This window comes from Falco biarmicus, chromosome 3 (assembly GCF_023638135.1).
Source record: "Falco biarmicus isolate bFalBia1 chromosome 3, bFalBia1.pri, whole genome shotgun sequence".
Lineage (NCBI taxonomy): Eukaryota > Metazoa > Chordata > Aves > Falconiformes > Falconidae > Falco > Falco biarmicus.
The window spans coordinates 92,946,647-93,176,995 of record NC_079290.1 but is presented as its reverse complement, the minus strand read 5'-3'; the positions used below and the strand labels follow the sequence as shown (position 1 = coordinate 93,176,995).

At 39.8% G+C, this 230,349-nt stretch overlaps 1 protein-coding gene and 2 long non-coding RNA genes across 6 annotated transcripts; 2 read left to right on the top strand and 1 right to left on the bottom strand.

Annotated features, from left to right (window-relative positions):
- Window positions 1-7,597: 7,597 nt before the first annotated feature.
- On the bottom strand, window positions 7,598-139,590 carry LOC130146829 (uncharacterized). The gene is made up of 3 exons (XR_008821026.1): window positions 138,955-139,590; window positions 47,912-48,027; window positions 7,598-10,473 (listed from the first exon to the last, which is right to left on the bottom strand). It is a non-coding gene; the product is annotated as an uncharacterized LOC130146829 (long non-coding RNA).
- Window positions 139,591-171,043: 31,453 nt separating this feature from the next.
- Window positions 171,044-175,311, top strand: LOC130146355 (uncharacterized). The gene is made up of 3 exons (XR_008820872.1): window positions 171,044-171,143; window positions 173,486-173,620; window positions 174,831-175,311. It is a non-coding gene; the product is annotated as an uncharacterized LOC130146355 (long non-coding RNA).
- A 20,387-nt stretch (window positions 175,312-195,698) lies between these two features.
- ECI2 (enoyl-CoA delta isomerase 2) lies at window positions 195,699-230,139 on the top strand. 4 transcript variants are annotated; one of them, XM_056331769.1, is made up of 11 exons: window positions 195,699-195,833; window positions 210,242-210,297; window positions 214,961-215,123; window positions 216,140-216,238; window positions 217,818-218,009; window positions 218,850-218,919; window positions 221,973-222,075; window positions 223,670-223,790; window positions 226,840-226,929; window positions 228,679-228,822; window positions 229,609-230,139. In XM_056331769.1, the coding sequence occupies exons 2-11, from the start codon at window positions 210,287-210,289 to the stop codon at window positions 229,762-229,764; spliced, it is 1,149 nt and encodes a 382-aa protein (XP_056187744.1). In that variant the 5' UTR covers window positions 195,699-195,833; window positions 210,242-210,286; the 3' UTR covers window positions 229,765-230,139. The 4 variants fall into 4 exon arrangements, with proteins under 4 accessions (XP_056187744.1, XP_056187745.1, XP_056187743.1 ...); XM_056331770.1 differs by having other exon boundaries at window positions 210,242-210,313; XM_056331768.1 differs by lacking the exon at window positions 210,242-210,297 and having other exon boundaries at window positions 195,716-195,833.
- The last annotated feature ends 210 nt before the right edge of the window (window positions 230,140-230,349 follow it).

Below are 230,349 nucleotides of genomic sequence, written 5' to 3'. Positions count from 1 at the left end.
GTTCAAGTGTCTGAGAGGTACCGGGTTTTGTGACTGATGCCCAGGTTTTGCAGTTGGATTTTACTACACTAAGTTCCATGAGAGTTTGTTCTAATTTTGCTTTCTCAAAAAAAATCAAGTTGTCCAAAGGTTGTATGGTCAATTATCTAGATCACCATTTCCTTCTTATTTCTTAAGGTATTTCATATTTTCCTCATTGAGGCAGGACACGTCAATTTTTAACAATACATTGGTTGTTCCAACCAATCTTCCTGCCAACTTCCTAAATGTCTTTATTATCATTGCCTATAAATGTTTCTAGTGCAGAAGTTGTAGGGAATACAGTAATGGAGCAGTCTAGGAAGAGTGGAAAGCCAGCCCAGTTTGAATTCTGACCTTGGCAGCTAATTTTTAAGAGGTGCTTGAAACAGCCTTGGTTAATCCAGCTTTGGAGAGAATCAGGCAATGTCAGCCAGGTGGGAAGTTTTACCATACACGTACGGCGCTTCCGGTTTGGACTGGACAACTGCCTGTTGTAGCAGTCCTGGTAAAGTCAGGAGGGCAGTCGTTCTTCTGTTTAGCAGAATGAAAAATGTTCTAATTTATGGGCAAGGTACAGATCATGGAATCAAGTTCATTTGCAAGGTCAACTCCATTTTGACCTCACTGTGTGCCATTGTAATATCTATAAAGATCTTCACAGATGGTGGAATAGCTGAATTTGAAGTAGTTATGGTGGTAGGCCGCAGCTGGCTGAAAGTTTACAGTCCTGAAAATATATAGATCTGTATTAGGTGGGGATAGGTCTACATCTCCAGGATTTGCTCTAATCAAGGGATCACAGCCATATTTGATATGCAGATATTTATCCACAAGATCGTAATTCTTTATAATAAAGTAACCCATGATCAGTTACATTAAGGTGATTGTCGGACTCTTAGTATTTGGGAGTGGGGCTTGGAAGTGAAGCATTTAGTAGTTGAGATACAGTCAGTGATTAGCTAAAGGATTTCAAAGGGCAAGGCTGATACAGCTAAATGTGATGGTCTACGCTGTAGGCGTTCACATCTGATCTAATCGTCCTATGCTATTTTTTCACAGTCAATGAAAAGCTGGTCAGCATAGTCAGTGGAATTCATGGCATGCTTCATCTCATCCTAAAGTAGATGCCTGTGTCTGGTCAGATGAACTGAAGTCTAAATCTGATTTACTTTGTTGACTGGATTTTTTCTGATTGGAAGTAAGACACCTATTCTGCAACTGCCTAAAGAAAGGTGGGATTAATCCTGCTCATGTTTCTATGATCCAGGCTTTCCTGATCTAACACAAATGGATAATTTAAAACTCCATACTGGCCAAACTATGTTGACAAATTAGATATGAAATACATAATATCCCTTTGCACCTAATATTTTTCTCTTTCCTATTTTGATTCTATGCTCATTTGTCCTCATCTTAACACCTAGGATGTGACTCATCCTTGCACTCTGGTATTCTGTGTCATTTCTGTCCCTCTTCCTCTCCTTACCTCTTCCTCATCTCCATCTCAGTCTCTCGTCTTCTAGGTGGTCTGAGTTGCTTAAGTGAAAATGAAGAAACAAAACTGCTAGAAAAAATAATTTCTTGTAATCTGCATCTGTACTACTGACGCAGAGCTGAGAACGACGTTTCCCATTTTGTAGTGGGGGCAGTTTAAACAAAGGTCATTTCAGGTAGAAAGAAAAGTTTAGTTCTGTGACACACTGAGGAAAATGGGATCACCCAAAGGAACAACAGTTAAACAAGAATCTTTACATGAAAGTCTAGAAAAGAGACCCTCCTAACTCTCTAAACTACTAAGGCATTACTTTCACTGATCTGAAAAACATTGACTTCTAGATTAGGTTAAGACAGTAACATAATCAGATATACATAACTGAAGAAAAGAATGGTTCTTACGCATATAATAGTATGTTCTTGGTAATTTTTGTGGACTGACATCATCGTATCTAGCTCTTTATTGATAAGAACACAGTGTCTTTCCCCAAATTCTTGTTTTCAAAGAATGCTAGCAAATATTCCACTCTTTCCTTGTGGACTTCAACGATAGACTCAATATAACAATTCTTTTTAACGACCAGTATTTTTTCTTCGGAACCTGCCTGTGAAATTAGTTTGTATTATTATCCATGCTCTGCCCATGTAGAACTGAGACATGAAGTAACAGTAAATGTTGACAGAGGTGTCCACTGATTTCTGCTCTTCAATTAGAGAGGCCTAGATTTAAGAATATAGTACCTTTTCTTTTAAAAGTAGCAGTCTTAATGGTATTTGTTACAGATGTAAATACTAGATGCTTCTGTAACTCTGGCTAGGTACCCAACAACTTGAACTGAGTTTCCAAAGGTACATATAGAAGCCATCCACAACTACTACGTTTTAAATGACTTGCCTAGTATCAAATGGAAGCTTTGTGACAGAAGGAGGACTAAATTATAATCGCATGGAACAAAATGCATGTTTTATCTGTAGGACCTGCTTTTCCCTTCCTGCATTCTCCTGCATCTTTCACCACCCACCTTTCTAGTTCTGCAACACGTGAAACTGAAATTTTAAATACAACAGCTACCATCAGTATACAAAAACAGGCATAGATGGCCCTGACTTTGGGAGCCATGCAGTCAGTGGTAACAGAGATGAGGCTAATAATTCTTCATGCTCTGGTAAATCTGTCTGATGCACATCCCCGGTTTATTCCTAGAAGATGCTCTGCACCTTGAATGAGGCAAAAGCTCCATGGAAGAGGTAATGCGAATAGCTGATTGGGGCACACGCGTAGACAGTGAAGGTGTGCAAGCATTACCTAACTTTAAAAAAGATTGTTTAAAAGCCCCAAACTGGAAATCTCAAATAAAAATGGTCTAGTGCAATCACATTGCTTGCCCTTTCATCTTACCCTGTTGGTCACCAGCAGAGTCTGGATGTTTCCATCCACATCAGAGATAAAATGTTTTAGGTACTTCTTGGCTCTATTCAAAGTATTGCTGTCTTACCACTGAATGCAGCTTCCCTTGCCTTGGTAAGGATGAGAACAGGCTTATAAAACAACTAAGAAAACAAAATCCTAATTTAATAGTTGGGTTTGGATTGGAGCATGGAGTGAAGCTGAAGGATAATTTTATCCTTACAGAACACTTTAAATGGCTGATCAGCCATAACAGTTTGCTCATTCTCATAGTCAATGTAATGATTATTATGGAGAGTGCATTACCTGAAAATTAAATTAGGGGATGTCCTCTTCAGTTTTTGAAAGGAGGTATCATAAGCTAAGAAAGTAGCAGGTTGAGAACTGATGTAAATGTAGGTACCATGTCTGAAAGAGAGTCATTCTTTGCTTTTCTCTGGAATCTGTAATTTACCTTCTCATGACTAAATACAGTTTAAGAGTGAGAAAGTATGTGGAGAATAGACACTGATGAAATTCTGTGCTTTTATAGAGAACATAGAGAGCCCTACAGCTTTTAATGAAGATATTCCAGTATAGCTCATTCAGGATATTTGTTCATAGAGAACTCTTTTTTTGTTATTCTTTCCCTCCCCACCCCCCCACCCCCCTGCTCCGGTTATGAGTACAGTATTTACAGGTTGACTTTTCCAGAGTTTAAAAATCTCCATTTCGTTTCTCAACATGACATATCAAGCCTTTTCAAAATCCTGTAACCAGTGCTGTCAACAGTGGTAAACTGTTAGCCGTTTTCTGTGATAAGGACATTTATCGCTATTGAGAAATAGCAGGGTATTCCTTCTGATAATTGTAGAAAGACTAAAAACCATCTTTCTTTCCATTCAGATGAGAAGAATAACAAGCTTAACTATCTTGTCTTCTTAAATATGTGAGAAAGGGAAAACTGAAAAATGCGGAGGAAAGCTATCTTCCAGAGCAATAGAAATGCATTATTATTAATAAAACATAGGAACTTTGATGTAACAGTTGAGGTTTTTCAGATCAGAAATGGGTCAAAAATCTACATTTTTCTTTCAATTTCAAGATTCAGCTCTGTATTTTTCTGTGACTGGAAGAGTAATTTTACTTCAACATATGGTGATGTCAGAATATCAAATACTGTTGTCATATCTCAACCAGGGTTGCTGGCAGAATGTCCCAGGTTGTGATCCCTTCTTTCCTCCAGTTCATAGGACTGCAACATACCTTCTGAAGAAGGTGATAAAAAAATAAACATCCATGGGATCATCTGCTTAGGTCTGATCACCTGGTTCTGTGCCTGACTCTTGGAATTGGACAGGCCCTGCAGCTTTCCCTCAGTACTGGGAATATAGATGTAGATATGTGGGATCCAGCACTTGATTTCCCTTGGCTGTCCAGAGGAAGGTTTTCTATATAGTGGATTAAATTTAAACTTTCTGTAATCATCATAAAGCAGGTTTATCCACAGCACTGTAGCGTAGCCTAGTTTTACCAGTATCTCCTACCAAAAATTTTACCCATATATAAGAATATTATGCTAATCAGCTAGGCTTGGTGCTTGAAAAACTTTTCACAAAACTGTGCAAGTTGCCTTTCAGCATAGGGAAGGGAAAGTGAAATGTCTGCTTGATTCATCCTTATACTGCAGATTCATCTGTGGATTCAATATAGCCTGAACAAAAATAATGCTATCTTCTGTAAAGTCGGGGGTGCCAAAGTTAAAGAATCTTTAGTGAGAAAATTAAAGTCTTTTCTTGGAGATGATTCGTAAACAGTTCCTTTCTGGGGAAGGTTCATGTCAGTATACAGCTTGGTAAAAGTATGACGAAGTGGAAGAGGAAGTGGTCTGAACACCTTTCATTTTGTATCTTTATCTTTCTGTGAAGTTGTCCATAGGGCTTACTGATTTCACTGGTGGTCCATAGGCAATAATTTAGCACCATGAAAGATCAAAATTATGGTATGGCTTCTTCAGACTTATGCAGCACTGGCATTGGAAAGAAAGTTATTTCCTAGGGACAGACCATGACAGTACGATCCTTTAACATAAAAAGCTTAAGTCAACATGACCATTCCTCTTTGGTCAGTTTGCAGATGGAGCTTTTGCAGCTGAGAATTAATGGATCTGAAATTGCAGACTCATGCAATTTTCATCTTTTCAGGTAGCTCCTGCTAACAAAGGCTGGCACACGCAGTCAATAGCCTTGTTGTTTAGACTGGTGGCACTGGAACAAAAGGCCTCGTTCCAGAAGTTTGCCTGTATCAGGATAGGCTAATTCTGCTGGATTTGCTCTGTTAAATTTTAGCAGCAGCTAAGTGGCGATCATTTGGTATCATTACTCAAGTTTTGCTGTCGATAGACAAGGGTACTTCACTAGTAAACACTTTACTAGGTTTTGCCATCAAGCCTTCATGTTGTCTTGAACTGTTTTCATTGTCCTCACACAAGGAGATTGTGTTTTATCATGGCATGGATATGTTTCTATTAGTCTTTCTAGAGCAATACAACAGGGATAACTTTTCCTCTAGAAGGTCAAGCGTTAACACAGACACAATTTTTACCTTTTATTTTGGCATTAATAACTTTATTTTGCAGCATAATATTCATTAGTCTCAAAACCAACAAAAAGTGTTAATAAAACAAAATGGTCTGAAGTCATGTCTGATCAAACTGAAAAACTAACTAAATGCTAACCATGTCAGTGGACTTACATCAGCCTGGCTCACTGAAATTCCAAAAATGATCACTGCTGGTAGTTTGGAAGGAATTCCTGCCGTTAAATGTTCCCTACATCTACCTTTTGTAATCTTACCCTTAGAACACCATGCAACAGTAAGTAAAAGAGGATATGAGGACACTCCAGCGAGTGAGTACTTCCTCAAGGAGTCAAGCAGTTGCCAAGTTGTACTGTTGGCACATCCCAATAATGAGAAACTACAAAAGCTATTCAAAGAAGAACATACTTTTCTGAACATCGTTCTGGGGGATAAAAAAAGGCACAAAAACCCAACCAGCCACAAACTGAATCCTTTCAGGCGAAATATTCTTTTAAAGAATTTACCAAGAGGCATATATTGAAAAGTTGTAATCCACATGGTTTAAGCTCTGCAAAGATAGCAATGTAGAAGTGACTTACACTAGAAAGCATCGAGCGGTGTTAAGTGTAGGCATTACTATCTGTATTGGATATAATAAAAACAGTATAACATAGCCTGTAATGCGCTCCCCAAAGATACAATCTCAGATCAGTACAGGCATGCATAAACACTACATAGTATAAAGATTTTTGAAAATAAATATGGGATAATTCTATTACTCACCAATAGCATAGTTATGCATTAGTCATACAGGTCATCCCAAACGAGTGCAGAAGATTACAACTTTATATATCACATCATAGTGTTAGATTTTCTCGATATAATACCTATACCAGAGAGGAACTATTTGAAGAATATTTTTGTAAATTTGAAAAAATAATATTGTAATTGTTGCCTGTATTTGCTCCAATTAACTTGACTGCAATAGTTCAAGGTTCAGACAAGATGAAGACTTAAAAGTAATATCTGCAAAAAGACTTAAAATTGTTTCTGTATATGGAAGTGATTTTAAAGTGCAATAAAGGATTTTCTACACCCACAAAGGCTGGAACACTGGCACTTCCCATGGGAATAGATTTTTTACTCAAATCTCTGCAGAATAGCAGGGAAAAAACCCTGTCAAACATCAAAAATCTATCACAAATCAGTTACATTTCTGTTAAAAGTACCTAAGTCCAGAGCACAGAACAGTGACTGCTCATCTTCCTGGCTCTATTCAGAGAATCTGTCAAGTGGAACACGTCAAGGGAACTGGAGATGGTGTCACAGAAGAAACTTCCCAGCTTCTGCATGAAACAGGAGGAGCCAAGGGCTCAGGGCTTACTTCAAAGCCTATTCTTTACATTAGTTGTTCTTGAGTGTACTTGAAACATACCAAAGAAAATCAGCAGTAATTTGCATATAAGACAAAACAGATTTTTGTGCCTGATGAATGTACTCCATTAGTCAGGTGATAAAACTCTCATCGACTCCAAAGGGTCAAAGCTTTATAAAGCAACTTCCAAGAGTCAACAAACTTAATTTTGCTGAAGAGACGCAATCATTCTTGGGCAGAGAATATGTATGTATTCAAGGGGTAATAAACTCAAAAGTTTGGGGTTTTTTTGCAGAGAGCTGTGAGTTCAAGACAGCAGGATCAGTATCGGCTTTTACCAGAATCCTAACATGTCATTTTCAATGTTACAGGAGTGTTCCACCTCTGGCTCCTCTCTGACTTGTCTGGTCCTGGGCTTGTGTTTGTGTGCAATCTTGCTTTTCTTTTATTTCCAGTCAGGAGGCAAGTGCTGTCTTGTATGTACTAATGCCTATCGTCCTGCAGATCTGACGGGTTTCAGGCACCTGTTTTTCTTTTGATATTGACAAACAGCTCCCTTAAAAGAAGGCATCTTTGTTTAGCAGTTGGAATAAAGCATGAGAGAAAAGGGGATTTTCGAACACCGAAGAGCCTAAGCACATATTTAGTTCAATTTTTGGTTAAGGTCCAGCTGGAACCAGTCCACTTCATAGGGATATGCAGGAATAACATAGTCATGCTGATAGTCATCAAATGGCTTCTCAAAATTCTGCTACTACCCCCCACCACTACCCCCACCCCACCAAGCCAAGGAAGGCAACCTCTAACAACTGACACAATCAACTCTGATAGAGCATCTCAGCTCAAATAACATGACTTACAGGAGTGAGTTTAAAAACCAGTGGGGATATTAATGGAAGTACTACTCCATTGTGGGAATACCCTCATCCACAGAAGGTTAACCCAGTTGTATGTGTCTGTCCCCTGGGTGGAAGTGAAGATGCACTTCAAGACCTGAAAGTCACATGTCCAAGGCTTTATGTGTAGTAAAGAAACTTCATATTAAGGACAGATCCAAATACAGCATGAAAAATTATTCAGTGTCACACCCACATTTGTCACAGTTACATTCCTATTACATTGTGTAAGAAGAAAACAATATCTGTCAAAAATAAAATAAAGAGGCGCATGAATGAAAGAGAACTGGTTACAATACATTCACATTTTATCTGATATTCTAAGGTCAGTTAAAATACATGTTCAGTGTTATCATGGATATGTCACATAAGGAAATATTATTCTAGTTTACTTACAGAAACTTGAAGAGAAGAACAGCTGTAAGTATGTCCTCAAAAGAGATGAAACAATGCAATAGTTATTGAAGATAAATAGGTATATTTTCAAAGCCTGCTTTCCACCTTCTTATTCTGTACCATAGAAGTCTTTGCTAGCTTTCATCATGGGTACTTGCTCAGTAACATGAAACACAATTACATTCCTGATGATGAAAATGTAGCAGTGAACAAGGTAAGTAGGTTGGAGGGAATTTATGAAGGTGAAGATTAATAACCATATACTCTATGCTATTCCTGACACACTAAAAAATACTTAAAACAGTGTTTTCATAGCTATTAGGAACCTTGGGTTTTGAAGAGCTGCCCAAGGTAAGAATTTGTTTCACATTTTAGGATATAAAGAAAAGATTTTTTTTCAGATCATAAACCTTAAATCAAGATACCTAGGCACATACACAGATTTTTCCCTCCACTGTAAATAGTCTTCAACATGTAAACTAATGCCCTGCTGATTTAGGCTTCCTGAAAAAATGCAATTTCTATTTAAATCTTGTTAGGGAATTATAAATGTTTTTTAGGGAAGTAAAAACAAAAATAAAAAAGTCCATACATGGATATTATTTCAGAAAACAAACCCATGCCCAAAAAGAGGGGAATCAATTCTATTCCTCAGGGGACTTTCAAGTTCTGGCTGTTAAGTGTCCACTAAGGTGACAGTTGGTAAGTCATTTAAATTTTTGGATTATTGTCAATTGGTAATCAAGCAACAATTTATTTCTGAGTTTTCAACTAACGTGGAACATCTGAAAGATCAGCAACTGTGCCATTTGTGAAACAAATCCTGTAATCTAGATTCATGTTGGCTTTGTTTAAATTTGTTCTCATCTCTTTTCTCCTGCATGCAACGGCATCAAGTGAATGGATCCCTACAGCTCTTCCAGCAGTGACAGTAGTAATTAGAGATATAAAAAAGACTAAGATTAGTGGGCTTTGACTTCCATTCAGAGATGAACATTCCCAGTCAGATTTCATTGTGAAGAGTTTTCAGGCACTTACAGGTTTTGAGGATCTCATTGGCTCCTTAAGGCTCCAGTTCTGTTTCCTGGCTTTTGCAACTGGCTGTTAGTCTCCTTTATATTGCACAAAATTCACTTTATCTTTTCAATCCAAAGCGAAATAATAATAACAACAACAATTAATATTATTTTATCATCATAATTTTTGTTATTATACACAGAACAAAAGTTAATTTTTTCCAACCATGATTTGAGGGATAAAAGTTCCAGATACTTTCTTCCTCTTTACTTTAGACTGTGGCATCTTAAATAGTAGGTGGTAGCTGTTCTGATCCATAGTCCATTAAATTCTAGAGCAACTCAGTTATGCTTCAGGATTCACTAACAATGTTGTGGTACCCTGCACTGCTACCACTTCACATGATTTTGCTCAGAAAGCTTATTTTAGTTCAGTTTAATTTATAACTGCAAGTGGGGTTAGAGGACATACTTGTTGTTCTTTTTACAAACCTAACCAAAGAGTTAATTCTTAGAAAAGCTCTTTCAAGTCCAGCCTGATATAGATCATTTGTTTCTAAGACTCCTTTCACACTGGCTTTTTTTATACTCTTGCTATGTGTAGAGTGACTTGAGGAATATGTAGTAGAGATTCCCATCGCTGTCTGTACTACCAAGTTACTAAACACTTATGCCAAATAGCCTTGGCATTTCTGGTTTTCAGAGTGTGAATAATGTCAAATTTCCTCCTTAGAGATTTTCTGTTCATCTTTTATTTCTCTTCAGACATAATCTCCACGTGTGGGTGGGCATGACATGGTTAGTGACATACTCAAACTACTTTACCAGATGATGCAATGCATTCATAGAAAATAATGACACTTGGGTAAAAAGCCTGTACAGTTTTTTTCTGATACTTCCCCTGGAGCCTTTGCTAACTCATTCTGTGATACAGTAGTACCCACAGAACGTGCTCTTGAGTTACAGATCAACAGACCTTTCAAATGTGTAAAAGTAATGTTTTTTGCTTCTAATTAAGTGGGCATTTACTCACTTGGAGCAACTATAGTGGTGGAAACATCTTCTAAAAATTACTCGTATTCACAGATATTTCCACTGTCATTTCGGGGAGCCTCCAGTAATGCTGGCAACCTGTGCAGACTGATATAGGTATTTATCTCCTTATTCACAGGTAAGTCCGCTTCTTGCTTAACTACTTCTGCAAAATTGTTTTGGCTGTGTTTTTGTTGTAATCTTCTGTAATGATGATTTAGAAGGTGTTCTTTTGATCAGTACACATTCAGTTGCAGCGATTCTCCCGTGTGTAGTCTGCCACAAGATAAACGTAAGTCTGTATCACATAAATCAAATATATCACATAGAACAGTTTCAAAACAACAACAAAATGAGCATCTTCCCCAATTAAAACACTAGGACCAGGCTCTGATGGAAAAGGATGCTAACACACAATCCTGACTAAGTCCTAAATAGGCCTGTGCTGCTAGATGCCAGTGCTAGTAACAAAGGCTGAAGTGCATCAATCCCATTGCTCTGTCTTAAAAACAAAATATCACTGAGGCCTACAGCTTCCCCCTTCCAGTTCATCCACTTAATTTTTGGCTCTGGAAATTGACACTAAACCTTTTTAGTTATCATTAAAAATTACTTTTCCATCTGCAAAATCCTTTGAGAACATGAATAAAGCTATCTTTTATTTGGATAGAAGTGGGAAAAATAAATCTTAAAACCAGCTCAAAACCATTCCATCATACATATGACCAACCTCACCAGTGCAAATAGAAGTCATCCTGCTCATCAGTCTGCTTGGCTTTGGCAATACCAAGAGTAACAAAGGGTGAGACTTTTGTTGTCTGGTCCAGTCTGAAGAAAATCACTTACGTCGAGATCAACTTCTTTGTGCAACGACCTGCTTCAGTATCCTGCTACGAGCCAGGCTGTGACCAACATGACAGGACAGCCATCACCTAACCGTTCCCCTTGGTGAAATCGGCTCTGTTCTCCAGTGCTACCAGCCTGATAATTCTCAGAAGTCAGCTCTGCAAATACAGCTGCCAGCCTACTGCAGTCAAACTCAATTCATACAAGTACACAATCTCCAAGTAGATATGCCTGCGCAAAGGAAATGTTTCCTGAGTTGTTGGTTTTCAATTTAATTACCAAACCAAAGTCCACTTCCTATCAAGGCAGAGCGGTTCTCTGACTTGGGTCATCTTTTGCAAGCCTTATGCATTTTCCCTTGTGTAAAGGGAACTATTAAAAATTTGTTAACATTTATACAATTCAAACAAATTCTAAGCACAGAATGAACTCTGTATATGGAATTTCAAGTAATTATGTTATAGTTATTTAAATAAGCTGGCTAATACTAACTTTTCCCCTTCTCAGAGTGAAAAAGAAAGTACTATTGCATTACTCATAGTGGTACAGAGACATAATAATTAATACAATACAAAGAGTTCTTTTTGCTTTGCAGGTGCCAATAAGCAACCTCAAGGGGATATTCAAGAATCCTTTGCGTGTTTAGGGTTTTATTGCAGGAAAACTGTATGATGTAAGTGCCTTTCATTTCACTCTCTTTCAGCTATGGTGCCTTTAGTAGGCCTGCTTACACACATAAAACACACATGCCTCTTTCTCCTGTTTCCACAGCCTTTCTAAAATACTTCAGCAGAGATTCAAAACAGCTTGTATACTACTACACATGCACAGAAAACATTAAAAGAGCATTATGAAAGTTGCAAAGTCAAAACCTCTAAGTCGTCTTAATGGAACTCTATTTTTATAGGCATTATGATACTGCCTTTGGTTATACTTTTCCACAAGGCAATTTTAATTCCTTGTCTCAGAATGGTTATTTCATAAGTTTCATAATCTGTTAACACAGATTTTTTCATTTTTCATTTCTCTAGAGAATTAAAGAAGCAAACAAAACTCCAAGATCTCCTTGTGCGGCATCATACAGATTGCAGTCTTGTTATTCATTAGCAGGGTTAAAATATTTAGTTACAGAAAGGAGGTTCCTACCATTTCAGTTGGTGAGCAACAGTTAGTATTAAATCTATCCACCTCCATATGGTCCACCAACAGGGGGGAAAGAGAGCATCATTTCAGGGTTGGTATAAGTGGGTGTAGAACCAGACAGTTGAAAAAAAATTGGGAGTAGAAGTGTCCCCTGCATTCCCATCTGTCTCTGCTGCAGCTTCCGCCATTTTAACTCTGTTGACATGAGTAATCATTTAGCAACACAGTAAATCAGACGAGCTTGCTGGTCACACTGAAAGCTGTCTCTGCAAAATGGTACCTAGTCTGATTAGAGCCGCATCGGCTCTCACTGTGGGTCCACGCTCCTTAGAGCTGAAGCAAGAAAAGGGCAGCCAAAGGCAGCAAAGAATGTATGTTTACCCCCCTCTGTGGCAGTGTGGTCTTAAATCCACTTAAGACCACGTACTGAGATCATAGAATCATACAATGGTTTGGGTTGGAAGGGACCTTAAAGATCATGCAGTTCCAGCCCCCCTGTCGTGGGCAGGGACACCTTCCACTAGACCAGGTTGCCCAAAGCCCCATCCAGCCTGGCCCTGAACACTTCCAGGGATCCACATCCACAGCTTCCCTGGACAACCTGTTCCAGTGCCTCACCACCTTCACAATAAAGGTTTTCTTACTCATATCTAATCTAAATCTACCCTCTTTCAGTTTAAAACCATTACCTCTTGTCCAGTTGCTACAGGCTTTTGCCAAAAGTCCCTCTCCAACTTTCTTGTAGGCCCCTTTAGGTACTGGAAGGCTACTATAGGGTCTCCTCAGAGCTTTCTCTTCTCCAGGCTGAACAGCCCCAATTCTCTCAGCCTGTCTTCACATGAGAGGTGCTCCAGCCCTCTGATCTTCGTGGCCCTCCTCTGGACTTGCTTAAACAGGTCCATGCCCTTTTTATGCTGGGGGCTCCAGAGCTGAATGCAGTACTGTAGGTGGGGTCTCACAAGAGTGGAGCAGCAGGGGAGAATCACCTCCTTTGACCTGCTGGCCATGCTTCTTTTGATGCAGCCCAGGATTTCGTTGGCTTTCTGGGCTGCAAGCACACATTGCCGGGCCATGTTGAACTTTTTGTTTACCAGCACCTCCAAGTCCTTTTCTTCAGGGCTGCTCTCAATCCGTTCTATGCTCAGCCTGTATTGATACTGGGGGTTGCTCCAACCCAGGTACAGGAACTTGCACTTGGCATTGTTGAACTTCATGAGGTTTGCTCAGGCCACCTCTCAAGCCTGTCAAGGTCCCTCTGGATGGCATCCCTTCCCTCCAGCGTGTCAATCACACCACACAGCTTGGTATTATCAGCAAACTTGCTGAGGGTACACTTGATCCTGCTGTCCATGTTGCTGACAAAGATGTTGAACAGCACTGGTCCCAGCATGGACCCCTAAGGAAGGCCACTTGTCACCGGTCTCCACTTGGACATTGAGCCATTGACCTCAACTCCTTGAGTGCGACCATTCAGCCAATTCCTTATCCACCGAGTTGTCCACCCATCAAATCTATCTCCAGTTTACAGACAATGATGTTACATGGGATGGCATCAAAAGCTTTGCACAAGTCCAGGTAGATGATGACATACCCAAATGCTAGTGAGTTTCACACATACTTGCTGGCAGCAGGAGAATGGTAACAATCAAGAAACTTGGGTTCAGGTCTGAGTGCTGCCAGGGTGTGATCTAATAGGCAAAGGACTTTGATCACCACTGCTGGATGTTCACTGTCCCCATTCACTCAAATCTCTCCTGCTGGTCCTCTTTGGTTTTTTTTTTCTTTATTAATCTTAGTATAGTCTGTCTGTCACTGACTTCTTGCCAAACTAATATTTGTCTTCAGCTGCAGGATTCTTCTTGCAGCTCCAGCCCCTCCCCCCCCCCCCCCCCCCCCCCTTCTAAGTTTTTGGCTGTGGCTCACAACCAGTTTCCTGCTCTGGGTCAGCACACTTAGCCATTCCTGGGGTGCCCTTGCTCCCTGCTGCCTGGCCTGTTTAATTCTTTTCAAACACACACACGATCACAGTCTCTTTCCCAGTCCTACTATCAATTTCCACCAGCTTTTTGCCTGCTGCATTGTCCTCCTTGCCAGTTCCCATCTCCTAGTCTTTCATTCCTCCAACCCAGGCTTCTTGCTCCAGTTTCTTCATTTAATTAGTCTCAGGATCCCCTTCAACTTCCCATTCTGTTTCAGCCTTCCCATCCTCTAGCTACCTTAGTCCCTAAACTCCCTTTCCTGAATCTGATTTCCTTTTCTCAACTTGCCAATAACAATGATCAGTTGCCTGGTCCCCACAGTCCACCCAGACTCCCCCAGACCAAGCTTCTGCTACATTTTGGCATTTCAGACAGATTGCTTTTCCTTGTTTTCTGTATTTCATTCAGGTTCTTTCTCTAGTACCAACTTGGCAGTGTACCACCACGACCACAGAGAAGAGTCTTCCTGTTTTCAGCTCCGATGCCTGCTCCTGCAGTGCTTCACAGCAACCTGGGGCAGCCCTGGCAGGGATTGTCCAGCTCAGCACCTCAGTGCGGAAAGGCTCTTAAGAGACTGTAGCTGTCAACTTGTGGTGAGACACTGCCGAGCATGTGCAAAGAGTGAGTCTCATAAAAAGCTTATCATTGTGGCAGTTCATCAGGGAGATTACAAAAGGCTCATCCCTGACACAGAAGCTATTTTGCTGCCAAATTTTAAGCCCCTCACCCACATTAGAAATACATATGAGCATCTCAATAAAATAATTTTAGTATTTTAAGCAGGATCACAACAATTTAAAATAAGTGCATTGAAAAGAAGGCATCACTTAATGACTGGTAATCTATTTATTAGAGCAAAATTAAGAAAAGAAAACATAATGTATTTATTGCAGTGAGGTTTAGAAAAAAGCTGCTTCATAGTCATCTAACATTTGTCACTATAATGGTGAGAGGAAGACATTTCATTAGCCACTAATTAATAGTTATTTTACTTTGGAAATACTGTATAACTGTTTGTCACACAGTTTTATTTCTATTTTAGAAGAGTTACATGCTAACTTATTTTATTTACATTTGCATAGCTGAGAACACACAGCCTGTCAGTTACTGCATTTTACCTGATGGTTTCTTAAGCATCCTGGTTTCTTAAGATCTTTTTGATTTGAGTCTTGGTACCTGACTGTATCCTAAGTGTTTGTCTACATGGGAGAAAATTGCCCATTATAAGAATTACATCAGTTGCATGGCAATGTATTATAAGGCACTCTCTTATAAGGAAATTCCTCATTTTGGAAGTGAAAGAGTGCTTATATTTGGTAGCCTGATAAATTATAGCGTATGTGGTGTCTTTTATGAGAGTCTCTCTAATGGCCTATAAACCTGTTAAATAATTTCAAACAAATTTAACAGAAGAGTAGAGATCTCAGAGTTCCCTAAAATGTAGTGGAAATCAGCGGCAAGGTAGCTTATCCCATCACACTGCTGCTGAGGGAAAGAATGTTACTATGGTGTGGACGTTTAGGAATAAAGAACTGAAATCGATAGAAAAGCAGGCTTCTTTAGTACTCCCCTTGCTCATGAAAGAATTTATTTCTACAGAGCTTAACCTCCACTTCAAGCCACAGAAGCAACATTTTAAACAGTCGTTTTTGTTATGGAAAGCCTCAGCAGCTGACATGTTCCATAATGAGTTTGCTTTCACTTGCCTGTTATTTTGAAAAACTTAAAAAACATCTGGACTCAAAGTTGGACTTGCCCTTTTCCAGAAGGTCTGTTTCAGTTTGAGCTTCTGGGGGAAGTTTTTTCTGAAACAAAACATAAAACCTTTGTATTCTCCCCCCACCCCACCCCACCCCCTTAGAATAAAACTAACTAGCTGTTACATTCCACTCATTTGGGTAAAGAATTACATTTGGCAAGGTTATTACTTCTCCTTGAAAAATTCACCCAGTAATTATTAGGCCAAATGGCATTCTTTGGAAAAGCCTAGGAAGAGTTGCTAGCTAAATACGGTAACACTCTTCTGTTTCACAGCTCCTTTGTGTGACTTCCCCTCCAAAGCATCTCAGCACATTCCTGCCTAAAGTTTTAGGAAAATCTAAATATTAAACGAAGCTACTTCTCCTTGTTGTGGTATGTATTATATATGTTGACATGCATAAATACCGATAGCAGGAAAACAATCACTCCTTTGCTGTCAGTGTTTCTCTAGCATTAACTTCAATCCTGTATTTTTATATATTGGTCCCTCTGATTAAGGGCTTTATTAGTATTATTGATTTTCAAGGGTTTTAAGTATAGGTGCAGCTCATATTCAGGAATAATGTAAAGACCCATTGTTAAGGCTGAACTTTAGTAACCAAGTTTTGTGGCAATCAAGTTTCTCTTCTTTCAGTAGTGTTGTTACTGAGGGTGCACAACTGGGACTCATGTGTGGGATGTCACATGAAAGCTTCCTGATAGTGGATGGTTTAGGTTGGTAACTGAGGCCCTCTGAGACATCAGCATGTGAATCAGACAGCTGAGTGAACTGACTGAGTAAACTTTTTGTAAGTGATAACTCTTCCATCTGAGCAACTGGGAAAATTGGCCCAATGAAAAGACAGTTGGCCCAATGAAAACTGGATGTCACAACAGTTTTACTTGTACATCAGCTATGCTGCTGTTATTTACATGATGTCAGTCAGCTTTCATGCACTTTAAAATATATACCTATTTTACTGCAACTTTTAAACAAAACTGTAGTAACTATGGAGCTGAGGAGTGAAGAAGAAAAGAAGCCTACAGATATGCTGAGCAAAGACAGAACTGAGCAAAGGTGAAATGTGTAACTCTCAAGGTTCAGAAGATGTATGTGCCAGCACAATGTCACTTCAGAACATAAATTCAGGTTCTGCTGCTCAGATATCCGATCATATTTCAGCTCTGCTTGTTGCCAGAAACTTGGATTAGGGTAAAAAAATCCACAGATTCTTTTTCAACCTCAGATGACATTGCTGCTCCAGGTTATAACACAGCCTCACAGGGAGTCACATTAGCACAACCAAACTGGGCAGTGAACTCCTATGCAAAAGCAGGGAAGAATGGCCCAGGGCAGGGGAGGATAAAAACATTTTAAGCTGGTTTTGCCAGCAGGAGGAAGGTTGTGTGTTAAAGCCTAAGAGGGACGACAACAGGAAAGATCATAGTAACTGACAGGTCATGAGGCAAAACGTCTCTTGATCATTGCAGTAAGAGAACTGTATGGGGGAGATCTAGCTTCTTTACGTGATTTTAAATGGATAGTATTTAAAAAAGGGACCTTAGCCCCTTTGGAGTAAATCTGAAATAGCTCATACATACTGATAGGAGGTGCACTGAGAGGAGTCAACAGAAATGAATAGAGATTTTCACGTTAGTTCTTGGGGGCTGAGACAACCTGTCCACCTTGGTTTGGGTTCACCCACCCTCATTCAAAGTATACCAGTTTTCCAAACAACTTCGCTATCAACATGGAATTTAAAGCACTCTCAATAATAAAATCAGCTATTTCCTGAGGAGACCTGCATCTGAGGAATGCATGGACTAAATGTCTCAAAATTTTCCCGGAGAAGAAAATGATTCATCGTCTGGACACACCAGTATTCAGTTATGTATCTAGACTTCAGAACACATTTAAAGTTGAAAGGTGTTTGAATCTGTGGGCGTTGCATACTGGAAGTGCCTTACTCAAATGATCTGAAGTTTTTAGCAGTAATTCTGCTTTAGTCCCTAGTATTGCAGTTTTCAAGACAATGCACTTATGTATGTAAATCAAGCATCTTGATTATGAAAGTAAGTTCCTTTGAGCATAAAGGCAACTGAAGCACATTATCTTAAACTTGCACTTTTAATTCTTCCCTTCTCTAGCCACATCAATTTTCAGAATAATCTGGGTATGCACATTGATGATAAAGCATTTTGAAATATTGGCTCTTAAACTTGAATCATTGTTTTCAGGGCAAATGCTCCTGAAAGAGCTCCTGCAGAATGCAAACAACACACACAAAAATTCTTTAAAATGGCAAGACTCGGATTCATGCTATCCGAGTGCTGTTTGGGTTTGATGGCTTCAGCATGTTACCATAACCCACCTATTTTTTCTGGTACTAGCTGTCTGCAGACACTTTGGCCTGTAACTGGACTCCACTCCTGTTGTACAAATTATTTTTTTGGCTCATTACCTGGACTTGACTCCCCTCTTATCTCTTCTCAGGATCTTTTAACATATTGCTTTCTCTATGGAATTTGGAGTGCTGTGGCCAGATTTGAAACATATAATTATTCAAAGAATGATCAGCATTAAAATTTGGGCCAAAATGTACAAGAAATATTAGAATAACTATGGCAGTTTGGTGTTTTTATAGAGGAACGGTGTTTTTAGAGAGTCTTGTTCAGTCTCAGTTTTTTACCATAAACTTTAGCTGGACCCTTAGTAGTTTAAAACTGTAGTACTGCAACACAGAATGCAACATATATATATATGTCATCAGTGCAATCCAGCTTTGTTATATATGCTGGAAATATATTTATTTATTTTTATATTTATTTATATATGTACATACACGAGACAATTCCATTAGGTACTTATGTAATCTGTATGGTTATGTTACATATGTAACTCGTATAAATTGATGTAACATGAGAACAGGGGTAGGGCGAAAGTTGCTATGCTGTTGTCTGATAGGAAGGTCCCCACTGACATGCTCCCCCAGACTCGACTCTTGCTGGGGAATAATGTGATGGTCTGCGCTCTTTGTGATACAAAACTGAGATGCACGCTCAGGTCTGCAGCACCATTTCATCCCGGTATTCTTCTAATACTAAGTATTTTTCAGACATGAAGAAAATTATCTATCTTCAGATGTATGCTTGGTCTTAACAGGCTTTAGCAGGTATTTGAATGACCTTCCTTCAGTTTCTTAGCCTATCCCCGTGCTGCTGTCTCATGTCTAGAGAAATCTTTGAATATCAGAAGCTTTTGTGGTGTATCACACCTCCCCACAATAGACTTCCACTGCGGAAGTAGTGAAATGCCTCTATCTCTAAATATACAGGTAAGAGACGCTGCGAGCCTTTGTCCCTTGGATCCAGAAGAATTGTGGATAATATGGACCACGAACCAATGAGGGAAAAAGAGTCTTCAGAGGTTTGGGTTGCCCAGCACGCTATGAAGAAATGTGCATTTGAAAAGGGAATATGCGTTAAGAGTGCACACACTGGCTAGAGCGTGCAGGTGGCTCTGTAAGGGCGAGCTATATCAGACTGGGATAAATGGCTGGGTCTGGCTGTTTATGGCTCTGATCAGAAGAGCACAAACACTAGTGCTAATGATTAGCCTTTTGCCCTTGGCTAGCAATTTTCCCAGAGTAGTATCATAACACACGCAGTCTCCAGACCAGCCACATGATCTGTTTGGGACAATTACATTTACATTCTCTCCTGAATAATATACAACTATAGCCAAGCACAAAGATAGCTACATTCTCTATACCAACCACATTTTTGACACGGCAGTTAGCTGTTTGTTCCTGAACCATATCATGTTTTCCTGGCATTTCTTAAATGCCACGACTTGTAACCCACGTTTACTTCTCCATCTCCATCACTCAAAACTTGAAGGTACTTGAAAGAAGCCTGACATGGAATGATCTGTGTTTACAGTAAAACAGGATTATTTTGATAATCCATTTTAGTAAGCAGGCCTTTGCAAATTTCCCAATGATGGCACATCTGGGAGGACAAAGCAGAAGTTAAGGCATAAGACTGGGATAGTCGCCAACATACAAGAGTATCAGGTATGTATCATAGATAGTTTCCATATGCACTGAGTTGCTTCTATACCCTTTGATATAGGTGCCTGTGTCTCTTAGATTGTTACATAAGTCATCCATAGATTCCAGGACTACAGGTAGCAAGCAATTTAATGGAAAACTTCCTTATACTTATGTTAAAAATATTTACATTAGAATGTTGATATCATTCATTACATATCACAGGGAGCCCTTTGGAAACAGATAACGTAAGAAGTTGGAGTATACTGACTGATCTATGTAGCCTTGTAGTGGGTTTGCATGACAAGGTTTTGGTAGCTGGGGGCTACAGGGGTGGCTTCTGTGAGAAGATGCCAGAAGCTTCCCCCAAGTCCAATGGAGCCAATGCTAGCTGGCTCTGAGATGGACCCGCTGCTGGCCAAGGCTGAGCCCATCAGCAATGGTGGTAGCACCTCTGGGAAGGCATAATGAGAAGTGGGGGAAAAAACCACATTATCTGCTCCAGCAGAAGAGAGGTGTGAGACTATGTGAGGGCAACATCTCTGCAGACACCAAGGTCAGTGTAGGAGGAGGGGGAAGAGGTGCTCCATGTGCCAGGGCAGAGATTCCCCTGCAACCCATGGTGAAGACCATGGTGAGGCAGGCTGTCCTCCTGCAGCCAGCAGAGGAGCCCATGCTGGAGCAGGTGGATGCCTGAAGGAGGCTGTGATGCTGTGGGAAGTCCATGCTGGAGCAGGTTTTCTGACAGGACCTGTTACTCCGTGGGCAGGAGCTGATGGTGGAGCAGGTTTTCTGGCAGAGCTTGTGCCCCCATGGGGGACCAACACTGGAGCAAGCTGTTCCTGAGGGGCTGCACGAGGGACCCATGCTGGAGCAGTTTGTGCAGAATTGCAGCCTGTGGGAAGGACTCATGTTGGAGAAGTTCATGGAGAACGGTCTCCCTGGCAGGGATCCCACACTGGAGCAGGGGAAGAGTATAAAAAGGAAGAAGCAGCAGAAACAATGTGTGATGAACTGACCGTAACCCCCATTTCCCATTTCCCTGCGTCACTCAGGGAAAGGAGATAGAGAAATCGGGAATTAAGTTGAGCTCGGGAAGAAAGAAGGGGTTGTGGTGGTGTTTTTTTCAGATTTGAATGGTAATAAATGAAACTGATTTCCCCAAATCGAGTCTGTTTTGCCCGTGACAGTAATTGCTGAGTGATCTCCTTGCCCTTATCCCGACCCACGAGTCTTTGGTTACATTTTCTCTCCCCTCTGCAATTCAGGAGGGGAAGTGCTAGAGCAGCTTTGGTGGGCACCTGGCATCCAGCCAGGGTCAAATCACTGCAAGTCTATTTATAGCTTTCTGATGCGATCAAGAGGCCATGATTCTAAGTGCAGTCATAACCCTAGAAGCACTGAGGAAGCATAGGTCCTTTATGTCATGGATATGATGACATCATGGGGGAAAAAAAAAGAAGAAAGGGCTGATGATGAGCTTGTGCCATGTGTTCAAATTTTCTCTGACATACTGAAGAATCTACTACAGAACTACAGCTGTAGCCTTTAGGATATATTCTCTGACTTCCTATTTCCTTCTGTTTTCTAGTCTTTAACTCTCTCACCTTTTGAATCACAAACAGAATCTGCCTCTCTTCTTCCTCCACAGTCTCTTTCTTCCTTTGCTACCAATAAATAGGCTCCTCTCTGACCTACCCTAACTACTTCCTTTGTCCCACTTATTTGCTGTCCACAGTTTCGTAATACTCTAGTCTTAGAAGAATAACTGCTTCATTAGCACAGTCATTTTTCCGAGGCAAGTTAACCTAATGACTCATTTGTACATCTATGTGTTTATCCCTGCCTGTGAGTTACTTTAAAGGTTTGGTGGAGTTTCTGGTCAAATAAAATACTTTTTCTGTAAGTGAATGAGGAAATTACAGTAATCTTCATTTGGCTGCATCAGCAATTTCTTGATTTCATTTAACAATGATGCATGAAACCTAAAATGGGGGTAGAATTCTTCTGACTTGTCAATATAAGTGACCCAATTATGTAGCTCCTTTGGCACCTGGTTCAGCTAAGCAAAAAATATCATTTCTCCTTTCCCTTCTTCAGAGAAAAAATCAGAAGTGAGAAGGGAGAGTAAAGAACCATGCAAAAGCAAAGTGCTGAGTCTGGGGGAGATCCTACCTACTTCATTAGTCCGCATGGCTCTTGGATACCTACCAGCTTAGGCGGTTCCTAACCTGTCCAGTAGGGACTGAGTCTAGAAATTAATTAGGAGGATATTATTGGTAGTGTTCAGTATTCTATTCACTGCAGGGGAAAAAGGAGAGAAGCAGGGTCAGAACTTGGCAGTAAGTAGACTCCATTGATTAAACAGAGTTTGTTTCTTATGATCTACTTGTTCAGCAGCCTGCTTGAGGTCACAGAGCCTTAAAAATGACTGCTTTAAAGCTCTAATTTTGCAAGCTCATCTGGTGGGTCGATTCTTGATAACACATGAAGCCCCATTAACTTCAATGGGATTTTGTGCAGGTGTAAGAATACTCCCTAGAGAATCAGCCCTGTAGTCAGCAGTAAAGCTCATTGTTGAAACAAATTATTTTTTAGTAATCAAGTATGTAATTATCCTACACAAAATAAAATTTTGTGTGCGTCCTTTGGAGAATTCTGATCCATCCACTGGAACATGTTGATTCCTAATGACAGTTATAAAAGCTAAAACACTGACATCACAAACAATTATAGGCATGAACTAAAATACAGCTGTAAAAAAAGCTAACGGGTCATGGGTGTGCCATTTCAGTAGTGCTGATAAATAAAATGTGTTTGTACTGTTTCATTGTGTAATTAGGGGGAATGCCATTTTCCCGAGAGCTAGGTTCATTGTGGGCATTGAATTCTGTTGTCAGACTTTTCACTTCCCAGAGGGAGTGGAGACTGCTTTTAAAAGTGGATAGATAGGAGCCTCCTTCCCTCCCCCTCGGCTTAGTCATTTTCTCTGACTTTGCAGAATTGTGACTTATGCAAAGTCATTGGAGCCAGCGTCAGAGCTGCAAATCGTTCTTCCATCCTCCTGTTCTGACTATTAGATCACTGCTCTAACAGTGCACTGGATCAAAGGTAGGTGTGTTTTGAGGAACCTTCCTTATCAGACATTTAATATCATGTTGCAACTAAACTGGCAGGCTCATAGAGTCAGACTCCTCTGAAAAAGATCTAACTAACAAGCCAAGGGAAAGTTATGTATTAAAAATGCACTAAATGGATCACAAGTGTTTCTCTTATCATTCCCTTATATTATAGATAAATGATCTCTAGCTAAAGATAGCAGGGAACGTTTCAAAAACTCCCAAAGTTTTTTTCTTCTGAAAATATGATTTAAGATTCATGCACAATGATTATACTCTCCATTTTCTGTCTCATACAAATTAACTCAAGATACTTTACAGGTTGCTCAGTTAAATTTTGTTTACATTTTCTACAGTAAGCATGGTGAATTGATAAGTCTATGATTTTCCTAACATTCAGATGGTAGTTGTGATTTGAGTTTTTTAAATACTACCAAATTGTTTTCATCATATGTATCCTTGGCCAAGGGCTGGTAGCCATTACAAGTAACAGTTACTACATGAGTAAGACAAAATTTGATCCAACTTAATTTCTTCTCATCTAAAGGCGTCTAAAGTTATTAATTTACTCTGAGCTAGTCATATAGATATTCCTTACAACGAATGGATGTAGTCAGGCAGTTTAGAAAAGACTCAGCTGATGCCCTTCAGACATTTATTCTACTTTTCAATTAATCACTGAAGTGCCAGTCTCCCTCTGTTGACCATAGAGGGAGCCTTGACAACTCCCTTAGACAGGTAGAGTCTAGCTTTTGTGTGATTAATGTTAGTGAACTGAATCCCACCCTTACAGAGATCATAAAGGCAGCAGTTTAAGAAAGTCTTCTTAATGCTTTCTCTTCTAATCCTCTTGTGGATGTCACGCAAGCATATTATTCCAGCTGTGTTCATGTTTGTAACTTTAAAAAATAAAAATAGCATAAAAGTATTCATAACCAGAAACCTTGCTGCTTTCACAGGTATGTTTTGTAGGACAAATAACCAAAATCCTTATCCTGTTTGTTTTAGTCCTTAATATTCTCAGTCCTCTCCAGTCAATTTTTAATTCTTTAAACAGAGCTTTTGTAAGGATATCATATGGTGGAGATGATTCCTGTTTTGCCTTCATGAGCTGTGTTTGAAGAATATTAACTGTAATTGTGCACAATATAGAGAACAGAGCACTTCAAATCTTTTATGAATGTTATCGAAGTATCCATTTTTCTTAACCATTCTGTGCATCTTAAAACTATCAAGCACAGCTGATCCACTCATCTGAAAAAATGGTGACACAAAGATGCCTAAACTTAGGTTTATGCACCCTACCAAGGGATGCATTATCATTACATATATTTATATATATAAAACATTGTAGAATAGGAATATATAAAGGGTACAACATCCAATAAATTGTGCTTGAATTAATATATTAGTGAGACATTTGAGTTTCAACACTGATGTCTCTGCAAAGGTACAAATGGAACCAGAGGTAGGATTTGTCTGACCAGAAGCAGATGTCAACAATGTCTATCTGAGCTTTTTGTCTAGACTTCTTTTATAATCAACAAGAAAGAAAATGACACTCCTAGATATCATTTACTTTAGCATAAGGTAGATATCTAAAATAGGTCAGATGAATCATTCCCTATAAATTATCTTTCTTTTTTGACTAAAGTGAGCCCGATATGACTAGCTCAGATATAAAAGCTTACATGGTAGAATTTAGGTGAGATTGATTTTAAGCCTTGCTGAAATATTAGGGTTTCATTATTAAAGGTGGGATTTTGAGAGAAGCTGATCCATGTTAAGGCAATGGGAGAAACATTAAGTCTTGTTAGCCCCTAACAAGCTAAATCACTCATTCAACACTGAAGGGGGAGGACTTTCTGGAGCACAGAACCAGTGCCAGAGGATTTTGATGAGACACTGGCATGTGGAAAGGCAAGATTTCTGAATGGCAAAACATCTACAAAATTGTTTGCTTTATTCAGTTTGTATTTTATACATCTCTCATACTGACTATATACCTCTCCATACACCTCAGGACTGTTGATGTGTGTGTATGACAAAGAAGGAGCCTGTCACAGACTAGATGATAATAGTGAGTCATGGAAAAGAGAATGTGAGCAAACAGATTTTGTTGTGTTTACGCAGACAGACATGGAAGCATTGGTCGGTAAAGACAGATCTAAGATTATTTTACTCTGCATCATTTTATCTTAAACTTAACATGCCAAAGAAATTAAAGAGGATGAATTTGGTCCATTTTGGTGACACTGAGCTATTTGTGAAGTGTGTGTATGAGATTGCATATCAAGAAAGGCAATAAGGAAATTGGTTGTAAATATTTTTAAATATAATCATACTATTCACATTGAAAGCAAATCCATTAAGAGAACTTCCTTGAAGTACCAGTGAAATTAAAAGTACTTAAAATACCCAAGGAGTAACTTGAAGTATACTTAGTCCATGTTTTACAAGCAACAGGACTTTTTCCTACATGATGTTAAAATCTGGACAGTATGCATGAGAACATAAGGACTAATTCCTCTTTTATTGATTTTACTTTGATGTAATCAACATTGACCAGAATAGAACTGTATTGGGTTTGCATGGCAAGGTTTTGGTAGCAGGGGGCTACAGGGGCAGCTTCTGTGAGAAGCTGCCAGAAGCTTCCCCCATGTCCGATGGAGCCAATGCCAGCCAGCTCCGAGATGGACCTGCCTCTGGCCAAGGCTGGGCCCATCAGCCATGGTGGTAGCACCTCTGAGATAGCGTATTTGAGAAAGGGGAAAATTGCTGCACAACAACAACCAGGACAGAAGAGTGAACATACGTAAAAAAGCTCTGCAGACAACAAGGTCGGAGCAGAAGGAGGGGAGGCGGTGGTCCAGATGCCAGAACAGAGATTCCCTGCCAGGCCGTGGAGGACCCCACACTGGTGGAGTGGATGTGCCTGAAGGAGGCTGTGACCTGTGGGCAGCCTGCACTGGAGCAGGCTCCTGGCAGGACCTGTGACCCTGTGAAGAGGAGCTGATGATGGAGCAGGTTTTCTGGCAGGGCTTGTGTCTCTGTGGGGGACTCATGCTGGAGCAGTCTGTTCCTGAAGGACTGCACTGCATGGAAGGGATCCACACTGGAGTAGTTCATGAAGGACTGCAGCCCATGGAAAGGACCCATGTTAGAGAAGTTGATGGAGAACTGTCTCCTGTGAGTGGGAGCCATGCTGGAGCAGCAAAAGATTGTGAGGAGGAAGGAGCAGCATGTGATGAACTGTCTGCAACCCCCATTCTCTGTCCCCCTGCACTGCCTGGAAGAAGGGGATAGAGAATTCAAGAGCTGAGTCCAGGAAGAAGGGAGGGGTGGGGGGAAGGTATTTTAAGACTTGTCTATATTTCACATTATCCTACTCTGACTTATAATTGGCAATAAATTAATTTCCCCAAGTTGAGTCTGTTATGCCTGTGATGGTAAATGCTGAGTGATCTCCCTGTCCTTATCTTGACCCGTGAGCCTTTCGTTATATTTTCTCTCCTCTCTCCACTTGAGGAGGGGGGTGATAGAGCAACTTTGGTGGGCACCTGGCATCCAGCCAAGGTTAACCCACCACAAGAAGTTAATGAAGAATATGCCTTTGTTTTCTTTTGATTTGCCTTCTTAACTAGTACCCTTGCCAGTCTAAGGTACCTTTAAAAACTGTGTGATAGTACCACTATATGTCAGAGCTGACAAACACTTCATATGAGTTACCTGAAGTTAAATTTTATGTACAATGATGACTGAATAGTTCCATTGTTGTAAAACCAGATGCCTGGAACAGGAATAGTGGGGAATCATCTGCAGCATTGTACAATTAAAAAAGTCCATTGACTTCAAGGTCACCTCCTTCTTTCTTCCAAATGTTATCTGGCACATGTTATAAGCAAAGAGTTAAGCATTTCAATGACCTAATGTTTGATTATGCATAACACAAATCAAAGAATCTAATCTTGTAATTTCTTCTCCAAGACGTCAAATCTTTTTGAGACTTATTGTATAGAAAGATATATAACTTTAACTTAGGCCACAAGTGACAAAGAATCAAACATACCCTTCTATCTTGTTAATTTCCAGTTGGTGAAAAATAAAAAAGGACATCTCCTTTCCTACCTGAATTTTTTAGTATCCACTTCAAACTTTACATAAAGCCTACGGTTTTATTTCCAAGAAGAAGAGGTTGAACACTTTATTGTTATTGTTGTTTACAGATATCTGACTGGAGGTTGTACAAAAGATGAAGTTACACTTTCTTGGAGGTGCACAGTGGAAGGTTAAGAGGTGATGTATGCTATGAAGATGGTCAGACACTGAAAGAGGTGCCCAGAGCTGTTGTGAAATCTCCACCTTGGAGGTACACAAGACCCATCTGGACAGAGCCCTGAGAAACCTGCTCCACCAGGGTCTGGTTTGAGCATGGGGCTGGACTACAGACCACTGGTGGTCTGTTCCAGCCTATGTGATCTGTGATTCAGTGACATTTAGATATGTGATCTTGATCTTGCAGATTAAAAATTGATGTTGTACATATTCATCATTAATATTTCCACTGTGGTAGCACCAAGGATACCTATATCTAGCAAATCCACTAAGGCAGCTGTGGTGGTCATTTGCAGAGTTATCCTTTCAAACCTATGAAGCAGTAAAAGAAAACTCAAGGAAACTCATGCACGTAATTTTATTTAGCAGATATGAAAGTAAGGGTTGGAATAATTGATCGGTTGCAGACAGGAACTGGCATACTGAGAATGAATGAAATGTCTTGAAAAGTGGGAATATATCTGAAAGGCATTCTTTAAAAAAATGAATTTATTCTTCATGTGATAGCAAAGAAGGAGCCAGTGGAGAGAGTCAAAAAGAAAGGAAGCCTAGAAAAATGGTCTTCGCAGCAGTAGTGTGAATGTTGTTGCTGTGAAGAGCAGCAGGAAAAGGTTGTAGTGTTCAAAGGTAAAGATTATGAGAACTTGGAAAAGAGCTATAACTTTGTAGCTATCTACAGACTCCAGAAATACTAAGCAAGACGGAAACTTAATCTGATTTTTGGACCTAAAAGCTGTCCACATCACCTGCCTGTCTGACAAGCCTGGTGATTGCAGTATTCACAGCAGTTCTAAATGAGGGAAAGTTGTAGGGACTGACTAGGGAAGAGAGGAGCGTGTGACACGCTTTAGTCATACTGCATTTGAGCTGATAGCTATCAGAAGATGCTGAAGTTGAAAGACAAGCCCAGGATGTGAGGGATGAAGTAGAGGCATGTTTTATCCCCGCATGGAGACGGTAGTTAAACTTGCGCTTGTGGATGAGAGTACTGAGACACAGGAAGACAAATAGAGAAAGGAGCCAAAGTCAGAAATCTATGCAAACTTCTATGAAGGCAGAGGATCCTTGAAAGTACAGAGTGATTGGAAAGAGAACCCAGAAAGGACCAAGCTGCTGAAGTCACTGGAGCTAAGGAAGTAATAGAATTCAAAAGAAGAGTGTAGCTATTGTAGTAAGGGTAAGAGGCAAGTGAGGATGATGAGGAGAGGATATTGATTTTGAGCCCTAAGCAGATGTAGGTCAATATAGTGATACTGACTGCAGCTTCAACTGAATGAAAAGGGGGGCAGAAAATCTCTGAAAGCTCAGCTGAACTGGAGGAGGATGGAACTGGGGCATGAGACTCCTGACAACAATTGCAGTGTGAACTTAGAGAGTGGAAAGAGGGGGAAAGACTGGATTTTTTTTTTAAATGGGAAAAAGTAAAACTTAATCTTCATAGTGAAAGGAAAGATCAGGAAGATGGAGAAGTGATGAGAAAAGCAGGGGGGTAATACAAATGGATAAGAATGCATCCTGATCTGCAAGGAGTCACTAGTAGGGTCAGAGAAGGTCAGCAGATGAGAAAACTTAGTAAGAAGATGGTGTAGTTGAAGTAGAGGAGGAACAGACTAGTCAAAATGAGGGAAAGAGTACTTCATAGTCTGTCAGTTTTCTCTTGGATTAAACCAGTGACTTCTACCACAGAGAAACAAGTAAAAACAGAACTGAAGAAAGGCTTAAGAAACAAGCTGCAGGTAAAAAGAAGACATCTAGAATACAGAAGTGGAAGTTTATTGCACTGGGGAAGTAGAGTTGTTCCATTTGAAGACAGCAAAATTGAAAGAAAATACATTTGTCTTATAGGGAGTCAGACTGTTCACAGAACTTTCCCCTGAAGATACCATGCAGCATCAACAGAGGAAGCAGATAATGAGCCTGGCCAAGGAGTTGGCATGCTGTGGCAGCTCATGTCTTCTGTGACATCGACAAGATAGATTTCGTATTTTCTTCAGATCTTTATAAAAGATATTGACCATTATGGGGCTCAGTGTAGCTCCTTCATGAATACACACGTAACCTCCACAGCAGGGTGACAGCTCACCGATTACAACTACGTACCCTTACCCTGGTTTTAGTCTACATAATGTAAGCTGCTTTGATTTTTTGTTTCAAGTACAAATTACTTCAATGAGACTGCTATGCAAGACTAAGTTAAATTCCCTGCAGAAATCTTAATATATGATGTCATCACATTATCATTGTCAGCAAAGTTTGTAATCACTGAAACAGTTAAATTTTTTAATCAAGATTTATGTTCTACAAGTCATGGTCATTTTGGATTAATAAATGTAGTGACTTCTCAAAGTCATTAGAACAGACTCTTCTGACAGTCTTGTTTCCACTGACTTGCCTATGGAGCACAGGATTTTGAAGTACCTTCTGAAGACTGATCGGTCAAACACTTGATCTCCTTTGGAGTGTGGGTGTGCACTGCAAATACCTGTCTGTGACACCCTCTGGCTTTGCTGGAATGCGAAGAGGCTGGTTTTCTAATATGGGCGTTTTTTTCTGCCTTCTTGCTTATTCTGCTGGTACCTCCTACTAAAAGAACAGAATAGCACCGCAGGAGGAACATGCTATGGAACGTGCCTGCCATCCTGCTTGGAAACTGGGTGCTCCTAGCCACTGTGAAGGCAAAACCAACGCAAATAGTTTGTCTTTATATTAAAATAAGTAATCAGATCCATTTTTTGGGTGTTTTTTTTGGAGAAGCACAGGCAGTCTGTGTCTTAGTTACGAATGCAGTTATGAAGGGGGCAGATATTTTTTTTTGTTAGCTTCCTTGCTCTTTTCTATAAAAATAAGCAGCCAATCATGTTTGCAACACTTCTTCAACTGTAAGTGCTGATTGTTGGCCAATAGCAAATCAAAGAAGGACATCTAATGCATTAATTGACAGCCATGAACAATTTGTTATAGCTGCAGAAACCACAGTGGCTGATTCTGCTCATTCAAATCCCTATTTTAAGATTTGCCTCTTCTATGAAAACCTCAGGAGTGGAGTCAATATGTTTTTTTTTGAAAACCACAGCTGTTAATTGTATTATCAAGTTCTCTAAATGCTCGAACAGAGTAACCAGGTGACGTTATTGCTACAAACCTTGAACCACATCCTCTCTGTTCCATTTGTTACATATCCCTGATGTAGCTGGAACTTAATGTACACAGGTACAGCAGACTGCCATTTGCAAACGGCCATTTGCAAGAATGGAGTCAGATTATAAAACCATGAGACTGGTATAAGATCTGATCATGAGAAAACGTAAACAAAGGTAGTTTCACTGACCGCTCTTTGTTACCTTCCTATCACAGTGATACATGCTGCATCATCAGCCACATTTTGAATCTCTCCTGCGAAATTAGAAATCACTAAATGTTCACACAATGGCCACCAAGTATTCCACATTGCTCTTCAGATGTACTCTGCATTGTTTAGTCTCATAAATTTTCCCTCACTGAGTAGTATTTGCAGGATTTTTTCAATTAGACTCTTTAGTGTGTTCCTCCAGCTGCTCAGGGACAAGTATGCTATGGCACATGCTTTAGCCTCATTCTTAAACCGTGCCCCAGATATTTCTATTTTCCTTTCTGGATAACTTTGGAAAGATGGATATGCTAAGCTTTCTGGTGAATGTGGGCATGTCATACCTAGTCCTTTATTCAGGCATTTGATTTTGAAGGGGCTTAGACATTTGGTTTTACCCCTTTTGGCTTTCTAGCTTTTACGTACATATATTGTGGTGGAATAATTTTTCAACTGGAACATGACAGATAGTTCCTTAAGCTCTAGGTTCTTGATAACCAAATCTTGTTTAAGTTTGTAAATATAGTTGAACATTTTTAAAAGGTCCTTTTGAATCTTTTCTTGGCTTGCATGGGTATATTAGCTCAATGCTTAATAAGAGTAAAATTATCAAATATTACAAATCGTTAGGGAAACACTAGAGAATAGAATACAGAAAATCATACACCTCCACGCTGAACTTGTTTCTAGGATACTGTATGAGGACCTACTGACTCTTTCTGCCAATACCCCATCCCCTAAAGGTGGGAAAGTAAAACTGGAAAATGTTTAGAGAAAGGCTAAAACAGAACAGAACAGCTGGGAACAGCTTCTGTACAAGCAGCAAATAGCTAGGTTAGTGCTCTTCATCCTGGAAAAGATGTTTGAGAAGGAAATGTCAGTCTGATAAAATCCTGAGTGGCATGGAGAAGCTAGGCAATTATTAATTTTTCACTGTCTCTTCTGATACAAGCATTAGAAAGCAACAAAAGAAGGCTGCAGACTCAAACTAAGGAAGAAGCTGTTCTTTGCAAAGCATGTGAAACAGTGAGAATTACTGTTTACATTAAAACTCTTTGGGGCTCAGGACGTCCCTAAGCTGCAAATTAGATACAGAATCACATAGGTTGGAAGGGACCACCTTCTAATCCAACCCCCTGCTCCAAGCAGGCCCAGGTAGACAATGTTGTCCAGCACTGTGTCCAGATCGGTCTTGCATGCCTCCAAGGTAGAGATTCCACAACTGCTCTGGATACCTGCTCCAGTATCTGACCACCTTCAGAGTAAAAATTCTTTTCCCTGTATTGAGCCAGAATTTCCCAGGTTTCATGCTCTGTTGCCTCTTGTCCTTCCACTGTGCATCTCCAAGAAAAGAGTCCCTGCCTGAGCTGTCTTCTAGGTCAGCTGGTCTTCAGCTGTTAACCAGTTGGGGCCCAGTGTGGACTGCTGCATGGTGTTATTCTATTCTTGGTGCAGAACTTTGCCTTTACTGAACTTCATGAAGTTCCTCTCAGCCCATTTTTCTATCTTCTCTACCTATAAAAATTCACAGGAGGCAGGCATCTTATTCACTATCCCTGGTTTGCTACTATCTGCCACTATCTGCAAACTTGCTGAGAGTGCACTCTAGGCCATCATCTAGCTTGTTAATAAGCTTGTTGAATGGTTTTACCACCAGTATTGACCCCTGGGGGTTCATCACTAGTAACTGGCTATCTGTTGAGACTTCTTACTGCTGGTCACTGAGCTTCAAGCCCCATGGTCCAGCTACATTTCTATGCACCTTATCATGCACTTTTCCAGTCCATATCGTATTCATTTGCCTATAAGGATACTACTGGAGACCACATCAAAGATCAGCTAAAGTCAAGGTGTACAACATTTACTCCTGTCCCATCATCCACACAGCTACCCATCTCATTGTAGCAAATCAGTTGGTTAGACATGATTTGCCTTTGGTCAATACATTCTGGCTGTTCCAGGCACCACCACCTCCTTGTGGCTGGAAATAACTCTCAAGGTAATTGCTCCTTGACCTTTCCAGGGACTGAGGTGAGGTTGACCAGCCTGTACTTTCCAGTACTTCTTGCCCTTCCTAAAGATGCATATGATGTTTGCCTTTTCTCAATACCCTTAGATGCACCTGATCTGATCCCATGGATTTGTATGTGCTCGATTGGCTCAAGAGCTCCCTAATAGTAGCTCCCTCTACATTCCCACTTACTCAGCAGGCAGTGGGAACTGGGCAGTCAGAGGGCAGACCAAAACAACAAAAAAAAAAGCAAGAAACTTTTAATGTCTCAGCCTCTTCCATATCCTGTATCACTAGGTCTCCTCCCCCATTAAGCAACAGGCCCATGTTTTCTTCAGTCTTGCTTTTGCTGCCAATATAGTTGTGGAAGTCCTTCCTCTTGCCTTTCATATCCCTCGCTACAGCTCCAGCTGAACTTTGGTTTTTCTAATTCATTCCTCTGTACTCAAGAACTGTCTCTATAATTTTCCTGGGTAGCCTTCCTTCTTTGTACTTTCTTTTTGCATTTGAGCTCAGTCAGGAATTCCTCAATCACCCAAGCTACCTTCTGCCATACTTGGTTAACTTTCTGCTCATTGCAATGGATCTTTCTTGCACCAACCAGTTGTCTTGGGCCCATTTGCCCTCTAGGGTAGTCTCCTATGGGATTCTACAAAGTAGATCCCTGCGTAACCCAAAACTTGCTCTTCTGAAGTCCAGGGTTGTGTTCCTACTTTTTGTCTATCTCCTCTCAGGATTTTTAACTCCATGATCTAATGGTCATGGCAGCTAAGACAGCTCATATTTACATCAATGACTTACTAGTGAGCCTGAGATCCAGGAGACCACCTGCTCTAAGCAGCTCCATTGTAACCTGTGTCAAGAAATTGTCAGTGACCTATTCCAGAAACCTCCTTGGTTGCTTGCTGCAGCCCTATTGTCCTTTCAGCAGATACTAGGGTGGTTGAGTACCTAGATGTGCAGTCATGAGGCTTCTGCATGTCTAAAGAAAGGTTTATCTTTTTCCTCTTCTTGACGAGGCAGTCTGTAGCACGTTTACCACAATATCAGCTGCATTGGTCTGTCCTCTGGTTCTCAGCCATAAGGTCTCAGCTGGCTCTTCACCTATTCCAAGCAAAGCTCCACTCCCTCCTTGCCTTCTCAGCCTGTCTTTCCTGAAAAGCCTGTATCTACTTACCTCAGCACTCCCATTCGATGAGCTATCCCACCATGTGTCTGTAACCCCAATGACATCACAGGTCTACAACTGCATGGACTGCTAACTATCCTTGTTTGCTCCCACGCTGCGTCCATTTGTGTACAGGCACTTGAGATGGGCCCCCAGACAAGCTGCTTTCACAAGAGGATCCCCACTCACATTGTGTCCCAGACACTTCCTCAAATCACTGGCTGCTGAGTATTTGGAAAAGTATCATCATGTGCTTGTTCCATTTTTGTACTCTTCCCCAGACATCTGGTTTTGATCACTGACCTTGGTGTGTACCTGAAGAACTGCCACCAGTAGGAGGGATTACATCTGTTAAGTTCTGATGTTAAGAGTAGTACATGAGCCGAAGTCTCCACAAGAAAGTCAGAAAATAGGCTGCAAAGAAACTTAAACCTTTAAGCCTAGTACCCGCACCCCCACTGGCAACCACTCGAAACAGGATACTGAGCTACGCAGACCAATATAACCATGCTCATATTCTTGAGTTGCTGCCCAGAGCAGATATGCAAACTGAATTACTTCTTTTGTTTCTTTGCCTTTTAAGATAATACTTGATTTGGAACTGCTGAAATTCTTGCTAGGTGTTTTTCATAATTGTTTTTTAACTCAGTCTTTTTGATGCTGAGTGGTCCTTCAATCTTTGCTTGCATGGTAATTGAGCTGTCCCCTAGAAAAACGATGTCAGCAGAATCCGGGTCTCCTAATGTACTGTTGTTGAACTAAGCGATGTATGTGCTACAGCAAACCATATAATTTTTTCATAATGAAAGATTGACAATACCAACAGAAAATGTGAAACAATGCTTTCCTATTTGACAGAGTCCATGTTAAACCTTTTAACATGTGCTCACCTTGATTCTACCTTAGGCTGAACCTATATTGATATTTATTTTTTTGGCATACACAAGATTTAGATATGTTCCAGAATGATTCACAGTGATGCTGTCAAATAGTTTCTGGAAATGTATGATGTTTGTAAAATCCTTTGGGTTTGTTTGGTTTTTTTGCAGCTCCATGCTCAATTTCATGACTGCTTTTAGGCTGAAAAAATCTGGTTAACACATGACTTTCTGAATCAAGCCTTGATTGATTCATGCTTTTGCTTCCTTTCTTCCATTCAAGATGATATTGTAGGAGATTTGGTGTTGTTCACAAAAGCATAATACACATCAGATGCTGCAAAGGCATGTCACTTTTTGTATTATTTTGATTATGATGCTATTTTCTTATTGTTCTGCAAACCAGAGAGGTTGCTGAGGCAAACCAACAGCAAGTGTCAGAACCTCTCCAAACAGGTGTTGATTAAGAAATTATGTGACAAAAGGGCTAACAATATATCATAAACTACAGACTCTTAAATGTTTACTAGGGCTAGTAAAAAATAACAGAACAATTTGGATGTATTTTAAAATTTCTTTATAGTTTAAAATATATGGACTCTGGTTGTCAAAGTAAGGGGTTTTGAAGATGATCCAAATGTCTGCATTATTAAATAGAAGATGTCCTCAGATCTATCTCATTAGATATTACTCGTATTATTTTGGGCATAGGAACTGGACTGCAAACTTATCCAGTTCATCAGTTTTTGGTCCTCCCAAAACTTCTGCTCACTTCTGCACACTGATAAACTTATTCTAAGCATGGGACTCTGCAGAAATGATAGTGGGAACACCCCATCTGATAATGAAGAACCTGCCCTGAGCATCTTTTGCACAGCATGCCTAGGCAGGCCTTTCTAGCATTTGTACCTCATAAACAACAAGGAATGAAGAATACTGCAAAAATGGGTACAGAAACATCAAAGCTGTGTTGCCCTGCTTACATCATGAGCTATAAACCCTGAGATGTGTGCAATGTGGGTAATGGCTACTCAGCTCTAACTCTTCCACTCCACTGGCTTATGTAGACATAGTGTCAGCAGTCCTCCTTGTACATACACCTTCCTCACCTCCCACCTCTTTAAATTGGCAGCTCTGTGTACTCTGCTGTACTCTGCACAGAGAAAATACCTCCTGTACTTGAAAATATATTCTCTCATCTCTCATTGATCATGGGTTTGGGAGTGTCTTAAAACTCAAGCTCTGTATTTAGAAGCATTTTAAGACAGGTAAAACCACCTGAGTTTTACATTAATAGGATAAATTTTGGGAAGGGGGAAGAAAGGCAGGGTATTAAAAGACAGAAAAATATTAAAGTAAAAAAATTTTAATTAATAGAGGTAATTCAAGGTAGTGTCATGCAAATTCAGATGTCACTTGGTTTTGGAAGATATATATGTCAACACAAACAAATAACCTAAAGAAAAGTCATAGAGCCAGTGGGTAAGCCATTCAGTAAGCAGATGAGGAATACTTTGACTTAATAATTTTGCAGCTCAATAGCAGACTGAGCCTCCTCCAGCGTATATTCCTCTGCTGCAGACTGTTTGTATAATGAGAACAATGTCTGAGAGGAGGTATTTCAGCTTCAGCTCTTTTTCGCAGTTTCCAAGCTCTTGACAAATACAAATTGCATACTTTTTCTGTGATGAGGAATATTGTATAAGCAATTGCAACCTGATCATTTATCTACTATTTATCTAAATTTTATTATTTTCACCTCTGAGAATCAAACAGGTTGGTATTCCTCAGAGTTTAGGAAATTGATTTTTAATTAGATATCCAGAGAACATCAGATGATGGATGTGAAGGTGATTTTAGTATTCGCTGTGACTCCTGGCCAATGATTTTTGCACTGTATTTTAAGCCAGGGCTTAAGCTCAGGTACAACCAGTGCACTGAACGCTCACTGCCATGTCTCATCTGGCATTGGTCACAGGCAAGAAGACAAGGAAGGGTAAGGTGAGTGGGAACAGTAGTTTCCATCATCCCACTAAGGTGATACAGGAGCTTGCTTGAGAAGTTCTCTTTTTTCTTTCTAGGAGGCCAGCAGGACTGAAACAACTATTAGGTGCTGCTAGCCAGCTAGCATCGGGGATTTTCTTCCACAATGGAGAGAGATGCAGAACTCTAGAGCTAAATGAGAGTTCTCCTTTATTCAGTTCCTACTCTTCCTGGCAACTGAGCAGCATTAGGTGCAAATACTGCTAGGATGGTACTGAGAAGATGCACACGGAAGGGGAGAGCTGTATTTGAGTCTCAAGGGCTGTTTCTCCCCACCTTGCTCAGGGAGGCAGGCCCCTGGAATCAGCAGACAATCTGCCACTCAACTGGTGCAGGAATCTAGTAGGGAGGAAAGAAGAGTTTCTTTGGTTCCAATGACCTTTTACATCCATTCATTCCCAAAAGAGACATACTTATCACATATAAGCCTGAACCCTAACTTATCTCTTCAAATGGCCCTTTATGTGCTGGCAGGTTTGGGGGCCTGAGCTAAGGGACAGTCAAGCTTGGATTTATATTCAATAACATGAATACAAATTGGGTTAGATTTGGGTTAGAGAATTGATCCAAAGGTAAAATGTAATGAAAATACGCTCAGTGAATTGATACCTGAACTAAAGGGAAAGCCTCCTCTTAATCCTGTTGGGATAAGTCTGCACAAGTCTTGCTTACAGCCGGAGTTAACCAGCTACAGGTTGGATGCTGGGTAGCTGTGGTTGCTGCAGTTCTGTGCTTGATCTAAAATGCTCTGCGGAACAGTAGGATGTAGCAAACTGGGCTTAGTGCTACGCTTACAGTACTAAATAGTATCTCCAGCCTAAAGGATAGGTATATGAGGCATGTGCATCTCAAAAATTCTATGTGTATACCATTAGTCCAACAACCATAAGGTGGTCAAGAACAGTAACATGGGCAAGTTTGAACTGATTAGAACTTGGATAACACAAGCCCTAGCAACCAAGACAGCTGAAATCTGTGTTTACAAAAACAAAGCCAAGGATTATTGCATATCTTAGGTCATGTAACATCTACACTGATGTTCTGAAGAAAAAAATACAGTATTAACATTTGCAAATAATGATGTGGAAGATTATGTACGTATAGGAAAGAACTGATAAATATTACAAATTATCTTTGAGCGAAGGAGAAACGAAGAGGAAAGGAATCAGAAACATTTACTCCTTCGTGTACTTATATAAGAGGACACTTTGCTGAAGAATGGACAGTAAATTAGTGAAGAGGTTGCAGTGCAAAGTACAGTCCCATGAGAAAGTTGCTATAGAAGAAACAATTATATGAACTTTAAAGTTTTCTAGTACTGCATGTTGATTGCCAGGGTGCACACTTGCATTATTTTGAGAGTGTGAGGTGGTCTATGCTACAGTGAAAGAAATGTCACATTGCTTAATGATAAACAATATATAAATGTGATAATGATACACAAATCGGCCATTTTCACTGTCATAAAGGAAGTTACCATCCTTGCTTACCATGTGGTAACTTATTCATGTTACAAAACTCTGAGAAACACTGAAGTAAGGTATTGAGGTTTTACAGAAATGGGAAATAAGTATTTTTCCTCTAAGATTTTGTCAAATTCAAGTCTAGTACCACTCTCAGATCACTTCATTCTGGGCTTTTCATTGTCAGAAATATGAAAAGAAACGGAATCCTTAACTGTTCTTCAGTATTTCAGTGTTTATAAATTTTTTTCTTTCTAATCCTATCACCTGGAAAGGCAAGGGCCTCGTTACCATTGCTATCTGTCAGCCTGTACACAGAGCAAAAAGAAAGAAACATTTTTGTGACTGGCAAAAATGTTCTATATATAAAGGCAGAGTAACCCTAATGATTTCAGTGCTATTATTTCTATATTACACCAGCAAAAGTGAGATGAAATTTTGTGACAGCACATCTCTGTACCACTAAAAATGACCTAAAAAACTTTTTTGATAAAACTTGTATGTAACAGTCTTAAAGGGATGCCTGTCTTTACAGTTGACATTAGAGTGTCCTTTCTTTTCAGTCTAAGTTGTCTATTCCTCCACAAGCTAGCTGGAAATATTCCTTTTCCAGGGAAGCGTATGGTCTAGCTTTGTGAATGATAAACCTCATGGGGTAGTTCCTTACTGGTTAAAAGGTTTTTAGAATATTAATCCTGAGAATCTGAATGGAAGGGAGAGATATGGGAACTATAAACTGATTTTTCTTTCCCTTTTTTGAAGTTTCTATCTTCTATTTGTTTAAGGAGCCCATGTTTTCACAAAGCAGGAGGCATTGGCCATTTGAAAATTGCAGCTGTTTTAAAGTGTCACAAACGTGATAATAAAGTTGATGGTCATTAGAAAATTTGAAACTGTAGACAGGTATAATTACAAATATTTCTAAACCTCAGATACATTTAAACTAACCCATCATCCTTATTTTTAAAAGCTGCATTTAATACTGCACATTTTACTTCGGTACCATTAAACTACAAACAAATATTTTTCAAATGATAACACATTATGAAGCAGTCACTTTATCTGCTTTTAGATGTGGAAAGGACAGAAAAGATGATAAACAAACAGTTTTGTGGAACTTGACCTACTTACTACATCTTTCTATTTAAGCATTATGAATATTTGTTCTAAGAGATTCTGGCTCTCTTCACCAATTGAAAGTTAATTTTTTTCCTCAGAACTGTGTGTCACAGCCTGCATTCAAAATACCATACAGAAAACTCACTGTCACACAACCATGGTAAAATGTCTGTTCCCTGTACACTGGCAAGAGAAAATAGTTAGGGGTAGACAATGGGCTTGGATTTTTCGGCTTGTAATTCAATACATCACCCACTTTGATCTGAAGTGTCCTTCATGTCTAACAGTGCTGCAATGGGCACAGGTAGCATTTAGGGCTTACCTAAATGAATGTTAAAACTTGCTAAATTTTCTAAGCATGGGGTAAAACCTTTAGAGAGGCATGGTGGCATGGTTTGACTTTGAGACTTATTTAAATCAAAATGGTATAGAATAACTGGTGTTTAAATAGCCTGAGTGTTTAAAAACACTGAAAATCATCTGTGGATCACACGTTTAAAGGACAACATACTGTTGACTAGAACACATACGCAGACATATCTATATCTTTGAATTTACTACAGGAATTCAGGCACAGTCCTAGTACCTAATGACCATGAAATGAAAAAGTGTTTTCAATGCTGGCAAAGAAAAAGGAATCCCAGGTATGACTGGCTATCGTGCTGCTTACTTTGACTTCTGCCTGAAACATTTATCCACTTGTTTTCTTAGCCTTCACGCAGAGGTCTATCTCCTGAGGCCCTTGCTTAGTTTTTACCCCATAGCCATGAATGCAAAAATGCGCATCTTCTCTTGCAGGGCTGCATCTTCTGCTCTGTGCCCCCTGAGGGGTACAAGGACATAATCTCCTCCTTTTTACAAAAGCAACTATATTAGCAGAGTCTCATCTGCCTGTCGACCAATATCTGCTGTGAAAAATCAGCCTTGGGATTTCCAGTCATAAAAGTAATACATAATCAGGAATTCTTTCTTATTTGGCATCACCCACAGCTCAGTGCCATTGCTATCAGTGTAATCCACAGGGTCAGTGCTGATGTAAGAGAAAAGCTGCCACCAAAAAAAAGCAGAAACATTGTTCCTTGTTGCTCTTAGAGTAGTTCTATTCTAGCTGGACTCTGCTTACTTTCTAATAGCTGATGAGATCTCAGACCTAAGTGGTGTGGCCACAGGCAAATAAAAGAAAACACAAATATAAATCTGGGAGATTTCCATTTGCAACGGTAATGCTTTAAGCAGAAGCACTAAGCCGCACTTATCCCATTTGAATTCTGCTTTTCCAGTCTCTCCTAATAAGAATCATTCATATGAGCTAAGTATTTCCCTCAGTAACCATCCTTGCATTATTAAACACCAACTCAATTTTGCTTGCTAGAATAAGAGCCCTCCTTTAATATGTAAGGTTAGGATCAAGTAACAGTCTTTCATGAATGCATATATTATCAGTTTTTTCCACTAATTGGTCTCAAAGTATGTCATCAATCTTATCACAAAATCCACATGGTTTGGAAGCTGTTCTCCTACTCAGATGCTAACATTCAGCTAAAGACCTGGACAGACAAACCAGAGGAAAAGCTGAGGCAAATGAATTGTGTGTTAGCCATGCTCCACAGCCAAACCAACAAGAATGAAGAGACATAAAGCCACCTAATGCTCTTAGAAGAACAAACATACCACATGTAAAAGAACATCAGATGCAAAAATCATTGATGGAGGCCCATGACTCTGGACCTAATCTTTCAGCTCTTAAACCATCTTGATGCAAACTAGTCTATCACTGGAGCTAATCCCTGAAGGACATGTATTTACCTTAAACAATTCTGCTAATTGTTAGGTTATCCAATAATAGATACACAGGACACTTAATTAGGTATTGCTGGTTGTAAGAGGAACACCTTTGTAGCTGATACTATAGTAAGTTTGCTTTTTTTGCATTTACTATACCTAGGCAAATAATCGTCTCTAAAGAGAAACTGTGTATAGTCAATGATAGAAAGAACAGATTGCAGAAAGTCTCTGCTTACCTCAGACTGATTTACTCATATCAGCTCTTAATCATTCTCAGCTTTGATATCCAGGTGGAAGATGTGACTCTAAATGAAAGTATTTGAGCTGAGATTGTTTTCTGCACAACAGTTGGGTTTTTTTATGACATTAAAGTTGATCTCAATTCCGAAGGTCAGCATAAGGGGAGCCAGGCAGCTATCAACCTATGGTTACGCAATTGTGGCAGAAATTGTCTGCTCATGAAATTAATTTCCTTCACTGCAGAGAGTTAAAGTCTCATGTACCAGGGAGAGATGATGTACCAGCACAGCCTTGGAACAGGGTTTTACTTTAATAGCACAAATCTGTTAAAGGCTTTAGCAAATGTTACACATGTATGTTTTCTACAGGTGACGTACTTCTTGGTTACCATTTACTTATTGACAAGAGAATGACCATCTAGGGCTTTAATGTAAGACTAAGAAACATGTAACACCTACATCAAGTACTGCTTCATGTTCCATGGACACCGTTTGCTCTCTGGGTATCCTCTGGCTCTACCAAAGTAAGAGGCATCAGTTAGATCTCCTCCCGCTGAGTTGAGTTGGGCTACTGACTTGTGGGCTTTTCACCTCCAGATCCTTCAGGAACCAGATCCTAATGCCTCTGGCAGACAGCTGGACCCTACAGGACAGATCCAGGGGCCCTATTCTTTGCATATTGACCCTTTTGGACAGCTGTACTTAACCTATCAGCCTTGAAGAACCACACCAGCAGCTGAAGTGTACAAGGGTGAAAACCCTGGGCAAGACTTTAGATCTTCTCCTCCCAGTTGTAAGGGGGACTAACTGCCTTCCTAACCACATGTTACCCCAGCCTGCCATGGTGGAGAAGGCAGGGAGGGAGCCTGCAGGGTAGGTGGGAGGGGGTCCGTGGTGTGCAGCCCTGGAGGGGTGGCCAAGGGCCGCTTCCCTCTGGAAGGCTCTGGCGGCTGGGACCACAGGTGCTTGGGCTGCACAAGCAGCAACATGCAAGGGCGCAGCCTGGAGAGCTTCATTTTCAGCTGACTAACCTCTTTTGTTGGCATGAAGCAGTATTTCCTTGTATTTTTTGAAAAAGGGAGAGAGTGCATGAGAGAGAGCTATTTTCCTCCCCAGTATCTATTATGAAGCCTGGGAGAAGTCCCTAAGACCTGTATGCATATGTCTATTAGGATGAGAGCATTTTCTCTTGTGATGGAAACAAGAAGCTTCAGACTTTTGATAAGGCATTTAAGCAGTGGGGTTTCACCACATTTTTGGCTCCATTTCTGGAGGAGATGCATAGCAAGAGTGCCCACCCTACTCCTCCCTCCCTGCTCCTGCAAGCTTGTCTCTGGTCTCTGGGAAACTCTCAGATCAGCAGTCCCAGCAACCATCCTGCTGTCTTTGCCTATCTAGGTTGATCAGTGACAGCTTTTCTTTTAAAACTTCAGGATTTAAGATCCTTTTGTCAGCCAATGAGAGACATTTTGTAATTTGTGTCTACCCAAATCCTCAATCCTCCAAGTCTTTTCACCTAGTGTGAGAATGATTTTACTGTTTTCTTGCTCTCTTAACCAAATGCATAGAACAAATTTAATGCTTCTTCTCAGAGAGTTAAATTGGATTTGTCCAGATGGACACAGTTACAGGCCTCCTTTATAGGTGGGATTAATTTTATTAAAATATAATCCTCCCATGCTCATATTATCCCCTTCAGACATTCTCTTTTAATCTTTTGCAAAGTAGCATTAAAACAGTTTCTGGCATTCATTAAGAATTACATTAAAATGCAGACACACCTTTTTAGGCTACAACTGCTGAGAAAAAGCAAAATTGGGATTTCCTTTTCTTGGAGACCCTCTCCGAGCCAACTGGATAGGAATGAGCAAGATGCAGTTTCACCAGTCCCATCAACATGACAACCACAGGGAAATGAAGTAATCCCATGGCCACTCAGCTGTTTTCCTTCTAGGACAGAGGCGCAGATGATTTTCTGCCTCCCAGACCTGGAAATCAAAACATGTTGCTCTGTTGCCTTGCTTTGAAGGAAGGCCTACAGAGGCTTCTGTGATTTTCCATTTCACCCCCATGCAGCACAAGGCCTATGCACCACTTAAATCCTCATCAAAATAGGGCTTAGGTAATACCCTTGGCAGAAGGGCAAGTTCCACCCACATTCCTCTGTGCTCATCTGGGCTGGAGAACCAGAACTGGAAAGCTGCATGTGTGTGGGGTTTTTTTACTGCTTGGAATACTCACCATGCACCTATTTCAGCTTTGTTTCTGGCCATGCTTTCTGTAAAACCAAAAACTACTCGAGTAAAAGCTGTTTATGTTATAAATTTAGAATTCCAAGATCAAGTTGAAAGAATAAAAATGAGAGATCTTTGCCATTCATTAATCTCGTACTGGGAATAAGCAGAGAGACTTCTCAATTACATTATTTGCCTCAAAAGAGATTCTCAAGTTTCCCAAACCCTGTCAGTCAGTTATGAAACACAGGCATGTTGCAAAAAAGTAAATAAATCTCTTTTGACTGGTCTCCTGATTTCTGGCAAAGCCCTAAAGTACACGTAGTTTACCATTAATGGTAGCATGTTAAAGTCCACCTATAAGTGAGAAATGAAGGAGAATTAAATATATGTAGTACAATAAAAGGCAAAGGCCTCCTGAAAAGCCAAACAGAGAACACAAAAGCAAAGAGAAAAGCAGTGTGTTTGGAATTGTTTTATCTGTAATTAAAACACAAAACCTTGGCAATAATATATATTTCAACACATAATAAGTCCTGAAGAAAATAAGATCCTTGATCTGTTTTTGTAAAAATCACATTGCCCAATGTTATAGTACCTCTGATACTGATACACCTCAAATGATTTGTGGGAAACAGAAGCACATTTTTAGTACATGTTGTTACATAGCCATAAAATGAACCTACCCATACCTAGCTAAAAACGGTAACCACAGGTACCTGGAGATCTGAGGAAGAGCTGGAAAAAACAGACACTGGAAAGAGGAAATGTAAGAAAAAGAGACTACGCAGCAGCAGTGTCTCAGCACAGAGGTATAAGGGTTCATGGCATGTGTGTTCTTTTTTCACCTGTCACTGATAAAGGCAGATTTTCAAAACTCTCATAATGTAGCATTACCAATGCAATTAAACCATAGTAAAATCTTATTTAGTTTTAATAAAATCACTGTATACTTTGTTGTGTTGCTTAAGAGATCAGTCCTGAAACTGGAAAGATCTTCAGTTAGTTCACTTGCTTAAATCTGTCTTTTTGGAATAAGGAAATTCATAAGGGTCTCCTAAATTATCCTATCTACCAGTATTTGCTTATCTAAGTTTTCAGCTATCCTGAGTGAACTCAGACTCAGGCCTCGACATGCTATAAGCAATGCGTTAGCAGGTTTGGTCTTGGATGGGTCCATGCCAATGTTGGAAATGAATCTCTGCTCCATCTTCCTCCCATAGTAAATACCACATTTGTAAAACAAGAGTAGGAATCTCTATGCCACTCCTCTTGATTGAAGCATAAACCTACTCCTTGTCTCTAACATCAGCTGTGGATCTGAAGAAATCTGTCCAGCCACCTGCTCATCATTCTTCACCAAGGAGATCACCCAGACTGAAACTACTACTGCATGGGATCAGCCCATCCAGCTTGCACTTGCATCATAGAACACAGTTGCAGCCATGCAGCTATTCAGCCTTGATTGGATGAGGACCACAGTACTCTGATAAGTGCATTCCATGATATTATCTTCACAGGACAGAGTTGAAATTTTTTAGTATGCCCAGCTCCTGGCATTTTAGCCACCAATATCTTGGATTGCCACAGCTACACTCTTACCAGAATCTCAGCTAAATAATTTAAAATCAGCCCTAGAATTTCCCAGCTGTTTTGCTTTATCACTTCATATTCTAGAAATAATAGCAAATCTGTAATACAGCAGAAAGGATATTCTAGATGCCTTTAGAATACCCTCTCTGCTTGTTGGGTTGTATTTACGTTGCTACACTGAGTTCCCTGTGCACTGTTACCATTAAGCCACATTTCGCACCATATGAGGGCACCTGGATATCTTTGTATGGCACTGTATTGTGCCCCATAGACATAGTCGCAACTCCAAGCCATTGATTTAGAAATTGAAGGGCAAATATCTCCAGGTCAGACGGTATAGCAAAGCTCTTGCAGGTAGGCTCTGTCAAATCTTGCAGTAGAGCTTGGGAAGTCATGGTTTTCCTTTGTCTACTCCCATCCCTCTCTTGGATGTTACTACACCTGTGCAAGCAGAAGCAGAATGGGACAGGGCAGAGCCACTGCATTTCAGAATTCTGGCACAAATTTAAATTGGTGTTCCTCTATATACTCATGTGCTGCCTTGTTTCTGATGAATCAAGAATGCTAAAACAAATTCCTTATACTGCGTGATAGTCCATATGATCAAAAGATCCAATGAGGCTGCTTTTTGTTCCAGCAGCTGCTGCTGCTAAAAATCTGTTTTGTTCTGATAGCAAAAAATCTACTTTGCTTTATTGTCTATTGCAAAGGTTCACCAGTTTGCTTTGTCATCTGCTTGTATTAGGAAATTACCATCATTATATGGAAAATACGTTTTGCTTGTGATATATATATTATATATAAACACTTTTTCCAATTATGAGATATTTGTGTGTGTGTATATATACATATGAATATCTTACCTACAAAATATATCTCTAAATAATCTGATAACCTAAAAGAAAATTCTCCCTCATGTTACTTTACACTCCCACTGCCAAACTGCTACCTCCCATAAACCCCCAGCAATACTTTGCATGTGTCCTACACAGTTCCCTACACATAGCACTTCGATGAGTACTAACCCACCAGCTTGGCAAGGATCTGAACACACTGTGGCGAGCTCTAAGCTGTGCACATGCAGACTGTCAAAAATGATTGACTTTGGACAACAAGTTCTAAAGTTACTGGAGGGAGAAAGGGAGGAATAAAATAAGGATTGATAGATGGTGTAATTGCATATGGTTAGAAAATCTTAGAAACAAGGCTAGGGGAAAGAAATATAAACTATTCCGTAGGAGAGAGGTAAAGGAAGCTACTTAAAATAAGAACAGCCAAGAGCCAGAGACATCGAGGCAAATTATAAGATACTAAACATTATCATAAACAGAGAACTTTTACTGCAGGTTAATCTCCTGGTGTTTAACTCTTAGCTATTAAGAGGATAAGGAGTAAACAGATAAGGCTTTAGAAATAAAAACTGTATTCTCGCATCTCTGCTGGTGAGGACATGGATGTTATTTCTGGACTGCTGTTATGTTTTTAAAGGTGATCAAATCATGGTATTAAAGGTAGCGATTTCTAGGAATCCTGTTGATTGGAATAACTAAAAGAAGTTGGAAAAAAGCAAATCCCCAGAAGCAATGCTATTCACACTGCAATTTAAAGGAAGTTAGAGAAAAAAGCACATGAAATAATTAGATCTAATTACTAAATCTTACCAAAAAATGGTAAACAAAAATTAAGTTTAAAAATAAATTAGTGTTTCAAAGCATCTATTTTCCCCATTTTTAATGATTTCTTTAGCCAGCTTTAGCTATTGTTATTACTGATACTAAGCAAGAGGTGCACTGCATCTGCAGAAACAGAATGGTTCCAGGCTATCTGTAGGTGTCTGCATCTCAGGCTGTGCTTCCTGGTGAAGGATGATGATGCTAGGCCAACACTATGGGTTTGAAAGGTGCTCTGAAGGCACATGCCAAGAAAAGTTCATTGACCTTTGCCTCCTCTCCTCCCCTCTCTTTTCCCAAATACCCATGTGAAGTGCGTAACATTTATTCCAAGTCAATGTGATGGAGCCAAAGGCTGTGGCTTTAGCTCCTGTGTTGGTGGTGGCTGGCTGGCTCTTTCTCTCCATCCTTCCCCATCCCCTGATATGATGGTGAGTTGCATTGAGTTTGGGGTATGCACCACAGTGACAGAACCAGCATCCAGTAACAGAGATGTGCTTCCTGTGGGATCAGTGACTGACTGCCTAGAGGCAGCTAAAGGGTTTGGCTGTAAATAGTTGTGAGGCACAAATATGACTTCCACAGAGCTTCTCTATTGAGTTGGGGTACCAGGCAGGAATACTGATGGGACACATTAGGAAATACATGAATTTTCAGTGGGCTCAACTATGAGTAGAGAAAACTGGCTAAGTGTAGGGGAATGAAATGGTATTTTGTTGGATGCTGAGGTGCAGGATTTGAAGAAATGGTTTGCACTGGGGAGTCTGTTTTACTGGAGGCTGAGGTGCAAGCACTTTTTAAGAACAGGGAGTGGGTAGAGTAGTTTATTAGGCTGCCACAGACCTTCAAGACTGGACCACATGGAAAGACAGTCCTGATCTAAAAAGATTGAGACCTACTGTTCTGAACAGCCATTTCCTCAGTGATATTAAATATTTTGGTTTTACTTACCTCAGGGGAGTGACAACTGAGCTACTGTAAGCAGCATCATCTCATTTTGCAAATCAAGACACAGGTTCAGGCAAAGACACAAGGTGGTTTGGTTGATTCATTCTTCAGATCTGAGTCTGACTGCAGACAAGAAAAGAGGAAGAGATTCTGCATCAAGGGACTAGCCTACAACGAGAATGATTTGGATTAAATTCTCCAACCTTCATTCACCTGTTTCAGCCTTTCACCGTGTTCTGCCACAGCCTGTGGGTGACCGAAGTGTTTAATTGCTCTAGGCCTTCTTTTCTAATGCAACATAACAATGAGATTCAATGTAATTTTTCTAGATCTTCATTCTTAATGCAACGTAACAAGGCTATTGTGAAATCAACTGCTTCATTCATGTTGTGAGGTGATGAGAAAAACCAATAAAACATGCAATGTAAATGGCAAGAGAAAAGTTGTCTGATTGACGTGTAACCACATAAACCTCTAACAGCTTCATTTATGACTGGCCTGGTACTGAATGTATACCAGCTCACAAAAATAGATCTATAAAAAAATAATGCAGTAGTATTACCAGAATTGCTAAATTCAATTACTGTTGCATTGTGACACAACTTGGAAGATCTCTGTCAGATAATGTAATTGACAGATGATTTCATTGCCATCAGATTAAGATGTAGTTGAAGTGTCTCTTGTGGTTTTTTGTGGGGTTTCTTTGCTTGGATTTCTGCTGAAATATCAAGAAATGGGCTTCTGTCTTGAAGTCGTTAGATTATTTCCTATCCTTTACTGTATTTTCAGAGCATTTTAATATGATCTCCAATGGCCAAAGATTACCTGTAAAATCTTTAAACTATTATTGTGAAATATAGAAGGCTGTAGAAATAGGAATAGTCATATACTTTTAAAAATAAAAACAGGGCTGGAAAAAAGGACAATAAAGAACATTAGAGGTATTGCTACTAGAACAATGCATCTCTCCTGGAATTAACAAAACAAACTGAGCTATAACAACTTGTTTCTTTAGCTTTGTATCTCTTCCACACACCACCTCTTGTTTAAAGGTTAGAAAATACCTCTTTTGCAGTTCATTAGCTTTTCATTTTCAAGGGGGACAAATTTAGGTACTTTGTCCTTCTAGATCACATGCGAGAAAATTCTTAGTGTCTGTATACATTAGGAAGCTTCACTGCTTAGATCAAGTCAGTTTAAAACCAATTTAATGGATTGCAAATTACTACAGGGACACTTTATTTCAGTCAGATACATGCCAGTTCCAAGTGGTTTAAAATCAACTGAAACGAGGGAATTAAACTAGTATTCACACAAATGCTGCATTATGTTAATTTAAATTGGAGTCACTTTCTTGGCCGGTTCTCCCTAAAACATTAGTTTTTTCTCAGGATAAGCCTGACTATATTAAGTAATAGAACTATATAATTTATTTAATTGCCACCCTTCAGCTGGAGGTTACTGCCTGTTTAGTTGAAATGTGGTAAGTGGAGTGAATGCCCTGCCACAAACATGAAATAGAAAAGATTAAATGAAAACACATCTTTGATGGGAACACGATTTCTACCTGAAGGTTTTCATCTAGTCTTACTATATAAGAGCGAGGGAACACAGAGAAATTGATTTTCAATTTAAAGCTATTGATAGATCATGACCGATTACTAATAAGCTATTGCATAAGCAGAGAGCAGCAAAGCCTACTTATGCAGTTGCATCTTATGTGTCCTTTAAGAAATAAGGACAGAAATCTCAGCTCCCTTATATGACTCTCCCGAGCTCTCCCCCTGCATTCCACAGTATCCACAGCTTTCTTCTATATCTCTCTACAGGATGAGAAGAAACAGCATATGCAGTGGCTGATTTGTAGCTCCATATGTGTAGATAGGTTAGATCTGACGTACGCAACAGCTGTGGAGTCAGAAGGACAAGCCGAACAGATAACTGTTGGGATCACACCATAGCATTTCCCTGAAGGGACAGTGAGGAGAGAACGGGTATGCCAATTTGGCTCGCTCTCTGCTTATTCAACAATTTTCAGGAAATTTCTGTAACTTAATAAATACAAATGCTCTTAGTCTCTGTCTAGTTGCTGATTGAGTGAAAAGATAAGTGTGAAATGAAAGACACTTCAGCCATATAAACTATACTTCCTTAGGCAAAGGAATAGTTTGCAGTAGTTTCACATATATGTTTAGGTATTTCAAACACTTTAGAATATATGGTTATCCTTAAGTTTTTGCAGGTAGGCACGTTGAGGAATGGACACATTATGCTTCTTGCCATATGCTGCTCAGTCAGTGAAGGCAGGTCTGTGAGGAGAAAATGTATGTTGATTTCCAGTCTCATACCCTACCGACTGGATAATGCTGTTCTTTGGCATTCACTTCCATGGAGAAATCAATGAGCTCACTTTCACTGGGGAGATGGAAAGACTGGTTATAGTAGCTTCCTTGTATTTTCATTCTAGTAAGCAACTTAACATGACGAATGGGTTTCCAATTTCCAGTTGTCTTAGCTGCAGCAACAATGGAAACACTGACCCGAGGATAAAATGCCAACAAAATGCCCAGTCACAGAACAAGGCTCTTCTGGGGGACCAAATTTCACATCATTATTTGAATTTATCAGAAGCTGAAAACCTGCCTTTATCAGAAATTTCAAAAAATTCTGTTCTTGGTTTGGAAATATTTGAAATGGACTTATTTAGCATTTTGCAGTTTTCTAAGCATTTTTGATTAAAAATCATGGAAAGACTTATCAAAAGCTTTCAAGTCTTGTAAACTCTAAGGAACAGTTACGTTTCCAGAATGGTTTGGGAATTAAATTAAAAATGCCTTTGTGAGAAACTGATTTGTTTTGCCAGTATTGATAAGAGGAGCTTGAAAAGGCAATTTCTGACAAATCTTTTCATTATTCCATTAGAGGCTTTAATGAGCATCTTGATGTTATGGAAGCCACACAAGAACTTTCCTACTGTTGTCATTAATTCAGTCAGAATCGTCACACTAATAATACTCAACATCTTTGCTGCTTTCGACGCCATCGATTAAGAGGGAGGTTTTGCAGACCTGGCTGTGAGACCTCACCAGGATGAACAGTTATACTTTAAGATGTCTTTGATCATTCCTGGCAGACCTGCAGCTACTCCGTTTACTCATGACCTTTCACCATTCCTATTCAAGAGCACTTCAGCAAGACTTCTGGGAAAGAATGTGCAGTGCCCTGAGCTACAATGCCAGCAATATGCTGACGGCACCCAGCTCTGCGCCTCAAGGCTGGCTTGTTCCCAGCTGTTCTACTGTCTGTAGGAAACTGGAAGTCTGCTGAATGAAAGGCAGATGGTGTGATGGACAACCTCTGATCCCTATCGGTAAGTTACACAATGTAGACTGGTAGATCTTTTCAATACATGATAAAATGAATTGTGCTTTCACTGTCACCAAATTAATTCTTGGTTTTAGTGCTTGCAGACAATCGGAATGGAAGATGGTTTGCTAGTCCTGTCTAAAATATTGTGAAACAGTCATGCTGTCAGTCTGATTTTACACCCGCTTCTTTCATTTTCGCATGAGAACATTATCAGCTCAAGGAAAAAAAGACTATAATAAGTACAGTGAAGAATACACAGGGATTTATTTTCATAGTATAACATTGGGTTAGAGATATGTACAAACATAGCAAAGGAAAATGGAAATTAATACAAATATTATTTATAAAATAATATAAAATATAATATATATAAATAAATAGAATATATGGAATTAATATATTAATTAAAATAATAATTTTTCTGAAACAACATAGAAGTTTACTAATCAGTAAACTGAATGAAAATAGTTTCAGAAATAAAACAAAGTCAGAGCCACTGTCCGTGAAATGAGCGGAACTGCAGGTTAAGACACTAGTTATTCTGAATGATGTAATTGAAATGTATTCTATATACATAAAGTAGTTTATCTTATACTCCAAATATTAGTCTTGGTGAAGTGAGGAACCCTTAGCATCGTATCTGCTGACTTATATTCATTGCTTGGAAAAGCACAGTTGCATCTTTAACCTGTATTTTAGTATACTCTCTAGATGAGCCAAAGACTTTGCTTTTATTACCTCAAAAAAAGCTCTTTACCTTATATTTCCTCTGTGAGAATTTCTAGAAGCTCCATCCTCCCAGTTTGCATATTTTGAGAGTAAATGAAGTGCTGGGTGATTAGACTTCATACTTGATGATACACTTGAGTGGACCAAGGTGGTTTTAATAGGGAGCTTGGATGTAATACATTTCTCATCTCCCACCAAAACTGCCTAATGAAATACCTGTTGGCTCGTCTTCAATTAACAATGTCAAAGTTGCACGCAACCTAGATTTTTGACACACCACAAGTGGGGTGCATTTGTACAGACATGTGCTTGCAGTGAGACAAGGTTGTAGCTAAGAGGCTTGGCTCATGCTGTAATGGGAAGTACAAGCTGCTTTGTGGATACAGAGGCAGACTGTGTTTCTCACCAGTGTGGAGAGTTTATGTGATTTTTCAGAGTTGCAGGGGCTGTGATAGCATTTGTTTACCTAACTGATTCCTGTGCCAGGTAGAGTGTGGCAGGTGGGAACCAGGAGATGGATGGGATGGCTTTCTTTCAGACTTTTACTCAGGGTCCAGTGCTGTGTGTCTCCGGTTTCCAGATGCTGTTTCTCTGGTCACCAGGAGGGACAGAGAAGATAAATGAAGTGGCAGAGCGTTCCAAGCCCTCATTCAGGCTACGGTTGCTAGGTGGTTTTGATTCCCAGATTGGGTGTCTCCCTGGTTTCTGCAGCTCCCAGAAGGGACAATGAAGATGGATGACATGGCAAAGTGTTTTACAGCTTTCATTCAAGCTCCAGTGTCTTCCCTGTACTGATACCAGGTTCCCCAATATCTGAGGAAAAGAAGGGAAGTGCCTAATGTGTTCAACTTCAGTGTATTAAGGAAGATATGAGGGTAAGATTTCTTGTAAATGTTGCATTTTTTTCCATATGCAGAGATGTGCTTGCATGCCCTCAGCCTCCAAGAGTTGGTCCCAAAATGCTGTTATTTAGGTAAAGGGTTTAAGTAACTGCCATCACTACCTTTCCTGGAAATGAAGAAGCAGTGGAATAACTTAGAAGTGGTTTAGAGGTGAAGAATGTTCAGCTGTGCTACAGCCAGATGAGTAGGGAAGGGAAGGAGGCAGGCTGGGGCACAAGGAGGAGATCCTACGGCATTGGGAGGCAGTGGGAGCAGCAAGCCTAAGAGGGGGAGTGAGATAGAGAGATCTGTTGCTGTGGGAAGAGGCCACCATGGTAACTGCTTCCTGGACATCCCAATCTTCTCAGTAACAGCAGGGAATTCAGCTTTCCAAAGGTGCCTGACTATAGACGAAGCAAGTCATGGAGCCATGGCTGCAGTCTTTGGGAACAAGACTATTCTGCCAGCTGCAGGGAAGACAAAGAAGCAACATTTTAAGTCTCTCCATGTTTTTTTTTTCCCCATTGCTGGTGTAAGACACCCAAGGGCACTAGGAAACTGTAGAGCATGGCTATGAAGCTTCCTTGCATTGTTGACCTTAAAAATAATCAATAGAGAACAGCTAAAGGCTAAGAAATAGACTACTGCCTGTTACAAGGAAAGAAGTATTTCTTCGTGTCTGTATGTATGCCTGTCTGTAGACTTACGCACATGGACACACAGTGTTAATACTGCTTTTTTTCATCACAGTTTTAGTCTTCTTTTTTTTTTACTTGCAAAAAATTGTCACATCTAATTCCCAGTTTTAACTAAAGACATAGTGGGCTGAAGTCTGAGGACTAGATATTCTGCTTTAATTCACAAGTAGACAGTTTTAGGGGATAGTATCAGGTGACTTGACTTTTCTTCGGTCACAGCAATAGCCTCAGTATCCCCTGCTTCTCCCTGATACCTTGCACTGCACACTCACTTGTGCTGGTAACACTTTTGGTGGGGCTACATGATGCTACCTTGGGAAAAAAACCCAAAAACAAATGCCAAAACCATTGGAGAAGAACAAATGCTATTTAAAACTGGAATAAATTTCAAATCTAGATCACTTTGCAGCTCTGGTAACAGTTACAGTGGCACAACTGAGAAAGCAACAGGAGCTGCTCAGGATGGCTCCAGCGGCCCAAAGAAACACAATGTGAAGCCAACCATAACCTTTGCTGTGCCAAAGCAGGTAAGGATACTCATGTTGTTCGACTTCGGCATCCTAGTTTACAAGTATTTTATGTCAGTGATGGTCCCAAAAGGAGAAGAATGAATGGCCAGGAAGGGGGTTTCCCCATTATGGCAGCAGTAGCCACTGCATTGGTTGAAGATGTAGTGTGAAACTTGCCCCTCAATGTTAGAGAGTGGGTAAAAGGAATTTTTTTCTCAGGATAGGGATTATCTTTTTAATGTGTTTGTAAAATACCTGACATAGGAAGAGTGAGGTCTTCCTCTGGGAGTGATGGCAAGAATAATAGAGCCAGGAAATCTCACACTGAGCAAGAAGAGCTTAATCTTATTAAAGGGACATGAGGATGATACATTGTATAAGCTGATTAACATTTACGCAGAGAACACTGCTACTTTTAAGGTATTTTTTTAAAGGATGCCTATTTATAGTGTGAGGAAGCTGAAAAAATTCCAAATAGCTTCTATTAAAAAAACCCCAAACCCAACAATAATAGGTGTAATAAAAACCTTGTTTACACTACTGCAAAAGAGTTCTCCAGTAATTCAAAATAGAGCTCCCTGTTTGCCTTTACACACTGAGTTTTTCTTTCTGTGCATTTCCTGTTGACAAAGTGGTTTAACAGAATTGAAAACAAGAAGATAAATAGTCAAATGACTTCAGACATACTTAATTGAAACTTAATGTAATGTTTCTGAAAGGCACTGGATTAGCAACATCACAAACTGAATTATTCACCCACAGAACAAGAAGTTTGCAGTACCAATGACATCTTTCCATCTCATCCCAGGAACAGGCCTTCACAAGGAACAACAGAAAATGTTCAGATGAGAAATATAGCTTTGTCCTTCTCTGATACAATAGCACCTGGCACTTCTTTGTTTATTTGGGTTTGAAAGTAAGGAGCTGGTGCTGGTAATATGTACTTACTAGGATCTGAATTGAAATTACTAGCTTATTTCATATTGAGTTACAGAACATCATCAGATCCACTGAAGTTCCTAAGGGCTCCCATTTCTGACCTAGAGTGAGTTTCAGTTGGTGACCTACGATGCAAAGGACCTAGTTCCCATTACCATCTCTCTTAGCAGTTTTCAGACCATTTTTTTTGCCAAATTAGCATTTGTTTCTGATATATAAAACCATCCACAGTTGGGATACCCCTGTAATTTTAGAGATGAAATCAGCTATTTTCTCACACAAATGCATAATTGTATAATCAGCCTGGCTTAGTTTTTAAAGGTATCTTCAAAGACTTTTTAATGGGCAGCACTGGCTTTTCTTAGGCTAGTTGTGCACTTCAAAAAGGGGGAGTTAGGGCATGGTCAGACAAGCTCTGGCAAATCTAGCTTTTGCTTTTGTGGTTTAAGAAATTACCGCCCCCAGCTCTCTGTTCAGCCTCTGTCCTCAAAGTTACCAACCCTACACCAGGTTTTATAGGGATTTGGCTGAGACATGCAAATCCATTCCCTTTTGCTGACTTTGTGTCAGCACTTTGTGTGCACCAGCCTCCAGGAGAGGCCTGGTGCAGCTTCAACCAAAGCTGTCATTTTGGTTGTGAACATGGAGAAATGTAAGGCTTGGCCACTGTAAACAGCAGGGCTTCTGGAGAAAGCTAAATCAATTAGGACACAACAGGAGCCAGGGAAACCTTTGTCAGCATGAGCAATGGTCATGTCTGCACTGGCTTCTGTATGTTCATCCCTTTTGCCATAAAGACCTATGCCTATAGACTGTATTTAATTTAATTTTTCTAATAGATTCTCTGGTAGAAAACAGCCTGCAGTTCCCATCCTTTGGCTGTTTCTGCCAAGTGGGGGTCCTTGTTGCTCTCACCCACATCCCTTCTAACCCCAGGTGGTACGTGCAATTCCCTTCTGATAGTGTCCGACTATGACAAAACTAAAAGGCCAGAGCTGATACTACCTTTGTGATTGCACTTTGAGGTCCTCAGGAAAACATCCAAACAAAAAGGTTCTCTAAAACAAATCCCAGACAGTGGGCATATATATGTAGAATTTAGGGACAAACTCAGATCTTATTTCCTAGTTTATGGGCAGGGATAATTTGCACGTAAATGACTGGGCTTTTGTCTATAACAGATTTGAAGCATAGCACATGATCTAGGCCAGGTGGACAAGTCAAATAGTCTGTTAGGAGTGAGAACTGTCACTCAGCCTACTGAAGCACACTAACAATTTAGACAGATAATTAAATTGTTTACCTTAATCAGAAAAAGGATTGTGAGGCTTTGAGAATCTCCTTCTATTTTGTAGTCAAGATATAAAATGTTCTCTAATGGGAGTGAAGTTTATGAGGGGAAAAATATTTCCTCCGTGTAAGGATATTTATGAGAGGAATTTCAACAAAAGGCACGTAATTAACAACACAATTTCTTAGTCATCCCTTTCTGTTGTGCTTCACAATGTGTGAAGGTGCTTTTAAATATAAATAACTGAAAATATTGTTAGGTATACATGATCAATTTGCTGAAATATGTAAGTGAAACCTCAAACATGCTTAATGCTCATGATTCAAGCTTGCCTGCTTTCAAGTGTTCCATAGAGTCAAATTAACTACTGTGGTTTGCTGTCAATGGTTGGCAGCAGGCATATTGCTCAGTAGATCCAAATATGACATTTCAAATTGTCATTTAATCCATAAGGAAAGGAGTGATTGCCACATCTTGATATATTTAGTATTGGGAGATTGATAAAGGTTCACTCTGCAGCTTTTGGAAATAATAGAATGTTATTGAATCAAGTGAAGCTTATGCAGGGTATGCTATTGGTGCTGTAAATTAGAATTACAACCCATATGGTGACAGGTCCATGGTGGAATTGTCTCTTTAACCTCAGGTTGTCTTTACTAAGCTGCCTTCCTGGAAAAGTATGCATATTATGAAATATATCTTGCATTTAATGTATGGGTAAAGTATGTGCTAACACTGTCTGTGAGGCTCTAGGATCCATAAAGATCAAAATATATGCTGGACTGTAGCTTTATTAGTTTGGTCAACACATTTTGAATACTGATTTATAAAATAGTCATGATTTTTTCTTTTCCAATGTTGATGTTCTAGTGATTTTTTAAAAAATTGCAATTTTTTAAAATGGAAAATTAATGATGTGACACTTTTTCCACTTCTTTTTCTAAGAAAATGTATTCTATGCTATTGCACGTTCTGTCTCAGTCTGTCAAAATGCTTCTTGTCCTATAATAACTTAGATCCTGTTGGCCAATTTAAATCAAGTTTTGCAAGGCATGGACATTTGACAGATATGAAGTTCCTACAAAGTTTATAAACAGATTTGACCTAGTAGAAAAGGCAGATCCTTGTTACAGAGACCCTTATAAATCCCTCTGTTGAAGAAAAAGTGCAGTGTGAGCTTAAACCTTGGTAGACTAGACAGAGAAGACATCCAAGATCAATCTTGAAATGCAAATTCAAAGAAAACCTCATTTGCATCTGCTGTTCACAGAGCTATCTGTTGGTTGATCAGCCTTTGCTCTCCCTCTTCCCACTAAATGTCTCTCTTCTGTGGTGCCTCAAAACAAATAGTCCAATAGCATGCCTGGGCAAATCTAACCTTTCATTGCCGTGGAAAGGGACAGTCCTGCTTCTTGCTCCTCCCTTCCCACAACCCTGCTTCTGGCCATCCCATCATGTCCTCTCCCTTACGCTGGGCTTGTTCAGCTCACTAGCCTTCGGAAAAAATAATTTGCTTCTCGGTTGTTTTTTACTGGATTAGTGAGTGGAATCAGTTCAGTCCATGTCTTACAAGTGCCAGGGCTCGCACAAGGGAGTGGCGAGTATGTGTGAACAGCAGTGGGGCAGCACCACTGAGCTGCTAGATTGACTCCATTTGATGATGAATTTTACTTTAAGGTGACCCTACCTCTGCCAGAGATTATCCACATGTGAGTTTTGTAACACTTAATTTCTGTTCCTTGATACTGTATCTTTAGTTAATTTGACTTAGCTATCCTAGGAATTTCTGTTTCAGTGTGAGACAGCCAATAAAAGAGCAGACCACAGATAAGGCGCAGAAAAGAAAGGCTTTGTCTATATAAGAGAAAGAATATTGGAAATACAGGAGGTGAAAAATCATACCGCTGCCACTTACTACGGGCTTTGATAGAGAGGGTGATCTGATGCATTTAGCTACACCAAAGAGGCAGTCAGCGTCTCCTCTCCTATCTATCCACGTCAGTCACCTTCTAGAAATCTTGGTACTCAAAGATGCATTCATCAGCCCCACTGGTGGTCAGTGTTTTCACACATGCCAACCTTCAGCCCTGACTAAGGCAAGTGAGCTGGCACAACCCCTCATCCTGCCTTGCTGCTCCCATGAGCTGGGATAGCAACGGGAGTGCTGCCATCCCCCCGCTCAGAGTAGGAAGGCAGTGCAGCTGCCATTTGTTACTCAAGGTCATGATTCTGGCAGGCAATTAGATCTGGGCCTGTTCTGAGAGAGTTACGACCTTGGAGATGCATCCATTTCGATTCTGGAAAAAGATCCTATTATGAACGAAAAACTGGGAATACTATTAATGGAAAGGCATTTCTTAGAAATGGGAAGAGAAGAATAAATGAGGATGAAAGACCTCCCACAGTTAAATGTACGGTAATGACAATTGTAAAGGCATAATTTAAAAGCCACAGAGTTCTAGCTAATATTTAAACTGATGACAACAGCTGAAAATTATAAAAATTCTTCTACAGGAGAACTAAATATTTCCAGTATTGGTAAAAATATTTCCACGTGGAACACTTCAGGCATTGACATATTAGACACTCATAGATTATGCTGGATATTTAGTTAATGCTTGGCTTTGGGTTGTATAACATAGTGATTGCAATCATTTGCTCTCTTGAACAAACTGGACTTTAGGTAGTACTGAGGTTTCATTACTATTTTTAGCCTGGTGTCTTAGGGAAAGAGGTTCACAGATCCCACACGTGTGTGTCCGTCCACCTCTTCCTCTCCATGTACATCTTGAGTCTGTTAATTAACTTCAATCAAAGTCATCACAAGGGTGATCTCACAGAAATTAAGACCTTCTTTTCATGAAAACCGGCAAATAGAAAAAGCACTTGCTAAGTGAAAGTATAGAAGATGACTTCAGCTGTTACTACATCTGTATCCAGAATCCAGGATTACTTCACCCTTGGGTAATTAAAGGTCACACTTTCTTAGACACTGGAAAATCCAACCATGATGCACAAATCTGTAGGAAACAAGGCTTCGACCATTCATATAATCAGTTGTTATACTACCATAAAGACACTAATTCAGATATTTTGCTTTTCATGCAGTGAATATTTCCATATAACTGTGTATTGTGGGTTAATCCTGGTAGGCAGCTAAGCCAGACTCAGTACACTGTACCAAAAATATTTCGTTTTCAATTTAGTAATGAAAATGACCATTCCTGTCACAGCTATTTTTGTTGCTGAAGACTGTGACTGCCCAAGTGAAGTGGCATCCAAGACAGCCACACTATACTGCAAAGGAACGTATGAATGTAACTGCCCAATAAAAACATAATTTATACAGAACAAAGGAACCTTTTCAGGCTACCAAGCATGATACAAAAACTGGAGCTGCATCAGCTGCCTTTGGATTCCAGCACTACAAATTCTCTAAACTGCACTTTGTAATTAAGCAGTTATCAAGCTAATGTTAAAGAAGATGCATTGAAGGCCAGAAGCAAACCAACTGCAGCAGCACGAAGCGCCTGAAGGCTGAATTTCCCTGCTAAGAAGCAATGTGAATTGACCTGGGTTGCTATGACCAAAATTATTGCCATATTCAAACTAGATAATTTGTATCTATTTTGGGTGTCTCTGTGCTACACCGTGGTTTGCCACATAGATGCTTTTGTCTGCATCCTGGCAAACAAAGCTAATAGGATAGTATGACCTATTTCAGATATCAGCTCAGTGTCTGAATTTTCATGGATGTGCTGTGTATTAGAAAGGCTGGAACAGATATCTAGTAAAGACTTCTGATCTCCAGCAAGTCAAGAACTGTCAACATGTTGTGGTACTCTGCAAAACAGACGATTATGTTCATTTTAAATTGTAAGGCTCCTCTTTTTGCTGAGGTGAAATTTTCCTACAGGAAGCTTATCAAAATTTCCCATTGTGTATGCCTATAAAAAACCATAGATCCACTAATTTCTTTTTTACATTTAGAAAAAGTATTGGTATCTAAAAAAAGTCTTGTCTTTATTTGTTGTTCACAACTAGTTTCAGTTTAATACATTTCAGACTTACAAACTGCAGACTTACTCACATACATATATGATGATGTCAACTATAAAAAGCATGTATTGAATTTAATACTGTCTCAATTAAGTATTTGCATTTCCTCCATAACTTTTAATTTACAGTAATGCATTTATTGATGAAAGTATTTTACCGTGGATGTGCACAGCAATTTAAAGCATTTTTTTGTGCCAAAATGAACACAAATTGTGTTTAGCAGCAATCAGGAATTACAGGACAGGATGGTGTAACAAAGCCAGGTTTATAAACATACCAAGTTCCCAGTTGTGGAAGCATTCCTTACTACCCAAGTCTTGCCTGAAGCTCTAGCCCCTCCTGACATCTGACAGAGGGTTCACACCTCATTTCTGCCTCATCAGGAAAAGTGTCTAGTCCTGCTGGGACCTTGCAACAATTTAGCTCATTCTAACAAATCTTTATTGGCACAGAAGAAAGAATATCCCAGTGGTTAGCATGGTAGCCACAGGCTACTTCTGTGATCTTGAGCAGTCACTGAGAGGCAAAATTGTAAAAGAATGCACTAAGTAGTCAGTAAGATTTCCAGAGGCACTTAAGGGCCTGTTTGCCATAGAGAACAATAGAAATTAAGCACCTGGTGCTTTCAGAAATCCTGTCTAGGTGCCTATGGCCATGTCTAGACTGCAGAGCAGTTGCACTCCAGGGCTCTATGTCTTACACACACAGATTTCCTTCCCATGGAAGGCAAGGTGCAGGGTAGGAAGAGGAGGATGCTCTGCTTAGAGATTGCACTTTGATACAGCCGATGCACTGGAAAGCGCTCCTGCAGCCCTTCCTACATCTTTAAGTATCTAAATAGTTTTAAGCTTCTAAACAAAGTGTCAAAGTACATTAAAAACCAAGCTCTTTATTGCTCTGGGACTCGTTTCTCCATCAGTAAGACAGAGATAATAATTATTTTCTGACATAGCCATTATAAAGAAAAATACATCAACAGCTTTGCAGGACTCAGAAACCATACAAACACCAACCAAGAACCACGTGACTCAGTCTATGCAGGGGCTGTATCACCAGCAGGGGAAGAGGGGTTAAGGTAGTACTAGTCCTCTTATTAATGCAGCTTTGTGCAGCATGTAACTCCCCATTCACAGTGCAGTAATATTCTTGCTTGTGATGTGAGCAATAGATACAGTCTTCCCGGAATGAAATGGTGTCACTAACAGGCTGCCTTTGCACATCTTTTCTGTCTCCAATGGCTATATAAATTCTCACTGACAACTGCACGCAAACATTTGATCTACCTTGGATTTCCATTTCTCCAAAGTAACATCCAACTTATGCCCAGCAAGTTCTATGGCTAAGCACTACTTTTGCACTGAACTGTGGGAGTTATTTATAGCTATAAATGAGGATGATTTTTGAGAATACTGTCTCTATAGAAACTGGTGGTGGACTAGACCAAAGAGGTTTCTTAGAGGAAATTCCCGTCTCTTTTGCCTTCATAGATGATGCCAGAAAAATCTTGAACTCCTTCTTGGCTGATAGGGAAGGAGGCATTTGGCATATTTGATATTATTAATTTTTCTTTAATGAAAAAATATAAACATTAACAATTGACAGTATTTACTTACATAAAAATCTTTTTTCAATTGTCTTTCAGCTGGGTCCATGCATTCACTTCACTTGCATTCCAAAAAACCAAGGGAAATTCCAGCACACACACACACACACACAAAATTGCATTAAGATGGTGTTAAGGTTGCTGACTCTCATTCCTAAATAACACAAAAACTAAAAGTACAGGAAATCCTGATTTAAGGCTCTTTTACAAATTTTAGACATAATTTCCTTTTTCATACATAATACTTCCTTCAGTGCTGGTGGAATCAATTTGTGGCTGGCTGTTCTGGCATTGGGACAACGATGTGGCAGCAGAATACAGCAAAACTGTGTGGACCCATTTCATTTCCACTTATATGTGTGGTATTACCATAAGGCCAAAGTTTTTAAAAGCAAGTGGTGATTTTGAGTACTTAAAGCTGAGATGTCTGAAGTGCTCTGATTTTTTGAGATTGCTGCCAGAAGGAAAATGGAAAATCATTTAAAAAATCAGAAAATCCTACTCCGAGTAGGAATCCTGATAAGAGATGCACTTTCAGGTAATTGCAAGCCATTGCAAGTCAAATTGCTTGCTGTACAGAGATTTGAACATCTTTCCAATCCCTAATAATTCACTTTTTTCAAGGCACTTCATGAAATCCAAGTATTACAATAAACACCAGCCTTTCCCTGAAGGGAACTCCTGCTGTGAAAGATAATAGTAAATTGCATTAGCATGTTTCCTGTGACCAAAAGGGTCTGCGTTACGGGTGCGATCATTAAAAGCCCTTCACCCACTGAGGTGCTATCAGTTTCAGGGGCAGGTTCCATACTTTGAGGCCTGCCAGTGAATTGCGCTTGCTGCTGGGGAAGGAAGCAATAAATGTTTAGATGCTGATAGCAACATTCCTCGCTATTTTAGAACAGGAAGTTAACGAGCAACATGTAGCTGGAACAGCAAGGAATGTCCCAGTAGTCACTCTGAATTTGGTTACTGCTTGGAACTCGCCCAGCATGGCAAGGGCAGCACTGCAACTCATGTGAGAACCACCATCTTGTGTTTTTTCACTCTCATTTGACACAACAAACAAAAAAAAGAAAAGAAAAAAGAGAAAAGAAAAAAGACAGCATGCATTGGCACTACTATAGCACCAAATAAACTGGTAGCAGAGCTATAAATGAGAACCCATTGCTTCAGCATCTTGAAATGTTTTAAAACTGAAGCTTGCAGCCTTAAATAGCATGAGGTTTTCAAGGCTTTCCTTAACAATATAAACTCATTTGTAAAATGGCAGAACAAAAACTGATTAACTAGATACCAATAAACAATCATATACACTGAAACCCATCTGTTCACACAGAGTAATAACTGCCTTGATGTCCATAGTGAAATTACTTCCATTTTATATTGCAGCTAAGATGATGCAGCAATGCAGCTGAAGGGGTGAAAGAAGTCCTGTACCCCCGCCAGCCTGTGGCCAAGTACTCTCTCTGCTTCCTGTATCATACAAAAGTGTACCTGCAAGGTGAGGCAGTTCAAATGGCTGATCCAGTGGAAAACAACTGGGGAAAAAAAGAAACAGTTCCTCACTGGGTCAGTCAGCTGCATCAGGTCACGCTGACGCTGCGTGACTTAGATCTGGTAACAGCAGTGGGAGAGAAAGGCAAAGCAAGACCATGCATTCCTGCACTTACAGTCCCTTTAACTGTAGCATGAAAACTCACCCTCAGACTAACTGGAGAGGATGGTACAATTTGGTGTAAGGACAGCTTGCATCTTCCTCTTTGTACATGAATGAAAGCAGTGGATTGCAAGGCAAAAAGAATGCAGGGCCAGTACACCCTTATCTGAAAGCAGGCTGTGGCAGACCACTGAGAAGAGCAGTCTCAGACTGAGGGGCTTTAATTAAGTCAGCAGCAGGACACAGCTATAACAAGGCCTAAACACCTGAGAGGTTTAAAAATAGGCGTTGTCACAAAAGACATACTTCAAATTAGGATGGAATTTAGAAAGGCAGTGTCAGAAGCCTGCCTGTCCCATCCCATTCAGGAGCTGAGTAACTATATTTTGCAGAAAGTCTAAAATGCCTGTCTGGTGTAGTTCCATTCATCATAGACCTTTTCAGAGGTTTGGCATATATGTGACAAAGAAACCTGTAGTGATGTCCACCCTGCACAAAAATGAGGAAGCCATTTCACCTATGTTGTCCCCGGTTAGCTATTTGTCCCAGACAGCCATTACACGCCACACCAAGAAATATTTTCCTCAAGTGTCATTCTTTTGCCTTACTTTGGACATTTACATTAGATGAAATGCATTGTGCTCCACAAGATGCTTACTTCTTTCCCTTGACAGTAAAGGGAACTTAGGGTCATTAGCTCAGATGCAGCTGTCTCCTTCAGACGGCCAAAGTTAAGTGAGATGCATCCCATCTGAGGGGCTGTCACCTTCCGTCCAGCTGTAAATGATGAAATACATGGCACTATGATCGAAATATTCAGGAGTAAATGTAGTGAGACTCAGAATTATTTGATTGTGCTACTTCTGTCACCCCGTTCCCTTAGAGGCTTTCCCTACCTAGTTAACCTCATATCAATCTCAATGTATCAGGACAGGCAGTTCATATCTGTCTTGACTAAGCACTGCAAAGGAAGAGGAGGAGTACGTTTTCTGGAGTACAATAACAAAATTTTGGTAATTAAGGACCAGAGCAATTAATTTCAGTAACCTCCATGCAACTGCCTTGTGTATTGCTTTGTTCAATCTAGTTCTAGAAGTTTGAAGAAGCTGAATGTCTACTGGTTTCCTAGGCATCTTAGTGAATCTTACCATCAGTGAAATGTTACCCTAACATTTGCATGTAATAGTCTCTAATTTAAATCTGCTCATTCTTGTTATAGTTTCCTTTACAGCAGTAAACAATCTCTCCTCTCTTTTGGTATTTAGATGCTCCAAAGGTTTTATGCCATTACTATACAATATTTAGCACTTGGTGATTCAGGTGCATCTGTGTGGATCTCTTAACCTTTCCCCGGTGAGTTAAGCCAACCTTTCCACACAATAAACACTTGCCAAAAAAAAGCTAGCTTAATCCAGTTAAAAACTCCCAACTATTTAAAATTTACAATCATAAACTCCTTGACCTATGTGAAATTTATCAGTAACACTTGGAGCTTTTACAGTCTGTCTGGGTTTAGAATCCTTTCTCAGTACCAGCCACTGATACGCTGTTACTGCCAAAGGAGAAGAGCTCAGGTGCCGCTTCAGGTTTTCCCTATGCTGAGCATTCAACATGATTCCTTCATTTTCAGGTGCATTCAATAGTCTCCGAAGCTGCCTTAAAATTTTTCAAAAATTTTAAAAATTTTCGGATTAAAAAATACAAAAAATACAGAATTCAAACTCAATTGACAAGTCAATGGAAAAAAGTGCTCAAATACATGAGACTTGCTGCATCTCGACAAGCAGAGGCTGTGCACCAGCTGAGCACACAGCATCCACTCTTAGACCATAATCAATGCAATGGAAAAGGAACTAGCAATGGTATGGGGCTCTGAGTCCAAAGTTTTGACAACCGGCAGTGTATTCGGTATTTGTCTGGAAGTCTCTGCCTCTGGTTTAACTCATAATACAGTATAGATAACATGTAGGTGAAGTGAATTGCCATTACAGTTACAGAAAAGGACTTGATTATACTGCAAAACCACCTCCAAAGCTCAGAAACTGGAAATCACCACTTTCCCCCAACCCTCTTCAATCTCACAAACTGAATCGCTTTCTTGATTTTGTGAGACCTGATTCAGGATCTCTGAACGTCTGGAGTTATCCATATGGCAATAATTGCAGCTGTTTTAGCATAAATAAAATAATGTTCTTTTTAATGAAAACAAAGATTTCAAACTAGCTTCATTGCATCCTCCTACAACAGCTTTGCTATGAAACTTGACACTGCAATGACAGCAAAGCCATGAGTTTTTCTCTGATGACCACAAAAGGAATTTTTGCTTCAAATTTTAATGGACGTTATATTATAGACAGGCTGGGATGCACACTTGCCTAGCAAGGTTGTCCAACATTTCCCATTATGAGACTCTGTTTTCAGTATTTGTAACTTCGCCAAAGTTTAATTATTTGCACTGAAATTTTCCACACTGAGCATCTGCCTCAGGCAGAATTTGGGTTTTTTTGAAACAAATAACTCTGCCATTTCTGAGATCAAGGCTAAGGGAAAACATGTTATTTTCTTTGTAAAGAAACCAACAGAGTTCTGCTGAAATATTTTAGGGCTAGCATGACTAGCATAAGCTAGAATGGGCTTAAAATTTGGTGGAGGCTTGCTTTTATTTCAAGGATGTACCGCTCTCCATCTCTTAATAGAATTTGTTAAATTTGGCTAAGTTCTAGTCCTTCGAGAACAAGAAGCAGTTCACACATGCTCAGTGCAGAAGGCTCAGGTGTCAGCAGTTGCATTTCTGAAAGATTCCGTAATTATAGAACATGTTCCAGACTGAGGCTGAGCAGGATTTTCCTTGCAACTACAGCTCTACGTCATACTGGGCTACAGTCCAAGACGGAGCGCAGAAGCTTTATTTCTCCCACCTACTCCAAACAGGAAGCGAGAAGGAGGAAGCTGCACTATTTAAAAGCAGAGTTTGCAAAAAGCTGATCTGCCTGGAGATGAGAAGCAGACAGGAACCAGGATACCAGAATGCAGAGACAGAGTGAAAGAAGAGGGAACCGGGACAGTTATGGTGATAGAGACAGTAAACTGCATGTGGAAAAGAAGGTGAAGACCTTCAGAGCTAGCAGGAAAGAAAAAAAAAAAAAAAGTGAAGAAGAGCTGCTGAAATGTTGGCAGCTGTGAGAAAGACTGAAGGATCCACGCAGTCTCGGTGAGGGATCAGTGCTGGACATCAGTCTACAGAGAAATCTATGGTCAAAGGAAAAGAGGCCAGGAGAGACAGAACAGATTAAAAGCTACAAAGGAAAGGAAGTGATGGAAGGAACCGAAAAGTGCTGAGAAATGGAAATGGAGCTGGAATGAGGTTAAGGAGAAAATAAGACTGAGGCAGTGAATGGTAGAGCCAAAATTGTTCATGCTTTGCAGGAATAAATTGAAGCATCTGTATCCTGTGGACAACCATTCAATTTGGACCTTGTAGTAGAGCCCAAGAACCCTGACTTCAACAATCACTCATTGTCAGAAAATAGGTTAGAAACTGTCCATCAAAATGTTCTATAATTTTTTTGTGGTCCACAGAGAGGACAGGAAATATTATTCCTAGTTATTCTGTTAGCTTAAAAGTCAGGAGACTATGTGGAGCATCTACATTTTCCTAAGTCATTGATAAAAACTGCACATTTAGGCATGATGGCTGGAACACGTGGGAAATTTTTTTCTAGTTTGGATCAAAAAAGAGAAACTTATCTACACATAGAAAAGTATGATGGAACATTTTTAAGACTCCAAAGCAAGTGTTCAGAAATAAGGAAGTGGAAAAACTAAAACTATACAGTCATGGAGACTGCATATTAGCTCCTTTGTGTTTAGGTGGACACATTTCTTAATTGCATGATTACTTCTCTGTTTAATTTATTTTACAATGGCAGTATACACCTTCTTCTCTCTCAAAATACCCATGTAATTCCTAGCAAGTCATCTACACTAAAAACTTTTCGTATGTGGTGCCTCTTTTTCTAGGTGCTTCACCTGAGTTCCTATGACTGGCTTACAGAAGCGCTGCACACTTGAGAAGTCAACAGGAATTACAACTTGAATAAATAAATTACTATATTAAGGCTCAAGAACAGGCACCTTGAACTGAGCACCCCAGACTACAGGACAGTTTTAACCTTATCTCTGCAAAAAGCAGGAGTAGCAATATCACTTTAACTGCTAGAGGTGTATCATAAAATTAAACATATTCATATTTGTGAGGCACACAGAGTACAGTGACGAGAACCACTGAAAAGATCAAGAGGAGATTAATCATTCTGTTGTCAGATAAGATTTTAATACTGTGAAATAAACAAGGCAGAGGACTCATACTGAACAAGGACAAGAAAACAAAATATCAGATATCATTTAGAAACTACCTGTCATGCCTGAGTGCTGATTGAGGCTTGATTCTTGAAGAAAAAAATCTATGTGGATATGTAACTAAAGGCATTTGCACAGGGGAGATGAGTAAAGTTTGCATACAACCTGACTTCCGGCGTTTCCTACCTTTTGATTACTTGGCTTTGCAGCTTTATTAACATTCTTAAAGCTTGTCGTTTAATAAGATTTATACAAACATACAGAGCCTTAGGAATCCTGCATATTATGATCGCCAGTACCACCAAAACCCCAAGATGGCATTACAGTTTTGTTTTACAAAGCTGTTGGGAAACAAATATACTTTTGTTTTTAATACTATAAGTAGTTAAAACCTTTCAAAACCTCTTCTTTCTCTCTTCCCTCCTTTCTGTTCCCATCTCTGTCCTTCATTCTTTTCAAATGCCTTCTTTCTTCAAAAACTGCAGGACTAGCTTTGGCTCAAACAGCTGCAGAAACAGCTTGGCTTCAGACATTTACCACAGCAGATTTGCTTAATCAAACAACCATCAGAGCAGCTTTGTTCCAAGCAGTTGCCAAAAGCCTGTCATGCTACAACTTCAAAAAGCTGCTCCAGCAGCTTTGCTGCACACCAGAGATGCTCATCATGCATGGAGGTGACATCATACATTTCTAAGTAGGAAATCCAATGATATTAATGTTCTGTATATTTCTGTGGTATGGCTTTATCTAATTAAGGTATTTCTAGTAATAAATGTCATACTTTAGAGTCTATGGCCACTTGATCTATTTTATATCTTTTACAAAAAAGGTGTTTACTTTGTCCTAGATACTTTCTACAGTTGGCCTCTGTCCAAACATGAATTATTTCAGAGACTTTGAAAAAAACCCTTTCAAAAACTTTGAATAGGCAATTGAAACCATAAAAAAAAAAAACCAACAGAGAGCCATCAGAATAAAAGACTAGGAAGCATGCTATATGGTCATCAAGTTCCAGCCATAATCAATGACTACCGCATTTTTGCGGTTTCAGTAGATTGGTTGTTTAATCGCTATTAAAGCCTTCAGTGAGAATGACTCTACCAGCTCCTGAGGCAAACCTACTCCAGAGTGCCAGTACCCCCACCTGCAGCAAGTTTTTTCCCAACAGCTAACCTGATTCTTTCTTCCTGCAATTTAATTCCATTACTTCCTGTCATACAAGAAGTCTTGCCTCCATGGACTGGGAGAACAATGTACACCCTTCCCTCCAAAAGTCTTCTCTCCTTTAGGGTACGCAACAACAGTTCATTCGGTCTTGGCTCATTGAATGTAGTTTTTTGGTTTGCAATTATTTTCCCTTCTGTCGTCTTGACTGTCTTGAGTAGTGCACTCCTTTCTTGGAGAGCAATGCCCAGAGCTGGAGACTGTAGTCCAGCTGAGGCCTGGCCAGCTATGGGAAGTGTTGAAGAATTACTCTTTATGATTTGTAGGCTGTGCTCTTGTTAAGACAACTCTGCATATAGTCAGTGCCAGAGAGGATAAGTACTGTATCCTAAATGTCACAGGCCCAAGTACGTAGGAAATATATTAGGTCAGCTAATAAGATCAGATTTTGAACATACAAAAAGTTCTGGTAAGTACAAATATTTGTAGCCTTAAAAAATTGTACACACCAATTTCTCACAGTGGCATAGCTAGCTTAAAAGTAAAGCACTGATCTGGTCTTGTGAACCTACATTTTTGGAAATTTAAGAAATAATTGCTACACCAATAGCAGTTAAATGTTCATGCTTAATTCAAACAGATCTGCATTATCTTTGTTAAATCTCTTCTGATTTTGCAGCAATTTTTCTGCCATCTTTTTGCAAAGTACATACATTAGATGCCTTAACATTCATGGCAAGTCTCATGTTTGGGCATATCCATCATGCTGGGCTTTTTCTGTCATGCTTGTCTCATCTAGACAGTCTTTACTGCGTATGCTTAGCTGTTTCAACTCATGCTTTGAGGTACAGAGTACAATATCACTATCTACTTATTATATCCAGTGGGAGATGTGATTCTATATTTATAGTATCAGTAATCACTCCCTTGAAAGTTACGGAGCTTTTTCTAATGGTCATTCAACTAGAGCAACTTACCAAAGCTCTTTTGGTAATACCGCTTCATGAGTGTAAAATAGCTTCAGAAATGGATAGCATTTCTGTTTATTTCAAACTTTCTTTCTGCTTAGCCCTTCTTGTCATTTTTCAGAATATACTCTTGGCAGAAAATTCTCTTCAAGTCTCTATTTTTCACAGATGACCACATTCTTGTGTGTTTTGTGTTTCATTTAGGAGCTTTGATCACTTTGGGATGAGAGATGCTATGTAAATGTAAAGTATTGATACATTATAATAATTAGCATTATTATATATTAATTAATATATATTAAAATAATTGTAATTATTAGTGTTAGTAGTGTTTCATATTAATAACTGTAGTAATGCAGATCTATTCCTCACTTGTTGCTTAATATTTGTAGCCTTATAAATTAAGTGGCATGAAAATTTTGCTATTCTCTAATTATTGTGCTCTTTATCCAAGTAGTATAGAATAAACAGTAAGATTTTAAGTCTTACAATGAATCATGCTGATGGTGGAAAATATTAAATCTACACCATATCATTATTTCTTATGTACTACAGTAGTGATCAGGGTCACATTGTGCAAAGAACTGTACAAGCACACGCTAAAAGGCAAACCTTATTCTGAAGAATAACTTCAGATAGTCTTCCTAGAAAGGAAGAGTCTTCCTTTCCTTCTTTCTACCATTATTTCCATTTTAACAGAGGAAGAAGTCACAGCATGAAAGAAAGTTACTTGTGGATTAGAGAAATGTGAAGGGGGCAGAGACTGAATCTTGAACCAGAGTCAAGTCCAGTTCTTTAACTGCAATTCACCTGCACTATGTGCAGCATCAGCAAAACAAAATTAAAAACCCTCAGACTCTCCATTTTGACAATTTTATAACTGCCCTATCAAAGACCATCCCTAAACTAAAGTGACGAGTAAAAGCAAAGACAGAGTAAGAGTACAATAGAATATATTCCAATTATACTAAAGTTCTACCAGTCCAACCAAACCTGGGAAACATCCTTTCTCAGAACAATGAGTCATAAATAAAGCTTTAAACCGATACAGAAATGAACCTTTCTATGGGATCAAATCTGCAGGAATCATCTTCAGTGTCTGTGTCTGGTAACCTTTGTATCAGAAGTACTGAGCAAGCTGAACAGAAATAAAACAAGTCAACAGCTTTTCAAACAGATTTTAACAGGGAAATAATTATGGCAATTGGATTGTATGGCAACAGACTAGGATCTGAAACTTGATAAGACATATTTAAGTATGGCTACTATAGAACAGATAGGTAACCAGGAGCCTGCCCTGCCTGCAGTTCATGGTTCATGGGCCTCAGCCCACGTTGCCAGCCAAGGTCAGTGTTTTGATATTCTGCAGTTTTTCCACACCAATTCATTCCCAGAAGGTATATTCCTTGCCAAAATATCACACCTGGAGTTCAGCCAGTTATGAAAGAGCTGTGTCAAGTTGACATCTGAGAATACTGAAAAATGGTGGGTATCCTCCAAGTAAAGTGCCTTCTTTTGACAAGCTGCCTTTTAGCTGCCTTTGGGTCCCTGAGAATTTGAAGATTAGTGTTTATGCTCAGGTACAGACTTTTTTATTTTTCCTGAGAAAACCTCAAGTCTGATGCCTTTTCCCACAGCACGGTTCTTCCCTTGAAGGAGACAGTATCTGATTTCAAAATCCCAGCAATAAGTCTCTCCCAAAGGAACAGGTAATCACAAGATCTGTCTCTCTCTATGAGTCCACTCACGTTGGCTCTAGCCCTCTGAGCCAGCCACTACACGTTGTTGTTGCAAAGGACCAGCAGCAGAGTCTCTGATTCGAATGCTTTTTGTCTCACAGACCCACACTAGCTCAGAGCAATTCAGGATGTCTGTAAGCTGGATGCAGGTCTCAAAGGACCATCGTCTGGGGTTTACAGGAGACTAATAAGCACTGGACAGACTGAAAGGCAATAGGAGTGTGTCTGCATGAGCTGCCCTACTAGCAAACACCTCCCTCAGCAAAATTACTGTTTTACTGAGAAGATCCTTTGGATTTTCAGGCACAGAAACAGGACAGAAGCAAAAAAATCAACTTAAATAATTGGCCCTATGGTTCTGTTTACTCTTAGGTTTATTTTCCCATTTACCACTGCCTACTCTGAATGCATATAGCCCTTATATCCTCTGTGGCTTTTTTAAGGAGTGTGGATACTATGAGCTAGATCCCTGGGGACAGAGGCAGCCCCACACTGAATGTTCTAGTATCTCACTTTCAGGTGTGATATGCCGGCCCTTAGTCAGATGCCTACAAGGCAGAGCTCAAAGACTGAGAGCACTCTGAGCAGGAAACCAACAAAGTCAACAAAAAATAGCAAGAGTATGGAGACTAAGCTCTCTGAAGGATTTAAGTGCTTAATCTCAGGCTGTAGCAAGAAACTTCTTTTCTCTTGGTGTTTACTATCTTGAATGCACAGTTGGGCTCACACTTTTCAAACAGGGGTATAGCGAGAAGCTCAGCTCTATCCAATAGCTCAGTGGTTAGTTTGAGGATGGAAAAAGAGCCATAATTCCTCTTGTTGAAGCTGCTTTACTTCACTGAGAATAATTAAATATTCATTAGGCAAAAGAGAGAGCAATACTTTATTGCCTAGCATTCGAGGCACTCAGCTACAAGAGAAGAGGCTTCAGTGCCTGTGTCGATGAAATTTTAAATATTCCATATTAAGTAATCATGAGGGCAGAGACTGGAATTCAGTCCTTTCTTTACTTAGGTGAGAGAGCTAACCATTGAGCTATATTGTCACACTAGTTTTTATATTCCTTTGCCACCTTCCCTGCACTCTCTCTGTTCTAACAAATACTTTGCTACTTTTTGCATACTGGAGAAGTGTAGAAAGAATGGATGCTGAATGCCTTCACTCTGTAAAGCAGACTATGACTAAAGTTAAAACGCTCTTGGAAGGCAGAAAATACCTGTTCAAAAGACAGAGGCATGAACAACAGAAATAGTGCCTTCCATGTCTCAGCTGAACTCTTTAGCTGATGAGTAAAAGGGCAGGAAGAATGATGAGAAACCTGTGGCCATGCCTCCTGTATGGCCCATTCCAACATGTTTGTACTCAGACTGTTTTCTGGACTGAATTTTGGATGCAAGCTAAGGGGCGGAATGTCTTCCTTGAGAAATACAAGGCTCAGGCATCAGCCTTCGCAGTTTCATTCATTTAGCCACTCTAGTAAATATCACCCATGAGAACTTGGGGACTTAAGAGATTTTATATGCCTCCAAGCAAAGAAGCATCTAACTGAGGACTTTGACTGCTTATATTTGGGATTCCAACACTTAAATATTCAGGACATCCACTATATACACAATGTTTGACCATAAATGTCTAGCAGGTACACATGAGAATTTGCTTTGTTTGACTTGAATACAATTTATCTTTTAAAGCTATCCATTTTTTGTCAGATTATTTCTGGGAGCCAAAGACTGAGTAGCTGGTTTTAATTCAGTGACCAGGTAGGAAAATAGCTTGAGGAATATGATACGTTGTTCTGCTTAGCACTTGGAATATTGACCTAGTAACAGTCATGTGATTTAACTCATTGTTATTATTGTTTTGATGTTCCTTCCTAAGTTTTAATAACATGTGTATACCACCTTCTGTAATGGTCTCTCAGCCTATGAATTTTGAGTTGGTGTGGTACTGTATTTTATAAAAAAAAGGCATTTTCAGCTTGAACAGGGTGATTGTACAAGGTTGGAAGCACCGTAGAAAATCAGTGTACTTCTAGTTTCATCAGTGCTATTTTCATTGGGCTTTGAAAAATGGATAATTTATTTTAGGGATGAGCTAGCACACATCTAGTGAGTCTGTACCCTAACTCTGTTTTGATTAGAAATAGATTTGGACAGTGCATAGGGCTATCATTCAGCTGTCCTTGGTTTTTTACCAATCAGCTCAGCCCTTGTACAAAGAACCCATCATCTCAGTGAGAAAATAGGGCAGCAGGGAAATCCACAGATACAAAATCAGCTGAAATAACCAGTTTTACATGAATATAAGGATCTGCCTACATGGTTAAGTGGAACCAAAATAACAAAATGGCTCATATGTTATGCTTACATTTATGGCAGTTCAGGTCTTCATGAGTGCTGAAATTTTAGAACAGTGCTCAGTTGTGAAATAACAGATTTTAAAAGTACATTATTTAGAAATAGGGCAACCTTTTTTGTAAATAAAAGCACTCACAGACAGTCAAAATCCTGTATTTAGACAAGGCCAAATTAGTTTCTTGGATATTTGGCATTAGCTGTTTACAGGATGTATAACAGACCTATTAAGTACCGTAATCAAAAAGAGCTGCTCCTGAAAGCCTACCAGCAGTCCTCTGCCTTTGGACTGCCAGTGTCTACACTCTGAGGTCCAAAGTATTCCTCCAACTGGAATGTCGGGAGTATTCCTCTAACTGGAATGTTGGGAGACTGAAATGGATGTAAGAAAAAAGTTCAGATAACACAAAAAAAATCACTGGTGGCAAACTGTGGATATTCAAGCAGGTCTTTCGTAACAGAATTTGATTTGCTGATGGTTAAGTGTAAAAATAAGAAACCTATTTGAGCTGTTTTTCACTTTGTTATGAAATAAAAGCTTTACAAATATCTGTATTTTAAAAACACTTTATTCCTGCTTTTTGTGTACTTAGAGATCTTAAATAAATCTTTTCTGGTTTTGAAAGGTATCATGGATGGTTTAGATGAATGGGTGTGGATAAGAAGATTTTGGCCATTAATCATAGGGTTCAATTTTTCACCAGAGCATCTTTTCATACAAATACTTGAGCTGAATAAGCATTTGAAGCATAAAGAATGTGAAGCTGACTAAAATTATTTCCTCTTTCAATTAAGCACATTTCATTTGCCTGGTTGCTTGTATTACAAACAAATGACAATTTCTTTTAGGGCAATAGAGATCAGACTTTCTCCTTTAAAGATATAAAAAATAAATGTGCCAAATATTCTTCCTTAAAATGTCACTTTGGGGGGGGGGAAGGAACCCTCATCCTGTATATGCCACAGAGCAGCAACAGAGAGACACAACCTATCTTCACCAGCCCCAGCAAACACCTTCCTGCCTAAGCTTGCACCTGCAGCCATATCACGTTACACTTTTAGATTCTTAGGAAAGTACATGTTTAACTTTAAGAATGTACATAATTTTCACTGCCTGCTGCAGAGTTTAAGTGTATGTTAATGAGTTTCTTTGCACAGGGAGAATTTCCTGAAATGAGACTAAAGTCTGTTATGAGATATTATAAGTTCCACAAGTTCCAACTTCCCACAACCTCCAATATGAAAATAATGCAAGACGCACCTGTGACAATCCTCAGGCAGCAACTTCTTTAATGAATCAGATAGACCTGATAGCCCAGAAAAATGTGGAAACTACAGCTGGAGGAACCACCTCCTGGGGCAGGGAAAGGGGCTGAATGCTTCAGATAGTTCAAGGTATGGCAACATTTGTTGTAAAAATGGTGTGCATGGTTAACCTAATACTATTAGCTAAATTCCAGTGTAGTCCATTACAAGCGTTACCGCATAGTCAAGACACAACCAGTTATTTGTAACCTGTGCTTGGGTTAAGGTGCATTTGTGTCATATTCTATATTAATTCTATATGAAAAAAGTGGGAACAATCTTAGACCAATGGGTGTTTTTAATCATTCAGAACTTAGGACCTTTGTAGCAAACTGTGTAAGGAATATCTCTAAGGAAACAATGGGTTTGCTTCCTATTTTCACAGTGTAACTTAGAGCTGAGTCTGTTTGGTGGCTGATAAAGGTTATCACAACTATCAGCTGTAGAAGGGATTGGGATATCCTTTCTGCTCAGTTCAACAGTTTAAGGGAATTGTGATGTTCCTGGGCCACACTACCAGCCATGGGGAGAACCACGGACATCATGCCTGCTACTTTATAAGCAACTGTAATTACATGCCTGCTGGAAGTCCTGCTTGCTGAAAAGTCAGTGACCATTTGACTTTTAGTGTAATGAATAAATGAAGACTCTCTGCAGTAATCTGTAGGCTTTGCCTGTAGACCTGGAGAGGAGGAAGCCCTTGGTAGTACTCTCACTTTCCTATCAAATAGTGCAAGAACACTATAGAGGCATCTGCATGGGCTGTGCAAGCAAAGGTACGGTTTGCAGATGTATAAGGGGGCTTTGTTGCCAAGTTAAAAACTTCACTTGACCAAATATTTTAACACAGACAAAAACCCTACACAAACACTAGTGTATAAAAGGACCATGTGGAAATATCACTGAATTTACATGGTTGCTTCCATAGCAAGCATATTCTTTTCGAATTGTGTTTCTTTTCACCTATATTTTCCTTTGTACATTTTAAAACTGTACATAAACAAGTTTTAAACAGAACACCAACACACACTAATAATGTTCGTATTGTTTTCAGGGAACTTTTTGTAAGCTATTGGGTTTTGCTAGCTTTAAATTTTCTCTTCCTTTAGTAAATGTTGAGGTAGTTCTTTATACTGCCATGCTAATTTCCATTCTGGAGAGCTGAAAGTTGTGGTTCATAGCAAGGTTTTGGCACTTTCAATTAGATTTTCAGATATACCAAGGCCTAGGGCTCAACTCGGGAAGCGGCGTGTTTAAAAGTCCTTCTCACCTGAGGTTTAAATTGGATTGTGATAATTCAAATTTTTTTTAAAAAAAACAAACCCAACAAAATAGACCTAAATGCAATTTACTGGAGAGCTAAGTCGCATTACATGTTGCCAACTGAGAGACTCAAGTATAAAAGTGATGTGAGACTGCAGGCCCTAAGGAACTTTCCCTTCCTTTCAGTGGAAGCTGAAAGGCTTTGCAGATGTGGTGTGGTCATTCTCTGTTGACGTTGGTGGTCATGCTGTTATCACAGCACTGCTCCCACAGCTGTCATTGGAGTGATGTTGGCAGAGCCTCTGCTGGGAGACATCTGCCTTGCTCTTCTAACTGGAGTTGAAATGCTATGATGACAGCTGCACAGAAAGTGAAGAAAAAGGGAAGACAATAGAAATCTGAAAGAAATATTGGAGATATAAATGGAAGCAACTATGCTAACCACTGTCAAGATTCAGACCAGAATTTCACAAGTTAGAAAATGCAGCTAAAGGGGCATCATTTTTATCTCAGTTACAGCGCTGTAAATCTAGGATTGTTAAGTGACTCTATATTTATACCAATAGCCAGAATCTGCCTTGGGTCCCTAAAGTAATTTTAATTCACCTCCCTTGTCTATTTATGCTACAGTGGCTCTTCACAGCAGCATGCTATGATCACACAGCACACACATGACATTTTATGGCAATGCTATAAAAGAAGTTGACCACTGAACATAACAGCTTGCAGTCAACTTCTATGAACGTCGAGAGAAGTGAGGTTGCTTTCAGTGTACTTTGATCTATTGTTTTCATTGGAAGAATAGCAACAACGCATCAATTTTTATCTCTAAGCAACATCCACTGTTCCAGCAGTTAAAAAAGCTATTACAACATACAGAAAATGGTATTTTTGTTGAGAACACCATGTCTTTTTTTTTCTATTGTTCTGTATATTAAGCCTTACCCCACTTACGTGTAACTTAGTCCCAGTGGAAAAGCTATTGTAACTCGTATGCATTTGTTACAAAGACTTGGAACATAAGAAATACTTTAAGAGCACATACATCAACTAGATGAGCTCAGAGAAATACAGGCCATTCTGCTAGACTGCCTAAATCATGAATGGTCTGAAGCATTGTTCGAATACGACAACCAAACACCTCACATACTAAATTGAACAACCACCCTCCACACACATGCTTTTCAGGTGCGAGATTAAATTGTGGCCCAAAGTCTGGATCTCTGCTGTAAGTGAACTGAGGCCTAATGCAAAAAAAGCCCACCTCACTCCTCTGCACTTGCAGCTCCAGTGTTAAAGAATCCGTACACTGGGGCAGCCCTGTCTCTGTATTTGCTACAGGCTCGATGGTGCTGGAAAAGTGGACTTTTGAGGGACACACAACTTGAATCTGCATGACTTAGAACAGATGGAGGCTAAGAACAGCCTGCTGTGCATGCGACATTACCTTACCTAACTGTATGTGGCAACATGCCAAATGTGTGGGTGTCCTGGCCCTCAGATACACAAGGAGAATGAGTGTTACCTTTGCAGGCATAATACCTTGCTGTATTTTCATGCAATGAAAGCATTTGGTTTTCCTCCTTTTAGGGGCTGGGGCTTAGAAATATAAACGATGGTACATGTGCCATGATAGGTAGCAGTAGCACTCCTCTACAAAGTACTATTACTTTCTAGGATGCCAAAGTAGCTGTGGCTGAATACTTGCACATAAAAAAACTATTTAGTCACAAAGTGAACGTATGTGGACGTAAGCAAAAGCACAAGGGAGACAATGAGAGAAGTTGTACAGACTTCCCTCTGTGGTAAAAAAGTATTTAGAAAGTTTCCTGCAACAAACATGAATAATAAATAAATAAAATAGTGAAAGAAAATAATAAAACTGCCTATAATCATATCCACATTACCAAATTATGCAATATGCAATAGCCAGTACTTATGGTTATCCCATTTTGTAGGCAGACATCTGTTAATGGTTCTTTTTTCTGTTTCTGAGCATCCACGTCTTCCTACTGAGATCTGGCTTGGATTATTTCCAGAAGCGCCTTTATAGTTTCTGTTCCCTAAATGCAGTGGTTTTGTTGTGGTGGTGTTCCTCTGTTTTGTGAGGGTAGAGGCCATGTTTGTGTTTTCTGTCTCAGTTTCTCTCCTCACATCTAGGTATTAGCTCCAAAGAGCCACGATAACCAAACCTGGGTGATAGAAGGATCCTGTTCCCTTGATATGAAAGGTCTTGCTGTTCTCTGGCTGCTTTCAACAAGGAGCCCTAATCTCCTGCGTCAGCAAATGTAACAGTGAAGATGTTGTTATTTTCTCAGGATTTGGTGTGTTAAATACGGATTATTTTTTTTTTCCAGTTACAGAATCTGTGCACAGCTTCCCACCGTAACCCCTTCACATTCACCTACATGCTCCCCAAGGACAGAGCCCCTGGGCTTCAGATCAGGCCATGGACCAGCTCATGTCTGCCTTCAGTCTGTTTATCACCATGGAACAGCAACAACAGCAGCAATGTCAGACAAGAAAAAAAGCAGAAGTCCTCAGCAAAGGTGAGAAGTCTTGGCAGTATTAAGTGAGAACAGGAAAATTAAATAAGAAACACTATACTACATCAGTGAGTATACATCAGAAACTAATTCAAGACCCTTGAACACAATGACAGAGGTGTTACTGGACTGGTCAGATACAGGGTCATCCATACACAGAAAAGAAGAAACAAAGGAGTTAACTTGAAAGCAAAATGCTCGTGAGCAATGAGACCTTTTCTGTTTCAAAGGAAAATTCCATGCCTTCCCTTCTGGTTGGCCTGCCGAAGCAGATATGCTTTTGGAGTACAGCATGTACAGTGCATAAGCAACTATTGGCATTCATGGTTGGCTTCCAAATCAGCAGTGCTTAAAAATATGAAGTGCAAACTTGGCTCTCTCCTCTATCCTGGGTTTTGTTATTGTTGGTTTTGTTGTTCTTGTTATTGCTCTGAAACAGTATTTGCTCCCTTCAAAAAAATAAATATCTAATTTTAACTCAGTGGATGTATTTCTCCTTTATTCAATCAAAATGCTCTTCCTTTCCTTCTGATGTCATTGGCAGACAGTTGGCAGTTTCCTGTAAAGAAATAGTGCTGTAGATGACTGTGTGAATAGGCACTTCTGAAGACGTTCAGTATCATCTCAGATCATCCCTGGAGCAATACCAGAAGGAATACCTCCACTAGCACAAATACAGTAACCATTCTGACCAGGTACTGGAGGCTTTGTGTGAAACCTACTCTAGATAATGTAACCAAACTGAGTGACAAAAAAGAACCAGCCTGAGAACTTCAGGTTCATCATGAGCAATCATCTCTCCTAATTAGCAAAATACTTACTGTTATTCACTCTCTCTTCCCAAAACAGTGTATCTCGCTGGAATTAAAAGACATGGCTCTGGGTGTTGTTTTTATTATTCTAGTATCTACACACACGGATGGCAGAATGAGACACTCAAGATGGCTAGCAGTAAAAACTTTCAGTGTGAATGAAGATGATCACTACTCAGAGCCAAGCAGCAGTTCAGTTTGTCCTTAGACATGGATAATTTAACAATGTGGAAATATTCAAGAATGGATGGTCAAAGCAGCTGTGCAAGTGTGAGGAAATTTCTCTCACCAGAGGTGTGGAGAGAAGGAAACTCAGGGACGGAATGACAGCAGGGAGTAAAGCTCAAGGAAGGGACTTTTCCACATTCAAAAGCAGCTTCCCTATGTAGCTGTAATCTCCCATGCCAACAGATTCACATATACCATGACTGCAGTTTAGGTAGATTATACACCAAACAAGGAGGGCAGACCAAGGTTTTTCAACCTTTATACCTGTGAATAATTATATATATGTCTCCATACAGTAATATATTGGAGTGTTTTACTTATTCAGTGAATTGCAACAGGTATAAAGATCAAAAGCAATATATCAGAAGAAAATGTGTGTGCCAAACTTACTTCATGAGCACATCAAAAAACACATGATCCTCTATTAGCAACAAAGACAGAAAGTCCACAGCCCCGGTTATTTCTTCAGAACTACCTCCATTTCACTTCAGAGCACCTGTCCAATGACTCTATCCCTCAACTGGTCATTCTTGCAGAGAGGACCTCTCTGTGGACCACACTGTGGAAACTAAACCTTTCCTAGCATCTTCCCTCATGCAGTTAAGAAGGGCTAGGTGGGCTGCCATCACTGTCATAGAACTCCCTTGTTTTGTCATCAGGCTTTAGAAGAAAAATATTATAGGACGCATTGGTAAAGATCACCAACAAAAAGCTAGCTCATACCAGCCTGGCCTTCACTTCAGTGGGACCAGCGGAGACTTGCCAGTGAAAGCTCTCTTGCCCTCTTTGGTTTGGGAAACTGCATTACGATAGGAAATGTGGCAGCTAACACAGTGTTAGATACTGGTTTGCTCATACTGCAGGAAAGAACAATAATGTTTGAAACTCTGATGGTCAGAATTAGCCTGCAAACTGGTTGAAGAGAAACATGAATAAAAGTACCATTCCCTTTTCTGTTCCTACTTGAAACATCATGGTAGCATGGTTAAAAAAATGTATGCTCTTTCTTATAGTGGGGAAGAGCCTAAAATGCTCATGTGTAAAATGTTTAGAGAACAGTCTCATCTGTTCCATACTTATTAGTTGCTTGACTCTAATAAGGTTGTTACTAAAAAAGCCCAGTTTACTGTCTTTCATGTCATATTAACTTCATGTCAAATAATGTTTATATAAATAATCTTGGAGCCACGGGAAACTCGAAGGATGTTTTTTCAGAGTCCTTGCAGCATTTGCCTCAGGAATTGTTAAGATATATGAAGACTATAAGAAATTCAAAATTTACGAAAAAAAAATAAATTCTTCAGCAATGTTTTGCATTGTATTTGTAACTGGGTCTAAACAGACTTCATCCATTCCCACATTTCATCAGAGATCCTGTGCTGCTGGATTTCAGGGTTTCTTCAGTTTTCCAGCCTTAACAATTCTACCCACCAGAGATTTTCCAATTTTCTTCAGAATTTCTCCTTTTCCTTCCTCTCCAAAGTCCTTGTTGAAAGCCTTCAACAAATCAAATACTTGACAGCAACTTCTTTTATCTTCATTTTAAAAACCTGTCATCTATGTTTCTGTAGAATGATATTTTAAACTAGTCTAGCAGAGTGATTTATAAGCTTAGAGACTGCTTTATTTGACCTCCTTCACCTTGAAAGGACATGTAAAAGGAAACAGAGATTCATCTTCTGCCATTCCATGGGCTCCCAAGCTCCTTTTCATTGAGAACAGGACACGATCATTTATCCTGGGTAAAATATTGCAGGTTACGCACACTCCACTATCTCTATAATATATCATGCTTTAACTTACATTTTTCCAACATTGTATTAATGTTAAATGCAGTAACCAGTAAAAACCTCCAGTGCCTTCATTTTTCCTTGTGACTTGCCAGAACATCGATACTTGGTTCTGCCTTCATGACATTTTGCTTTGATACTCATGTGGTCAAATAAGCTAAAAATAAAAGAAGCTAAGTTTTTCTTTCTACTTGATAATCTAGATGGAAATTATGCAGTGGTGTGAAGCGGATTCAAAACATTTGAACAAATATATCTTTAATAAAGCATGGCATCAGTAGCAACAGCAGTCAGATGTAAAAAGTCATGTTGTGTTAGTTTCAATGGAATAAGTGAGACTTCAGTCATAGGTGTTAATCTGATCTTGCCAATGTAGTGTTAAACCATTTAACATGGTTTGAGGTTTTAAGTACGGAGAGGTTAGCCTGCTCAGTCACATGGCAGCTACACTAGAAATTCATGCCAAAGCTGGGAAGTATATTGTTTAGCATGTACAAGAACAAAACAAGGCATTTGGAAACTGAAATCCAGTCATTAAACAACTAACAATCAAAATCTGTCAGAGTCCCTTTGCTAGACACAGGTTAGAATCCATTATGCTATCCAAAAGTCTTTCTTAGCACAAGAAGAAATATTTAATTCTCTTATTCATCTCTCGGTTCATGACTGTAGGAGTAAAGATTGATTTGCTCCTTTTGTTAATAAATATAGACATGGGAAAGAAAAAGGATAAGAGAGTGGAAAGCAGGGGAGGTGTAGCTATTGCTGAGCTTGTTGGGTTACAAGACAACTGAGTAGTCATGGAAAAACAGTTTGAAGTAGCCAGTCACCCCTAGTAACTGCTGGCTTGGAGCCTGATTCCCTTGCCTGCATGGGGTATCCCCTGCCTGGCCAAGTCAGGGCTCCTTCCTTTCACTCATCATCCTGCAGTCAGTAGAGCAGCACAGGCCAGCTCAAAGTAGGGTTAAAAGCTGAGTGCCAGAAAGAGACACCAAGAAAGAGGTAACGAGGGGAAAGGGAGAGACTCAGAGAACACGGAAAGGCAAGGCAGGACCTCACTTTTGTCAGGTTGCCAGTTTGCTGGGAACAGCCAGGTACCCTCTCATGTTTAGGGGCCCGGGTCTGGTGGAAGCTGCCCAGTGGAGGAAATCAACCAGTGATCTTTCCTCAGGAAGTCCTTCAGATACCTATTCTACCATAATAGTTCCCACTATTTTGCCTTTCAAAGGTTCAAAAGGTGATGTGAGATCCAACAGGATATCCCTTTATTTCATTCACCTATTTGGGTCCACTAATTTCTCACTTCACCCTTTTCTTTATTTGTCACATACCATCTTCATACTACCCTTGGCTGGATCAGGAAGACCTCTCTGGATGAGTGACGGTTGTCTCAATTTCTTAACCCTCCTGCCATCTTTAACCCTTGCAGCTATTAGCAGCACTTTATGAACTCTTAGCTATTTCCCAGAGATGATTTCACAGTTGCAATAGGCACAGTCCCCAGTTATTACAAAGGTAGGGAGAAGTCAACAAGTAACAAATTCTGTTTCATTTCAGCCAGGGATGATGTGAGGTTCCACTAGAGCAGTTAAATCCCCTAATAAGGTAGGGAGGAAACCAAGATCCTGATCTAGCTGTCATGGCTAAATCTGTTTCAGATTCCAAGAACAGGCTTCAGGATTTCCACCAACCACTATAAAGTTCAAAACAATCTATCCAACCCTTTAGGCTGGTGAGTCCTTCTCCATGGTAAACGTGCCCAATGTTTCACAACACATTCTCTCAGAGATGGCAGTTAGCCACCTGGCAGCCAGTCTTATGAAAGGTTTTATTCCTTTTAATTATAAAAATATCCACACAAATTCCTCCCTTGCCTATCATGCTGTTTTCACAATACAGTTCAAAGTGATTTATGAAGGAGTAAATGAACACATTTCTACTATGGCCATTATAGCTATAGTTGATTGAGCAGTATCAAGTGCTGCATTTTTGCAGTTTAGGTACTGGAATCATTCATTTAATCTGATTTACACTGGTGACATTCAGTGCTGTCATTCTTATGATATGGCAACTTGTCAATGCCAGCTATCTAATTTTGCAAAGCCATTACCCCAAATTTATTAGTGATGGACCTTAAATGACAATTCAGTCCTGAAGAGTCTTATATTTTGGGGGCAGTGAACATCCTTGAAACAGGCTTACATTAACGTCTTGTGCCTTGCAATCAGGCAGACTTAGGAACACTCACCCAAAGAGCAGTAGCTACTCAGCTGAGCTTTGCAGCTGCTTCCTTCTGCTAGAACCAGCAGAATTAAATACTTGGATCACCATAACATAAAAAATTGAAAAGGACTGCATCTAGAACTAAGGTTGGGTCTTCCTCTTGCTTCAATGCATGGTTATACATAGACACAGATCAGTGCCTACTGTTGCCTGCATGAATTTTATTATTAACTTGAGTAACTGTATGGCTGGTCTTCTCTACACTAGGGGGTGATTGACTAGTTATTTAATTAACTAGTTTAAGCAGCATTAACAATAATCTCAGCAGTACCCAATGGATTTTCTGCTTTAAATATACTGTGCACTTCCTTATTTATAGTAAACACCAGCAGTGGGATTCATCTGTCCAAATATAGATTCTGCATTGTAGGTGTCTGTGTCTGAGTTAACTGTCTAGGCTCCCTTTATAGTCAAGGGAACAGGCCTTCTGAGGGCAGAGCTCCTCTCATCCCATTTCCGACATCTAAAATAGATTAAACGAATCACCTTCATTTAGAAGACAGAGTAGGAAGGCCTGTGTCTGTCCATTCATTATGGAGGGGTTATTGACAACTAGTAATGGTACAGATGTCTGCACTGTAAAGTCTATAACACAGAGAGATGCTTCCTGCTCTAAAGTAATGCCAAGAAAGCTGTGGCCATCAAGCAGCCCCTGTGTTTCCTCAGGTGAACAATCTACCACTTTGCTGCCTTGCAATAATGTCAGCCTCAATCATCTACTTGTTTCATTTGGAAGCAGGGTATGTTTGAGAATGGTATTTCAGACCCACCCTTCTTGCTGGCTTTCACTCTTCTGCCCATAGTTTCAACTCCTTGGTCTCATTTTACTGGCCAAGGAGGTAATGAGCTATTGAAATGAAACAGTGCTGCTGTGTAGCTGGTTGAGGAGATCATTGTTGAGCAATGTAACATGCTCTTATCCTTTGTCCCCAGAGGACTGAGCAAACGTTTTGTGAGGCAATCCCATTTACTGCCGATGCCAATGCCAGGAAATGAACAATCTGTGTTAGCTTTTGACTTTTAAAAACAATGGGCTGGATGCAATGCCCTCTGAAGTTACCAGGAGTCTTGTTCTTCCTTTGTTTCCAAAGGGCATGGGGTCAGGCTCAACACTAGGAGTTTATTTTGCTTTGTTTATACACTTAACGAGAAATAAAAGTTAAAGGCAGGTGTAGTTGTGATTATGAGCAGTTGATCTATATGGCAAAAGCAGAACATGATTTTTAAAGAAACAACAATCCAACCATCAATTTCCTAATTAAAATGTTTTTGCACTAATTGTAAATCACAGTTTTTATCATGTGTCCTAGTTTAAGGTTTATATAGGAGATTATGGGCCTCTGCATTATAAAATCTAGACACACAACAATTTTGTTATAAAGTTCTTGTTATGCTTTTAAAGAGGAACTTCCCACAGAATATGTGTATTGCTGATGATTCATTTGTGTAGCAGTTCTTCCCTAGTTTGACAATCTTTTACATAAATATTGATAAGGCTTCTAGCACTCATGTTCCCCTTTCCTCTTTTCCCTCTCCCTATGTGAAACGTCCCTCTGAGGACCATGCATGACCCACAGTATATGTATGTATGTATGGGATATGATGCACAGGCTTCTGATCTCACATACTGAAGAAGCTACTGCAGTACAAACCCGATTGCCAATATTTATGAAACATCAGTTACCCTCAAAAAAATATCTAAGAAGTATAGCAATGTTATTGTTCTTACTTTAGAGGTAAGAAATTGAATCACAAAAGAAAATAATTGATTTATTCATGACTGCATGGACACAAGAAGAGTCTTTCCTGAGGCCATGCCCCATTCTCTTAGACAGAGAACTACATACCCTCAGCCCTACACTATGCATATACATATCAATTTATGGTTATGTTCATTGACTAGATTCCATATCTCTGAGGATATGGACTGGTTTGCAGGGGGAGGAACTGCTTCAGTCATTTAGATGATCTGAGGCTGAGCACAAAGTTGCAGCTGTGCACTTTTTGTGCATATGGCACAACTGCCTACTAGGACTTGGACTGTGCCTGCCACACAACTGATGCATATCACCAAACAACATCTCCTTGGGCTATAGGCAAGTGGGTGAGTATAACTGGCAGCCAACTCCTTCAAGAGGCTTTCTTATGTATGGAAACATGTATGACATCTCCATAATCGAACACCTTTCTTAGTATCTTTTAACACCTTTATTGTAACCTGGAGGAGTGATGGAGTAAAGTCTCATCAAGCTTGCAGGTGACATCAAACAGGAGGAACCAGCTGATGCACTTCAGGGCAGGGTTGCCATCCACAGTGACCTAGATAGACTGGAGGAATGGGTCAGTCACAACCTTATGAAATCCAGCAAGGGGAAATGGAAAGTCCTGCACCTGGGAAGGAACAACCCCAGCAATGATATAGGCCAGGGACTGACTAACTGGGGAGCAGCTCTATTGAGAAAGATGTGGGAATCACAGTGGGCTATCAGCATAAACCAGCAACCTGCCTACCAGCAAGGAAAGCCAACAGCATCCTAGGCTGTTTCAGCAGAAGCACAACCAGGAAAATTATAATCTCCCTTTACTCAGTGCTTGTTAGACCACATTTAAAATACTCTGTATAGTTTTGGATTCTGCAGTAGAAGAAATCCACTGATACGTTGGAGCATGTTCAGCAGAGGGCTACCAAGATGCTCAAGGGTCTGGAGCACTTGTTCTGGAGGGAGAGGCTGAGGAAATGATGCTAATTCAGCCTGGAGAAGAGACAGCTTTAGAGGGATCTGACTAGCAGCCTGCCGGTATGTATGAAGAGGTGGCACCAGGCTCTTCATTGGCAGCTCATGGTGAAAGGATGACAGACAATGGGTATAAACTGAAGCAAGAGAGCTTCAGGTTGGATATAAAGAAAAAATGTTTCCCTCTATCAAACAGAAACACAGGTTAGCAGAGAGGCAGTGCAGTCCCTGTCCTTTGAGCTTTTCAAGACCTGACTGGATAAATTCCAAAGTAACCTTGGTCTGATCTCATAGGTAACCTGCCAGAGAAGGAGGCAGGACTAGAGACGTCCTGAGGTTCCTTCCAACTTGAATTGTCCTACAGTCTTATAAAAGAGAGTTTTCAGCAAAAGATTTTGTTTGGGAAGCACCAAATAATATTTTCAAGCTGCAAACTTCAGGAAGGAGTGTAAATGAATACTAAAATTGTACAGCAGGCATATTATACATTCTGTGCAGAGCAGTTATTTCCCTTATATAACAGCCTTTGCATTGTTCCTATTTTTAATCCCTTTATTATCACCAATCACCACTAATGCAACGAGTGAAGCAGAAGGAGTGTGGACTGCCATACTGCCTATGATGGCTTTTGGATGCACTGCAGTGTGCACAAAATTGCTTATGTTTATGGGGAGACATTCTGGCCTCTGCCTCACTGCAAAAACATGTGCTTTGCTTATGCAAAATCCTCACAAGTCTGAAGTAATTAAAGTCGCTGTATTTCTGTCTAATATTTCACAGTCAGAAGTGTGTGAGCGTGCACTATGTGACACACCACAGTGAGTCTGACATACTGGAGAGGTATCTGAGCTGCAACTGAGTTATTGTGCAAGCACATACCATCTGTGCAATAAAAGGGATGGCCTGATTATGGCTATTTATCCATGCTTTACTATCCAGGCCAGAGGCCTGGAAATCTTGGCCAAATGACCGTATTTATCTTTTTCCACATGGACAATAAAGTAGAATAATTGACAAAAAAGAATGGGGCAATGCAGACGTAGGGTATCCCTAGAACAAATGTGCATAGTCATCTCTTTCCCTGATAGAACTCAAAATTTTAAGACACACCTCTTTCGCTTCCCACGCTGAAGTGTCACCCTTTTCTTGTCCAAGGATAAAAGTCAGTCACAAGAACTAAAGCTTTTATTTTGTTATTGTCAGTCCTGGGATGGAATGACAATGAGGAGAAACAAATCCCACGTTGGTGGGATGTGTCAATTTGAAACACAGTCTCAGTACTATTTCCTGGACTAGCCTTGCTGCCTGCTGCCAGGCATCTTCTTCTGCATGAGGGTAGCTGTTCTTCAGAGTTGGTGGGAAGGATCACTGTAGAGCAGATTGATTTCCAGGTCCCAGAGCAGACCCAATGTCTTATGCTTACAAAGCACCCAGACCACTCCTACAGCTTTCTCCCACAGGGTCCGTACTCTGTTTGTCTGAAAAGTGAAAAGGGCAGTGATAAAGCTGATGAGTGGATTCCAGCTTGTTTTCTTTACTCAGGTCTTGTTTACACTCTAGTTCCTAGAAGCCTCTGTGACTAGTTGTTAACCAGTAGCCTCATCTCACTAGAAGAACCAATGAAATAAACCTGGAGCAAATTGTGAAAGTAAGAAAGTTTTCACTGAGTTCTCTAAAACTCTTTGGGCTTGTCTATGCATGGTTTTTTGTGCTGATCTAACAAAACTGAACTGGGGTTGTATCAATTTAATTAAATCACTGCAAAAGCTGTGTAATCTAATCCTTAGCTTTGGTTAACACCTCCTCAAACACCTGAGCAATAGCGACATAAAGAGCTCAAAGGCATAAAAAAGACTCGTGATCCAGTCCACCAATCTCAGTTTCAATTAAATGCTAAGAAAGCATGTACTTCATGCCCATATACCTCACTGTAAAGCAAGGAGAAACAGAGAAAGTAGTAGATGTTCCTAAATTAAAGAAACTCATGCCTGATAAAGGTAGGCTAAACCATATCAAGTAACTTTCAGATCTTCTTCCTCCTTCATAAAACTAGCACTAAATGCCAAAAGCTTTTTTTTTTTTTTTTTTTAAATATTGCAAGCCACCTTTAAGAACAGAGGGAAAGAGTCTCCTTGACAATACTGTATGAGTCCCTCGAGGCTTTTCCAACACTTCGTTTTAGTCATCTGGAACAATTTATTGATACACAGTCATCCCTTTCAGAAATTTCCAGAGAAATTAACCCACTATTACTCACACTGTAAATCCCTACGGAGCAGTCAGTCTGGTCGATGTTTTTGTGTATAGTGACTCCTACCATGCATGACAGTGCCAGACTCATGGAGCCCATCAGAGCTTTCTGAATAATCAGCAAAAATGGATCACTTTCCGACTCTGCCAGTTGGCAGCTGACAGCGTCTCTAATGGTAAGTTGGCCACGCCTCCCCCTTCCATTTGCCTGCATGGCTGCTGAAAGGGAAACCTCAGGGAACCCAGGAGGCATTAAATTAGGTGCAGGTTATCTGCTGATTCCTGACTGCAGCAGGAACAGACTGAAAATTAGCATGGTTAACTCACTAAAAGTCAAGAAATGATGGCTTCTGTTGCTCTGCTGCGTAAATGAGGAGGGGGATCAGGAGTCTTTCCCTTTTAAACTCTTAAATACAGATTAGCCAGAAACCCTCTTTGCGCTCCCCTGAGAATAACAGTGGGGCTGGGAATTACAGAATCTGGGACTGGCTCCAGCGAGAATATATTCTGCACTTCCCTACAGTTACGTAGCTGCTGCCTTTTCTAAACAAGCCCCAGCAGTGATGGCAGGAGGCACACTGACCACCTCTTGATGAAGGCTGATTATTGCTGTGGTTGTGGGCATCCCTCCTTACCTTGCCACTGCCTTCTGCCGCTGTAGCCTGGGTTCAAGGAAGCCAACAGCCTGATGGGATGGCTTTGCACCGCACTCACTAAACACACAGCTGGTCAGCTAGCTGGGCTGTGGGTGAATATCCTCCTCCTGGCCCAGCTGTGCTTTCAGTGTTCTGCCAACTAAAAACAGTTGGCACCAGCTACAACAGTGAACTCCTCCACAACAAACAGTGCCTTCTCTGATAACCCAGCAGTTTGGAAGATAACACAGAATTCTTCTAAGCCTTTTTGAAAAATCTTTATAACCATCAGTTTCATTGCTTCCAAGTTCACACAGCAAATTTTTTTTTCTGTTCCATTATGTCCAAATTTTTTGCATGGTCACATCTGTGACATCCTTTTAGGTATGATGGAGTTATTAAGAGATAAGTGTAGTCAGAACTGGCCTCTGTTCTCATTATTTTGTTCTGACATACACCAGTTGAAAGAGTTTTGTGCAGCTTCCTGACCTAGATTTCTTCTTCTGGTCCTGTTTTTATTATTGTTGTGAGATGTGATGTATGTATCAAAGTATCCTTGTTTCCACCAGAACCTTCACGTTTTTTCTTTTGCCAAATAAGCCTCTCTTCAGTGTATAACACCAATAATGCTTCAGCAACTTTAATTACTTGCACATTACAAGCACAAACACTTTTTGTTCTCTGGTAAACACATACACCACCACTCCCTTAAAGCCTTGCACACATACGTGCAAGCAGGCACACATGCAGGCCTGCACTGCCCTTCCAGTGGAAAGAAATCATCTCTGTTCATAGAAATTTTCTGTGTTTACAGAACAGACATCTTTAGGCTCAGTTATTACAACGCTCCATTATTTCTTTTGTTGCAGAATGGTAGGGCTGGCAGGGACTTAGGTAAGCATCATTAAGCAACTCTTGCAGTATGCATAATCATTGTGATGGAAGTTATAGGAGTGTTTATGATATTCTTACGTGAATCAATTAAATATGGGACTTAAAATGACTCATCATGGTTCTGCAGCATTCACTTCCCATCTGTCTGACCTTTGTTCCCTACACAGGCATGCTGGATCTTCTTCCCACAAAATTCTGAACCTGGTATATAACTGACAAGAATGCTGTATGGCTTATATCCATCAGAATGAGAGCATACCTTAGGCTGCAAGATGCGTTACCCTGCTTTCAAAAATATACTCACAAATCATCTCTCCAAATGGTACAGAACATCAGCTCTGGAAGTACTAGTGTTAGTTATTCATTGACACAGCTACCAAAAGGTTATGTGTCTTCACAGCTCACTGGCTTTATCTACTCAGAGGAATATCTCATACAAAGCTTCACTGCCATCCTGCCTATCAGTGTATGTACCATTGCACACAATAACATGTACAAACACTCCCCACTGTACAGAGCTGTCATCTTTGTTTGTCTCTAGATGAACCATGTTGTGTTCTTAGTAGGAGGGGCAGTGCTGCCAGCTCATTATCAATGCTCAAAATCCCTTCCCCCATTGACCATCAAGGAAAGTATTATTCACAGCCTATGCAAGCAGTATGGCGTGCTCTATTTTCATAGCACTCAATTGGAGGAGCATTAATTAACTTCCTTTTCCTTCACTATCTGGAACATGAAAAGTGGTGATCCACTGGGAAGACGAATAAAGCCAGATTCAGCTGAGCGAGGTCAAATCAAGACACTTTGGGCTATGACTAAGGGCTTGAAGAACCAGCAGAAATGTGTTGCTGACTGCACTTGCACAACACAGCAGGTTCATGGCAGGAAGTTCTAAAGAGAATCTGTGTGCTGCCAATGCAACAATTAATTCCCTAAACTGCACTGTAATTTGGAAACAGCTGGGTAAGCATCTTATTGCCTATTGAAAGGGGAACAAATTTCCCAAGAACTTCTGTGAGAAGTTTTCCTATTTCCAGCAGGTTTAAGGTATATAAAAATAAATTTGTCATCAAAGTGTGGTGGAGAAGCAAAACATATGAGAACATTTTATACCACCACGGCACTGGTAATAATCACTACTTCATCGACAAACCACAGTCCTACCTTCAATAACAACATTTACCTTATAAATTAGGTAAAAATTAATAGAGAATAACCTACTAGTAGTATAGAAAAAATACTTTTAAATGAAAGAGATTAACTTAAGTGATTACTATGAACCCTCCGTAATAGTCTATTATCATTTTGAGAGTCCATGAGCACAGGATTTTTAATATCATCTTTTAACATGTTCACACTCGCACTCTCTATCTGCACAATAGCAACAGTGAGGACTTCACAGACCTACCTCCCACTTCAGGAGAAGTAGAGAATACTCAGACTCCTTGCTGCTAAGAGTGAAGTGCCACATGTGACAATATCGGCTAAACCGCCCCCCCCAAAAAAACTCAGAAAAAGTGCAATGGGTTTTCCATTTGCGTGAGTTTCCTCATCTGGTTCCTAGCACAGACCCCACATGCAGTTGTTTCAGCATAAATGAGGGATTAGCAAGGGGATGGAAAAGAGGCCAGTGACAGAGATACAGGAGCTGTTTATACAAGCACTGCTGCTGGGAAAATGCACGTGCAACCACAGATAAATTCAGTTTGTATTATTTATACATGAACTTGAGTTCTGAAAATGAAGTGGCTACAAACCACACATTTCTCATCTCTTTTCTCACCAGTATCACACCAATACTTATTTCACAGACAGCAACTCCACTTTAAGAGAGACAACACCTTGCTTATTGCTCACAACTTGAAGGAGAAAGCAAATTGACTTGAAGGTCATACACTTTTGTTTACACCAATTCTTGCATGAGAATGTCAATAGCAATGCAACATAACTCCTATAGGCTGAACATTTCCTTCGGTCCCTAAGAAAGAAGCTCTGAAAACATATACAATATTCTCACTGCTGGTGCATGTTGTAGCTATCAACCAAGGAAGAAACTGCCTGCATGCTGTGTTATCAGTATGGTGTCTGTATGGCTGTGCAGCAGATTGTTGCTGCTTCCTTATTGCTGCACCTGCAGATTTCATCATTGCTTTCAAGTGTAGGGTTAAAAGAATGCATTATATTGGGGCTGCAAATTCATCGTTCAATTTGAATTGCAGCCAGATAATCCTTCTAGTTTACAGTCATCCCAAAATTAATTCTACCAGGTATTTATTTCATATGTGGTTGAAACTGTCTTTCAATGTCACTTAAGAATGCCTTCAGGAAAAGAAAAAAAAAAGATAAGTATGCAGGGCCACTTGGAGCTGCAGTGCTGTTGAAGACATTATGAATGACAGTGTTTTGGCAGACGTGAAGCCAAGACCACTTTTCCCAAAGGAAGCAAACACTGAAAACATGCACTTTGTCTGGCCTCCCTATGTATAAGTCAACTTCCTATGATGATTCACTAAGACTTACATCATCATCACTGTTGTTATTTATACTGAGAGCTCTTCAGAGAAAGAATTATCTCTTGCTGTGTATATGTGCAGCATCTGCCATGGCTGCCACCTCAGAACATGAAATTGCCTTAATTCTTAGTTGATATGCCTTTCCTATGGAGCATTTCTGTGTTTACATGGAAAAAAACAAGGGATAAGAGAACCGGCACACAAATTCCATCAACAGCTCTTGAGAAACCTGTGAAAATATTTCAAATGTTTCTTCAGCACACTATAATTTCCATGCACACTTGTGTATCAGCAGGTCAGTAACTGCCTAATGCTGAAGTAGTGCCCAGCTGAGCACCATTGGTGGGTTTGGCCAAAGTCTACTGGGAATCCACCAGTAATTAGTGCTTTCATTGGAGGTCTAGTCTGATAACAAAAGTGTCTCCTTCCTTTTTCCAGAGAAAACATTCCTTGCGTAACTCATGACTTGAAAACATGCCTGTCTGACCAGTCAGTGCTTTTAACCAGGCCAAAAAGCCACAGATGTCACCATCCTACAGAACCATACAGATCGGGCTGTTTCTCAGCTGAGCTCACATGGGTCTAAGTGAATGCTTCCAGAATGCCCTACATTGGTTTGATGTTCCAGCTGACAGTACAGAAACTCCAGCAGATACCTTTTGTTCCTCACCAAGCACAGAGTAAAAGCCGAGCATTTTCCCTGGCCTCCGTTATAAGAAAAGAAGTTAGCAATGGTTGACGAAAAATTTCCTAGCAACTCAGCAGGATACAGTCTTTCCTCTCACAATTCCACAAGGCTCTGAAGGGCCCTTCAGAATTTGCTATAGCTTCAGATATAAGTGTCCAGGGAGCAAAATTCTGCAGTTCTATGTAGCAGAAGGGCAAGCTGAGAACAGCAGTGAAGTGAAACAGTTAGAGTGGACATACTGCATCATTAGCACTCACGCACGCGTTTTCCTGATTAGTCAATTCCACAGAGTACAGAGATCAAGTGGATCATTAATTTTTCACAGTAGAATTAGAGGTCACCTGCATTTTAAAGCACCGTTTTAGTGAAAGATGTCTAACAACAGGAGAGCAAAATAAATAGTATGTTATTAGTGGGTGCACTCTGCATTACATTAATCATTTAGTCATCTGCTGAAGTATTCTCCCATCCTTTTGTACTCTATGTGGGCAAGAGTTGCAAACATGAATACTGGGACAGAGAGATACTGCAGATAAAATATAACTTACTGGCACTGTACTTAGAGAATAATATTATACAATAAATACAGCCTAATGTATGTTATTGCTTGCAACAGAAATTTGCAACTGTGGAAAATGTTCTGCTTCCACAAATTTATGACACCTGTGTACCATAAAGTAGACTATGCCACACTCTACCATTTTATAAGTTCCCTTTTTTTTTTTTCTATTAAGATAGTCTTACCTTATACAGTTTTCCCTCTACAGCAAGTTGCATAAATCAGGCTTCCAACCTCCTAGCCAGTTCACAGCAGAGACATTTCCATGGTACCAAAGGGAATCAGAACTGCCCTATTCATCTTAATGGTGAGCTAACTTGGCCAAGTATGTCCATTTTAATGTTTAATTTGCTGTCATGTTTGTCTATAACAAGACAAAGCAGCATGTATGAATAAAGAAAACAGACATGAAATACAATATTTTGCCAGCTGCTAAATAACATAAAATATGTGTGAAAATCACAACTAAGAAAGCCACAACTAAGAAGAGAAAACATGCCATCTTCACAGTATACCAGGATCCCCTTTTCATTTAGGACAGACATTTTTACACACTTTAAAACGCTTTGTGCCAGGCAACCTGAGTCCCTTCAGACAGGAATATGCTTAATGGTTAGTTTCTTTGTACAAAGAAAAAATAAGTTTTCTTCTGCTATTAATAACTATTACAGGCATTCCCACTAGACACTGGATGAGGTGGCACAAGGTGTTCAGTGCTTGAGTCTCATCTACGATGGGACTCTTACACAGGCTGGATACGAATTCACCTCAGGCCAGCAGCCACCTGTTGATTGCTGGGTGACAATTTCCTCTCCACTTCAAAAGGGAGAGGGAATGCGTAATTCGGAAAGAAGGGATCCAGAGCTAGAGGAAGGTATCAAGGACAATGTGATAACTGAGATCTAAAAGAAAAAAAAAAAAACACTTTAGCAGGCAATGGAGTATATAAACTCACGAGGTGTCTGTGGGAAGCTGGTGGTGAGGCCTGTGGCGGCAGCCCGTGAGGTGGTGCTGGGGCTGCCCCATACTGGGCACAGCCGGTTCCAGCCGGTTCCAGCCGGCTTCACCGGCCCCAGTGCAGGGCACAGCTGAGCCCCGCAGCCACGGGTGGGCACCTCGGGGAAAGCCAGGCTGAGAAAGCACAAAACGGTGCCCGGCAGCCAGGGCTGAGGGCAACGGGGTGAGAAACAGCCCGGCCAGCCCCGAGGGGGGAGCGGGAGGAGGTGCTCTGGGCACCAGAGCGGAGATTCACTTGCAGGCGCGAGGGACACCACTGTGGTGTTTCCAGGCCAGAGCAGATATCCATACCACAGCCCATGGAGGACCCCACACGAGAGCAGGTGGATATGTCCTGAAGGAAGCTGCCATCCATGAAGAGCCCATATTGGAGCAGGCTCCAGGCATGACCTGCAGCCTGTGAAAAGGAGCTCAGTCAGGAGCAGGTCTGTCCTGAAGGACTGCAGCGTATGAAAAGCCCACAGTGGAGCAGAAGACAAGTGTGAGGAGGAAGGAGCAGCAGAGAGGAGCTGTTAAGGACTGACCACAGCCCCCCATTCCTCATTCCCCTCACAGCCTGGGAGGTGGGAGGCAGAGGGAGTCAGGACTGAGGGGGTGAAGTCTGGCCTGGGAAGAAGAGGGGTGAGTGTAAACTGGTTTAGTTTTTGTCTTTGTTTCTCACCATCCTACTCTATTTGTAATTGGCAGTATTTTAAATCAATTCCCCCAAGTCTGTTTTGTCTGATGGTAAGGGATCTCCCTGCCTTCATCTTGATTCACAAGCTTTTCCACCTTATTTTCTCCCCCTGTCTCATTAAAGGAAAGGACAGAGTGAGCAACTGTGTGGGCATCTGGCAGCTGGCTCATGTCAACCCACCATAATGAATAAGAACTTTATAGCCCTGCAAATACAACATAGATAAAGAGAGACATGTGGGAAACAGTGTAAGTACATTAAACACAGCGCTAAGCAATGGAAAGAAGACCTTCTTTCTGCATATGTCATATGAGGAGCTTTTCTGTCTTCACACCAGTCTTGTCATTATCCTGTACAGTATAAATCCATTAATGCAGCATCCACTGAGCATTTCCAAGGGTTAATTTCTGCCAGCTTTACTTATGCTGAGTATTCCCACTGCCTACTGGTCATAAAGTTGGTGGAATCTGGCCTTGTACTAAAAACCACTACTTCTAGGAGTTAGCCACTGAGATTAGTGAATATTTTCCAGAAAACCTTCTTGTATTGAATGCCAAAAGTCAGCCTACGACATGGCAGAACAACATTTGCAATTGTCCTACAGAATACTCCCTACAGCACACTGTCATGTTTTAACCCCAGCCGGTAACTAAGTGTGCAGCTGCTCACTCATTTTCCCCCACATCCAGTGGAATGGGGAGAAAATTGGGAAAAAGGTAAAACTCGAGGGCGGAGATAAGAACAATTTGATAATTGAAAAAAAAAATTATTCATCATCATAATAATGAAAATGGGAGAGAAGAGGAGAGGAATAAAATCCGAAGAGAAGGGAAAAAACAAGCAATGCACAATACAATTGCTCAGCACCCACTGACCAGTATCCAGACAGTCCCCAAACAGCAACCAGCAGGCCCCAGCTAATTCCCCCCAGTTTATATACTGAGCATGACGTTCTATGGTATGGAATATCCCTTTGACTAGTTCAAGTCAGCTGTCCTGACTGTGTTCCCTCCCCATTTCTTGTGCCCCTCCAGCCTCCTTGCTGACCGGGCCTGAGAAAATGAAAAGTCCTTGACTTAGTATAAACATTACCTAGCAACCACCAAAACCATCAGTGGGTTATCAACATTATTATCATACTAAATCCAAAACACATTATTGTACTAGCTACTGAGAAGAAAAAATAACTATCCCAGCTGACACCAGGACACACATGCAGCATTGGACTTCACAGTATCAGGTGATTTGATCTTGGTTGAAGAGCCAGCCTGCCAAATGATGTTGCAGAAAGCAAATACAAGCAAAGTTTAGGTGTATCACAGAACACACTTACTATGATAAAAGATAGAAGATGGCACATAATTCAAGCCAAAAATCAACTTTGGGTGCAGCTGTCACAGCCTACATGTTGATTAGGTATAGTATAGTCAAAGACTTAAGACTAATATTAATTTTTACTTGTAATACTTCAAGGAATATCAAACAACGACAGATCATTGTCACAAAAAGCAAAGCATTTTTAAATTTAAAGCCACGGTATTTAAGCTGGTCTCATGATCTTTCACTGGCATAAAGTTGCACAAGAAACCAGTTTCAAAATGTTAAATCCAATGTAATCTTGGGAGTGGAATTTTAAACTCAGGCACAAGCATTATTGCTGAAATACTTCCATATTTATGAAATTGGAGGATGGAAACAATGGTGTGGGATTTTTTTAATTGGTTTATACTCAGATATGAAAAAAAAATCCCTGGAGGACTGTTTGCACTTCAGCCTCAGAGTCAGACATCTGCACTAATATTCATCAAATACTCTAGAATAATGGGAACAAGCAGTGAAATCACAGTCTATTCACTGACAGCCATCAAGCAGAAAGAAAGGCTGAATTTCTTGTCATTGTTGGTGAGTGCCAGCAAAACACATTTGGATAGCAGGGAGAAATGTCCCATGATGCAATTGATCACGAACATTAAAGACAAAAATACATAGTTAAGGGTTGAAGAAGTAAAGGCAGTTGTCACAGCCCCAACTTCAGCACCATAGCTTGCAACTTGTTGGTATGACATTTATAGTAATGACTGAGAGTAAGCGTAGCATGACCTTTACTCATCAGCCAAGAGTAGAATAATAAACTGCTGTTAAGGACAGCAGTTATAACTCATTTATGTCCAGATTAAATGTAAGATACTCATAATGTAAAAGGTCATTTATTTCAAAGGAAGAGTTCTGAATTTCTTCATTTCTTTTGTTTTTCGTCCATAACTTGTATTTTGAAATTGAAACATTGTCATTACATGATAAAAGCATTAAATTTCCATTGGATAAAGCAGGAAGGCAATTCAGCCAGAAATAAATTTTTGTTTATGCAGTGGCCCTTTCTATTAGTTGTCTATGGTTGATTGTATTATCAATGTGAGGGTTATAAAAATACTGAGGAAATGTAAGGGCATGTTGAAAATCCTCATCCAGTCTTAAGGAATCTGTGGTCTTTACTATTAAACTCTCTCTCTGACTTCCTTCCGCTGGTATCTTGAACAGCATGTATATTCCAGTGGCTCAGCAAACACTGGAAATTAGTGTCATTGGAACAATCAAACATGCTACACCCCTGTGATTTCAGTAGACCTACAGCAGTGTAAAACTGGAAGCAAAAAATGATGAATAAGCATTTACATTTTATTTAGGAGAATTTTAAACAGCTACTCTAATTCCCTGCTGCTATCACTAAGGTAGGGTTCAGAGGATGCATGAGACAAGCACATAGTCAAATTATGCTAGGGGCCCACTGTTGTTGCATTAATACTTAGTAATTATGGATGATTTCCTTCCAAACTCGCATACATATGCAGCCTACAGGCCTGAATTTTCATTCCTTATCTCCAGAAATGACTGTAGAGTTTCCCTCAGCAGTATGACTACAGTGCCAAACACAACCTTTTCACTGCTTATGACTGCTTATGACATAAGGTTATGCTTATGACACTGATTTATTTTTTCACTCCCAGCATTATCTCCAGTGTTTGCCTTAGGTTAATAAGTGACCCATGTAACTGCACTGAAAGATTCTAAAAGAAATAGCAGGAGAAAACTGTCAACATGGTATCAAACTGTACCTTCTTTTTCTTGAAGAGAAATATTGATGAGATTACCAACAGTAGTGATGCATTGTCTAACATCCTGAACTTAAATGAAGGAAATCTTTTGAGAACCCAAGGCTTAAAGAAACATCTAACAACCCATTCCCGCTTGCGTTCACACATTGTCCACAAAGTCTTACTGAAAAGAAAACAATTGAACAGCTAGTACAAGCTATTCAGCTGTGACCTGCAGTAAAAAGTAAGGAACAAATATATTTGATTCATGGAGTCCTGTATTTTCTCTGTCCTATTATCAGTCTCCATGCTCTCTTTTGGAACGTAAATGAACTTATCCTGCTGTGTGTTTAGCCCTAAAAAGGTATACTTTTCTTTCAGAGAAGATACTTCTTTGGTCAGGGAATTAAACTCTTGCCTTCAATCTCTTGCTGAACAAAGGGAGCTGAACAAGTGAACTTCTTAGCCTGATGTGGAAACGCTTGGCAACTTTCTCAAAACAAGTACCAAAACTGTGAAAGAAACTTCCAATATTGCATTCTTTATTAACAGGTATTGACTAAAAGCAAGCTTCTAACAGTAAAGATTCCATATCTATAAGGTATTTAAAATCTGAAAGTACATCTAGATTTATATAGTCCAGTTTTTTCTGTCTTTAACATATACAGAGTATCATCCTTTATGAAAGTGGTGAACATCATATGAATATATAGGTAGCTTTTGTAGGTTTTACTCATGGTGTCTATCACTGTGCTATGTCAGGCAGCAATCCTGTATAGAAAGTAAGGCAGGAACTCCTGCAGAATTGAGTCTGTAAGTGAAGCAGAAAAATTACAAAAATAGACAAAAGTGGATAATTCTGTAAATATTATCTAGTCAGCATATTCAGTTTTTCAGAACTTGCATAACAGCTGCAGATATACGCAAGTTGCAACAATCCAGTGGTTTTTACTCTACGAACTCATGAACTGAGAGTACTCTGGTATCTAATATTTGTAACTGACTTCATTCTGTGACTTCTCACATAGCAGTTTTCATGTGACTTGATATGATAAACAGAGACTTTAAAATTAGTTAGCGACAACTGAGGCTTTCATATATTAAAATGGCAAAGTTAACATCAAGAAAAATGGAGAAGGGAGCACCTCAGAATGAAGCAACAAAAATCTTTCTCTTGAAAGTATTTATAATAGAAATTGACTTCATCATCTTTGAAATTTCTGCTGAAGATGTAAATTTTTGCAGGGAAAACTGATTTCAAAAAGGAAAATTGAAATCTTCAAAATTTCTGATTTTTATTTTCAGTGATGCTTAGGATAGACTTATCAGAAAGTGCATAAAGAAATTCCAGATCAGTTCTGAGTGACCAAAGATGACACTGTCAGTTCAGTCAATGCCGATTTTTCATGCCCCACCTATGGTTGGTAGTAGGAGACCCTCAAACCCACACACTAGGGTGGGTCAGGCTGAACTTTGCAGATATCTGTCTATGAAGGGAGCTTAAATGGGTAGGTCAGACTAGATGTCTAGCTTTTTAACTCCTAAAACTGGAGAAAACAGGCCTTATGTTAAGAATGCTTCAGCAGTTCTGCTGGTAAAAATCCTCTCCCACTCAGCCACTCAGAGAATGTCTGAGCTTTGAGACAACCCTTACACTCAACGAAGAAATGTTGCTCTGATGATCTGTTCATGGTGATTTAAAGATGTGATGTGTGATATTATCATTGTCTTTGAGGTCTTTCCCATCTCATTCATCTATTTTTAAACAAACTAGCTTAGTGAGAGCAAATATAAATATACAACAGCCCAAACCAAGCTACAAGTTCTTAAAAGGCAATGCCTCACCTTGGCCACTCAATATTTTTAAAACTCTTTAATATTTTTATTTTTTTACATTAGATCGATGTAAGTTACAAGACCGTTTAACAAAATCATTTACATTTGTTGGGTTTTTTCCAGAGTATTTTCTTCTGCTTCAGTACTCTGGAAGAGCTGCTGGTGCTTTGAAGATCTTTGTATATCTGATTTCCACAAATGGTTTGTTTTAATCATGGTTGTTATTTTAATAAGACATCAAAAATATTTTCTGTAGTGCAAAAAGTACAATTTTGCAAATGTCCTCAGTTCTCACCAGTGTCATTGGTGTAATATTTAGCATTTGAAGTGCCTGACTTTCAGTGCAGCTTTACAGCTGTCTTCATAGGACTCTTATTTCAATGGTCCTTTACATCATGGAAAGATGGTAAAGCTCCCACATTTGCCAAGTGGTGTTTCAAGTGAACTGCATGTCATTTCAAAGCAAAATACTGGATCTCCCACAGAGACCCATTTGGTTTTAGTGCAACGAATATCAGTGTTTCCCTTTGAACATAGAGTAAATGAGGCCTATATTATTGAACTCCTGTTGGACTTCTCACTTCAGCAAACAGCAGAACTGTCATACAACTTCAGTATTGGACATTAATCCACAACCACTGGGAATACAGTCCTGCAAAGGAGTGAAGACCTCCCTCTATCTATCCTCAGGTTACGAATTAGCTTCCTGATCAGATCACCCAGACAACTGCATACGAGATTATGGACCCAGCTGGTGTACTTAAAGTTTTATTGAACAACCTGTTAAAAGATTCTACAACAGGACTACCCAAATGACAGGGACACTATGAACAAGCATCTGGAATGCACGGTATTTAAAAAATACTCATGAGTTAAGACTATCTATCCAATCCGAACAATTACGCATATAAAACTTACTGTGAGTACCAGGAAAAGGTACTGATTCAGTAAATTTTGCCTAAATCTAGATCTCAGTGATTTGATGTCTCCAGTATTCCTGTATTTCTCAGTCTACCTCTGATTGCTTGGGAAGCAGGTGCACAGCGCTTCTGCAGACTTCCTGACTACCCAGAGCTGGAATTGGTTTCCTGGACCTCAGAAAACCTGTGCAGTGGATCCTGTGTGGGGATGTGGAATAGAGCAGTCTTATTCTAAAAGAACAGCCATTGGGTGGTCCCTGGACAATGAGTCTTTGGGGAATAAGGTTGTTGTGGTTTAACCCTGGCCAACAACCAAGCACCATGCAGCCGCTTGCTCACTCCCCCCACAGTGGGATAGGGGAGAGGATTGGAAGGTAAATGTGAGAAAACTCGTGGGTTGAGATAAAGACAGTTTAATAGGTAAAGAAAAAGCTGTGCATGCAAGCAAAGCAAAACAAGGAATTAATTCACCACTGCCCATCGGCAGGCAGGGTTCAGCCATCTCCAGGAAAGCAGGGCTCCAACACGTGTGATGGTTACTTGGGAAGACAAACACTGCAATGCCAAATGTCCCCCCCTTCCTTCTTCTTTCCCTTGTCGCATGTACTCAGCATGACGTCATACAGTATGGAATATCCCTCTGGCTAGTTTGGGTCAGCTTTCCTGGCTGTGTCCCCTCCCAGTTTCCTGCGCCCCTCCAGCCCTCTCACTGGCAGAGCCCAAGAAACTGAAGAGTCCTTGACTTTGTATAAACATTACCTAGCAACCACCAAAAACATCGGTGTGCTACCAACAATGTTCTAACACCAAATCCAAAACGCAGCCCTGCACCAGCTGCTAAGAAGAAAACTAACTCTGTCCCAGATGAAACCAGGACATTCATGATCAGTTGCCAAATGGCTGCTTTATGAGATGACAGATGTCCATGGTCTCCCAAATTCTGACTTCAGCTCTAGGTAGTGCAGTTCCCTCCAAATATCCTGCTTTTATCCCATGTAGAATTCTGTCCGTCTCTGTGCAGCTCTTGTGGCTGAAGCATGTGATCTGTTAACCTCATCCTTGATAATCAACACTTGCCAAGGTCTTTAGGTGTGTATAGAAGATACTCTTTTATAAGATTAGCCCTTCTCCACTTCAACACTTAATGTATTCTCCCCTTTTCTAGATACAAACATTTCATCTTCCAGGCATTTATTGTGAATCCAAGGCAACTACACGAATTTTCTAAGATAGCCAAGAACCTCTCATCAATTCAAGTGTGTCTGCCAATTATATGACATCATATAGACAAGCTAGGAAGCTTAACTATCAGAGAGCCTCAAACAACAGAAAGTTTTGTGGATCGGATCCAGGCTGTCAGAACAACTTTAATCTAGCAGTTCGCTGCCTGCTACCCACTTAACATAGGCCTTTCAGACACAATTTGGGAGAAGGATAGAAGCTAGATGTCTTGAGTTTGTTACTCTCTAACCTCTTCTTTCAAATTTTTTTTTGAGACACTGAAGCGACTGAGCTGTACTTGCCACAGAGTAACAGTATAAACTTTTTTGCACTACATAATTTGCATGGCCTATGACAAAAGCACAGCTGAATGTTGGGGAAAATGAGGGAGACTACTTGTATGACCAGCCATGTAACTAGAGAACCCTGCACACCAGACCCACAGGGACATTTCCATTTTGGTCACATCATAGATGTGCTTGCAGATACAGGACAGAGGAGGCATTGAGGTATGCAGGTATGCAGGCCTTTTAAGATGGAATGAAGCCTTTTCCAACAGAGTGTTTGAAGAACACTGCTCATCCAATGAAACACAACGGACTTCATCATGGCTAGTTAAAGAAAGTGATGAAGAAGAACAGCAGCTCTATGGCCCTTTCTGTTCTATCAGCCTTTGGAATGAATCCATTGCTCAGATGCCCATCAGTTCTTGTGTGACTGCAAGGACCATTATACATACCTTTCAGCATTGCTTTCACCTTGTCTAGAGACCTGATTAGTCTGATTTAGTCACTTTTCACAGTGCTCCCTATTGAGCTGAATCTAATAGCATGACAAAATTGACGTTAATTATAAAACCAAAATTTGATTATTTTTTTTTTTAATAAGGCTTTAAACCCTATTCTTACTGTTTTTCCAGTCCCCTATTAAAACACAAATATTCAATCAATTCAGTTTTGGCCATACCAGCTGCACCATTTTTCATCTTTTCTTTCTTTTAAAAGTGGCCTAAATCTCTTCACAAGTACTTTTAAAGTTACTTTTCCTAGTATTGATTATAAACGTTACCTATATAATTGCTAGGATTGGCAAGACATTCTTTCTTCATGAATGCTTTCGAAAAACAGTACCGCCCAGATGCATCTGCCACCTTAGTGGTAATGTCATGTATTCCAGCAGCGTCTGCACTTTTATTTGCCTCCGTGTTGTCTGTTTCTTCCATGGGTGAAGATTCAGTGCTGAGATCCTTTGTTGTTCTGAGAGCTGTACCATCTTGCCTTGCAAGCTGTCCTCTCCGCACTACATGCCCAGAATGCATGTGTCATCAGCTACAGGGAATACATGTTTTCAAAACATCCTTCTTTACCTGCAGCACCTCTTTATGACTTGTCAAGTTACTGTTAGCTATCCTAGCGCAACTAGTATTGGCTCAGTTTCTTTTCCCATGCTACTTAACTACCATGTAAATTGTTTTTCTAGCTAGTCTGAGGTATCCTCTAGTTGCTGAGCTTCTCCCAAATCTTTGTTTGTGCTGTCTTTGTGATCTTTTCACTGCTTTGATCATGCTCTTGCTTTGCCAGCAGACTTGGCCTGTTTATGCTTTTCTTGTAACATTCTATTTTGTTGCTTGTCCAGCTTGTCTTTGTTTGTTTATGACTTCCAATAACTTCCTCTGAAGTATTTGGTATCACTTTTTCAAGTATTTCCCATACAAGCTATAGTGAGATTTCTTCATCATCCCAAAGTAATGGCCTGAAATGCACCCTCAACTTCACCTTGCATGTCTCCTTTGCCAAGCTATCTTTGCACTTACAAAGGATCAGAGAGACAGCAAAACCCAATCATCTTCCTGGGCTATATCTTACTCTTTCCCAGAACAGAACAGAACAGTTCATACTCACAAACACATTCTGTACTTCTATAGACAGTAGCATCCCACCATGACTGTCCATATCTTTGACTGAAAACATTGTGTTTAATGTGAGTTTTGATCTGACCATTTGTAGAACATCATATATCTTTGTACAGATATATGTGTGTGAGAGTGCCAAAGAGACATTATGCCTGACTTTCATGACCTAGCCATTCACTGACTTTTTATTTTTTAATTCAGCCCTCACATTCATATCATCAATTACCAGATTCTGGAAGCTTGTCTGGAATATGGTTTCATCCATCCTCCTTCTCTGCATCTTCTGCTGCTTTGTTGGGGTCTGTACCAGCATATCATATCTATGCACAGTTCAGTGTACCAGTTGTAAACATGCAGTACCAATTTGCCTAAGTAACAGTTTCTGGTGGCTCACTGAGGAAATTGTAGCACTGCCAACTGCTGTAGCAATGCTATTGGCATGCTTTGCTTGCCTGCTTGTACATCTGAAGTTGGAAAAGTGTAATTTCTTATTGTCACCTCTCCCTATGTTCTGTTTTGAGAACCTCTGAATTCTCTAAATTCTGTTACATATTGATATGCTATTGTAATATAAAGCAATGTGACATAACTGGATGCAAATGTTTCCATCTTTCTTTAAGTCAAATATTTTGATTTTGTTCTAAATTCCATTTTGCAAAGACTGCTCTCTTTCCACTCTGAATCACACCAAATGTCAGAATTTCCTGAGAGAAAAGAAATGCAGGGCTTTGACCAGATCTAGTAAGTCATTGACACAGACCAAAGTATATCCTTGCAGCTCATAAATTTATATGCAAGCTATACCTTGATGGGATAGTAACTGGGATAGTGCTACTGACTCACTGTGACTCTAATTTTTATGCTCAAGAAACTGTTGATGTATGTCACTTCCTGCAATGCCAGCCTGGTCACAGCAGGCTCAGTACTGCCAGATTTACTACACAAAAAGTCCCACGGATTTACATGGGCTCACTCTCAAGTGAGTGTCTGAGGGAGAATGAAGACATAAAGGATTGTTGCCTTTTGAGGACCCACCACGAGGTCTCCCTGACAAGGTAATTCTACTTACTCTAGTTTTTCCTTCCTCTTTTAGAAGAGACAAGGGGGATATCATACAGTTCCACCCAATGAAGTGCAAGCTCATCTTCACAAATGAGTTTTTCAGCAGAAGCACTGACTTTTTGCATTAGGGAAATAAGCAGACATTTGCCGGTACCTAGACTAAGCAGTGCAAGTGTGTCAGAGCATGTGCTGGAGCCCTGATCCCCCTGTTTTCCACTCCGGAGACTTTGCTGGATAGCAATGCTCCATTCTGGCCTGTTACAGTCACATTCCCTTCCCACTGTCATTGGGAGATCAATGGCTGGTAGAGGTGGTGTTTACATTGAAAGGTTACACACTGAAGTGAGGCTGGGATGCAGCCAATGCACGTACCTGGACTTGAGATTTGTGATGTGCTCTAGCTCAGACTTTTCCCAAAAAAGAAAGTGGCTAGAGCAATTCTGTCATGCTCAAAATGTGGAAAGACTCTTGTTTATATTGATTCAGTCTGCATCTCTCACTACTCCCTGGAGGGCAGTGGAAAGACTGAGCTGTTTGTGCAAGACACCATGAACCAAGTGGGGCTCTTTGGGGAATAAGGTATTGAGGAGTCCGAAAGCAGAATCAACCTTACAGCAAGGAGTATTTGAAGAGTTGTCACTTAAATATCAGAGAGTAAAGAGTTATGTATGAACCAGCAGAAGTTTGCATTCAGTCTAAGAATTTGATTCTCCTCTCACATCAGTGAAAGTGTAAAGAAACCAGTAAGAAACCAATGGTTTATAAACAGCGTAAGATGACAAACAGATCAGGAGGTGTTCTTTAGTTTGTGAGCCCTGATAATCAAATCCCCAGTATTACAGCATGGCAGCTCCACTCAATTCAACTGATCAGCATGAACAAAACAGCAGGGAGCCAGACCTAGTAACAAGCAGACAGTGACCCTAAAAACATTCAGGTCCAAACAGTGTTCTCACTGACAGTAGTCAAAATCAAGCAGAACCGCATGGATTTCAGAGCAGAACTTGGCCATAAGTCACAGAACTAAGAGATAATGAGTCATTCTCACATGCCAGATGCCATTCACCATGTACAGAAACAGCACATGTGCTGGAGCTGTTCTTGCTGAAAAAGGGAACAGCAGCTCCAGGTACTGACATACACTGTTGTACAGTGACAACTGACAATCCAAAATACAGGTTTAGTCTACTCACTACTTTCAGGGGAAACACATCTTATAAACAAGCATATGAACGGCGCCATTACAGCAGGGCTTGCCAAGTAATAATATCACGCAGCCTTAGGGTAGTGGCATCTCTATGATAGGGACGAAGCAGGCCAGATAAGAACCATGGTGCTTGAGAGTAACACCAGCTGTGCTTCTGTGCTTAACTGCTGTATCTCCCATCATGAGCATTTCCACTTAGGAAGAGCAAGATCAAGCTACAACTTTGTTTTGCTCTTAAGCTACACTTGGGATGACCACAGTGGCGAGCAAACTAGAAGAGTGATGCAAGACCACCCCATCAGGGTAACGAGATTCTTCCTCACTGAGAATAGGCTGGAAAGCAAGAAGCAGTGCTGGGGTAGAAGGCACAAGACTTGCCCTGTACCATCCTTAAAGAGGAATCCCAGTAACTGCCATTTCTGAAAAGAAAGCCATGTGTCATTCATTTTCTTGCTTTCTTTTGAACTGCATCTGTAACTTGAACCGGGTCACTTCATTATTTATTAATTTTACACTTCTGTTTCAGTTCATGTTGGGAACAGACCTTCCATCCCATATTTTACAACTGCCACTTGAAGTCTCCTTCGATGTACTTTTCTACAGTGATAAACAACAGTTTGTCTTCAAATCCAGGATGGAGGTATTATATAATATAGCTACACAAGGAAAAAATAGCTTCCGTCCTTTTTTCAGGCATCCCTCCTGTGATGTCTGTACGAACCACAGATTGAAAGCAGGCTCTGATTTCTGGCTGTTCTCTCTAAGTACCACATGTAGGTGAAATTAGTACAACTTAATCAATTTATCATGACAGCTAAGGGACTGGAAAAGAATAATATTTTTTGTGGCCCTGCTGTCTGAAAAACTATGTAATAACAGCATCTGAGAGCACTGGGAGATGTTTTGTTTTATTCAGAAGCATTGCTCACGGTAGTCTCAAATAATATGCCCACAATGGAGACTTCCATTACCAGGATGATACATTTGTGCAAAGTGAATTTTGGAAAAAAAATTTGCCTGATAATTTTCACAAGATCATCTTAATTTAATTTCAGAACTATCTATAACTGTTGAAAGACTGATCCCCAGAGATTATGTTTCACCATAAATAATTGTCCAGAACTTTTCCTGCCTTCCATGACTTGGAGATGAACACAATGACAGGGAGAATTCCTCCACATTTTATATTTTAGGATCCAAAAGGCATATTTCTGTAGTTAATCACAGGAAAAGCAATGGATCACACCAGCTGAAAATCCAAAATATTTGACAAAAGTCAGAACAAGGAGTTTAGTTTATTTTTGTATTGGCCAACAATGAAAAAACTTGATCTGGGGCAGGAAAAGGGAGAAGATCTTTGTTTTCTCTAATTTTGGTTTTTCCTCTAATTTGTAATTAAGATCTCTGCTATCCTTACAACAAGATCAGTGACCCTTGTACCTAAAGATAACTGCTGTTTCAAGGCAAGGAAATCCTCTTAACAACTGTGAGAAGGCTCCCAGCTGAATCTAGATTCAAGCTTTCCCTTTTTTTGTTTTGAGTGCTAAGATGTATTTGCCTCACAATGAGAGTTTATGAATTAACTATTAACCAAAAACTAATTCTGATTTTGACTGGCTTACCTAACTAGTCTAGTTTCTATAACAGGAAAAATGAATATTCCTACTGGGATACAATAACTAATTAATAAATTCAGAAAAGATGCATAATTCTTCTTAATGGATCAGTAAGACCAACTGACTCAATCTCACATTTATATTTCCAAATTCCAAAAATTAAGTAATGGGAACATTTTAGAACTGAGTGACTTATGATTTAGTAGCAGTACCAATATTTATTTTCCAGGTATTTGCAAAGTTAACCTTTAACGACGCCTTGACATATATATTAATTACCTATATTCTCAGGGGGATTTTGTCACCAGCTCTGTGGGAGGTGATACTGGACTTTGCCACAGCTAAGCGTAAAATACTCAGCTGGAATTTGGGAACTTGCACTTGGCCCTTGGTTAAAATAGCCTCTTTTTTACAGTCTATATGCTCTGCTAGGCTTTTGAATCAGGGTTATGCACATCATTTACTAATGCTTTTATAAAACACTGGAAAAAATTGGAATTTTTAAGCATATTTGTGATATATGCACTGAAGATGTATATATCAGTTCTGTGCTGATATAAAATCCTGTTCCACCTCACTGAAATCAGCTGGGATTATACAGCTGTAAATTCTTACAGAATTTTTGTTGGTGAGTGTATTATATCTAATTATCCCGCCTTATCCTAATTATCTTTAATCTGTCCTGTTTGGAGCAGCAGTTAAGAGGCACTGCAAGTGGATTCCAAAGACATGAAGTAAGAATTTACAGTGATACTTACGTGGCTTTAGGCCCAATTATAGTTTTTGTTCAAGCTTTTACACTGCAGTACTACTAATGTTAAGTTATGCTTTAATTCTACCCCACACCTTTTAAAAATTCTGGTGAAGGAAATGGTTTTCTTGGACTAGGATCATTGCAACTGTAGGCCCACCCTGGCCGGGACACACTTACACACCAGAAATAAAACCATCATGAAGCAGGAAGGAAAGGGAGCTTAGCAGACACTCTTGTGTGAGAAAGAGAGGAAAGGGGACCGTATAGGTAGTTACAGCGGTCTGCCTCGGCCCTGCTGGGAAGGGCACCTGGGCCTCTCTAGGGAGCAGGGGGAATGTTTGGTTTCCTCCTGTTTCTGCCCTTCTGATGCACAGTGTTTGCTACAGGTGCCCCCTCTCGCACAGCACTGCTGGCTGAGGTCATTGCAGTAGAGCAGCGTGCGATTGCGATTGCCCAACCTGTGCATTTTACTGGCTGCTTCCCTTACTGCTCTGTCTCGTGTTCACCAGGTAGCTACTTGCCTGGCATTTGGGGCAGAAATGCTCTGGCTGCAGGAGGGAAGGGCTTCCAGCAGGTTCAAAAACAGAGCCTGCAGACATGGCGAATAGTAGCAAAAAGCAATGTACATGTTTCTTTTCTCTCCTTGGGAAAAAGTAATGGGAAAAGTATGAAGCCTGGCTGGTTAGACAGCTGACTGGTATGATGGAGGTGCTAGAAAAAGGTGTTTGCTGACTGTTGTAGAAGGATACATACTTTTTACCCCCAAAAAAGCATTGAATTTCAGTGTTAAGAGGCTTATTCACATTTTCCTTCCAAAGCATTACAGGAATCCATTATTAAAGGAAAACTATATGGGACACAAGTCCAGTTAATCCGAAAAATTGCTGCAGGGGAGAATCAACAATAGCTGCCAGCTCAAGCCAAAGGAACCGAGGGAGCAGAAACAAACTAGCCAGGAAGAGAGACAACAATCCGGTGGACTTCTTATGGAAAGCGGTACACAAAGAAGACTGAAACATGCCCGGGGGTAAGGATGTTATGGATGTTGAAAATGAGATTAATTTCATATCCCAGTGTTGTAGCTGACAAAAAAAAAAAAAAAAAAAAAAAAAAGCAGCAGTTCACACACCAAGTAGGAATGTACAGACTTGCTATCTTGCTATGAAAAAGAGATTATCTGTAGAACAAGTTTAAGGCACCAATATTTTTGTACTGCAAATGGCATGCACTCAGCTGCTTCATTTGGAACTGTGAGGTGAGATTAGTGACCTGTTTGATTGTAGCAGAATTGCAGAGGCAGCTCTAACAGGGCTGTAGTAACATGGATAAGCTGTCCTCTCAACCGGTAGCAACATTACCAGCTGTGCGCGAGGTGATAAGGACAAAAGGGAAAGGGAGATTTTGCAGAAATACTTAGAATAAGATAAAAAATGACTTTTACCCAGATGAATCACAGAATGGTTTGGGTTGGAAGGGACCTTAGAGATCATCTAGTTCAACCATACCTGCTGTGAGCAGGGACATCTGCCACTAGACCAGGTTGCCCAAAGCCCCATCCAGCCTGGCCTTGAGCACTTCCAGGGATGGGGCATCCACAGCTTCTCTGGGCAAGCTGTTCCAGCGCCTCACCACCCTCATAGTAAAGAATTTCTCACTAATATCTAATCTAAATCTACCCTCTTTCATTTTAAAGTCATTTCCCCTTGTCCTATCACTACATGCCCTTGCAAAAAATCCCTCTCCAGCTTTCTTGTAGGCCCCCTTTAGGTACTGGAAGGCTTCCTGGAGCCTATTCTTTTCCAGGTTGAACAACCCTAACTCAGCCTGTCTTCAGAGGAGAGGTGCTCCAGCCCTCTGATCATTTCATGGCCCTCCTCTGGATCGGCTCCAACAGGTCTGTGTCCTTTTTATGTTGGGAGCCCCCTAGCCGAATGCAGTACTGTAGGTGGGGGTCTCGTGAGAGCAAAGTAGAGCAGTAGAATCACTTTTTTTTTTTTTTTTTTTTTTATGTAGCCCAGGATATGATTGACTTTCTGGGCTGCAGGTGCACATTGCTGGGTCACATTGAGCTTCTTGTCAACCAACACCTCCAAGTCTTTCTCCTCAGGGCTGCTCTCAATCCATTCTCTGCCCAGCCTGTATTTGTGCTTGGAATTGCCTCAACCCATTGCAGGACCTTGCACTTGGCTTTGTTGAAGTTTCACGGAGTTTCATGGGCCCACCTCTCAAGACTGTCACAGTCCCTCTGGATGGTATGCCTTTTCTCCAGAGCCACACCACACAGGTTGATGTCATTGGCAAATTTGCTGAGGGTGCGCTTGATCCCGCTGTCCATGTTGCTAACAGATATTAACAGCGCTGGTGTCAATACCCACCCTTAAATCTCCTTGCTGGTCTCCACTAACTGTGTTCCCAAAAGTAAACAAGAACCTACCAGAAAGCAATGAAACTTTGTAACATTTATAAAGTAATGCTGAGGAATAGCAAAATGTAGCAACAACCAAGCTATTGAAAGTAAATGTTTCCAAAGACTGATAGCCCCCCAAAGCTTTAGTGTCAAAGGAGACCTGGGTGACATTATACAAAGATGGTGCCCAAATCAATTGCTAGTTTAACACGGCTCTGCCGTTGGAAGGAGAAGTGTCTGGTAGCAGCCGCCATCAGCTACTTGTGGAAGAGAAATAAAAAGTTTATAAGGATGTAAAGAGTGATCTTCTCCTTATGACAATCCTCTGCCTTCTGACTGTCAGCCATTTAGGAGCCTTCAGAGCCAAAGGCTGCATTCAGAGCACAGCGCTTCACATGTTCCTTGCCCTATGAATTTGTCTGATCCTTTTTTAATCCAGTTCCACATTTGCACTGGTTGTACTCTTTGGAGTGAGGCGATTGCATCAGTTTACCTTTGCATATGAGGTTGACATGTAATGTAATCACAAGCAATGAGAAAACATCAGGAACTACAGCTACAGCTCAAGATACTCAAACTACAGGATGGCGATGTGAGTCTATGGTTGGAGATGATGACAGACAGCAATTCCCTCATTAAGTTGAATAAAAGCTTGCAATCAAAATTAACCTTGAGTTTTTCTCAAGAAGTTGTTTTGTTGTTGCATTTGGGCTTGTTTTTTCTTTTTTTCAGAAACAACATCAAATGAGGATAAAACCCTGTACAAAAAAATCATTACATGTATTGGATTATTTGAGCAGAACATACTTTTCAGAGTAGGACAACAATGGTTCTACACAATCCATGGTAGGCTGCATCCACACACCACCGTATGTTCATATTTGCAATGGAAAGCTCCAGTCAGTTCAGTGAAGGACTGCCAAAGATGGGATGCCATACAGCAGAAAATTGCTTCAGAATTTTTTGCAAGGAACAAATGATGGAGAAGGCTGCCTCCTGCTAGCAGAGTGCGCAACATATTTTAAGCTGAGATTTTGTTTAAAGGAAATCAGGCCCTAATCTGGTTAATCAAAGGAGTACACCTACATACCAGGCTACTCTTAGGGACAGATTTAGAAAAGTATTTATCTGTTTATTAATACAAATAAGCATCTAGCATATGCTGCAGAAAAGCTTAAGCACTTAAAGCCCATTGACTTTAAGCATTTCTGGGAGGAAAAATGCCTTTGCAAGTCTGGTCCAAAAGGATAGCATCACTCTAATGGCAAACAGAAAGCCTGTACAGTGAATACCATGAAGTTAGTTGCTCAGGCATAACAAATATCTGGCCACAATACTGAACATATTACAAAGAGGAAGTAAAACTTTAGGTGACCACAGGTAACCCAGGAGGAAGTCTTACTCCTATATACATGTTCACATCTGCAGTATACACTGAATGTCTAACTTAGAAATTATGGTGGTTCATAAGTAACTTTTTTTTACCTTCTTTTTTTCTTTTCTTTTTTTTTTTTTTTTTTAACTTTTGGCTTCTAGTGCAGTCCCATTTATAACCTTGGCTGTTCGTTTAAGAAGGGCTTTCTGGAATGTACCATCTGTCTGTCACCAGTTACTGCTCAGTCATATGCAGTTGTGAGAATATGTCCTAGAACAGCAGAATATTCTATTCTGTCTAATGTCTAAGCTTATGCTTCATAATACTGTAATACCTGATAATCCCTTCCTGTTTTCTCCAGGAGTTTAACAGTCATTTTGGTGAACTGTTTGATTTAAAACTGTATTTGTCATTCTTTACCTGCAATTTATGTCTTTTTGCCCATGTTTTATCTCTTCATCTGTTACAAACAACAATGTGATACATTTTATGTGACTGATTGCATTTTGACTTTTCGTTGTCATGAGTGGTAGAGTCTCAAAGTATACTGAGTAATAGTATACATAAATCCCTTTAATATGGCAACAGTCTATTTCTAGCATTATCCATGGATGAACATCAGTAGTTCATAAATCCTGAGTAGTTTTCTCTCATTGCAGAAGCAAATGTGTATCATAATACAAAGACAATAATTTTGTGATTGTATAGTTTTACCTGTAAATTGTTTTTTGTCTAGATGAACCCCAGTTAATATAAACTTATTATCACTACAATTTGTGAAATCCTATGGCCAGATTTTTTAGCCTGGTCTCCTTGCAATGTACAACATTCCATTAAATTTAATGGCATGGCTATACATGCACCATATATATGTTCTTTCAGACTCATTGCACAATTTTATAGCATTTGTTTAAAATTACTGTTACCCATAGATCTGATCCAAACTGAATCACATTTTGCACTGAAGGAGTTTGTAAAAATATACAGAGCTTAGCAGCAGGAATGACTTCATGCTTTCTTACAGAAATACATAGGCCTGGACCAGTATTTCAGCATCCCTGAATTTTACTAAGGCTAGGACTTGGATCTACAATTGGCAGGTCAGGCTAATCAATAAATGAGAGCTTTTCCCTACATAAATGTTGCACCAACTGAACCACAATCAATGGTTTAATTTAGTGACTGTGGTGCAAATTCCTTTGTACACATGGCTGAAAACCTCAAACCCTGCAAGGAGCTGACTTAATTCTAATGAATTTAAGATAGATTAAAACCTAATCAAGAATATTCTCATGGGATTTTGTAAGAAATTAACTAAATTTAAAAACATATATCAAGATGCAACTTTTTGTATAAGTGGGCCTAATATTTCAAAATTATACTGAAGTAATTTTTCAAGTCTTTCAGCCATTTTTCAAGAACTGCAATTTTATCCTAAAACTCACTGTAATTCTGATTAAATCTTTTTTGGTGTATGCTGATCAGCTGTTTGCATCAGACAGAATAGAGGAAGGAGCATGAATAAGATTTATAACAATTTCGAATGTATCAGCCATTATGCTTTCAGTTTCTCATAAGTTTTAATAATTAATGTCCTGAGAATAGCAGATGGCCTCAATTCTTTTTAAATTACTGTAGTTAAAAATATGTATTTTTTTAGTCTTCCAATATGGCACCAAATGTTACTGCTTCTGGCTGCAGCGCTTCCTTCTTTCTGACTTGCATTCTCTGATTTATTTCTATTCCTCTGTTTTAGCTGAGAGACAAGCTGAAACCAATTGTCACTCCAGACAGAATCACAGATATGTAATTTCTGTTTCATTTTAAACATGCAGACAAAAGACTACTGAGTTCATTTGAATCCATATATACCCTATAGTTTGGAAATTGCGCTGATTCAAGTTCCACTGATGTCTTACCCACACAGTAAGACTTACCAGTCTATCACTTCTTGCCAGTATATCAGTTCCTCTAGTTTTACATTCTATGTAAACGTTCTTGTTCCCAAATCAGAGTATCACCAAGGAACAAGAATTTAAGGGTCATACATTCACCTATAACTGTAGTAACCGTACAGTACATGCCTATTTCAGAAAGTTCCACAGAAGTAGAACTCTGTAACTACAATAGCACAAACACTTCCCAAAACTTTGCGATAAATGTAAAACTTGGGGTAATTCACAGCTACAGTGTACTGCAGACAAAAAGGTCAACACTATCATTACTGTGCTATGACCTTGCAATAGCAGAGTAGTTCCTAAACAAAACTCCTCGAGTATCTTGGAAAGCAGAGGATGGCCCTCACAAAAAAGAATGCCTAGAAACCCAAAGCTAATGGTCCCTGCAAATCTGCCCTAAGTGAAATGTTCTGCTTTCACTCTAAATCTGGCACATTTATCTCTGAGCACAAGCAGAACACACAACTTTGACCTCTACAGGCAACCAGGGAAAGCCCAAAAGGTGAGATTTTTTGTGTGTAAGGATAGTGCAGACAAATAGTGAGTCAGCCTCTCTCAAATCAGTGATTTTTGGAGATACCAATATCTTGGGTACTCAAGGGATCTTAATTCACTGTCCCCAGAATTTTTCTCATTCCATCATATAGTCTTTCACTCAAGTTTATAAAGTTCAATTTTTGAGACATCATTGGCTTCTCACCCTCACTACTGTTGTTTGCAAGATCACTTCAAGTCATTCCCTAGAAATCCATTAGGACTTTTTTCCTCATTTTTGATCTGAAGTTCTTTGATTTTGTGACAATGTTATTCTCCAGTCTTTCTCCATTCTTAGTATCTACTCACAGTATCTTTTAATTCTCTTTTAGTCTTTCTTCCTTTGCAGCTATTCCATTTTAATCTCATCTTCTTGAACACAGGTGTAAACTTGCATGCAATACTGCAAAATGGATCTTACTGGTGCTTTGTACAATGCAACCCCTGCATCCCTATCTCTACTACAAATACTTCAGCCAATGCATCCTAATACCGCATTTCACAGCTGCTTCCAAATGATCATCAACAGTCACCCTCCAATAACCAACACACAGATCTTTTTCTTCCACTTGGTTCCCTGTGACGGATGGTATTTTTTAGCAGTTTGTGCTGGTATGTCATATTGCTTTAAGAAAGGAGTGAGTCACACTGGCCTTGTGGAGAAGGGGAGACTGCTCTTACCCTGGAGCCACAGCCTGGAGGAGAGACACTTCTGTGACAGTAGGGTAGGGCTGGCAGAGGAAGAGGTAAAAAAATCCTGCAGAGCAGCAGAGGGACTGAGAGAGTGCTCTCTAAGGAGCAGGGAGCAGAGCCAAGGCTAGAGCTCTATACCTTCTTCTTATGGTCCAAGAGAGGACTACACAGAATTTCTGCAGCCCAGAAAGCCACTCAGAGGACTGAAGTCACAACTTGAAGGAAGGATCCAGCCAACAAAGTTACTGTGGATGTGAAGGGAATTGCTTATAAATTCATTTTTATTTTTGTTGCATCTCACTTAGCCACTGAGCTACCTTTGTTTAAAACACAAACTGTTTCAGTGTATATGCAAGTAAAACCTGGTCTTTTGAGACTAAAAGGTTTTTTTCTCTACTTTGGAGAACTCACTATAAAAAGGATGCCTAGGCAGATCCACTGCAAAGTTCTGGCTGACTTAATACCCCATTCGTGCATGGCTGTGCTACTGAACCCACTACCATTTCTGCCACTTGTCCTTAAGCTGAAAATTATTAAACAGGGTAGGATGTCTCAAGACTGTTCTGTGAGAAGGTGTCAACAGATCACCTTCATCTTGAGAGATTCTCCTTTCATACATTGCAGTCCCACGCTAGTCAGCACCTTATTGACCTAATCAGTTCTTGCGGTAATCCTCATTGTTTCCACTTCAGTAATAATTTGCCTTCACAGTACAAGAAGTGCTGTTCTAACGTGTGAAAATTCAGGCTATCACATTGTCCCTGTGTAAAAGGTCAATTATCTTATCCAAAAAGATTTTAGTCTGACACTATCTACAGTCAATAAACCCAGGATTATCCCATTTTGCATTTGACTTCAGCGCTTTAATTATTCTTTCCTTCAAATATTTTCCAACATGTTACACAGTGTTACATTCCAGGTAAAAGACTCAGAGTTGTCTGGTTGATTTCTCTTTTCCCATTTTTTAGAATGTAAAAATGAAGGGAAATAGAGAGTATATTGACAGGAGTACATTCATTCCATTGGTAAGGCCTGAATTTGTATTCAGTTGAGAAGAGCCACCTTTTATCAAATGTTTTGCTTCTTTTATGGGTATAATACACTCTGATCAAGGTTGCCAAGGTTGCCAAATCTTCAGCTTTGCGCAAGCAGCCTGCCTACATGCCAGGTTCATAACAAATATAAAAGATTTTACAAAGAACCTCATTTCAGCAAAGCCTCATTTTTCAACAGAACACTGTGTCAAAAATATTAATCAGACCTAGCCATAGATTTCTTTTACTATATAGTCTTTTCCATCACCTCTGTAGTCTTTATGACAAGCTTAACTGGCTGAATTTATGTTGTTTGGGTTCTCATACTGTGACCATAACCTTGCTGTCTAAGCTATTGCTTAATCATTTAAGTTTTGGGTAAACATAGGTTAATGTCACTGGTGTATTATCTAAGTGCTTTTATGGAGTAGTATTTCACTAGAAGACAAATATTTAAGAATCTTTCCTTGCATATGCTATCTTCATTTCAATAATATTCACACCGATTGATAAGTAATTTAAGATGTATTGTCATAATTTTTAAAATATGGTTTCAAAACAGTTTTCAGTATTCTCAAGCTTAGGAGAATTAATGATTAATACAGAAAAGTTTTTAGAGATCCTTTACTTTTTTATTTCAATGAATACTTGGTGATGTATTTATCAGGCTATTCAAAATGTTTATGACATTGTGAGTAGATCCATCTACAAACAACATAGCTTCGTAGATTTTAAATACAGAAGGGAGTAGTGTAAGACACAATATTGCACTAATGATTCTCTGTAACACAAAAGGCTACAAGTCTTACTATTAATTCCTACTTCAAATCCAAGAGCATCCTTGTTTTGAAAATTTCCAGTGATACATCTCTTACAATTCTTGCTTAGATGTTCCGGTACTGGTTTTTCTTATCCCAAGACATTTTAATTTTATTTCTAGCTGTGACGTTCAACGTCAGATCATCTTACATTTTGCTTGTAAGGTGTAAAAAATGCCTTCTAGTGTATGTTCTTCACAAGACAACAATCAAATCACCCCTGAACCTCTGCATCAGTGAGCTTTTTGCGTCTTTCACTATAAGTCATGCTTCTCTTTCTTTAATCGTCTGCATCTCTTCCAAAGCAGTGATCTAACATCTTTTTCACAAGCATATTTTGGTAGACAGTCTACCAATGGTTACATCAGCGCTAACTCCATTAGCAACCACTTCATACTATGGAGACTTGTTCAGTTTATTATTACTCACAACACAATTTTTCCAGTCATTACTTTCCATACGATTGTCCCACCTTCTGGAAAGGCCTATACCCTTTAAGATATCTGTGCTGAAATACATTTTGTTTGCTTGCAGCTGACTTACCGAATAATTCATTTCACTGTCTTCATGTTCTGTCTTTATTATAATTCAGCACTCCCCCACAGTTTGTGAAATGTGCAGATTTTATCAGTAACTGCTTGATGATGATTTGCCTTTTATAGTAAATATTTTTAAATCGGTTTATAACCTATCATATTGAATCTTACTTGGGTTACTTTTGCAGTTGATGAGCAATGACAGTCCATACAATGAATCAACAGGACTTATCGGGAGAGCAGCCTGTATGAAAATGTATTTTGAGGGAACTTGTACTTTGTGTAACAAAATTTGGCAGGCTGTGACCAAATCCTTCAATGCGCTGCTTCTGCTCTGTGATTCAAGGCTGAGTTTTTAAATTGAAGATGAATATTATGCTTTAAAAAGTATCCGTATTTTCAGAGAAAACAATCACTGTGCAAAAAAAAGATTAGGTCATTTTGACAACGGGAACATTTCTGCAGATAGCAATAGTTGTCCAAATCATCTTTACTTCCCCAGTAACAGACCAGTGACTTGAAAGACCAAAATTCAGTGTTTTTAAAAATATTTCAGCAGATAAAATCTCACCTGCTCTGTTTGTGTTTCAGAGGTGCAGGGAGCCTGGCATGGGTGTGGTGGAGGCATATGAGCTGAGAGCACCAGCCGCAGGAACCAGCAGAACCAGTTCTCTATGCAGCCTGGGAAATCCTGCCTTCAAAGACATGACTTGACTGCTTTTACTAAAATATCCAGCTCACATTCAGGTAAAATTCAGACTATAAATCACTGCCTACTGGGGCCTACCTGGATGTAGGCCATTTTCATAAGAGCACACATTTTCCTACCATATGACAACAGAATTTGACTGGCATGTTTTGGATATTTCTCCAAGTGTGAAGCCAAAGAGAGACATGGCAAACTTTTTTTTCTTAAAACTGTAGGATTCTTTATTCCTGGGAATTGACTCCTGCCAACATGTATCTCATTCCAATCACAACCCCATTTAAAATGCACTGCTTGAAATGTACTGTCCAGCTCTTCCACTAACTGCAGATGTTGGAACCTCTGGCATTTATCCCACTGTTTAAGTTCTCTCCATCTGTCCTTCAGAGGGAGAGTGATTTCACAATGTGTATGCTTTTTATAGACAATGGAAGAAATGTTCTTTTTGAAAAACTAAATCTAGTTAAACGATGCTTAAAAGCAATAGCAAGCAGAACCTCATTTTAAATCTATAGCGTTCAAACACGTAAATGCTAAATAAATCCAAATATGTGTTCTTCTCATTTGATTGGACTACAGAAACCAATTAGGTTCCTGTATTTGTTTCTGATGAATGAAATAAGAAAAGAAATTGTGTCCAGCTTTGCAATTTGAATTTTAGTGACAAGTATTTTCTTTGTGTAAATCTACATGTGTAGATCATTTTGATATTGATAACAGAGTCAATGCACAATGTATTTCATGTTTCACTGGGATTACTATATTTGCCCTGTGTAACTCATAATAATAATTGCTATGTTTAAAGAAGGTTGTTGAAAGGCAAAGAAACGGACCATTGCGATTAAAACCAGTGATGATGTATAAAACGAAGGGAAGAGTTGGTAAGTCATTATATATGATATGCCGGTCAAGATAGACTGACCTGAGCAGCTAACCACTTATTAATAATGTATTCATTTCCAGCAGTCTTTGGGTTGTTCATGGATTCTCTCTTCACACCTAAGTTTTTATGTGTATATAATGCATTCATCCACAGTGATGACATTCATTCAAGAATCATTTCAATTTGAAAGAGTATGGTTTTCCAGCTGAACGAATCTATCCTCCAGAAATGTCCTCCAGGGGCTTCTTTAGATTGCTATGATCATTAAAAAGGGACACTTTGTTTTAAATGGTGGGGACAGTTTGTCAGAGGAATCCCTAAATACTGGGTGTTAAGGTGACTCACAAAGCAATCAAATTAATCAATTTGATCCTGTATTATAAGAAGAAAAAATGACTAAAAAAAAGGCTAAAGCACAGATTGCAGGAAAACTTGGCAGTAATATTTAGGACCTAAACAAAAAGAAAAAAGAAAAAAGACAAAGAAAGAATTTAGTGAAGGAAAATATTCGCCACCTGAGATTGAAAAGTGAGAAATAGGTCAGCTATAGACTGTAGGTTTGAAACAGATGAGCTACAGAAGAAATTTAGGACAAGAGGCTATTACATCAGACAATTAGAGGAAGGAAAGGGCAGTTGATAAGTGGAGACTGTAGTTCTCAGCAGAAATATTAAGGACCATGAAAAATCCTTTGCCTTTTTTTTATCAGTTGGCTCCACACTTATGTCAACTTTTACTTGAGGGCTGGGAGTGCAGAGGTGTGAGCTTACTTTGCTATAAATTGTCAACAGACAAGAGATTTAAAGGATGAATCTGAGTCCTCCTTTAAGACACGTGAAAAACAGACCCATTATGGCTTGATTCATATGGAACAACTCACTAGGCTGACACCCACTCATTTCCTTTCAATCACAATGCAGGGGAGTTTCCTGTTTAATCACTTCTCAGATGGTCATAACTTTGTTAGGTTCATCCTTTCATCTTCATGATCACCATGAATTCAGCATTAGAAAACATACACTAATGAGGAGTTGCTGTATGGTGTGTACAGTAAATAGCTTAGCTGGATCAACAAGAAGATGGAAATGATACACACATACTGAGAGAAGGTGGGGAAACTGCTCAGGTAAAAACAAACAAAAAAATCCCACCTTTATTGAACTAATGGGGACAGGTAGCATACACACTATAAGAAGTTCATGCAGGAAATCTAAAGGCAGAAGATTTAGGGTAAAGAAACTCAATACAACCATCATCTGCTGTTGCTGATGCAATGAAGATATGTAGCCAATTGGGAAAATGAAAAAAAGGAAAAAAAGTGTTGAAAATACGCGATTAGGTGATAGAGTATCACTTTGCACTACTAGTCCCTATAATTCAGCAGAAGTTCTGGTTCCATATACGGATATAGCCATTTATTTCTAAACAAAAGAGATAGAAAAGAAATGTAAATTTATATGCTTGTTTAAAATGATTGATGTCAATTATCACTAAATCATGGCTGTGTCTAACACAGGTGGCAACATGTAGGATGACAGTTTTACCCATAATAAGGCACACCCTGCAAAGGGCTCCTCAAAGCACAAAATCATTTTTCCAGACAGTTTTCTATTCCACGTAGAAAATATTTTCCATGAGTCATTTTGCTTAAATGTAAAAGAGAATTAACTTTGATTGTTCTTGTGTCCTTTTATGTTTGCTGTCTAAGAACATTTAGGTGATAAGATGTCTGCAGAAAGTGAGTTTTAAAGGCAGACTCTTCATGCTCTGTTCTATGTTGTACATTAAACTTTCCGGTATTCTCCATGCTCACCTAGTTATTGTGTCAAAGATTAACGTGATGCTCAGCAATCACACAGCGATCTGATAGAAAGCAGACAGTAATCGCAGAGCTCCAGAGCTCCTTTCTCTGCCTCCTAAAATCCATACAAATCCATACAGCTGAATCATATATTCTTCATCTTTTATCAATTAGATACCTCTCTGCAGCCCTTTCCTTTTCTGTTAAGAGTGTTAAGGGACTTCCTTACTTGCCAAATTCACCACCAAAAAGAGGCTGTTATTCAGTCCATTGTAATCGAGATAGCTGAACAAGGAGCATCCGACCCTCTCATGTTACTTCATGACAAAAATTACTTTGAGAAAATATCTGAGGATGTTGCTGAGGTAAAAAAGTGTTAGATAAAGTGAGCATGCATGGTTGGTCATTGAGAACAAGAGAAGCTGAAAATAGAACCTCCTTGTGAAAAGAAGCATCACAGACTTCAGAAACAGCGCCAGGAAGAGTACTATTGAGACAAAATGAGACTGGGGGAAGATCAGGGAGAAACAGCTTGAGAATTGTGATCTTTCTGAAGGATGCGTAAAAAAAAATACCGTAACGTTAGCTGGTGATTAGGGTGGTAACAATGATAGTGAATTTTTAACGTTACATACAGCCTCACATACTCTAGTAGAAGGAGCTAGTCAGGGAGGGCAAGAGTTCTTCATGCCTTTTTGAGTCCGGCTTCTCATCAGCTGATGTTACTGGCAACTAGCTTCAGTCAAAATGTTCAAGAGCCTTACATTTCATCCCAAGCCTACTAAAGGACCAATTCCATACACAAAGAGAGGCTTGAATTAGTTTTATCTATCAGAAATGTTTACTGTCTCTTTCCACCAGAACTTGGTGTGAAAGTTGTACCATACTCCTTGAGCAGGTCTAATGGTTCATTGCATGCCACTGCCCCATCTCTGAAGCTCTCTCTGGCTGTCTTCTGACCTTGTGTTCAGTTAATTTCACCCCGTTAAGATGGGATGAAATGAAGCTAGCAAAATCCAAAACAACGTTTTTGCTTGTTTAGGAAGATGAATTGGTTCATGCTGCAGCTGGAGCAACGCCAGAGCCAGCACAAAGGAGGGGATGGCACATGCAATGGAGAGTGTGTTAGAGAGGAAGGTGCAAGTGGGACCGATCTGTTTTGTGACAGCTGTACTGTGAAAATTCACCTTTAGAAAAGAGGACAGCCACTGCTCCTTTGCACCAAATACCTTGATTTGGTTTTAAGATTTGAAAAAGCAGTAAGAGAATGTCATCCTTTAAAAACCTGGAAGACTCAATTACAACATAGAAAAGACAAGTGGTAGTGATTTTCCATGATGTGCTTTAAGAACGTGATGGAAAAGAGGACTAATTCAACAGACGAAAAGCCATCTCTGAGGAACTGGTTTACACTATTTTCTTTCCTGAAACTTTTAAACTCAAAAAGGAGAACAGGATGCTTTATTTCATAAAAAGGTTCCAGTATTACCACAACAGATGACCCCTCCCCCCAAGGATAATGAAGACAAGATGACATGAAGTATTATAAAAGACAGGTCTAGTGCAGTAAAATTCGGTTTTCAGTTCGTCGGCAAACTGTGAAGGGTAAGACCACCATTTTGTCTTCCTTTTTCACTCCCGTTTTCCTTTCTTTAGGTCTCCTTGACTTTACCAGCAGAGGGAGCAGGTGGAAGAGCAAATGAGTAGGGAAAAGGAGCTGACTCCGATTAAACTTTGATCTTTGCTCTTTGTTCCAGACAGAGAAAACAAGGACCAGTTTCAGCAGCAGCTGCTGGTGGGTCAGAGTATCCACAGCACGGATACACTTGCTTTGCCTGAGTTCTCCTTTCTTCCTCTTACAGCTCCCGGCAGCAAAGCGGTGTTAGAAAGCCTGACTGTTCCACCAGTCCTGCCTGATTTTCATCCCTGTGCACTGGCAATATTTAGCAGAAAATAGAGGCAGAATTCTCTAGCTGATGACATTTTAAATTCAGCTACACACTACTTTCAACCCTTCCTGTAGCCAGCCTTATGCAATTTCACTGTGTCTCAACCATTTTTCTAGCACTGGGCTTTGCTGTAAATCTGCAAAATGCAGCCTATTGGTGTAAAATGGAAACTCATAAGGAAATTCATGTCTGAATAATGCAGTGCTAGTTTTGATCTATTGGAGAAGCTTTTCAGTTCACCCACCTCTCACAAGGGGATTTGGTAAGCTAAAGTCTTGTTCAAACTAATATTTACAAGCCATTAAATGTTTTCTCTGAGAATATTAGTGTTCTCTTAAAAACACCGTGTTTTCTCCCCATCTCCCATTTCTACCTATTCGCAGATATTTTCTTCGGCACCATTCCTGAACATGGAAAGGACTCAGTACCTAATAATGAAATTAAGCCAATTATAATCTCTTATTAGGCATCAAAGATCCTGCAATTTTTGCTTTTTCAGAAAAACTCAGCATGTAGGAAGACACAGATTAGCACTCTTTTGTTTTGAAAAATAAACCTTTTGTCAATATGGGCTTATTTTCTGTATAAGAAATGCCTATGTATGGAACATGTAAAAAATGGTTTACAAGGATCAGGTACTGTTCTATCATCAATAAGGAGGAGGACCACCGGGATCAGGTCAGAGATCTAGGAAAATGCTTGATACCAGACTTCTTAGACAGACATTCCCAATAAAATCTTACACTAGCAGTTTAGCACTATCATGAAATAAATAGGCTTCTCTCAGTCCAACCTGACGTTGTCTCCCTTGAATGTGGGGCTCAGTCATGTGGGGCTTTGAGCAAGACAGATTTATTCCATACAAAGTAAAGGTAAGAATCCAGTAGGTCTGAAAACAGTGTCATTTACATTAGATCAAAGGTGAGTAATTAATAACCAAAAAGCAATCACTAACCAGTTTCTGAAATTCTGACTAGCGCTTCACAAAAATGATTCACCACATAGCAGAGGAAATGGGTGGCTTTGTAACAACTGCAGACTCCCACAGCAGAGCTGTAGGTGTGGCTCATCTACCCTTCTCAACCAGCAGAGATAAACAAGGCCTTGAGGAAAAAGAGCAGAGCCAAAGCCCTTAGCTCTGTGGCTGTACCTGGAGAAGTTCACCAAATCTTCAAGAAGACTCTCAGCTTTGAGCTGGTAAGCAGTTATTTTGAAAACACACAGAAAGATTACAACCAACTGGAAGAAAAGTCTTTAAATCTGTCCTTAAAGTGGAAAAAGCTGTGCAGAACCACAACAGGTATTTGCCCGTCTTCCTCATATAAAACTATTTCAAATCAAATAAAACTATATTTGATAAGAGGTTTGATGAGGTCATGAATCATAGTGCTCAGGCTAATCAGGTTAGATTTACTTTCTAAAAAGTTCAGACAACCATCAATTGATTAATATTAGCATCCCATCCACATGATAGAGTCCCTATGCAGCCATTTTTCTCTAACCGGAAGAAGGTTTTGATTGACTGACCTAGCCACACACTGAACATTACACAGACCAGTAGTTGGCAAGTTTGTCCAGTTTTGAACTCATCAATGTTTTCCCATGGAAGTACAGATACCTGAAGAGTGAATTCAAACTGATCAACAAAAGCTTTGCGATTTGTAGTTGCCTTCTTGGATCACTCTGAATTACCTGACCGTGGGGTGAAAATCCCTGAGGTATATATGGTCATATATGGCTATGTGTGAAATAGTTCCAAGTATAATACCCTGACAAAGATTTATTTTCCCTCCTACCATTTTTCAGACTCTTTCAAGGAACTATTCAGGAGTGTCTCTTTTCACCTCAGTCTGGCAGGACTGTATTCTTAAAGGAATAAGTGGACTCAAGACAGCAGCTTAGAAGATAAAAATCCTTTTACATGCAAATTGTATCCTCTTACTTTGTACGATCCCAGATCAGTCTAGTTTGCACTGTATTTTCTGTTTATAAAATAAATCAGAATAAACTGAACGGACTGATCATCTCATTAAGTAAGTTGGAAGCACTCCCTCTACAGGGCCATTCAGATGGGAACAAAGGAACTTCAAACGCATTGGCATCCAGTTTCCAAAGGAAATTCACAGTCAAGGTTAACCTAACCCTATTAATTATGCAGTTAGTGGCTTAAATAGATGGTGACTGCTACCTCTTTCCATATGGGGAAAAGTAAACATAATTAAAATGAATGCTGGCCTTGGTATTTTGTTTACTTTCAAGTCTCTCCCTATCCATATTCTTGACATTTATTTTAACAAAACTAACATGTGGAGATTCTCCTTGTGGGACACTGGTAACCAGACCAGAAATCCTCTACAAGCCTTAGAGAGGGCATTAACCTCTGAGTGGGTGGTTACCAAGAGGCCATTAAATCCCATAAAGCTGGGATTACTTCTGCATCCTCTAAGTCACAGCTCAAGATCCCATCTAATTAGTCCATACATTGATATTGCACACATTAATACTCAAGAATGTATCTTGATGAGTAGATTAGAGAAAACATGCAAGGACGCAAAAACTGCTACCTCTGCAAGGCAATTCCTGAAATATCTCGGTCCTGCAACTCAGACCTGGATTGCTAAATACAGGATGACCAGCCTGTAAAAACCAGGTAGCATCTATGCCACACAGGTAATTACCGTGCTGTAACATTGCTTGTTGTTAGCTACAAAGCATGAGGATATCCCATCCTTGAATGGATCTTGTCAGTGATGTGCATCTTTCTCATTGCAGAGCTAGATGATTTTCACTATGATTGCAGTATGCATGGTCAAGTTCTTCCACTGACAGCCCACACTGGAAACTAACGAAAAAGGTAAAATGCAATACTGTCCTGTATCTGACTTCCCTACACACATGGCACAGCCCACTGATTCTCTAGTGAAACTGCCTAAAATAGTTTATTTAAATCTGGGGCTTAGTTTTTCAACCACTGCTCAGAAGTCTTCATGAATGGCACTTAGAAAACCTTAACTCAAAGGACTTCCTCTAGGCTCTGAAATATTGCCAACTCTTTTGAGTATGTACGTCAATGATCTGCCTGAAACTTGAGCTTGTAAATAGTCTGACTTGATGACATCTGTTTGGGCATTATTCTTAGGACTTTTCTGACCTTGAAAATAACTTGAAACCTGATTCAGCAGTAGTATTACCATAACTGGCATTTGCAGTTGAATGCTTTGCTATTGTAATTTCTCCTGTAATTCAAGTTTAGTTTCTCAATGGAATACAGTCCGTATCTGCTCTATCTCATATTTTCTTTTGATAGAACTCTGACTTACCCTGTCCATCTAGTAACGCTGCCTGTCAAATGGCACCTGCCACAACCTATTGACAAACTTGTTGGACCTACCTGCCTTCAAACATCTGATATCCCTTTGCTACTCAGGAAGGAGTGTGGTCTTCCAATTTGGATCTCCTCATCTCATGCTACATTAGCCAACATGCACATCTATGGAATTAAATCCAATATTTTGCGTTATCCATGCTGACTAACAATGTCCTACCACATTTCTATTCTGAAGACACTGGAGCCAAAAGGGTTATGAATATCAAAACCTTGCCTGACTTTCGTTAAGCTTGCCTAATATTCTGACACCTTGTATGGTCAGCCCTGTTACACTGGGGCATTTTGACAGTAAAAAAACACAGATCCAGCTGGCAGCAAACTGCTGAAAATCCTACCATTTGACAGCCATGTTTTATACTGTGATCTTCCTAAAATACCTCCGGATTGCTTGAAGCTAGAATGCTGCAACCAGATTCTGTTACAGTGTAAGAAGAATCTGAACTGCAGGTGCAGGCTATGATTCAAACACACAACATGAATTTCCTAACTAGATGAGGTCTGTCTAAGTGCACCAGATTCTGTCTCTGAAAATGCTGAGGTTTTGCATGACCAGATTTGTGGATACTAGTATCACTAGTAATATTATTGACATGACTGCTCTATCACTGTGTTAAACAAGAAGTCAGGGCAAAGAGATGCTGTCAAAGAGACCAAGCATAAATATTAGTATTCAGAAATTGTTATGGTTTAAAGATAAAAATTACTGTCCAGTTGGTCAACATCTCAGTCTCATTTCTCAGTAGCATTCAAATCATGCCCCCTGACCTCTGACAAACTGGCAGGGTATTCTGTTGGATGGTCACATTGTCTCACTCCACAATTTTAGTAGAGTTTCAGGTCCACAGGTATTGAGTGTATCTACCTACCTCTTCAAGGAGCCACAGGAGTCTTTTCTATAGAGGGATGTTGCTGTAAAATAAAGCTGGCATTTCAATTCGCAGTGTTCTAACTACTTCATACCGTGTCCCCCTCAATGCTCATTTAAAAACACACAGGCATCAATTGCAGGGGTGGAAAGTGGAAGAAAGAGGCCTCTGTACTGATATTTAATAGTATGGTGAGCTAAAACAAGAAACACACAAAGCTTTTGTATGAAACATTTGTTTTCATGTTGCTGCAATACAATTTGCAGTACATGTGGAAAAATAACTACAAGTTGTAATTTACCCTCAAAGGACTACAATGGAGCTACAGATGTGCTGAAAATTACACACATCTTTAACCTCTTCTGGACTGAGGCCAGCAGTGCCATGCGGAAATAAGACAATGAATAAAGGCTTATATTTATATTGCTAGACTTGTCCGACCACATCAGGTATTTGTATCAATGCACATGTGCATTTGCAATACTGTAGAGGGAGTGTTCACTATCAAATCAGAAGCTAAATGTCTTCATATTTCTGCTGTTCATTACCTCCAAATATGTCACTTGTATTTAGGAAGAATTTCTCTGGAGTCAGTGTTCAGCTGATAACTTCTTCCACATGACTCATGATAATGTCCGTTGCTATTTGCATAGCACTGGAAATTATCAAGATGAACAGAGAGTAGGAATGACCCTTTCACTCATCAGAATGTAGCTTGTTCTGTTATTTTTTTCTGCTGGTAATTGGTACTCATTGGTAATCGTTGAAGCAGATAACTATTCCAAAGGAAGCAGAACTCTGAGGAATAGAGGTTTCGAATATTTCGAAGTAAGGGGATTTGATTAGTTCTTCACATTATTAAAAAAGACACTATCCAACATAAAGTGCAAACAAATCCCAGCACCACTTACCAGAACAACAATCAGTAAGTGCTGATCAACTTCATTAACTAGTTTCTTTCAGAGGGGGTTTCAAGAGTTGTTTTAATGTAAGATGTGTAATTTGGTCTGAAAAAAATAATTGGGTTTCATAGAGGGACATTTTTCTCTTCACATCTGCCAGAACATTTGTGCATAAACTTGGCTTTTACTATGCAAATCTTTCATATCTGAGATTTTCTAGGGATTGGCAACTGTAAATATAAATTTTGAATACCTTGGACTAGATGCTTAAACTCTTATTATGTTTGAATAGCTACTTGTTCCTTGAGTGACTCCACTGGAGTGAGATACAGTATAGTTTATCAGAATCTGATAGTGGGTGGTTTGCTTGGTTATTAACATCAATATCTTCCAGTTCTGCCACCAGATGCTAAACAGTTACAGAAGATTTGTTTAAAGCCAATTACAACAAAATCAAAGCAGAATCCACTGATATGGTTTGTTTACAAAGGCTGAAGTCTTATATCGTTATTCATGTGACAGCTGGCTTGTATTCAAGTCACAAGCCTTTCTACACGTAATCTATCTCACAAGCCCCGAAACAGACCTGAGAACATACTAACAGTGCTCACTTTTTGTTAGTTATCTGAAAATTCATTTAAGAAAATGCTATAGGTGGCTTATTATGCAACATTAATGGCTAAGCTGGGAGTCATGTGTGCGATTTCTTTAAGTCCACAATGAATGATTTGTGACAGGGCAGATCTATATGTGAGGATATGGAGGAGGGGTAAAACAAGTATTCTTGACTGTAATTGACTATTAAAATGATTGAAAGTCAGCAGGCTTCTAGCCTGTAGGCAGAGATAGTTTTATTTCATTCTTTCCCTTTCCTAAAGACAGCAAGAAACAGAAAATGTGGTAGCAGTGAAGAGACTGCTGCTCTTTGGCAAGCTTAGGAATGCATTATACGTGGAATGACTTCAGTGAGCTTGGGATGTCAGTTCACATGCAATAGCAGATTAATTGAGGATGGCTGAAGTACTTACAGCTTCTGGCTGCCTGCTTGCTCTTTGCTGGAGGCTGCTGCTTCAATTGCAAGGAGAGCTGCAAAGGGTGTGTAACATCTCCTGCACGCTCATATTTGTAATGGTTTACAGGTGAAGGTTAGGGTAAATTGAAATCAGAGCTGCTTTGCTGCAACGGAGAAGACTGTTACCCTCAGAGTTCCTTTTGCTGCCTATTCTCTCCACCGCTTTCTGCTGTATCTACCTCAACAGGACTCTGAAGAAAGGCTGGTACAAAGTGAGGTGGCAACAGCTTCTGCTCCTCAACTTTGTCACCACTGATGAATCAACATGAGTAGTGGACAAGCATCCCTATTAATAATTCACCACTGCTTGCATTAGTGAACAGCCTGGATCAGTCTAGATTTAGCTAACTTCTGAGAGACCTGAGAGCTTTGTGAAATGTCCGTGTCCCAAGGAGGCAGAAGAAAACAACAGCCTTGGGTCAGTGAAGGAACTCCTATCTAATGTTCATTGTCTCATATCCTGGAGCAAAAGTGGCTTACATGTAACTGGTAGAGCAGATGTGAACCATGATATCATTTTACACAGCCCACCACCATTTTTAACATCTGTATGTATACACACACACATTTGCATTATTCTTGTGTAACACTGAAGTCTCTGTTAGCGGGAAGCTTGTTAAATGTGTTTGAAAGGATCTATTCAACTCTCAGCAAGTAAAAATTTCCTTTCCCCTGTCATAGAAGATGCTTTTTTTTTTCCTTTTCCGTTTAAATATTTATTTTGCATTTTGGAATGGATAAAAACAGCTGGAAGAAGGAAAATACTGACCCAGAAACAAAGAGTATGAGAAACTGGCAATAGGAACAAGGTTAAGGACAGTAAGGCAGTACTGCAAAATCTTCATGAGGAACTTTCAAGTGAAAGGGTTTGTACTTCAAGATCATAGTGAATCAAAAATACTGACCACACAATACAAAGAACAAAGGCCACACACTTCCAAATTGTCTGACTCAGATGAACACGCCTGTTGGGTCAAAAGGCCACTTAGTTCAATAGCTGTGACAGTAGACAGCAGCAGATATTTCAGAAAGAATAAAAAAAAAAACAGAGCAAAGAAATGATCTTGCTGCTGATATTTTCCCTCAGCTACTCTAAACTTGTAATGTGATATTGCAAGGTTCTTCTACCAGTGTCTTTTCTCACTGTTTACCTCTTTTCCCAGCTCATTGCAGAACCTGAGTTGTCCCAGTAGAGATGCCCAAGAAACTCCACTGGAAATGTCAGCCCATTCCAAACATCTGCTTTGATTTCCTGGTAGTCAGCTCCTAATATACAAAAAAGCCTTCCCTTTTATCCAGCAGCAGCTTCCATAGGAGTCTTTTGTGAGTCTCTGTTGAATGACTTTTGAAAATGCAATATACTTTGCTGATAACCAGAGAATCTTAAAACATGACCTTCAGAGGTGTTTTAAAACACTCCTTCAGAGTGTTTAAACAGATTTATGAGATGTGACACCCTGCTACAAAAGCCCTAGTATTTATCTATGTATCCTCTAGCATAAATTCCACAAATTTGCATGGTATGGAGGTCAGACGTACAGGTCCTTGAATCACAATGGGAGTCTTTCCCTCTCAGTGAAGGTAGGTTTATGCAAAAGAACTATTGAGAAGCCAGCAACTATAATGTCTAAATAGCTTTAAATCATCTTAAGTACTTTGGGACAAGTCAGGCAATAGTATCAACAATGAGAACACTTTGGCACCGACAGGCAGATTGAGAATGTGTCATATCAGAAATTATTGTGAGTTTGATGAAGACACATTTTTTCAGTGGAAAGCTTTTTTTGCAGAGGAAATTTTTTCAGCAACACAAACTACAGACCTGCCAGGAATCCCTGCAGTACTGCAGCTGAGGGGCGGTATCTCTTTTTTCCCCACCCATCCCTACCTGGCCATTGCCCACCTTTGGCCCTTCCAGGACTTCTCCCTCACCAGGAAGGAAGGACCTTTTCAAAGAACAAAGAGGACAAAGGCCAAGTGAAGAGCTCACCCTTTCTTTGTTTTGGGAAATCGGACACCCAAGGCCAGAGTTTATTCTCACCATGGACTATTTTAAAGCTCCAAAATCATCACTGACAAAAAGCCTTCCTAACAGGCAGGCTATTTTTTTTTTTTTTTCAGCATGAGTCAGTCATTCCTGGTTATACAATCATCTGCTCTGCAACCCTGTGGAATTTCTTTCCTTTTGTATCCCCAAAATACATGTAGATATTGATGCTCTGCCTTTAATTCCTTTTTATGATGCATTTGAAAATGTATTATCTACACAGAGATGACATTTCAAGTCATACTGTGGTTTGATTTTGTTCTGCAAGCACTTTAAGAGTGTAAGAAATCAGAAATAAAGGCAGATGACAGGTCTTCATATTGGTAAGATTCAGGGGGAGCTTTAGGGGAGTTAAATATTACTGCAGATTTCCTTTCAGATTATTATTTTTATCTCTCCAGTAGCCCAAAGATGCCTAGGGGCTTGAGAAACCACTGCATGAGGCTCATCTTAAGCTTTACAGAGGTAGTCTTCCCCTAAGGAGCTCAGTCTAGGATTTCGACAATATTAATTATCATGATTACATAGGTAAACAGTGCCATGAGAGGGCAAAGTCTGGCAAAAAATAACTGCTTAATTTAATAGTCACTGTGACAGCAGTGACAAGTACACATTCTAATCCTCAGTTCAGAAGCCTGGATGGATGTTTTAGAACAGCCCTGCAGGTGCATACACATGCAGACGCTCATGTGCACAAACACGTTTCCAACTTTCCTCATAATACAATCCTTTTAATTCCCCAATGCTAATAGCTGCCTTTTAACCTTTCCTCTTTCCTCCTGCTTTTCAATCATGTGCTATGGTGATGTTCATAATATAAAGTTTGCTAGCTTGATCCAGTAAGGTGTGAAAATGTAAATCCAAAAACTCTAGCACTTTCCACTATCACCATGCAAAGCAAGAGTTTAATATTTCTTTTCCATGATTTTAGAAAATTTATGTATAGCTTTGACTTTCACTCCTAGTGTACTTTGCTGGAAAATGGTACATAGGGTTTTTTTCCTATTATCACTATCTTTTCTTTTCTTTTGGTGCCAGTGATTCCACAGCCCCACTCCCCGTCACGCTTTTTCTTTCTCTCACACCCTGAGGTCCCTTTCATCCACATTTGGTGGCTTATTTGTCTCTGTATCTATTCAGTTCTGCAAACAACTTCTTTCTTTTGCTAGCTCTATCCTAATATTCTCTCCTTTCCTCTCTCTTCCCAGCCCCCCACCCCCACCCCAAGGCTGGTTAAAGGCTTTTCATTTTTTTTAAGCACAAGTGTTCTGGGGAGCAGCCAGCCATTCTTAGATAGGCTGTACACATTCAATCCAACAGCACATTATTTCATTAAGATGACTGCTACTGATGATGGGACATCTGGATGGTGCTCTCTCCTTGTCCTTGCTTGCTGAGGTTCACAGCTTAAATTATGTGATGTGAGGGAGAGGTAGAGGGGACTGGGAAGAGAAAATGAGTGTCCCCTGCAAATATTAGGGAGGTTAGCAATTTAAAGAGAGCTACAAACAATTCATTCTGAGATAGAAGTATTTTGATTTACAGATTAATGTAATTTTACTATTTTTGTGACTGCCAGAGTGTGTGACCTTAACCATAAACAAAGAGAATGGAAATTAGGTTTAAAATGGAAAGCTATGTAGATGGTTCCTGTTATGTCACTCCCTCTGGCAGAAAAAGCAGGAAGACAGTGCTCAGATTTCTCAAGATATTAAACATGTGGTAGTTGTCTCAAATGCTGTTAATACAGCTATGAATATGCCTTCTGAAGAGTAACTATGCTGTATTTTCTTGGTTTTCTGCGAGTTGAAAATACAACTTCTCAGTTTTGCATTTTCCCACCCAAAATGTATTTAGTTTGAAGACATTTTCCAGGCTCATCTTTGAAAATAATTTATTCAGAGGAGTTTGAGTACCACCCCTGCTAAATGTATGGGAGAACTGGACACAGTTACTTATGTCAAGCTGCTTGTAAGATCAAATATTTGCTGGATCAGGTCCTGTATTTGCTAAGTTTAATATGATTAAATTAATAAAGAACACTAGAACTTATCATAAAAACTGCAAACCTTTCACTTTACTACAAAAGAACACTTCAATCTGCAACTGTACTGTGCAAAGCAGGTGCCATTTAAACCTCTGAACATTGTGGTCTAAAATAAGATCGTTAAAAGGTCCCACTGATCTCAATGATAAGAACTCATAATGCAACCACAGTTCTAATTTCCCTCAGTAATTCTTTTCCAGTTTGCTTTTCAACTTTGGAGATGCTTGCATCTTCTAAACTATCATTTCTAAAACCAATTTCCCACATCTGTGCTCTGTGGCTACAACTCTGCCTTTGAAAAACTGGTATCAGACCTTCTGTCTTTGTTTAATCAAGCAGGAGGTTAGGGCTGTTTTGAAATGGAGTTGATTCAGCAAGAGTAGCAAACAAAATGCAGAAAAAAGCAAGAAAGGGTTTAAATACATGTACTTCTTTGGCTCACAAATAGCTGTGAGCACTCCCATAGGGTGCCATACATCTGTTCCAGCTCTATTTTCTCATATCCCAGGATTATCTGTTCTGTCTCAGAGTTGTGACTCTTGGATCTGTAACGCAACACTTGACATCAGTTTGGCTCGTGGGATATTATCTTTCCGATTATAAACTAATTCATCTTTTGAAAAAGTAGTGTCCTACTTTCAAATGAAATTGTTGTAGAAAAAATCACACTTCCAAACATCAAACACGTATCCTTTTGTCTGCTTTCACAAAGAATTAAATCTCTGTTATCCTGAAGTAATTTTAGACAGTCATCGTATCACACTAAATCGTCCGCTTCAAGAGCTCTATTAAGGACAGGCAAACTTATTTGAATAACACAAGAACTGGCCTAACCCTTAACATTAACCTCAGAATACCACCAGACTGAAGTTCAAACAAGTTCAGCCAGCCCTTGCATGCTCCCCTCACCCACAAATATTTTCACCTACCTCAATACATCTTCATTTCAGATAGAACTGGGGAGAAATGTAAGAAATCATTGCTATTTTCTTTCGACTGAATTCAACAGCACAGTAATTCCCATAAGGCAGACCAGTTACCATATTTTTCATCCCAATTGCTGAAAGAGGTGAAGATACAACTTCTATGAAATGTCAAAAACTATAGATAAATTTCAAAAAAAACCAAACAGCAAAATTCAAACTTCACTAGGTTCACCATCACTGTGTGGTAGATGAGAAGAAATTACCTTTTAAAATAATTTCAGAACAAGAACAAAAGGGAAAACAATTCAGCCAGCAGACCAAAAATGAAAGATTTATGACTTTTCCTAGCCATATTAGAAACTATTATGTGAAAGACCTTATGCAAATACTTAGTAGAAATTTAAGTATAATATTATTCTCTGGCAGAACTCCTTTTTGCCTTTCTGTGTGTAGCAGTCAACTACAGATTATTTTACGTGCTCATCTATGAGCAGAAATGGAAAATAAAGGGAGTTTCCCTGCATGATTCTTTTTATAACTGGAAATACATTTGCTTTTCTTCAGATTTTATAAGCATTAAATCGTATTTTAGCATTGAAGACAGTGGGAGTCTTGCCTGCATTCTCTGTCAGGACTGGGCCTACTGAAATTTCTGACTGGAAAATAAAAAGGCCAATACAAAAAGCTTCAAAACAGAGAACTCATATTCAACCATAAAACCACAAAACTGACTTTGCATTTTGTCTATGAATATGAGAAAAGCATCAGATGAAATCTTAGCAGGTTGCTTGATGGGAGGATTCCTGATAACTGCAAGCATTTGCCATTAAACTAGGGGTCAAATCCCTTTTGACAATCCTGGGTATGATGGCTACTGAAACTCACAGGGAGTTTGTTAAGAGTAAAGACACTGTAATGCTTGTTATCCCTAATTTGACTGTGTAAATCTGTTTTTCACCCAGCACCTCAAGCCTTAACCCAATGGAGTTAGTAGGAGTTCTGTACACTTTAAGCACTTTGAATAGGTTTTGCATCTATTGTATAAGCAGTAGAGAAAGAAAACATGGAGATTCACACAAGCTCTGTGTTTCAGCTGCATACTGGAGAATGACCGTTTAAATTAATTTAGTTGCACTGATTGTTCTCTCGGTTTTGTTTCTTCTCTTCCAGATGATCGTTTCTAGTGAGCAAGACAGACCTGACAGTAGGTAGGTCTCCTACTCTTAAGTGCTGGACCAGCTTTTTCTGAATCCTTCACTTTTGTCATCATTTTTGATGCTTGAGGTGAGTCAGTGTTGCTCAGACCCATGGGTGCCTCCCAGAACTCACATTCATGAGCAAAGTCCAAGATTTAAACAAGAAAGGAACTATTACCCCGAAAGCTACCAATGCTGTTTACACAGAAGGCTGTTCTTGAGCTTGTGTTCTGAGGCTGCTTGTTTGCAAGGTGGTTGATGCTTCATTTGCAAAGCTCCTGTATCTGCAAAGAACCTTGAAGGCCTTAACCCTTGGCAGTGCGGCTGAATCTCTGAAATCAGGCTCTTTGCTGCACTTCATATTCACTCATACATGCAAAAGGGCTAGTATTATCTTCAGTCTTCAAGAGGCGCATACCTGACTGTGGTGAAATGGAGCCTGAGGGGCTGACATAACTAATGAGCGTATCTGGAGATGTGGACAGACTGTAATGTGGCAGGTTCCAGCGTGGTGGTTGAGAACATAAGAATTTCTTATTTGCTAAACTTCTCCCATTGCTACTACAGCTCACCTGCCAGTGCGACTGTTTTGGAAGCTCTGGGTTTGATTTTCCTCTGCATCTCAGTGTAGTACGCAAGCCGGCATGCTGCAGCTCTTAAGAGCGCTTTACAGCACAATGGCATATTTTCAAGATGACAGCATTGTGAGCTGCTCCGGAGGAGCTATTTGGCTTTTAGAATGACTGCTCTAGAAAGAATTCTCTGGCTTAACAGAACCAAGCAAAGGGCAAGAGAAACACAGATGCTGCAAACTGGTTAAGGAAATGACAGGCTCCTGTGCTGTAGCACTTAAGCACAGTCTCTAGCCGACACCATTTATGAGCTGTTACATACGGCTGCAATCACACACAGGCTCAGCGAGGCTTTCCATAGGGCTCACATTTGTTTTCACATTCATTTTGTAAATGAGTTTGTAATGTGGTGCAAATGGTAGCAAATGGACATTAAATGAGGCTTGTATGTAGACTGATCCTTTGTAAATATAGAGGCTATTATAAAAGCAAATAATAAGAAAGCAAGCTAAACAACAGCAGGTTCTGCGACAGAAACCAGTGGAAAAGGAGTTGGTTTACATCTACAGCATTTTGAAATGCGGGTTTCCTGTTTAAACTGTCTTCACTCCAGCCTCAACTTCTCTCTCCATACTAAACTTATAACATATTTTATATTGCCATGGATACTTTGGACAGAAGACAGTGTGCACTAGCAATCAAATTTTCCGCAGGAAACTATTCCAAGAACCTGTCCCACACTGCAGTGCTCATACAGAGTTTTTGCTCAGCAATATACAATCTTTTTGTGAAGGGTATGACTAGCTGGGACTTCAGCTGCCTGTCTGCAAGTTTGGAACAGGCCCAAGGCGTTACCACTCTCCAGGATAATTACTGCTAACTGCATCTTGCTATCACTTGCCATTGCTAGTGATTTACGCCCTCCTAAGCAGGGTCTGATAGACTGCAGGAGGAAAGTCTCTTTAAGGGTGATTTTTAAAAAAATTGTTGGGAGACTAAAACACAAGCAAACCACAATGGTGGCCAAACAGAAGTGAGTGCACAGGAATTACATAGAGTTGAAGGTATTAGAGGTTTAAAAGGGGAATAGTAAGCAGTAATACTTATGATGTAAGCATCTTGCGTAGGAAAAAACATATTTAAAAAAAAAATAATCAAAGAAAATGGCTAGGTTGGGCAAACTGCACAATGAACTTTTACTTGCCTCAGATGTCAGGAGTGCGATCTGTTACTTCTCGGTATCCATTCCCCTTCTTCTTTGCTTCTCCCCTAGTAATTCAACCCAACGTCTTTTGCCCCATCCAGTAGTGGACTTCCCTCACGGCAACATTCAGTTTTGGGCTGCAAGCTTTTTTGAATCCTTCGTAATACTTCTCCCCATAAACAATATCATAGTACTGTCAAGCTTTTCAAATAAGAGGTCAGTGGAGTCCCAGAGGTGGTGGGAAGGGGTCTTCTCCTCTCCTCTCAGTAACCCTCATGCCCTCCAAGCTCATTGGGGGTTGAACAAGCATCTTCTCAAGCTACAGGAACATGCAGCAACTTTCCCCTCTCTTTTCCTCCAGCTGGGGCACAGAACAGTCCTTTCCCTGGAACAGCCTTTTCCCTCTGCCTTTCCCCCTTCTGGGTATCCAGTGGCTACACACATGAAAGCTCTGCTCTGTGATGATGATTTCCTATGAGAATCAGCAGAGTCACAATTCAGGAGAGCAGAGGGGAAGAGCAGCCTGGCCCAGTCGGTCTACTTCACTGCTGGAGCAGATAGGTCATGCGAAGCAATATCTCAGTGCTCAGGAGAACAACGGGTGGTGGATGGTCATAACAAATCCAGGGCTGTGCAAGGCTGTTAACAACAGGGCACAAAATTAGAATCACAGATACTACAGTACTGAAGTGGTAGTATATATTTAATGATTGTTTGTTCTTGTCATCAGTTTGAACACTTCCAACTTAATAAAACTGAACACTCCAAATTCATCTTCCTGGATGTCTATAACCCATGTTTGTGCCTCACCACAATTATATCTACTGCCTTTGAGGGCAACATCTGATCCTGTACAGAGAGTACAATAGCAACGATGCATACCTTGGTATGCGTTGTCTTACATGATTCCTCTTGTTAAACTAAATCAATCTGTGGTAAGACCCATTCACTTTTCTGAAGTTACAGAGTTCTTGCATAAAGCAGAAAACTTAAACTTATTTCCCAAGCCAATTTTTTTAATGTATCTTCCATATATTCTCTTCTATTTGATCAAACGATTTTTGGGGTGTGCAGGGATAAGTTGTTTTTATGCAATGTGATACAGTTGAGACATTCCTTTTGCTGTACACAATTCATCTATCTAAAACAGTCTTAACAAATAAGATTACAAATACTTGGTACTGTGTACTCACTTGAGGTATACTCATTTGTCAATCTGCCAAAGTCTTAGCACAAATTTTCATTTTATTATTTATTAAAGATACAGATTTATATAACAAGTAGTTGCCATACACTTCCCTTTACATGCTACATTTCTCCCTGCTTCCTATCTGGGGGAAGCATTATCTCCTCCTGGCTTGATCACATTAAATGCCTATTAATATGGGAGCAAAAAACTCTTTTTAAAGCCTTTGTAAAACTCAGCCTTTAAACCCCCATGGCCTGCTTCCTAACTTGTCTTAGATTTTTATAGGCATATTTACTCCTTTCTTTAAAATTTAGCTCTCCAAAACAGGCCTTTATTAAATGTTGTTCATCTTGGATCCTGGACTTCTAAAGAGAGGAAGCTTTATGGAGAACAATGCCTTTTGACTCTTCTTTTGGTCTTGACAGCACATATTTCATTTTATATATGGCTTCTACCATTGTCTCCTAAATATTTCTGAGAATCGCTCCCTACTTCTTATACTTTCAATTGGTCACATAAAGGAACTCTCTTCAGTCTCTGTAAATATTAAAAGGTTGAAACCAAACTGCTTCCCAGATCACATCTATCATTCAGACCATCTGATCACCACTATAGATTTAGTGGTAAGTTGATATAGCAAGACACTGAAGGATATGTATTATCGTCCAAGACATTATAGGATATGTGTCACGTAGTATGAAATAGTAAACGGAGTTTCTAAAATCATGATTCGTCACCCTCTAAAGATTACTCAGATCCAGTGCTTTTAACAAATTTGTAACCTTTCTAAATATCTCGCTCTGGACAGTACTCATCTGTCCTGATCCCTCATCAGCTGAACCTAGGACTTCATTAAAACTGTCTCCAGGAAGATAACTTCCTCTTCCCTGAATACTACAAGAAATCTAAAAAGCTATAGAAAGAAAATGAAAAAGGGAAGCATTTAAGATAGGAATTTTTGATAATTTTCCCTGTAGATATATTTTGATCAGAAGCATCTGCCTCCTTCACCTAGCGACTTGATTTTTAAGACAAACAGTATATTGAGGCAGTAAAATTGCTACGCCTCTCTCCCACTCAGGAAAGAGTGATGGCTCAGTTTCCATGCTTTAAAATACTTTTTTCTTGTAATGGCACAATGGCAAGTACACCACTGTAGTCTTTGTAAAGTCCTCTTTTAACCAGGGATCTAAAAATTTATAAAAGAAATTTTCATTGGTTCTATCATTCTACCACTATGCTTTATTATTTTCAAAACATATCTCTTCTTCTCAAGTGTTACAAATATTCACCAATCACTGAATGCACAACAATAAGGACTTCATTTTAATATTTCATTCTTTAAAAGAGTCACTGAAGATCTGGCTTTCTTCTAGGTCTTGTCAATGTATTGTTTCTTCTTTTTCTTATCCCAAAGCATTTCCTAGTATATATTAAAGCCCTACAATTGCTGAAAGAAGTCACAATTAGCCAGAATTTACTTCCTCATCAGCATTCCCTGACTGTTTAATCCCTTTGCCTTGTCGCCTTCCAAGAAACTCAAATACTCCTTACTGCAGAAAAAGTACAAAAACTCAGTATCCCTAGTCCTCTTCTAGAAAGGGGTGGTTAGCTCTTCCTCAGTGGAACAGTGGAAAGTGCTTGACTGGGAACCTGGGTGAAGTTGTGGCCCTGGGATGTATTTGTTAGACTGCTGTCACGGCTCACCTCCTCTGCTATGATTGCACCTTCTCCTTCCCATTGCTTTCCTTTCAGCCTCAGAAAACCCCTTTTCCCACATCCATTTCCAGGAGTTCAGTTACACCTCAATTATTTCCTGTGATGTTCCACCCTCCACTTCTAATTTTCTCAATCGTATTGTTCAGTCTTAATCAAGATCTCTTGAATACTCACACAATTTTTTAAGTTATGGTCTTCTTATCCCTGTACTTTAATTTCATCTTTATTTCAGCTGTAAGTTTGCTCTGCAGTATCATGGTGCTGCCTCTTCATGTCTACATCAGATTCAGATTGTATTTCTAGACTCTTCCATCTCTTCATTATTTTTTTTTTTTTATGATGTGCCCTTGATATATAATAATGTATTTGAAAGGAAAACTTCGTATTTTGTGTTTGCTGTTCTAAAGCAGGCCATAATATTTCTCACTTCTTCCTTCTCCCTTAAAGCAGCCAGCGATGGACCCTGAAACATTTCTGGTTTATGTCCTTCCTGCAAAAAAGGCTACAGCCTTCTTCAGAGTCTTATTCTTCTGTTTAGAAGAATGCAATCTTCATATTATGAATTTGTTGGCAGGACTACAGAGAGCTTTCTGGGCTCAGTCTAAGGTGATTGCTAGATTTGTTTCCAGTTGCACAAAGACGTGAAGATCTTGCCTGAAGTATTTAAAAAGAACTCTTTCCTTTACACCTCCTGTGAACTTCCTCTCCTCGCTCTTACATTACTTCTATGATTTTTCTCTACAGACTCCTTCTGGTTTTATTCTTGATCAAATCTTGATTTATTTTGCAGCTTTGTTCCTCGCTGCAAGATTTTCCACCCCTCTTACTTTTTTAGGCCAATGACCCTGCCCACTAAATCCTTCCATCAGATTTAACCACACAAATCCTCACCTCTATGGAGGATTTTTAGAGATCTGCTTTTTTGATATCTGGCTCATTTTAACTCCTCGAAGTCTCTCTGGGAACTGGGCTTGGTTTTGTAATTTTCCTTTTCTGGTCTCTATGTTTTCTTTCCCCCTGCAGCAATCATCTCTGGTAGTACAGGCACTGTGTGCTGTTCTGTGCTAAGATCACCCAGGATTATTTTTTTTTGGCCAGGGGGTGAGAGAGTAGAAGGAGAGATAGTATAGTTTTTCATAGTTGTCCCCTAAAGAGAAGAAGACAGGGAGCAATGATATTTGCAAATCACATCATCTTCTTAAAGCTGCAGTTTGAGCAGCCATCTGCTCCTGCAACCCCTGGTGGTCCCCTAACAACCCATTTCTAATGCATTCATGAGGTCAAAATTACTTCAGCTGAAGTCAGTGGCATGGTTTAGCTATCCAGGGAATGTAAAAATGCATAATACAGGCGTTTGTCGTGGAACTATGCGAATGGCAGTTGCAGAAGCAGAGGCAGTGACAAGCTAAGTTTGAGTTCTGCATAGAACAATTTGTATCACATTCCTGTCTTGTTCACAGCTATTTCACGCCCCTAAACAGCTATAATTCCTCTGAAGTGAAGGAGCACTTAAGTGGCCACTCCCCTTCTGAAGGACACACAACAGGGACAGGGTGTAGTTTTTTTCTTTCTGCATATCCCAGGCTGGATGTGGACTCTGCACAGCTCAAATTTATTCTGGAGAATTAGGCAGAAATCCGTCTCTTATGCCCTACACCCAGTATCGGTAACAGTGTCTTTTTATTAAATGCACAGAAATGCTTATTAACATAGCTCGATGGGCATCTTCTGACTTAAATTTTTCACATTAAAACAGTGTATCTGAAACATTCCTCTGAGACCACTTTCACTGTCCCCACTCTGACAACTGAGACTAAGCTCCTAGTTTTGACAAGGATGACATCTCAGGCTGAAAGGAGAAACACTGATTTCTTCACCCTAGGGTAGCATATGGCCCAGTTGTTGGACTACCAACGTAGGATGTGAGATATAAAAGTTGTGATTTGCTGCTACAGCTCACTTACATCAGGACAACACCTGTGAAGAGTACACTGCCAAACCGTCTGTGCCATACAACCATGGCACCTCAGCCATGCTGCCAAACAGTGCCCGAGAGATGCTGAGTAGGGACAGACCTCAAAAGGCCCTGAAGGTTACGGAAAAGCAGCAGAAAGAGGAAATCAGAGGTCAGGCTTCCTTGGTGAAACTTCTACACTTCATACAAGTCATTAAAAATCCAGTATGCCAGAACAAAGTCTTTAGCCTTTTACTGGCTTTTTTCATTAAAAAAATTCAAAAGCTTTTGGCTTGTACGGAATGGGAAACATTATAAAATCTCAGAAAAATAAACAAAACTGGATATTATTTCCTGATCATTTTTTTCCCCCTCTAATAAGAAGGAAAGATAAACCTCTGGGCTGGCATTCAGAATACCTGAATTTAATTCCTGCTTCTCCTGCAGGCTTCCTATGTACATTCCTATTCTCCCGCATTCTTGCAGTTACAAAACCAGGAATATTTCCTTTATTCTATCAGACATCTAATTCACCTCTTTGCCTTCTTTCTGTGTTTTGGTTATGGTGTTTTCCTTAAAGGTTTCTGAATTTGGACAGATCCTTTATCCTTCCTTAGAAGTATGTTATGACCTTAGGGAATTTTAGATAGTCTTAAGAAGAAACCTGTCATGCTCAGGCCGTATTTCAAACTTCATATTGGAACAGAAGCATTGTACGAGATCGTAAATCGAGCAGATCTGCTGAGCTAGCCAAATTTGCAAGGATCTGGATCCTTTCAATGAACCTCCATTATTCTGAATTTTAAAAACTAGGAAAATTGGATCATTTGAAAAATATCCACTTCTCAAAGCCATTCTGACTCACTGATCACAGATGAATCAGAGAAGCCAGGCAAACCGTATTTCTGGAACAGTAAGTAACCCTGCTACAGCAGGATTTGATTCTAAGCCCCGATTCAAGGAAACACTTAAGCCTGTGTTTCAGTCCCCTTATTGGGATAAAGAATATGATAACAAGCCCTCTCATGTGAGAATGTTCTCTGGAATTGAAGCAGCATGTAGTAGCGTGATGTGGAAATGAACTGGAAAGAGTATAAAATTGACCTTAAACTTGAGTATAATACAGCTTTATCTAATGTCATCTAATGCTAGCTACTGATTGTGGTATAGCTAGCTGCAAGCTAGGTCTGAACTTGATTCCTCCCTAACCAGTATGTTATCTGGGACCACTTCAAACAGCCCTCCTGGCCCAGCTGTGGGTTCCCACCCCTACACTTAACACTGGCTCCTGTAGTCACACAGCTGCAAGTGGAGTTGGCTGGGTTTGCTGCTCAGACAAATATCCATCCTCCACAGGAAAGGAAGAAAAAAAAAATCAGAAAAAAGAGGAAGATAGATAAAGATTTGTTTTCCCTCAGATCAGAAAGCTGAACAATTTCACCCTACGGCCACAAAATCGCTTAGACTGGGAGGAAAGAAGAGTGTGGAAAGTTACAGCTGTGGGTAATGGATGGGGACTGCTCACATTCTTAGCAGCCTGCAGTCACAGTGTATTAGGTGTAATGTGAAACTGCACCCTTGGTTGCTAAGCGAGATCTTTGCTAGCTTTCTTTGAAATCACCCGTTAGCCAAACTGCTCAACAATACTAATGTACATCACACATGGGTGCTATTACAGGTGATCTCTGCCGTTCAGACTTCACTACGCTGAGCAACTCGGTTAGCCAAATATTAGCGGCTGCTTCCTCTGCTGCTGCCTTTTGCTTTGCCATCATGATTTCCTTGTGTTTAGTTCATACCACTTTAAGTAATCTTTTCTCTACCTTATGGAAAAATACTAGTGCTTCAGCTAACCCCTTGGGACTATGTCTTAAAGAAATCTACTTAAACTAGCAATGACCACATTACAGTCTTATGAATTTCCGCTGAATCTGAATGGTGAATGGTCCCAAAAGTGGCCCAGTTGGTAAGGCTTCCCTATCACTATTACCAGCTTCATAGACATACATCAAAATACACACATTGGAATTAAGACGTGAAAGCATGTTATATCTAGAAATGCTACCTTGATGGGTTTTTTAGGATTTTTTTTTTCACAATCAGTTATGACATGCATGATCTCAGAGCGTGAATATTTTTCATAGACAAAGAACGCCTCTATCATTTTGGCTTTATTTGGTTAATCTGTTTCGAAGTCACATTTATGTATTTTCTTTCCAGATGCTCATTTGGTCTTTTATGTTCTTCAAATCAAATTGGCAACTGATTAGTCTTTAATAAAGGATATGACTTTGCAGATGCAAAAGGGAATTTAAAACATGCTGCAGTGCATCAGTTCTGTAATATTGGGATCACCATGAGAACAAAATGCAAAGTTGTTTTGCCTGCTTAATTTGATGTTTAAGTCAGGTTATGTGAAGTGTCCAATAAGCATTTCAACTCACTTTGCTAAGTTAATTATAGCAGGTAACATCAGTGACCACAGTGGTTCAGATTGCAAGATAGTTTCCATGTTATGACACTACCTTAACGTGCTCACGGCTTTCTGAAAACACTCACTTCTTGAAATGAAACTTCTTATTCTTAATTTCTGCCTGATGGTGGTCTATTTTTGTAAAGAAGAGCTATGAGGGAGTGTTCAAATGCGTGGAAAAAGAAAGCTACGGTAAACACATTAGTAATTGTGAGTTATTTTACTCATCCATTTCTGAACAGAGCATTTCTTGAAACTCACAGAACCTACCACCTAATCCAAAGCCCAGGGGAATTAATGGAAATACCCACAATAATTCGATCAGCTTTAGATCAGGTGCACTGTATTTAACAGAGAGAGTTATCCTTGCTTGTTTTAACAGTGATACTTGGTTTTGAATCGGAGACATGCTAGTGTAAAAATCTACGGTGGACTTACTGTTTGCTAAACCTGGATATGTGGTTTGCAAAAGACTTGTCTAGACACAGAATATTTTCGTTTACATCAGTAAATGTCTAATCAGCGTATTTATATCAGAAAAAGCAACTGTACAAAATATCTTTCCCAAATCCATGCCATTTTAAACTAATGGTCACATTGGTACAAAAATTACATGCTCAGCTCAGAAGCACGGAACAGATGAAAATCCTTATTGACAATGAATGAATGTTTCTGTCATTGAAGTTACTGGGCACTCTTCTTCTGTAGGAGTAGGGCACAACTAATAACTAGTGCTTTTGAAAAAAGCCTTTTCCTTAGCCCATATTTGAACCAGAAATATAACACTTATTAGCTGAATAGCTATTAAGCTTTCAGATTCTCCAGAAAAAAGAAAGCACCAGACGAGTGAATTCTTCAAGCTGAAGAACTTTTGGATAAGTCATTATCCAAACATCCAAATATCTAACATTAAGGAGAAAAACAAACCTATGTGCACTTCTCCCACACACACATGTGGCTAGTCTATTATTAAAACCTCAATGAAATTTGCATAGTTACAACCACAGACAGTCTCAGGAAATGCTAAACGTCAGTGACAGGAACATCACTTAAGGAGGCCATCCTTAAGACAGATCATAGCATCCAAGGGGGAGAACATGAGGTCCTAGGAGACAAGATCCAGCAGCACAGAATTTTGTCTGTAACCTTAGATCAGCCATTTCAGAAGGATTCTTCTCAACTGATTTAAACACTTTGAAAATTCCAGTATCTAATATACAAAAGTCTCTTAGGTGCTTCTTTAAAGTCAGTGAACAGAGACCAGCACCTCCACAAAGTTTATTCCTGCCTGTCACAGGATGAATGCCTAACCTATTGAAGCGTGGTACAAGCCTAGATGACCAGCCAATTTTCAGATGCAAGATGTATTCTCCTTCTTCCTCTCTGAAAGACTCCCTGTTTCTTATTTTTTCAACTGTAAGATTATCCCTGACTACAGGGATAACAGCACCTCCCTACTACATAGGACTGATTTAAAGATTAATACACATAAAGAAGGAAATAAGACATAGGTAATTACCTAGAGAAGACAGGCAAACTCCAGGGCTGTATCCTGATAAAGGCCTTTGCATATATCATTATATAGGTCCATTTAAGCAAGCAGGAGTAACTGCTTATGCAGGCATGCACAAATATCTGGCTGTAGGATTAGGTCATGTCACCAGCTATTTTCTCTCTCGATGTTTTGGGTTAAATGTCTTGCTCACTGCTGCTGTTAATCTATTCCATAAGACACGTGGGTACTGTATAATGAAATTTGTATATGCTGATATTATGGGAAACACTAGTTTTTGCATGTACCAACTAAGTTATTTCAGCCTGAACATTGTATAAATGTAGGTCTTTCCATTTAATACCTAAAACATATAGTTCAAATTAAAGAAGTCTTAAAATTCTTATTCAGTACCTGGCAAATAAACCTTCTGAAACACTTGGAGACTAGCCTTTTAATGTAAATACTTTGATTATTTCTAGAGGCAGATATTCAGGACAACGTACTTTGTTCAATGTTTTTGTTCCTGAAAATGTTTGCCTCATGTCTCCAATATTTAGGAAGCAAGTATAGATACTTTGAAAGGTTTGCATGTAAATTATGGTGAAGAACAACATCTTGGGACATTAATGCTGTATTAAAAAGCCTCCAGAGCAGTATTATATAAACTTGTTATCTTTCAATGTATTTTCAAATATGTTGATACTTTCTGTTATCTTTCAATGTATTTTCAAATATGTTGATACTTTCAAACTTTCATGAAATGTTTTGGGCCTTGAAAAGTACCCCTGATATTTTTCATCTTATTTTGGTAAGTCAACACAGGCACCTGTTTAAAACATGGCAGGACTGTGAGTGAAAGCAAGCAAAAAGAAATATTTGAGACATATACTGAAATGACCCAGGGTATCCCAGCTTCTCCTTTTTTACTTCAGTTTTACAAAAAGCATTTGTATTCAAAAGCCCAAGGCAAATTTTCAAAATAGAGATCTTTAAGTTAGTGGCTTAGCTTCAATTAGCAGCTAAGTAAAAAAGGCCAGATTTTCAGACATTAAATCAATAGAAACTCCAGATACTTAGTATCATAGGTCTGTAAATCAGTCCTGTGTGTTGAGATGCTAAAGATAATGACCGATTTTCAGAAGAGCTGAATGGTTTCAACTAGAAATAAACATAGTTACCAGCTCTGGAAAGCAGTTCCTGTTGTTATAAAGAAAGATTCTGTTCCTTTATATTTGTTGTCTTTTAAGTTTTTATTTAGGATAAAAAGAAACAAAATAAAATGTCTTTCTTCAGCAGAACAGAACCAACCAGCACATACAGGGCATTTCTAACCAAAGCTAAACCATGCCCTTTTGTACACTAATACAAAGCAGGAGTACCTTTCCTGAAGTTAAAGGACTGACTTTCATATTTTTTCAGAAAAAAATCCTCCAATTTCATCAATTATATGTTTTATTTACTTTTCAATTAAAATGTAAATATGCAGTTTGAGAAACAGGATTGCTTTTCTGAAACTCAAAAGGAAGAGAAGAGATTGCAATAGGGAAGGCTTCAGCTGCAAGGAGAAGTTTGGAATTTCTGCTACAACATCTATAAACAATTCTCATAATGAAGGGGCCAACTTGGTTTTATAGGCACTGAGCTCTTTCATGTTGTTACCAAGAAGTTCATACGTGAAACAAAGCTAAACAAATTTTCACTCCCTCTTAAAAAGAATATCAGCAGTAAAGGAAGCTCCACTTAATTGATCATTAAATTTAGAAGAACACAACACTTCTTCAATTCTGAGTATCAGAGCCAGATTTAGCAACAGTTTTAAAAAAAATCCATTCTTCATGCAACATACTACACTTTCTTCAATTTTACTGCACAGCAGAAATGCAATGCCTTTTGTTGATAAGTGATGTGGTGCTACTATGTTCAAAACATCAAAAATTCCGCTTCTTGCAGAAAAAGGTTCCATGGAAACCAGTGAACACTGATGAACATTTGACAATCATCTATTTTTACTCCTAAAAATCTAAACACCATAAAGATAATTTTACCTTTCTTTTCCAGAAATTTGTTTCCTTACAATTTCAAATTAAATGTGGTATTTCTAATTTATCAAATGGATTGTCTCTGCAAGTGTTAAAAATGGATAAACAAAGTTCTTAAAGATACTAGAAATAATGATTTAATATGAAGATCTGGGATTTCTTTCGGTTCTGCACAACACTGGACTACTGTCAGAATTATACAAGTAAGTAACTGTAAACCATGCAATTAAAAATTGCAAATACATATTCAGAGACAAGAGGATTGCTTATCATTCAAACATTTCTGAAGAATTTTTATTTTAACACACAAAGTATTTCAGTGAAATTAATTGTTCGCTCCAACGTTAAAAATTAATCACTTCTAATGCGAGGAATATAGCATGTACCTACTTCTCACTCCTTTGCATGGGACCCCATACATGCTGTCCCCCTTATTTGTTATTGAGTGTTATACCTCTGTACGGAGTAGAATAGCAGCATGTCAGCTATGTTGCAATGTCATGGGCAACATAAACGTCCTCCTGAGTTTTACATTGGATCTATGTAAAATAATAACATTCCCTGAAATGTTAATAGATGAAACAGGTGTAGAGAAGGCAAAGGGAAATACTAGGTTCTTATAGCCTTTTCAAAAAAAGTGTAGCTGATGCACAGAGATTTAAGTGATTTTAATAACTGATAATGGAAATCTGATTAATATAATGAAAAGCTTATCTTTCTCCTAGTCCTTAAATTCTCTTAAAATCCTAGCCCAGTCACCAGTGAAGTCAAAGAGAATCTTTCCATGTACTTGAAAATGCTTTGGCTTCAGCCTCTACATCTAGCATGCCAGATAAATAGCTAAAATTTATCTGGGAATTTTATATTTTATATAATGGTTAGGTTGGTTTCCCTTTTTATTTCCAAATTAAAGCAGAGTGTCTTCAGAAGACTTTAGTCTCAGGTTAGTTTTCATAGTTACCTGCCTTCCACATAGGACACGATGACTACTGGATGTAGGAGAGGTCCATCCTCTTTAATATTGCCTACACTAAATAATAACTTCAAAGGGTTCCATACTTATCAGACTAAACCACTTCTTTATTAAAAGAAGTATAAATACAGACATCACAGCTGCATTTATTTTATGTACATTTCATCCACGTGCATAAAACTAACTTAATGGTGCTTCTCCCAGGTTATTCCTTCATGCAAACTGTGCTCCCCCTTGGAGTTCTGCACCAGTTCTGACATGTTTGTACTGTTTCAGGGAGCAATGTCTCATGAGTTGCTGTGGATGAGGAGCTGAAGCTTTTGCCTTTTTTTTTTTTTTTAACGTAATTAAAACATGTTTAAAATATTGCATCATTTTAACTTGGTGAATTCCTGATGGCATAGGGTTGATGGGTTTATGTGTTTTTCTGCCTATTGTCTTGGTCTAACAACATCTTCATGCCTTTCCCGCTCCCCCTCCCCCAATATTAAATTTGCCTTCCCAGATCATAAATTCTTCAGGACATGTGCTTTTTTCCCAGAGAAATGCACTCCTGTATATACACGCACCCTCTAGCCCAGCATGTAATATTAGTGCTTCTATAATGCAGAAGCGTTACCAAGATCTAATCAGTCAAATCAGTGACAAATGCACATCCACACACCTTGTGTTACTGACTACTTCAACTCACACAAGTTGGTCACGTTGTTTGAGAGGGTTTTACAATAGATTTGTTCATCACCATTTGCATACATTTTTAAGTAACCATGCCATTCTTCATGTGAGTTTGTAAACCTCTGCAAACAAAACCAATCCAAGATATTACCTAGTCTTTGCTGGCTCTTCTCTTTCTATTCAGTTAATTGACTAACCATGCTAAACAGAGATATCACCCTAATACAAGGTTATATTTTTCCAATAGAATGAAAAAGGTGGAAGTAGAGATATTTCACTGTTTTGCATCCAGTAGCATATATTATTAAAGCATCAACTCATATCTGCCACATGAAGACACATTTCTTTTTAATAAATTAAATAGCTTCAAGTAGTGTTACTGTGCCATGGCTTTCAGAAGATTTGTCAAGATAGAGGCATCTCTGAGTATTCACTTAGCAAAGGAGTTATACTGTTACATTCCTGACAGTTTTGGGACAAGGGGAATAAAACAAACCTCTCTCTTTGAAATCACACTTGCATTCCCAGTAAAGCCCAAACCCTTTTCAGGCAGCTCCAGAGCTCAAACAACACAGCTTTGAAAGAGCAGAGGAAGCAATCTGCGTATTGAAATGTAAATATTCACTACAGTGTACTGTACATAGGAATTCTGAAGGAAAGCAGGATGTTGAGCAGATTTATTCACCCATCATTACCCAGAACTCTCTGGCTGCTGTTTCACAGAAATACTTTTCAGTTTGTTTGGGCTCTGGAAGAAACAGACCTTTGGCATTGCTTTGGAATAAGCAAAGTTCTTCTCTTGGCACTTACAGAGCACTAAAACTCATTTGAAGGCTTCATCCAAGAACAGATGAGTCAGTACCTTCATTAACAGATTTTAGACCTTCACACAAAACTTGCAGGTTTGGGTTTACTGGGAGAGGTAACAGGGCTGTAGGCCCATTCCTTCCTCCTTGCCATTAGCACAGTCTTAACATGCTACAGCTGTGGTTGTGTAAAGGATTTAAATCAGGTCCATTTGTATGTTTAGGCTATGCATTAGAAGAGGAACGATGGGTAAATGCCAAGCACTGAATACTGCTGATAACTAGGAGAGAAAAAAAAAAAAATGATCACCCATCTATACAAGACAGTCACTTTCATTTTTAAGGAGTCCATTTTAGATTACATTGGCATCCTAAGAGTAGAATTTCAGCAAGAGTTTATTTCCTCATGTTACTGGTACTTTTGGAAAGGAAAAACAAACAAACAATCTAAGAAATTTAATGATAAATTAACCCAAAAGGACTTTTAAAACAGTATTTCATTCAGTCAAAACCAAAGATTCCTTTCAGACAAATAAGGTTTTGTTTCAGCATTAAGCAGTTTTTTTTAAAGAAGGATGTTTCAAATAATTTCCTGAAATTCCAAGAGAATTATAACATTGTGTTTTAAGGATGTTGAAATAAAACATTGCCTCACTTTCAATAAACAGTTTGGCAAATTTGTGAACCATGTTGGTGTTACTCCTTCTGTCTTCTCTGAAAGGGATCTTAGTTACAGTAATTCACTAAGTTCTAGTGAAGATGCTTTAGTGTAGTTTACAGTCGTATAATTTTTCTCCCAGAGGGAGACAAATGTAAACACAATAATATTCCCAAAACTATGTGCATTTGTGAAAATGGGCCCTTCTTCTTTCATTATGAATTGTTTAAGAAACATAAATACCTGTGAAATAAAAAAAGTATCTTAACAAATCCTGAAAATCTTAACAGGATGCTCGAACTGAGACAATTATAGTCATGTTACCTGCTATTATAAAATCATGACAAATCCAAACTAGACTATTTCAATATAACGGAAGTAAGTTACATTACTGTTTCTGAACTTGACTTGTTGATTCTTTTCCTTCAAAATGATGGTGGATTATCTTTCTTAGTAAACTCTATGTATTTCTCAACAGATTTGCCACTTCTGTGTATTCAGAATCCATTTAATGACTTCAATGACATAAAGTTTTCACTGTTAATAATTGTTAAACTTCCATATCTGATACAGATAACAAAGCTCAGTTGAATTTAATTCCTTCTTTGAATAACAATTTTTTACAAAGTTTAAGAGATGGAATAGGTCAGCAAAAGTAAGAAGCAATCCCATTTGACCTTCACATGCCAACAGGGACAGCACTAAAAGCCATCTGTCTACTTTTAAACTAAATACAGTTTACCTCTTGGTACTGTTCTTTGAGGTAGAATCTGTACCTCTGTGAGTCAAGAGCAAAGAGGCAACAGTAAAGTAAACAAACCTAGTGGGAAAAATAAATTATCTGTGCTGCAGCCATGCATCTTTACACTTCTTGGTTCAGTGGGCAGAATTCACTTGAGCAAACTGCAAAAGCAAAGAATAAGACCCTGCAGAGCATGCAAGAAAATAAAAAGTTGAAAAGCTGGTAAAAAAAAAATATATATATATGGAGAAAATAAACTGAAAGAGGGTAGATTTAGATTAGATATTAGGAAGAATATTAAGAGAGTTAAGAAAGGTGGTGAGGCAGTGGAACAGGTTGCCCAGAGAAGCTGCGGCTGCCCCATCCCTGGAAGTGCTCAAGGCCAGGCTGGATGGGGCTTTGAGCAACCTGGTCCAGTGGAAGGTGTCCCTGCCCATGGCAGGCGGGTTGGAACTAGGTGATCTTTAAGGTCCCAACCCAAACCATTGTATGGTTCTATGAAAATCTCCAAACACCTTGTAAAGAGAACTTTTAAAAAAAATAATTTCAAAAACTGTTTGTAACTATGATAATCAAGTAATAAATTAATCTGAAGTAAAATTTGTGATGACCAATTTTACTACAAGACAGAATTGTCAAGAACTTAAATTTGGAATGTTGCAAAAGACAGGTAGTATAAGAAGTTTTAAGAGAGTCAGAATTTTTAAAAAAAACTATTCCTGCTGTAATGGGATGATTATACGATGACTTTTGACATGGAATGAAAAGCTGGTACTCCATGTAAGAACATATACAGAAATTTAACCTGACACCCAGAGATTTCAGAGGAGTTGATGGTGTACTTGGAAAATTTTGTGGTGATTAAGGATGTACATGCACATAACATGCACCTTGAAAAGAAAAATCTGAAAGCAGTTAAGAGAGAAAAAGAGCTACCAAACTTGTGAACAGCAAAAAAATAGTTATATCCCTTATTTCCGTGAAAATAATATACAGTGACTTACGAAGGGGAGGTTAACCCAGCTCTAAGCTTTAATGTTCAGAGAATTAAATGCTCAGCTTTGAATAACATTTGCAGTAAATTAAACGCAGTTATGCAATGTCTGGAGTACATCGTAACCACCCCATGATTACCATAGCCAGCCAAACCCTGTCCCCAAGCAGGCAAAACTCCTAACTGGGATCAAGGTTTTTATCCAGTGTTTAGTCTCCTTTGACCTGATTCATTTCACCACCCTTACTTCGGAAGTAAGGGGAACATTTTGTTGCTGTGAAAGCCAGTGCAGATATCTAGGCCAAAATTAAGCCTGCTGTAACTCATATGATGTCCCACCATTGATGGATCTGGCCCAGAGTGTCTGGGGAGCTTAATGCTCTTCCTGAAGTGGAGATCAGTGTCAATTCATCTCAGTTCTTTAGCTTTGCTGCAGCTACAACCACAGGTCGGGCTCGAGGGGCCAAGGAGCTAGGTGACCTGGTTGCAGTAAAGAAGGGTGTGAGAGTGTCCTGCTGCTGGGCCAACAGTCCTTTCTGTACGTTTACAATGGTGAAAAACTGTTCATTTCTTTACAAAGATACATTTCTTTACAAATCTAACAAACCCTCTCCTATCGGCCACTCTCTTTTTAGGTCCCTTGTGCTCCAGGCACTGCCAATGAAACCCTTTTGTTGGTAGCATTTCAAGCTATCAGGAGCTGTGGCATTTCACAAACTGCACATCAGTATTTCCTTAGCAGTGGTTGCTGCTATATCTCCTGCACTAATCACCTTTGTAGAAACTTTTAAGGGCTGGATTCTGCTCTCATCCGAATTCATGAGATGGAAATGGTGTGGCAGCTTTATAACTAAGAGTGGAATTTAGAACTTGGGCAAAAAATGCTGTCTGGCTGGGAGTGCTTGCCCATTGCATTTCAAACGTTCCTTGTCTGAGCACGCATCCCAGTTGAACAGCTCCATGCACATACAGATGATCAATAATGACTTCTCATTTAATGTCCTTTTTTCACCCAAGACAGTTATTAATGGAGAAAAGAATTTTAGATTTACTTCAAATTTGATGCATAAATTACAGGAGACCTGCGGAGAGAGTCTGGATGTCCTGACAGCAATGCTGCCACACCTTGCAAGAAAGCTCAGGCAGCAGCATTACATGACTCATTCGTAAGGCAGACAAGGAAAGCTGCTGAGTGCAGGAAATGCTCATCTCTATGGTCCTTGCTAAAGAAAACAAAAGGGCCTTGACAAACCTTCAGGAGGAAACCTTTGTTCTTCCTCTGGCACAGCCCCCTCCACCCCCAAAACAGAAATCAGTAGGGCAGAACAGGAAAATGAAGATGGCTTTAGATTGCCTTTCTGCTTCCATCACCCTGGGCTGACTGATGTGCTGCTTTATTCTGAGGCAAAGATAAAGCATGGCTTGCCCTGTATCTGCCACCTCTGGCTCACAGCAGGGTGTTCTGGGCACACTGCAGCACAGTTTGTCACGTACTTCCAAGTGTGGTCCCCTTCTACTGGGGAACTTCTAAGGAGGCTGGAAGAGAGGTAATGATGTGACCTACACACCAGCCAAGGAAGTCCTGATTCATGATCACCTTCTGATAGCAAGGTCAGTCATCTGTGCAGCCATGAATCACAATGAATAAGTCTCATGTTGCTGTTAGCCTGGGAAACAGCTAGAAGAAAGCCCCACTTTTAAATTACAGTTGGTCAAGGACACCAGGTTAACTCACAAATCCCATCAGTATTGATAAATTCAAATCACCAGAATGCTATCCAGTATCTACATCAGATTTTAATAGTATGGTCAATAAGTAAAGCTTCCAGTCAGCTGTGAAGTACGCAAGCTTTTTGTTTGCCACTGGTAAATTTCCTAATTCTTGTTCACAATTGGTTGTCAGATAAAGCATCAATATACCTGCCCTTGCTTTTGCAATACCACAGCCCTTTAATCTATTTGATCTCTGCCCAATCTCTGCCACGTAAAAAGCTGTGACCTAAGCCAGTTGCTTTTCCTTCCAAGTGAGACAAAGAACCCACGGCTCTTCTGCTCCTGTCTCCCTACTCCACACCCAGTCTACATTTTCTTCCTATTTCTGACCTCCAAGTGAAATTCTTGGGCTGCAATGCCATTAATACCATCTGCTTTTCCCATGTGTGACTTTCTGAATCTACAATACCCCTCACTCCATGATGCCTCTCCAAATCTTGGCATGAGGGGAGGGTTAGCTTGCTTCAGCCAGTAGTGAAAGGGCTAAAGCCATGAAAAACGTACTGATGTCTTCTTCCCATGCTAAAATGAGTTTGGTTTGTCATTAGGTGTTAAGGATCATGGAAAGCCTTCTTCCTCCTTCCTCTGTGAATATTTCTCAGAAAATGTCATATGATCCCTAGTCAGAAGGATAAACAGGAAGTTGACAATAACCAGGAAGGGAATAAAAAAATACAGAAAGCAGTTTTATGCCACTATATGAATCCATGATACACTCATAGCCTGAATAGTCAATGTTACTTCTGATCACTCTAACTCATAAATATTATAGCAGAACTAGAAAAGGAACGGTGGAGGCCAGAAAGCATCATGAAAATATTGACAGGTTTCACTCAGACAAAGACTGAGACCCTTCAGTCCAGAGAAAAAACAACCCAGGGAGATTATCTGATAACTAAAATATCTAGAGTGGCAAGCAGAACAGCTATGCGTTGTTTTGCAGAAAAAGAAGGAAGCAAGAGGCTCCCAGTGGAAATTACCAAGCCTCAGGATTACAAATGAAGCAGTGGGACTCTGACACAGGATGTTGTGGAGGTCAAAAGGAAAAACTGATTAAAAAGGACTAGACCAATTCATAGAAAGGTCTAATGAGCCCTGTTAACGTGATGGTCTGGATGTAAGCCACAAATCTAAAAATTCCTTATCACCTACTGTTAGAAGATGGAAAGGTATACCACAGGAAGAGCATGTTTACCTTGTTTATTAAGTTTCCCTAAACATCCGTTACCAGCCCCTCTAATAAGCTGAAAGCTAGCCTTCCAGTCTCACCTAGTAGAGCCATTCTTGTAATTTTCTGTTTCTTTCTCGTAGTAAGACTGGAAGATGTGGCAGAAGTTTCCCACCTCCTTTACTGAGCCTCCCAGAGAAAGGAATGCCAGTGGGACATGCATGCAGCAGACCCCTTGCTTCGGGGTGCTAACAAATGCTCTGGCTCATTACATGCGAATGATGAATCCCAGAATATATAGGTTGCTGCCTCAGCTTTGCCCTTGGCCTGCTGCATGCCTCGCACAGTGACTATCCCAAAGCCTAGCATATTCTGTGCAACAGAGATTCACAAAGGGAAAACCCCACCCATGTTACCAAGAAAACACAGTTTTTCCTATCATGGGTGTCAGTACCTTGGGAGAGACAGGCATAGAAGAGTAATCCAGAGCTTAGGGCAATCACCTAGACACAGATGGTTTTGTGACTTTGGATTCACCCATTTCTGTGCCTTGATTCTCAACCTAAAAGATAACAACAATTGTGGAGTGATTTTTTGTTTTGTTTTGCTTTTTAATTTTGCAAAGGTTTTATGTGGCTAAATATGTCAGATGTTTTAATAACAAGTGAGATGGGAACCGTAAAAATACCTGAACTTACACTACATGACTGCAAATGGAGCTGAAGTCAATGCTAAATCGCTTTTGCTCTCCCCAATTCAAAGCATACAGTCTTTGTAAAAATAAAAGGGAAAACTAGCATGGGTCACTAAGAGTACTTCTTTAGAAGCTAGAGGGTGGATTTGCCCCACTTCATATCAAACCATTCGTACCAGATGGTTGCAATGTCAATGTAAGGACAAAGCCAATGCAGATTTTAGAAAATAGCGATGTTGTGGAAAAAGTGCTCCCTCTGGTTATTTTGCTGGAGAACTAATTGCTTACAGCAGAAGAGAAGTAGGGCAGAGGGCAGTTGGGTTTACCTGCATTGTTTTCACCATTACAGTCAGGTTGTTGTCAAATGTGAGTTTCTGCTCCCCCCCCCCCCCCCCCCCCCCCCCCCAAGAAGGGCACACGTTCCTGACGTGCTGTTAGTTTTCTGAGGAGATGATGGCTCTTTCTCGAGGCCATGCATTTTCTGGATGCAGTGAAAGAATATAGTTTCGTACCCAGAATGGGAATCACTCGTTTTACCTGTTACATCAGCCATGTTGTGAGGAGCAGACACCCAAAATGACAGACGTGACTGAGGCAGCTGCTGGAGCTAGCACAGCTTCCTTCAACCCCCCTGATCTGACACAACAACAGTGCAGCGTGCTGGCGGTCCTGGAGGATTACAGCATCACCGCTGACTTTCTGTTAACCCTTCTGAGCTCACAACCTGCCAAACGATGTAAGCAGCTGTTAGGTGAAAAATAATGACACCACCCAGCACCCAGAGGCAGTGTCTGTCTCTCCAGAGACAGAACCTCAAATAACAACACACCTGTAGCTGTTGCTAGTCAACTCTACCTGCATTAAAACAGTAACAAAAAAGAAAATTGTTTTCCAAAATGTTGCAAATGGAAAGTAAAAAAACCAAAATCGGGTCATGCCAAGACACTGAGTGGAGATAGTCGTAGTAACTTCAAGGGTTATTGCTTCAGGAGGAGAGTTAGCTTAAATCATTTCTGCATCCACAGAGGAAAGTAACAGGGCCATATTCTGGGCAACGTCACTTAGTCAGCAGGTGCAAAATATTCAGGCGTAGTGTGCTTGATCGCTGAGAAGGTATCTTCACAAACTATTGATTGCCATGTTAAAAAATAATAAAAAAATGTGTAGTGCCCAAGAGAACTGCTGAACTGAAAACCCCAGAGGTCAAGTACAATCTCAAAATACATCTTTGGGACAGTCAGTTGGCACTCCTGCTCCAGGGGCCCACCAATGTTAATTTCATTCTACTTTACATATCAACAGCAGCAAAGTTTTGTCACCTCAGCCCATGCTGCTCAGGACCATGAATACTTATTTTGGGTGTCCAAACGATGCCATGATTCCCGGGTGCCCTCCCAAGCTAGGGGTATACTAATGGGTATTGTTATGATACCTCCTAGTTAGTGGCAATCACACCTCTGCAATACTTCTGTGCTCCAGAGCACACACAGACAGGCAGTACTATCTCTACATTTTGCAGGGTTACCACTCTTCCCTCTGAAGATCTCTTCTTCTCGTTCCCGAGGAAGGACCAGGAAGATGGCCTTTTGCCCACACCAACTGTGACCTGCTTTTGACCTTGGCAGTATAAGTTGTTTTTCTTTTACTATATGTTAATCATTGTATCCCTTATGATATGTAGCACAACAGAAAAATCATGGACTTTTGTTACAGACTGTACCTATAACAATCTGCTATTCACGATCGGGGAAAAATAGTCTGTTTTCTGTGATAATCTGTAAAGGGTTTACAGATAACAAACATCAAAAGATAAGACTATTCTACTGTGAGTCCTAAAACCAGTTTGGTTTCAGAAAATGACATTTTCTAGAACATATGGTTTAACCCATACCTTTATTATTGCTTATTTTGCTCTTCATACTCTTTTTTTTCCTCTAACACCTTATAGATCTATGTATCAACAGGTCCTTTAAAGTCTCTGTCATTCAACATCTTACGCCTCCTTTCCCTTCTTTGAGAAATTGTCTCCTCTTCCCTTTTTACAGAGACAAGAATACAGTTCATTACCCATGCCAACTCTTTTTTTCTTTTTTTTTTGCCTCTCTTCTCAAACTACCAGTAAGGGTGACATAAGTGATGTTGGATAACACTGGTTGGGCAATGTTACACTAGAAATTAGTCACAGAGCAGCTGACATCCAACCCTTTTTTATCCTTCTTATTTTTCTTACATTTTTCTTTGAAAAAGAAGTCCTTTTCCCCAAACTCCCAAATGCACTCATCCATGAAGCATTCCAACAATAAGGAAATGAATATTTAATTACTTTAATTCTACTATGTTATTGAAAGCCCAATTTCACACAAGTTCATTTTACATGTGGTGATATTAAGGCAGTCAGTTTCAGTCCCCAGGTCTCATCACAATTGCTGAAGCCCCTAAAAGATCTGGGTATAAGTTGCATTGTTCCAGCACATTGAAATTCTGACTGTGTGTCTAGTTAGCATTGTTCGTTACGAGCGAAAACCAAAGCTCCTCCTGTCCCTCTCAATTTGCAAAAAAAAAAAAAAAAAAAAAGTCTCTGCACCTCTTTATTGCAAATAAACTATATTGCAGCACATACAGAGCACAGCTACCGATTCTGTATTTTCTCCAACTAAAATAGTTCAGTTCGGAAGCACTCCAAAATGCACAGAAGTTGGCATTTCCGATTATTTGGGCTGAATAATTCCTACGGGCCAGTTGTCAAGCACAATTTGCAAAGGCTCCTTCCTGGCACTCTGACCAAGAGGGAATTCCCCAATTTATGTTATAACACAGAGAGCAGCAGTAACATTTTAATCAGATGGTGGAGCCTGCTGGGAAGCTCCATTATAGAGCATTGTTATGCCCAACAGAACTGCAGCTCGATATGGCCGGGGAGTCTACAGTGGGCTATGTTTCCTTAGTGTGGCCACCATGGATGTCGATGCAAAATTAAACAAAAGATGTTTCCACTCTCCCTTGACACCTACGTACTACAGTGACTGTAGTAAATTACTCCCTCTGCACAATAGTATAAACTATTTTAAGAGCGATCCGCTCTGAAGTTAGATCAGGGAATACCTTGCATGTTAGCAGGGGAAGTTGCAATTAGGAAGCAGAAACAGAGGTCTTAATCCGGAGGACTCACAAAACACGGGTGAAAGATGGATCCTGACAGCTCACTTTGGGCACTTAAATGTGTGTTAAGCATGAGTTCTCTACCTATACAAAACTTTATGTTATGTTAGTGAACACATTTTTCCAATCAGGCCTTTAAAATCAAATGTAGAGCTCCTGATTTGTTTTTATGTCAAAACCATTCTGTATTTTAAAGACAACGAGGAATGGAAGGGCAACAATATTAGCCTTCATCTCATTGTCTAGTTGAGGAGGCCTCAGTATAAAACCAAAAATACTTCAAGGAAAAGGGAAGAGGAACAAGAAGAAAGAAACATAAATTTATGGATTCAATATAAAAAGTAGTGTACTCAAAAAACCCCACAGTTCAAATGGAATAGATAGCCTTGAAATTTTTATCCTATAAGTACTATAGCTTCTAAGTTCATGTTTTAAATATATGAACTAGAATCTTTCTTGAAGCAATTACAGTATCCTTAATTAAATTGTGGCTCTTGTATAGTAATATCAATTAGCTCTTTAAAAACCACATTATTAATTTATCGAGGAGACAACTTGATAACACGGTGAAGGCAATAAAAAAGATCTGTCTGTAACACCCACTGCTAGAGGGAACAGGCTTCATTCGGAAGTACACGGGCAGTAAATCTCCGCTAACTCCTGTAGAGCTGCACTGATTCACCCCTCTAAGGATGGGATCTGCCGTATTAACATTAAAACTTTCTCCTTCATGTGTTCTGTTTCTTTATGCACATCCATGAAGAAAATGATATTGTCATAGAGCATGATCTGTAATGAAGTTGTGTTATAATGGGCTCTTCTTTGCTGTAAAAATGCATGTTAGTGTGAGGGGAAAGAAGACAAGGGCAAAAAATAAGTTTGGAGTGAGAATGAGAACTGAAATTAAATCAAAACAAAACAACTTCTGCATTGAAGGGTATTTTAGCTACTGATAATGAAGTTTCCAGATGAATTAGAAAAGAAAGGAGGACTGGGATGTACCTCTGGAAGCTTTCTGAGAAGCAAATGGTTGGGATGGCTTGCATGTGGTTAACAGCAGCTACTCTGTTGAGTAATAAAGGAATAAGAGACAACTAGTTGATCTGCTAGTGGGTTTGGATGACAGGCATAACTGTCTCACTCAAAGTGGCACTATTTTATGGGAAGGAAAATTTACAGATCCTCTGAAGAAGAGGAATATAAACAAGCGCAGAAGGAGAAATAGGACAAGTTTCCCCTACTGCCACAGAAGCATGCAACTCCCTGTTTACCAGGCTATTGTACTGGCAACTGTATTGAGGGAGATATATATTTTTATATATGTATTTATATAGGGTGTGTGTGTTAAACATTTTTTATTTCTCTCAGTTCTGTTTGTTACATCTCACTAATTTCACTACTCCTTTCTGTTTCTTCTTTTGACCATATTTCTAACATCGTTTCCTTTAAGCATTCTTCTAGAGACCATTTCTTCAGCAGGGCCCCACAAACATCTTCCTGCTTTGCGAAAGTCTCATCTGTATTTACATACATGTTTGTGGGTCAAAACCCAAGCTCCGAATCACTTCAGCAATTGCCTGCAATGACTTGGTGATGTCGACATACGCCCACTTTGGGCCACACACATGGAGCATAACATGCAGCTCCATCTGCTGCTGGAGGGGCCTCCTGCTTGGGTCATCACCACGCAGTTTCCTGCAAACGCATTTAGGCAGGATATGAAGTTTGTGCCACTGAATGGTCTTGGGGACTTTGATGTAGTCTGTCGTTCACGTAGGCTTCCAGATGACTCTGCCTGCTTCACTGCCGTGCTCAGTTACAGGGCTGGCCCTCGGCACTGTACTTAAGACTATCAGCAAACATCAGGCCCCCGAAACTGCCCTGCCTATGCTTTATAGATGTTGAAAGCTTCTTGCAAATGCCTTCACTTGCAAACCAGAAGTATAGAGGAAATACCTTTTTCAAAGACACTAAAGCACACTTTCTAAACTGGAATATATTTTTGCAGCTGCTTAGTAGATCTGGAAAGACTAGCAAAGAAATGAGTGTGAAAGTCAACTTCACACTTTGGAAAACTGTTTATAAGCATTTGTAGGGGAGGGGGAAATGAAATCTGAGCTTCTCATTTGGTAAACTACAAAGTTTGTATTTAAGTCCTTTTTTTCTCAAGAAAAGGGAGTGAGGAACAGAGAAAAGAATGAGAAGGTACATGATACATTTCCCTCAAATGAGAATGTATCATTTATTCAGAGCTTGGCATAATAACAAGAATCTAGTTCTCAAGAAGACTGGAACAGACTTCATGCTGCTCTGTGGCTCATTACCACAGCTGGAGGCCTCCAAGCCTGGTCAGGTCTTTAGCATGGCAGCATCCTAACAGGAGCACTCCCAGCCCAGCCCACCACAGGAAAGACTGTGCAGAGCTCCAGGGGCTGTGGCAGGGGCTTTGGACAGAGTCCGTGAGCTCTGAACATCTATATGATAAACACTGTCTTGGGTACATCAGAAATAAGGTTGATAAACTCAGCCTCTACCAAATGAAATGCTTGGAGTCACAGAATCATCATTTTCTGGGGGGAAACAATTGCACCACTGGAAAATTTCTGATTATTTTTTACCAAAAATTCAGGAGGTTTTGGTGACATAAGTCACCTGAATCTTCCGTAATGTAATGTAGGAAAATGGTTCCCCCTCTTCCAAATTCCTTTGAAAGAAGGAGGCAGTCAGGCAAAAAGCTAAACTTGTAACTAGACATTACAGACCCACAACATATTCCATCAGGAGCATGAAAAATACTGCAAGACAAACCCAGCCAGATTTTTAAAGTATAATTTTGTTTTGTTAAAATTTGCTTCTAGGAAAAGTGTTTTTCTTTACAAGGAAACAGTTACCTGGCAAGACTATTCCTGATCTGTTACAGATATCTAAAGTGAAATAAAATAAAATAAAGCTATAAAAGTTGAGAGTACAGATTTGGTAGCAAAGTTTTTGCAGTCTAACTGGTCAAAGTAACATTATTGAGAGAACTAGGTAAAAGTTCTCAGAAGCGGCTTTTGCAAGACTTATTAAGAACTGTGCTTTCTAAACGATAACAACAATAATAAAGACATATACCATGACTAGGTATAAAATTGTTTTCCTACTTTAAATTTGGAGATACTCACAATATGGCACAATGTTTTCAGTATGGCTGAAGCAATCTGTTGTTCCCCATGACAGCATTCCAGAAAATCAGACGAACTTCGAATAGTTTCACATTTGGAGGAAACCCAACATTTCTGGCAGGTTTGACCTCATTTAGAATGTATAAAATTTTGCATCTTCAGCCCACGTATTGAAAAATATACATTTATAAGCGATCTCATTTTGCAGCTAAGTCCCAAAACATCACTTCTCACACAACAGGATCAAGAGGCATTAAGATTGTGAAAGACCTTGTCTAGAACAGAGACACTGAGTGCACAGAGCACTATCACAACAGAGGGCTCTGCAACAGAAATTTCTGCAATACACCAAAGAAAAAGTGAGAAAAAGAGGAGAAAGACCTACTAAGCTGAAATGAATGGGATAAATATATAAACCAAATGCTCATTGCCAAACAAGTTTGACCAAATCCAGGAAAGATGGAAACAATTTTGCAAATGGCAGAGCTCCAAAACAGTGATGTCTTACATAAGGTTCAGGGAATGTTTGCTTTGAAGATAAAAGGTACCCAAGTGTGAAATCTGTGATCAATATAGGAAGCAGAATGAAAAAGCAAACCAGCCGCAAACAAAAATTCCTGATGGCATTTTAATTCCACATGCATTAGACAGCACCCAGGGAGAAGACCAATGACTGTATGTACTTTAAATAAACTGCATGTAAAATCTACAAAGTGTTCATCCTTGATAGTATACATATTTCCCATATCAGTTAGAGACTCCCTCACTTGCGTTTTCTTTTCACTCTCTGAAGTCTTGAAAGAATGAGATTTTATAAAATTAAATAAGTCTGCCTTTATTTGCTAAGGAGTATTGCTGATCTTTTTATGAGCATTTAGGAGCTTCATGTAGCTATAAATATTTGCCTTTGGAGCATTTAGCAACTTCAGGACATATCATCAACAATTAGAAGAAGAATGCATTACATCTGGAATTAGATGGGGAAAAAACTGCACTATTCCCACTGAAATTTCTCAGGGTGAACTATTAGCTGTGTGATTTCAAGAAGGCCTGGCTCCCACTGATACAAATAATCCAGTTATGGAAAGCCTAATGGATTGTCTGAAACAGTTTAAAACTAATTTTCCCACTGCTATATCTTTCAGAAATGAAGTATTGCTGATCAGTCTCTTGACTAGTGACAGACCTAAGGGACAAAGCCTGGCTCCAAAGATCAATTTTCCTCAAAACCTGGCAAGCCTTTTGGTTTGGTTTTCCGATATTTTTTCTGACTCCTGAAAATGAGATACAAAATTAGATGTTTGAATATGATACCTTTTAGCTAATGCCTGTTTTGCTGCCAGTTAGAGAGTCCTTCAGTGTAGAAGAATGGCTGCAGAAGCATGGCCTTAGAATCTCTGAAGATCTGCACAATCCAGGCCTGGTATTAGAATAGGCCTGTAATCAGAATTGTACTGAAGCTGCTGTGCTGAAGTTAACAAGAAAGGTAGCCTTGAGCTATTCTTGAATCCTGAGACCAAGTAATTATGTTGTGCCAACAGGCCGTGGCTGTAACAAGATACAGCTGCTGGGAAAGCAGGTGCAGGGCCAAGAAAGATAGGGACTGGTTATGAGAAAATAGGGAGTAACAAACTACAAAGCTGAAGCACAGCAACACAATTAGCTACATGGATAGAATGCTTATTTTAGTCATGATAATTAGGGGTGTGAGAACCGCGCGCGTTTAGAGACTACTAACTATATTTCTGCTTTACGAATATGCATGTGTATCGGTTCTATATAAGTAGTGTTAGAAACTAATAAAGTTGAGCAAGATGCATAACTCATATGGAGCGTCTTCTTGACTCTGGTGAACCCTTCTTCCAACGCTTCAGCACCTCACCTGAACATATATATAATACCCTGTCCAGTTTTAAGCAGTGAACAGTCTCATTGATTTTGATAGGACTAGAATTAAAATAGTATCTCATATGTCTTCTAACAAGACAGAGAACAGAAGGATGGCTGACCTCCTAGGGCAAACTCAAAATACAGACAACAGCCCTTTCTGATGTGCGGTGTGTCAAGCAGGCATGGCAGAACACTGTTTTGGCAAACATCAAACACTTTTTTGGTGAAAAAAGATCTGGAAAGCTACAGACTGGTCAGTCTTATCTCGATGCCTGAGAAGAAAATGTAGCAAATCTTCCTGAACATCACTTCTCAACACATGAAGGAGAGAGGGGTGATGAGATGACTGGCTCAGTAAACAAGAGGATGGAAGTGGATGTCGTTTACCTTGACTTTAGTAATGCTTTTGTCACAGTCTCCCAAAGCATCTTTTCAGCCTATCTGGCTCGTGTGCGTGGAAAACTAGCTAGATTGCCAGCTTCAAAGAGTTCAATATCCAAAGGGCAGTCAGTTACTAGCAATGTTTCTAAAGTGTTGCTCTTGGTACTGGTATTGCTTAACATCTGCATTAACAAAGATGACACAACCAGTCATCGCCTGTTACCAACACACTACTAGCAACAGGACGTGGTCTTGGCCATAGACTCTCCAGACTAGACAGAGACAAAATTCTAGTATAATGCTATTGACTGCAGCCACTAGAAAGCATATATAGTACTTGCATAAACAAGCATAACAACATACATCCAAAATGTAAAAAAAAATGAACTTACTTGATACTGACCTCACTTTATTTGCTGTTCATTTGCCTAGACACTTCAGAGCAGGGAACAAATCTATTTTTTAGTATTTTTGAGAACCAGTACCAAGAGTTAGTTGTGACTGGGATTTCAGGGAACGACTAGGCAGAGTAAGTTAAAGTACATCCACAAATTAGGAATCCTTTTTGACTTCCAGAAAATGGTATCCTTGGATACCTTATAAATCCAGGATGGGATTTTTGATTGGTAGGTGGACTCATCAAAAATGTCTCAGACCTCTCAAATTTTTAATATGCAATATAGGTGCCTAATTCACATCGATTTCATGCACTGTTTTGATGTGTCTCTGTTCCAGAAGTAACTCCTGAAAAAGCTAGATGAAAATTGTCACTTCCCTGTGTCTTTCTTGCTTGTCTAAATATTCTCTCCTCTGGTCTTTTAGGTAACTACAGGTGTCCTGAAACATTTCTAAATAAGAGTTGGCACTGTGTGTGCAAGTCAAGGCATCATGTTTGGTTTTTTTTAACTTCTCTATTCCCAGCTCAAGTGACTAAGCATATTTGTCTAAGAACATATACTATGTATACAAATATGAAGTATGTATTGCCTTTTTTCAGTTTCTTTAACTATGTGAATAGTGTTCTGAGAGATCCTACCAAATGTTAATATAAATATTGGGAAGGAAATATTTTATCAAAGTTCTTTTTTAAAAATTAGAAGAAACTTTGACTAAATATTCTTTATTATTCCTAGGGAAGTAGAAAGCATTTATATATAAAAAAAAAAAACCAAACCACCAAACAACCCCAAAAGATACTTCATGCCTCCTGCTAGTCTCTTACATGAATGACTAGAAGTTGTACAAGAGATTCCTGCTTAACAGATGCTGTTGGGCATACCTCTTGGCACCTATCTCTTCAGCTTCTGGCCACTGTAAGAGACCTGGCCATAAAAAGGCTTGTAGTCTATTAATTTGTGTATGTCTGTCCGATGGTGCTGGAGCACTGCAAGTTTTGCTTGTTCGCTTTGTTTCTGCCTCAAGCCCTCATGAAAAAACACATTGCATGCATTGCATGAGCAACTTCTCTATCCTATATGCATTCCGAAAGCCTTGAAGTGTATGCAACTCATCCTAAAGACCTCCTTCAAGCCAAATACAGTCACCTACAATAACACTTACAACAAATACCTGTTGATGATTTGAAGCTGATGGAAGACTACTGTGGAGGGCACTGTGGATGAAAAGCATTGCATTCATATCCAATGTTAGGTCTGCTTGCTGACTTAGTATCTCAGGTATGCACTAATGCTCTTACCAATGTGAAAAACCTTGGACACAAAACACTGCCTGACTAAAAGCATCTGTTTGCTGCTGGATTCTACTGGAATTGAGTCTCCTTAACCTATAAAGTAACATTCCTCCTAATTTTCTTACCTTGTTTATAATTTGAATTAATTAATTTAGGAAGACATTGACTGATATTAGTAAATGCAAATAAAAGATTCCTGCAACTTACCACTAACAGCAAAACCAAAGCAACAGTAAACTGCCCAGAAAAAGCAATGATACCAATCTTGTGGTGCACTGAGTAATACATGTATTGTAAACTACAGATTACCAGGCTTGTGCAATGAATTTTAAGACCTATTCAAAGGACTATCAAAAGCAGTTGCTGATCCCACTAACATCCATTGATTTCAACAAAAGTGTAATCAGGACGAAATGAAACCCATGTAAGCAAGTGTATGTTGTCTGTCAGGAGCATGACTAGATCAAGACTGGAAACAATGCACTGAACTTTTTTGCTAACGGAAAGAAGTGTAAAACTGTTTTGCTCTTTTAAAGTAAATATTAAGTAGAAATACAGTCAAACATCACATGTACTAAACACAAGTTTCCATGAGTTCCCCTTAAAATGTTACTATACATTTTAATCCATGCAAACAATATTTTATGATCAAACTTACTAATTTAAGTGGGGTTCCATCTAAAAGAACAACTAAACTTCAGCTAGCAGAGTAAAATTTCCAGTAAAACTGAGGAGTGTTGAATTTTGGACCCTATATGAGGCTACAGGTTTATCTTTAAAAATGCTCAAGAGAAATGACTGAAGTCACCTCCTTATTATTGAACATTAGGTTTTGTAATTATAGGTAGGAGATTTGTTCCAGCCTGTGAAGTTTGTTTTCAGAACAACGTCCTCTCAAATTAGTCCTGCAGTTTATAAAACATTAGTACACTTGGCTTCTAGTAACTCAAGTTCATGACATTTTTTTAAAAGGCATTCCCTGCCAAGTAATGGTTAGGGAGACAAAATAACACGCATTAGAGACAGTAATCAAGTTTACCATACTTTAAATATATCTGAAATTGATTTAATGGAAGGCACAAATACCTTAACGTTTGCAATATTCTGTTTCTCACTTGCTCAAAAAGGATGGAAGGGCACAAATCGGTTGATGAGTTGTTCATAAAACTATTCATACAAAATACAATTTTGCTCAATACCTGAGCTGAGCACAAGCCAAGTTCTATTCAGTCACATTTATGTAATCTTTCAGGAGTTAAAGGCAAGTCAAAGAACTGGCGAAGTCAAAGAATTGGGCCTTAAATTTATCCAAAATATTAATACTCTTGAAAAGCTAAATGACAAAGTAATCTGATTGAAACGATGGGATCATTTATAATAAAGTCTGCTGGCTCTCAAGATTTTCACCCTGATTACACTTCTACCAGCAGCAGCGACATGTAATTCAACTGGGGGCAGTGTAAAACGAGTACATGAGACCACAATCATGCCTTTTGAGTGTGGCATCAATATCTTTACAGCTTTTATTTAAAACAAAAGCTTTTCCCCCTTGATTTGTATTACAGTTTTCTTCCTAGAAATCCTGGCAAAAAAAACCCCAAACATCTTTCTTATTCTTTCTCTCTCTTACTTTTTTTTTTCCTCAGAGGTACATAGAAATTACACAGCACTTAGCAAAGCTGCCAAGGACAGTTCAGCTGTAAGTGTCATAACAAGCATCACATTTCATGTGTTTCTTTGCCAGCCTTGATGTCATGCAGGAAAGATCAGATGATATTTGGCATGCGGGAGGACAGACCAATCTACCATCCCAAAGCTACAGCAGAAGGAAGCTGGTGTGAATGCATGGAGGTTACTTCCCTGGAAATATTCCAGCCTTGAATTCATGGAAAGCCCCTCAGGAATAATTTCAAAGCTTAGAAAACTAGGCAGGGAGCTGAATACTTACACCTTTTGCACTTCCTGAATCTCTCTGTGGGCATTTACTGCCAAACTTGCACTGACTGGGTTACTACACATCAGACCAACTCCTCATTTCTGCCCCCCAGCTTCTCATGTACAGGCTGTGGAGTAAATCAAGGGGCTCCCCGAACAAGTAGGCCTGCAAAGAAGACAAATCTACCAAAGGCCAGGCTGCTGGGAATCTGGGCAGGGACAGCAGAGAGCCATGACTAGTAACAAAAGGGAAACAGGGAAATGTCTGTGACCTCTGTTACAACTCAAGAGCACCTACAGCCTCTGCAATGCTGTGTTACTGACAGCCAAAGGTGAGCATCTGGAAGAATCCTGATTAAATACAACACTAACCAGCTGAGCCCAGTCATACGCCCCATCACCTCTCAGAAGGCTGATCTGGATCCCCTACCCCGTCACTTCCTTTGTGCCTGTCAGACAGCTCCATCATCAGGTTGTAAAAGTGTCTGAATGCCACATTTAAGAACAGCATCAGCTCGCATCTGTGTGTTTAGGAGACTTCCTCACTGTTTCAGGAAGCAGCAATTATTACTGTTGTGGGAACAACCTCAACAGTTTGGCAGAAAAGCTGGAAGGTGAGTAAATAAATTCAGAAAAGACGTTTTTAAACTTTGGTCCATAAGAACATGAGCCGAACACAGTAGAAAAACCTGGTGCAAAACCTCTGCTGGTGCAGCTACACCGTTCCCAGCTCTCAGCTAATATCTGTACTCTGTACTCTAGACTGAGCTACAGCCTACAGACAGGGTGACTCAGGGGACTGGTTTGGAGATTGCCGTGTCGTGATCTGTGATATAGGCAAGATATGGGCACTGTTCTGAGACTGATACAGATGGATTTTGAAACGGCATTTGATTTGTCAACCACAGTGGCAGTCAGTTGATAACAGTAGGGGTTTTTTCCAGGAAACTTTATGAGAATTTAGGAGAACAATAGGACTGTGCCTACATCGATCTATTTGCAACACAGGTCCCACAGCTTTTTTAGCATCTCCTCACACTACAGATCTTCATTAATTAATTCATGTATCTAGCCTCATTTTACTGCATCTCAGACTTTATAAAGGCTTTTGCATTCTTCTTAACTCTCATAACTCCAATAACAGTTTTCAGGAAAAATAAGTTTTTGACCTGCTTACAAGGTTTTCACTATATGGAATAAGATTTTTCAAGTACTAAAAGTCCTGCATATTTTATTTAAGCGAAATGCTCAGCCACCCACAATGAGCTCAGAAGCAACCAGTTTCTGTTGTGACTTAATCCTTTGCACAATGGTTGAGAGAGATTGAGACAGGAAGGGCAAGTTCTTACTGCACGAGCTAAAGCAGCACAGAGGCTCCAGGGCACGGAAAGGAGGAAGGAAATTAAGAGGGGGGAGCACCATTTTTCAAGACAGGAAGAGGACAATAACCTCCCATCTCCTTTAGCAGAGAAACACAGCTCTAGATGGAACATGGTATGTTAATGTGTTCATGTGCCCTGCTAAGGCATTCCTGCTAACCTCAAGATTATTCTGTTGACGGCCAATTTACATTCATTTGTTCTTGGGACAAGACTGGGAAGAAGCATATGCCTTTCCCTTATTTAAAACTCAATACTTGCTTGTTGATGATAATGGCAGAAAAAACAAGATGTCTGTTTCATTCTTATTTAAGTAATCCTTTTATCTAATTAAATCCAATTCTTATGCTTCCCTTCCTCTCTCCCCAAAAAATCTCAAAACAAAACCAAAATAGTCAAGACATTCTTTTCACTTTCACTTTATTAAAAAGGTTGTTTAAAAAAAAAAAATTTTTTTCTTCAAATGTCACTGAAAGTTAAAAATAGGAAGGTACCAGAAAAGTCTTTTGTAGTGCAGTCATAACAGTATCACATCATTGTTGAGCACCACAATTAAAATGATACATTATGACAGTGATGTGATACATCTCTGCATTTGGTCTTTCAGGATGCAGCAAAAAAACTATTCCAATTTTTGTTCTGTCTGCCAACCATTTTTTCAAATGGGCTGCTGTTCATGTACTTTGAGATGGTAAAGCATTCTTTCCTTTAGATGCTGTGATATGGGTATTTTTAAAACACATTTTTGAGGTGTTAAAATAACATTATTGTATAGCCACCAAACCTGCTAAGTCAAGAAAAAGAAGACTAAGAAAAACTCTGGGATACGTAATACTTTTAGCTGGACCCAAGAGCTACAGTTTGTTTGGAAGACTGCAGCCAGGATAATTATGTTGCCTTTTGTGAATTAAATAAGAGTTGCAGGTGTGAAATTACTTTTGATATTTAGATAATTAAATTAATTTAGGAGACAAATTCATGCTGACATTTGTGAATGTAGATGCTGCTACATATCAGACTGAAAATGAAATTGAAAATCCTTTAAAGCTGAAGCCACCTAAAGAGGCATTTGTGAATTATATGAATACTGTTTTCTTTACAGTGAAGGACCATCACAAGAGAACTCTCCTCTTCAGAAACCAATCCTGTTCTATAATGCATAAATGATTGTGTCTACAGTAAACTAAAATCTACATCTGTCAACCTTAATTTATAACCAGACTTAATAAGATATTAATTAATATTTTGTTCCTTTATACCATGTGAACTAAGATCAAGGAAAACTGCAAATTGGAATGAATTTTCAGATGCATTTCTTATGTAGATAAAAGGCAAAAAATTCACCATTGCACCAAACCTTGAATATGCAATGAATCACGCAAGTGAATACCAATCTAAGTTTAAGCACTCCTAGGTATTTGCAATATTGTGTTAAAAATCAATGAGAACACCAGTGGCCAGCCTATTTAAGACCCATGCTCATGAAGCTCCCCTCCAAGTTGACTTGGCCATGGAATCATCTATTTGTGATATGAATGTTATGTACTCTAAGACATTTGGCTGATACTTCTTTGCAGAGAGAACTTTCAGAAACCGCAGATTTTTTTAAATAGATGTTTCTGCCTATACAGATGGTACAAACTTGCATACATCAAGATCAAGGTGTCTAAGTCAGCAGTATTGCATCAGTGGAAAAGGAATAACCTGAGAAGGTAAGAGTCCAATTGTTCTTCAAGCAACACAGTTATTCTTTATAACTCTAAGGGCCTGGAAATTTAGATTATTTATTTATCCAGGTTCAATAAATCAACGCTGCAATAGGTAGCTCAACAACAAAAGTGATATTGAAACTAGAAGGCAATTCACAAGAAGAACATGCTACCAATGTGATTAAAGTGTTGCATGAATCAACACTGAGAAGAACCAGAGTATGTAATAATGACATTTAACTCAGAAAAAAAGGTAACAGGAACAAAAAAAAACCCAAAACCAGACCACAACTATTTATCTTAAGGGTGACAGGGAGTGAGGGGGGAAGACTTGTTTGCCAGGACAGAGTAAGTTATTTCCTATTATTATATCTGAAAAGGAAGATTTATAGGAAAAAATATTTACTGAAGTTAATGGTAGTGGTAGGGATAACTAGAATGTGGGACAGTATAAAGGCCATTTGTAGAAGCTGTACTACTGGAAACACCCAAAAGTCAACTGAAGTATAAACTGAAACTATTAGAGTTGGCAGTTTTTCTACCACCTAGACTGTAACACCCCAGCCTGGGTAGAATGATGCTGTGTGAGATCTTGTCATCCTGCTAAAGTCAAAGAAGACAACATCTGCTGCTCCTTCCTCATCCATAAATCTAGTCATTGCATTATAACATGAATCAGGTTGGTCAAGCATATTACTCTTGGCAAATCCACACCGTCAGTTCCCAGTGACCTTCTCTTTCATGTGCTAAGAACTGAATTCCAAGAGGACTTGCACCATAATTTCCTGGGGACCTAAGCAAGGCTGACCCATCTGGTCCCATGAATTTGTACAGGTTAAGATTTCTCAAGTGAACCCTGACTGGACCCTCCTGCACTACCAGTAGTTCCTCTTGTGTTTGAGCCTGTCTCCAGGCACAAAGGCCTGGGAGATGCTGGTAAAGACAGAGGTGAATAAAGTGTTGAGTACCTCATTCTTTTTGTATCTGCTGCCACTAATTTACCCAGCACATTAGCCATGGGCCTACATTTTCCTCATTTGTTATTTGCTGCTAATGTAGTGGTAAGCATGCCCTTGCTGCTTATTGTCAGTCTCAGCTCTAGGTGAACTTTGCTTTCCTACTACCACCTGTGCCATCCTGGGCAACTTCTATATTCTTTCTTTGTAATATGCTCCTGTTCCTGCCTCTTACATATGTTCTTTTTGCATTGCAGCTCAGTCATCTGTTCCTGATTTGGTCAAGCCAGTCTTCTGATATGTATACTCACTTTCCTGAGTCCTGGCATGGACAACTCTTTACTCCTTAAGAACAACATTTTCTGAGTCAGTCAGCTCTCTGGAGCTCCTTTGCCCTTCAGTGCTGCCTTCTACAGGATGCCACCTACCAGCTCCCTGAATAAGCCAAAGTCTGCTCTTCTGAAGCCCAGGGTCTCTCCCCTGTTCTTTTCTTACCTCACCCCCCATCAGGAACGAGAGACAAGGCTGCAATAGATCCCACCAACAAACTACATCATCTCAGATCATAGCATGCAAAGGCCTGAGGTACTCGGTCCTACAACACACGTAGTGGAAATCACTCCTGTAAAGCTGAAGACCCAGGACTCTGAATGCTTGCAGAGGAAAGTTCACTGTGCAGCAGAAAATGTGTTTATTTTGTTTTCCTTCCTAAAAAATTTAATAAATGGCAAAGGTTGTCCTGTGTGTACGTATGGATTTCATTATTCAGGGGAATTTATATCAACTTTTAAAAGATATAGTTATCAATCCTGACGTGTCACGTAAATACATTTATTCTTTATAAAATATGGCACTGGGGGATTCCAAAGCTGTGTTCTTATCCGCTTTCTTTCAAATGTTCAGCAATGACAACTGTACCAGCCTCCTATGAATTCAGAGGCAGCTGTTTATTTCTTTATGCCTCACTGTCTTTCTCTACCCAGTTGCCTCTTAAACTGTAAGCCCTTTGTGGCAGAAAAGCCTTTTGTTCATTGTTTTGTGGTGGATTTTTTTGGACAGCACCCAGCACAATGAGGAATGAGGTTCCTAAGCTTTACCATAATATTAAGCAACATATGTTCATCCATTTTTTTCTATTTTTATATTTATATAGGTGACATTTTAGACCCTTTGTACCCAGCTCAGCCACACTACAGAAACTGCTCCACACACATCTTCCCTAAGATAGTGGTTTCGGCTACAGTAAGTAGAAGATTGTTCCAAATACTCCTCTTCAAATGTGTAACATAAATATTGCCCAATACATCATCTACAGATATAATCAGATTTCTGAAGAGAGACAGAGGCACAGAAAGATGACAAAGTTATGAGCTGCTATTGCCAGAGAGAGCAAGATGATCTTTGTTACAGTAAATGGTTTTGTTCAAAAATAACAAAAAGACAAGTTGAAAAGAACATAATACTGTTCTTCATGAGAGAGGAAGAGACTTCTTATTAACTGCCACTGAAGAACCGGCATATTTGCACTGAAGTTTTTACAGTATACACTTAGGCCCAGAGAAAGGTTACTTTTTATTTTTGAAAGCTTTGGAGCACCAGAATACCAGTGTTTCATCATGCCTTCAGTGACACACAGTCATGTAGAATAAACTTCACCTTTAAAAAAAATTACACACTCCCCACAAGCATAGGTGCATATGTCATGAATGGTGAAGAAAGTAAAAACAATTTGTCTCTAAAGGCTTCATTTCCTCTTTTCACAGGTACATACACTGTTTCTTCTACAATTAGTTGGTAAGTTGAGTTCCTTCCAAATCTTAGTAAGTGCTACCTAAAATGCCACTACCTGCTGGGGAGAGGCAAAAAAATATCTGCCTCTGGAGACGACACTACTCGGGTCAGCAGAAAGGTGATCCAACTACCTGACATCTGACCCGTGTTTTTCAGACAATTCAGTACTGACAGTCACTCTCATCCCAACAGTTGCAGTATTTAAGAACACAGTCTACAGCTATGTAGTCTATTCAAGCATAATCAAAATAGCACAGGATTTCAGGAACACTGATGAATGACTCTATATTCTCATTTGCGTCTATATGTCAGAACGGTTTCATTGTGATGGTACTTTGGGTGGAACGCCCTTTTGTTCCAGCAGTGACTATCTATTTTAATAACCTATTATTCAAGATTTGAATAAATTAGTCTCTCCTTTCACCTACATGAATAAGTTTCCCTACACTTCTAAGCAACTGTAAAACAAAACAAAAAAAATTTGACCTTTCTTGAAGCCTGATTTGCATAATACTTTGTACTTTGTGTGCATTTTTCTTGAGAGACACTCTCATGCTCTGAAATCCGGGTTTATGCCATATGAATCTTTAAAAAATTCAAATATTTAGGCCTGTAAACCATATTAAATGTCTGTAATAACACCCTGAAGCAAATTCACCAATTTACCTTACACCATACAATTCTAACAAAGACTGAATAACTAATAAACAAGCACTATTTCTACAGCAGTGCATCTGTAAGGCTCTTGCAGCCTGCATGTGCAAAACATTCAAGGTGCACCTCTCAGAATTTGTTTCTTTTATCATTTAATATTTTGTTCCTAAATCTTCTAGCTCTTCTGAGGTGCTCATAATAACCACTTTACTTTAAGACATGATTTCTTTTACTGCATGTGAAAAAGAAACAGCTATGATTTCAGCTCATTTTTAAGTAATCTTCCAAACAGCAAAGCATTTTTGTGCATCACCTTACAAGACTGAAATTTCTTTGTTTGTTTTACACTGAGAATAGGGTCCCTCTCATCTCTACTACTTTGCAACACTCCAGCCATTTCAGCTGAGCGCTCACAAGGGGAAAGAGTCTAATGAAGCAATAGTTTTCTATTTTTTCTGTATTTTCACTCCATCAGTACTGGCCATACCAGGACACCACGCAAGACAGAAGACAGTGCTGCCTTTTCCCAGTCAACATCAAGTCCCTTTGAGTGATAAAAATCCAATGCATCACCAGTGGTGCCAAGTCTATTTATAGGGGTTATCAGAGTATTAGGGTATACGGGGTGGCTTTTCCATATAAGCAGCTTTTCCAAGCAGGTTACTGAAATCAAGACCGAGGGCACCAAACTCAGTGTTGCTCCTGCACCTACTGGTACTGCAATTATTTCAGTAATATCAGCAAGTAATTGATGCTGTTCACAATAACACTGAATGCATGTTTGAAGGATAAGTGCCGAAGGTATGGAAGTAGCAATGAAGGAGGATCTAGCGTAAACCATTCTAAATGAGAACATGTAACACAAAATTCACACAGCTTCAGAAGATCCAGGTGTCCACCTAGTGTTACTCCAAAGCATTAATTCATGGGATACTCTCCTAAGAGCTTCCCAGAACTTCAACTGTATTATAAATCCACACTGCCTGAACTAAACTTAAATAAAACAGATTCAATAAAGTGCTGCACCCCTGCTCTCAGTGAAGAAGTTTTCAAATATTATTGTGTCCAAAGAGCAAGGCAGCTGTAATTCCAGCTAGGAATAAATTTCTAAGAAGTGACAAACAAATTTCATGCAAAACAACAATACAGAGGCAGAATGTTTCTTTTGTCAGACAAGAAACAAATGCTTCAAAGCACAAAAGAATCACAAAGGATTAATTATTTCACTGATACTGTCTACTTGAACTGGGAACTTCAACCGATCAGCAGTACTTATGATGACATCTACCAAGAAAAATTCAATACCATCTTTCAGACTTACTCATTTTCACAAATCATATATTTACTGAAGTATTCTTTGCTTGCCCATGAGATTGTAGTAACATGTCCTGATTTCAGCTGGGACAGAGTTAATTTTCTTCTTAGTAGCTGGTGCAGTGCTGTATTTTGGATTTGGTGTGAGAACAATGTTGATAGCACACTGATGTTTTTAGTTGTCGCCAAGTAATGTTTATACTAAGTCAAGGACTTTTCAGTTGTTTAGGCCCTGCCAGTAAGGAGGTTAGAGCGGCCACAGCCAGGACAGCTGACCCGAACTGGCCAAAGTTATATTCCATACTATAGAAAGTCATGCTCAGTACATAAACTGGGGAGAGTTGGCCAGGGCTTGTGGATGGCTGCTCAGGGACTAGCTGGGCATCAGTCAGTGACCAACTAGTCCTGCCATGTATTTCTTCAGAGCAAAGAGAAGACAGCTTCCAGATCGGCCTTGAAAACAGAGAACGTCATAGTAATCTCTCTACTAGAATCTTACATGGTTTTGGATCTCATCTGAAAGAAAAGAGGGCAGAGCTCTCAGGAAATAATGTTATAGTGAAAAAAAGACAAGTTCATTTGAACCATGTTAAGCATTGCTCTAATGTCCTATTTTTTCTCCAAGAACTGCCCTTCTACCTCTAAAAAAAACAGAATGAAACAACTTCAGGAAAAGGAGCAGCAAAGAATGCAAGTCATGCTAAAGCCAGCCCCAGGCCAGGCTGGTATTATTGCTGGCATAAGTCTGAGCCAAAGAACAAACACTGCTAATAGCAATTTGCAGAGTTTGTGGAAAGTGCATGGTCACTGGCAAAGCAAATCGGTGCAAATACCTAGAACTGATGTGGTAATCCATACATGCTGGGGCATAGCAATAAAATGTGCTGACAGGTACAACAGAGATTTAGGAAAGTATTTTAAGAACACAGCCGCAAATCACAATATGACAGATGAATACTTTTTTGCATAGCTTCATCAATAAACTGCATTTTATCAAATGCTTGAACAAAAGGACAGTTAAAAAGATATTACAAGCATAAGCATGACAAAGGTATCTATAATACTTCTATAACACTTAAAGCTGTTCATCTCCTTTAAGCTAGCCAAAGTCAGCGTGAGAAAGCCTAACTACTCCAATTATCCGTGGAGGAGAGATATATTCCTGTCATGTTGCTCTCAGTAGGTATAAATAAATCAGTCATTTCTGAAGACGCAAATGTACCTGTATTGCAATGGGGGAATACAACACTGAAATCCTGCACAACGTACCAGAAAAGGAGGGAGCAAGGGAAAAACCAAACCAACAACTAGAGAGTACGCTCCCTTGGAATTGATACCTGCAAAGTGACCAGCTCTTGCAGGATTCCCATTTACAACTTGCATCAGCAGTGCAAGGCAAAAATGAAAACGCTGTAGTTTTTGCAGATGGGTGAATTTATCAGCAGACCTCTTCTGGGCTTGAGCAAGTCTGGAGTTTTCCCAGCTCTGTCTCAGAATTTGCAGGAATTCACATGGCATCTATATGTCCCTAAATGTGCAGCAACTGATACTGGTGAAATAAATGAGCAATTCTTCTGCTCCAGAAAGTTGCTATTTCACTCCAGACAGCTCCTGCTGTGCAAAAGCTACTTATACCAGCTTGTACTCTATGCAAAAGTGAAGCCGAATTTGGGAGATTTCTGCATTATTGGCCCATGGTATCTGTTCCAGACAACTAACTGGCTGGCTTGCAGCAAATGACCGAGAACGTAGAGCTCTATTAGCTACAAACTTGCACTGTTCAAAAGATCAGTGAAGGGTGCTAGAGATCATTTAGAGGTAAATTGGTGGGAGAAGAATTAGTAAGCTGTCTCAAGTTTACATTTAATTCCTTATAATTAACTTACAGTACATCTAGTGGCCTTTCTCCAAGAAGAAAGATACTGTGCTTATTTATAAAACAATGGACATGTGCCTATATTTCCTAGGTTGTGTTAAGAATCTTTAATTACTAAAGAAGCATTGCTTAAGCATTACAGCTTGTGTTTGCCAGCAGCAGGGAGGGTAATGTCATTAAAAATACACATCAATGCTGCTATGTTCCAGGTTACTGAAGGCTACTAAACCTTGGATATAGAGACGTATTTTCAGAAAACATCACTAGAATTTATGCTTCAGATGTTACCAATTGCTAATGTTTCTAATCTTACTTCATTTACTTATTGGGGCTGCATTCAGCTCTGCATTTTCTACCCTTCACAGCTTGCAATCTGAAAGCTATTCAACAGGAAAGCAAATATATACAACACTTATTTATCCTCACTCAGTTACTTTAAGGATCTGACAGAGTATGAATCATTTGATTAGTTGGGTAGGGGTTTTTTTGTGTACTGTATTTGATTATCTCTGCTGCTTCAGTACGAAGATACCATCTTGACATCTTCCTTGTCCTCATTTTGCAATGCTTTACCACCAGGAGGAGCTGTAAGGTGACCTGTAACAAGGTGGAAAACTGGAAAATTTATCTTTGAACACACTCATAGCAAGCATTTGCTCCAGACTCAGCCATTAATGGAACAAGTACTTCAGCCAACTACTTGCAACATTTATAATCAGAATATTAGCACGGCTGAAAAATCAAAGGCTACATTCTTGTCTCCTAAAACCATCCAATGCCATTTCTATTCTTTTAAAAAACACTTTCAGTTTGCTAATAAAAAGAATTAGCTATTATTCCTAGCTTCCATTTCTTCTCCCAAATGCAGGATGAGCGGAACCAACCGTTAGCACTGGGATTCACGTGTAGTTACGTGTGTGTGCCTGCAAAGGTCTCTTCTGTATGGGAGGTGGTTGTTTTTTCAAGCAGGCAAGTCTACCACAAGCTGAAGCCTATGCTGAACTGGCTGAGTTGTCTCCAGAGAAGGGGAAATGGATTAGCATATATTACATTCTAATGTCTTCTAAAATTTTAGTGTACACATTATTTTTAAATCCCAGAGAAGAAATTAGACAAGAATTTTGTTTGAAGCCTATGGAATTTTATGTTATTTCCTGCTCAATTTTACAGCAGCTTGACTATTTAGTTATAGAGATGTAAAACACCGATAGCATACTGTGAACATGCTATTCAAAGCAATAGTCATAATAAATATTTTACAAGCCAACCATACTTTGAAATGTTTTAACTTTTTTCCAAACTCAGATTAATGACACATTACTTCATGAAGCAGAACAGGATGATAAAATTACCACAAATTAGCAGGAAATTAACAGAAAATTACCGGTTAACAGGAAATAAGTATATAAATGAAATAATACCGCTATATCCTTCTCCTTTTCATCCTCTTTTCTGTGTTTCAGCATCTAGCCTTCTCTATACTGAATCAGATACATTAAGTCAGCTGAAATTTCTTCTGTCCCTACCTTTCCTTCTCATTCTTTTTCTCCCAATGTATGGGAGAAATCAGTTAACTCTTCAGGTCTGTTCATTGTTTTGCTTCTCTACTGCATGCTGCTGTCTACCAGCATAACAACTGGTGCTAGTGACAGGTATGATCTGGACACGTATTTGCTAGGAACTAGAAGCAAGCTTGATCTAATTCTATCGTATGACTCTTTAGGACAGAATTTTACTTTGCAAAAGAAATCCCTATTTCCAAATTTGACATGTTGTTCTAATGCATCATTCCAAGACATTCAGTCAATAATGAAGTTTCATTTTAATTGCAGGAACTTTAAAATTTTGCTTTGAGTGATATAATAAACAGGGTAATTTGGAGCACTAAGATGTTTTACTAATAGCTTTCAGCACTTATGCTGAGGGTCTCTAGGCCCTCATATGAATTGGAGCTATACATAAAAAAGCTGCTGTCAGGAATAGAACTGCATATACCATGTCCTCTTTCAATAAACTAACACTCAATTTTCTTTGTGTATTGCCAAAACAAACCCAAAATCCACAACAGATATATTTAGGGTTTCCAAAGATAAATCAGTTGAAAGCTTCCAAGAGGCGTATTATGGCTCTGCATCTTCCAAATAAATAATAGTTCAATGTTAAGGCAAATAGCTGGAAAACATTCTCCACACATGACTGAAAGCACATTTTAGAGCTGGACAAGGAAAGGGTATCCACTGTACATTGGAGGAAGAACGCTATTACCCTTTCTTCAACCGGACATTTCCACCATAACAGAGACAGTAAAGTTCTACTGACTTATTGCAACGACACTAACTTCTTTGTCAGGCATAGTTTACCCCTCTAAGAATGATGCAATGCTTTTGGCCTGCAGCGTTTATAGCACTGCTGGGATGCACAGATTGAGTGCATATGTGCAGGAAGGAGGTAGCGTGGTTTTCAGCAAACTCTACTTAGTTCTTTGAGAAACAGTATTACTTACTGGAACAAAACAGGTGATGTTAGACGGAAAAATGCTGACTTCTACTCTCAGCTATGCCAAATCCAATTCATGCAGCTTGGGCTTCCCTTTTAAGCAGAAGCAGTCTTTTCTTTTCATTTACAACTCAAGGGCATTGACTGGCAACGCTCAGGTTCTCTCAATGGGAAGTACAGTGCCCCAGAATTGCCCCAGTTCATTCTGTAATCAAGCTCGAGCCCAAGTTCTCACTTCATTCATAGTCATGAGATCCCTGATTTCATTAGTGATGCTTCCATGCAACAGAAAGTAGCAATGGAGGGTCAGATCATTGTAGTGGAGACCAAGGCATTTACCTGCATTTATCCATTTGGCAATGACATGATTTAAAGGCTTTCTCCACCGCCTCAGCAGTCAGAGATTTGCACCAAAACCAAAATATTCTAAAACATAATTGGGAAAAGCCATTTTCATAAACACCCCCCGCTAAGAAAGCATCTTTCTTCACCATGTTATCTTAGATTATTATTGACTAATTGATTTAAAACAACTAGTAACACAAGGGCAAGTCTGAGGTCAGGAGGATCACAAGAGGATAAAGACTGAAAGGGTAATTTGAGAAAAGGAAATAAAATAAAGGGATAAAAAACCTACAGGAAGAAAAGAGAGAATATTATTGTAGAGACAGTGAAGTGAGACTAGATTTTAAGTATTGAGATTTGACAATTTTGACTAAATATGGTAAGTTTTTGCTTGAATTGACTCTCAAGTTTCAGAATTCTTTTAAAGGTTGGGGGAAGGGAATTCCTCTATGAAAGTACTGCTATTATTGTAATGATTAATATATTCCTTTATATGAGCTGCTTATCAACCCAATTTAAAAAAAACACAGTAGTTTTAAAACAAATTAAAGAAATCGGTCAGTTTAGTTACACATCAGAGTAATATACCCCTAGTATCAAAGCATCTAGGTAGCAGGCATACTTCCTTAACCTCATAAGATGCATATGATGTAGAGGCATTTCAGTTCATTTCACACAGATGTGGAACAAAGATGCTTAGAGTCAGCTGTCTGTTTTAATTGCTATTCAGCACAAAACTGAGGTGACCACAGAACTATCTATTATAACCCAAATTTTGACCCTGAGTAGAAATAAACACTTTAGTATCTCTATTCAAAATAACTATTTTCTTCCTCACCTATACATCATTTAACATTTATCTGGACTGAATTAATTTGCCTTTTTATCAACCAGTCACTCAATATCACGATGTCCTTCTGCACATCTTCGCCACTGGCACACATTATTCCTACTGTGAATAACTCCATCAGGAGTTATCAGGTCACTGGATGAAGAAAGAGCAGTGCATGTTATTGATCTTGGCTACAGGAAGGCTTTTGACACTGTCTCTTCTAACATCCTCATACACAAACTGATAAAATACAGACTATAGAAGCGAACAGTAAAGTGGACTGAAAACTGCCTGAACTGCTGGGCTCAAATGGTTGTGATCAGCTGCATGAGGCCCACCTGGAGGCTCTAGCCACTAGTGGTGCGTCTCTAAGATGTGTACTGAGACCTGTACCATCTAACCGGGATGGCAGGACTGAGCAGACCCTCAGCAAGTTTGCAGGTCATACAAAACTGTGAGGAACGGCTGATACACCAGACAGTTGTGCTTCCAGTCAGAAGGACCTGGACAGCCTGGGGCACCAGGCAGACAGGAATCTTAGGAAATCCAACAAGGTTCTGCACCTGGCACTGCATGCCAAAATAGGCTGGAGGCTAACCAGCTGGAAAACAGCTTTGCAGAAGAGGACCTGGGGGTCCTGGTGGACAAGTTCTCCATCAGCCGTGGATGTGCCCTTGTGGCAAAGGTGGCTAACAGCATCCTGGGCTGCATCAGAAAAAGTATTGCCAACAGGTTGACGGAGATGATTCTTCCCCTCCACTCAGCACAGATAAGACTCATCTGGAGTTTTGTGCCAAGCTCTGGACTCCCCAGTACAAGAAAAACATGGGCATGCTGGAGAGGGTCCACCATCCAAGATGATTAGGGGACTGGGATATCAGACATACAAGGAAAGACTGAGAAATTATGGAGAAGAGAAGCCTCAGAGGGATCTTACCAAGTTGTATAAATACCTGATGGGGGATGTAAAGATGATGGAGCCAGAGCCTTCTCAGTGCTGTCCAGCGACGGGACAATTGGCAAGGGAGACAAGTTGAAACACAGGAAATTCAATTTAAACATAAGCAAAAACTTTTATTTTGACAGTGGTCAAACACTGGCACAAGTTGGCCAAAGATGTTATGGAGTCTCCATCCTTGGAGATATTTAAAACCCAATTGGACATGGTCCTGAGCAACCTACTCTAAATTTACCCGGCTTTGAGCAGGTCACTTGGGCTAGATGATCTCCAGAGGTCCCTTCCAAACTTAACAATTCTATGACTCTTTAGAAAAAACATGCTAAAAGAATGTATCATACTTATCTATGTCATTACAAGTTCTAATCTTTTTTAATAATCTCTATCAATCTCCCATAACTAAGAAGTCTTTTTAATATATACTGACTTCAATTGCATTTCAAAACTAAACTTGCTTTAAAGCAAAGAGACAATGCAAAGAAGAATTACAAAGCAAAAATGTTACATATTAGGGTAGCTCCCAAGAACACCATTAACACCCAAAAAAAATCACTAGGTCACATTTAAAGAGGGGTGACTAGCTTCTAATGCTTGAACTTTTCAAGCAGTTGAAGCACAGCTCCTGAAATGGACCTACTCCATACCCTTGTCAACAGGCTTGTAGAGGCCTGCAGTCTGCTAGTTCATCTAAGCCTTGGACTGTGGGAGGGAGTGAATTAGCAGGAGCCAGTCCCCAAATTACACTGGGTCCTAGCTGAATGCCCTGCTGCACTTACCTCCAACCCAGGTGTGATCTACTGCTAAAATTCCTTTTTTCCCCTAGCTTGCTGATACCTGTCTTAGCTCTTAGCCATACGAAGATTTTGATACATGGCCATAATCACGGGAAGATCAACTATCTCTATACTAAAAAGCGATTCTTACACTTTTGGATAAATATATAGAAAATATTGACATTAATATAAACAATAAGAGAGAACATGATTGCAAAACAGCACTTAAATAAACATAGTAAGGCTGCCGCGCTGCCAGCACACATGTATTTTATTTTGTTCAGCTGAACAGTCCCACTGAGATCAGCAAAAATAGAAAGCATGTTATAGTACCATACCTTGCAGAATTGATGACTTTGGAAAACTAATCATTTGGAAATTATGAGCTACACAGCACAATTACAATCAAAAGGAAAGACTGTCATCTTTCAGTGAAAAAGGCTTAACCAAGATCTAGTAACAATTTTGATTTTTTTAAATTAATGTAGAAATCCTTACCTGGAAGGAAAACAAATAACAATTGTCTTCTCTTGAGCTTGCAATCCAGGCCAAATCTGAACCAGCTATAACTGCCTGACAACTTGTTGCCATGGCCTCCAGCCAGCCCAGCTGTGGCTAATTTAATTTGTCACAGGTGCAGCAGCAATCAGCCAGCAGGAGCCAGGGCAGTAGCCACAGGCATCCTGCAGAAACCAGCCACTCACTGCAGGCAGGGACCTTGAGGAAGTCAAGGCTGAGAGGACAGCCCAAAATTCATTTGCAGCTACCTCAAGATACAAAGTTGCCCAGTTCTCTTCTTCATCTGCCTTACGCTAATTTTATTGCCATTAAAATAAATGTAAGCAGACTGCCTGTACATGACATAAGTGCAAGTTGAAACTGCAGAATGCTATTAAAGTAACATTTAAATAAATTTAAGGCTCTTTTGGAAGAGATACAGGCTTGAACCTAAGCCTCTCAAGGCCGGGCTGGGTGCTTTCACCTGTAGGTTATGTGTAAAAGACTGACAAATTCTCCTTTTACTGCTCCATCCCCTTCCCTGCCATTTCCTTAATTCCTATGTTAAAATAGGACAAGCTCTTCAAAATTGTCTCAAGAAATGAAGGTAGGCGCATACCCTTGGGGGAATCCTATGGATACCATCTGTCCTTGGAGGGTCATCCTGTCTGCAGCTCTGCATCGGCTCTCAGAAATGAGACTGAAAGTGTTCCCCTAAACTTAGCAATTCACGCTGGTGAGCTTCAGGCAGCTCCCTAAATGGCAGATAAATTTTAATGTCATCCTTCTGAGGTCTTTTTCTCTTGTGTAAGTGCATAGGAAATCAAAGCTGAGCAACAGTAGGAGGCACTTCAATCCTTTTGAGGTATGGATCTCTTAAAATGAAAGCAAGTTACATGCCACGTTTGGATGCTGAACCTATCAGCAGGTACAGAGACTTGTATGCCATTGCGACTGTGGTTATAGATGCTTTTATACTGAGAATGTTTTAGAAGATGAGGGCCTAGAATCTGTTTTGTTGGGTGTGGTGGTGGTGGTGGGGTTTCCATCTGTTTGAAAATTTGTGACAGTTCAGGTATATCTGCCACCACTTTCTCAGAACCATTGTTTTACTAACCTTTCCTAGTATCATCACCAGTGTACCTCAGAATGGATCCAGTTCTCAACGTAAAATAAATCTGGGCTAAAGAAATTATAAAATAGAAGTACTTTCATACTCTGTTGTGTACCTGGCAAATATGAAGTACCTGAAATGCCGAGACCATTGCCTGCTCCTTTGACCAGCGGTTTCACTGCTATGTCTTGTCTCACTCATTCATGTCTGTGTGGTGTCTTGCTTTACAGGACGCTGTAAACCTTAATCCTTTAGATGTGGAAAGTCGCCTTGCCTTGTGTCTGTACAAAACCTATCCACTAGGGGGAGAAGGCCTATGACTCGTGCTACTGCAAGACAAGCGCTAAAATCCAAACAAAACTTGGACTTAACAACCCTCCAGAAGAGATGAACGGTCCACATAGCCCCCTGGAGAAATTCAGTGCTGTTCTATGCTAAACGCAAACTAAACCATGCATATAAGGAACAATTTAAGCATGCACCTGAATAAATCAAGGAGTAATTAAAAATCACCTAAAACCTAAGGAAGTAAAAAAAGTATGAGCACTGTCATCTGAAAATCCCAGCTGGAATGCCAGTCCTCATTTGAAAAAAAAAAATATTAAATATCCTTAACCAGGAATTCACTGCCATTCAAGACAGTTGCAAAGCAATAAATATCGAACTGGCTGGATTCCAGCAAGCTGCACTGCAGCAAATAAGCCCAAACCATTCTGACAAACATTCTTTCTGAAAAAATCCAAAATAGCTCACACTAATAATTATTATTTTTCACAGACGTTGTTTCTGATTACTTTGGCTACCTAATTTAACCAAAAGTGTTTCTACAAGTAAGCAGGAGGGATGCTATCAAGGAAGGTGAATATCCTGGTGATATCCTAGTCTAGACAAAAGCAGAGAGAGATTAAGGACTGTGGAGGTGCAATGTAGGCATCAACAAATAATCATCAGAGCACACTATGGAACCTGTTTACTGAAGTGACATTATTTTATAGTTTATTTAAATTTTTTCTTTTTTTTTTTTTTCACTGAAAATTAACTGTCTGAATGTATTATCCAAGCCTTATGTCATGAAAGGTGAGAAGCCACAGGAAAGCGTTTTAACAGATCTAGACGAGTAACTGTCCATCAGATTTGGAGGGAGAAAAGGGGATAGTGGCATACACTAAAAGTCAAAGCAACACAGATACATTTTGCTAGACTGCAAAGTTACAGCTTGAAAGAATGCCAACAGCTAAACTTCGTTAGAAGACAATGTGATTACCCATGACTTCCTAAAAGCTAATACAGAGAGATGGAAAGGGATCTACCCTCCCTCAAATGAGAAGGACATTACTATCAAAGAGATCTGCGAGGGAAGTTTTGAGGTGAATTTTGCCTTTGCTGGAAGAGAATTGCCCTAGATGAAGAAAATCAGATCAGAAATGCTCCCTTAGCAAAAGGATATATTAAGTACATGCCCAAGTATTTTGGGAACCTGCAGACAAAACCCATGCTGAATTACTTAGCAATCTAATTGAGACCATCCTGAAAAAACCTCTCCCCTTGATAGGTAAACCAGTCCTGCACAACAGGCACCCTGCAAAGCAAATTACACACTGAGCAGCCAAAAGGCAGTACATACATCCTGCAGTCTGGATGCTCACTGGGCCAAACTGGGATGGCTGAAGTGCTGGAGCTGTAGGAGGTGCAGTGCAACACTGGTAAACCCAAGACTTAAATGGTTTAACTGGTCTAAGGTTATGCTGCCCTGGCAGCTTGGTAGGAGTAATTAGATTGTTGATACCTTTTTCACTAATGTTCACATTAATAAAGCTAGGCAGAGATCTACTCCAGTTAGACAGTGGTCACCATATAGAAAGTGAGATATATTAATCTAGTGAAGGAACTAAGTCTTACAAGACATAAGGATGTAGGCAAAATATAAATGTTTCAGCAATCATGCCCTCTTGAATAGTGACTATGCTCTAAGCTGTGTCGGCTCCACTGTTTTTGTGGAGAGAGTAAATCAAAATGGGAAACTGGTCTAGCTGATGGGTTTTCTTGGGTGAGTTATTTTTTAACTCAATCAGTTCTCTGATCCTGTTCACTGAATGCCCACACAAATACTGGTGTTGGCGCAGCACAACAGGCTATGCAAGAGCAAACACAAACAAACAGAGGTAGAGATTGCTGCCACTTACAATACATCAAGGCCCAGAGAAACCCACACATGAGAAAAATGTTTCCTATGACAATTGTTTTATAGAGGATAAAGCTCATGACACAGTCTTTTGCTTACTGGGATCATTAATAGTTTCACTTCTCTCTGTCAGGCAAAAAAATGTGTAAGGACTTACTATCTTACCCTACCCCTCCGTCAATTTTTGGTTTAACACGCCAGTAGATGCCCATTACTATTGCTTTGTAACACACTTCCTAGAGGAGCAAGCTAATGGCCCCATTTATACCTACTCATAGAGATACTTTCTGCAATATTTTTGCAATATTAAACAGCCCAAGATAGAAAGCGTACCAAATCCCTCAGAAGCTACGACAGAAAGTGAAACAAATTACTCAGAGGTGATGCATTAACGCATGAATGTCATAAGCTGACATCACAAAGCACTGATGCTGAAAGAAGCAACCCTACTGACTGCCAGACTCCCTTACGTCTCCCGCCTTGGCACCGACACAAATGTGCATTCAGCTGCGTGATAAAAAGGATAAGGGATCTGATCTGGGTCACAATTAACCTTTATTCATTTACTTACTTGGTTTTGCCTGGTTAATTGTAACTCAGATCAATTCCCTGAACTAGTTCAATGCTTGGCCATGAAAACAGCCGTGTCAGCAGAAAAGAAGGCATGCAAGTGAACCAGGAGGGACTGAGGAAAATAGAAAGACTACTCCTTTCAGTAGCAGTGTTTGCTTATCCTGGCTTAAAGTTTAAACTGTGAAGTGATGGCCCCAAAGACTTCTTTTTTTTAAAGTGGAAGTACAAAAAGTAGGAATGCCAGTTCTTTGGCAAAAGGGTTTGACAAGCACGCACCCAACACCTGCATTGATTAATGGTTCAGGAAACTATAAAGGACTCCAGCTTAGAAAAATTTCAATTCCTTTAATTAACAACAATTCTGTTGTTAGTTGATTCATATGTAAAATAAGTCTCCTGTAACCATATCTCCTGATTGAACTCCTGCCAATAATGTTTCTTTCCCAGGTGTTCCTAGTGTGAAAAAATTATGCAACCCAACATACTACTTTAGATGCATTCAAACAGTACTTTCTCATTTCCTGCATTTTGCAGATTATTTTTAAGGGGTTATCTTGACAGTCCTGGCAAATAAGACATGGTATGTAACCTTTCACAAATAATTGTAGCACTTCAGAACACCAAGATAAGAATGTACACGTTCCATAGATTGTTAATTGAGGTTGCAAATCTACAACATATTTAGAAACATACAGGTCTTTGAAAAGCTAAATACATAGATTTGCTGGCTGACAGGTAAACTTCTACAAAACCTCTTCAAGGTTGTTTCATATGTTATTTCCTTAAAAAACAAATATTTGTAATTGCACTTTTGTTTCTATTCTGATTAAATATCTTAATTCCCATGCAGTTTAAATGTTCAGTCAATACATTAAGCAACCTGCTTAGCAAAGTGTGGCAATTTCTGAACACAAACGTAGGAGTTACAGAGAGCAGCCTCAAAACAAGATTACCAAATAGTTTATTTAAACATGCAACAGCGACTCATAAGAACAGCTAAGTGCTGGTGATAAGCAAAAAAGTTATTATGACTACAGAGTACATAGCCTTCTCCTGTTTCTGAATACTGGAAGCAAACAGTGAATGACCAAAGTAAATAGGAATCTGCCCATGTTCTACCTAAGGAAAATTGTAGTAGACCCTGCACAACACAGACACCTCTTGCAGCTGTATTGTAAAGGGATCAGAAAGACTGTACAGTGAAATATTGAGAGAAAATACTGAGACACTACAGGACATGGAAAGGAGGACTAAGCAATAAAAATACAATGTGACAGCTAACTTCATGGCACACTTGAGGCCAAGTCCTTCAATAGCGGCAAAGTGCCTGAATAATTACAGTACTTTCCAGACATGAGGTTTAGTCCTTCAGATCCTCATTTGTTAAAATATTTCAGTGACATAGGCCTAAAGTTGTATTCCAGAACATATGATCTTAATCAAAATAAAATGTGTTCTCCAACTTTACTGAATCCTGAGAGTTTTGGTAAGATTCACAATTCAAGATAGAAGAGGTTACGTTTTTATTAATGAGGATAATCTGCAGCTAGATGGGGTAAATTAATTTGCATTCATGGTAAAAGGACTGCAATGATTTGGAGTGGCAAGGATGTTTTTGGGTGGATGTTATTGCAGTGTGAGAAGATACAGACAGCTCAAGGCACACACCAGGTGGTCAGTGGAGGTGATTACTGAGAATTGTGAGCTAAGAAATTGGTATTTGAAATCCATACTAAGGGACAATGCTGCAAAAAAGTTACGCCTCCAGAATTCCTGATTGCCTGAGAATGAACCAGAAATCCAGCTAAGAAAAGTTGAGTAGAGTACTGTGTAATTCATTACCTCCTGATTAGAGCTCATGTTTGTATTTCTCTGTCGGTTAGAATCTCTGCTTAAGTAAATGGGTCCAAGTCTGACTTCTTGGGTGTCAGGAGCTAAGCATACCTTTCATGCTGAGGTATGAACATGGCCCACATAAACAGGGGTTTCCAAAACCATGCTTACAAAGATGTCAGTGATTAATGCCCTTTGCTAACATTGTAGTTTCCTAAGCTGTAGCAACATAACTATGAAAACCCCTGTTCCACGTCTGAAACAGCTCATCATCATCAATGCAAAAAGCATTATAATATTATCACACAATTAAGTCCTGTAGGATTTATTGGATTGATTTTCAAGGGGAAGGTGAAAAAATCATCAAGAAAACTTTCTGTTAAATATGTATTAAAGTTCCCTGTAGTGATAATGCAAAACCATTTGCCTTGGAAATCAAATTCTGAATAATAAAGTATCCGACACATCTGCTTCCTGGATAAACAATTTCTATCAAAGAGAGAACAGCTGCCTTGTCATGGTAAAGTATGACAAATATCCAACTCCTTAATACTGACTTCAGTTTAGTGACATTACAGAAAGCAAATTGCAGAAAATCTATGGGAAAAACTGTCAAACACTTGACAAAGACTGCAGAAATTATTACAAAGAGGCAAGAATTATCATTACAGAAAAAAAAAAAAGATGATTGTGCTGGTCAGATTGTAGAATATTTTGCAGTGTTGAAGAAACTGGAGATGCAGATGATACAGTGATCACCCTGATATATCAGAATCAGCTCCTGTGAAGTTAGCACCCTTCCTCCCCTCCACCGTAAAGTTATGCAAAAGACTTTTTGTTTAGGCTTGTACCAGCATGTTAGAGAACCTGCAATTATGCTAAAACACATAGCACATAGGTGTAGACTACAACAGCCAAACCACTCATTCTGCAACCAAAGAATCAGGACCCAGTGGTCTGAAAACTTACTGTGTGATTTTGTGTTTTGTAGTAAGGGCACAACAGTTTCTCTAGCACACACATGGCTTATAGCTATTATGACAGGACATATATGGTAAAATGCACTTATGCACATATGCAAGGGGCCAGAACAAAAGCATTAAGCCACGTTGAAATCCCATCCTGTGAGGTACGTGACTTTGCTCCGCTGAGATCCCACTTCAAGGAGTAAGAATACATTGCAAAGAAGAAACAGTTAAATGCATGCTAAGAAAATAAGTAATACCATGTGTGAGAGGAAAAGGTAACACCAATAGACTGGAAAGATGTTTATGTGATGTGCTATTCACAAAATGCTTTTTTAATATTTTAGCTCACCTGAGCAGTCAGATGAATGATAAGTAGCTAAGTAGTCAAAAGGAAGACAGGAGAAGAAAAAAAGAGAAGAAAAAAGGAAGGAGAACGTCTGGAGGTATAGGTTTATAGAGACAAACACATACAGCAAATTGTACTCTTGTAGACAGAATACATGGATTGTGGTAAGTATTTTAGAGAGGCGATGAGAAAAAGAAGTCATTTTAGTTACTATTTATTACTCTGTGCCCCTCTCTGGTGAGCACTGAATACTGCTAGTGTCTGTATTTAATTCCTACAGCATGCAATCCATCTTTGACTGAATGCAGAGATGCCTTTTTGCTATCTTCAGGTAAAACTAGAAAACACGCATTCATTCTCGCAAGTTCCAGGGTAACTTTATTAAAAAGGCAGGTCTATTTAAACTGACATATGTTCAACAGAAAGAAATTAAGAAAAACAAAATCTAAGATATTTAATCTCAAATACTTAACAGCAAAAGCTTTTTGCAAGTGGTATTGGATTAGAAGGAAGCTCCCCAAACAAAGCACAGCTGCTATGCTTTTTATTCACCTGCACAGAGGCAACAGAAAACATACTGCAAGATACTGTTTTGCCTTGGAATTGAAACAGGTGAGCTGGGTCTAATAGGTGACTTCCATTACTGTTAATGGTCTTCAACTAAGCACTATATAAAAAAGGCTCTTAGGTTTTTAAGAGAGTGATAATTTAAAGGCAAAGAGAATTACACTTTTTTTTTTCACTCCTCTTGTAGTTTTTTTTTCACTCCTCTTGTAGTTTCTAAACAGTAGCACAAAATGTGAAGCTGTACTATTGTGAACTAAAGGAGAGAATACGAGAATTTTACACAAGGATAAAAATACAGCCAGGAAAAATGCTTCATCTTACCATTAACAACAAAATGCTAGAGAGGGTATTGTCATTAGGGACTTGTTCGTCAAACAATAAATCTGAGCCAACTTAGTAAATGAGTTCTCTAGGGAGTCCTCTCCAGATTCATTACATTAGTGCTAACAATTCTACTACAGTAAACTTTCAACTGATGTTCATTATATTACATTTCTGTAATGATTCTTCTGGCCTTTTCAAACTACAAGACAAAAACTGTTGTGTGTTTTTTTGGTAACCACCAAAAAAAAAGTGGTTATTTGACAAAATGAATGCTAGTTAGGGCCAGATTCTCCTCTTTCTTACTCACAGAAAGCCTCATTCCTCTAGCTCAGAGCAAAATTTAGCCCATAGTTTGGTTTTAGGTATTCAAAATACTGTCTCTGTCTAACGAGGTACATACTTACAACCCATGAGTTTTGCTTGGTTAGGGCTAAGTAGGGATATAGATCTACAATAGCATTTCCTGTAACACCTTTGGGATGGTGCTTTTAACGTTTTTTTTTTTTACAAACCTATTTCACCTCACAGCCCCACGTAGCAGAGAAGGAAATTGCCACTGAGAGGCTAAAATGCAAATAAATACTTATTTTAAGTAGGTCTGCTAGAGGTGCAAACCAGTGAAGGCTGCGTTTGAAACTGAGAAATGCTAGGCTTTTGGATTTGTAATCATAAGCAAAATTCAAGTTGCATCAACTTCGAGGAACGCCCATAACTGAAATCCAAGGCCGCGTTAGAAAAAGTCAGCTATTGTGATTTGACCAGGGTCATACATCATGACCTTTGCACTACCAGTCAAAAAAATGTGCTGTCCTAACTGCTGGTCTGTAGTGGTTACGCAGGCCTTTGGAAAGCTGTGATCAAACAGTACGGAAAGGCGAACCCCACATTTGAGAGATTTATCCTTGAGGGAGAACTCAAAGTCTTAAATGTATTTACTTTTGGTCAGGGGAAAAAAAAAACCCCACCAAACGAGGATTAGAAGGTGATTTTATTGGATGCGTTTTGAAAGGAGACTGACAGAGCAGAGCATTCAAATCGTGAAGGTCTTCCCAGCACCTAACCGAATTTCACAGGGCAGAAGTATCGGCAAGGAGAAATGAAATACACCCTCAGGAGCTGAAGCTGAAAGAGCACGAGCTTACCAGTAAAGAGCGGTATTTTTGAGGTTAGCCGGGGCAGACGCTGGCGTTTATCGCGCCTTTACCCACCGCCCACCCCGCTGAGGTAACGGCCGCGGGGCTGCCCAGCTGCCCGCCAGGTGCTCCGTGTGGAACAACAACAACGCGAACATGTTACAGACCTACGCAGCATGCACAAACAGACAGACCACCAAGTAACGGCCCTGACTAACAACGTGACGTCCGCTACCAGGCGCCTCGGGGGGGCTGAGCTCAGCCCACGGCTTCTCCCCACGGAGGGGTTCTGGCTTCACCTCCGTTCGTTTTCCGCACACCCCCCTGGCGGCCGTGGCTAGCCGGCCACTCGCACGACAGCCACGTTCCTGACCCCACAGCCCGCTTCCCGGCGTGCGGCTCCCAACGGGGCGTCCCGCCGCGAACCGAGAGCAGGCGCACCGCCCGGCCCCGCCCGCGCCACCGCCTCACAGCTCCCGCCCCGGCCGCCCCGCGGCACCGCCCGCAGTGACCTCCCCGGGGCGGCAGTGGGCGGCGGCCACCGCCTCACCCCAGGGCGCGGCGGCTCCGGCGGGGCGGAGTTTGCCGTCTCCTCCTCCTCCCGCCCTCGCTCCCCGTATCATGGCGGCCCCGGCGCTGACCTTCGCTCGGAGGTTGTGCTGGCGGCCGCTCCGCGAAATCAGGTGAGCCCCGATCGCCCGCGCGCCGTCCCAGCGGCTAGGAGACCCGGCGCCGTCCTGCCCTGGGGAGGGACCGCTCTGCGAGCCGCCGTCTGCCCGCCGCACTCCCGGGTGAGCCGCCGGCGGCGGGCCCTGGGCCGCCTTCCCCTCCCGCAGCCGCCCGGCTCCTGCGGGGCCCCCTCACAGCGGCCGGGGCGCGGGGGAGGCCGGGGCTGTGAGCGCGGCAGGGCCGGCGGCAGGGCCAGCCGTTACCTCGGGCCGGTGCCGCCCCATCTCCCCCCTGCCGGCGCCTGGCGCGGGGGCCGGGTGCTGTCCGCCCGTGCCGCTTGGTGAGCCGGGTTAGCTCGCTCCCTGTGGCCCATACGTAGGGGTTAAGGCGCAGGACAGACGTTGCCTTCACCCTAAGACGAGCGAGATCACTTTCTGCTTGAGCTGGGGGCGCTTCCACTTACCAGCCACCTCTGAAGTGTTTGAACACGGCGTGGGAGTGGGAAACACGCACCGGGTGCCTTCAGCAAACAGGGCTTATACCCTCATCTTTCTGTCTCCTGAGGCAATTGTTTAACCACCGAAGAAATGTTGGTTAGGCCTGAGGTATGGCATCTGAAACTGTACCAAAATGTGGAGGAGACTGTGTGGTTCCATGCTTGCTTGGGATTTCCACCCCTACCTCGTCAGTCCCACAAAAACAAGTTTAATTGTGTCCAGCTAACTAAGGTTTCTTGCTAAGACTGCTCCAACTTCCAAATAGTGATGTAGTATCTCCTGTGGTGTGGCTTTATTACATACTGCTTTTAAGCTGTTTTCAAATAGTGTCACATGCAGTAGCGTGTGCTGCAGCATCTGTGCACCTTCAGCATCAGCTGGGCTGTGCGAGGCAGGAAGGATGGCTTGGCTTGCAAGTAGACTTGGAATTGCAGGGTTGAAATTGTGATGAAAGTGGTTAAATTGGAAATTCTGCTGTAAAATTGCTTGTGTCTGAGTAAGAATTGCAAAGTATGTCAGTTTGTAGAATTTCCTTTCTGTCAAAAATAGCTTAAATACTCAAAGAAAAGCAAGTGTTTGTTTGTTAATTGTACTTGGTAAGCAGGTTCCTAAACACAGTGGTGAAACAGGCATCATCATACCAATAGATAAAAGGCTTGTGATACTCTGGTTATTAACAACATGCATATTTGACTGTTAATAGTACATACTTTCAGAAGTGAAATGCTTTTACTCAGGTATTCAAGTACCTCCATTAGATATGAGTGCATCTTGACCAGAAAACCGTAGTTATTTGTACATTAAATCATAATACTTTTCTCCCAAAGCTTTGTGAGAAATTATTTGAAGTATGTACGTGAACATCTTAAGATACAGGAAGAAACAAGGAGAAAGCAAACCGTGTGATCAGGGTGATTTCTGCCCTCATTTCAAAAAAAGAACTCTTGAGGCAAGCCTTCTACAGATAATATTAATTTCATATACCTAAGTTGTTACAACAAGAGGGAGGGAAAGTGGTTCCGAATGGGAAAACACATAAAAGACTGGCCTGCTGGACATCATTAGGCTAGTGGAGTTGGATGTATTTGAAGTGGCAATATTCTGTATGTGAAATAAGATCATAAACCAACAATGAGTTAATGTTTTTACTATATGATCAGATATAACACGGGAAAATGGTGCCATTTTCCCAATGGTGGCACACCAGGCAGGTGGACTTTATTTTCTATATCAGCAGTATACTAGTGGAATTGTATCAAAGATACTGGTAGCCTTGCTGTGCCAATGAATTTAGGAAGCTTTTTTTGTAATCTAAATTCAAAAGAGAGGCGTATCCTTGGGAGAGGAATACTCATATAAGGACAGAATGCAAGAATTCCTCTTTGTTGGTGGTGTTGTGAGTTTTTGTTGTTTTATTTTTTTTTCTTTTCTAAGCAGGACATTCCTAATCCTTTCAGACATGTAGTGGGTTCCATAGGCTCTTCTCCCACATGCCCACTTTTTGTCCTGCCCTGTTGCAGTATGTTATTTTTCCAAGTTTGAATTTGGCTGACAGGGGGGATGCTGACACAAATGCACATTCAGGTGAGTCTTACTGGGGCTGTACCCATCCAACAGTCTTTGCATTCAGCTGTTTGAGATCAGAGGGCTCACAGCTCTGTGTTTGTGGCACGTTGGGCCACTGGGTGCAGAATGCTTGCTACTGGGAAACCTGTATCCACGCTATCCTTGGTTTGGAGGTTTCCTTCAGGCTAGTTGTAGTATGATCCCAGCACTGAACACTTATTAGCAGCTCTAGGACATCTACCGATTTTATGTAATCTAGAAGGGATCCAACTCCTTTGTGCCAGGACAGCTCGGCAGCACAAATCAGGGGAATGGAGTTGGCAACAACTTAGAGACTTGGTCCAAGGGTGCTCACCTGGTCCAGACTGACAGAAACATAGTCCCACCCTAACATCCTCGTGTGTTCCTTACTAGTTATCTCTGCAACTTTAAAGGAGGTCAGATCTTATCAAAGACCAGTTTCCCTATGAGCTCCTCTATTTCTCAGCATCTCGGAAGAGTCTTTTTCAGAGGAGTGCTATTAAGTGCTGGTCTTTAAATGAAGCGAATTGGAAAATTGCTAATTTTCTGTTAAGCTCTTGGCTTAGCCTTGTTAGCTTTTGTCTGTGCCTGGAATACTTACTGCTTGCGGTAGATCTGTCTTTACTACGGTATCTGCTGTTCCATTTGTGAGGCAGCAGTCTTAAGGGTGTGAGTTCACTTCTGTATTGGCTCGTGAGCAGTGTCCCAAATCTATTCTTGTCTTCCCTGCATCACCTCATGACATCTGCATGTCTACAGCCCACCCACACAACAGGAGCTCGGGTGCTGTTGAGTCCCACCACAATATGCAACAGCCTTTATTCAGTGTCTGCAGCCCTTTTCTAGTTCTGTGTGGGAATTAATTGAACCTGCTCCCTGAACTGCTTATCCTTTAATTGGTAGAGCAGTTGTATAGGTTGGTCATTAAATCAAGGGCCCTTTGATAGATGTGTGGCAAAGCAGGACTTTGTAAACCTTCCATCTCTTCCTTTTCTTGTCTCTGACTGCGGACCTTACAGCTCTTTTCTGCCTTCCCTTCCACTAGGCCAGTCGGATGTAAGGTCCTGGGAAAAGGCACAGGGTGTTTGTCTTTGCCCTGGAACTGTGCTTGTTAGGAAGAAACTCCTCTGTTGAGGGTGGAGGAAGAACTGATCACTTGCAGCTGAGAGATTATTTCTGGCTTCATCACAGTAATGGTCTGGGGCCTCTCAGTGAAAAGAGGCTCAGTATTCCAGGTCATTCCCTGAAGATACTTCTTTATTGCTGTTAACAGTCTGTTGGCTGTATCATGGGGTTTTGTTTGCTTGTTTTTAGTATGTGAGAAGGATGTAGACACTGTCTCCTGCCTATCTACAGATATGCGATAAACTTTCCTGCATTTGGGGTTAATTGCAGATGTTGGTACACCCCAAATGCATGCAAACCTTGCCTTGTGTAAAATCTCTTTGAGGCTGCTGTCATCCTGGAGATGACCAGTGAGTTTGGTGGTATCCCTTCTTCTGTCCCATTCCTTTTTTCCAGGTTTGGCCACAGGGTGCTAATCTACCTCAGAGGGAGTCTGCCTTGTAACTCTGTATTGAGAAATGTCTGGTCCTTTCTGTCAATTCTATTCAGATAGCTGTGGTTGGATATGGGCACACAAATTTCAATAGCTTTGCTCTGATATTCTCGTGCCAGCTGAGCAAATCTTCACTTCTCACCCACTTTCCTGCCGCCAGGCCCTATTTCTGTATTGCAGCAGCTGCTTTCCTTCTCTCCTCTGCTGTTTGCTGTCACCCCTAATCCAATCCCTTTTTACAAGGAGAAGGACTGGATTTTTGTAGTGTTGCTCTCAAGTCATGTATCAGACTATATTCTTAAAGACCCTGTTTGCTCACACTCCTGGGTCTTCTGTGGGCCGTACCAAAACCTCTGGTGCTGACAGTAGAAGTTGCTTTTATGACTGAAACTCTTGCCCAGATGTTACGTCTTGTCTGAGTTGGATATGGTTTCCCTTCTGCTCTTTGTGTGGCATAGGCAGCAGGTGTCCCGCAGCCTCCTGAACATGTGCCCACCAACTTGCCTGCTCACTAGCAGCTGGGTGGGAACACATCCTGACATGTTGACAGAGGAAATGTGTCCATGTACAGGGTTGTGTTTTATCCACAGCACAAAATGCATACCCTGATCCTACACCAGGGAGGCACTGTGGAGTATGCTTTTTACTCGCTGTCTTAACATGCGCTCTTGTGTTTTGGTTTTCATGTCTCTTAAGTCATGCCTCTTGATGCTGTGTCTCAGGCTGCACTAGCTTGCCTTGCTCAGCTGTTTGCTATTCCTATCAGCCAGCCAACATTTCCTTTTCTGTGACAGGCTTTTATTTATCAGCTCTCCTTGGCTTATGCTGGATTCTGTCAGTCGCAGGTACTCTGCTGTGCTCCTCCTGCTCAAGTTAATTGTGCTTATTTTTTCAAACTTCCCTTGGGTAGGTCAAGCCTCTAGTTCTAGTTAGTTTGTGAGCCAGGTTGTCTTGCCCAGCCTTGACTGTGAACCACAGATCCTTGCCTGATCACCAGAAAAGCAAGCAGAGCACATAACTGCCTTGATTTTGAACCTTTTCTTTTTTCTTTCTTTTTAGTCTTTTCTGTCTTGGTGCAGGTCAATAAAAAGTTTAGACAGCTTGTCACATTTCCTTTACCTTTTTAAGTTGTAATAATTTCATATTAAAAAAATATTAAAAACTCACCTCATATTCTTTCTTGAAATCTTGCCTATTTTGACTTTTGCAGTAACTTTTTTCAAAATAGTGGTAAAATGAGCCTCCCTGAACATCGTGACTGTAAGGTAATTTTCATAGTCTTTCAGAAATGGTATTCATACCACCAATTAATCTTGAATTTCTCTTTTTCCACAGAGCCATTAAACTCATCCACTGTCCTTTGAATACTGAGGCAAACTAGTCAATGGAAAAGGAACAAATCTCTTAATGGGCTGCTTTTTCTTGCAAATTGGCTAACATTAATTGCATGAGTTACTACATCCTGTTTGACCAATACAACTTAAAAGACAAAAGGTAGTGGTGAAATGATTGAACAGTTGTCCAGAAAAGCATTTTAATAAACATATGTCCTTATTTAAACACCACCTTAAACCGTTTTGAGCAGCAATACACACAGCAGTTAAAACCAACAAAACAAAATCCAGAGCAGCAAGCTCACCAACTGTATGTAGTGGAGCTGGATCTGACAGTTCACAGCTAATGTCTGGAAGCCTTGAAGATGGATTGGCATGGAACAGAGCTTTCTGTTGTAGTTCATGTGCTTTGAAGCAGCTGATCATAGAAGCCAGTGGAACCTTGTCAGCTTTGCCTGCTGAATTCAGTGATCTCTAGGTGGTTCTGCAGCAGCTTTGCTGTGGAGTTCAAAAGAATCTGATAATGTGAATGCAAATAAGGTGGTGGTTAACTGTTCATTGTTGAATTTTGCTAGGCTTGAACAGCCATCCTCTCCAAAGTGGGCTCTCCGGTAGCTCCCACTTGATGAGCCACACAGTTTCTTTCTGCCCTTGCTTTTTAAGATTTCTTTCCCCAGCAGAAGTTAAGTTACAAGTTTCTCGAGGAGAATATAAATACTTTTACAAATGTTTGGTTTGTGGTCTTTTTATTATGGTGCTAGAAATTAATTTTGAGTTTTTGCTAGGGTAGAAGGTACTGTCTTTGGATAGTACCGTTTGAAGAAGCTACTTATTGCTCTCTTCCCATGTACTTCTCCCCCTGAGCAGATTATGTTGTGTCTGCAACTACGATCTAGCTAAGAGAGCAAGCAAGCAAGCGGTCCTCATTAGGATGGAAATTCGTCTGTTTATTTCTAGCCACATTTCTGGAATGTTGCATGTTTGAAGCAACGAAAGACACTTGAATGTCAGGAATTCAGAATTCATAGTGCAAACCATGTCTTCCTACCTGGGCTTGAGATGCAGACTTAATTCACTGTAATGAACCTTGTTTACAAGTAACCTCCATTTATAGTAATGCTAGAGTAGACCCCAGAGGTTTCACTTGTAGTTACCCTTGTTGGAGTGAACATGTACAGGAGAGTGAAGCAGTTAATGTCAGCCTCTTCTTTTTTTTCCATTTATTGTTGTATTCTGCCTAAAGAGGCTGTGGAGTCTCCTTCGCTGGAGACCTTCAAAACCCACGTGGATGCAACTCTGTGCAACCTGCTCTAGGAAAACCTGCTTTAGCAGGGTGTTGGACTAGGTAATCTCCAGAGGTCCCTTCCAACCCTGATCATTCTGTGATTCAGCATAAGAATATTTGTGATTTTTTTCCTATTTCATGACTGTTCTATTTTAAAATAATAATTTAAATAATCTACCTAAAACTATCATATACTGCTACTCAGTTCAGACTGGATGTTTATTATTCTGATGTAGTAAATGATTGAGCCTTTCTATTGTGATGAGTTCACTGATTACCATGACATTTTTCAGGTTCCCTTGAAGTTCAGTGTAATAGAATTTAGTCTGTAATCAGTAAAAAGCAAAAACTGTGAGCTAAGATTTGAAAGGTCTTGTTAAACTGTCCTTTATTTCAAAGAATCAGAAACTGTTGCCAGGCAAGTCAGTACTAGATACTCCAGCAGAAAAGAGGAAGCAAAAGCTCTCTTCGAATGGGTTCTGGTTAAGGCTTCTTCCTTCCATCAAAACTCAGGCTTTAAGTTACTGAATAAAGTGGTGCTCTTTGGCTTTGGAGAGGTCTGGCAGTGATCAACACATAGCGACTTGATAACTTGCCAACATCCTGTTTTGTAAATTATCCTGGCTGTAGTCTTTTATCACTGAAAGCAATGATACTAAAGAAAAAAAATCACTCTTACAATTGTCAGAATAGTATTTTATCAGCTAGTGCTTTTAGTACAAGCAGCATTAAGAACTGCAGGTTAGCCAGCCACAGAAATCAAACCATAAGCATTATCAGTGAGCTAATAACTGCATTATTTTGTTCATAAGGTACCAATTTTTCATGTTCACCTGAACGCCTGCAGAAAGGATAACAGCAGTAGATAGCAGTAAATTCAGTAGGTAGACAGATATAATTTGTGCTGAAATCCAGAGATCACTGTGTAATGTTTTGTTACGTTGTTGTTTTGCTGTGTGTATGAAAGCTACCTTTTTTCTGATAAAGTGGAGTAATCCAAGAGGAGACTTCTATGATCCAGTCAGGGAATGAAGTCTATTTTAATCGAAGACTAAATGGAAATTTATCACTGTGTTTGTTGGTTTAGAAAGAAGTAAACACGATGTTACCCTGAGTGCTATCTGATGACATAGTTCATGCTAGCTTTTTGACTGTGGTAGTGAAAAGCCATGTTTAAAACCAAACAAAAAGCCCTCAGAACGAAAAGCTCCTCCTATCTAAATATGGTAGAGTCCTTTTAACCTGCTCACAGTGTCATGTTCTGTTGCACCAGAGCCCGCTTTTTTTGCTGGGCATTTTTGTGGTTTTTCCTCCTGGTAGTCTTATTGCTCTGCCAAAAATAAGCTTAGGTTGGAGAAGGATGCCACACAGGAGTTGTCCCTTTAGGTCCCAGTGTAATTCTTGATATTTCACATGTTTTATCTGTAGCTAGGATAGCTTGTAGCTAAACCTCTTTCCTTGTGGCAGAGGCTGTGTGTACCTGCCCTTCGTCCCAGCGTAGTCTGTGATTGAGCAATGGCAGAGGGGAGAACTTGGCTTTTAGCAAGTGTTACCATTTCAAGGAGTAGATAGTGTCCTTTGCTCTGTGAAAGATCTTTACTAATTTACAGTCAGAATTTTTTTTTTTCTTGTCATGATCCTGCAGATTGATCTTCATGATTAGACTTGCTGGCTACAAAGATTGGATGTGTACATTAATCTCAGTACTGTCTTTGTCCTTGAATGTAGATTGACTTAGAGTGAACCTGCCAGCTGAGAATTTAAACAGTCGCAGTTTAATAGCAATTGTAGTCTTCCTATTTTCTGAGTGTCCTAGAACAGGTCATTCAGATTCCTCCCCTCAAACAGACTCTGAAGGCTTTCATATGAAGGCTAAAGAGCTATAGCTTCAAAGTCGAGTCTAGTGATGAACTGTAAAAGTCCGTGGGCCAGTTGTACTGCTTCAGTATAGCTAGCAGGTTAAATGTGTGTGTTCTTCACATAATCACAGACTGGTTGAGGTTGAAAAGGGACCTCAGGAGGTTGCGTGGTCCAACCCCCCCTGCTCAGGCACCAAACGCCACCTTGAGCTGGTTGCCCAGGACCATGTATGGACAGTGGTTTAATATCTCCAAGGATGGAGACTCATCACCTCCCTGGGCAACCTGTGCCAATGCTCGGTCACCCTCACAGTAAGAAAGTGTTCCCTGATGTTCAGAGGGAACCCCCTGTGTTCCGGTTTGTGCCCATTGCCTCTGGTCTTGTCACTGGGCACCACCGAGAAGAGGCTCACTCACTATACCCTTATATTCTTTATACTTTGAATATTTATATACGTTAATAAGATTGCCCTGAGCCTGTTCTGTAGGCTGAACAGTCCCAGCTTTCTCAGCCTCTCTTTATATGTGAGGTTCTCCAGTCCTGTGATCATCTTTGTGGCCCTTCGCTGGACTCTTTCCAGTATGCCCATGAGTCTCTTATTCTGGGGAGCTTAGAACTGGAGACAGTAATCCAGGTGTGGCCTCACCAGTGCTGAGTAGGGTGATTCCATTCTTAATTGGTAATATATATATAATAAATACGTATATATAAATAAATATATATAAAATATATAAAAATAAATATATATAATTAAAATGATTTCTTGAGGATTAGATTGTGTGTTGTATGGATTCTTTGCTGACTGTTTGGCCCTCCAAAAAAAAAAGTGGCTACTGTTTTTCTAGTAAAGTGTTCTGATAATATTTATTCTGACAATATGGTATAAGTGATATGTAACTTGTAGAATCCCCAGTAATTCTTGAATACTTTGGTCCTTAGAGGCCAACAATTAAAACACAAAGAAAATTTGAAATAAAAACTTTACTCTATTATTTTATACCATGATAAATGTACTTGTAAAATGCTTGCTGTTTCAAAAACATCACTATAGCAAGCCTGTTCCTAAAACAAAAGAATCTTTCTGGTTGGCTTTACGTTGTTCTCCTTAATTGCCAGTAAGATGACATATTAAACACACTTTTATTCTGGGGAAGAACTTTCGAGTTATTTGGGTTGTCAGCCACTTTCCCAGACCAATAGTTCTTCATAATCTGTACAATGATGGCAGAAGCCAATATGCCTCTGTACATGTTGCTTCCCCACTAATAACTGCCATGATGCAATGTGAGCCTCTGACCTCTGTATTGGGAGCAGCTGCTATAGGTGTAGTGTTCTAAATGCTATAATTTAAGTGTTTACAGTGTTTTTAGTAAGTCATGACTTGAAATTCCTTGGAACGTGTCTAACTTCCAATTCTAAAAGTGACAGATGTTCAGTGGTGTATTTTGTATATTGTGTCACACCTACAAACTTATCTGGTTCTGTGATAAAACTAAGAGCAAGGTGTGTTATAGAGGGTATCTAAAGAGAAAGTTATCAGTTGGAAATTGATAAAACTTCAGTAAAATTGTTATTCATAGAGCAGATGTAAATTTTGCTGTGACAGAAAGGTACTTGCAAGTCTTCCACGTATGTGAGAACTTCAGCTCTGAACCCAAATCATCAGATTTATGAGTAAATTGGTCCAGGTCTTTACAGGACACCAGTAGGTTTGTCTGGTTGTGGGTGCTGGAAATAGTGCCAAAGCCAAGAGTAGTGTGCTACTTTGTGTTTAGACCTGATTTGTTTAAATTATCTGAAAGAATTCTGGATTTGGACAGGATAAGCCATTGACAAATACTGCTTCATTATTGTCATACAGCTTCTTCAGTATTCTTTGTGTCCATCCCCATTGTATCTAGGCATCATGGATTCAGGAGAGAAACTAAGATTCAGACAAATTGCTTTTCATCTTTCACTGGCTCAGCTGAACTAGCAGGAGTGTCGGTGGATTTTCTAATGTGGATGGGAACTCCAGCAGCTCGTTACATCCTTGTCAGAAACCTACGTACCTTGGCAAAACCTCTTAACATCAAAGTGTACACTCTTGTTCTCCGTACAGTCAAGATTTGTCCCTGGAAGCCAAATAAAAATGGCTCTTTCCTTTCTCCATTAGCAGCAAAATTATTTTGAGTACTTGTTCATAACTATTTTGTTAAAGTCACCTTGGATAAGGATGCATAAAGAACCTATTTGAGTTTGTTGCTCTCCAAATGCTACAATAATCTTTGAGCAATTCTCAGCAAATGTCACATGTATGAGTATCATAGCTCTATATTTTTCTGCTAACATTCATGTTTCTAACTTTCAAATGTGTTTCAGAGGATACCTGTCTGTAAATCTTCCTGCTTGTGGAGATGTCTTAAACAGACTGAGGATGTACAGGAAATTCTTTTGTGCTTTAGTCATTCACCATGACCAGTTAAGTGTGCTGGGAAGAGAGAGCTCTTGCAGAGATTTTAGGAGATGATCCCGACTTTCTTCCCAGCAGCTGTGATGAGAGAATATTAACTGTGCCTGTATAGAGCACAAAGAGCAGACCATTTCAGAGCTCAGTGAATGGTAATCTAGATCTTTGATTCTTAGCTATTCTTTAATACTGAAAAAAGCCCTATCAAGCACAGCTGAGCCACTTACACTAAACAAACAGTGATTCAGCACTTCAGTTTGCCAACAGACACATCATTATCCTCTAGCTTTTATATGTCAAAACAGTGTAGGAGTGTAAAATAGTAAAAGCTGATAAGGTTTTGTAGACCAAACTTGTGTTTAGAACAACTATTGAAGTGTTCTAATGTAATGGAGGAAATCATTTGACTTTCATTTCTTTGTTTATTAAAGTACCAGTAAGTAAATTGGTTATAGAGTATTTGCACTGATCCTTTTTGCTAGCTAGATATATTGGAAATAGCAGAACATTCCTATTACCTGATAGCAATACATTTTAGTTACTCCACACTAGCCACAGTATAATGGGGTACTGCCAGGAACTGTGCTGGTAGAACAGGGAGGGATGGTTGTTTTCTTATGGTTTGGGGTTTTTTTGTTGTTTTGCTTTGCGTGGCGTTTTTAGGAAAACTGGACTTCTGTCTACTGAGTCATCAACAGTTCCATGTTATCATCATGGTTAATAAAACTTTGTATTTCCCCAAGTGAGCTAAATGCATTTATTTCTAGAGAATTAACTTGGTGCTGATGAAACTTTCTTAGGCTGCTGGTGTTTGCTCTAAGAGGTGATGCACTTGTTCCAATAGATCTCTGCAGGAGCCTGGTGAACAGTAGCATTGCTTTATCAAACGAATGTGTGGATTGGTTCTTGCTGCACAAAGAAATAAAACTACTCTGGCTGCTAAGCTGCTGTTAACCTACTGCTAACCTACTGCAACCTACTAATTTGGACAACTACTAACCTACTGCTGTAGTGCATGTTAGCAGGTGATAGCAATGCAGGGCTTAACAGAGTGAACCTGTGAACTTGTGTGGGACAGTACAGACTGCTTTGCTTGCAACACTTGCTGCAAGTTAGTTAACTTGTTGATTGTAAGCTATTACAGTTGCTGTCATGAAAAGTGTGGGGTTTTGGTTTTAACTCAAAGGGAGCAACTCAATTATTTAGCTGTTTCCATCTTTTGTAGTTGCTAGATAGTAGGAAATGTACCAGTTACGAAATTTTGAGGAGGCAAAAATTCTTAGAGGCGGTCTCTGCTTATCCATCTTCTGAATGAAGATTGAATTCCATCTGCCTGTGTTCTGAATTGTTTTTGTTTTAATTAATGGCAAGGAATCTTTAAAGAGGTGCATACAAATGAGGGAAACTGGAAGTTTTCACATGAGATGGTTGTGGAAGGAGGTGTAAGCTTTCTCAGGATGACAGAAGTTGCAAAGGAAGATGTTTGTGTCAGATATGGATACTCCACATTTTCCAGTATAAGAGGAGAAACTTGGAAGGACAGGACTAGAAATTAACAGCTGAAGTAATTGGACTTTATTAGTACAAAAACTGTCAAGCTGAGGTTTTTTAGTATGATACTGTCTGCCTAGTACAGAACTCCTATTTGTAAGCAAGTCTGCCTGCATAAGTTATAGGGATACAGCCTTCCACCTAGAAGTCTGAAAAGATGTTAGGTCATATTCATTTGATAGAGACTCATAAAAGACAATAATTCTGCAGGGAGAGGAAATGCAATACCAGAAACAGCCTGAAAAGAGTATATGAAAAGAAATAGTACATATAGTCAAATGACCTAAAGTTCTTTGGGAGGAGCTGGTAACAGGATGGCCTAAAGAAAGAGAAGGTTGCTTTGCTTCTGCAGCCAGAAGAACCTCTGCCCAGATTTTCTGTATTGATTAAACATCCACCCCCTACATACTGCTCTTTTTTTTTTTTTTCTCCCCCTCTAACAGCAAAGGAGGAACGATTGCTTCTAACACACCACAAGCTGCTCAGTTTGTTTGGCACTATCAGGTGCCTCTTCTTTTCCCAGCTCAGCTCTAGGTAGCTTGTGTGGAGAGAATAACTGGAGGACTGAGAGGTATGGTAGAAATTTGACATTAGCCCTTTCCATCTTCAGCTGCCTGGGGAAAGCTCTTATATTGCTGTGTAAGTGTTCATATATAAAATCTATGAATCCTGAATTTTACATTATTATGTAGGTAAATATCTGTTTGGAGTCTGTAGTATATAAAAAATGGCATGATGAATGGTGACGTGGGCAACCTGCCAATTAAAATTTCTAATGATTTTTATGTTAACATCATAGACAGTAGCTTCCTCTTGTTCAGCAAAATAAAGTGAAGTACAACTTTTAAATTTAATTGCACACAGAAAATACTGCAAGTGGATATGGAAAATGGTAACATTAGTTTCCCAGTTACCAAGAAAGCTATAAAATCATGGTACTGCTAATGCTTTGCTCATTGTCATTATTTGGTTATCAATCTTCCTTTTTAAATCTTTTTAGAGATTCTGATACGAAGTCTTGGAGGGAAGAATAAGAGGAGTTGGTGTGTTGGGTTGAATTTCTTTTTGCAGATGGTCCACTTATTTTCTCATGGTTACATTTTAAGTACTGGTTTCTATTCCCTTCACCTGCCTGGTTTCCTAACAGTTGCTGCAGTTACCAATGGTGGCAGCCTTTCCCACCAGCTCTGCTCCAGCATCCCTTGAGGTAGCTGAACTGATGATCAAAGGCTATTCCTTTTCCAGGTCCCTTTTTTTTTCTCTGGGGAGAAAAATTAGGATAATTTTGAGGGAGGATCAAAGTAGGAGAAGTGCTGTTGGAAGAGGGGGACTGAAGCCTGAGGCTCTGCTTGGAGCAGGAATATTCCATGGCCAGGTGCCAGCAGGCAAGGACTACCCTGGTCACCTTGCTAGGGAGGGCTCGTAGGTTCTTCACTGTGGATCTCTGTCCCAACAGCAGGAGGACAGAGAGTGGGGACGTTTCATGTGGTTGCTCCCCTGCTTGACTTTGCAGCAGCTGCTCAGAGCAGTGGTTGCTGGTGCTGGAGCAGACCAGGTGAAGTGCTTGGGAACTTTGTAGAAGAGCTGAAGCTCTGGCTGGTGACTCAGAAACAGTGATGGGCTGGGCTGTGCTGGGCAATGTGTGCTGCCTCTTCTTTGGAGGGACTCTGGAGAGGCATGTAATCAGAAGCTTGTTTCAGTTTATAACCAAACACTTGGTGTGTTGAGGTTTGTGGGAATTGATTGCTTTGTATCCTAACTAAAAAAAAAAAAACAAAACCCAACAAAACAACAAACCAGCCACCCATACAACTCTTTCTACAGTAGCAGCAGAAAATCAGCATTTTGTTTAATTTTCTCTTCAGATGAAAAAACGTCTCTGAAATGGCAAGGTGTCTCTGAAACAAGGGGGCAGCTACCATGCTGCTCACTGTTCTGCATGAGGAATGTGTGGAAAGAGCAGTGCAAAACATCACAGCACCTTGAGATGGAGATCATGGCAAAGAAGATATGTCATATGTGTTATCTGAAGTATTACACATAATGCATAAAAGATACTGCATCTCCTATTAAGTCCCAGGATTCATCCAAATGACAGTTCAATTTACTGCTTGCTTCTGTCTGGCAACACTTCCTGTTCTTTTTCTTCCTTGTCTCTCTAAAGCTAGTTACAATAATGTGAAATAAGCACTTCCCATCCAGTTTTGTCAGGAGTTTTAAACCCATGTTTCTAGCACCACCCCGCTGCTTTTAATCCTAATAGGATTTTTAACTGCTTTTGTCTGTGCTTTATTTCCCCAGGATCTACTAACATTTAAAAGAAAACCTTTATTAAGTAAATGGAAGATGGATTTCAGGTATCCCTCTCTTTTGGTGAGCATGTCTGATGTTTCCTGTGCAAAGAGATCTTTTGGCTTCTGTTTAGTCTTAATGAGGAAACTGCTAAGTTGCTTTAAAAGTGAGCAGCCAGCATTTACAGAAAGTTGCCATTTTTAACTCTATAAAAGTCCTTATGTAAGTGATGGAACTACATGGTAATGAGAGTCCCTGTCTTTGAACAGGCTTTGTAGTCTTTGCTAATCGTATAAACAGTGAGAAACTGTCTTCCGTATAATTGACTTTTAATGTCTTAATTAAAAGCCATGTCTGAATATTTATCAGAATAAGAGACGCTTATGTGAACAGGTAGAGTGAATAGGATGAATGGCGGGTTTGCAAGATATCCTGAATGACTGAATGGCAACAAAGAGATGTCTGAAGCATAAATATGAAATGATTGTCAGCCTGGATGTTTCAGGTTCAGGCAGTGATGCCCAGGATTTATTTCTTTTTTCAGAGTGTACAACTTGTGAAGTACCCAGTGAATGATCTTGCAGGAGTGCACAGGCATTTGTCGTGGACTCTGGCTGCTCTGCCAAGTTGTGACTCCTCTTGCTTCTCTCTTTCTGATGGGATTTGGCTTTTTACCTACCCAGGGAAGGTTGCTGGGCCCTCACCACTCTCCCATGGGTGCTAGTACAGCACCCATTTGTAGCAGTGAGGCAGTGGCAGCTAATTGCCCATAGGGCACAGGGCAAAAAAGAGGAAACTTTGTGAAGGAAATAATTTAGCTTTGTTGCAGCGAGTAGATGAGAAGGGGGAATATGGAGGGGGTTTTGATTGCCTTTCCTAGGCCTCTTTTTCTGCTTGGATTGAAACAAGTGCAGGTTTGACACTGGTAGTCTGCAGGTCAGGTTCTAGCCTTTCTGCCTGCTTTGTGTGGTTTTGGCAAAGTATTTCAGTGAGGCTGTTAAAATGGGGCATGGATTTGCTCAGTGAGGGAGTAAGAAGGATTCAGCGTCACAGCAAAGGAACAGCAGGTGGAGGGAGCAAGTCATCCTTGTAGTGTGCTACCACAGCCTCTCCTGCTCATCGGTCTCTGGGATTGTGGCATGGTATCACCGTGTAGTCTCAGAGATGGCAGTGCTGTTTTGTATGCTGCCAGGTGGCAAGTCATCTCCTCATCACTCTGTGATCTACTTGAGGGTCAAGGATCTCTGTTCCTGCTATTCTTGTATTGCTCTGAAGGGCAAGGTCCTGCCCAATATGAATAAAGTGTGAAATAACTTGATATTTCCTTTGCATTGTCATCATTGGTTATTTTAGTAGAGAAACAGTAGCAGTCAGCTTAGCCTTAGCATGTTGAGAATTAGTGATCATCACTGATGTATAGTAAATGTCCTCTAGAGATCAGAAGTCAGAGAGAAAGGAGTGAATCACCAATATCCTGCAGAGAACTGAGCTACAAGCAGCAAGGAAGAACTAAAGAAAAGAGGCCTTTCTTATAACCAGACTTTAATAAATAGTTAAGTTGCACAATCTCCTGTTGCAAATCAATAGGTAAGGAGGAGAAGGATGACAGACGGAGTATTTAGAGTGGATAGATACAAACTGTTTGGGTAAAATAGTTAACTAAGAAGTAAAATTGGGTGTAATTGAACAGCAAAGGAAAGTTGCTGAGTCTGGACTTATTGAAAGATCATTGCACTTTTTCCCAGCCAGATTTTTTTTGTTGTTCATTTAATTGTTTTCTCATCCTCTTCTAACTTGGCCACTTTGCATCCTTAATAAGGAAGAGAACTTGTGACCTGCGAAATGCTAAAAACCCCTTAACTGTGAATATATGTGCCTACACACCTTCAGACTGGCTGCTATGCCATCCCTCTCTCCCCAGCTGCCCATCCTCAACTCTTGTTAATTTATGGTCACTATCAAATCGTATATAAATAGGTTTTAAGAATCTCTTTTATAATATTGACCATAGCCAAGATGGAGTGAAGTCCAGATTGTCAAACATGGTGTAAACCCAAATCTCTCATTTTAAACATTGAATCTGCTTCACTATAGTCACTGCCTAGACTGACAAAAAAAAAATAAAATGTACCAGATACATGAATCGTTCTGGGAACAACGGTGTTCAAATAGTTCCAAAGGTGGCCAGCAAATTGGGAGGAGGAGGAAGAAAAACAAAAAAAGAAACCACTACTCTTCTTCCTGCACTCTCATTTTCTTCTTCGTGTAAATGTGACTTTAAAAACACATTTGGGGATAGGATCTGAAAGTGAGCATCATGTTCTGTGACTCCTGGACAGACTAATTGAAGAAACTCAGTATTAAAAAAAACTTGTATCTGTTTAGGTATGCTTTTTCCTGTCAAAGGTCTTCTATTGATGCTGGGGGTGAAGTCCACAAGTTGGCTAAATCACCTCCCAGTTGGTTAAGGGATAAACTTGTTAAATTCTGACAGTCTTCTGAACACATCAAGTTTGAATGTTGGTTAAACTGGCAGATGGTTAACTGGTGTTCGTCTGGGTGCACTGCTGTTAATAAAGGCCCACAGCTGATCAATTTAAGTAAAAATACTGTGTTCCTGCAGCCTTTTTTGATAGCCTATCCCATTTTTTATTGTTCAGATAATTTCTTTTTATTAGCATAAGATTTTGAAGCAGATTCTGGAATTCTTTCTTTTTGAAAGCATTTCTGTGTATAACAGAAAATATTCTTTCCATGTCTGTCATTCAAACTCGGTAGCTCCAAAACACCAGGAACTTAGATTTATTAAGGCAGAAGGGGCTATAATGGGACACAAAACCAATAGATCTTACAAACATTTTTACAAGACAACTAAAACCTTCTGTCTGCATGAAATGAAATAGTAATAAGAATAATTGGAAACAGTTGGCGTTCTTCACACCTCCTGCCTACACCTTTTAGGCTTGCAACAGAAAATAAATTTTATTTAAGAAATAAGAGCAATGAGGATGTCTTTGAAGGAAGCAGTAGAATTTCTCTACAAGTTTCATCAGGTGTGTGTAAAAAGGTAGAATTCTCATGTTAGGTATGATTTTTAAATGACGGTTCTGTAACTGAAATGTTAACAGATAGAATTAATGATTAAGTATTGTATAAGTCTGCATTTCAGATTATTAATTTTTCAAATGTGACTGCATATGAAACCTATTATATGTGATGTTCTAACATGACAGTTGTGTCTAAGTTAGAATGAGGAAAGTTGGGGGGGTTTTGTTCTCTTTTTACTCAAATAAAGAAGGAACACTGATACATAAACTGCCAACATTTTAAAAATGCTTAACGTATATTGCAATTTCACCAAACAAATCTGAGACAACATGCTTTTGCCCTGGTGAAGCAAGACAAAATTATTAGATTTCTTGGCTTTTCATTCCAAACTGTTGAAGTAAACCTGCTTTTACAAAGCATTATAGAGTAGGGTTAGGCTTGGGGTTTTGGACTGGAGTTTGGGGTGGGTTTTTTTATTTTTTTTGGGGGGGTGGGGTGGTGGTGTTTTTTTTTTTTTAAATGGAATTACCTTTTTTTCTGGTGGAAGGTTCTTCTGCCAGAATATTTTGACCAGCTCTTTTCTTGAAGGGTCTACAGGCTTTTTTACAGCCAGTCCTTTTGCAAAGTACATTTTGAAATTAGTCTTTTCTTATACTGCCCTGATTCAGATTCACGCAGACTTGAAAAGATCACAAAAAAGATGAGCTACATACCCATTTTAATTCACAGACATAACGGATTGTTAATCATAGAATCATTTAGGTTTGAAAAGACCTTTAAGATCATCAAGTCCAACCATAAACTTAACACTGCCAAGTCCACCACTAAACCATGTCCCTAAGCAGCCCATCTACATGCCTTTTAAGTACCTCCAGGGCCGGTGACTCAACCACCTCCCAGGGCAGCCTGCTCCAGTGCTTGAAGACCCTTTCAGTGAAGAATTTTTCCTAATATCCAATCTAAACCTTCCCTGGCACAACTTGAGGCCATTTCCCCTTGTCCTATCACTTGTTGCTTGGGAAGAGAGGCCGTCACCCACTTTGCTACAGCCTCCTTTTCTCCAGACTAAATGACCCCAGTTCCCTCAGTTGCTCCTCACAGGATTTGTGTTCCAGGCCCTTCACCAGCTTCGTTGCCCTTCTCTGGACATACTCAAACATCTCAATGTCTTTCATGTAGTGAGGGACCCAAAACTGACCACAACGTTCAAGGTGTAGCCTCACCAGTGCCAAATATAGGGGGATGAGATTTGAACCATAAATAGAAATGTTGTGTTTCATACTTTGTCATGGACACAACATGTAGGGCTTTGCTTTATTCCAGAAACAGTAAAACATTAGTTTACCACTACTGCCATTTAGTGGTCTGTGTACAATTGTCTGGTATATTCCTGCATAGTTTGTCGTCTGGCAGCATTAAACCTCACACTTTACGTATTACATGGAGATAATGTCATGTTCTCCAAAGGTTAATTATGTTGCAGCTAAAGCAAACTTCTAAAGCAACTTTCTTGTAACTTTTAGCACCTTGCTTTTTGTTGTTGTTGTTTTGATCAGTGCAGGTACAAATATTTAATATTTTACGTGTACTGTATATGTCTTAAAAAGCAGCATATTTGTTTCTTCTCTACTCTTACACAAAAGCTAAGTAATCGGATTTTTTTTCCCCACTTACTAACAGGCAAGCACAAGCTGTTAGCATTCCAGCAGTTCACCTGCACATGACTGCAGCCACCATGCAAGTCAGCCAGAAAGATTTTGAAAAGGCTCAAGAACAGCTGAAGCTTTTGAAAAAGGATCCTGGGAATGAAACTAAGTTGAAGCTCTATGCTCTGTTTAAACAGGTAGGCTTGACTTGTTTTATTTTGTAGGGAGCATTTGTAATCTGAGGGGATGGACATGTTAAATATTTACTTAAAACAGGGGTTGTTCAAATGTATTGTGTCTTAACGTTCTTCAGAGGCTCAAATTCTGTTCTTGAAATGCCAGCCCCTCAAACTCTGCCTGAATTTTGAGGGAAGTCAAACCTGTTTTACCTTACAAATCATTCTTGGACTAGAAACCATTATTCAAAGAAATAAAGCCAAATTACATCCGCTGTGATGCCTTCCATATAATATAGCATATATTAATGCAGCTCTGGAACATGGCTTATGCCTAGGAAAAAAGGTGTATGCTGCATGCTTTCTCTTAAATTTGTTGTATCTACAATTGGTCAGCTGGGCCTATAATATAACAGTGTTGATGTTTGAAGGTTGATTTCTGGCGTCTTTTGGTCTGTCAGTTGATCTTTCAGCCTATTCCAGGTAGTTTTACTAATTAATAATAATGAGCTTATAAATGTATTCTTTCTTTCCTGCCTCCTCCTTGAAATAGTTCTTTCTGATAGTGTACTCTTCTTGAGGAAAACTGCTCATAGAATACTTCAGGATAGCTCAGACTCTTGCAGTTCAACTGGTCCAATGCCCTTGCTTGTCGTATGTCCAACTTTATTAAATTGGTCCTATGTCATGGTTTCTTTGTTCACACAGCTGACAAGTCTTTAACTTCCTTTATAAGTATAAAGCTTCCACAGTTTTTGAGATAGGAGAACTTAACATGCATGGATGTTTTGGAAACCAGTGTCTCATATTGGTTAGGAGCTTCTGAAAGCTCAGCGCCAGGTATTAGGACATGCCAGACACTGCGTACTTCATGGTATGTCTGAATACTGCCCAACTGCTAGGTGTTCTTCTTGTCTGAAAGCTGAATTCTGTATCCTAATCAGATGACTATTCCTAACAGTTGTCATCTTTTGTACCAAGACGTATGAACTTTAATCACATGTTTAACTTAAGTAAGTTTGTTTCACTCTTTTCAGGCTACTGAAGGTCCCTGCAATGCTCCAAAACCAGGTATGCTGGACTTTGTCAAGAAAGCCAAGTGGGATGCATGGAATTCTCTTGGAAATTTGTCTCAGGTGATATTACCTATAATTTCACTTAATACTTTGTAGATTACCTTGAAGTGCCTGGTCTGTAAGTGAATGGCTGGTGTCTAAACATATTACATACTAGTTGAGCAACTCTGCTTCAGACATCAAAATACTTTGCTTTGTATTCTATAGTCATTTCACTGCCTCAGTGTTTGGAGATTTTTTTTGTGCTGTGTAAGCCTAGTTCTACATTATTACTGCCAGCTTGTATCAGTGTAAGAAATGTATGTGGTGACTTCCAATAAAAAGTCTGTTCCACATTCTCTTCTGTTCTGCTGTTCCCTTTAAGAAAGACGGATTGAGCTTCTCGGTTCTTACAGCAAAGAACAAATCTATGAATCCAGCATATTAGTAACTTTTAAAGGCAGCCTCTGATGCCACTGACTAAAAGACTAGAAAAAAAGTGGTTTATTGAGAGCCTCTCCTCATTCTTTCTCTCTATCTTGACATCAATACCTTTCACAACCTTGAGAGAAGTCTTTACTTCAAGTGAAGCAAACAGGAAAATTAAAGATGCAGATACATAAGCATTCATTTTTCATGCAGACTGTAGTAAGTCTGACATCACATATAGCTACTGCAGTTTCTTCAGCTGTTGTTAAATGTAGGAAACATCAGCTTTACAAACCAGCTGTGTCACTGCTGTGCTAGGCCTGCCTTCAGGAGTAGTTTGAGATCAGTCAAAGATACTACTTGAGGGGTTTTTTGCATTTTTTTTCTTTTAAAAGAAAACATGCTTGCATAATTTCATGAATATAACATATTCCTGTGCTGCTTTGTGGGTTTTGGGCTGTGGTTTGGTGTCTTGTTTTGTTTGTTTTTTGAGATTGCTCTGCAGCTTCAAGACACACTTAAGGGAAAGAATCTGCTTTTGAAGTTATACTGGAGAGGAAATAGGCAATTTCACATGCTACAGATTATGCATTATAGAATTGTTCAAAGTATATTATCCTTTCAAGAAAATAGGTTGTAACAACCAAGAACTTAAAATTGTTTTAAATCACTGCTTATGATAGAAATAGGAAGATAAAATTCTTCAGGCTTTTAAACGTCATGTTTGTGCTATATGAAAGCTAGTGTCTTCAAGCAATTTTAAAATGCTGTGCACCCATTTCAGCACTCTTATTTTCAGCAACACATGTTCTAAAATAAAATATTTTGTGGGAGAAATACCAAACTGGAAAGCAGAAACAAAGGATCCATAGAAACGTGTAAATGCTGGGAATAAGACAAAAGTGTCTCTGGTAATCTTAGTGATGGGGGCACCTCTTCAGCAAAATAAATGTCATCATCGCAGCACTTTTATATTGTGGATCGTTTGCTGCTGCTTTCCAGATGACTTGTAAGTATAATCTGCAATGTTTAAATACAGCAGATCTTTATTCTCACCCTAATTAGAATGCTTTCTAACTGAGGGGTTTTTTTTCTTTTGTACTGAAGCACAGCCCCTGCCCGGTAACTGTTTTATGAATAGCATAACAAGCTGATTTTCATTTCAGCCTTTGATAATCTTCTGTGATTTCTTTTTTTTTTTTTTTTTTTTTTTTTTTCCCTTTCGTTACAGGATAATGCCAGACAGAAATATACTGAACTTGTCTCAAGTCTGGTCTCTGCAGAATCTGCTGGCCAGAAGAAAGATGCTTCTCCAGAAGAGAGTGGACACGATGGTTATGAAACAATATTAGTTACCACTAAAAACAATATCACAAAGATAATGTTTAATCGACCTGATAGGAAGAATGCCATCAACCATAAGGTAAAAAAATTAACTTGGGAGGATTAATGATTTATTTTTTTTTCTTTCCTGGGTAACCTACTAAGTTTTTAAAGATTGTTACTACAGGTTTAGTAGAACTGACCAAACCATAATGGTCTGAATTCTATGAGAGCTTAGTATCTTGACTCCAATAACAACTTAAGGAATAAATACCCAGTGCAAAATGAAACTATTCAGCTAAAATTTTACCGATTGGGATTTTCTGTATCTCTTGTTTTTTTCAAATTTAATATAGGATAATGGGATGCACTAAACTAAAATGGCAGACTGCAGGGAATGCTAGCCTTTTTTGTGGATACAAGATTTGACTGTAGTCTTATGTATAACAAAGCAAGTGTGCAGCCTACTTTGGCTCAGCACTGTTGTGTGTGTGTCTTGATAGTCTTCCAGTTCCCATAGTTGTCTTCATGATGAAGTCCATCCTGTTGGAAACAGTGTGATCATCCTGTTTCACAACTGCAAAGGTACCAGAACAGGGACTTCACCCCACTTCTGTTAATTCTTTAATATATTATTTTTCCCAATTAAACTGCTTCTCAGGTTTTAAAATTAGCTGTTTCCAGTTAATGTTTGTTTTTTCAAAGGACCTTATTCTGTCCTTTTAGATTTGCGTTGCAAGTCTTGAGTATTTCAAGCATGTGTCTTTATGGTCAGAAATACCTCACATGTAATACTTTCTGTGGATGCAGATTTTTTTTTCATACTTGAAAGACAGATTAACTATGGTCCTTTTAAGTTCCTTGTTGTCAGTGTGAATCTCCTTTTTATGATCTTTTGCAGCATCACATTTATACTTTGTTAATTTTCTTCTTAACGCAGATGTACAGAGAAATTATCAAAGCGCTTGAAGAAGCTGGGAAAGATGATTCTACCATAGCAGTTATTACTGGTACCACGCTTCATGTGCCTGTCTTACACAATTCTATCTTAGTCTAAATACAGGTAGATAGTTTATGTTGATACTGTACTTTGGCATAATATAAAACAAGTAAGTAAGGAAATACTTTCTTCCAGTAAAGACCAAAGATTTTCCAGTGTTTGGGCAAAATTCTTTCAAGGTGATGTTTCAAATGCTTTAGCAAGCTTGCTGTTGCATCAAAACATCTGAGATGAGAAGATGGATGTCAGTACTCCTTTATCACTTTTGAGTAGCTGATACATCTGCTCCAGAGTATCTTCATTACTGCTTTTGAAGTTCATTGTTATGGGTTTAGTCAATTTTCTCTACCTCTGTGATGTGTTGGAACATACTAAAACAAGGCCCTCAAATCCTGTACTAGCATGGCCAGTAGAAAGTTTACACTGCATATTTACCTATGATCATTGGGGGGAAAAAAAAAAATACTTTGTTTTTCCTGTGGCTGCCGTAGGAGAGATTTGGCCAGGCAAACTGTAGCCTGCCCTAGTTGCCAGATGTGTGCAGCTGGATGACTGCAGCAACAGTGTGAAAGGGCAGCTTAAACTCATGCTGCCTGTGAAGTCTAGCTGCTCTGAGGCCATGTCATTTGGATGATGTCTGCTGACTGAACACCACAGTGGCAAGGGCAGGCGGGAGGGATGAACCAGCTGAGTGCAGGCACTGCCTGTCTGGCCTATCCTCACTGCAGTAGGTGTGCGTTTAGGAAATCAGCCAAAGCTTGAGCTTTGCCTGGAAGCTAGGTAGTGTGGTTGCAAGGTGAATTTGGGCTTAAGCCTGTTTACTTGTTACTTCTGAGGTATTTCCATACATAATCGGCAACATGGCTTCACTAAGGGCAAATCATGCCTGACAAATTTTGTGGCCTTCTACAAGGGGGTTCAGCATTGGTGGATAAGGGAAGAGTGACTGGTGTCATCTACCTGGACTTGTGCAAAGCTTTTGATGCTGTCCTGCATGAGATCCTTGTCTCTAAACTGGAGAGACATGGGTTTGGTGGATGGACCATTTAGTGGATAAGGCACTGGGCTGAGTGGTCACACTCAAAAGAGTTGTGGTCAACAGCTCAATGTCCAAGTAGAGACTGGTGACAAGTGGTGTCCCTTAGTGGTCTGTGCTGGGACCAGTGTTGTTCAGCATCTTTGTCGGCAACATGGACAGTGGGATCATGCACACACTCAGCAAGTCTAGTGACAACACCAAGCTGTGTGGTGTGGTCGACACACTGAAGGGAAGGAGCACCATCCAGAGGGGCATTGACAGGCTTGAGAGGTGGGCCTGAGCAAACCTCATGAAGTTCAATGAGGCCAAGTGCAAGGTCCTGCATGTGGGTCAGGGCAATCCCAAGCACAAATACAGGCTGGGTGGAACAGTGGATTGGATGCAGCCCTGAAGAGAAAAACTTGGGGTTGTAGGTTGATGAGAAGCTCAACATGATGCAGCTATGTGCACTCACAGCCCAGAAAGCCAACCGTACCTTGGGCTGCATCAAAAGAAGCATGAGCAGCAGACCCAGGGAGGTGATTCTCACCCTCTACCCAGCTCTCATGTGGCCCCACCTAGCAAAATACTGTGTTCACCTCTGGGGCCCCCAGCATAAGAAGGATGTGGACCTGTTGGAACAAGTCCAGAGGAGGGCCACAAAGATCGTCAGAGGGCTGGAGCCTCCCATGAAGACAGGCTGAGAGAAGTTGGCGTTGAGGGTTGTTCAGCCTGGAAAAAAATGGGCTCAAGGGAGCCTACAAGAAAGCTGGAGAGGGACTTTTTGCAAGGGCACGTAGTGGTAGGATGGGGGGGGAATGGCTTTAAGATGAAAGAGGGTAGATTTAGATTAGAAATAAGGAAGAAATTCTTTACTGTGAGGGTGGTAAGACACTGGAACAGGTTGCCTGGAAAAGTTGTGGGTGGCCCATCTCTGGAAGTGTTCAAGGCCAGGCTGGATGGGTCTTTGAGCAACCTGGTCTAGTGGAAGGTGTCCCTGCCCATGGCAGGGAGTTTAGATGATCTTTGAGGTCCCTTCCAACCCAAACCATTCTATGATATTCTTCTCTACTGTTGTCTTTACCAGCACTGTATATTCTCAGGATGCTGAACTTCTTTTCAATAGTAATGACTAGGCACATCAGCCCTTACAAAATGAGAAGGGTAGTTGACACAACTGGAAAGACTAGCACATGTATAGCTAGGAGTAAATAGCAAACACCCCTGCACAAACCTTTCTGTTCCATTTTACGTAGTTAGAGCACTGCAATGTAAAGTAACAGATGTGCTAACCAGTGAAAGATTCTATCCTGTGAATGTCCTCACGGAACACAGGATGATTTAGGCAATTAAATCGTGCAGTCTAGCTTTTAAATACAGCTTGCTTCTTTGGTGATGCCTCAAACTGACTTATACCTTCACTAACAGATTATCTTCTTACTGAAGAATCTGTCTTTCAGTACAATGATTTTAATGCAGTAATGCAGTGCTGTCAGTCTTATCCTTAGAATGCTGTGACTTTCCCTTAATTGGTCATAAAACATGTGAAACTTCTACCACATATTAAATAGGCTATTCTGTCTACTTTTGATTCCTTCATCAGCTTGAAGGGGGATGAAGGGACATGCGTAAACTTAAATTTCCATTTTCTTGTTTAAAAAGTTTCTCACGTCTTACTGTGTGAATGATTGTGAATTAACAGGGGAAAAAAACTTGAGCAAGTATGCAGGGAAAGAAATAAAATAAATGTTTTTCCATCTGACACTGTTACAGAAAAAAAGAAAATTATTGCCCCCCCAGTCTTTCAGATTTAGCATTCTTTGGCTTTTTACCCGTTGTTTTTCAGCGAGTTGTCAGTCAAACCTTATTTTTAAATTGTAGATGTCCTTTAAGGTAGTGTGTATACTTTGAGACAGTCTCTCTAATTACTTAGTAATGTTAGATACTTAGAATGAAATTCTTTTGTAAACGTAGTAAGTGGAAGTTTATCTTCTCTTACCTACTCGGAAATAATTGGTGCATTTATTCGTATGTGTTCTCTGCAGGAAATGGAGACTACTATAGTAGTGGAAACGATCTGAATAATTTTACTAATATCCAGCCCGGTGAAATGGAGAAGATGGCAAAAGATGGAGCAGTATTACTCAAGTAGAACATCTTGGTTTCATATATGCATAAGTTACTGTAACGGGTAAAATAGAGTTTGCAGGCATTGTTAGAAAACACGATGTCAGGGGCCTAGTTATGCTATGATACATTCATTTAGATGACTGTTTAAGGGCTCACCATATGCATAAACACAGATCATGCGGGAGAAGTAGTATTAATTGTATGAAATAAATGAGGAATTGAGTTGAATATTAGAAATCTTTTTAAGTACAGTGATGTTAAAGGCTAGACTTTATTTTTGAGTCCCCAAAGTACTTGCAGATATAATGACAAAAATGTGATTTTTACTATATAGATTGTTAACTGCAATGAAAAGTTTGTGGGTTTTTTGATGTCTGACAGTGTCTACACTAGCAGGACATGCCAAAATGCCTCCCCTGTCAGACTTCTTTGAATAGGACTAGGTGTAATGAACTTGTTCAAAATTGCCCAGGAGTTCTGAGGTCTTGGTTCCATCTTTGAGTCTGAATCTACCTAATTTATTTTCTAAAGTCAGGGAGCTCAAGGGCATCATCTGACACAGGTGCTGAAATGTGGGGGTTTTGGGACAAACAATGTGTTTCTTTTTTCCCCTACTTAGGCTGATTTTTTTGTCTTATTTCTGTATGTGATGATTACATCTGAGAGATGCTTGCAGGTTGGATTGCTTCCTCAAGCACCTGCAATTGATGGAAAAACTAAAATACAGAGAAAATCAGACAATGATTTTGATTTATATTTTAAAGATCAACTGCAAGTACTCAGTTTTGCAGCTTTTACTTAGGCAAGCTGTCTGTAGATCACAGTTGCCCCTACAAAGTGATAATGATGCAGTCCGAATCTGTTGTGATGATGTTAGTCAGTGGTATGTGGCAAGCATTCCAGCCTGCAGTGTTTTGTAGAGTGTTCAATAGTCTCACGTGTACTTTATGTCTTGCTCTTGGGAGAAGACTATATTTGCTGTGCTGTTACTATTACACAAGCACAGTGCTTCATTACAACTGGTACGCAGAGATGCCAAAGATGTGGAATTTGCTTTTGAAAACTGTTGTATTTTGAGAATGTGTTTTGCACTTCTTGGATGGAGAAGTAGCTGTTAAATGAAACAAAATGCTATTTCTCAAGCCCATGCAGAACAGCACTAGGGAGTTCTGTGTTGTGGTAGCATCACAATTTTGCTGCCTGCTGGGGCTTCACTGCAGAACGGAATCTGTGAAGGGAATGAATATCCCATGGGTGGAGTTGGGATGGATGTATAGGCAGATGGCTAGACAGGGCTAATGACTGTTCTTAGTGAGCTGTATTGAGTAACTGGAGCTGAAGAGGAAAGCATTTTTATAACCTGATTGCAGGAACTAGGAAAGCTATGCTGACATGTACCTGTTTGATTCTTAGTTGGTAAGGAAATGCGGGTATTTCAACTAGTTCTTACTTTCTTTGTCAGAATTTATTTGGGGAAAGGGTTAAAAACATATGTTACTTATCTAGCTCATGGGTTTTGTTAGAGTACCTAATCACATGTTTTGAAAGTTGTTTATATTTGATGAAAAGGATTGAGGTGTGCGTCTTACATTCTGGTTTTCCTTCTCTCTAGAGAGTTCGTGGGTCATTTTATTGACTTTCCTAAACCACTAATAGCAGTGGTAAATGGCCCAGCTATTGGAATCTGTGTGACAGTCCTTGGATTGTGTGACGTTGTCTATGCTTCTGACAGGGTAAGTAGATTACATAGCTGACCCCAAGGCAGTCTTTAAGCCTCTTTTTATGGGAAATACTTGTTTTGAGGTGATACGACCTAGGGAAGAACACACAAGTGTAAAGGCTTTTTATATCATGTCAAGGAACATCTATAAATTACCAGCACAGGGATGCATCAGCCAGTGGTTCCTGCTGCTGTTATCAAGTTACTGACTCTAGTTTTGAAAGTCTTTACTGTATCAGTAGGTACAGTAAAGAGTAGCTGATGTGAGATGATAGTTGTCAGGCCCCTTTCAGGTGCGTGGTGTGAAGGGCAGCAAAAGATTATTATGGGATGGAAGCGCAGTAACTGGCATTTTATCTAATCTGTGTTCCAAGGTAACTTTGGAAAAGCTTTGGTTTGTTCAACTTAAGATTCCTTTTAAGGTAACTTGCCAAATATGTAACCAAAAGCTGTATTAAGGCATAGCACAGAATCCCATTTTATGGGTTATTTTTTTTATGTTAAGGTTATTAACAGATATGGAACTTAACCCAAGGTCTTAATTAATTTTAGGCAAGCTTTTGCTTGCGGAAGTGTCTTTGAGTGTACTTTGACTCCTGCTTCAGCATTGTGTCAGATTTTTTTCCTCAAAGTTCCAGCTGACTTCTATTTGTCACCATGAGACTTAGGAAAATGGAGCTACCAGGGAGCAGCTCCTTCTGCTTGCTTCATTACAGGATCAGCTAGGACAGTGTCACTCCTGACATATGCTTGTATAGTGTGCATGATTTATTCAGTCTATTGCAGTCCCTAGATTTCTCTTTTACTAGAAAATTGTTGGGTTCTCCCTCTTCCTCCCCTCCCATGAGATCTTTTCTTTTGCTGCAGGGTAAACTGTTTCTTGTTCCTGAATTTAGAGAGCAGACTATGTTTATCTTCTCTTTCAATAGCCATAAGTGTGCTTAGCCATCAGTGTACTTGGACTGTTAGATATATCTCAGGTTTACATCCACTCTCTCAATATTTTCATTTTTTGAGCTAAACAGCTGCAATTCATTCAGTTTTTTTCCTCATGTGGCCTGCAGTCACATTCCTCTGGACTCCCTCCAGTTGTTCTGTGTCTCTTTAAGCATAGTTGTGCAAACTGGGCACATCACTCCAGCTCATGTCTTACTGATGCGAAGTGAAGCAAAAGAACTACTCCACATTCTGCAGGCAGTTTTTCAGTTTTGACATCCCCCAATGTTATTTGATTTGCGTACTTGTGATCTGCTGTAACACCTGGATCCTTTAATGTAGAGTTGCAAGTTAAATGGTTGTTCCTATCATATATAGTGTGCTGTATACAGTTATTCCTGCCAAACTTTAACGTGTCCATATTAAATAGTATCATCTTACTCCTACCTCTTCGTTTTGTTAAGACTATTTTGAATTCTAATCACTTGCATCTCAGCATAATACCTGCTTACAGCCATAAGTAGTATAGATTAAATTGAAGTTTAATCCAAATAAGTGGTAAAAGTTTTGTCCTGTTAATATTATCCTTCTTCCTTGAATGGTTTGGAATTCAAACTTGAACTTTCTTTTACCAGTCATATACATAATCATTGGTAAATGCATCTTATTTTTGCCTTGTATTTCTATTTATTTTTTTAATCTCTGCATGCTTATATTGGTTTCATACTTAGTTGTCTGATGTAGTTTTCACTTTCTGTGTACTTGTGTTTAAAGCCAGTGATGAGCTCATGACATAGCTGAGCCAACCTGTTGGTACCTTCCTACCTGCACTGGGAAAGCTTTTGCTTGTGCCCTTGGTAACAGTTCTTTGAGGATTTCTGTAGTGTCTAACTTGGACTAACCCAAGTGAAAGCTTCATGAAAACTTTCCTATTAACTTCAAGTTTATTGAAGCCTTCTCAAAGGTGATTGTTCTTTGTTCTTTCCAGGATTGTGAATTCCCGTACAATAGGGTCATTCTCATCCAAATTACTACTTAATTTCACAGTTCTTCAGTAGTTTGATTGGAGTGCCTTAGGTATTGACTGCCTAGCCTAGAAGTGGCCAGCTTTGCTATGTCCAAGGTCTGGTTTTATTCTCAGCCAGGTATTTCCAGAGCAGATCATTACCATCCACATTTATGGGATGCTGCACAGCCCAGTCTGACAACAGATCAGCATTTTGGGCAGTCAGTTAACATGGCCTTTTGCACTGGATTTTGCTCCAGTTCATGAGGCACTAGTTCATACCCCTGGTATAGTTAATCTCCCCTTGCTTAAGCATGACCAATACTAGCCTGTGTCTTGGCAGATGATGAATCTTTTCTTACAATTATATGTCACTTCCTTGTTAGGAAGTCTGTTGATCTGTCTTACTGTATGGTCATCTGTAGTACAGTAATAGATGATTACCTTCTGTTACAGTGAAAGGTTCACTGACAACTTTTTTACTCTGTGTATCAGTTCATATTTTTCAATGGAAATAAAAGCAAGCATTTTATCTTCTTTGCTCAAAGTTGATGTGAGCTGTCAAACATAAAATTCTGTAGCTGAGTTCTAACTTGTAGTTAGGGTATTGTTTTGTATTATCTCATGATGCATTTCTGCCACAGGTTCTTTTTATATTTGCATGAAATCTGAGGAAAGATTCAGTGAGTTGATTTTTTTCAGGAGTAGAATAAACTTAGTGTGCCTTCAGAAAGCAAAATGTTCTTTACCTCTTAAGTGCTTTGGGCTATGTATTTAATAACTTCTAGGGCAGATGTGTATGAACATCTCTTCTGTAAAGATTCTGCGCGTGCAAATTAGTTTCTTTTAAGCATTGTTTTCAGATAAGGCAACTTCATCAATGGGCTTGTTACAATAAGGGAACTGAATTATACAAAGTCAGCTCTTGGGTGCATTAAGAGTTTGAAGCAATGTTTACTGGGTGATGGTTAAAGCCTATTATGGCAACAGTTCAGATGTATTTCTGGTGAACTCTTTCACAGTAGAAGCTTTGAAATGAAAATTAAATCCTAATAATTTAGTCCTGTGCTCTGTTGTGAGTTTTGCTTTGTTTTGTTGTTCTGGGGTTTTTTTTTTCCAGGCTACATTTCACAGCCCATTTAGTCAACTTGGGCAGAGCCCGGAAGGATGTTCCTCTTACCTGTTTCCAAAAATCATGGGCTCAGCCAAGGTAAGAATGTCTGCACTGTATGTGGAATTATCTCACCTTTGTGTGTTGGTATCCTGCAACTGTAAGTGGAGTCACAGCAAGAGTCCTCAGGGAGAGCTCCTGTTTATGTCTTTTGAACCAAAGATCAAGAAATGTAATGACAGAACCAGCACAGGCACCATAACAGAGTAGTCACCGCTTTTGAAGCTATACTGTGATACTGATGCAGGAAGTTTTTTTTCTCATGGCTTCCTCCACCTTCTCAAGACAATTTCCATATGGTGAAAGGTTGTATCTTTCCTCCAGCAACGGGAGGGTATCGTGTAAAGAAGGATTAAAAAGAACAGAAAATAAGAGCATTCACAAGAAATGTCTTGGTAGGCTGCCTTTATCAGGCTTCTTTTGATATCCCACAGAAAAAATCTGGATAGCTTCAAGTGCTTATCTGGTATCATTGCCTGCATTATATAATGTATTTTTGTTGAGCAGGGTTTAAATCTGTATGGAACAGAGAACTGCCTTATAAACATCCAGGTATCAAGGACAGTCTGTTCAGTGAGATACAGCCTACCAGTGCATGTTCTAGAAATCTTGGAGTCACTGCAGGAAGTGAACAAACAAATTTATGATGAGGTAATGTCAGGTGAACCTTTGAGCTCTGCTCAGAAAGACATGTAGACTCTTGGTGAACAATAGGAGCTGGAGACCAGTCACTGGTGGTGTAGCCCAGGGGTTGATACTGAGTCTAATTCTTATTTAACTTCTTCATTATGACCCAGATGATGGGACTGAGTACACCCTCAGCAGATGATACAAAACTGAGAGGAACTGCTGATACACCAGATGCGTTGCCGTAGGGACCTGGACAGGCTGGGGTATTGGGGAATCTCAGCAAAAGAAAAGGCAGGGTCCTGTACCTCAGGAGAAATAATCCCACACACCAGTGTATGTGGGGTCTTACTGGCTGGAAAACAGCTTTGCAGAGAAGGACTGGTGTATCCTGGTGGACAAGTTGCCCGTGAGCCAGCAACACCACCCTGCAGCAAAGAAGGCTGGTGGTATCCTCGGTTGCGTTAGATCGAGCGTTGACAGCAGGTTGAGGGAGGTGTTTCTTCCCCTCCAGTTGACACTGGTGAGACCACAGCTAGTGTGCTGCGTTTGGGTCTGGGCTCTGGCTACGAGAGAGAGACAGACATGCCAGAGCAGGCCCAGCAAAGAGCCACAAAGATGATTAAGGCACAAGAGCATATTAGATATGAGGAGAGACAGAAAGAGCCTGAACTGTTTCTCCTGGAGCAGAGATGACTTGGGGGAATCTTATCAATGTTTTTAAATACTTGATGGGATGGGAGGGTGTAAAGAAGATTGAGACAGATTCTTGTTAGTGGTGCCCTGTGACAGGACAAGAGGAAAGGGGTACACATTAAAACACAGAAAATTCCATCTGAAGGTAAAAAACCAATTTTATAGCGAGGGTGGTGAAACACGGGAACAAATTGTGGAGAGATGCTGTGAAGTCTTTGTTCTTGGAGAAGTGTCTTATCCTTGGAGATACTCAAAACCCAGCAGGACAGAGTCCTGGGCAGCCTGCTCCAGCTGACCCTGCTTGAGCAGGTGGTTTGAACTAGGCAGTATCTGGAGATCCCTTCAGAGGGCAGACATTAATAAGCAAGAGAGTAAAATAAATGTGATTTGGAAGCTTGTACGTTTCCTGTCAGATTACTCAATTCTTGTCTTGTTGAATCACACTTCCTACTTTCCTTTATATAGGCAAATGAGATTTTGCTTTTCAATAAAAAGCTGACTGCAGCAGAAGCCTGTGCCCAGGGACTTGTGACTGAAGTCTTCCCCGACAGCACTTTTCAGAAGGAAGTTTGGGCAAAACTAGAAGCTTATGCAAGCCTTCCTAAAAATGTCAGTATTTTAAATTTTTCTTCACCTTGTAAGTCTGTAGCATTCCCAATCCTGCCAAAGGTATCCTGATATCTGGTCCTTAATTGAAATGACAAGGCTCAATGTATTTTCCTTCAAGCACAGATCTGTCCCCCTGCCGCTGGGAAGCGGATACATCTCTTCTGCTTTGGCTGAATCTGAGACAGTGCACTCACTGTATGCAGAGACTCAAAGGCCAAAAAGCCTTATAAACTAACTAATCCACCTGCAGTCTCTGTGTGCGTGCCTTGGATGCCTTCTCTTAGACTTTTGTTTTGGCAGTAGTTTAGGTTGAAGAGCCTTACCACTGTTTCTACAGTATTAATTGTACTGTATGCACTGTGGGAGCGCAAGATGACGCTGGGTGGATTTACTTTTTGCTGAATTCAGTCTTCCTGCTCACTAGTTTAGGTTTTGCAAAACTGCTTGAGTCACAATGGTGTTATGTTCCATTAGACAAGAGGAGACACTTGTGCCAACTGCTGATAATGGAGGTTGCATTTGGCACTGCAAACAGTTGAACAGGTTTTGCTTCTTATGTCTATCTACTTTGATTATGAGCACTTAGTGGACTGCTGTTTTGCTTCCCGTGAACCTCCTCCACCTTATTAGCAGTCAGTAATTAATTACTTCCACCAAAAAAGTTGACTAAAAGCTAAAATGGTAATACAACTGTTAGAATTCCAATGTGTTTATTGTGCTGTTTTCTGAAACATTAAATCAAGGTATAGAAGACATAACTTCCTAATATTCCTCTTTCTCCTCCAGTCCTTGGCAGTGTCAAAGCAACTCTTACGAAGTGTGGAAAAGGAGAAACTCCATGCAGTGAATAGTAAGGAGTGTGAAGTCCTGAAGGAGAGGTGGTTATCTGATGAATGTGTAAATGCTATTGTCAGCTTCTTTCAGAAGAAATCAAAACTCTAATCTCCACCAGTAGAATAATTCACCTTCTGGCAACAGCTTAACCTACTCTTATTGCTAATAACCTTTCTCTTGAAATAATAGTTCTTATACCTTTTGATGCGGTATCTTTTTGTCCTGAGTACTGAGTTAAAACTGGTTCATAAAATTAATACAATATTATGTGCCTTGGATCCATTACGGGTATTAGGTTGGGGAAAGAAGTTTCATTATTCTGTGAACAGCAGTGGTGTTTCTGAATAGTACTAAAGCAGATTGTCTCCCAAAAGAAGCAACGGATTCAATAGCACTCCAATAAATATCTTATGATTCTTTTTATTAATCTGTGGGGAAAGAAATACTGTACTAATGAAAAAATAAATAGAGGTATTTAATGACTGTTGTGCTGATTCTTGCTCCTTCTGTTAAACATCCTTAGTGAGAGGGGAAGTAGTTCCTGGAGGTGTGTTAACACAATAGTCTTACAAAAAATACTCACTTGACTAACTGGAAGATTCTCAGAGATGTTTGTTGTGAGCTTTATGATTCTAATCTTAAATATATGTTTCCATGAATTGCTCGTATTGCACTTTTTCTGTGAAAACCCCC

Bases quoted from the DNA above. Each gene is read 5' to 3' on its own strand.
- ECI2 (XM_056331768.1), top strand. From the start codon at position 195,772: ATGGCGGCCCCGGCGCTGACCTTCGCTCGGAGGTTGTGCTGGCGGCCG. The intron at 215,124-216,139 runs GTAGGCTTGACT...CACTCTTTTCAG, and splicing joins TCTATGCTCTGTTTAAACAG to GCTACTGAAGGTCCCTGCAA. The intron at 228,823-229,608 runs GTCAGTATTTTA...TTTCTCCTCCAG, and splicing joins ATGCAAGCCTTCCTAAAAAT to TCCTTGGCAGTGTCAAAGCA.